Source organism: Macaca mulatta, chromosome 5 (assembly GCF_049350105.2).
Source record: "Macaca mulatta isolate MMU2019108-1 chromosome 5, T2T-MMU8v2.0, whole genome shotgun sequence".
Lineage (NCBI taxonomy): Eukaryota > Metazoa > Chordata > Mammalia > Primates > Cercopithecidae > Macaca > Macaca mulatta.
The window spans coordinates 14,514,954-14,803,311 of NC_133410.1; the positions used below are offsets into that span (position 1 = coordinate 14,514,954).

At 40.0% G+C, this 288,358-nt stretch overlaps 5 protein-coding genes, 1 long non-coding RNA gene and 1 pseudogene across 10 annotated transcripts in view; 4 read left to right on the plus strand and 3 right to left on the minus strand.

Annotated features, from left to right (window-relative positions):
* The first annotated feature begins 1,736 nt into the window (after nucleotides 1-1,736).
* CC2D2A (coiled-coil and C2 domain containing 2A) lies at nucleotides 1,737-136,391 on the plus strand. Of its 2 annotated transcripts, XM_015138071.3 has the most exons (37): nucleotides 1,737-1,907; nucleotides 7,752-7,808; nucleotides 10,596-10,679; nucleotides 12,635-12,758; nucleotides 39,208-39,296; nucleotides 39,599-39,700; nucleotides 46,953-47,054; nucleotides 48,072-48,248; nucleotides 51,542-51,704; nucleotides 52,720-52,856; nucleotides 53,480-53,611; nucleotides 63,653-63,862; nucleotides 64,816-64,922; nucleotides 68,881-69,021; nucleotides 72,566-72,722; nucleotides 73,546-73,784; nucleotides 76,744-76,921; nucleotides 85,771-85,927; nucleotides 88,105-88,252; nucleotides 90,291-90,429; nucleotides 92,527-92,730; nucleotides 94,451-94,543; nucleotides 95,847-95,938; nucleotides 98,674-98,841; nucleotides 103,000-103,105; nucleotides 103,300-103,409; nucleotides 104,916-105,012; nucleotides 106,031-106,129; nucleotides 109,727-109,903; nucleotides 116,201-116,404; nucleotides 120,995-121,084; nucleotides 122,694-122,807; nucleotides 124,377-124,511; nucleotides 130,921-131,043; nucleotides 132,263-132,321; nucleotides 134,368-134,545; nucleotides 136,080-136,391. In XM_015138071.3, exons 2-37 carry the CDS (start codon nucleotides 7,770-7,772, stop codon nucleotides 136,266-136,268), a joined length of 4,863 nt encoding a protein of 1,620 aa, XP_014993557.2. In that variant the 5' UTR covers nucleotides 1,737-1,907; nucleotides 7,752-7,769; the 3' UTR covers nucleotides 136,269-136,391. The 2 variants fall into 2 exon arrangements, with proteins under 2 accessions (XP_014993557.2, XP_077859295.1); XM_078003169.1 differs by lacking the exons at nucleotides 1,737-1,907; nucleotides 7,752-7,808; nucleotides 10,596-10,679 and adding an exon at nucleotides 11,115-11,222.
* A 3,427-nt stretch (nucleotides 136,392-139,818) lies between these two features.
* FBXL5 (F-box and leucine rich repeat protein 5) lies at nucleotides 139,819-182,069 on the minus strand. Of its 3 annotated transcripts, none has more exons than XM_078003171.1 (11): nucleotides 181,916-182,069; nucleotides 170,837-171,001; nucleotides 166,842-166,937; nucleotides 164,531-164,717; nucleotides 162,543-162,725; nucleotides 156,438-156,563; nucleotides 153,596-153,744; nucleotides 152,579-152,661; nucleotides 150,970-151,695; nucleotides 147,015-147,163; nucleotides 139,819-140,613 (listed from the first exon to the last, which is right to left on the minus strand). In XM_078003171.1, exons 1-11 carry the CDS (start codon nucleotides 181,997-181,999, stop codon nucleotides 140,537-140,539), a joined length of 2,025 nt encoding a protein of 674 aa, XP_077859297.1. In that variant the 5' UTR covers nucleotides 182,000-182,069; the 3' UTR covers nucleotides 139,819-140,536. The 3 variants fall into 3 exon arrangements, with proteins under 3 accessions (XP_077859297.1, XP_014993559.1, XP_077859298.1); XM_015138073.2 differs by having other exon boundaries at nucleotides 170,837-171,052; XM_078003172.1 differs by lacking the exon at nucleotides 170,837-171,001.
* A 12,690-nt stretch (nucleotides 182,070-194,759) lies between these two features.
* LOC106998274 (uncharacterized) lies at nucleotides 194,760-209,783 on the minus strand. Its single transcript, XR_001444693.3, has 4 exons — nucleotides 209,325-209,783; nucleotides 207,823-207,963; nucleotides 206,432-206,476; nucleotides 194,760-195,864 (listed from the first exon to the last, which is right to left on the minus strand). It is a non-coding gene; the product is annotated as an uncharacterized LOC106998274 (long non-coding RNA).
* A 62-nt stretch (nucleotides 209,784-209,845) lies between these two features.
* On the plus strand, nucleotides 209,846-218,486 carry FAM200B (family with sequence similarity 200 member B). Its single transcript, XM_001099745.5, has 2 exons — nucleotides 209,846-209,946; nucleotides 214,273-218,486. The coding sequence occupies exon 2, from the start codon at nucleotides 215,021-215,023 to the stop codon at nucleotides 216,992-216,994; it is 1,974 nt and encodes a 657-aa protein (XP_001099745.3). The 5' UTR covers nucleotides 209,846-209,946; nucleotides 214,273-215,020; the 3' UTR covers nucleotides 216,995-218,486.
* BST1 (bone marrow stromal cell antigen 1) lies at nucleotides 216,651-274,548 on the plus strand. Of its 2 annotated transcripts, XM_078003173.1 has the most exons (10): nucleotides 216,651-216,778; nucleotides 220,957-221,049; nucleotides 246,296-246,422; nucleotides 248,290-248,425; nucleotides 252,556-252,638; nucleotides 256,066-256,142; nucleotides 256,489-256,581; nucleotides 261,065-261,151; nucleotides 264,675-264,734; nucleotides 273,493-274,548. In XM_078003173.1, exons 2-10 carry the CDS (start codon nucleotides 221,012-221,014, stop codon nucleotides 273,596-273,598), a joined length of 807 nt encoding a protein of 268 aa, XP_077859299.1. In that variant the 5' UTR covers nucleotides 216,651-216,778; nucleotides 220,957-221,011; the 3' UTR covers nucleotides 273,599-274,548. The 2 variants fall into 2 exon arrangements, with proteins under 2 accessions (XP_077859299.1, XP_014993570.3); XM_015138084.3 differs by lacking the exons at nucleotides 216,651-216,778; nucleotides 220,957-221,049 and adding an exon at nucleotides 240,694-240,952.
* Nucleotides 272,603-273,391, minus strand: LOC106998270 (large ribosomal subunit protein uL1 pseudogene; annotated as a pseudogene).
* The window catches only part of LOC100426555 (prefoldin subunit 1-like), a 15,009-nt gene continuing 1,198 nt past the window's right edge, over nucleotides 274,548-288,358 (plus strand). Inside the window, 4 exon segments of the mRNA XM_015138065.3 lie at nucleotides 274,548-275,951; nucleotides 285,765-285,924; nucleotides 285,927-286,114; nucleotides 288,136-288,243. Of these exon segments, the coding sequence (XP_014993551.2) occupies nucleotides 275,911-275,951; nucleotides 285,765-285,924; nucleotides 285,927-286,114; nucleotides 288,136-288,243 (497 nt within the window). The 5' untranslated portion in view covers nucleotides 274,548-275,910.

Below are 288,358 nucleotides of genomic sequence, written 5' to 3' on the forward strand. Positions count from 1 at the left end.
GCTATGACACTGCTGCCCCAAATCCTGAGCTGTTGAAGTTCTGCAGAGTAAATCAGCTCATTTCCTTGTATTCATGCCTACCTGCATACCCCATCATACACGCACACAGATACATAAACATACATACACATACAGAGACACAAACACAAATACACTGACACATATGCATGCATACAGGCCGAGTCAAAAAAAGTACTCTGGATTTATTTTAATTCAGTATGGTAAGATACACAGACACAAACATGACTGGCATAAAAGAAGAAGTTTATACTTAACAGATCCCTAGAAACAAGAAGCATGGTGTCTTGGTTTGTTTTCTGCTGTTGTAACAGAATACACAGACTGGGCAATTTATAATGAACAGAAATTTATTTCTCACAGTTCTGATGGCTGGGAAGTCCAAGATCAAGAGGCTGGCATCCTGCAAGGGTCTTCTTGCTGCACCATCCTATGGTGCAAGACAAGAGAACATGAGAGCAAGAAAGAGAAAGAGAGAAAAGGAGGTCAAACTCATTTCTTTTATAAGGAATCCACTCTTGCAATAATGGCATTAATACATTCATGAGGGCAGAGTCCTACAGCCTAATTGCCTCTCATTAGGTCCCGCCTCCCCACAACATTGTATTAGGGATTAAGTTTCCAATACATGCTTTTGGGGAGACACATACAAATCATAGAACATGGAATGCCACACAGGACCACATAGGGAAGAACCAGTGTTGGTCAGAAGGCAGAAGGGAGACAGCAGAGTACAGAGCAGAGCCTTTACTAGGGTTTTCCCAGGAAGGAATAGGTGACACAGGGTAGGGTGCTGAGTAAATTTAGGACTAGATAGCTTGAATAATCGTGGTGTTCTCTGGGCTATAGTGGTCTGGTATCTGGACCTGGGGTGACTTGGGACAGGAGGAATATTGGCTTAGTGTGTGAGAGTTTGAAAATGGAGATGGTTGGTTGTGTGGGCTCTGGATTGGTTGGCTTGTATATGAGACTTTGCATATTTCAGGGGAATCATTTGCTATCTCTAGAAATTAGCTAACCTAGGAGAATCAGTTTCTCCAGGATCAAGGCTCCAAATGCCAGAGCATCAAGAATACAATCAATACACATACACACAAACGTACACACAAAATACACACAGATACAGATACACACAAACACATGTGCACATACACACTAGTCTATTTGGAGTGTGGTTTCCTTGGCTCCATTCATTCTATTACTCTTCCAGCTACTTTGCCTCTTTCCTCTCTCTCTCTTTTTTTTTCTTTTCAACTGTTTTGAGCCATAACATTTATATCCGTTTTTAGGAATTGCAGTGGGATTCAGAGAATAGGCAAAAATTAAACTTGTGCATTCAACCTTCCACTTTTAACTGGAAAACACTTGAGCGCAACATTTGCTGGTACCCTGCAGGACCTCCACAGAGCTTTTGCTGCTGCCACGTTAGACAGCTTCACCATGTAATGATGATCTTTTAAGATTCTAAATCGCCCCACCTCTGAGCCTGTTCTTCATTGGAAATGCAAGACAACCAGATGACATGAGGGAGGGGCGGCTCTTAAGGCTTAATCTAATTTCCAGTGCTGCCCATGTTGATTTCTCTCAGTCCTTCTCCAGCAGGCTGTGCGTCTCTGCTTACCCAGCATGCTTGTACTCCACTACTGGAAGTAACCTGTCACTTTAAAAGAAAAAAAAAAGCCACCGAGTGACCTTCCTTAGGAACGGGTTGCTAAGCTGGTGTTTTTGCTCCAAGACATGGCTGCAGCTTCCCAGGGAGGAGCCCAGGGGCATCTCCAACACTCAGCCTTTCCCTCCGGACCCTTTTAAAAGATTCTACAGCACCATCTCTCTCCACTTCCATCCTAGAAAGCAGAATCTGCAAAGTGCCTTTTGTAAAGTTTCTTAAGGTAAATCAGTCCCTAACCGGACTTTGGGCTGCAACAATGATTTCCTGTTTTCAGTTACCCGGCTTGAAATTCAGTCTCTCCCGGATACCATGAGACTGGATTTAATGAATTGTAAATTTAGGGGCTCTCATCATTATTTATGTTTTTACTTTCTGAAATGGGAACATAGACCATTACTTGGCAGCTTTGATTTGAGCTGCTATCTGGTATCTGGTTTGCAGGAAATGTAAGTCCAGTTCATCACAAGCCCTGAGTGAAAAGCTCTGTGAACCATTAGCTGCATGTTGCACTTACGGGCCTTTTAGTTCAAACTGGCTTAAGGTGAGAAGCACTAGTTACTGCGAAATACACTTTTCTTGGTATTAGACAGAGAAAGGGCTACTAACCACAGTGCTGAGAGTTGCTGTGCTGTCCAAAGACTTCAAGAAAATCTACTGGCTACAACTTAAGCTGACTGTTTGTTTCCCCTCATTGCAAAGAGGTGATATGAAAAGCTAATAAAGTCGAATAAGATATATGTTTGCTATTGCATTTTCATATAACCTTTTCTGCAAGTAAATTCAGTGCCAGCATGAAATCTCTCTCTCTCTCTCTCTCTCTCTCTCCGTATATATTTATATATACACAAATATATATATCTCCTAGAGCCCACTTATAGAGTCATTCATTCAAACATTTATGGAGCATCAACAATGCACCAGGCAATGAACTTAAGTTTAGAGGGTGCAAACATAAATTAGACCAGGTCAGAAGCTCAGAGTTTGCTGGGAAAATAGACCTATAAACACATGATAAGAGTACAATGAGCTAAGTGCCATAAGAGATTTATAAAACACTGAAAGCACAGCGGGATGACATCCAGGGAGGGGCTTCCAGCACTTACCACATTGTGTAAATGCACTGGCCATATATCATATAACACAGCTCAAATATGGTCCCCATATGTACTCTTCAAAGCCAATGTATATTATATTGAGCTGATTCAATGATTCTATAAAGCTATTTGTCACTAACCTTATGCTAAGGGAAACTGCAGCTGGAATAACTTATAGAATAAGACAATGTATTCCAAAAGAATGTATGTGGCACCTCCCCAGGTGTCCAAGCTCCAGGATGGAACAGAAAAATATTCTCACGGTGTGAGGAAGAAAATACTCCTGGGTAGAAGTGCAGGAGGTTGCAGAAGCACCATACATGGAAACAGCAAGGCAACTGCCCTGGGCCTGGCTGAAGGCAACGAGAGATGGAACATGAGTTATGGTAGCTGGGGGTTGAAGATTGGAGCCAAAGGTGGGTGGGCTTGAAAATCACCTAAGGTCTTTTTCATGACTCCTCTTCTATCCCCCAAGCTCTTTTCCCTCCTCATTCCTTTTTTCCACTTTCCCTCCCCACAATCACTTTTTCTTATTAACAAAACCTACCAATATTGAGAGCCCAGTCTGTGCTAGGCATTTTGCTACACACATTTCATCATTTAGCCCTTATAAATTAATCATCCTTCAAGGTAGGAAGTATGATTGCAATGTTGCAGACAAAAAAAAAAAAAAAAATGTGTCTCAGAGAAGGGAGGACATTGTTCCAAGATCACACAGCTAATAAAAAAAGCTGAAGTTGGAACTCAGGTCCACATATTCCTTGGCAAAGAAATACGTGGGCCACTCTTCCTATAAACCCATGTTTTTGCCATCCTGGAGTAGGGCATATATATTGCATGATTTTTTAAGCAACCAATATGGAGTTGAGATGCATTGTATCTCAACCTACAGGTATGGCTCTGATCCACTGATGACTCTTAAGAATAGACCATTTATTCAGATGAAGGTGTCAGTACTTTCCTTGAAAAAAATGTTTGGTTTTCTGCACTGAGTAAAATAAATAATTGACTTAATGTAGCCTAAGCCTTTTCTCACCAGTGCTTCACAGCTTTCAACTGTAAATATTTCCAGTTCAATAATTATTCTATAGAATAATTATTGATGCCATTACAAAAGTAAGAATAAATGGTGAGACAGAGGGGTAGAGTGGAGTGAGGGAGGACTTGGGAATCAGAGTCTTGGGGTCAAGTTCTGGATGTGACATTTAATAATTATAACCTTGGGCAAATCATGCAAACTGTCAGAGCCTCAGTTTATTCATACACAAATTGGGGCACATACTGCTAAGCCAGACATGTTATTGTGAGGACTAAAGAGAACATATGTCTAGAGTTAGCACAAAATAAGTGTGCAGTAAATCATAGTTATTTTGATGTTGTCAGTAGGAATATATTAACAAGTACCAATGCATAAGATGATGGCAAGCTGCATATTAAAACCATGCAGTACTGATTTATGTTTTCTTAGCAACAGTGTTCATATAAAAAGTAAATTTCGTTGTCATTTGATTTCCTTAGAAACTCATTTAAAGGAAATGATCAGGAAAGAATGAGGAGAAAAGAAAATCCCATTACATTTTTCATTTTCTACTTCTATTTTTTATTTCATATAAAGCATTTTTTAACTTATAGAGAACTTTTTTTAGTTACTAAAATATTTCACAGATTTTTTGTTTGTTTGTTTTGGTTTTCTTTCAGTTTGCAATGACCGGAGTTGTTTATTAGAGAACTCTTGTGTACTTTTACATTTCATCCTTATTATCCGCCCCCTCATTCACTCTAGGTTACCTTCTTGCCTCTCTATTTTCTTAGCAGCTTTTACATTTTCCTTCCTTTATTTTTTGTACACTGTGATGAAGTTTGTAGAGAAGACAATAGAATTTCAGATGTTTTATTTCCCTTTAACATGGTAATTCCCCTGTAGGGTCAGTGAAACCTTGAGCTCAGATGAGCTGCTTAAATGACCTGACCAAGTCCCAGTTAAGATTTGGGTTCCATGGATATTAGAAAGGGCTTATGATTTGTCAGCCATATGCCTGTTGTTTCTCCACATGGTTTCTCACTTAATCCTCACAGAAGACTAGAAAAAACAGTGGAGCTTTAAATAGTCCCAGAATGTGGCTATGGAACCACAGGCAATAAGTCAGTGACTTAGTCATTCATTTGACAAGTATATATTGAATGTCCATGATGTCCCATAATCCTAGTCTCTGGAGGTAAACAATAAACAAAATAATGTTTCTGCCCTCTTGTAGCTATATTTTAATGGATATAGGCTGACATTAACAAGTATGTATGTTGAGTGGTGATAAGTACTATGAAAAAATCATTGTAAGGTAGTTAAGGAATTCCAGGAGGGTGCTGGGAGGAGATCATTGTGTTGAGAATGGTCAGGGAAGAGCTCTCTGATAATGAAATTTCAGCAGAGACTGGAAGAAACTGAAAGAGCAAGAGCCATGCAGATATCTTGGGGAAAAGGAGAACTAGGTAGCAGGAACCGCAGGTGCAAAGGTCCTGAGGCAAGAGGATTCAAGTGCAAATCACACAGGGCTTGTAGGCCTTGGAGAAAACTTTCGGTTTTACTCTGTGGACAAAGGGAAATCACTGGAGGATTTTGAGTGAAGCAACGTCATGATGTCACTCAAATTTTTATCAATTTGCACTGGCTTCAATGCAGAGAATATGGTAGCCCAGCAATGTGGGAAGGTGAGAAATTAGGAGGTACTTGCAGTAGATTTCAAGAGAGAAGATGGTGTTTGACCATGGTGATAATAGTGGAAATGTTTAGAAGTGATTAGATCCTGAATATAATTTGAAGCCAAAACTGGCCGGATTTCCGATGGATTGAGTGTGGTGTGTCATGTGAGACTGAGAAAGGAGTTAAGAACAACTGCAAGGTTTCTGGCCTGAGCAAAATGGATTTCTGTGTATTACAACAGGAAAACTGCAGTACAAAGCAGGCTCAGGAATAAAAGCAAAGAACTTTATCTGAGGTATGTCAAGCCAAGTGAAGGTGTCCATCAAGCAGATACTTGAGTCTGGAATTCTGGGGAGATGTCTGGACCCAGGATGTAAATTTGGGAAGTATCAGCATGCAGACGGTGTTTAAAGCCAAGAGACATGATGAGACGGCCAGAGGAATGAAAACAGGCAGAGCTAAGCCCCAGAGCACTCCAACCTTTGGTGGTCTGAGAGATGGGGAGAAACCAGCAAAGGAGTTTGAGAAGGAGCAGTCAATGGGTAAGAGGAAAACCAAGAAAGAACTTGTCCCAGGAGCCAACTGAAGAAAGTATCTCCAAAGAAAGGGATGGGTGACTTTCATCACTAAATGTCTCTGACCTTTCCGTGCCTGGCTGATTTCACCCACAAGTAAGTGAGAAGATGCAAATGACAAACATGGCATGTTCTCACTTATGCGTGGGATCTAAAAATCAAAATCATTGCACTCATGGAGATAGAGAAGAGAAGGATGGTTACCAGAGGCTGGGAAATGTAGTCAGGGGTTGGGGGAGGTTGTCTAATGGATACAAAAAAAAAAAAAATAGAAAGAATGAATAAGACCTAGTATTTGATAACACAATGAAAGGACTATAGTCAATAATAATTTAATTGTACATTTAAAAATAACTAAAAGAGTATAAATGGATTGTTCGTAACACAAAGGATAAATGCTTGAGGGGATAGATACCCAATTTTCCGTGATGTGATTAAGCTTCGCATGCCTGTACCCAAATATCTCATGTACCTCATAAATATATACACCTACTATGTACCCACAAAAATTAAAAACGTAGAAAATGTTTTAAATGTCTCTGACCAAGTCAAGTAAGATGAGGACCGAGAATTGATCACCAGACATGGCAAGGCCGGGGTCACTGGAGATGAATCATTGGCAAGAAGAGTTGAAGAGCATGCTAGACCCCAAAAATAAAAACAAACTGGAAAGAGAGGGAATGTTTTGAGGGATTTTTCTATAATTGTTGAAAACTTCAGCAACAGCTAGAAAGAGAAGTAAAGTTAAGAGAGGGCTTTTTTTGGCTGGAAGCGGTGGCTCACGCCTGTAATCCCAGCACTTTGTGAGGGCAAAGCAGGCTGATCACAAGGTCAGGAGTTCAAGACCCACCTGACCAACATGGTAAAACTGACCCTACTAAAAATACAAAAATTAGCCAGGCGTGGTGGCACGCACCTGTAATCCCATCTACTCAGGAGACTGAGGCAAGAGAATCGCTTGAACCTGGGAGGCGGAGGTTGCAGTGAACCAAGATCATGCCACTGCACTCCAGCCTAGGCAACAGAGTGAGACTCTGTCTCAAAGAAAAAAAAAAAAAAAAAAAAAAAAAAAAAAAACCCTGTTGGGGGGCTTTTTTAAAGGAAGGGAAAAATTACAGCATTTTTTTCCACTGGTAAGAATGAGCCAATAGAGCAGGAAGAAAATCCAGGTGAAAGTGAAGAATTGTCAGGATCAAGGGCCTGGAGGGGGAGGAATGATAGGGGCCAGTGCACTATAGAAGGAGGGCCCCAGGGGGACATGGGGGTTCATAGTAGCAAGTGGAAGCAGAGGAGGTGGCGGTGGCTCAATGTGGTAGGAGGGGAAGGGGATGCAGAAGCCCTCTCTGGTCTTGTCTTTTTACTTAGTGAAATAAGGGCCAAGGTCAAGGGCAGAGAGTGCGGAGGGGCAGTAGCGGAGAGGAGCTGTAAAATGGTCCTTCTGGAGCTGGATTCCAACCAGTGCCATCCAACTCTATGGGCACAGTAAAGATGTGGGGACAGGGAGACCTGGCATCCTTCCTTTCCTCTGGCACTTATCTCCACCAGTCCTGGGGTCTGCCAGGGTTCCTGTGAGTGGAAAGTCTACTCAGCTCAAACACTTCACTTACCATCACGGCCAGCCTCATATATATCCATAGTAAGAGAAGCAGTATTTCATTGATTTCAAAATGCCTGACTTCTTCATTATTCTTTGTCAGGAACCCATCCCAGCCAAAATGAATCCCAGGGAAGAAAAAGTAAAAATAATTACAGAGGTAAGTGGCCACTTCAATGTCCTCTAGGGATGTGTTTGTGTGTGCATGCTTATGTTACACTTGCTTGTGAATGAGGAAGTTAGGCCAACAAGCATCTATTGCACATGTTAAAAGAAAAGCTTTACATGAATTAAATTCAGCAGAGTCTAATTGTACAAAGAACAATTTGTGAATTGGGCAGCCCTCAGAACCTGAAGAGACTCAGAGAGCTCTGCTCTGCTCTGCTCTGTGGGCAGACAGCATCTATGGACTGAAGATGGAAGTGGAGTACAGACACGGCTGGATTAGCTACACCTCAGCGTTGCCTTATTTAAACATGGTCTGATCAGTAGGCCACCTGTGATTGACTGAAGCTCAGCTGCTGTGATTGGCTGAGACTCAGCTATCTGCTACAGAAGTACACTTTAAGTCAGGCTTTCAGTTAGTTTACCAAGATTGCAGTTTGTTATGTAAGAACTCAAAGTAGAGTTATCCTCAACCCACATTTAGTTTAACACACACCTACTAAATGCACCCTGAGGGTGCTTATCAGATATGTGGTGGAGAAGGGGAGGTGGATGGTGAAGGAAATGCAGTCCTGCTGACATTCCGAGATCTTACTTCTACCTGAATGCTCTGAAGCTGTTTTGTCACTGTTCTATGAACTCTGACACATAGCAGCTCTAAGTTACTACCTATTATTGGGCCTAGCTCTGCCTGAAGCACGCTGATTTCTAAAGACATTCAGAGTGAAGGTAACAATTGTAGACACCCACTAATAGAAGCCTCTGTCCATGGAGTCCTGCAATTTCTGACTCATTGTACGTAAAAACTCATTAAAGCACTGCCCACACCAGAGAAGGGAGGCTGTCTAGTTTGGAGACTGCAGACCATCCAACAAAAGAGAGTATTCCTCTCAATCCTTACTTCTCTCTCATTTCAAGGGCTCACTGGCTTGAGACAACAAAGACAGAAATAGAGATGATATGTGCTGTCCAATGCAGTGCTCCAAAAAGCCTGAGGAAACTCATTATAAAACCATGCAGATTAACTTTAAGCAAGACGGTTGGGCGCAGTGGCTCCGGCCTGTAATCCCAGCACTTTGGGAGGCTGAGGCAAGTGGATCGCCTGAGGTTGGGAGTTCGAGACCAGCCTGATCAACATGGAGAAACCCCATCTCTACTAAAAATACAAAATTAGCCAGGCGTGGTGGGGCATGCCTGTAATCCTAGCTACTCCGGAGGCTGAGGCAGGAGAATCACTTTGACCCGAGAGGCGGAGGTTGCAGTAAGCTGAGACCATGTTACTGCACTCCAGCCTGGGCGACAGAGGGAGACTCCGTCTCAAAAATAAATAAATACATAAATAACTTTTAAGCAAGATCAAGTACCGACAAACCCACATAAATTTATATTTGCTTATTCATTCATGTAACCAAATATGTTTTGTGCCTATAGTCCCTGGGAATACAGCAGTAAACAAATCTTGTGCCCTCATGGAATTTACATTCTATCTTATTTGAAGTCCTACTGGATAGTTAGAATAGAGGATGAAAACATCGCGGAAAAGCAAAAGATTACGTAGGCTTCTCGCAAGTCCATTCTAAGTCAGTAAACACTTAGAATTGATTAAAAGCCATGCTTGCACACCACAATATAATTAACTTCTTGTAATCTAAGTTGGCGAATCCTCTGAACTAAGAACACTTCCTATTTGGCAGGCCCAAAGAAGGAGTCCAGAGTGAGGATGCAGCTCAGAGGACAAGTCAGAGATCAGGTCACACACCCGAAGGAAAGGCCCAAACCAGGGCTATTCTCTCGTTCGACCTCACTTCCCTCCTCTGTTATTGCGGTTCATGTCTACCCTAACCCCAGTGGCCAAGGGGAGTCAGGAGTAATTGAGGTCTGCCCCGGAAACCTGCATGAAATTTCTTTGAAATCATATATCTTTAAAATTCATACTTTGTGTTCCAAATTTGTTTCAGTATAAAAACAATACAAAAAATCCTAGTTTTAGGAAAAAATTTCTAGTATGTTTGGTGTACTCCAGAGAGGTTCTGTGTTGATCTTGCAACTTCTTATTCACCCAGGGACCCCTGTGCCCCAGCTTATAAAACTCTAGGACTAAAAAACCTTACAGCTTGTAGTAGACTTGAGAGCTTTGAGCTCTAACAATTTATGACTAAAACATTAGAAAGTGTAAGGTGGAAAGAGGAAATGAAGTTTGCGCTGTGAAAGGATTTTTTTCCTTTTCAGAAAAAAATCTGCCAAAATTTCCTTTAATCTGAAGCATTTGTGATGATGTAACATTGGATCCTTATTATCCTTTTCCTGTGCCCGTAAGGCCAAGAGGCAGAAAAACTTAACCTGTGAAATCCCTAATATGATTCTGATGTCTGTCCTGGGCTGTGGTTCTCTGTCTGTCCTAGCAGATTCACTTGTTGGTCGCCTTTCTTAGACTGTGACTTTTAAGAGCAGACAGCATATGGTTTTCAATTCTGTGTCGCAAGAGCCTGGAACATAGTAAATGCTCAGTAAATGTTGTCTGCATGAACGAGGACCTGGAACCATGGAAGATGCAACATCATCTCGTGTATGATGTTCCAATATGGATATGACTTTTTGAAAACATGTCTGTGTTGAGAAGAGTGGATGATGATAGCCGCACAGATTGTTAACTGTTCCCCCACTCCCACTGAGCATTACTGCATAGAAGCCCAGGGTCAAGATGGGGGTTTTAATTTTAATACCTAAAAGTCATACCTCTCTCCCTGTCTTAAGATTCTCTCCCTCTTGCATTTTAACAAAGGAGTTCATTGAAAATGATGAGGATGCAGACATGGGAAGACAGAAGAGGAACTCAAAGGTTCGAAGACAGCCAAGAAAGAAACAGGTAGGAAGTGACAAGAAACTGTGTCTGTGTGTTGTGTCACCGATCAACAACCTGCCTGCATCCCCAGGGCCATACAGCATCCACAAGGGCAGCCTTCCTTCCTTGGTACCAACCTTTGGCCTGCTCTGGGGGACTGTGAGGCGAGGATGCAGATGGGATGGTCCAGGATGCAGATGGGATGGTCCAGGATGCAGGAGCCTGATTCAGAGACTTACAGATGAGCCTCACAGTAAGGCGGGGGTCCATACTTGGGGCATTTTTACTCTAAGTTTTCTCCATCTCCTAGAGAGGAGTCTAGAAAAGATGAAAGGAGCCTGTTTTAGTGCTTCATTGAAGGCCATAGACTATGATGGGCAGTAGATGGCAGTAAAGGATTACAAATCTTGGAAAACTCCCTCTTTTTCCAACTCCAAGCCCAAATTCTGTCTTTGAGGCAGAAGCCAACTCCTTTCTCCCGAGCCTGCTGGCAGATCCTCCCCTACCTCTCCACAGGAGTTCCCCTCCTAGGCTGGGAGCGTCCTGTGCAGGGTAAATCTTTTCCAGGTAAGTCCTTGGTAAGGAGTTGTCCTCTGAGAAGGGAGGCAGGGAAGCAGCTATTGTGGATGGGAGCTCTGCTTGGAACAATCGAGATGCCAGCAGGGGAGGGAGGGGAGGGAAGCGCCATTTTGAGCCAGTAGTCACGTGAAGGGGCTGCAGAGAGGGGTGGCCAGGAGAGGTGAGGAGGTCACAGGGAGACAGAAGAGACCTCCCTCCTAGCTACCCCCTTGCTCAGCATACTCGTTGGGGTAATCTGGGCAGAGGAGTCACTTTCAGCCTTTCCTGCAGGCTGAGATGAAGCCGCCCACGGGAGGGTCCAGGCGGTCGGGGAGGTACTGCCTGGCCACGTGGGCTAGCTCTCTGGCCACTCCTGGGGACTGAAAAGACCCACAGCCAGACACAGCTCCGAAGCTTTAACCCCTTCCTGTGGGGTCAGTCTGCAGCTCTGCAGCCCAGGGCCAGGGGCCACGGTGGCACTAGATGAAAAGGGTTCCAGCCCTTAGCTCCAGAGTCACAGGCACAGTGAGCAGTGGGTGACCAATGCCAAGGCTGCCATGGAGCTTAGACTGAAGAGGAGAAAGGGGCAAGGATGGAGAAGGGAATATAACGGCTATTAAATGCTGAGCAATTTATGGGCCAGGCTTGGAACTTTATAGGTTGGCAGCATTGCAAGAAATGTAGTTGCACTCCAGAATCAGAATCACATGGGGACTTTTTTTTTTTTTTTTTTTTTAAATAAGTTCCACCCCGGGCCATCTATTTACATCAGAATCTCTGTGCTTTCTACAATGACTCATACATTGCAGCATCTCAACAAATGGGCTCTTTTTATTATATTTTTCTTTTACAGATAAGAAAGCAGTGTAGAAGGAAGTTAAATAACTTGCCCAAAGTCCCACAATCAATCTGAGTTTGGAGGCAAGCTTTAGTCTATCTGTCCTCAAAGGTGTTATTGCCAATTCTGCTTCCTTGTTTTCCTTCACTGAGAGTTTGGGGAAGGAACCAGAGGCTATTCTTGGGGGTGCCCGAAGGGTGGACTAAATATTTGCCCTGAATTACCCAGTGACACTTTAGCTGCTGTTTGCAAACTATTTGAAGTTGAGAACCAACTGTGATTTTCCCCTTTCTCTTTCCTCCAAAGTCCTGCAGAGCTCTATACATTTTACCTAGAAAAAGTGAAAATAATCACGCTATTTGGGGATGCCTTGATAATTTCACGAAACCATTTCTAGAGAAACTCTGGGTTGGCACCTCTTCCCTGGGGGGTACCCACAGTGAGTCAGGTGACGGGGACTGTGGTTATCCAGATGTGAATGGTATGAAGGCATGTCCCCTCACTGGTGACCCATCTTCCCAAGAGAGGAACAGACTGAAATGAAGTCCTGGGAGTCTCTGAACCTCTGACCTTCTTCCTCCAGCCACCAACTGCTCTCCCCAAGGAAATGGTGTCCGAAGAGTCCCACCTTGGCAACCAGCCGGAGCCTGTGCAGGAGGAGCCCAAGACCCACCTCCTGAGCATGACAGTCCGGAGAGGCCCACGGAGTAAGTGCCTCTCTTCCATTTAGCTGGTTCGCTGGTGCTTGTGAATTGCCTACTGTGAGTTCAGCACAGAGCAGTATGGGGATTTTTTATGGGTGTTAGTTTTCATGCATTGCCACTGCTGCTCCACTCACCTTATCCCAACTTGGTGAGTGACTTTCTAGGTTAATCCCTGCCAAGGAGACGGGACACATAGCTTCAGGATGTGTTTCTATAACCACATAATATTCTTTGGATGTTTGTCCCCTGAAATGTGACCTTCAGTGTTAGAGGTGAAATGTGACCTTTAGTGTTAGAGGTGGCGCCTACGGGGAAGTGTTTGGGTCATGAGGGCACAACTCATGAATGGCTTGGTGTTGTCCTCTAGTAATGAGTGAGTTCTTGCTCCGTTCGCTCATTAGAGAGCTGGTTGTTAAAAAGAGCCTGGGCAGGCCAGGCGCAGTGGCTCATGTCTGTAATCCCAGCACTTTGGAAGGCTGACGCAGGTGAATCACCTGAGGTTGGGAGTTCAAGACCAGCCTGACCAACATGGAGAAACCCCATGTCTATTAAAAATACAAAAAAATTAGCCAGGTGTGGTGGCACATGCCTGTAATCCCAGCTACTTGGGAGGCTGAGGCATGAGAATTGCTTGAACCTGGGAGGCAGAGGTTGCAGTGAGCCGAGATCGGGCCACTGCACTCCACCCCGGGCAACACAGCAATGCTCTATCTCAGAAAACAAACAAACAAAAAGAGCTGGAATCTCCTCCCCTCTCTCTTGCTCCCTTTCTCACCATGCGACTGCCTCCCCTTCCCCTTCTGACATAAGTGAAAGCTTCCTGAGGCCTCACCAGAGGCAGATGCTGGCACCATGCTTATTGTACAGTCTGCAGAACAGTGAGCCAAAATAAACCTCTTTTCTTTATAAATTACCCAGTCTCAGATATTCCTTTATAGCAATGCAAAATGGACTAACAGTACATAAGTTTGGGAGTGTTAATTAGAATAGAAATTAAATATGCTGAAACTCAAAGGAAGATGAAATTGTTAGGGAAGACATATGCGTTAATGTAGTGAGGCTTGAATTAGATGTTTGGAAGAAATGAGGGAGGTTTCTGAGGCTGCTGGTGACCTTACCATTGAGAACACCTACGCTTCTCCCCCTACACATACGTGCCTTTTCTTCTTCCCCAGTACAATGAACATCATGAATTACCTGCTCATTGTAGGGAAAATGACCACCCTTCAGGCATTGCTTTTCATGAAAAGTGGATTAGACAAGAGGAAAAGTGGTTATACTTTTTAATTGTTACATAATTGTTAGGCTGTTTTCCCTATGGCAAAGTTGGGAAATAAGTAACTGTTGGAAACTAGAGGACCTTGGAAGCAAGTTGACTCTTAGATTGGAAAAATGTGGTTCTAATCTGAGAGCAGTGACACAATGAGAGCTGTTATGAATTAATAAAAACAGAACCAAAATTTATCTCAGATGGCTGTTTCTTTTTCTAAATGCTCAAAAACGTTTATTACCGAGGATTACAACTTGTCATTTCAGGCTGCCATAACAAAATACCATAGACTGGGGGGCTTAAACACCCAACATTTGTTTTCTCATGGTTCTGAAGGCTGGACATCTGAAATCAGGGTGCCAGTATGGCCGGTTTGCAGTGAGGCCCTTCCTTCCGGCTAGTTTGTGGCCACCATCTTCCTGTGTGCTCACATGACCTCTTCTGTGTGCCTGCATTGGGGGATGGGGAGGCTCTAGTGTCTCCTCTTATAAGGACACTAATCCTAATCCTATCAGGGCCCCTTCCTTATGATCTCATTCAACCTTAATTACCTCCTACAGGGTCTATCTCTAAATGCAGTCATACTGGGGGAGAAGGCTTCAACATACAAATTTTCAGAGGGGGAACACAATTCAGTCCTTAGCACAACTATTGGATATTTAATTATTTTAAAATCAAGGGAAAAACTGCCAGAAGAGGTGGCCACCAGTCAAGGCTCTGTGACATAAAAAGTGGATTATTTTCTAACCTCTAAAATGAAGGAGATACTGTCCACTATCACCATGGAGATGATCTATCCATTATTCCCTTCCCCCACAAAAGGCACTATTTCTGAATTGGGGAATGGAGAGGTATGCAATGGACAGAAGACTGAGACCTGCCTCCTGGAGCCACACCATGACCAGCCAGTGTCTGGGAAGCCCTGGGTGGAGCTGGAAGCTGCTGATGAATCGGCAGCACTGATGAACCAAGCCTAAGAGAAAACATCTCCAGCAGTGAGGGGTGGAGCACATGGTGGATAAGGAGCCTGTGGAGCCAGGCATCTGTCAGAAATGAGAAGTCAAAGCCAGCAGACAGAGTCAAGAGAGCAGAGGAAATATTATACCAGTGGCATTAGAGCAGGAGACAGACAAGTAAAAAGGAATGATGAGTGCTGGGAGAAACGGCAGAGCGCAGGACTGCCCTAGGCAGGCAAGGGTAGCAAGGGAGGTGACAGAAGAATGGAGCCTCCACATACGGAGGAGTCTGCATGGGGAATTGTAGGGTGAGGAGGATTCCAGATTCAGGGCTTGGAAACACACAGATGTATGTGCAGAAAACACAGAGAGGGTCGAGAGCAAGATAGAAGCTGCCATGTGCTTTATGACCCAGTCGTGAAAATCACCTATCAGTGCTTTCAACATACTTGTTAGAAGCATGTCCCTAAAGCCAGCCCACATTTAAGGGGAGGAAATCAAGCTCCTTCTTTTGAAAGAAAGAGTGTCAAAGAATGTATGGACATTTTTACTACCACATTAATTTTTCTTTAAAACTCTTCTTTATCTCACTTTTCTACTCAGAAATCTATTATATTACATTACATAAAATCCATACTCTCTTATTTATTCTGGGCACTAAGACCCTATGCAGTTGGGCCCCTTCCAGTTGTATTTTTCGGTCTTTTCCCGTGTGCTCCACTTTCATTGACTCCTTACTGGCCTCTGAATACCTCATGACCATCTGAGCATTCCTGGGCTTTGGTTCCCACTTAAAGAGAGTTCTCTACTTAAGCTTGTGATTGTAAAGGCAATTGAGCTGTCCAGTTAAGACCATGGGAGATGGCTTAGACAACTGTGGGTACCAGTCTCTACCTATCTTACTCCCTTGGGCAAGTTCTCCAACCTCCCTAAACTTTAGTTTCCTTATTTGTAAAACAGGGACAATAATAGATTGGGTGAACAGTGCCACAGAATTTATACTCCAGTTGTGGGAGGGATGAGAGGAAAAAAGAGAAAAACAAATGTAAACTAGATAAACATAGAGTACAGCAGGTATGAGAAGTGCCGAAGAGAAAGATAAACAGTAAGCTGGCAGGACTGCAGTGCGAGTGAGAGGATGAGGTGCATTTGTGAAAGGAAATGAGTGATCCCCAAGGAGAGAATGTTCCAGGCAGTGAGTGGTCTTAAGGCAGGAATGTGCTTGGAATGTTCAGCAACAGCCAGGGGGCAAGGGTGGTGGAGAGTGAACAACAAGGAAAAGGAAAAAAATAAAATCAGAAGGGAGGAAGGGAATTGTACCCAGCCTAGTGGGCCCTTAGACTTTTAATCCGAATTAGATGAGCGTCATTGAAGGGTTCAAGCCCAGGACTGATATAATCAGACTTAAGGCTGAAGGCTCCTGTGCTGAGAGTAGACTTTGGAAGGAGCAAGGGCAGAAGCACAGAGACCAGGTAGAGGCCAACAGCAAAAATCCAGGTGGGAGTTACTGCGGAATGGGACTGGTGGGTAGTGGAAGGGGACAAAAGAGTGTGGGAAATCTGGGTATTTAGAAGGTTAGAGACAAACAGTTATATTTCTTGATTGAACAAGAATTATGAAAGCAGGAAGGTTGTCTCCATGGTTTTTGACTTGAGCTATTGGGAAAATGGAGTTGCCATTTTCCCAATAGAGTTTCAGAGAAAGAAAAGATGGCAGAAAGGGCAGGTTTAAAGGTAGAAATTGAATAGACATGCAAAGTTGAGATGCCTGTTGAATATCCAAGTGGACATGAATGTATGGATATAGGGATCTGGTGGTTGGGGAGAGGTGGAGAGCGGAGAGGGATTCCCTGACCTTTTATCTAGAATGTCCCTTTCCGACCTCTGTCCTCTTTCCTCTCAGCTGGTTCTATTTTCTTTCAGAGCACTCGTCACCTCCTGGCATTTTCCAATCAGCTGACTATCTTTTTTTTTTTTTTTTTTGAGACGGAGTCTCCCTGTGTCGCCCAGGCTGGAGTGCAGTGGCGCGATCTCGGCTCACTGCAAGCTCCGCCTCCCGGGTTCACGCCATTCTCCTGCCTCAGCCTCCGAGTAGCTGGGACTACAGGCGCCCGCCACCATGCCCGGCTAGTTTTTTTTTTGTATTTTTAGTAGATACGGGGTTTCACCACGCTAGCCAGGATGGTCTCGATCTCCTAACCTCGTGATCCACCCGCCTTGGCCTCCCAACAGCTGACTATCTTGATCATTAGAAGGAAAGCTCCCTGAGAGCCAGACTTTGTCTACTGTATTCATTGCTTATTCCCCAGTGCAATATTTGGAGCTTGATAAACATGTTGAAAAACTGCCATGGGCATAACAACAAATGCTCAAGACAGGGTCCTGCCTCTGGTAACCATCATTCTACTCACTATCTCTATCAGATCAATTGTTTTAGCTCCCACATATGAGTGAAAACATGTACTAGTTGTCTTTCTGTGCCTGGCTTTCTTCACTAACATAATGTCTTCCAGTTCCATCCATGTTGCTGCAAACTGCAAAATTTCATTCTTTTTTATGGCTGAATAATATTCCATTGTGTATATGTAGCATGTTTTCTTTATCCATTTATCCACTGATGGATACTTAGGTTGATTCCATATCTTAGCTGTTGTGAATAGTGCTGCAATAAAAACAGTTCAGATATCTCTTTGATATACTGATTTCCTTTCTTTTGGATATATACCCAGCAGTGGGATTTCTGGATCATAGGGTAGTTCTATTTTTAATTTTTTGAGAAACCTTCATATTGTTTTCCATAACAGCTGTACAAATTTACATTCTCACTAACAGTATACAAGCATTCCCCTTTCTCTGCATCCTTGCCACCATCTGTTATTTTTTGTCTTTTTGATGAAAGCCGTTTTAACTGGAGTAAGATATCTCATTGTGGTTTAATTTGCATATCCCTCATGATTAGTGAATTTGAGCATTTTTACATATACCTGTTGGCCATTCATATGTCTTCTTTGGAGAAATGTCTATCAATGTTTTTTGCCTATTTTTAATGAGATTATTTATGTTTTATCTGTTGAGATATTTGAGGTCCTAGTATATTCTGGATATTAGTCCCCTTTCAGAGGAGTTATTTGCAAATTTTTTTCACATCTATTGAAATGATCCTGTCCTTTTTCCTTCATTCTGTTGGTATGATGTATTACTTTATTGATTTGCATATATTGAACTATCCTTGCATCCCTGAGATGAATCCTACTTGATTATGAAGAATGATGTTGTTAATGTATTGTTGAATACAGTTTGCTAGTATTTTGTTGATGATTTTTGCATCAGTGTGCATCAGAGATACTGGCTTGTAGGGTTTTTTTGGTGTTATGTCTTTGTCTGGTTTTGGTATCACCATAATACTGCCCTTGTATCATAAGTTTGGAAGTATTCCCTCCTCTGATTTTTGGAATAGTTTGAGTAGGATTAATAATAGTTCTTCTTTAAATATTTGGTTGAATTCAGCAGGGTAGCCGTCAGGTCCTGGGCTTTTCTTTGAAGATAAACACTTTTTATTACTGCTTCTATCTCATTACTTGCTTTTTGTCTATTCAGATTTTATATTTCTTCATGTTTCAATCTTGGTAAGTTGTATATATCTAGAAATGTATGCATTTCTTCTAGCTTTCTAGAAGAAATGTATTGGCATATAGTTGCTCATAATAGTTTCTAATGATCCTTTGAATTTCTGTGGTATCAGTTGTTATGTCTCCTTTTTTGTCTCTGATTTTATTTATGTGGGTCTTCTCTTTTTCTTAATCTGGCTAAAGTTTTGTCGATTTTGTGTATCTTTTCAAAAAACAACTTTTCATTTCATTGATCTTTTCTACTTTTTATTAAGTCTCACATTCATTTATTTCTGCTCTGATCTTTATTATTTTTCCTCTACTAATTTCAAGTTTTGATGTGCTCTTGATTTTCTATTTCTTTAAGATGCATTGTGATGTCGTTTATTTAAAATCTTTCTATATTTTTGACGTAGGTATTTATTGCTATAAAATTCCCTTCTGGTAATGTTTCTGCTATACCCCATAGGTTTTGGTATGTTGTGTTTCCATTATCATTTGTTCCAGTCAATTTTTTATTTTTTTAATGTCATCATTGACCCAATTGCTGTTCTGGAGCATATTGTTTAATTTTTATGAATTTGTGTAGTTTGCAGAGTTTCTCTTGTTATTGATTTCTAGTTTTATTTTATTGTGGTTAGAGAAGATACCTGATATGATCTCAACTTTTTTGAATTTTTTGAGACTTGTTTCGTGGTCTGAGATATAGTCTCTCCTTGAGCGTGTTCCATGTGCTGAAGAGAAAAATGTGTGTTCTGCAGCTGTTGGATGAAATGTTCTTTAAATCTCTGTTAGTTTCATTTGTTTTATTTGCATATTAAGTCCAATATTAGTTTGTTGATTTTCTCTCTAAATGATCTATCCAATGCTGAAAGGGGGTATTAAGATCCTCAACTATTATTAATGGGAGACTTTTGTATTGGGATTTAGCTCTAATAATATTTGCTTTATATATCTGGGTGTCCCAGTATTGGGTGCATATATATTTACAAGTATTATATCCTCTTGCTGAATTGACCCCTTTATCATTGTATAATGATCTTGTCTCTTTTTACAGTTTTTGTCTTGAAATCTATTTTATCTGATACACATACAGCTACTCCTGCTCTTTTTACATTTCCACTGTATAGAATAACTTTTTCCACCCCTTTATTTTCAGTCTATGTGCATCTTTACAGGTGAAGTGAATTTCTTATAGGTAGCATATAATTGGGTCTTGTTTTTGTTTTTGTTTTTTTAATCTTTTTAATCTGTTCAGTCAATCTAAGTCTTTTGATTGGAGAATTTAGTCCATTTATATTCAACGTCATTATTCATAGGGAGGGACTTACTAGTGCCATTTTCTTGTTTTCTGGTTGTTTTGTTAGTCCTCTGTTCCTTTCTCTCTTCTTCCTGTCTTTCTTAGTGTATAAGTGATTTTCTCTGGAATTATGTTAAAAATTTTTTGCTTTTTATTTTTCTTTGTACCTGTTACAGGTTTTTGCTCTGTGGTTACCATGAGGCTTGCAAATAACATCTTATAACCAGTTATATTAAGCCAATGACAACTTAACTCTGATCACAATGAAAAGAAAATAAGAAGCAAAAACTGAAAAACTCTCTATTTTAACCCTGTCTCCCCTGCTGCTTTTTTATTTTTTGTTGTCTCTACTTATATCTTTTTGTACTGTCTGTCTCTTAACAAATTGTTGTAGTTATTTTTGATAGGTTTTCTTTTAGTCTTCAGGCTAAAGATATGAGTGATTTAAACACCACAATTACAGTGTTAGGGTATTCTGTATTTGTCTGTGGACTTATGTTTACTAGTGAGTTTTATACCTTCAGATTTCTTGTTGCTCATTAGCATTCTTCTCTTTTAGATTGAAGAACTCCCTTTAGCATTTCTTGTAAGATAGGTTTGGGGATGATGGAATCCCTTGGCTTTTGCTTGCCTGGAAAAGTCTTTATTTCTCCTTCATGTTTAAAGGATAACTTTGCTGGATATAATACTCTAAGTTGGAAGTTTTGTTTGTTTGTTTGTTTGTTTTCTTTAGCACTTGGAATATATCATCCCATTCCTTCATGACCTATAAGGTTTCCACTGAGAAGTCTGCTGCCAGATGTATCAGAGCTACTTTATATGTTACTTGTTTCTTTTCTCTTCTTGCTTTTAGGATCCTCTCTTTGTCCTTGATTTTTGAGAGTGTGATTTTTATTGACCTCGCAGTAGTCTTAGGGGAGTTGAATGTTTTGGTGTTCTTTGACATTCTCATACCTGGATGTTGATATCTTTCTCTAAGTTTGAAAACTTGTTATTATTTTTTGAATAAATGTATTACCCTGAGCTCTTTCTCTACATCATCTTTATGGTCAATAACTCTTAGCTTTTGCCTTTGGGGCTAGTTTTTACATCTTGTAGGCATACCTCATTCTTTGTTATTTTCATTTTTCTTCTCTGACTGTGTATTTTCATATAGTCTGTCTTTGAGCTTACTAATTCCTTCTTCTACTTGATCAAGTTTGCTGTCAAAAGACTCATGCATTTTTCAGTTTGTCAGTTGAATTCTTCAGTTCTAGAATTTTTGCTTGATTTTTAAAAATTATTTCAATCTTTCTGTTAAATTTCTCCATGTTATCTTGAAGGTCCTTGAGCTTCTTAAAGACAACTATTCTGAATTCTCTATCTGAAAGGGCACATATCTCTATCACTCCAGGAATGGTCAGTGCCTTATTTAGTCTGTTTGGTGAGGTCATGTTTTCCTGGATGTTCTTAATGCTTGTTCATCGATGTCTGGGCATCAAAAAGTTAGGTATTTATTCCAATCTTCGTAGTCTGGGCTTGCTTGTACCCATCCTTTTTAAGAGGGCTTTCCAGAAACTCAAAGGGGGTTGAATGTAGTTATCTAAGCCTGAGGCCACTGCAGCTGTTTCAGCACTAGGGGAGCCCTAAGCCCAATAACACTGCAACTCTTGCACATTTCTGGAACACAGCTTTGATAAACTTAGGGAAGATAAGGGAGAATTCCCTTGGTTCCCAGGTGAGGTCTCTTGCTCTCTTCCCTCACTTTCCCCCAAGCAGGAATCTTTCTCTGCACTGGGCTACCTAAAGTTGGGGGAAGGTAATGTGGGCATTCTTGTGGCCACCACAGCTGGCACCTCGCTGATCACACTTGCTGGGTCACATCTGAATGCTACAGGCTCTCAGGCTAGCATGGAACTGGGCTTGCCCACAACCCACAGCCACTACTGGCTGGCTGCCATTGTTGTTTATTCAAGGCCCAAGACCACTTTAGTCAACAGGTAGTAGATCCTGCCAGGACTGGGATTCCCATCTGGCCCAAACTGGGTCTGGAAACACTGTTCAGGAGCAAAATCCTGGAATCGAGGACTTCAGGAATCTGCCTCATGCTTTATTTTACTGTGGCTGAGCTGGTACCCAAATTGCAAGACAAAGTCCTCTGTACTCTTCTCTCTCCTTCTTCCAAGTGGAAGGAGTCTCTCTCCACACTGCACTACCTGGATTTAGGAAGGAGTCACGAAGCACTCCCACAGTTGTTGAAGCTGATGTTTCACTGGGTTGCATGCCAAACCCACTGCCTCTGAGATCAGCATGGCACCAGGGCTTACCCAAGGACTGCAGTCTTTGTAGCCTGACTGCCACTGCAATTTATTTAGAGAAGTAGATGATTTTAGTCAGCTGGTCATGAGGCTGGCCAGGACTCGAGTCTTTCCCACTGGGAAGAGGGGAGGATTCCCCTCTGGCCCAGGATTGATCTAAATGCTCCCTCCATGGGCACCAGCAGAATTCTGCTCAGTATTGTGTTCCACTGTGTCAGCACAGCACTGAGTTCCAATGCAAAGTCCCACACTCACTTCACTCTTCCTCTTCCAAGTACATAGATTCTTTCTCTGTTGCTGTGCTGCTTGGGCTTGGGGGAAGGGTGGTACAGGCAATGCAAGACTGCCCTTCCGACCCTCCTCAATGCATCTTTCCTTGTTATTATATTAATACTGGATACTGTGATCACTCACCTGATTTTTTGGTTCTTATAATGGTGTTTTCTTGCACAGATAATTGTTCAATTTGTTGTTCCTAAGGGAGGGATAATTGCACAGAAGTTTTTAAGTTTGGTATAGCCCCATTTGTTTATTTTTGCTTTCATTGCCTGTACTTCGGGTGTCACATCCAAGAAACTACTGCCAAATTCAATGTCATAAAAATTTCCTTTTTCTTCTAGAAGTTGTATAGTTTTGGGTATTATGTTCAGATCTCTGATTCATTTTGAGTTAATTTTTGTATATGATATAAGGTAAGGGACAAACTTCATTTTTTTTCCATGTGGATCTCCAGTTTTCCCAAGATCTTTTGTTGAAGACTGCTCTTTCCCCATTGAGTGGTCTTTACTGAAGATCATTTGACCACACACTCAAAGGTTTATTTTCAGGGTTTCAATTCTATTCCATTGGTCTATATGTCTGCCTTTTACTAGTACCAAACTGCTTTGATCACTGTAGCTTTGTAATACGTTTTGAAACCAGAAAATGTGAAACCTCCAATTTTGTTTTTCTTTTTCAAATTTGTTTTAGCTCTTTGGGGTCCTTTGATACTCCATAAGAATTTTAGAATGAATTTTTCTATTTCTGAAAAAAAAAAAAAGGCCATGGGGATTTTGATAGGGATTGCATTGAATCTGTAGATAATTTGGGGTAGTACTGACATTTTAAAAATATTAAGTCTTCCAATCTATGAACACAGAATGTCTTTATATTTATTTGTGTCTTTAATTTCTTTATTTTATTTTATTTTTTTGGAGATGGAGTCTCCCTCTGTCGCCCAGGCTGGAGTGCAGTGGCCGGATCTCAGCTCACTGAAAGCTCCGCCTCCCAGGTTTATGCCATTCTCCTGCCTCAGCCTCCCGAGTAGCTGGGACTACAGGCGCCCGCCACCTCGCCTGGCTAGTGTTTCTTTGTACTTTTTAGTAGAGACGGGGTTTCACCATGTTAGCCAGGATGGTCTCGATCTCCTGACCTCGTGATCCGCCCGTCTCGGCCTCCCAAAGTGCTGGCTTGAGCCACTGTGCCCGGCCTCTTTAATTTCTTTTAGCAATTTTTTTATAGTTTTGAATGTACAAGTTCTTTGTCTCCTTGGTTAGATTTATTCCTAAGTATTTTATTCTTTTCTGTATTATTGTAAATGGAATTGTTTTCTTGATTTTGTTTTTGGATTGCTCATTTTTAATGTATACAAATGCAACTGGTTTTTCTGTGTTGATTTTATATCCTGTAGCTTTGCTGAATTATTAGTTCTAAATTCTTTATTAGTTCTAACAATGTTTTTGTGGAATCTTTGGGATTTCTATATACAAGATCATGTCACCATGAACAAAGATAATATTACTTCTTCCTTCTCAATTTGGATGGCTTTCATTTCCTTTTCTTGCCTAATTGCTCTCAGACTTTCAATACTCTGTTAAACAGAAGTAGTAAGAACAGGCATTCTTGCCTTGTTCCTGATCTTACAGAAAAAGCTTTCAGTTTTTCACCATTGAGAATTGTGTTAGTGATGGGCTTTTTGTATTGCCTTTATTCTGTTGAGGTAGTTTCCTTCTATTCCTAGTTTGTGGAGTGCTCTTATCATGAAAAGCCATTAAATTATAAAAAGCATTATCAAATGCCTTTTCTGCATCAGTTGGGAAGATCGTGCACTTTCTGTCCTTCATTCTGTTAATGCAGTGTATTACATTTACTGATTTTCAAATGTTGAGCCCATTCTTGCACTCCCCTCCCCTTTTTTTACATGTTAAGGGGAGAGTCGCATGTTTGGAAGCATGCTGCAGGTTAAGACTTGGTAACCTGAGCTAACATTAATACTCTATAAATGGATCATGAAGCTCTTCCTCATGACCAGCTTATAAACACTGCTTACCTTACGTGAGGTTTCCAAGGTGGAACCTCAGATTCAGTAGTCTCCTCAGCCACAACAAGAAAGTTTTTGCTCACAGATGGGTACTGAGAAAGCTATGGGACTTTTTAAGCTTGTATGGTTCAATTTTATTTTTCTTCTCTAAGCACTTACTCATTTACCTGAGGCGTTTACCCTCACAGAGTAGGGGACAGAAGCAGTGACAAACAGACAGACAGGCAAACAGATGATGAATCTGACATCTTGAACTCTGAGAACTTAAGACCGTGTTCTGAGTTAGGCAAAAAGCTTGCAGGCATCGTGCTAAGGTCTTTACATTCATTATGTTATTTAAATCTCAGAACAGTCCTACTATCAGGCATTGTTTCATTTATTAGGAGACTAAAGTTCAGAGGAAACCAACAGCCAGAAGTGGTGAGGCCAAAATTCAAACTCCAATATGTTAACATCCAAACCTATATTCCTAATTGCTGCACTCCAGCATCATTCCATAGCTTCAAACCGAACCCTCTTTGATCTTTGGAGCTGATGGTTTACAGTTACCCATGGAAGGTACAATGGCAATGCTATGTCCCAGCCAGCACTGTCAACAGTGAGTCCAGAAACCCACAGAGGAATCTTAACATGGTGCATGAAGCAAGTTTAGAGTGTTCACCAGATCGACAATCTGACTGTGCTTCATTTTTTAAAAAACAGAATGATACTCAGGTAGACCATCCACCTATCTCTCCCTTCCTAGAACAGCCTGTTTCCTGTTTGGGGTTTTCATTTATTTGTTTGTCTTATTCTAACTATTCATCTCTCAAAAATCAATATATACATGTCACCCCCTTTGGAAAACATCCCCTATTCCCCAGAGTAAGTGAGTAGGTATTTTCTTTGCTCCCATGGCCCTTGCGCCTGAGTGAGTATCCAGAGGCATCTTTTCATTGGTACGCCTCCTGCCCTCCTTCACCAAACTAGCAGTCCTTGAGGGCAGAGCCTGACTTTCAGCTCTGCTTAGCATAGTGCTGGCATGCAGATGGCACTCTGAGTGAACAGTATCTCCAAGTGGCCTCTCTGCTTTTCCCTCTAGGCATTGTTCTGCCTTAGGTGTGCTTACTTACCACCATATCCATTGTGTCTTTTCAACCAAGTCTGCTCAAACATCTGGATCCACATGTTTGATTACTCCATTGACTTTTTACTTCCCAAACTTCTCATGAGTCTGGGCTGCCCCTCAGTGATACCAGCCCAGCCCCTCACCTTGAACCTGTGACCCTCTGTCCTACAAGGCTCCAAGTATTGTCAAGGTCAGGCTGCATTTAGAGACACAGAGACCAGCACCCCTAACCTATGGCCTCACACACTGCTTCGGGCACATGCCCGGAGGCGCCACCTCCCTAATGAACTGCACCACAAACCCATGCAGTGAAAGCTTGGCTTCTAATCTGCTCTTCAAACATATATATAGTCATGACATTCCAAATAAAGAAAGTATTTCACTGAATGTGGAATAGTTCCAAATAAAATAAACATCTAGTTTAAAAGTACACACATTCCCCCATGATTCCATCTTGCACCATCTCTTGAGGGAGTAACTATCACACATTAAGTAGTTTCTTAGGAACATAAATTTCTTCATTACTACCATCTGTTTTCCATTCATTCATGTTAGTTTCTCTGATTAAACCATCATTTCGGAGCCAATTTGTCAGTATTGGTGGAAAAGAAAGTTCAGAATCCAGTGAAATATGATGTAAATGAAAGGAAATAAAGTGTTTATTTTAGGTATACTTTTTAATAGTCATGAGGACTTGGAGAGACTGGCCTGGGGTCGGGGAGAATGTTATAAAGCAGAGCATAAGGCATAGAGGGAAGCTGCCTGAAGGAGCCGGGCCTTGGGAGTTACCCTAGTACCTACCAGCTGGAGAATGGGATGAACATTCTAGTCCAAGGATGCACACTGGAGAATGTAGGAAATGTCAAGACGTTCACCAACGCTGCCGTTCACTACCTCACACAGTACTGGGAAGACTAAATTAAAGTACTAATACGTATAAATAAATATTACCTATTGTTAGTTATGAGGAAAGCCAAGGCCGCAATTACTCTGTACTCAGTCCCAATTCCCTACCCTCCTTTAAAGCGAACAAACAAAAAAACAAAACTTCTTTAGAGCAAAATTCTTTCAAACTCATTTTTTCTCATTTTTGTCTCCAGTCATCTCTTGAAATCACTCCAGTGTAACTCACACACCCACCCGTTTATTGAAAATGTCCTTGCCAAGGTGACCAATGACTCACACATTTGCTAAATTCAATAGTCAGTTCTTAATCTTTATCTTACTTGACTTTCACAGCATTTGATGGCGCTCACCATTCTCTCCTACTTTTGCACTTGGCTTCCAGGACTCCACTTGCCTGGTTTTCCTTCTGCCTCACTGGCTGTACCTCTTTCTCCTTTGCGTGTTCTTATTCACATCCTGACGACTCCATGTTGGAGCACCCTAGGCTCAGTGCTTGGCTTTCTTTTCTTTACCAATACTCGATTATTGTTGTCATCTCAAGACTTTAAATTCAATCTATATACTGACCAGTTCCAAATTTTTATCCCCAGCATGGACTTCTTCCAGACTAAATATGCAACGGCATACTCAACATCCACTTTTGCACATCTAATAAGACAACCCATATCTTTGGCTTATTGAAATATAACTTACATACCATAAAATTCACCCATTGTTAGTGTACAATTTAAGGAATTTTTGGTAGATATATAAACGTGCAATATCACACTACAATCCAGTTTTAGAATATTTCTATCACCCCAAAAAGTTCCTTTGTGCCTATTTGCCTCCACTCCTAGCCCTAGCTCTAGACAAACACTGATCTGGTTTTTATTCCTGGAAGTGTGTCTTTTCTGAACATTGCACGTAAATGGAATCATACGATATGTAGTGATTTGCACCTGACCTCTTTCACTTAGCATAATGATTTTTGAGATTCATAAATATTGTAGCATGTATCCACATTTCAATCTCATTTCTTTGGTTGCTGAATTATAATTCATCATATGGACACATGACATTTTGTTTATTCATTCACCTGTTGATGGATATGTGGATTATATTCAGTTTGGTGGTATTATCCACAGTGTTGCTGTGAACACTTGCAACATGTCTTTGTGGAAACTTATGTTTCCATTTCTTTTGGGAGGATTCCTAGTGGTAGAATCTCTGAGTCATATGATAAACTTATGTGTAGCTTTTTAAGAAACTGTCGATACACTTTTCAAAGTGGCTGCATCATTTTACTTTTCTGACAACAGTGTATGAAAGTTCCAGTTTCTCCACATCTTTTCCAACACTTGGTATTATCTGTCTTTAATTATACCCTTTACAGTAGACGTATAGTGGTGTCTTGTGCTTTTAACTTGCACTTCCCTCATGATTAATGATTTGAGTATTTTTTCATATTCTTATTAGCCATTTGTATATCTTCTTAGTAAAATGACTATTTAGTTTGAGACAAGAGTCTCACTCTGTCACCCAGGCTGGAGTGCAGTGGTGCAATCTTGGCTAACTGCAACCTCCACCTCCTGGGCTCATGCGATTCACTTGCCTCAGCCTCCTAACTGGGATGACAGGTGCTCGCCACCACACCCAGCTAATTTTTGTATTTTTAGTAGAGACAGGGTTTCATCATGTCAGCCAGGCCGATCTTGAACTCCTGACCTCAAGTGACCCACCCATCTGGGTGGCGTGAGCCACCGCACCCAGCTATTTACGTTTTTTACTCATTTATTAATTGAGTTGTCTTACTATAGAGTTGTAAAAATTCTTTATGTGTTTTAGATACAAGTACTTTATCAGATAACATAATTTGAAAATATTTTCTCCAAGTCAATGGCTTGTCTTTCATTTTCTTAATGGTGTCTTTGAAGCACAAAAGTTTTAAATTTTGATAAACTCAAATTTATTATATTTTTATTACAGATTGTGCTTTTGGGGTTGTATCTAAAAATTATTTGCCCAACTCAAGATTATGAAAATTTTCTCCCATGTTTTCTTCCAGAAATTTTATAGTTTTAGCTCTTACATTTCTCTAGATCTATTATGTATTTTGAGATAACTCAAATTTTACTTAACTGAAACTGACTTTCTGATCTGTTTCTATCAACCCAAACCTGTTTCTCCTAGAGTCATCCCACCTCATTAAATGGACTTTACGTTTTTTTTCTATTGCTCGGGTCAAAAACTTGGAGTCATCCTTAACCCCTGTCTTTCTGTCTGCCCACATCCTATTTACCATCAAATCCTGTCTGCTCTACCTTCAGAATAGATCTAATGATTACTTCTTACTCTCTCCACAGCTACCACCCTTATCTAAGCCACTTTCACCTCTCATCTAGAATACTGCAGTAGCCTCCTAACTGATCTTCTTGCTTCCATTCTCAACCTTCATTTTCAACCCAACAGCCAGAGTGGTCCTATGAAAATAAAGTCATGTCACTTCTCTGTTTAAACCTTCCAATGGCTCTCACTCAACTCAGAGTTAATGCCATTTTTTTTTTTTTTTTTAGCACAGGGGACTTTATTGATGGTACACGACAAAGTGGGGCTCCCTAGGCTCCTCCCTCTTCAGGGGGTCTGCATGGAAATTGTGAGGAGGGGAGATTCTCAGTGAGGTGGGGGACTGAGGGTGGCAGGGACTCCTCAGCAACTGAGGGCCTCTGTCTTCCTTTCGTGCTCTCGCTGGGTCTGGTGGTCCAGGGATCTTACTCCTTGGAGGCCATGTGGGCCACTACTCTGTTGCTATAGCCAAATTCATTGTCATACCAGGAAATCAGCTTGACAAAGTGGTTGTTGAGGGCAATGCCAGCCCCAGCATCAAAGGTGGAAGAGTGGGTTGCACTGTTAAAGTCGGAGAAGACAGCCTGGGTGCTCAATGTAGCCTAGGATGCCCTTGAGGGGCCCTCTGATGCCTGCTTCACCACCTTCTTGATGTCATCATATTTGTTAATGCCTAATTATTTAGGATGACCTATGTGGTTGTGTTTCCCCTTACTTCTGTGACCTAGTATCTACTATTCCATTCCCTCAATTTTTGGGTTCCCCATTTCTGCTCTGGCCTCACATCAGGCTTAGTTCTATCTTAGAGTCTTTGCATCAGTTAGTACTACTTGTACCTGAAATTCTCATCCCCTAGGTGTCTACATGGTTTGATCCCCCTCTTTCTTCACCTGTTCTTATGTCACCTGGAGGCCCTTACCTGGCCACTTTATTTATTTATTGGGACAAGGTCTAGCTCTGTTGCTCAGGCTGGAGTGCAGTGGTGCAACCTTGGCTCACTGCAACTTCTGCCTCCTGGGCACAGCCATCCTCCCACCTCACCTAGCTAATTTTGAGACTACAGGTAGCTAGGACTACAGGTGTGCACCACCATACCTAGCTAATTTTTGTAGAGGCAGCATTTTACCACATTGCCCAGGCTGGTCTCAAACTCCTGAGCTCAAGCAATCTGCCTGCTTCAGCCTCCCAAAGTGCTGGGATGACAGGCTTGAGTCACTGCGCCTGGCCTACTCTATTTAAAACTGCAATTCGCCCCTCCCTCCTGGCCCTCCTTATCCCCTGATCCTGTGTTATTTGTCTCTACACTTAATATCACCATCTGACATACTAACTACAGAACTTGTTTGTGGTCCATCTCCCCTACTGGCATACACTTTCTATGAGAGTGGAGGCATTCATTTGTTTTGTTCACTGCCCCATCCCTATACCTTGAACACATAACAGGTGCTCAAAGAATATTTGTTGGTTGAATGATTGAAGAGTCAAGACAAGATTCTATAATCCAGCATTTCCAAAACTGGAGTTTATAGAATACTAGTATCCTCTTAGAAATGAACTGCTCCAAAAAAGACTTCAACTTGAGAAACTTTTCATATCATTTCTACTCTTGGAAATTCATGAAGTTTGTTCTGAGACTACACACACTTAACCCAGCATTTCTCACACAGTTCTTGGCCCTCCTGAATACCTGTTAACATTTTTTTCCACTCTGTAGAAGACAATGTGGAAGACTGAATCCTAAGTAGAATCTCCATGTCAAAATATATCTGTGATATTCTTGACAACTCTGAGAGTCTCTGAAAGTCCTGTTTGGAGCCTCGTGCCCTGTGCACCAACACAACAGCATGAGAGCACCAAGTCTTGTCCAGGCTGATGGTCCCCAAGTCTGCACCATCTGCTGAAGCATGAAGAAGAGGAAGGGGCACCAGACAGGGCCAGGATCCCAAGACCCCACATGAGAAAGAGACGCATGTGCCAGAGCAAGGGTTCCTGAGTTTTCAGCTAACATAAAATGAAAATGCTGGTGGGACTCGGAAAGAGCGAGCCTGGGAGAACTAGCAAAAAAGACAGTGATCAGAGAAGTCCCTCTAGAACACCTCAGCAAATGTGAACTATCATCAGTGCTGGGGCTCATATAGGGACAGCCAATTTGTTCTCAGCCCATTTTGACTTTCTTTTTATGTAGTGACACTTTCACAAGTGATACTGGTCTATTTCATAAAAGTTAGAAAATCAAGAGAAGAAATCAATGACCTATTTTCTTAAACTCTAGTTACAGCCACCAATAGGTTTTTGGGCCCATTTCTTGCCCTGGGTAAAAACCTGCCTGACAGTAAAGTCGTGTCCTGTGTACCCAGAGCATTAATTGTGGCTTAAAGGCTATCCTAGGGTCTTGTATCAGTTTGTCCACTAATTACATTTTTTAACCCTCAAAATTTGAAAGTTTTTAATTAGTGTGATTCAACTACATGCTTTGATTGACAACATACAGTTACAATATGTAACAGGGTGAAGCATATATAAATTTAAAAACAAAGAATGGTGACTTCACAGATTATCTATTTTTTAATTTTCTTTCCAACTTTTATTTTAGGTTCAAGGGATACATGTCAGGTTTGTTACATGAGTAAACTGCATATTGCGGGGTTGGTATACAGATCATTTTGTCCCCCAGGTAATCAGCATAATATCCAATAGGTAGTTTTTCAACCCTCACCTGCCTCCCACCCTCCACCCTCAAATAGGCCCAATGTCTATTGTTTCTTTTTCTTTTTTTTGGAAGACAGAGTCTCGTTCTGTTGCCCAGGCTGGAGTGCAGTAGCATGATCTCAGTTCACTGCAGCCTCCGCCTCCTGGCTTCAAGTGATTCTCCTGCCTCAGCCCCCCATGTAGCTGGGATTACTGGCACATGCCACCACACTCAGCTAATTTTGGGTATTTTACTAGAGATGGGGTTTCACCATGTTGCCCAAGCTGGTCTTGAACTCCTGATATCAGACAATCCTCCTGCCTCAGCCTCTCAAAGTGCTAGGATTACAGGCATGAGCCACCACGCCCAGCCTCTATGTTTCCTTCTTTTTGTCCATATGTAGCTCAATATTTAGCTCCCACTTACAAGTGAGAACATGCAGTATTTGGTTTTCTGTTCCTTCATTAATTCGCTTATGATAATAGTCTCCAGCTCCATCCATGTTGCTGCAAAGGACATGAATTCATTCTTTTTATGGCTCTGTAGTATTCATGATGTATATGTACTACATTTTCTTTATCCAGTACACCACTGATGGGCACCTAGGTTGATTCCATGTATTTACTATTGTGAATAGTGCTGTGATGAGCATGTGAATACATGTGTCTTTATGGTAGAATGATTTATATTCCTTTGTGTGTAATGGGATTACTGGGCCAAATGATAGCTCTATTTTAAGTTCTTTGGGAAATCGCCAGACTGCTTTCCACAGTGGCGGAACTAATTTACATTCCCACCCACAGTGTATAAAGGTTCCCTTTTATTCTCAACTTTGCCAGCATCGTTATTTTTTGACATTTTAATATAGTAATGGCCATTTTCACTGGTGTAAGATGGAATCTCATTGTGATTTTTATTTGGATTTCCCTAATGATTAGTGATATTGAGCATTTTTCAAATGTTTGTTGGCCACAAGTACATCTTCTTTTGAAAATTATCTGTTCACATTCTTTGCCCATTTTTCAATGGGGTTGTCTGTGTTTTGCTTATTGAATTGTTTAAGTTTCTTACAGGTTCTGAATATTAGACCTTTGTCAGCTGCATAGTTAGCAAATATTTTCTCCCATTCTGTAGGTTATCTGTTTGCTCTGTTGATAGTTTCTTTTGCTGTGCAGAAGCTCTCTAGTTTAATTAGGTCCCACTGGTCAATTTTTGTTTTTGGTGCAATTGCTTTCGGAGACTTCATCATGAAGTCTTTGCCAGGGCCAGTGTCCAGAATGATATTTCCTAGGTTTTCTTTTAGGGTTTCTAAAGTTTTAGGTTTTACATTTAAGTCTTTAATCCATCTTGAGTTGATTTTTGTATATGGTGAAAGGAAAGAGTCTTCTGCATATGGCTAGCCAGTTATCCCAGCACCTTTTATTGAATAGGGAGTCCTTTCCCCCATTGCTGTTATTGTAAGCTTTGTTAAAGATCAGATGGTTGCAGATGTGTGGCTTTATTTCTAGAAAGAGAGGAAGTCAAACTATCTCTATTCGCAAGCGACACTATTCTATACCTATATCTATTCTATCTTCTAAACCCCATAGTCGGCTGGGTGTGGTGGCTCACACCTGTAATCCCAGCACTTTGGGAGGCCGAGGCGGGCAGATCACGAGGTCAGGAGATTGAGACCATCCTGGCTAACGCGGTGAAACCTCATCTCTACTAAAAATACAAAAACTTAGCTGGGCATGGTGGCGGGCACCTGTAGTCCCAGCTACTCGGGAGGTTGAGGCAGGAGAATGATGTGAACCCAGGAGGCAGAGCTTGCAGTGAGCCGAGATCACACCACTGTACTCCAGCCTGGGTAACGGATCGAGACTCCATCTCAAACAAAAAAAAAAAGAAAAGAAAACCCCATAGTCTCTGCCCAAAAGCTCCTAGATCTGATAAACAACTTCAGCAAAGTTTCAGAATACAAAATCAATGTACAAAAATTAGTAGCATTTCTGTACACCAATAATGTCCAAGCTGAGAGCCAAATCAAGAATGCAATTCCATTCACAATAGCCACACAAAGAATAAAGCGCCTAGAAATACAGCTAACCAGGAAGGTGAAAGATCTCTACTAGGAGAAATTACAAAGCACTGCTGAAAGAAATCAGAGATAACACAAACAAATGAAAAAACATCCCATTCTCATGGATAAGAAGAATCAATATTGTTAAACTGGACATACTGCTCAAAGCAATTTAACATTCAGTGCTATTCCTATCAAACTACTGATGATATTTTATACAGAATTAGAAAAAAAACTGTTATAAAATTCATTCGGAAGGAAAAGCGAGCCCAAATAGCCAATATGATCCTAAGCAAAACGAAGAAAACTGGAGGCATCAGACTGCCTGACTTCAAACTATACTGCAAGGATACAGTAACTAAAACAGCATGGTATAGGTACAAAAACAGGCATACAGACCAATGGAACAGGCTAGAGAGCCCAGAAATACATTTTTCCTCTCAGCCCTGTTATTCTCCCATTTTTGCTACTGAAGTCAAGCTGGCTTTTGCCCCATGCTCTTCCTACCCCCTTATCTCTATATTTTATAGTCTATCCTGGAATTTTGCATTAGGGAAAGATAATTTTGTGGTGAGGTTTGAGCATTTGGAATGGAGAAGCAGAAGTAAAAGGTAGTTTAGGCCTGTGTCCCTGTAACTCTTTTTTCCACTACCCCTGCAATAATTATGGAAATACTAGGTTTTCCTTGCATATTTTTAAGTTGACATAAATTTTTATCATACTTTTAAATATTTGCCAAAGATTTAGAGGAATTACCAAAATGTTTTCCAGAGTAGCTACAGCAATTTATATTCCTACCAGCACAGAAATTTTAATTTATCCACATCCTTGTCAACACTTGTTATTATCTCTCTTGTTTATTATACTCATCCTATAGGGGTGAAGTGGTACCTAATTGTGGTTTTGGTTTCCATTTTCCTAATGACTAATGATGTTAAAGATCTTTTCGTGTGCTTGTTAGCCAATTGTACGTCTTTCTCAGAGAATGCCTATTCATGTGCTCTGCACATTTTAAAAGCAGGATCTTTGTGACATATGTCTTATATGTCAATAAAACTGCTTTGAAGGAAAAACGTAGGTGAGGCATCAGGATTCTGGATCACATCAATTTGTGGACATAACATGAGAGGAACAGAAAATTATCTAAAATGAAATGCCTGTTTGTTAGGAAAACATGGTTGTGTTTTCTGAGGGATCAGGTATAACCGAAGTGCTTAGGAGAAAAATGGAGAGTGTCCACTACTTTACTAAGCCTGAAAAGAGAAAGAACTGGGGAACAACGAGTATGGGTGATAGAAAAGAGGAGCGAGAGTGCAGAGAAGATCTGAAAGCCATTTCAAACATAAGGCTCACGTAGCCTTGGGATTAATGGGTTTGCTAGGCAGCAAGAGCAACATTGCTGAACATCTAGTCTCTTGCTGTGTCTGATGAAAAACATCACTTTGCCAAAGAAATCCACATTTCATACTACATTGACATTATATATATACTTTTAATGGAATGTCCTAAAATTCTGTCATTATCCATAAGTTCTTGTATGCCCTCAAATCACATCTTAATTAAAAAAAAATTTTCATCACACTTTGCATTTGATGCTACAGAAACTTTATTCATGTCAGGTTTTCCTAGCTGGGTCAAAGGGCCATTTTCTGAATATGCCTCTTTTTGTAAATGTGAAATCAAGGCCTTCCTCGAGCCTGGCAGATCAGTTCTCACCTGCAGGGCTTGAAAGGGAGATCCAGTTTGAGATCATGTAGCTGATTAGTAATGGAGTGGAGCAACTGACAATAAATTAGAAGAAAAATGTTTAATGAGGGTTGTCTTAGTATTTCCAGCTGTTTAAAGAAACCCTGTTTGCCATATTCTACCAAGACAAAAATGAAAGTACTTAACCCCATTAGCTATGATGTCAAAGGGAGTGAACTGGTACCTTTGGCTTCCATGGATGTCATGTTAGTAATATTATCTTTTTAAAAAAGTCTTCATCATTACTGGTTTCAAACAAATGAAGATTACATTCATCTTGTTTGAAATACCTTTTTAAGTATAATATCCCTCACATCATCATGGTTCCTTTCTATGTTTTTCCTTCACTGATCTAATACTACAAAAACCGAGTTCAAAAGTCTCCCAATACGTTTCTTGCTCTCAGCTGGTCACAGTCTAGTTGGGGAGATGACATGCCATCAGCTAGTTGTACAGACCTGATTTGGAAATCTTTAAATCCTCTACATGTCTTTTACTAGCACAGACTTTAAAAACAAAATCAGTAAAAAGATCAGTGGTTGCCAGAAAGTAGAGGGGAGGGAGGGCCGAACGGGTGGAGCACAGAAGATTTGAAGGGCAGTGAGACTACTCTGTATCATTTGATCATGCTGGATATGTATCATTATAGCTTTATCCAAATCTATAGAATATACAGCACCAGAACTAAATCCCCAGGCAAACTATGGATTTTCGGTGATTGATGAGTCACTGCAGGTTCATCAATTGTAATGAATGTGCCACTCTGGTGGGGGGGTACGAGCATCAGGGAAACTAAGCATGTTGGGGCTGGGATATATGGGAAGTCTCTGCAACTTCCCCTCAACTTTTTTGAGGACCTAAACTGCTCTAAAAAATAACGTCTATTAAAAGTGATAAATTTCATAATTTCAAAAAGGAATCAGGCAAGAGCTCCTTTTTATGGTTTCAAAAATTGTCAATGTTTTTTAAACTAATAATAAGACTACTTCAGTTTCTTTATTCAGAAGAGATAGTGTTTAATAAAATATGTTGTCTCTCTTTTAAAGAATAATTCATAAAATTGTTCTAGTAAACCATGTACAAGTAATAACTGTTTTATGTAAACTAAAAAAAACCCTGAATTTTTTAAGGGGGTGTAAACAAGATTATTTTTCATGTTCATAAAAACTTATTAGTTTTGAAAAAGGCTTCTCACGGGTGATGGAGGGGGTTGGTGACAGGGACAGTGGCACAGTAAATGGTCAGCCAGAGGAAAGCATTGGCAAGAAGCAGGGTTTCAGTCTAGAAGCCCCCATTTACCCACCCAGGCATCCCACACACGCTTACTGATACTTACAGTGTGCCTTCCCTGCGTGGCTGGGGACATTAGAACCTGGAGAGGAAATGGGTACTAATCAAATAGCCTAACAAATGCAATCATGTGTCATTTAATGACAGGGATACATTCTGAGAAATGCATAGCTGAGTGATTGTATCATTATGGGACTATGATAAAGCATACTTACACAAACCTAGATGGTGTGTGTGTGTGTGTGTGTGTGTGTGTATATATATATATATATATATATATATATATATATATCTGTATTTTTTCAATATGGAAAACCAAATGTCCCAGCATCATTACTGAATATCAATTATTCCTCCTACTTGATCTGCAAAGCCAATATCAGGTGCCATAGATCAGATCTCTACATATGCTCCATTATAATCCTATGGGACCACCGTTGTATATGGGGTCTGCCATTGACCAAAACTTCTTTGTGCAGTACAAAACCATATATAAATTCAAAATATGACAGATGAAGGAAGTCTCATGACTCTGTGCATATGTCACAGGAACATAATCACATAATCTACCATAGTTATATTATCTTTAAAATGAAAAATGACTTGATTTTAAGTGAGTTTTAAAAGAATGCCAAAAAATTGTATTAAGCTAATGGAGATTCTCTTAAAGAACTTTGAACCTCAACACATGCATGCCAGACTCTAATCATTACCCTAAATATTTCATGCCTCCATACAGGCATTAAGTGATAGTTGGGGGCATGATATAAGTAGTATTTTATAGCTTTCTATCACACGTATGGAAGAAGGCACAACCCAAGAAACAGAGTGGCTGTGCTGCAGAAATGGGCGTTGAGGCCGGTAATTATTGTCTTTTCTTGCATAAAGCAGGCTCAGGAGGAACCTGCAGACCTGTTATCTTTGCCTTCTCTCTGCCACTTTTCCTCCTAGCTCTCTTACTTTCATCTGCTTCCTTCCTCCCAAGATAGTGTCATTGTCTACAAGTGTGAGGAGCCTTCTCTCCTCAGGAAACTCCTTTCTTAAAGCTTCAGCACTCACCATGGTTGAAAGCCTTCCCAAGCCTTTACTGTTCAGTCTGGCCCCTATCCCAGAGCTTGGTGTCCTGGACAAGCACCGCAGACTCATCTGGCCCCAGACAAATTCACTCCGACACCTCCCAGGCTGATTTCCCCCTCTCATTTTTCTTTCTCAGCAGCATCAAACTCCTCGTGTTGAAACCTCAGATTCCCTCACTCTTTCCTTATTTCTCTATACTGGGGTCCTCCAGGTTGAGTGTGTGTTTAAACTCCCTGGTTGTCTGGGCTGTACCTCCAGGTTTTGGAGTATGCCTGAAAATCTGTGTATCTAAAAAGTTCCCAGAAGATACTACTGCTGCCGCTGCTACTAATCATTTTTCCATACCTACCAATCGCCACTAGGCCCTATTGTATGTGGCCTGTCTTACTGACTCACATTGACCCCCTTTCCTTCCTATCTCATACCAGGGCATCCTGGCTGGGGTCCCTGGCACCTCACCCACTCCACCCCAACCATCCTGTGGTGCAGCTTCTGAACAGGCTGCTTGCATTCATGTCCTCCTCCCTGCACATTCTTCACGACATCCACACTGCTTGGGGAATATACCCGAGGCACCTTAATGTGACATCAGAGGCTTTCCCTAACTTGACCCCAAAATCCTTTTGTAATCTTGAGTCCTTTTTCATCCCAGTAGAGACACTCTGCTCCACCCATGCTAACATTCTGTTCCTCAAAGACTCCATTTTACTTCTGCCTCTTTTGTAATGGTTTAGAGAATTGGGGAATGTGGGACTGGGACCAAATGCCAAGAATTCCACATCGTAGGTGTGTGATTGTAGAGCCATTTATCACACAGGGCTGCAGAGCCTTCATCTTTGTGATACTTGGTGATCATAATCCCTGGGGTACTCCTCACAAAGACAGCAGAAAAACTGTTGAGAAATGCATTTGATGCAGGTATCACAGAACCTGGCACACAATAGCTGCCTGATAGTTCATTGTATTTATGGGTAAATTCAATAATATATACAAAATGTATATTGTCTCTATGATAGCCCAGGGCTAGGTCTGGGCCTCTAGAAAAGGTTTCTCTTATCAAAGATACCAGTGCAATTGAAAGTTAAACCCGGAAACCCCAAACTCATTAGCCAACCATTCACCTGACAAGCCTGTTTCTCAAATCAACAAATGTGAGAGCCTTTTCCCAGTGGCAATTGAACTGGTAAGTATTCATGTGCCTTGAACAGTCAAATGTCATTCATTTCATTCTTGGTTAAGTCAAGATGACAGTGCCAGCCAGGACTGAGGTTTTGGCTCTCAGTTTCAGAAAAGCCAAGACATGTACTTACTATGTCAAAAGGATGGTTGTCAGCATGGTCTCATGTTTGCTTATGTGAAGTTCTAAATGTGCCAAATAAAATTATGTTCTCTTATTTCTTTTTAAATTTAACCTTCCCTTTTGAGGGGAGGGAATTGTTTTAAAGTAATTTTCCTTTTTCTTTCCTTATTTTCTTTTTTTTTTGTTTTGTTTTGTTTTTGTTTTTGTTTTTGTTTTTTAGGCTTACCTCCAATTCCTTCAACTTCCAGAACAGGCTTTGCAGAATTTTCCATGAGGGGACGCATGAGGGAGAAATTGCAGGCTGCGAGGGTGAGAGAAACCACATGAATATTCTGTTCAGTGCTGACTGCAATCTTCCAGGCCTTGTCTAGCTTACTTTTTATGCTCCAAACTGCATGGATTTGAATGCCATTCAATTTGTCTTTCAAGTTTTAAATGTTAATGTCTTATTTTGCATTGGCACAGATGAAAATTATGCTTCAGAATTTAATGTCACTTTTCGAAACCATTTTCCTTGTTCTTACCCCTTAAAGGATAGAATGTATTTTTCACTGATTATTTCTCAGCATTCCTGACATCATGTAGCAGTAAATTTCTGTTTGACTTTTTAGTCCAAAGCAGAAAGTGCATTGCTGCAGGAAATTCCCACTCCTCGGCCCAGGCGCTTACGAAGTCCCAGTAAGAAAGAACTGGAGACCGAATTTGGCACAGAGGTGAGAAATACTCTCTCTACTTTGTGATCAAAACCAGTAAAGCAGAATATAAAGTTTCCAGCAAAAGTTTTTAGAGCAGAGCTATGCACAGAGGAGGTATTAAATGCTTATTAATAATTATAATACACTGTGGGGGACTGAGGTGGGAGGATCACTTGAGTCCAAGAGTTCAACACCAGCCTGGGCAACAGAGCAAGTCCCCACTCCTACTAAAAATAAAAATAAAAAATTTAGCTGGGCATGGTGGCTTATGCCTGTAGTCCCAGCTACTCGGGAAGCTGAGGTGGGAGGATCACTTAGGCCCAGGAGGTCAAGCCTGCAGTGAGCTATGATTACACCACTGCAGTCCTGCCTGAGCAACAATGAGACCCTATTTCAAAAATATTAATAATTACAATAGCTACTATTTATAAGGTACTACTCTGTGCCAGGCATTTTGCTACCTTTGTCCCATGTTAGCATATTTCATTATCCCTACAGGGCAAGTAATATTATTTTCATTCACATTTAACAGACGAGGAAACCGAGGGTCACAGTAGATGTGAAACCACCCCAGGTCACAGAGCATGCATGTAGAAGAATCCGGATTTGATCCCAGCTCTATATCATTTCCAGTCTCTCTCATTGGGTCAGCATTGCTGGATCCATGGATCTTCCCGGAAAGCAGGGAGAGAGATAAAAATGCAGCAGAAAAATAGAGTCAGATGATGCTAAGGGTCCTCGAATGTCACATTTAGGAGCCTCAGTAGTTTTCTACAAGCCATGGAAAGCTATTGACAACAGGAAGGGGAGGCAGTCTGAATGCACTAGAGTGAATTTCGTTTGCATTTGAGGTGCTGGTGAGGAATCTCAACATGTGTTCCTCCAGAGACACAGAGGAAGGGCCTAGACCTGGAGAAACAGATTTAGGAAGTGTTTCTACTGTGGTGAGTGTTGAAGTTTTGAGAGTGCCTTTGGAGAAAACCTTAGAGTTAAAGCCCTTGAGGAGGAGAGGGAGCCAGGAAAAGAAAAACAGAGGGGTAAGCGCTATGACAGCAAAAAAAGGAACAGAAAGAAAAACAGCAAATGGCTCAGGAGGTGTTTGCAACTCCAACCCAATTGGTTTTTTGTTGTTTTTATTGGTTTGGGATGTTTTTAACCATTAAGACAAAGAAGCCCAGGCTCTAGGGATATTTCTGATTTTTTAAATGATGCCTTTTCTTTTTCTATGATGAGGTGTTATAAAATGTTACCTATATTCACCCCAAAGAAGTCACAAGTTGCATAATTATAAGGAATGTTGCAGCCTTGCTTATGTTTTGTGGTCTTCAGTAGGAACCCTAATCAGTCCAATGAAATGGCTTTATGACTATTTGTTATGCGCCTTCATGATCCATTCTACTGAAAAAGCATTTCTTTCCTTTAATTCCCATTTATTTTCTTACTGCAAAAGCCATAATTTACAAATCTTGGAAAATAAAGAAAAATATCTATAATCCCATCAGCTTGACACAAGTACTTTGGTTATTTTCATGGGCATGTGAGGCTAAGCGTCTGGTCATGTTGGCTAAGTGATAGGAGGTTCTGGTCTTTTATATCTGGCTTTTTCTATACCTTCTGACTGAAAATCATTTCACAACATCATTTCAAAAAATAGATATCATAATTCATGTAGCTGTCACCGTCCATGGGCCACAAATACTGATATCTCAAATAAAGCTGGAAGTTGTAGAAGTAAAAATATACTCCCTTGGCTACTAGGGTGTTTATTTCTCCTTGTGATCAGACTTGGCTTGTATGTTCATAATATTCCATATTCCCTAAGTACCATTCTTATGGTATTGAGGCAAATATCAACTGCTTTGTCTTTAGACCAAGTCACATATTCATAATAGAACATCTCACAATCACATTTCTTCATGTATATACCTCAAATCTAGAAGGAATATCTAAAAAATGGTTCAATATCCTATTCGTCAAAAAATGGAGTACACAAAGAGCACAGATGCTGAACTTTAGCTGCCCAGGGCTAAAGGCTGCCAACCTCACTCACTAGTGATGCGATTTTTGAGTTTAGCTACTCTACAGACCCCACTTCCTGCCTCTATAAAATAGGGGTAATTCTAGAACCTAGTTCTTGGTATTGTTTTGAGGACTAAAGGAGTGAATACATGTTATAGTGTTTCATGTAGTTCCGGGCACATGGTCAGCCCTCTCTATTTAAAAGTATTAGTGACTGTTAGATGCTGTATACTCAGAGAGAAAAGGGGTAACAAGTTAGGAATACTTTGGTCAGTAATCCAAATTTACCAATGCAAACCGTTGCTTAATATCTTTTGTATTTCCTTTCACTTTATACTCAGCAGACTTGTGATACGTGAACAAATGCAAATCTCTAAGAACACATAAACATCAAAGTAGAAGTAACACAGAACCTTGAAAACTTAGCCTCCACTAGATATGACCAAAATTTTTCTACATGTGGCCCTAGTTCCCTGTCTCAGACTAGCCAAGATCTGATCCTTGAACCTAATCTACCTGTCACCCAGCCAGCAGTTATGAGAAACTCCTTCCTGCCAGGTGTCCAATAGGCTCAGAACATACAGTGATGGCAGTGAGAGCTCACCCTTGAGGAGCTCAGTGGGGTTTACAGCCAGTGGGGATATAGGGGGATTCAGCTCTGTGGTGGGTGCTGTTAGCAGCCCAACAAAATGGCACCTTGTCCCAGCCTCAAAATCAGGTTATATAAAAATTAGTCCATGGCTTTCTTTGATCCGACGCCCAACGCACAAGTAGCAAAAGGATAAATAGCTACATTGAACTTCATCAAAATTAAAAACTTGTGCTTCAAAGGAAACCATTGAACAAGGTAAGAAGAACACATGAAATGGAGAAGTTATTTGCAAATCATGTATCTTCATTAGTAACAGGACCAGTATCAAGCATATACAAAAATTTCAGGGGTCTACAAGACAATCAGATTAGGGTGTCTTTTAAGAAATTGGTTTAGATTATGGTTTAGAAGAGAGATCAGGGCTAGAACTAATATATTTTGTAATTATGCTCTAACAAAAGCAGTGAGACTTGAATTGGTCTAGCTCAAGTTAGAAAGGGCCAAAGCCTTCTTGTAGGATACAAAAAAATTTAAGGGTGAGAAAGAATTCCTAGATGGATATGTGCACATATGATAGGCACTCAGTATTTTATTGCTGGATTGATATTGAATGTAATTATTACTTTATGATTATACAAATGTATTATAGTTCTTTAAAATTTAATTCAGCATGTTCAATGTTTTTAAGTATAATTAATGGCCTTAAATGTATTAACATAATTGACTTTAAAACTTTTTAAGATTTTGACAAAAATTACATTTATACTTTTTAATCAAGTCCGTAAATACTGTAATAAAACCATCAATACTGCAATAAATCACATCAATGAAATTATATTATCTGAGCATATTTTCTATACCAACCCAATGGAAAGAAACAAAAATAATAATTTCCACGTATTTTGCCACATGGAATTTAACCTAATTATTTTCTAGATTACTAATGTTAAGCTTTCTGCCTGGTCTTCTGTTTTATTATCATCATTTTCACAGCTCTCTAAAGCCCAAGGCTTGCCTATACAGAGCCAAGTTTCTCTCTCATGGGTTGACTTCTCGGTTTGTTTTGTGTGTTTTCAAACACATCAGTCTCTCCCCTGTGCTATAGGAGGTGGAGCAGACAGGAATAGAATGGCATCATCGACAATGCATGAGAAAGTCTTAGCCCTATTTTACAAGAGGACCTGACTTGGCAGAATCTTAAAAAGCCTTCCTGACCAAGCACAGGAATCTGATCTTTATTCTACTGCAGTTTTTAAAAATCCTAGGCTGGGTGCAGTAGCTCACACCTGTAATCCCAGCACTTTGGGAGACTGAGGTGGGCGGATCACAAGGTCAGGAGTTCAAGACCAATCTGACCAACATAGTGAAACCTTGCCTCTACTAAAAATACCAAAAAAATTAGCCAGGCATGGTGTCAGGTGCCTTTAATCCCAGCTACTCGGGAGGCTGAGGCAGGAGAATTTCATGAACCTGGGAGGTGGAGGTTGTAGTGAGCCGAGATTGTGCCACTGCACTCCAATCTGGGTGACAGAATGAGACTCTGTCTCAAAAAAAAAAAAAGAAAAAATAATCCTTATACTGGGTAATACTCATCTGCTTCTCTCCTCATCCTCAAAAACATTTAAAATACTGAAATTTACCAAGAAAAATAATAACTTCATTTAGCATTACATTGTGGAATGTATTGATTAGCACAACTTCAACTTCTGTACAATTTAGTTGGTAGATAACTATTTAACCTTAACACTACAAAATGAGAAAATGAAGGAGAAGTATAGAATTCAACATAAAAGGAAACTATATATAGTCGCTCGATATTAGGATAGATTATACCCAACTGACACCCTCGTTTTTATTTTGGCCATTACTGGACATCTAGCTGCACATAAGTGAAATTTAACAGCACCTCACTTTAGCCGTATCTCCAGGTTTCATTCCAGGGCTATCCCTGCCTCGCCAAGGCTTGCGGAGGCCCACTCATGTATTCTGACACATACGCAAGACTGGAAGCACCAGGAGCTTAACACCCTCTGGTGCAATGACCAACTATGTAGAGGCCAAGGGGAAACTTCCTTGTCACCCTCTGAAAGTTCACTGAAAATCAGCTGACAAAAGGCAGAGTAATAGGAGAAAAGGCATACACATTTATTAATGTGCAAGGAGTACAGATAGTTATGTACCCTTCATCCTAGAGGAAACAGAGGTGGAGAAGTGTGGGTGATTTTAGTGAGTAGCAAATGATTTTTAGGGGAATTCTATGGGCTCAAAGAACATAACAGTGGCCTCAGACAAAGTCCGTTGGGCCCGCAGAGCAGACAATGGTTTTTGACTAAAGTCTGTCCAAGTGTGTTGATGAACTTCAGTCTTTCTTCCTGCGATATGCGTACAGTTAATGAACACTCAAGGGAGGGACTAAAGGTCACTGTCTTCTTCTTTGGCAGGTTTGGACTCAGGCAGCTAAGGGAACTTCGGAGAACAACTTCATCCTGTGCTTTAGGAGAGACAGGGAATTTGGCATCCAGGGTAGGGGAGGTCAGAGAGACCTTGAGTCTTCTTCTTCAGTTCAGCATGTCAAAGCACCTTATTTTGGGCCATCTGTTTCTGAAACCCTCCAATCACCTGGGGGACAGAAGCCATTAGACAAATATTCCCCTCTTCTGTGTCCCTGGTGGACAATTCTGACAAGCAGTCTGCATGACTCCTCAGAGGATCCTTGTGGGTTAAACTCTCTTGCCCACAGTGGTAGACTTCTCAATCAAGTTCTCCTGCACTCCCTTTCTACCTGCTTTATTCTTCCCAGTCCCCAATTCCTGTTCTTTGGTGTCACTTCTCAGAGTCAACTACAGGCATAGAAAAACCCTTGCCACAGGCTCTGGTTTCCCACGGGCCAAACTAAAATGTTTAGTCATATCATGTGCATACAAACTATAGACCAAAACAAAAGACATGTAAGAAAAAGCTAGTAATGTGATAATAACAGCTACCATTAATGTACCTAACTGGTTATATTTTATGTACATTTCCTTATTTGATGCTCTACTCAAGTGACCTAAGTTGTAAGTGGTAGAGTTAAAATTCAAAGCCAGACAGTCAGACTTCAGAGCCGATGGTTTCAATTGCCAAGCTCTACAGGACAGTGCCTGATATGAATCAAACAATTTGAGTCCAAAAAGAGAGTTCATTTTAGGATGGAGAAAGGAAGCTTTGTGTGGTCTTGAGGAACAGGTAGGACTTAGGAAGGATATATTGAAGGTCCCCAGTGAAGATGGCACACTACATTACTGTTGTTGGGTGACAGTTACTCCATGCTATGAAATAATTCTCAGTCCATATAATAATGATGAAGTTTCTGTCATAGGTAGAATAAGTATGTTCCTTCTTGCTATGAACACCTATATGTACTACTGGGATGGCTTAGAATTGCTCACAATTGCTTGGCATTTAGATTGTGCTTCATGAAAAAGGAGGAGTATCTGGGTTTTAAAAGGGGTGGATTAGAAGGAGAGATGGGTAAGAAGTTGGAAACAGCACCTTGCAGATTAGCTTTCAGAGGCAAAAGGGAATATCCATATGATAACTATCACATAGAGCAAGTAGAGGCAGACGGCTCAGCTTCCCGGGGTGGATAGCAGGACCAGAGGCTGAGTGAAGACAGGCCATGTGCCCTAGAGGATGTATGTTGGACTTATTTACAATCAGACATGATTAATGGTTTTCTTTATAGACTATTTGGAAATGATCCTCTGTGAAGTGGATAATCTTAATTTATAGGATCAGATAACACTTTTTTTTTTTTTTTTTTTTTTTTGAGACGGAGTCTTGCTCTGTCTCCCAGGCTGGAGTGCAGTGGTACAATCTTAGCTCACTGCAACCTCTGCCTCCCAGGTTCAAGGGATTTTCCTGCCTCAGTCCCCGAGTAGCTGGGATTACAGGCGCCTGCCACTACGCCTGGCTAATCTTTATATTTTTAGTAAAAGTGGGGTTTCACTATGTTTGCCAGGCTGGTCTCAAACTGCAGACCTCAGGCGATCTGCCCGCCTCGACCTCCCAAAGTGCTGGGAGTTCAAGCATGAGCCACTGCATCTGGCCAACAGTTTTCATTTTAAAGCTTATTGAGTATACAATTTTATATTTGTTTAGTCTTGAGAGAGACCAGTTGAGTAAGAAAATATTCAGCAACATCAACCTTCAAATATACAGTCATGCATCACTTAATGATGGGGATATGTCCTGAGAAATGTGTTCTTAGGCATTTTGGTCATTGTGTGAACACCATTGTGTGAATGTACCTACACAAACCTAGATGGCATAGCCAACTACACACCAAGGCTACAAACCTGAAGAGCATGTTACTTTTCTGAATACCATAGCAATGTAACACAATGGTAAGTATTTTTTTATGTAAATATAAAAAGGGTAGAGTAAAAATACCATATTTATAGTCTGTACGACCTCTGTCATGCATGCAGTTCTGCAGGTTGTCGCTATGGAGGGCATGACTGCATTTGAAATTTGCCAGCATTCCATGCCTTAGGAATGATAAGATGCAACAGCAGTCAGAAGATAAGCCTTTGGGGCAGGGGGGTAAACCTTCATTTTAGAACAGCCTAAGTTTCTTGGTTTAAATGGCTTATGCATCATTTTTTTCCACTCATATAGCCAGGGAAAGAGGTAGAAAGTACTCAACAAGAAATTGATTCCCGAAGTTATTCAAGAGTCAAGTTCCGTGATTCTGCACGAAAAATCAAGCCTAAACCCCAGGTGAGAAATCTTGTCTTTTTAAACCATTTGTTCGTTTGTGCTTTTTACAAATATCCAATGAGAAATGACTACAGGCCGGGTGTGGTGGCCCGTACCTGCAATCCCAGCACTTTGGGAGGCCAAGACAGGCAGATCGATTGAGCACAGGAGTTCAAGACCAGCCTGGACAACATGGCGAAACCCCATCTCTACAAAAAATACAGAAATTAGCCAGGCATGATGGCACATGCCTGTGGTCCCAGCTACTTGGGGGGCTGAGATGGGAGGATCACTTGAGCCCATGAGGTCAAAGCTGCAGTGAGCCATGATTGCGCCACTGCACTCCAGTCTGGGTGACAGAGTGAGACCTCATCTCTAAATTAAAAATAAATAAATGACTACATACACAACCTGACTCCTGTTGCCATGCAGTCTGCAAGAAAAAAGTATGAGAAGTGATTCCAACTTTCATACTAGCTGGACAGATCAGAATATTGCCTGACTTGAGGAAGAGGGGGTGCATGGAAAGACAGGAAATGTTGGTGATGAGACAATTTGTTCAGCTCTGAAGTTGCCCCAGCTTTCATTACAGGAAAAAAGGAGAGTACTAACTCAAAAAGAGAAACAACAAAAAAAGGTCATTTGTTTAAAAATTTCTGTATTTCTCATAATAAAACAAAAAACTATCTCAGCATTGGCTGATAAAACAATAAATCCACTGTTTGTCATTTTAATAACCTTATCTAAAGTGTTTACTACTATAAATAATATATTTATGTACTTATTGGAATGTAAATAATTGCTGGGTTTTTTTAAAAGTCACTGATTAGAGTTACTATTAAAGGAGGCCTCCCACTGCCTGTGGCAGGTATTAAAGTTTATTACCAGTAATCTCACACCTTTAACTAAGACAGTATGCTTCGGAGGCCTGGAATACGCCTGATCCCATTAGCATCAAGCCAGCTGTCAGTTAATTGTGCAGAGCCCATTACAGCTTATAAATGGGAAATTGCGATTTTGCTCCTTGCTTTTCGTTAGGTTCCACCTGGCTTCCCTTCTCCAGAAGAGGCCTACAACTTCTTTACTTTCAGCTTTGATCCCGAACCAGAAGAATCAGAGGAAAAGCCAAAAGCAAGACATAGAGCGGGAACTAATCAAGAGGAGGAGGAAGGGGAAGAAGAAGAACCACCTGCACGAGGAAGAGGAAAGGAAATGGTATTTAATATCAGGATGGTAATGTGTGGGTGGAGGGCTAGGAGGAAAAGGGTGATATACCTGCAAGAAAGAAAGTGGCTGAGGAGAAAACCCACCACCACCAGGAAAATGACACTCCACATGAGTTGAAATCCCAAGTACTGAATTCACATGGCTCCCTGTGCTCTGGGTTAGACCCTACAATGTGGTAAGAAGAACCTTGATTAAACCTGTTTATCTTTCTTTTGTGAAAAAAAAAATTAAATAATGTGGCTTGTGGATTTTTCTTGCTAGACTCCACAAAATGATTAGTATTTATTCCATGTGCAAAGTATGTTCCTCTGCAAGGCAAATGAAACCTCAGTCTCTCTCTTATCGAAACCTTACAAAGTAAGCAGCTTTTTGTGCCCAAACACCACACCCAGGCTGCAACTCAAATTCTGCAACTGTGGGTGGTATGTGTGAGATAAAAGGAGAATATACCATTTAAAAATGGGCAAAGGCATTGAATAGACATTTCTTCAAAGAAGGCATGCAAATAGACAATAAGTCCATAAAAAGATACTTTACACCATTCATCATAAGGGAAGTGCAAATCAAACCCACAATGAGATACCCCTGCACAGCCATTAGAATGGCTCTTATCAAAAACAAAACAAGTGTCATAGAGGATATGGAGAAATTGGACTTTGATGCATTGCTTGCAACCACGTAAAATAGTGCAGCTGCTGTGAAAAACAGTATGGTGGTTCTTCAAAAGTTAACCACAGAATTATAATATGATCCAGCAATTCAATTTCACTCTGTGTATATATCCAAAAACATTGAAGACAAGAACTTGAACATATACTCGTGCATCAATGTTCATAGCAGCATTATGCACAAAAGCCAAAAGGTAGAAGCAACCCAAGTGTTCATTGGCAGATAAATGGATAAACATAAATATACAATGGAATAGTATACACCCTCAGAAAGCATGGACATTCAGACACATGCCACAACATAGATACACCTTGAAGACATTACACTAAGAAAAATAAGCCAGTCACAAAAGAATAAATATTCTGTGATTTCACTTATATGAGCTACGTTGTATAGTCAAAATCATAGAGACAGAAAGTAGAATGGTGGTTGTCAGAGACTAAAGGAAGGCATCAAAGTTGTCATTTAATGGGCATAGAATTTCAGTCTGGGAAGATGGACAGATAGTGGTAATGGTAGGACCACAACGTGAATTTACTTAATGCTACTGAACTGTTCACCTAAAAATGGTTAAAATGGGCTGGGCGCGGTGGCCTGTAATCCCAGCTTTGGGAGGCCGAGGAAGGTGGATCACCTAAGGTCAGGAGTTTGCGACCAGCCTGGCCAACATGGTGAAACCCCGTCTCTACTAAAATTACAAAAATTAGCTGGGTGTGGTGGCAGGCACCTGTAATCCAGCTACTCAGAAGGCTGAGGCAGGAGAATTACTTGAACCCGAGCAGCGGAAGTTGCAGTGAGCCGAGATCGTGCCATTGCACTCCAGCCTAGATGACAGAGCAAGACTCTGTCTCAAAAAAAAAAAAAAAAAGAAAAAAAAAATGTTAAAATGGTGGACTTTATGTTATATATATTTTACCACATTAAAAATAATGAAAACACCCTAGGATATTCTAGTATTCGCATAATTGGCTTAATTCTCTGCTTTGCTTATAATCTCCTCCTTTGAAAAATGCCTCCCAGAAATGCACTTCTTTTACCTAGATTTATAGAAGCTCAGGAATATTTTAGCTTATACTATAACAATCGTTCTGCAAATCAGCATTCAGCTCATTCAGTGTTGCTTGAGTGTCCTCCTGACATGACAGCTAACTTCCCAAAAGCAAGTGATCTAGGAGAGAACCCAAAAAATAAGCCACACTTCCTTTTATGACCTAGTCTCAGGAGCCACACACTGTCACTTCTGCCATATTCTACTCAGGAGAAGCAAGTCACGAGGCATAGTGCACTCTCAAATGGAGGAGAATTGGGCTTCACCTGTTGATAGAAGTCTCCAGTTGTGAACATCTTCTGAGATTATGACACTTTCCACCAAAGGCCACTTCTCCCTTCCTTTTGCCTATTCACTGCCCCAGAAGCTCTGTTTTCCTAAAATCACACACATTTTAAATCACACACATTTTGAAGCCCCTTCCCTATAGTCCATGCTCTGCTCTGCCCGGACACTTTTAAAGTATTTTCATCTTCAAGGTTGATTTAGTCTTTTTGAACAAAGTTTTAGATCCTCTGTAGCCCCTTTTGCTAGCTTCCTTTTTCTGTCTTCTCTGCAGTTTTTCTCTGGGTGATTTTGCTCACCACAAAGCAGAGGTGGGGCAGGAGAAGGAAGATTACACACTGCCATCTGGTGATCTTCCTCTTTTCACTTGTTCGATGTTTCGACATTCTCTGTCTTCAAGCTAAGTTAAAAGCATGGTTTCTACATAGATTCCCTTTTTCTTTCCCTACTGTTGTGTGTACATGGGGAGGAAATATTAAGAGGCAAGTAGCTAGACTGCCATTGTTGTCTTCAGCTACCTGAAAGTCTCCACAGGATTTTAAAAGATGTTGCTCATAAATGGATACCAGGTTTAAATTTTTAAAAGAAGGAGAAAGAAAAAGAGGAAGGGGGAGAAGATGTTTGGAAAATATCCAAACAAAATCAATATATGTCAGCTAACATTTGTGATTATAGCCTCTTTGCTTTGAATTTTTAAGTGCATCATTTAATTTTATCCCCACAAAGTGCTTAGAGGTAAACTCTATTACTATAACCATCTTATAAGTGAGGAAACTGAGGATCAGATGGTTAAATAAGCAGTTTCAAATTCCTCAGACAGTATATGGTGAAGCTGGGATTTAAACTTAGGCAGTCTGAACAGGGTGTGTAGACTGTGCACCTATACACTTGGTGCCTTTTCCCTTGGTTTAGTGCCAGGTGGAAGGTTAAACTGCTACATAAATTATGAGCCCAATTCTTTACATAAATGGCCAAAAGTAAGCACCCTCAAAGGAGGCCATATCTGTTGGGATTTTGATTGTTTTGCTTTCCACTTCTCTTCTGAAACAGCCATCTCTGATTTTGACATCTTCCAGGTGTGCAGAATAGTGCAAAACAATTTTTTTTAAACCCACTTGTTAAATATGAAAGATTATATAGTTCTATGCTTTCATTTTTTATAAAAGGAAAAGATAAAGTTGTAGAAAATGTTAAGTTTCATGAGTTTGGTATTGTTAATTATTTTTCTAACTAAAAATCTTAGCATGATTTTTTCTTGTTACTTTTTAACATTATGCAGGATGAGGAAGAACTGCTTAATGGTGATGATGCCGAGGACTTCCTATTGGGCTTAGATCACATGGCTGATGATTTTGTAGCAGTCAGACCTGCAGATTATGAAAGCATTCATGATCGGCTGCAGATGGAAACAGAAATGCTCTTCATACCCAGTAGGCAGACAGGTACTTGCTCTTTTTATTTTCTTGTTCAGTTTAGAAATCGTCACTTATTTTGTAATGAAATATGGCTAGTGCATAAGGATGCCTCATCTCCAGATCTGATTCCAGTTTCTAATCTGATTTAACAATCCAGAAATATCTTCAAACAAACAAACAACAACAACAAAAAAACACAGAACATGGAAAAATATCCATTCAACAAACACTTATTGATAGACTAATGGAAGATACACCAAAGTACTGTGGGAAGCCTTTTATCAAATCAGTGATCAGTTACAGGGGCTGAGAGTTTATGAGAACAGCCTTTCTTTCATCTTAAGTTTATCCCCACCCTTCCCTAAGTCACCATTCCCCGTGTATTTTCCTACTACTCTATGGCGTGATCTTGTAGAGACCTTTGCTTCCTGTTGCTGCCTGTCACTCCCACTACAATCCAAGCTCCAAGGCAGCAGGGGACTGGCCTGGATTCCCAGAGTCTCATCTGTGCCCGGCACAAGGAGGCTGTCAGTAAAGATGTGTTCTATGAATGAATAAAGTAGTGAATGAATAAATGAGGTAATGATCACGTTCACTCAAATAAACCTGTTCATTTACAAAGCACGTCCTCATACTTTACCTCATTTAATTCTCCCAGAAGCCCAGTTAAGTAGATTATTATCTCTTTTGTACAGGAGGAGAGAGTTCAAAGAAGTGCCTGGCCCCAATTCACCCAGCTGAAAAGTAATAAAGCTAAAACTTGTCCCTTGTCCTATGATTTGAATACTACCTTCTTCTCAGTATGCCACACTGATGAGTTACATATTAAATTATTTAGGTATTTTCTTTAAATACCTGATTCTACAACATACTCCTATAAGTGAGCACATTCATCTTTCCCTTGGTTCTGCTTTTAAAAATTAATTTGGAAAATTTGCATTTTCTAAAAACATAAATGAAATCTCTAGTGATTAATTCACCAAAATGCAGTTTGAGATATTTAGATTGGTCTTAATGTTTTATTTATTTATAAACTATCTAGTCCCTACATATAAAAAGCTTCCTGAGAATGTACAGCCCAGGTTCCTGGAAGATGAAGGCCTTTACACTGGGGTAAGACCAGAGGTGGCACGCACCAATCAGAACATCATGGAGAACAGATTGCTGATGCAGGATCCCGTAAGTGTGCACGTTCTGCTCCCAAGTGTGGCCTGGGTGCACTAGACATAGCTTTTATTTTCCTAACAGGGCAGTCATTGCATCCACTGTACTCATTTCCTCTTGAGGTTATCCACAGAAAGTGGTTCAATTTTTTTTTTAACTTTCTCTCTCAGTACATTTATTGATCCTCAAATAACATAACTTCTCAACTGCTCAAAATCCATCTTTGCTAGCTGAATCTGTGTTTTTCCTGCTAAACCAGATGCTGGCAACCTTTTCGTACTTGACAGAATTTTTAAATTATCCATAGGTAGAATAGTCTCAATTTTGAGTTTTTATCCTGCGGTTTTTTTTTTTTTTCTTAAATGTTTAATGAATAGAAAATAAATTTTTCTTAAGCATTCATTTAAGTTCTTTAAAATACTATTTAGGGAGCCAGGGTGTACATTTTAAATCAGTTGTGAGAGGCGTTAGTGAAGACTTGATTTCTAATGGAAACAGACTTTTACAGTTCTGTTGGGGGAGGAGGTACATGAAATATATATGTTGACACAGAATTTTCAAGAAACGTTGTTTGTGTTGTAAACCATTTTCTGTTCAATTAGAAGAAAATGTTGTCATTCCCTCTGCTTCACCTACAGGAAAGAAGATGGTTTGGAGATGACGGTAGGATCCTAGCTCTGCCAAACCCCATCAAGCCATTTCCTTCAAGGCGGCCAGTACTAACACAGGAGCAGAGCATTAAGGCAGAGCTTGAAACACTATATAAAAAGGTAGACACTCCCCTCTCTCCACTTTTATTACATGAAATTGAAAGTGCTTTGCTTTTTGAATAGCTTGGGGTGCTATGTTTATAACATTCCACTTTAATTTTTTAAAATAATTCACAATCTTACACATAAAGAACAAACATCAGGCATATTACGTAAGAGTAAGTCTAATTATACTCAATGAATCCCTTCTTAAACAAGGAGTGAGTTTCCTAGCTAGGAATGACTGAGTTTGCATCTTTTTTCACGCATCCTGGTTAGCTACCCTTATTTTTCTTCTTTTGCCCTCTCTTTTCCCTTGTCATCTCACATTTGCTGCAGGACCACTTCCCATTTGTTGTCTCTTTATTATATGGCTAGAGATTTTCTATCCTTGCAAATCCTTTATATCGTATTTTCCTAAGTCTGGTAACCGGCTGCCTAATTCCAGCCCTTGCTCTACCATTCACTGGGTGAACTTGGCCGTTAGTCTCTCATGCCTCAATGTCTTCATCTGTAAGGTAGGCACGATGGCAGTGTCTGCCTCCTAGGCTTGCTGTGTAAATTGAATGAGGTAATCCACACAAGTGCCTAAAACAGAGCTTAGTAACTGCTGGCTATCATTACAGTTGTCTGCTCTCATATTTAATGACATTGCTCTTGCTTTCCTGGGTGTATTAATCTGTTATCATGCTGCTGATAAAGACCTACCCAAGACTGGGCACTTTACAAAAGAAAAAGGTTTAATGGACTTACAGTTCCACATGGCTGGGGAGACCTCACAATCATGGCAAAAGGCAAGGAGGGGCAAGTCACGTCTTACGTGGATGGTGGCAGGCAAAAAGAGAGCTTGTGCAGGGAAACTCCCATATATAAAACCATCAGATCTTGTGAAACTCATTCACTATCATGAGAACAGTGCAGGAAAGATCTGCCACTACAATTCAATCACCTCCCACCCACTTCCTCCCACGAAACCTGGGAATTGTGGGAGTTACAATTCAAGATGAGATTTGGGTAGGAACACAGCCAAACCATATCATTTCACCCCTGGCCTCTCCCAAATCTGTCCTCACATTTCAAAATCAGTCATTGCCTTGCCAAAAAGTCCCTCAAAGTCTTAACTCATTTCAGCATCAACTTAAAAGTCTACAGTCTAACATTTCATCTGACACAAGGCAAGTCCCTTCTGCCTAAGAGTCTGTAAAATCAAAGGCAAGTTAGTTACTTCCTAGATACAATGGAGATACAGGCATTGGGTAAATATGTCTCGCATTCAGGTCACGCTGATGCAAGAGGTAGGTTCCCATGGTCTTGGGCAGCTTCACCCCTGTGGCTTTGCATGGTACAGCCTCCCTCCTGGCTGCTTTCATGAGCTGGTGTTGAGCGTCTGCAGCTTTTCCAGGTACACAGTGCAAGCTGTCAGTGGGTCTACCATTCTGGGATCTGGAAGACAGTATCCCTCTTCTTACATCTCCACTAGACAGTGCCCCAGTAGGAATTCTGTGTGGGGGCTCCAACCCCACATTTCCCTTCTGCACTGCCGTAGCAGAGGTTCTCCATGAGAGCAGTGCCCCTGCAGCAAACTTCTGCCTGGCCATCCAGGCATTTCCATACATCATCTGAAATCTAGGCAGAGGTTCTCAAACCTCAGTTTTTGACTTCTGTGTACTCGCAGGCTCAACACCATGTGGAAGCTGCCAAGGCTTGGGCTTGCACCCTCCAAAGCCGTGGCCCGAGTTGTACCTTGGCTCCTTTTAGTCATGGCTGGAACACCTGGGACACTGGGCATCAAGTCCCTAGACTGCACACAGAATGGGAACCCTGGGCCTGGTCTAAGAAAACATTTTTTTCTTCCTAAGCCTTCAGGCCTGTGATGGGAGGGGATGCTGTGACGACCTCTGACATGCCCCAGAGACATTTTCCCCATTGTCTTGGTGATTAACATTCAGCTCCATATTACTTATGCAAATTTCTATGGCTGGTTTGAATTTCTCCTCAGAAAATGGGATTTTCTTTTACATTGTCAGGCTGCAAATTTTCTGAACTTTTATACTCTGCTTCCCTTATAAAACTGAATGCCTTTAACAGCACCCAAGTCACCTCTTGAATGTTTTGCTGCTTAGAAATTTCTTCTGCCAGATACCCTAAATCATCTCTCTCAAGTTCAAAGTTCCACAAATCTCTAGGGCAGAGGCAAAGTGACACCAGTCTCTTTGCTAAAATATAACAAGTCACCTTTGCTCCAGTTCCCAACAAGTTCCTCATCTCCATATGAGACACCTCAGCCTGGATTTCACTGTCCATATAATTATCAGCATTTTAGTCAAAGTCAATCAACAAGTCTCTAGGGAGTTCCGAACTTTCCCGCATTGTCCTGTCTTCTTTTGACCCCTCCAAACTGTTCCAGCCTCTGTCTGTTACCAATTCCAAAGTTGCTTCCACATTTTTGGGTATCTTTTCAGTAGTACCCCACTTCTTGTACCAATTTATTGTATTAGTCCATTTTCATGCTGCTGATAAAGACATACCCGAACCTGGGCAATTTGCAAAAGAAAGGGGTTTAATGGACTTACAGTTCCACATGGCTGGGGAGGCCTCACAATCATGGTGGAAGACAAGGAGGAGCAAGTCACATCTTACATGGATGGCAGCAGGCAAAGAGAAAGCTTGTGCAGGGAAACTCCCATTTTTAGAACAATCAGATCTCATAAGACTCATTCACCATCACAAGAACAGCATAGGAAAGACCCACCCCCATAATTCAATCAACTCCCACCTGGTTCCTCTCATTACATGAGGGAATTGTGGGAGTTATAATTCAAGATGAGTTTTGGGTGGGGACACAGCCAAACCATATCACTGGGACTGCCTCCTTCAGAAATCTGTATAATTTTAAATTTGTAACATTCAGCACTGATCACGTGAAACAGAATTGGGTGCGTATAACAATCATCATTTTTGTCTATAAAGAGGAATGATGAACAGAGAAAACACAGGCCCAGACAGAGACTGAGTACAGTCCTGCTGTCCTACTAACTAATTAGCTTGCAGCTTTGGGCAAATTCCTTTACCTCTCTGGATATTTTTCCTTAACTGAAAAATAGGAATAATAATCATTTTCTCTCCCTCATGGGGTCATCATGAGTACTGAGATGATATATGAGTATGACCTTTTTAAAAATTATAAATTTCTCTAAAATATTATTACAGACAAGTATCAGTGGATGGCTGCTTTGTACAGAAATGTGATCCTGGAAGCAGATTTACAAAACAAGGGTAAAGATAAGTTCCAGTCCATGATGAATTTATCATCTATTTGGTTACATGACAAAAATACATGATATAATTAGTGATCAAAACAATATCAACTTACGCATTTATTGAATAATCCATCAGTGTGTATCATCATCCACCTATCCATTCCATTAAACACAGATATGATGAACACTGAATTATGGGTTAAAGTTAGAAAACAGAAGAGTAATTAATATGGAGGGTAGGGCATGAGGGATCCAATGGATCTCATCTGTCTCCTTTTGAAATTCTAAACCAACTTGGAAATACACTGGAGTCAGAGAGGGATCCAGATATCCCTCGCACTAAGGGTAAAACCAGATGGCAGAAAGCCACTTGAACCGGAGACCAGATGGTTTCCTGTTCCATTTCTCATGAATTTTGTTCCCCATCTAGACACAAGCTGAGCGGCTCTGGTGTATTTACCAGGTGGAGTGCCAAGCAGACCATGCAGGCCAGTGAACAACCTCTCCTTGGAGACAGCTAAGACAGGACAGCCAGGGGCCACTGCTTAGCTTTGCAGGTAACCTGGACTAAGGATCTTGGGTTCCAGCTGACTCTCCAGTCAGACATGTCCTTCCTTCTCTCTTGGGAAGCAGCCAGTAGGGCTGGAAGGGCGGGTAGAGAAGGACAGAGGGTTTCTTTTCAATACTTTTGAGAAGCGAAATCTTCCTATCATACGGGCAGATATAGGAAAGTCAAGAAAGAAGAGTTCTACTGAAAGGGGCTTGTCAAAAAGCATCACAGAGCAAAGGAAGTTAGAGAAGGAAGAAGGCTAAAGGGGCTGACATCTTCCAAGGGCATTTATTGGAGGGCTATGCTTTGAACACAACAAAACATGAAGAATGTCTTAGACTGCACATAAAAGAAGCAAAGGGGATTAACTTAAATGGAGGAGATATTATATCTATCTGTTATTCCATAACAGGTCACCTACTAAGTTTATTGTTGAGTTGTATACCTCAGTCTTTTTTAAAAATGTAATTATGTAACCTTCCAATTATTCAAAACACAGTGCTTTTCTTTCACAATTAACATTTTTACCATTTTATTTATTTACTTTAACCTTTTCCTTCATTTATTCAGACTGTCTCTTGCCAAAAATAGTTTTTCCATTATTCCATGAAACAGGCTTGCCTTTAAGAAAAAAAAATTAAATGCCTACAGCCTCTATTTTCAGTCTTACTTCCAAACAGCCTTCCACCTAGGAGTTTCCGGCATGATGCAAGAGCAAAGAAATAGGTCGGCAGGCAAAGATTGTTTTGCTCTTGTACTGTTAATCCATTTTCTTTCTCCCTCTCTGGCTATGCTGAAAGTGACTTAGGGACAAGAACTGGGTTATAGTCTTCCTCTTAACTCGTACTTAGCAGTGTGCCTGGCACATAGAAATACCTCAATAAAAGTGCAAATTGAATGTCATTAAAATGATTTTGCTGCGTGTATTAAAAGAAATTCCTTTTTTCTATGCCTCTCTCTGATTCACTGTCTCTCCTGCAAAATACTAGCTTTTCTTAGGTTCTGGTTTAGTCCTGGCATCCACATAATGGAAAACCAAGTCAGAGTGCCAAATCAAAAGTTGGCAATTACAGCTAGGAGCAGGGGCTCACACTTGTAATCCCAAAGCTTTGCGAGGCTAACATGGGAGGATTGCTTGAGGCCACGAATTTGAGAACAGCCTGGACAACATAGTGAGACCCCCTTCCTCTACAAAAAATAAAAAGGTAGCCAGACGTGGTGGCACAGGCCTGTGGTCCCAGCTACTCAAGATGCTGAAGCAGGAGGATCACTTGAGCCCAGGAGTGCAAGGTTGTAGTGAGCTATTATCACACCACTGCACTCCAGCTTGGTTGACAGAGCGAGACCTTGTCTCTAAAAAATACATGCATACATACATACATAGAAGGAAAAATGTTAAGAAAATAAAAGTCGGCATTTCCTTGGGCCCTTAACAGAGCCTTGATGAATTTACGCCTCAGAGCGCTTGGGTCTGATGCTAACTTCACCCAGCAGGATCAACCAGCACTGATCACCCGTTTGAGTCAAGCCCAGTTGTTCTTTGGTTAGGAATACTACGCTATTGACTCAAATGATGGATTGTGCACCCTTCCATTAGAGAATTTAAGAGTTTTATTTAGAAGGGAGTTGGTATTCAGCTCTGCTTTTTTGAACTTTTTTTTTTAATAACAGAGGGGGAAAAAAGTAGTTTTTAAAAGTGAAATATTCTGTTCCTAATATTGTCTCAATATTAGGATGTTTTTAAATTGAGATGAGACAATTAAAGATAGAAAAATGCAAAAAGGAATTAGCTGTCATGCAAAGAAAAACTGTTAAACATCAAATAAGAAAGAATACAATTTAACACATCTTAAGAAGTAATTAGTGCAAAAGTAAAAGATTAAAATGCTAGATAGGACATTGCAGGTAAAACATAAACAATATAAAATACAGTTTGCCTAATCACAATAGCAAAGTAGGGTTAAAGTTGTTGAAAAGCAGGCCCGGCGCAGTGGCTCACACCTGTAATCCCAGCACTTTGGGAGGCCGAGGTGGGCAGATCACCTGAGATCAGGAGTTCAAGACGAGCCTGGCCAACATGGTGAAACTCCGTCTGTACTAAAAATACAAAAATTAGGCAGGGGTGGTGGGTGGGTGTAATCTCAGCTACTCAGAAGCCTGAGGCAGGAGATTGCTTGAACCTGGAAGGCAAAGGTTGCAGTGAGCAGAGAACATGCCTTTGTACTCCAGCCTGGGTGATAAGAGCAAAACTCCATCTCAAAAAAAACAAAAGTTGTTGAAAAGCAGTACAAACATCCCTCTTCTTTCTCTCCTTCCTTTGTCCTTCCTTCCTTCCTTCCCTTTTTATTACTTCCATCTTTAACTAAAAGTCTACGATATTCTTAGCTGTGCTAAATTCTGGGAATACAGAGGGAGCAACCTTAGCTTGGCCATAGAGAGACTTCGTGCCTTGGCTGGAAAGACAGAAATGGAAGCAAGTGTTAAAGCCCCTGCAACATGCAGGAGCCCCCCTTTTTCAGAACTGCATACTCACTGGAGGACTGTGTCATGATTCCAAGCTCCTGCAGAGGTACTACTAGATAAAAGTGTCACTTTCCCATCATTATTCTCACCAGTTTTTCACCAAAGCATTGTTAATCTCCTGCATTCTAAGCACTGCACTACACAGGACTCTCTTGGTTGCACATGACAGAAACCCATTGCAAACTAGCTTAAGCAAAGAGGGAACTTAGTGGCTCAAAAAACTGGAAAGGATCTGGGAATAAATCATAAAATGAAAGAGGACCTTTAGGAAACAAGATCTCAGGGGCTAGGACCAGGGATTTGATGCCAGCAGGCCTCTCTTCCACCTCTCTTTTCTCTGGTTCGTCTTGAATACTAGCGGGCCTCATTCTCTGCAATTGCAGGCAGGACAGAAGTCCTACATATTAGGGGATGTGTCCTTTGATAGCCTAAGCTTAACAACTCCAGAAGGAAAGAATCATATTTCTCCCCACGGTTCACATTATCGATACCAAAAAATAAACTCTAGTCAGTGGCAAGTGGATTATTATGCACTAACCTCATGTCCAGGAAACATGGCGTGTTTCCAGAAGATGGGAAATGAGAAGGCTTCCCAGGGAAGACCAGAATAATAATTCTAGAATCTACTGCAGGCTCTGAGGTGGACCCAGACTTTGCTGCTATTATTTTCTCAGGGCAAATGTAGAAACTTGCATTGTAAACTTACCAATGATTATTAATTTTCTGTACATTTTTGTTGTTGTTGTTTTGAGACAGGGCCTCACTCTGTTGCCCAGGCTGGAGCACAGTGGCGCAATCTCGGCTCACTGCAACCTCCGCCTCCTGAGTTCAAGCAATTCTCTGCCTCAGTCTCCCGAGTAGCTGGGATTACAGGCATCCGCCACCACATCCAGCTAACTTTCGTATTTTTAGTAGAGACGGGGTTTCACCATCTTGGCCAGGCTGGTCTTGAACTCGTGACCTCGTGAACCACCCGCCTTGGCCTCCCAAAGGGCTGAGATTACAGGCGTGAGCCACTGCACCTGGTCTTCTGTACAGTTTTTAATTTTTTTTTTCTCCTTTGGTATGCATCTCTGCACATGCTGAGAACATCAATAGATAATCCATACTCATCAACTCTTAGAGTTTCGGTTTTCAGTTGAAGACTAAAAAATCAAATGAATTTTAAAGTTAAAATATACTCTAAATATTATCCCTCCTTGGGAGTAATTGTTGCTACTGTGTTTATGATAGTTGTCAATAAATAAGAAAGGAAAACAGATGCAACAGAAAAAAAGGACAAGGAACTAGGTGTCTTTCTCCCTAATAGGAAGAGAGTTGGGGTCTTTTGATCCGGTTAGCCCAATGACTACTAAGTGTCCTGAAACACCATTATACTTGGTTGAGCTGAGCCTAAGGCAGAGACCACTAGCAAGTTTTGGAACTTAGGCTAATGCAGATTTGTGGCAGGCGGTGCAAAGTACAGGTGACTTAAGTTACATTACAAGTAAATAGAACCACTCTACCCATGTTATTTACTCATACCAAGAAGTGTGTGAGAGCCACACCCTGAGCGATCCCATTAACTCTGGAACCCCATAGGTAAGAGGCAAGGCAAGGCAAGAACGAGCAGCTGCAAAGCAATTAGAGAGGAATTTTCCATTATGTCTGTGGTTTGAAGTCTAGTTGTACATATATTTGTGAGGTGGAAATTTTTAATTAATCCAGGTAATCTGGATTATAAAAGGGTGGTCACATGGAGATTAAAAACTTCTAATATTAATGTAGTTTATAACTGAATACTTTTACCTGAATGAAAGAGAAAAAAAAAAATGGCGCTCCATTGTTGCAGTCTGAAGTGTAGGTATATTAATGACCAGATCTGATCTCTTAAAGGCCACCCAGGGCTTTCATAAGATGCAAAAGACCAGTGGAAGCTGATCCATGTCCCAGTTGTTTTTCCTCCTATAAATCCAAGTGAAGATTCTTGAAAGAAATTGTTGCTACTGCGTTCATAATAGTTCTCAATATATAAGAAAGGGAACAGATACGACAAAGACAAGGAACTAGAGGTCTTTCTCTCTAATAGTATGGGAGTTGGGGTCTTTTGAGCAGTCTAGCCCAGTGGCTGCAACGAGTCCTGGAAGCTTTTTTACTTGGTTGGGCTAAGCAAAAAGCAGAGACCACCAGCAATTATTGTAATGTGGGCTAATGCAGATTTGCGAAATACAGTATATTCCAGAAAGTACTGCAGTATAGTTAATTCATCCTGATTTGAGCCTAAAATATTGGTAAACACATTCCAGTTTTACAAGGGCCTTTTTAAAATAAAACAATGTGTTCAAATCTTATAATCATAAGATTTTAATGCTGGAATCCACTCTTCTGGGCTGGGCTTCCCTACCTCCCTCTACACATCCCAGACTTCATGCTTTTAGATCCTAGGGCTGTTTTCCCTTCTAAATTGATTGCTGCTTGAAGACAGGCTCTACCACACTGTACACATCCATTAATCTTTGTTGAGTAAATGAGATAATGCATGTGAAATGCCTGATATGATACCTAGTGATCTACAAAATGCTAATTTAATCTTTTTTCTTAGCCTCCTATTTCTACATATGAAAAATTAGAGGCCCAGAGATGTATAGTGACTTGCCCGAGGTCTCAGAGCAGTTCAAGGTAGAGCCAGGCCTAGAATCCAAGGCTCATAGCCCAGATCTAGCATCTTTACATAATACCATGCAAAATAATTAAATGAAGAGTTGCTGAACATGTTACCCATAATTTAGGGAAGATAAAAGCTTCCATTCTGATCAGAATTTTTACAATTTTCCTTTAAGCTCATGATTTGTAAATAATTTACTTATGCCACATTATCATTTAAAATAATAAATACATTATCATTTTCTAGACAAATAGCTCATCTCTGCAAAAAGGAAGGACCAAGTGATGTCTCAACCACCGTATCCTTACTGTAGTCCGTCTTTATAATGAGAAAAAATAAAGGCACAAAACCCAAGACGTCTCCTCTCCACCCTTGAGCTCCCACCCACAGTAGCTGTAGTGATCAAAGTAAATATCTTGAAGATTTTACGGAAGAAAAGCAAAGAGATGTATCTGATACATTATATAGCAAACGATCCAAGAAATTCCTGTTGGATACTTCTGTTTTGTTTTCTACACGCTTGGCTCAGCTGCACAGCCCCCACTCTTATTTTGCAAACCAATATCTCTCCTCCCCATGAAGACTGAGTGCCAGCATGATGCTCAGTTAGGTAAATGTCTCTTGCTGCTGTCTACAAAAGGAAGCCTTCTCCACATGTTTTAAAATGTAAATACATGGGGTATGTCCGGGATCCAAATAATGATCGATTTGAACTAGAATCTATGCTCCTCCCATTCAAAGAATTTCAAGGTCACCAGCTACAAAACCCAAGATTCCAAGAAACAAGATAGTCTGCATGAAAAGGATTAGAACTACGACTTGGGCGAGTAATAAAACCTAAAAGACTTAGGAAAGCAAGATTGAAATGGTTTCTTTTCTAACTCCCAGTCTTTCATTTTACTGTTCAACTATTCAAAAAAGAGCTGGCCTCTAAAACCTGGAAATAGGTAATCAAGCATTTTTCACCTGACTGGTCCAGTATAGAAGGTATTTTGCATCTAACTGTTTTCCCATTGTGGATTAGAGAATCATTATCTAGTAAGTGCTTTAACTGTGTTCTGTCTACACTCTGCTCTCCTTGGCAGGCAGTAAAGTATGTTCACAGTAGTCAGCATATGATCAGATCTGGAGACCATCCTGGAAATTTCCAACTGGACATTGATATTTCGGGGTTAATCTTCACTCATCATCCCTGTTTTAGCCGAGAGCATGTTTTGGCAGCCAAGCTGGCCCAGTTATATGACCAGTACCTTGCAAGACACCAGAGAAACAAGGCAAAATTTCTTACTGATAAGGTACATGTGATTTCTTCCATAATGATTGTCAATGGAGTTGGTTCTTCCAATGAGCCCAAACAATGAAAATTTCTAACAGCAAAATATGCCCCTCTTTCACATGTTTCCTCTGTCTAGGATGTGTGATGCATTATCCAGCTAGAGACAAAGGGAAAGACAGAGTTGGTATACATGTAATGTGTACAAATTTATTGGCACACACTTGCCCTAAACAGAAGGCTTTCTGTAAACACTACAGCACCCACCAGAAGTGGGTGTTAGGTGGAAGATATGTGGTTATTACTTGCTTACGTGAGCTCAGAACTTGAAACCATTGGTGGCTTGAGAATTATCTATCGTTAGAAACATTCTCATCTTTATATTTATTATCCCATAGTGTGGCACTTAAACACAAGTCAGTTGTTTCAACTGATGGTCAAAGGAATGGCTATGAATTTGGATTTATTCCCAGTGTGACACTATCCCATGGGATTTTTGTGGGTAATTTTGACTATAGGCAATTTTAGTCTCATGCCCTGACTTTAAAACCTTACTGCCCAAAGAAGAGATAACTTCACAATATCTCGTTTTATGAGTCTGTAATTTTATAGTTTCTTTGTATCACAAGAATACCACCGTATGTCCTGGACCCAGGCAAACCCACTGTTAGCTTTGGAAGAAAACTTGGTTCTAAGATACACACATAAAAATAATATTTTCATGAGCAGCTTGATTATCTGGGCTATGGAACAAGGATGGACATACACTATTCTTTACTAATCCAGTTTCTTCAAGAACAGATGAAACAGTTCTCCATCATAATTCATTTATGTGAAAGTCTGGAGACAGCTGGATGCTTGAACATCCATTCATAGACTGCTGGCACCATTTTGCCCAGGATAAGTGGGTGGGTCCACTTGCACTGCAGTAGGGAATAGAGTGTAACTCAAAACTTGTATCCATATCTTTTTAAGCTCCAAGCTCTAAGAAATGCTGTTCAGACTGGTGTTGATCCAGAAAAACCTCATTCGTCTCTTGATACCATCCAAAAAACCATCAATGAGTATAAATCTGAAATTCGGTGAGTAAAGTTTGTTAAGTGTAACTACTTTTTTTCCCCTGTTAGATGTGCACTTGTTAGAGTTTATTTTTCCAGGTACTTTTTCTGAATGCAACGAATACATGTGAAATTATGCCAAATAAAACAATGAAATACATCTATCATATTAACACAGTATTTGAAGTCCAGTAATGTGAATGAGGATGAGGGAAATGGTCACTCTGCAGGTGTAAGGGAAAACTGCTACAGCTACCACTTTAGAGAGCAGCTTGGCCCTAACTCCTAAAGTGTTGAAGAGGCTCATCAGTTTGGACCCAGCAATTCTGATTCAGATACAAGATGTTCTTTAAGGAGCTATGTGTGCACATGTACATGGGTACATGTGCAAAGATATGCACAGCATCACTCAAAAGTAAGACAGCCTGGGCATGATGGCTCATGCCTGTAATCCCAGCACTTTGGGAGGCCAAGGTGAGAGGACAGTTTGAAGCCAGTAGTTTGAGACTAGCCTGTACAAAAAATTTTTAAATATTAGCTGAGTATAGTAGTACATACATGTAGTCCCAACTACTCGAAGGCTGAGGAAGGAGAATCATTTGAGCCCAAGAGTTTGAGGCTGCAGTGAGCTAGGATGGTACCACTGCACTCCAGCCTGGGTGACAGAGTGAGATCTTGACAAAAAAAAAAAAAAAGGAAGCCACTAGAAATAACCCAGTAGCAGAGTAAACCCATCTTGGTATAGGCTTACAGTGAATTTCTGTACCACAGTTAAAATGACTGAATCAGATCTGCAGGTATCAACATGAATCATATGCAACTTGCTTCTTTATATACAATGCATCTTAGACATTTTCCTGTCACAGTGCATGTAGATTTACATCATGGTTTAAAGCCTGGCATTATGTAGATTTATTGTAGTTTGTATAATTCTCAACTGATATGTATTTGCATTTCTATTCTGTTTTTTATTATTTAAATTCTACTGTAATTAAAATTCCTAAATATTATATTTGTATGAGTACTTCCACAGAACAAATCCTTAGAACAGGAAATAATAAATGAAGGCATTTCAATGTATACTTTTCTTTTTACAGTCTAGCTATGAGTTGGAAATTCTTCCAGCAAAGTAGAAATTAGTGAAGTTTGTAACCTATAATTGCAAAAGTATGGAGTATATTTTTAAATAAAAATTATTTTTTATATTAAAAGGAAAACATATTGCAATCTCCTTGTGAGAATAATTTTTGTTTTGGCATACATTAAGAAAAAAGTGACAAAAAGCTATTCTGAAAGCAAATGTGATTTTATATGGAGCTGTATTTATTAGTCACTATTTGAAAGACACCAGAACTGTGTGTGAGATCTAGAGACAATACCCAGCGGAGTCATGGACAGCAGACCCATTACAATAATTCTGTGCCTCTGGAGATGAAAGCCTTTGAGATTTAGCATTTCTGACCCAGTAAAAGAGATTTCCATCCTTTGCTGACTTTTCACTAGGTGGTAAAACGATTTCTAAGCAGATGATCTATTGCTGGATGTTTCATCACATGTATCCATTTCCTCAAGCCCCCGGGATCTGATCAGCCACCCCCAAGAACTCCCCACCTCAAGCATCTGCTGAGCCCTCCACTGGTTGCAGTTAACCCGGGCCAGCACCATAAAGCATTTTCCATTTTATTTTCCATAGCAGCATCATGACTACATGCCTTGTCCTCCGAACGGGAACCAGGATATAGAAGGAAGAAAATATGAATGGTCATGCAACATAGGAACATTTTACTTAACCTCTCTGTAGGATCTTTGCCCTCAGATGTGCTCAGTCTTGAACACATAAAAATTCTATGACCCCAAGTCCCCATCCAGCTACCATTTTATCTCTATATTTCCTTTCATGGCCAAACACCAGGTAAACATTTGCTATTCATACTATCTCCACTCTCTCCCATTTCCAACTTATCCTGTCTCATTCCTGTGCCCACCTTTCCTCTGAAGCAAATCTTGCCACAGCCCCTGGGGACCTCCACCTGGGAAAGTGGAATGGAACCACTCGGCCTGCTCAGTGCTTGAATGCAGACACCATCCCCACACATTGCCTGTCAGGACATCCTGCATCTCCATACACCACCCTCTCCTGGGTGTCCTCGTCCCTCTCCAGCCATTTGTCCTTCTCATCATTCTTTGACCATCATTCTCCTTTGTCCAGCTTATACATGTTCTGAGTCTCAAGTGTTATTGTTGTTTTCTTTTTAATCCTGTTTAAAATTGCATTTTCTCCTGAAATGAATCCACTTTTTGGCTTTAAACATCATCCAGATGCCAGTGGCTCCCAAAGTGTCATCTCTGAGCAGCAGTCCACTGCACGGTCTAGACCCCATCTACATCAGATTTCAGAAAACTGTTGCCAACTCCCTAATCAAAATTGCCTTTCCCTCTTCTCTCCAGCTCTGGTCACAAATTTTAATTAAATATTATTTTGTAATTTTCTGCTTCTTTAGTTTGTATGCAAATTTTTCTTGCTAAGAGCTCTTTTTAGCATTTCTGGGAAACTATTATTTTTAGGTACTAAAAAAGAAAGTAGAAAATATATCAGAAAGCCTGAAGGTGTCATGTAACTAGTAAAATAATTTTATATTGTGGTTTTTAAAACTGAAGCAGGGGTGATAACAGCTAAAGGCATAGGAGACGAACTGATCACCTGATGGTGACAGATAACATTTGTGGGCCTCTTGCTTGGTATCGGGCAAGGTTCTAAGCACATTATGCGTATTATCTCATTAACTCCTCCCAACAACCCAATGCGGTCAACTCCTACCATACCCATTTTACAGATGTGAGCCGGCAAAGGGAAGTAGCTTATCCAATCCAGCTAGTAAATAGTAGAGCTGAGATTCAAACCTGGGTAGTCTGGTTGCAACAACTGCACCTTTAACCACAATGTTTTACTGCTCCTCAAAGAGAATGTTTCTTATTCTAGTTTGTTGCTTTTTTGCTTTTCTAAGGGCTTCCCAGAGTCCCAGATCTTGACTACCTAACCACTATCATTTTCTGCCATCTTCCTTTTCTACAGTTACCAGTTGATCTTAGAAACCTAGACCCCCTTATTTCTCTGTACCACTAAATCATCACATGTACAACCTCCAGACTTAGGCCTGCCTTCTGGAGGTCATGAGGTGCTAATTTGTGAAATGCTACATCCTTGGTTTCTCATGATACTTTCTTAGACAAACCTCACACTGATATCATTTATGTATGTGTCTGTCCCCTGAGCTAAACTATAAACTCCCTGAGGACAGAGATATCTTCTGTCTCTTAGACACTTCTAAATTCCCTGGAATGACTCATGGCACTTGTTCAAAAATTTAATAATGGTCTCATTATGCAATAAAATGCATTTGGGATCTAAACATAGCTATCATTTATAAAGAGAACTTAAAGTAAGGTATTAAATAAAATAAAGAGGAAAGAATTTTCAAATGATGCCTCTTCAGATCAAACCAAAAATATTGGTAATCTAGTGAATATTGAAAATCTCCAAGGCATGCGATAACAATACTTCATCTCCTCAGTGTGGAACTTGTGATTTGTGTTAACACAGAAAGACTTTAAATGTATTTGTTGCTAACTAGAACAGCAGTGTACTTTGCTATGTTTATAATAATTTAGTCCATGAGAACTGCCTTTATTTTCTTACCTTCAAAGGTGACTATTTGTTGAAGGATGCATAGTTTTAATACGAATTTTTTAAGTACTTAATTAAAGTCAGATCTGCCTAAAGAGAACAAAATCAAGTAAACCTCTCAAAACAGGTTGACATCCTATTGTCTTTACATTTGCATTTGTATTTAGTTTTCTGTACTTGTTTCAAAATAGGGTAGCTATCAAATTGAATATACAATCACTGTGCATTATTAATTTCTTTTGCAAACAAACACACCTAACTTTTTAATATATACTCATGTGTTATTATATGTTGCAGACAAACGAGAAAATTCCGTGATGCTGAACAAGAAAAAGATCGAACATTGCTTAAGACCATCATAAAAGTTTGGAAAGAGATGAAATCCCTTCGAGAGTTCCAGAGATTTACAAATACTCCCTTGAAACTTGTTTTGAGAAAGTAGGCTTTTTTGAAAAATTATTTTATTGGGATATATCACACATCAAGAAAAATGTATAAAACTTGGATACAGTTTTAAAAGTAATTACAGATAAATATGCATATAACCACTTCCCAGGTTAAGAAATAGAACATTTCGTTCCTGAGCAGCCCCTCCCAAATGGCATCCTCCTCAATCCCCAAAATAACAACTACCTGGACTTTTGTGATCATTGTTTTCTTGTCTTTATAGTTTTGCCAACTATGTGCAATCCCTAAGAATATATAGTTTAATATTGCTTGTATTTGACTTCTACATACCTGAAAGTATGTTGTGTGTATTCTTTAGTGAATATATACATGTTTCTTTTCTTCAGTACTGTGTTTGTGAGATTCATCTACTTGACAGCACATGGCTGTAGTTAGATTTCTTTGCTTTATAATACTTCGTTATACAAATATAGCCAAACTTGTCCATTTCCGTTGATGGGCATTTGAGTTTATTCCATTTTTCAACTGTTACAGAAACCACTTCTGTAGGAATTTTTGTACTTGTCTTTTAGGGTACATGTGCCCAAGATTTCATTTCAACTTTACATTGCTGATTCCAAACATATTCCAGAAGTTGTGCTGATTCATGCCTTCACGGGGGTTCTCATAGGTCCATATCACCCATATCATGCCGATTACTTGGTGGTGTTAATTAACATTTTGCCAACCTGCTGACATGTTTTAATTTATATTTTCCTGACTACTCATGAAGGTGAGCATTTTTTTGTACATGCACTGACTATCTGGATTTCCACTTTTGTGAGGTGTCTGTTCAAGGCTTTGGTCACTTTTTGGACTGGATTATTTATCTTGTTATCTTTTTTGGTAATTTGGAGGCATTCTGCGTATAACATGGGAATTTGTTAGTAGCGTGTATTGCACATATCCTCTCCTACTCGTTAGTTGTCTGTTTACTCTCTTTTTGTTGCTTTTTGATGGATAGAAATTCTTAACTTTAAAAAGATAAAATACATTCATTTTTTCTTTTACTATTGGTGCTTTTTGTATGCTTCTTAAGAAATTCTTCCCCTGAGTCATGTAGATATTCCATGATATTGTCTCCTATAACCTTTATAGTTTTAGCTTTCACATTTCATCTTTAATTCATTTGGAATTGACCTTCATTTGTGGTGTGGAGAAAGTAAGCTTTGATAATATTTCTGCTACCTAATTCACTAGACTTTTATATATGCTTCAGAGTACAGTTTATCACAACACAACCATGTTCTATGTGTTAATGCAAGAGCATCTATGCTGCTGGTGTTGGTCCCTTTCTGATTGTTTCACCTGGATAAGTGTTGTGCCTATATACTGACACAAATAGTAACAAATTTGGGCAGTTATCTGACATATTGCTTTGAAAACAGCCATAGTACAACCAAAGATAGCTGCAAATTGTGATTTTTCTTTGGCTGTAATTACAAAATCGAGAAAAAAAAAAAAAAGGTAGTTTTCAGGACAAGTATAAGACTGTGTGATCTTTGAGACTAGAGACCCTGTTGTCGTTGTATATCTGGTTTCTACCAGAGCACCTCCCGCTTAGTATCTGCTCAGTTAATGTTGGTTAACAATAGTAACAAATTTAGGCAGTTATCTGATATATTGCTTTGAAAACAGCCATATTTCAGCCAAAGATAACTGCAAATTGTGATTTTTCTTTAGCTGTAATTATAAAATTGAAAAAAAAAGTTAGTTTTCAGGACAAGTATTTAAGACTGTGTGATCTTTGAAAGCAGGGGCCCTATTGTCATTGTATATCTGGTCCCTACCAGAGCACCTGCCACTTAGTATCTGCTCAGTTAATATTGGTTGACAAATTCAAATATGCTACCTCACAAAATAATGGCTGTCTCCTAGAAATTGCAGTGTTTGTGCTTTCGAATTCCATCTCCTAGGCTGAGCCTCCCACAGAAGCAGTACAGAAATCCTTGCCAGATTATTTTCTCTCTCCCTCCCTCCCATCATCCCTGCTGCTAACTCTCCCTCCATCCCTCCCCTCCTTCTTTTTGAGTTTATAGGGTAAACTAAATTACAGGCATTTTACTCATGAGGTCATAACACTCCTTCCCCTGATAAGTAGCTATCTTCCAAAACCCTTTTCTCACGTTCTTGATTCATCTAGCCACCTTATGAGAAAGCATAGTTTTTCCCACACACACAAACTATTCAAGTTTATTCATGCTTTTGAATAGCAATGAGAAAAGTGAATGGTTTTCTGTATATCAGAGATGGGACATAATTTTGAGGCCAAATTCCCCTGATGTTTATAAATTTTGGGTACCACTGTGCATCCAAAGTGATTTATTTGGTAGTCATCCTAGAGAGCTGTAAGAGCTTGTGCCTTGGGGGACTGTAAACTGCTTAAACTCCAGGCAACATGTGTCCATAAGCAAATATCTGTCAGCTCTATGCACTTGTCTAGGTTTTTGTAAAATGGATTACGAAGCTTAACTGCTTTGGGGAAAATAGTGCAGTCAGTATTCGGCACCATCTCCAAAGTGCTGGGTGGGATGGATGCAGTCACTGCACATTTGCCGCCGCCCACCAGGAGAGCCATGCTGTTCATCAACATGTTAAGGGCTCTGAAAAGATGACCAGCAAGGAACATTTCACACTTATTTAATCCAGCATTGATTGATACGGACACAATATCTTTTCCTGGTGGGACATCTCACAGAACTAATGTCCTACAGAACACACTGTGGGAAACAGAACTGGGCTGATCTCCTGGTGGAGTGTAAGCAAAATCATCAAAGAAAAACCCAAATCTTCCATCCAAAGTCAAAAAAGTAGTTTCACCATCGTTCTCAGCAAACTGTCACAAGGACAGAAAACCAAACACTACATGTTCTCACTCATAGGTGGGAACTGAACAATGAGAACACTTGGACACAGGGCGCGGAACATCACACACCGGGGCCTGTCGGCAGGTGAGGGGCTGTCGGCAGGTGAGGGGCTAAGGGAGGGATAGTATTAAGAGAAATACCTAATGTAAATGACGAGTTGATGGGTGCAGCAAACCAACATGGCACATGTATACATATGTAACAAACCTGCACGTTGTGCACATGTACCCTAGAACTTAAAGTGGTTTCAGGGACTCAGTAGCAACAAAATGAAGCAGTTCCTCAGAGACCTGAAGAAGTAATAAAATAACTAATGAAATTTCCACCACTATCAGTTGAGAACTTACAGGCCCCGTGTCAGCACACCACACAGATCATTTAACGCAGAGAGGCATGGCTGCTTAGTGTTCAGGGGGTTGGGCTCATATTCAGCCCTTCCACTCACCAGCTGTGTGTTCTTGGGCAACTTACTTAACTTCTATGGGCCTCTGTCACCTCATGTATAAGAGGTGGATAATAACAGCATCTGCCTTACAGGATTGTGAGTTTACATGTGTGATATTTTTAGAAGAGGAACTGGCACATGGCAAGTTCAATAGAAGTATTTGCTGTTATTATTGCTCTCTTAATTTCCAGAAATAACCAAGGGACTACAAATTATTTTAAAGGGAAAAAGTTGACCAGAAAGCAGATGAAGAAGCATATGAAGCAGAAATTCAAGCTGAAATAAGTGAACTGTTGGAAGAGCATACGGAGGAGTACGCACAGAAGATGGAAGAGTACAGAACATCGTTACACCAGTGGAAGGCCTGGAGGAAAGCGCAAGTGTGTAAACAAACACTCAGCCTGGAATAGGGCTGGCCAGGAAGGGTCTGGGAGGACAGCCTCCAGTACAGGAGTGGGGAAACCAGACTGGCAGACTAGGGTATCCTGTGGCTCCCTCTGTCTCTTCCCCTGTCCCCTGGCTAAGGGATAAAAGGATGAATGAATTGACTGGCTAATGCATTTGCTTAAAAAGCCACCCAGTTGATTGATACCAGAGCCAGCTTTGTCCATAGAGAATGCTATGGTAGCACTCTGTGACTATTTAAGTAATAATGTAGTAATCACTAATGCTTGTGTCCAGCACTGTGCTGAGTATCTTACATGCATTATTCCATTAAATGTAGGGATTGATGCTCTGGAGTTTCCTTCAGAAAATTATACAACTTTATGGACATGACCCTACAAAACTGAGTCCAAGGGCAACAAATAATAGATCAGGTGGACCTGCAATGCTCATTGTGCTTACATGCTTTATTTTAATATTTCAAGATGTGTCCTTAGCCTTGAAAACCAAAATTAATGATCACATGAATACTTACCATTTTTTAAGCTCTTTCTAGGGACTAGGCTATATGGTAAATGCTTTTTAGGCATTTTAACAGTCTCATTTCAACAGCCCTGGGAGATATTTCCTGGGCTCCATTCTGTAGATGAAAAAACTGAGGCACAGAGAGGTCAGGTGGCTTAGTGACCTGCCTGATTACACACATCTGTTTGAAATGGGGCTGGGGTTTGCATCCAGGTCCATCTGGCTCTGAAGACTGTGCTCTTAAATGAAATTCCAAAATTCCTGTTTGATGTCATGTTGCCTCAAACCCAACAGAGGGCCAAGAAGAAGAAAAGGAAACAAGCAGCAGAAGATCATCCCGATGATGAGATTGAGGAGCCACATCCTGAGGAGGACCTTGTGAAGCCCACCCCTCCGGAGCCCACTGATCGGGCAGTGATAGAGCATGAGGTGAGGGAGAGAGCAGCCCAGAGCAGGAGGAGGCCTTGGGAGCCCACGCTGGTTCCAGAGCTAAGCCTGGCGGGAAGTGTAACACCCAGTGATCAGTGCCCCAGGTGAGTGGATGCTCTGACCATAAATGAGGCTGACATCTGATACACATGTTCATGTGGGCACATGCACACTATGGGGAGTGTACACTTACCGACCTACTTTAGCATCAGGAGAATCATCAACTCTGAATGAATATTAGGTTGAACCACATGAAATTGCTGACATTTGCCCACTTTAGGTGATTTCATTGATTCACCTACCTCATGCATGTGCACTGGCCACTCAGGAGCGCGCTGGAAAGCTCCCTGTAGGAGAAGCATCCCAGTTGCAAATCTCTGCCTGCTCTTCACAGTGGCTGGCTGTGTGGCTTTTGATTTGAGTCCCTTATCTGTAACCTCAATGAGTCTTCAGTCCACTGGTAGCATGTCCCACCTTTCTGGCACAGGCATGGATGCCTCTCCTTGCCCCTTCCTTGATTTCAGCTTGTCTCCTTGAAGACCCCCCAAAACACTGTGGGTGTGCCCTATAGCTTGTATTTAAGTCAGGCCATCTGAAGCATACCCTCCAGATTTGATAAAAATACATGTCTAGTCATTCTTACTTGAGAAACATCACTTGATTTATATACATTTGTATATATAATAAATCCATAAACATACATTTATAAGTTCATCTTCTTTTTTAAAATTATAACATAATAAAAATATTTTTATATTTCCTATTTATTCTTTCCTTCACTGTATAGCCATGGTTCTCAAAGTATAGCCCTGGAATCAGCAGCATCAGCATCACTGAGGACTTGTTAGAAACACAAACTCAGGCCAGGCATGGTGGCTCATGCCTATAACTTCAGCACTTTGAGAGGCCAAGGTGGGAGGATCGCTTGAGGCCAGGAGTTAGAGACCAGCCTGGGGAACAAAATGAGACCTCGCCTCTATTGAATAAATAAATACCCCAAACATTTTTAATACCTCACGTTGAAATAAATATGTTTAAGAAAGGTTAATAAAAACTAGCCAGACAATTATTTAAAGGCAACCAACTAAACAGAAATTTTAAAAATAATTTTAAAAAAGAAAGAAATGCAAACTCGCAAGTTCTACCTGAGACTCATTGAACCTGAAACCCTGAGGTGGGGCCCAGAAAACTGTCCTCACAAGGTCTCCAAGTGATTCTGATGCATGTTATGGTATATCATCATTAATTAAAGGGAGTCCATTAAAATCATCAATACCACAAAATCCCAGACTTAATTCTCTAGTACACAGAAGATCTATTGTGAATACAGGGACTATTGTACACTGGAATCTTCAATATCCCAACGTGAAAAATGAGAATTCAAATGAAGTCAGTCAGCCTCTGAGTTCATTAAAATGTGGGAGTTAATTAGGATGTCATTATAAGACTTCTGACAGTCTTGGTTTCAAACTTCTGCTAATGTTCTAATGTTTATTTTCAAATTATAGCTTTTTGTGCATTTTCATGTGTTCTCTCAACTTCACATATTAAGATGTTATACATAAACTATTCCCCTGTACTAAGTAAGCTGTTTTCAAGGCACAAGTACCATACCCTATAATTTTGACATGAACGTTCAAAATATGTGATGACAGAGCATGCTTTCTAAAAGGAAAATTTGGGCTTGATTTGGTAATCTTTTATGAGTGGAGTCTAAGTCTGGGGTGTCTTGGATACTTCTTGCAAATTTGCTGTGAAGTATCCTTTATTAAAAAAATGCTGAAGTAATTTGAGCTATTTCATCTAGAATAAGTCTAAATTACAGACTTGTAAAAAGTTAAAACTACCACCCCCTTTAATGAGTAGAGAATTTCTGTTTGGAATGATGAAAAAGTTCTGAAGATGGATAGTGGTGATGGTTACACAACATAGTAATTGTACATAATGCCACTGAAACATACACTTAAAAATGGTTGAGGTGATAAACATTATGTTATGTTATATATATTTACCACAATGGAACAATTTTTAATAAACTACCACCACCCAAAAAAACCTGAGCTTGTTTCAAATTTTGATGCCCTAACCTTTTGCTTTCCTTAATTAGCTTGAATTGCTATTGACTTAACCAATAACTGGCATTTTTTGGTGGATGTCTGTACACATATGTACAATAAAATTAAAGACCAATGTGAGGTTGGTTTTTTTTTTTTTTTTTTTTTGAGACGGAGTCTTGCTCTGTCATCCAGGCTGGAGTGCAATGGCACGACCTCAGCTCACTGCAAGCTCCACCTCCCATGTTCATGCCATTCTCCTGCCTCAGCCTCCCAAGTAGCTGGGACTACAAGCGCCCGCCACCACGCCTGGCTAATTTTTTGTATTTTTAGTAGAGACGGGGTTTCACCATGTTAGCCAGGATGGTCTCTATCTCCTGACCCCGTGGTTCGCCTGCCTCAGCCTCCCAAAGTGCTGGGATTACAGGCGTGAGCCACCGCGCCCAGCAGGTTGTTTTTTTTTTTTTTTTTTAACTTTCTGAGTCAGATTATCTTTAAAAATAAGGAACATTTATTAATACTCTGCATCTATTGAACATTCACTTACTGTCTGAAAACACTGAGAAAAAGTTGGTATCTCGGAAAAGTGAACTTGATCTAACTGCTACAATATGCTGCTGTATTTTTAGAATAAAACTTCTTACCCAAATATAAATCATTATTATCCCCTATGTCTTGAATTTATTCCAGTTAACAAGGAATATATGAACTTAAAACTTTGGGACACAAATGTAAAGCTTGCTTGAAAAACCTGAGGAGACTGTAGTACAACGATGAATGGACTCTAGTTCTTAAATCCTCTGTGCCCTTTTCAGTGTCTGTTAATGGCTTCTCCATAAATTCCACGTTACTTTGCAAGACCTGTGGCTCCTCTGGTTAAATGAGGGCTGACATGACTGGGAGAGTTGCCTGCAGTGTGCCTTGTTCTGTTCAGTTCTTATTTATCATATATTTTGGTGATCTTAGTAAATGATTACTAACTCCAACTGTGAATGATCTCCTTTTGCAGAGCGGAGGTCTCGAGAAGGGAGGATGTAAAGAAGCGCTCAGTGTACTTAAAAGTGCTCTTCAACAACAAGGAGGTGTCCAGGACAGTCAGTCGGCCACTAGGAGCAGACTTCCGAGTTCACTTTGGGCAGATTTTCAATTTGCAAATAGTCAACTGGCCGGAGAGTTTAACACTTCAGGTACACATTTTAATTACAGTCACTGGCCAGGCACTGTGGCTCATGCCTGTACTTTGGGAGGCCAAGGTGGGCAGATCACTTGAGGCCAAGAGTTCGAGACCAGCCTGGCCACATGGCAAAAACCACATCTGTACTGTAAATACAAAAAAAAGGCCGGGCGCGGTGGCTCACGCCTGTAATCCCAGCACTTTGGGAGGCCGAGGCGGGCGGATCACAAGGTCAGGAGATCAAGACCACGGTGAAACCCCGTCTCTACTAAAAATACAAAAAATTAGCCGGGCGCGGTGGCGGGCGCCTGTAGTCCCAGCTACTCAGGAGGCTGAGGCAGGAGAATGGCGTAAACCCAGGAGGCGGAGCTTGCAGTGAGCCGAGATCGCGCCACTGCACTCCAGCCTGGGCGACACAGCGAGACTCCGTCTCAAAAAACAAAAAAACAAAAAAACAACAACAAAAAAAAATTAGCCAAGCCTGGCGGCGGGCGCCTGTAATCCCAGCTTCTCGGGAGGCTGAAGCAGGAGAATCTCTTGAACCCAGGAGGTGGAGGTTGTACTGAGCTGAGATCACGCCACTGCACTCCAGCCTGGGCAACAGAGTATGACTCTGTCTCAAAACAATAGTAATAATAATTAATATTATTATAGTTACTGCCCCAATAACTTTTTGTTCATTACAGGTGTGAAATGATTTTAAATCATCCATTGGTTATACATACGTCTTGACAGAGTCTCAAGCCTCTTCCTTGGCACATCTGTTCTCAAAGTCTTAGAACAAAGAGATCTGTTCTCCAACTCACCTACTGAAAATGCTGGCAGAATAACTCTGGCCACAGTGCTCTGGAGTGTCTGCCTTGAGATGGGAGAGGGGTGCTGAAGGGGGTGGGGCACAGGGAAATCTCCAGCTCATTCATTGAAGACATATTTCAATATCACCCTCTACAGGGACTCTAGCGTCATATAACAGAGAAATCAATTACGCCACAATCATGGGAGGTTATAATGTCGGAAAGATACAGGTGCTAGGATTCCCCCCACAAATTAATAAATCTTCCCACTAGCCTAAATCCCACCATTAGCAACATATTTATTTGAGTTTATTTTAGTTTCCTGGGGAAACTAAACTATAACAAGGAACCACTAACTTGGTAGCTTCAAAACAACAGAAATGTATTTGTTCACAGTTCTGGAGGCCTAAAGTCTGAAATCGAGGTGTCAGTAGGGCCATACTCCCTCCAAAAGCTCTAGAGGAGTATCTTTCCCTGCCTCATCCAGCTCTTCCTGGCACTTAGAGTTCCTTGGTTTGTGTTAGCATAACTCCAATCTCTGCTTCCATCTTCACATAGCCTTCTCTGTGTCTCTCTCTGTGGGTCCTCTTTTGTCACTTATAAGAACACTCTTATTGGATTTAGGGCCCACCCTAATCTAATATGATCTTATCTTCATCCTTAACTAATGACATCTGCAAAGACCTCATTTCCAAATTAGGTTCACATTCTGAGTTTCTGGGTGGACATCAATATGTGGAGGATGCTATTTAACCCATCATAGTGTCTTCAGTCTTGCTTGTTCTTTCGGTGACTCTTCTCCCACAATGCTAACGGGTCTCTCTTATAATCCTAACAGGCTTGTTAACAAGGATTGCAACTTTGTGGCATGCATGCCCTTGTTTCCCCACCACCACCCAGGCAGAAATCACAGATCCTCATCCTTCACTCAGGCAGAAATGTCTCACTCCCCTCCACCACCCTTGCCAGAAAGCAATAATTGATGGTGCTATTTTTGTTGTGTTTTCCCACTGAGCCCGAATATAATTTTAGAACTCTTCTCAATACAGTACTTCAGGCAGCCACTACCTATTCCTAGTGAGTATAACTGACAAAGTCTGCAGGTACCATCACTACTGTATAATTAATAAAATATTTACATACTTCTGTACTGACTGATAAATAGCTGCTGCCCTGACCTTCCCAGATGCCATCCTGGCCACATAAGCGCCACTTCAAAGATCCCCTGGACCTTCCCACAATTGACCAATTAAAGGGAATGGCTGACCAAGGCCAGTGCCTCCAGGGTCCTGTTCCCAAGCTGTGGTGGGCCGCTATTCTAATGAACCCAGGAGGTGGGTTCAATACTGTGTATAGTTCAGTATTTTGAATATCAAGCCCCGCCTAGACCTCAGTAGTTAAAAACCTTCTACGATCTGTAGAGGACATTCGCAACAGCTGGGATGTGTTCTTTTGACAGTGGGAAGGAAGCACAGAACTGCATGGAAAGAGAGGAGGTGGTGCCAAGAAATGGGAGGCAGAACCTGAAAGGGCTGGCGCTGGACACCCAAGGTCAACCACCTTGGCTTAGAATTCCTCCAGAGCCTGTGGCAGTTTTGTCCTGTACCTTTTAATCTGTGATCTGGGGGTGGGTGAGGGCAGGGTGCTCCTCATTTACAAAGTGCCAAGCATCAAGACTCAAGCAAAATTCCTTTGCTATATTGATAACAGGATTGATATCTGCACAGCTGAAATTTTTTTCTTGAAATTTTAGAACTTTAGAATTTGGTTTAGTCTTGTCACTCGTATAACTCTTTAAAATGCCATCGAATTTTTTTTAATGTCTGTGTATTCTGAAACTTGAAAAAAAACCCAAAATTTTTGGCTGCTAACTTAAACATAATATGGGTGAGAGGAGAAAACAAGTATAAAATGGTTTTAGAAAGGGGATTGGATTTGGAGGTTTGGTGAAAACCTGAGATTTTCTTAAGCCTGGAAATTCCCTTTCTGAATATCAAACAGGGGAAAATAATTTCTATTAATGTTTACTTCTTCCTTGATGTATAACTCTGAATGAACACAAGAGAATGAAATGAGGTGATTTTGTCTGAACGTAAAAGTAGAGAGTTGCCCAACTCTGCACTGGAGAGCTGGGGCAGCCTTCAGATACGTGGTCGCTGGACAGAGCCCCTGTGAGGTCCCTGCCCTCCCTGTGGGGTCCACGTTGACTCTCTATTCCGTCTCCTCTGGAGCTTCTGCTGAGGCTGATGGCCTGGAACACTTGGTCACGTATTGCCTATGAATATATTCTGGATAATATTCTGGATAACTTTGCTTTTTGGTTTAAAATTTATTTCATAGTATTGTCACATTGGTTTTTCAAAAATTATTTTGACTATAACATCCACAGCAAGCTAATATTCAAGGCAATAAGCAGGAGATAGTATTGGAGACTTTATTTACATTTTAGAATACATGTGAAGTAAAATACTGTTGTGCTGTGCGAGACAGAAGATAGTCTCTCCCTCTAAAGTAATTCAGAACATTCAGAAGTGCCCATAGTGGGAGTGTGTTTCACAGGCTGCCTAGGTAGTCTGAGCTCTCACCATCAGTGGAGGCATGGCTGGGCACCTGCAGGAGGGGAGGCCTTCTCGCCTTCTCTCCCTTCTTTCTGACTCTGCCAGTGGGTGTCTCCTGGCCCACTTCCTCTCCTTCCTGCCTGCCTCACTACTGTCTTCTGCTCTCCCTTCTAGCTCTCTATCTGGTCTTCTCATGTTAATCTTGGTCTTCCTGATATCATCTTTTCCTTTGTAGGGGAGGAACAGGGAGGATGAATTGATGATGGATGTCAAACTAGGAGGCAGAACTCTGAATACTGACATCTTCACTATTGATGCCTGTAGAAAGGGAGGGACTCCTGTGGGCCCCTGCAGCTCCTCCTCTATTCAGGGCAGGTGACAGAGGAGCAGCAAGTGTGCTTCTGGAGTTTGTGTTTCTTTGCTTTCTTTTCTTTACTTTCTCAGTCAAGTTTTATTCATAGCTCACACAATGTTTTGTGTGCAGTAAGTCTTACTTTAAACTAAAAGTCTTCCTTTAAACTAAAAGACCCAAAGTTTGAGACCAGCCTTTGCAACATAGTGAGACCCCATCTCTACAAAAATTTTAAAAAATTAGCTGGGCATGGTGGTGCATACCTCTAGTCTCAGCTACTTAGGAGGCTGAGGTGGGAGGATTGCTTAAGCCTGGGAGTTTGAGGCTGCAGTAAGCCATGATCACACCACTGCACTCCAGCCGGGGAGACAGGGTGAGACCCTGTCTCAAAAAAAAAAAAAGTTGGCCCCAAGAGAAGGATGAGATTGGACTTCATGGGACAGGGGAGATGGAGCCAGGCCACAGTCCTTCCAGAAAGGTCTTGAAAATCTTGGCTTTGGAGGCCTTTCCAAAATAAATGTGTAGGGTTTTATAAATAAAATTTGGCTTAGAAATTTAAAAAGCTTTGCCTTCATTTTTGTGTCATTCACATATGTAACTTTATCCTACATTCATCTTCTCAACACCAAAACAACTAGCAACAGTGGTGTAATATTGCTGGGTGCCTTTTACATTTTTTAACATTATCATATTTCCTTATTAGTCAATCCTGTTAATCGTTTATATTCCTGGCATGTGGATTGAGATAGGGAAATTCTCCTTTTAACCTACTTGGTGATGGCTCGACTTTCTCTTCTCAGGGCCTTTCCTAATTTCTCTGGCTGATCTGAGGAATAACTCCTCTATCGGAGGGGGAATAACAGTCATATCTGGAGAACTGTCCTTGTTTACCCTCGCCTACCTCATTTTGTGGTTGCTGTTGGTTCTTTATGGACCCAAGTCCAAAACAGATGTTTTCACATACATCTTACTTGCCATGCTTTTAAACTGGATGATAGCAAGTCAGATTGCTGATCCCAGAAAGCCCTGCTGTGTGCAGTTGGAAAGGTCAGGTGGTTGAGGGCCTGAAGGAAGCCAGGTGGCGGCTGCAGGGAGGACAGGTTACATGAGGCAAGAAGACAGGTGTGGTCATCTAAAGGTAAGACGAGGAGGGCTTGAATGAGACAGGGCCTGTGAAACTGGGAAATCTCTAGGAAATAATGTTTACTAAGTGTCTACTGCATGACCACAATATTTACATGTTGTCTCGTGTTATCCTGAAGAAAACCACGGGTACTAAATGGGAGAATTCCCATTAAAAAAAAAAATATTCCTTGCTTTATTTCTCTGACAAAACAACAGGTATAGAAACGTCTGCAGGGAAAAAACATGCTGATTCCATGCTGTCATTTTAGATGGAAAAAACAAAACATGTGATTACTTTTCTTTTGTTCCTTTACAATATTCTGTGATTTTTAAAAACTTTTTTTATTGATATGTAATAATTGTATGTATTTATGGGGTACATGTGGTATTTTGATACATACATAGAATGTATAATGATCAAATCAGGGTATTTAGAATATCTATTACCTCAAACATTTATCATTTGTGTTGCAAACATTTTAAATCTTCTCTTCTAGCTATTTGGAAACATACAGTAAATTATTGTTAACTATAGTAACCCTACTGTGCTATCAAACACTAGAACTTATTCCTTCTAACTATATTTCTATACCATTAATGAACCTCTCTTTATCCTCCTCCTCTCCCTCCTCCCTTCTCAGCCTTTGATAACCATCATTCTACTCTTTTCCTACATCAGATCAGCTTTTTAAGCTCCCACATATGAGTGAGAGGCCGGGGTGCTGCTAAGCATCCTACAGCATACAACTCACAACAACAAAGAATTACCTGGCCCAGAATGTCAATAATGCTGAGACTGAGAACCCTCAGCACTACTGAGAGAAAACAAAAATGAAACTAAATTATAGAGAGATCTACTTATAAATGCCTACTTAAAGCCCAAAGTACCCATTTCCTAATTTTTAAAAATAGCATTTCTTCCTAGCATTTAAAAGAACTTCTGGGCCAGGTGCAGTGGCTCATGCCTGTAATCCCAGCACTTTGGGAAGGTGTGGCAGGTGGGTCACCTGAGGTTGGGAGTTCGAGACCACCCTGGCCAACATGGAGAAACCCTGTCTCTATTAAAAATAGAAAATTAGCCAGGCGTGGTGGTGCATGCCTGTAATCCCAGCTACTCGGGAGGCTGAGGCAGGAGAATCACTTGAACCCGGGAGACGGAGGTTGCTGTGAGCCGAGATTGCTCCATTGCACTCCAGCCTAGGTAACAAGAGTAAAACTCCATCTCCAAAAAAATATAAAATAAAAATAAATAAAATAACTTCTGCTATCTTAAGAGAGTAGGAAATAAAGATTGGGGAAATTCTGGATTTTTTTTGGCTTTGTCAGATGGAATCCATTTTTTTCTCATTAAAAAAATCTGATACTTATCTCCTAAGACAGTAACACCAACTAGTAAACCCTCCATTCCCCTAGAGTCCATGATTGCCTCTGCCTACAGACTTGGCACCAAGAGCCCCCATTCAGTTCCTCTCTAGACACCAGCTAGGAATGCGGCTCCAGAAACTAGGAATAAGCCGCCTTCCACTGATGTCCTCAGAAACACCCTTTATGTGATCACTTATGTTTTATTGGTCATCACTAGGCATGGTGACCAGCCCAGGGAACACCCATGAGGAATAAAAGCCACCTTTCATAGCCTTTCATAGGATTGTGGTGAAGATTAAACAGGGTACCACACTGAAAGGCCCCTTAAGTCCCTGTGCTTCCTACAAAAGGAAATCTCAATGAATTTTTGTCTCGATTAATTCTGGCAAAAAAATTCTTTTAAAAATGTGGTTTCTTTCATTTCAAACAAAATTAAAGAAAACACATCATTTTCTTGGGACAAGACTTCATGCCAATGAGCTTGTAATTTAAGAGGTCAAACCAAAGTCTCCACTGCAATAAATGATAACTACTACATGTTCTTTAAGCTGTGTAAGATTATAGAATTATAGCCTCTTAAGGAGTGTTGGGTCAAGCAACAAATGACACTCCTTGTCACATCAGAGTTGTGAACCAATAAAAATATAAAGAAAAATTTTTAAAAGAGGAGGGGTCACTTACAAATTAACAGAGGCTTGAGGAACGTGTCAGTCAATTACAACATATGGAATACATTTTGATCCTGATTCACACGAAATGTTACAGAATTTTTTGAGGCTCACGAGGGAATTTGAAACTTACTAATAGTTGAGGTTATTAAGGAATTATTATAAAAACAGTATTGTAATTATGCTTTTAAAAAATATTATCTATTACAGATACATATTGAAATATTTACAGATAAAATGATGTCTAGATTCAAGATACTGGAGAGGAGGGGAATGGTTGAGAGTATAGATGAAATAAGATGGTCATAACATAGTGATCACTGAAGCACGGGGTGACAGGTCTGTGGTATATTATTATTCTTGCATTATATATGTTTGAAATTTTCCATAAAAGACTTTTTAGTATAGATCAAAATATCACCTTTTTAACTGATGAAGATGAATTTGGAGAGTGTGTTTTAAGTGTGCCACTTACGGGCTTCCTGCTGAACTCCTGCCTATTAGAATAGCTCACAGCAAAATTAAGTCTGGGGTCCTGAATTTAGTACCTGTGCAATTTCTGCCTTTGTCTTTGACCCAGTGACCCTCCATGCTCAGCCAGTCATCTTGCAAAGGTGAGCTGATGGATACGGGGGAAGCAAGGCCAGGATAGTAGCCAGGCACCACTTCATCCTCACTCCTGGACAAGAATTCAGATCAGGCTGGGTGCAGTGGTTCATGCCTGTAATCCCAGCACATGGGGAAGCCAAGGAGGGCAGATCACCTGAGGTCAGGATTTCGAGACCAGCCTGGCCAACATGGTGAAACCCTGTCTCTACTAAAAATACAAACGTTAGCCAGGCGTGGTGGTGGGTGCCTGTAATCCCAGCTACTAGCGGGGCTGGGGCAGGAGAACCGCTCGAACCCAGGAAGCAGAGGTTGCAGTGAGCCAAGATCGCGGCACTGCACTCCAGCCTAGGTGACAGAGTGAGACTCCATCTCAAAAAAAAAAAGTTCAGATCATATGCCCTGTAAGGGAGGGTGGGCGGAAAGGATCCATGGTGTCATCTTTGTGCATTCAATTGGTAAGTGGAAAATATTGACTAGTGGGGGACTATTACATAAGAAGAAAAATACGAAGATTAATTAGTAGAAATAAAAGTAGCAACATCCGCATTTTTCAAAAAATGTAAACCAGTCACAGAGACCTCATGTAGAGAAAGAATAAAACACAGGAAAGAAGCCAGGAGAACTGTGGAATATTATGTCATATGGTCACAAAAGTGAAGTGTACCAAGAATACAGGGGATCGAATGGAGCCAAGAGTCCAACTGAGGCTGGATTGGGCATTCTTAAACCATGGTTGCCCTGCAGTGGGGCCCTTCTCCTCATGGTGATAGCATCATAATGAGACACACCACAGTGATCGGTAGCAGAGCTGCTGGTGGTCTAATTGGCTCCATCTAGGAGAAGGTCTGAGAAAAATCTGGAGTTTCAGCAGCTAACAAATAAAATGAGGCCTGAAAGAGAAGAACTTGATAGATTTACTAAAAATGTAACACTCTGGAGTACTTCTGCATACAGAGCTTCTCTGACTGACTTGGAGATTGGTACAGATAATAAGCCATCTGGGGGCATGTCCTTACTGTCCCACCCATTCCTCCTGATGGCATTACTGTCTGAATACAACCTGAACCTGGAAAAAGAGGAGGCCCATTCTCCTAGTAAGCTGTATATTGGTTCGGAATAAAAACAATTATCCTTGCCTGCTGCTTCGATTAACCTCCCTACCCAGAAGATTAGTTCAGACAAGAAAGCCGGGTGTCAACAACTTGACCACAAACAGGTGTAAGCTCGTCTCCATGGAAACCATAGTAACACAACTCAACTTTCCACACTGAGATAAGTCCTTTGGGCTGGAACAGTGACCAGCACAAATACTAACAACATGGACTGATTATATGAGTGTGAGCTCACACTATTGTTGCTTTTATTGGCTATTTCTCTTCTCTGGTTTTCAGGTCTATGAAACTATTGGACACAGTAGTCCCACCTTGCTAGCTGAAGTGTTTCTGCCTATTCCTGAGACTACTGTTGTCACTGGAAGGGCTCCTATTGAAGAAGTGGAGTTTAGCAGTAATCAGCATGTGACACTGGACCACGAGGGAGTTGGAAGTGGTATGGAAAGCTAGTATCTTCAATGGCTCACTGTTTCATTGTCAGATTTGAATGTGTATATATCTATTTCACTTCCCAGACAACCAGAGAATTGTAAAATTGATATCAAAAATTCACATTCAAACAAATAATGCTATGCAACTTTTGGCCAAGTTACTTTTTATATACTGTTGGTGACAATGTAAGTGCATATAACTATGCAACTACTAAGTAGTTTGGCAGTGTGAGTTAAGAACCTTGAAAATGACCTTTGGTGCCTTACTTTTATTTCTAGGAATCTTTCCTAAGAAAATAATTTGAAATGAGGACAAAGATTTGCGCATAAAAATGAACATCACAGTGTTGTTCATAAGCTCAAAAAGTTTGAAATAAATAATTTTATTAGGGAGATTTTTATTAATATTCTCTCATCTCCTTCTATAATTCCGATTGGATATATGATGGATCTTCTCACTCCTTCTTCCATGTTTCTTAACCTTTCTTTATTACATTTGATGTCTTTTTCTTTCACTGCTACGATCTATGTAATTTCTTTAAATTTGTCCTGCAAGCCATGAATTCACTTTTTGGCTGTCTCTTATTATTGGAACTAATCCTTTCTGTTTTTCCTTCCAATTACTGTATATTTCAACTCTGGAAATTATGTTTAGTTATTTCCCAATCAGTGTTGTCAGTTCTGACAGCTTTTTTTCCTTTCCTCAGACTCTCAATCATTTCTTTTTATACATTCATTCATTCATTCAAATATTTTAAAATATTCTTAAATATTAGATATCTGATCATTCCAATACCTATCTACTTACTGGTCTGATTTTGTTGCCTCTTGTTTTTGGTGGCTTGCTTCCTCATGTATCTGTTGATTTTTTTTTATTGTGACTTATATCTAGAACTTTATTTGCATTATTTATTTGAGGCCAAATCCAATCCTCAGGTCTAGAGACTTAGGTTTTAGTTCCAGCTCTGATATTGGCAAGCTGTGAGACTCTGGTAGTCATGTAACCTCTTTGCATATCATTTTCCTCATTTATAAAATGGATCTATTAATAACTCCTTTAATGTCTTATAAGGTTATTTTGAAGATCAAGATAGGATATTCAATACGAAGGAAAGATCTAGAGTTACTTCATTTAGTGCTTGAAAATCTTCTCCTTTAGTTGATTAAATAACTGCCCAGAGTGTTTTTACCATTAAATTTCAGTTAGAGGCCAAATCAATGAGACTTTACTGTAGCTACAATAGCTTAGTAATAATTAACATGTGTTGTGCGATCACTATTTGCCAGGCATTGTGTAAGTGCTTTGCAAATATTAACTTATTTAACTCCTGTTCCTCACTTCTATCTTAGGGTGCTTGCACTTGTTCCTTCTGCCAGTAATGCTCTTTCCCAAAATAATACACCGCTACCTCTATTTCCTCATTTTCTTCAGCCATTTATTCAAAAGTCACCTTCATTGAGGCTTTCCTGGCCACCCCATCTAAAAGTTTATCCCCTCTCCACCCTCCAAAGCACAAATTTTCTATATACCTTCCCTAATTTGTTTCTCCTTAGCACTTGCATACTAGTCTCTAACATACTAAGTATTTCTCTTAGTATACTAACACACTTACATACAGTCTCTAACATACTAAGCATTTCTCTTAGTATTGCTTCTCTCCCTGACTCATATATACACTCCATGAGAACAGAAGTTCTTTTCTTTCTCAGTTTTTAGAACAGGGATTCTTATCAGTTTTGCTTCTTTACCGCTATCTTCAGTGCCTGCAATAGTGCCTGGCATGAAGTAGAAGCTCAAATAAGTATTTTGAATGACTAAGTAAATAAATGTCTTTGAAATAACTCTGCAAAGAAGGTGCTATTTAGTATCCCTGATTTATACATTGAAAACTAAGGCTCAGAGAAGTTAACTAACCTGTCCAAGGTCACAAAGCTGTGAAGCAGGTGGAGCCACTCGAGAGTGCGTCATGAGAACGTCTACTCTCTGCCATCAGAGACAGAGCTGAGTAGCTGTCAGCATCATCACCTGAAGAAATTCAGTGACACCAGCTTGAATCACGTGCTCCATCTTCATCACCCCCACCCACTCCATGTTCCATTTGTCTACTATCTGCTTTCTTGCCAGGACTAGGCTCAGTCCCTCTTTCTAAACAGCATCCTGTTTAATCTGGTGTTTCCCTAGGAGTGCCCTTCTCATTTGAAGCTGATGGCAGTAACCAGTTGATTCTGATGACCTCAGGGAAAGTGTCTCATAGTGTGGCGTGGGCCATCGGAGAAAACGGGATACCTTTAATTCCTCCACTGTCACAGCAGAACATCGGATTTCGGAGGTAATACATGGTGAGAGTAAATTGATGAGCAATGTCAGTGTCAGCATTAAAGATAATGAAGGGGAAAGAAAGCTTGCAATATCATATTCTTTCCTTTATTGTCAGGTGCCAGTATTTTTAAGAGTTTTTTTTTTTTTTTTTTTTTTTACCCTTTACTTTTTTTTTTTTTTTAAATTTATTTATTATTATTATACTTTAAGTTGTAGGGTACATGTGCATAACGTGCAGGTTTGTTACATATGTATACTTGTGCCATGTTGGTGTGCTGCACCCATCAACTCGTCATTTACATCAGGTATAACTCCCAATGCAATCCCTCCCCCCTCCCCCCTCCCCATGATAGGCCCCGGTGTGTGATGTTCCCCTTCCTGAGTCCAAGTGATTTTTAAGAGTTTTTTATTCTTAAGGTAAAAACAAAAAAAATTTATAACAACCTCTAGTCCAAAAAAATTAAAATATTAATAACCTAACAAATATTAAGTGTTTATCAGTATTAGATACAGTGAAAAGAATTTAATCTTCACAGTAACTCTAGGATGTACTCTTTCCCCTATTTTACAGATGGGGGAGGTGCACAGCATCACAGAATTGTATACACTTGGCCCTTAGTAAAGGTTTGTTGCTAATGATGATTGGTGTAGGAACTGCTATTTACATGAAAGTACCCATTCTCCAGTCTCCTCCCTTGATTGCTAGATCCTTGAGTCTCTACTCAGAACAGAAGAAAGGCACTCTGGGCCTCAACCTAGGCCAGCCCCTCCCTGTGTTTGATGCTTGTCCCTGAAGCCTGGATTGTATTCGCCCGTGGCCTGGGTCTTCCTCTGTCAGAGCCTCTCTCTGTCATTCCACAGTAAATGTGTCTACAGTCAATCATTTCACCATTCCAGGCCTCAGTTGCCTCACCTCTAAAATAAAAGGATTCATTGTAATCATCAAGAAGACACTTTCCACGTCACAGGCTGTGATGTTCAACTTGTGGAAAAACAGAATGGGGCTCGTTTGGTTCCCCTGATGCCCCCTGCATCCCCATAATGACCACCCATGTCCATGGGATAAAAACCACAAGGAGATGCTGCTCTGTGCTAAGTCAGAAGCCACTTTCAGTGGAGGCTTGACTATGCCTTTGAATGTAAGAAGTCTGCATTTATTTCACTTGTGTTTAGTGCTAGAAAAATCTCCTGGGGAGTAAAGCTTCAAATCCTCAGGATAGCAGGTAAAACACAATGTGATTAACAAGATATGCAGGACTATTAATAAAGCCCTAGCTTAACCTTGCTGACTGTGGCTTCCTTTGATTTTCGTGTGTCCAAAGCTGGTGCTTAAGTTGGTTGTTTAACAGTTGGTTTTAGGCTGGGCATGGTGGCTCACGCCTATAATCCCAGTACTTTGGGAGGCCGAGGCAGGCAGATCACTTGAGGTCAGGAGTCTGAGACCAGCTTGGCCAACATGGCAAAGCCTCATCTCTACTGAAACAACAACAACAAAAAAAACTAGCTGGGCATGATCGCGCATGCCTGCAATCCCAGCTACTTGGGTGACTGAGGCATGAGAATCACTTGAACCTAGGAAGTGGAGGTTGCAGTGAGCTGAAATTGCACCACTGCACTCTAGCCTAGCCGACAGAGCAAGACTGTCTCAAAAAAAGAGTTGGTTTTGTTTCTTTTTCTTTTGGTTTGTCCTCAGCTATAGTGGGCCTCAGTGGCCTGGGATGTGAGGGTTTGTGGTTTTCTAGCACCAGATACAGAGGCTCCTCTTTACTTGCCAGAATCCAGGGACTGAGGGGCACTTTTATGCACTGGACAGAGTGTAGGAATTAGTCATAGTTGCACTCCTTCCATTCTTATTTATTTATTGTCCTTATTGTATGTTTAATAGCCATCATCAAGTAAAGAAAAATGACAAAATTCTTCCTTATGATAACATTTTCTCTCATGGAGGATAATAGCTTCCCTAAGTGATGCTATCTCTAGAATTTGAGGTCCTGATGCAAACTGTTTTGTGATCAAGTCAGTCTCATGGAATCAACTATTCTTTTCAGTGCTTTGAAGAGAGCAGATGCCATCTCATCTATTGGCACATCAGGACTGACGGATATGAAAAAGTTGGCCAAGTGGGCAGCAGAGTCCAAGCTCGACCCAAATGACCCCAACAATGCCCCTTTGATGCAGCTAATCTCGGTATGTAGCAGGAGGAACACATGCCATTTTTTGGCTTGGCCTTTTACACAATTTTCCTTTACGCTGTCTTCTCCTATGCAATACTGTTTAAGAACATGGGTGCTGGGTTGAATGCCAAGTTTGAATTCCAGCTCTGCTTCTTGCCTGGCTACGGGACCAAGGCAAGCATTCGGTGCTTCTAAGCCCTGTGCTGCTGTCATAGTGTGGTCATGAGGAAATGAACAGCTGCATATAAACACTTAAGTTGGCCAGGGACGGTGGCTCATGCCTGTAATTCCAGCACTTTGGGAGGCCAAGGCAGGAGGATCACTTGAGCCCAAGAGTTCGAAACCAGACTGAGCAACATGGCGAAACCCTATCTCTGCAAAAAATGTAAAAATGTGCTTGGCATGGTGGCACACACCTACAGTCCCAGCTACTAAGGAGGCTGAGGTGGGAGGATCAATTGAGTCCACAAGGTTGAGGCTTCAGTAAGCTACGATCTTGCCACTGCACTCCAGTCTGGGCAATACAGTGAGACTCCCATCTCAAAAACAAACAAACAAACAAAACCCCTTTATCTGAGCACACAATTCGTGAGCAGTAAATATTGTTGTTGTCACTCCTACCTCTAACCTCTGTAAAACTCCTAAAGGTTTTATTTTCCCTTCTACAGAGAGGAAGCTGAGTTCAGAAACTCAGCGTTATTTGCTCAAGGTCACATGGCTAATAAGTTGATCTGATTTCAGGACACTTGGTTTCTTCATCATAACTTAAAGCATTGATGGGGCATATTAAGAAAAATTTGTTTTGTTTTCTTGTTGTTGATTAATTAGGTTACCATTTAGGTTTCACTTAAGTATTTACCAGATAAATTGCTCATATCTACCATAATATTCAAAATTGTCTTCAGTGAATTTATGAATAAATTGGAACATTAGTTTATTTTTCTTGGTATCATATATAATTGGTTTTATTGGCAACTTCATTATTCACACAAAACCATAATAAACAAGTAGGTAATCCAAAAGGTAGCCCTAGCAACACATCCTTATGGCTATCCATATGCATTTATCAATAGGATAATTGTAGCCAGTATGAACATTTTCATTTTGGTTCTAGTTTTTCCAAGTCCCGTAACAAACCTTGGTTTATTCTGACTTTTATCTTTATGAACTCTCCTTCAACATGATACACCTTAGTGTGCCTAATAGAAATATTAGGAAGATTGGGTCATTATTACCTAAAATGTAGTCTATTCCATGTAAAGTTTTCAAATCACATTTCAATAGACACATCACTTTCATTATTTTCTTTTTAACTATATGTTTTCCCATCAAAGAACAAAACAGAGATTGCCTTCTTGACTGGTCTCTTATTATGAACCAGGATTTTCACAGCAGAACTGCCTTTCCCATGCAAGGCCCCAGCACATCTTGGGGCACTGGCTTTCCCTCTGCTCAGGAGGTTACAGCCAGCAAAGCACCAAGCAGAGAGGCGGGCAGCACCTGGGTGAGGTGCAGTCCCCATCTGCTCAGCTTCTCAGAGGTGTTGGACCTGGCCATCTTGAAACAATGCACAGGGGCCTTGGAGGCTGTCTGGCCTGGATCCATCTCTGGCTCACTTTTCTCAATGACCAAGGCTGTGAGGTGCTCTTCAGAGACAGGAAAGCATGGCTGTGGAGCCAAGTAAAGCTGACCATCTGCCTCTGAGGCCTTTATCTGCATATGTGCATGACATTAAAAAGTCATATATTTGATTTTATATACAATATGTATATGAGTAATCTTATTTCTAGTAGGCACCTAGTAATACACTGCAGTCTGGCACAAATCTCTTCTTTTTCAGTCTGTATATTTGCATAATAACACTACTAGGGAAGCATGAACACCAAAAATGAAACCTAATTTTTATTGTTTGGAAAAATGATTTGTGGTATTGTTCACAGCTACTAAATGAATATAATAGCGTGTGACTCATTATTACTATATTTTAAAGTATTTTTTCTTTCAAGTCTTTTAATCGAAAACTTTTAAATGTTCCTTGACACTCAGTGCCAAGTTTCTTTGGATGAGATCTGACTGTCATCTGGAGTTTTGCATTTTCCATTTTTTATAGGTTGCTACCAGTGGTGAATCCTATGTCCCTGATTTCTTTAGACTGGAGCAGCTGCAACAGGAATTTAACTTTGTTTCAGATCAAGAATTAAATAGATCCAAACGATTTAGGCTTCTTCGTCTTAGAAGCCAAGAGGTGCCAGAATTCCGAAATTATAAGCAAGTTCCAGTCTATGACCGAGAAATTATGGAAAAGGTATTCCAGGTAAGAAATTGCCATAGAGGGGTTAATAAAATAATAAAGTACCTGCTGTGCTGTTAGGTATACTACTGTATACGTATTTTGTTTTTGTTATGTTGTCACTAGCAATAGCGGTTTCTCTTTTATTGCACTTTTATACATAACCTTTCTATGCTTTTTCTTGAATTCACCATTTAAATAATCTCTCTGCCTCAATATAATGATATATAAACTAATCAGTAACCAGGATTCTGAGTCAACTGAACTGCGTACAATTAGAATTGTAGGGTTGAAAAATATCTTAGGGTTTAATATGGCTAATAATATTTGAATGCCTTAGGAATTCAATTCCATTTTAATGCAGTATTTACTAAGTGTCGTGTACTCAGCACACTGGTAAAGCACTGCAGGGAAAACTAGAGGGATAGGATCTGAACAGCCATGGGGTGGGTGGGGCAGGAAGGAGGTAAAGGAACAGGGCTGGACATCCATCCTGGTCAAGCGCAGCAGGAGGAACAAAGACTCAGAGGAGGGCAGATCACATCTCCCGGCGTGGGGCGGAGGAGCCTTTGAGGAATTGCAGGTAACAGGCCCGTGCAGGTGCGGCAGGCCAGTGAAACCAGACACATGCACTTTTTTTTTTTTTCCTGCTTTTCATGAACTGTAGACACACGCACTTTTATTAATACTTAACAAGGTAAATGGAGAGCCATCAGGAATTAGTACCACGAAGATTTTTCATGCCAAAACTATTCTTGAATAATACGGTTGGTTATTTGGTTCTTCTCTGTATTAGTCTGGACTTTGATCACAGGAGATAAAAGCCGATTTTGAACTACCTTAGGTACGAATGGAAGTTTACTGGATGATGAAATCTCAAAATAGCATTAAATATCTAAACACGTGTGAATGGCATGAGTGCATCTGTGCCTGGCCTGCTGCCAGGAACCTTCTCCATCCTCTCTCAGCTTCTCTGAGGTGTTGGCATCATTTGCAGACAGGTTTTCTCTACTTGGCCACATGGTCACCAACATGATACAAGTTCACATCTAGTATCTTCAGCCAGCAGAGATGTGTCCTCCGAGCCTGAGTTAGGTACCACGACCAGGCATTCCACTGTGACCAGAGAGTGGGATTGGAGGAGAACATAGCAGTTCCCAGGGCACACACATAATTTTATTGACAGAAAAGGGGAGAAGCCTGAGCAGACAAAGCCAAATGTATGCATCACTCTCCTCCAAGCAGATGACCTGACTCAGCTACAGCCAGATGTTATATGATTATGGTAATATTTTAACTGAAACTTTACTTAAAATAGAAAAGGCAAAACTTAAGCAGGGGCTTCGCCTAAGTTGCTTGGAAGAGCTTCTCTGTGGCGTCTATTTCTTCCTGACTTAACATTTTAACTTGTAACTACTGTACAGAATTCTCTTCTACTAGTAAGGCATTTCAGCTACCTGTCTCAGAATCCTGGTTACTACATCAAAGACCAATTCTGAAACAAAAGTTAGAAAGAAGGTGGAAGAAATATTCAGAACCACAATTTATTTATTTATTTATTTATTTTTATTATACTTTAAGTTCTAGGGTACACATGCACAATGTGCAGGTTTGTTACATATGTATACATGTGCCATGTTCTGAACCACAATTTATAACTTAAATCATATGTGATAAATAATTCCCTGATCTTAAAAAAAGCACCAGAGAGTGCTTTAAAATCATTGCCTCTTTTTAATTTTAGGACTATGAGAAACGGTTACGAGACAGAAGCGTAATTGAAACCAAGGAACACATAGACACCCATAGGGCCATAGTAGCCAAGTACCTCCAGCAGGTAAGAAAAATCATATAAAACTGTCTTCATAGGGAGAAAAGAGCCAGGATCCTAAGGTGGAAAGTCCTCTACTCATAAATATCTGTGTGAGCTTACGCAAGCCACTTAGCTGGCATAAATTTCCTCATAAATACAAATATACAATTGATTGACAACTATCATCACCTTTCAAATATATGAAACCACTAGGTTATGTTCTGGTTTATTATCAGCGGTTATCTTTTAATGGGGCATAATTACAAGGGATTCAATTTCTAAGTCATCTTTTTTCCAATATTTGAATGTTGCATTGCGTTACAACGATTACCTTCGTAATCAGAAAAAAACAAAAGTTTTTAAACCATATACTAACTGCCCTTATGCACTAGAAAACTAAAAATTAAAGCTGAAACATCCTTTCATTTGTCCTTTTTCCTTCGTTTCCTTCTTTCCTTCCTTCCTTCAATAACCTTAACTTGCCACAAATGCCACAGTGACTACAGTGCATTTTCCCTATCCAGTGTGTCTACCCTGTGGCTCATGTATTATTTAAAAAAAAAAAAAAAAAAAAAAAACATATAAAAAAACCTATTTAAGAGGTTATTTATTTATTTTTATTTTTATATATTTGAGACAGGGGGCTGGCTGGCTCTGTTGCCCAAGCTGAAGTGCAGTCAGTAGTGTGATCTCAGCTCACTCTAACCTCCACCTCCTGGGCTCAAGCCATCCTCCCACCTCAGCCTCTCGAGTAGCCAGGACTACAGGTGCACACTACCATATCTGGCTAATTTTTATATTTTTTGTAGAGATGGGGTTTCACCATGTGCCCCAGGCTAGTCTCGAGCTCCTGAGCTCAAGCAATCCACTCGCCTCGGCCTTTCAAAGTGCTGGGATTACAGGCGTGAGCCACCGTGCCCAGCCAGAGGTCCTCTGGAATTAGGAAGTGAATCATTCTGAATAAGCGAATAACTTAAGAATCAGTTCTTAAGTATGTGTGTTTTGAGACTGGCCCTATTTTTTGTAATGGTTAATTCATTAATTCAGCAAAAGTTTGCCATCTTATATGCCAGGAACTTTACCAGGAACTCCAATATTGCAATAAGCAAAACAGGAAAACACCTGACTTTAGGGAGCTTACAGTCTAGTACAGAAAGCTAGAGGGTTTACAGCAAGAGGAGACCAGCATTGCAGAGGAAAGTAACAGTTGGGCTGGAGGGTCGGGGGGACACTGAGATGACATTAGGGTAAAAACTTGGAGTGTGGAGAGTGAACTATGAAGTTTAAATAATAAGAACATTTTAAATAAGCTGATTTCTTTCCCCAGGTTAGAGAATCAGTGATAAATCGTTTCTTAATTGCAAAACAGTATTTTCTTCTTGCTGATATGATAGTAGAAGAAGAAGTTCCCAATATCAGGTAAAAATAATCAAAGCCACTATTATCATTTCTTATAAAAATTATTTGTACTCTTATTGTATGAAAGGTATCATATAAGATTTTTAAAAATCATTGTATGGTATGCATTTGGGCCAGGAATAATGTGTTAAACCTGGTTAAACCTGGTTAATACCTGATGATGACATTAGTTGAGGAATTTCTATTAGAACAAATCTTCCTAGGGCCTCTCCCATCACATTCCAATAAAGCCCATCTCACCTCCCCTACTTCCAAATCAACTTCATTAGCCTTTCCCATTTCCTCATTCTCATTGAACTAAACCTGACAGCATTTCCCTCCTGCAAGTACTTCTCCTGTCTTCCTAGTCTCCCAGTGCCAGACATTCCCTTTCTCTCCTGTCACATGGCAGTAGAGGTGGCTGAAACCCCACCCACAAGCTTCTGGGGTACACGAGGAAACCTGGTTCCAGCACCACAGCTGATGGGCAGAGAGCTGGTGCATGTGCTTGGTGAGAGGGCAGAACATCAGGGAAGATCTAATATTCACATAGATATTGGGAATTGACTGTATTTGCTTGATTGACTCATTAGTTTGGATAACTGTCATACGGCTTCAACTAGGGGTGTGGATACAGAAAAGATGAAAGATAATTTCCCATACTGGTGGTCTTGTGCAGGCCACATGACCTTTTCTGTGATTAAGTCTCTTGGTCTCCTAAAAAGGTTTTTTCTATGCACATACTTTCTCTCCACCATCAAGTTGGGAAGGAGACAAAAAAAAAAATGTGCTATCCATAGCAGCCCCTTTCCACATATAGAAAGGAGGCTACACCCACATAAATCCATGCAAAACCTCTCTCTCTATTCCAGGCCCACAGTCCAGTCACTGAATGTTTTCAAAGTCATGAAAAGTACACTTAGAATAGATGATGATTTTTCATATTGTTTTTTTTTTCTTTTCCTTTTTTCTGCTTTACTTTCTGCATTAAGTTCTGAAGGCTCAGGGTATGTTCTTTCTTCTTTTAATTTCAGTTCCTTCTTGGCTTTAAGATGTTTCTGTATTTGATGGTCCTGGCTGACATGGTGCTCCCATGCTGACTGCTATGGAGACATCAAAGTCTCAGGGAGGACTTACCTCCAGGGGAGGGAGGAAGCATTGACAGTGGAAGTGTTGTCATGTTAGGACCTCTAACAAAGTTCTGTCTCTGAGGCCCCCTAGTTTGGGTTAGGTAAGTGTCCTGGCAGAGTGATTAAAAACATGAGCTGTGTAGTCACAGTGACCTGAGTTTGAACCCTGCTCTCCCTCCTACTACTAAGGAACCTTCAGCAAATCATAACACCTCTCGTAGCCTCTAATTTCTTCATCTGAAATATGGGGTAAATATCATCTGTGTAAACATTAGAAATGTTATATGTAAGGCACCCAGCACTCTTCTCAATACATAGGAGGTGCTTATAAATGGTAGCTATTCTGTGCAAAACCTTGGAGAACAAACAGGAACAACAGCTCCTGGAATCCTGGAACTTCCTTGGGATTCCTTATAGGAGCTGTCAGCAGTGCCTAGACAGGAGCTGCAGAGACCTCAGCCTCAGCTGGCATGTGCCTCTTGCAAAAAGGGGCTCCAGTCAAGAGGTCACTTAGCCAGCTCTGATTCTCAGGAAGGAAGCAGAGAACCATGTGCATTGTAGCCTGTGGCCAGCTCTGCAGAGCTGGCTTTGTTCTTTGTTTCACACAGCCATGAACATCAGCTTCCAGATACAAAGTCACATCTTTGTTTCTGTTTAGTTTCTGGGTCAGAATTTATTTGGTCCATGAACCTTTCTCCTATGATTCACTGACTCTGTTGCTTTCATCTTCCAGGAAGTGTTTCTTGCATATCATCTCCGTGAAAGGTAGAGACATGAGAGAATGAGCCTCTTGCTTCTCCCCTACCCGCTTCCTCCTCCCTATACCTCCTCCTCTTCCTCCACCTTAATCACTGGCCTCAACCCAATAGTTACCATTTTAGGACATCTACTAAACACTAGACCAGTGTCAGGGTGCTTTGCACACACTTTCTTCTTCAATCCCTTCAACAACCTAAAGAAGTAGGTATCATTATCCACATTTTACAGATGATGAAACAGAGACTTAAAGAGGTGAAATAATTTGCCCAAGGGCAAAGAGTGGAGCCAGGATTCACACCCAGTTCTAACTCCAGAGAGAAAGAGATAACCCAGCAACTGCCTAAGCAGCCGTACACACCCACTGCCATGTGAAGAGAGCAGACTAATAGGAGATCAAGGGGTTTGAAAGAGAGAGTAACCCTTCTAGCCAGTGTAGCTGAGTCTCTGGGGGAGGTGAAGACACTGGCCCCAAGGGATGGGTAAAACTGCAACCAACTAGGCAGACAAGGAAGATGCAGGGAGGCATTCCCTCTGCAGGACTGGCCCAAGCAAATGTGAAGGGTGGGAGACCATAGGCATGTTTGAGGAACTGGTGGATGAGCAAGGTAGAGATTAGGCAGGAAACATAGGGGCCAGAGCATGGCTTTTTTTCCTTGGATAAGCAGCAGCTAGAGTAAGTTTTAACAATCCATGCAGTAGGATCTCTCCCATTTGGGAGAATTTCTAGACTATTTCCACCCACCTTCAAAGGACAAAGAGTTTTTCAGGGGCCTGTGCAGGACCGTGGGGCAGAGTTCAGGAAGTTGTCTCATAATTTTGCAGACCTTTCTTTTTCTTAGAGTCCTGATCCTGTTCTGTAATCATTAGCATTTTGGGCCTAAGCCTTTTCAAGCTGGCAGAACAAAAGCGACCATTGCGGCCAAGGAGAAAAGGTCGGAAGAAGGTGACAGCCCAAAACCTGTCTGATGGAGACATAAAGCTGCTGGTGAACATTGTCCGAGCTTACGATATTCCAGTGAGGAAGCCGGCAGTGAGGTGAGAGCCCTCCCAACAGCCCGAGATGCAGTATGCAGCATCCCAGCCAAGTCAATCACTCCTTTACAGCACACTCACTCTCATTCTTAACATGGTTATTGTTCAGCAGGGGGCTGAGGGTCATTGCAAAGCCAAGGCCCTACTGTTTGCAAGTAATAGAGTTGATTCCGTCAATTCAGGCTACAGGGGGGATTTATTAGGAACATCTCGAATAACTCAGGACAAGGACAAGAGGTATAGCTGAACTACATGGTAGACTACAGGGATAAGATAGTTCTCCTGAGGCCCCATGGCCTCTCACTTGCCTCACTCTGAGTTTGCTTCATTTTTCTCCATGTGATGGAAGTGGCCCATGCAGCCACAGTACCACCAACTAAGCGTCATTTTCTCCAGAGAAATCTGAAGGTGCTAACTTGGTCAGGTGTTGATCCATGGTCTAATCGCCGATAACCAGAGAGACAGGGTCAGAAGCACCAGCCTCAAAGACAGGAACAGATCTCAGAGAAGTGGGTATGAGCTGGGGAGAGTCACAGAAGGTGTCTATCCAAGGCTCTGAAACATGTGTGCTGTGAACATAAAAATGTGGCTTCCCTTTCATCTGTTCTGAGTAATGTGTTATGACTACTAGAATTCACTACACCAGGGACAACAAGGAGCCTTCAGCCATTGGGAAGATGAGTCTGAGGAAACAGAGGAGGAAGGACCAAAAATTAAAACTACTTTTTTTTGTAGAGATAGGGTCCTGCTATGTTGCCCAGGCTGGTCTGGAACTCCTGGCCTCAAGCGATCCTCCTGCCTCAGCCTCCCAAAGTGCTGGGATTACTGGTGTGAGCCAATGCACCTGGCCTGAAACTTCTTTTTGGTGGTGCCCTTACCAGTGTAATGGGAGAAAAGTAGCACTTAACATGTATTCACCATGTTTCAAGCACCATGGTAGGCAGGTTCACATGTAATATTTCATTTCGAGGCCAGGTGCGGTGGCTCATGCCTGTAATCCCAGCACTTTGGGAGGCCAAGGTGGGCGGATCACAAGATCAGGAGATCAAGACCATCCTGGTGAACACAGGGAAACCCCGTCTCTACTAAAAATACAAAAAAATTAGCCGGGCGTGTTGGTGAGCGCTTGTAGTCCCAGCTACTGGGGAGGCTGAGGCAGGAGAATGGCATGAACCTGGGGGGCAGAGCTTGTGGTGAGCAGAAACTGCGCCACTGCACTCCAGCCTGGGCGACAGAGTGAGACTCTGTCTCACAAAAAAAAAAAAAAAAAAGATTCCGTTTAACTGTTCCTGCTATTACTATCTCCATTTCACAAAAGGGGAAATGGAAGTAGAGTATAAGTGACTTGGCTAAGGTCATTCAGCCCTACCTGTTTCCTTGGAGGAAAACTGTTCCAGCCCTTGCCGTCTTTTCTCCCTAGGTTCTTACCGTTTAATTTAGTTCTGTCTCTCTCCTTCCTCTCACCCCATTATTTTGCCTTACATTTTTTATTTTGAAACAGGGTCTCACTCTGTTGCCCAGGCTGAGTACAGTGGTGCTATCACAGCTCACTGCAGCCTCGACCTCCTGGGCTCAAGGGATCCTCCCATCTCAGTTTCCCAAGTAGTTGGGACTACAGGTGTGCCCCACCATGCCAGGCTAATTTTTTATTTTTTGTAGAGACAGGGTGTCCCAATTTTGCCCAGGCTGGTCTTGGACTCCTGGCCTCAAGTGATCCTCCTGCCTCTACCTCCCAAAGTGCTGGGACTATAGGCATGAGCCACTGCCGCCCGGCCCCTACATATTTGTGTGTGTGTGTGTGTGTGTCTTTTTTTTTTTTTAAGTCTTTAACCTATTAGAAAGCATCTACCATCATCAACTATTCCTAATGCTTTGTTACTTGTAAATGCCCATATAAGCTCTTGAATCTGCTGTGGCATTGCTTTCCTGAGCTCACAGCCTACCCTTTCACACTGATTGCCTCAAAGCTCAACTGGGGTGAAAAACTATTTTTTAAAGAACATAGAGGTGCTTCTTGTAGTTTTCACCTCCATAGACTATTTTTAAGTGTTAAATCACTTCATTCAACTAAATTAAGGGAGCACAGTTGATCCTACATGCTACACATTCAATGCAGATGGATCGAGACAGCTCAGACATCAACTGTTCCATTAAACCTGCCCAAGTCTTCACCCTTTACCTTTGCATTCATCCACATAGGGTTTGTTTTCTTTTTTTTTTTTTTTTTTGCCTCCCTCACTGTTCTCATACAGCCTCTGACCATCCCTCTAGTCTAATACTTATCTCACTTTACTGAGATGATTTGTTTATGTGTCTGCCTTCCAGTCTAATCTGCACTGAAGTGTTATCTTCTTCATCTTAAAAGCCCAAAGTCTAACATGGGGCCTAAAATATAGGTAATAAAAAAATGGGTTTGGGTTTTTTTTTATTTTACTTCTTAGAGCCAGGGTCTTCCTATGTCACCCAGGCTGGAGTGCAGTGGTGCAATCATAACTTACTGCAGACTTGGGACTCCTGGGCTCAAGAGATCCTCCTGCCTCAACCTCCCAAGTAGCTAAGACTACAGGTACACACCACCAAACCCAGCTAATTTATTGTTTTTTTAGAGATGGGGTTTCATTCTGTTGATCAGGCTGGTCTTGAACTGCCGGGCTTAAGCGGTTCTCCCACTTTGGCCTCCCAAAGTGCTGGGAATACAGGCATGAACCATTGCATCCAGCCACAAATGTTTGTTTAATAAAGTAACTGATGGTTTTCCAAAGAGAAAAGAGCTTTTCTATGGTAGCTGTTGTGTTAAATGTTCCACTTACATTTGTCTGAAACTTTAGCTGTGAAAGGTGATAGTCTATAGAAAGAGACTATTTGTATTTTGCCCAGTAATGAATGTGAAATACTTGGCAAACCATAAGGTTCAATACAAATATGCAAGTATGTTGTTACGGTGATGGGGGAGGTATCCAGAAGAGGCTCTCTGGATTTGACCTTCATTTGTTCCTTAGAACAGCAGTTGAGAAGGGAGAAGGTAAGACTCGCTGATCCTAACTCAAGCTAGGAATCCCTGTACCTCCCTTTCCTGATGAGGCTTGGCAGGCCCCAAGAGATTCCTTGCCTGACATGTGTAGCTTGGGGTTATTGGAGGGTACAGGTACAAAAAACATACAGTGGGGAGAACCTGGACTGGATGGAGATGGCGCAGGCTGGTCAGGAAGCTCAGATCTCCTACCTGTGAGGGATCGAGGCTCTCATCTATGGAGGGAAAGGCAGGTTCCCCTACTCGGGCGCCCCCTAGAGGGGAGGAGAAAGGAGACATTTTCCTTTGTTCTTAGCACATAGGCCTGGGAATGGAAGTTGGGGAAGGCTCTAGCAATCTCTAGGTGACTCGGTGGGGACTAAAGCCTTCTGCAATGTCAACAAGCTTAAGGGAGAATGTTTGTCACCACAGCCACCAGGGCCATACATCTTTGGAAAAAAGCATCTTCTCAAGCTGGGCATGGTGGCTCACACCTGTTATATCAGCCAAGACAGGAGGATCACTTGAACGCAGGAGTTCAAGACCACCCTGAGCAACATACTGAGACCTCTGGTCCCTACAAAAAATTTTAAAAATTAGCTGGGCATGGTGGAGTGTGTTTGTAGTCTCAGCCACTCAGGAGGCTGAAGTGGGAAAATTGCTTGAGCCTGGGAGGTTGAGGCTGGAGTGAGCCATAATCATGCCACTGTACTCCAGCCTGGGCAACAGAGCAAGGCCCTATCTCAAAAAATTTAAAAAATAAAAATAAAAATAAGGCTGGGTGCAGTAACTCATGCCTGTGACTCCAGCACTTTGGGAGGCCAAGGTGGGCAGATTGCTTGAGCTCAGGAGTTTGAGACCAGCCTTAGCAATATGGCAAAACCACATATTTACTAAAAATACAAAAATTGGCCAGGTGTGGTGACTCACACCTGTAGTCCCAGCTACTTGGGAGGCTGAGGTGGGAGGATCACTTGAGCTTGGGAGACAGAGGTTGCAGTGAGGTGAGATTGCACTAGCCAAGATCATGCCACTGCACTTCAGCTTGGGTGACAGAGCGAGACCCTGTCTCAATAAATAAATAATCATCTTCTCAATATATAATTAGACTTCCCCCATCATTAATTTCCTTCAAACATTTTCCCTCCTAGCAAATTCCAGCAGCCGTCAAAGTCTTCAAGGATGTTCAGTGAAAAGCGTGCTGCTTCCCCAAGCACACATAGCCCAACCCACAATGCTGACTACCCCCTCGGCCAGGTGAGAGATGCTGGACTTCAGCTTTCCATCTTGTCCCTTACGTTTTTAAGAAATGCCTGTAAACTTCATGGATAGTCTGCTTTCTGCTTCATTTTCTTTGGAAACATACTATTTAGTAAATATACTATATTTTTGCTAACAAAAAAATAATTTGACTAACCACTGGGAACTCAGAATTTGCTTTTGATTTTAAGGTTTTAGTACGTCCCTTTGTAGAAGTCTCTTTTCAACGAACAGTTTGCCATACAACTACAGCTGAAGGACCAAACCCCAGCTGGAATGAAGAACTAGAACTTCCATTTAAGTAAGCATATTTTCCTCTTTAAAGAACTATAGGACATTTTGAAGAAATGTGAAGAAAGCAGGCTCATGAGAAATAGCTAAGGTGAAGGGTTTTGTAGCTAGTGAGCAGCAACAAGATCCAGGTGTCCTGACACCAAGTCCCATGCTTTTCCTCTTGTACCACAGCTGACTCCCTTCAAGAATAAAAATGGAAAAATGTTCAACTTTTAAAACCCCAGGTTCATTGTTGGGACATCCTACACTCCTCTAGGCTCTGGCTTCTTAAAGTCCAAAGTTTTTCATTCCCTTGACCCCAATGACTTCCATTGCTTTCCTTTTTGCCTCTGTCCCCTCAAGTAAATCTGAAACTCCTTAGTTCCCATAAATCATACTTTCTTCCTCACCAGAAATAAATAGGCATTTCAGAAGTTTGGTCAAAGGATTTTAGGTATTTAAATGGTTATTATTATTTCAGTACTTGAAGCAAGCTTGGAGATTATCTAGTCCAACCTCTACCTTTATGGAGAAGAAACTAAAACCCAAAAAGGGAAGGTGACTTACTTAAAGCCACACAGTAAATTAGAGACAGAGCAAGGATTAGAACTACTTAAGTCAGTCCGAGCATGGTGGCTCATGCCTGTAATCCCAGCAGTTTGGGAGGCCAAGGCAGGCAGATCACTTGAGGCCAGGGCACATGCCTGTAATCCCAGCTACTTGGAGGCTGAGGCAGGAGAATGACTTGAACCCGGGAGGTGGAAGTTGCAGTGAGCCAAGATCACACCACTGCACTCCAGCCTTAGTGAGATAGCAAGACTCTGTCTCAAATAAATAAATAAATAAGAACTAGTTAAGTCAGAAGCTGTGCATAACAGCTACAACTATTATGCACAGAACAAGCAAAAAGAACAAGAAAACATAAAGGCAAATGTTCAACAAAATACACCTAGTACCCCAGTCACCAGCCCTGCCATGCAGAGGCATGGTTGCTCCAGGCTTAGCTAGACTCAGATTGGGTTATGTTACAGGAGACCTCACCCTTGTATTGCTTTACTTATATACAGAAAAAGTGAGTGTGAGGCAGGGACCATGCAACTAACCAGCCAGTAGGAAGTTTATCACTGGAGAGTGGTCTTGCTGGAGAAGCACCCCTCTGGGGCCCAGTTGCTTAGAAAGTCCATATACTAGCTCCAGTGTCAGCTGGAAACCTTGTAGCCTGTCCACTGAGCCAGCTCAGTCCTGGCAAGCTGCCTCCTTGAAAAGCTTACCACAAGGGTGTGGGGGAATATGAGACTCACCAGGACAAGCCAGCAGAGGGTTTGTCTCTGCACAGTCTCTAATCTAATGCTCTGTCCATTTGAATGTAGGTATTATAGTATCCCTGTACAAGAGAAATCCTAGAAATGAAGGCAGTGCTTTTAATTCTAACGTCTATGCTCATATTTGGGTATTTTTCAAATGCTGACATTTGAATGCTCATAATTTCTATGTTGCCTATTTTCACAGTCCCTGGTCATGTGCTGTCTTGCAGGGCTCCTAATGGAGATTATAGCACAGCCAGTCTGCAGTCAGTGAAAGACATTGTGTTCATTAACATTTTTGATGAAGTACTGCATGATGTCTTAGAGGTATGTTCTCAGTTTTAAGAAAGACACTTGTATTCATTTTCATATCATCTACCCACTACGTAAGTTCCAATCACATTGTTACCAGAAAGGGGTCCCGATCTAGACCCCAAGAGAGGGTTCTTGGATCTCACACAAGGAAGAATTCAGAGCAAGTCCACAGTGCAAAGCAAAAGCAAGTTTATTAGGAAAGTAAAGTGGTGAAAGAATAGCTACTCCATAGACAGAACAGGGTGGTCTCGAAAGTAAGAGGAAGAATGCATTCACCCTGGGTGAACCCTTGTTTAGATATAGGATTAAAAAAAAAAGATCACGGGAAGATGTGCTCTGCTACAAGAGTTTATGATAAAGTATTAATTTTCTAAATTACTGTATTTTGCAAGAATCTATATTATTATATTTAAAGCAAAATTAGGAATGCTTCTGTTCTCAAGATATCAGGATATCAGGACACTCCTAAGTCTGGGCCTGTTTAGTAAATGTTATCAGTCTGTTCCCTTAACTGTAAACATCTAGAGGCCAGGAATGCCTAACTTTCTGGGAAAGCCCAGCAAGTACCAGCCTCATGTTTCCTAGCCCTTACTCAAGATGGAGTCGCTTTGGTTCAAACACCTCTGATAACATTTTCCATCTTTCTTGTGTTTGAAATATTTGAAACTTGACATGTATAAATGAGGAAAGGGAAGAGGGAGAAGGAGGTAGTTCTTTTATTTTCACTTGAGTGTCTGCTCTGTGCCAGGAATTGTACTAGGTGCTTTACACACATTGTCTGATTTTATTCTAAATAATCCTATAGATTGTTAAATCTCTAGTTTATTGATGAGAAAACTGAGGTTCAGAGAGGTCAAATGACTTTCCTAGGGCCACAAAGCCATTACGTATCTATACCAGAATTTGATTAGGTCTGTCTAATGTAAGTTCACATGCTTTCAGCTAAAATCTTGCTGCTTTCCTGCTGCCAGATTAATTAAATGCGTTCCTAGAGTTCTTAAGCAACTATTACTTCCCACCCTTCCTTTAGGATGACCGTGAAAGAGGAAGTGGAATCCATACCCGTATTGAGAGACACTGGCTGGGATGTGTGAAAATTCCATTTAGCACAATATATTTCCAAGCAAGGGTGAGTATCTAAAGTCAGAGGTCCACGACAGCACGGAATTTCTCTATCCATTTTTCCTATTAAAACGTTCTTTGTGGCTTGGTACGGTGGCTCAGGCCTGTAATCCCAGCACTTTGGGAGGCCAAGGAGGGCAGATCACCTGAGGTCAGGAGTTGGAGATGAGCCTGGCCAACATGGTGAAACCCCATCTCTACTAAAGATACAAAAAATTAGCTGGGCATGGTGGCGTGCACCTGTAATCCCAGCTACTCGGGAGGCTGAGGCAGGAGAATAGCGTGAACCAGGGAGGCAGAGGTTGCAGAGAGCCGAGATCGCGCCATTGCACTCCAGCCTGGGCAAGAGGGCAAGACTCCATGTCGAAAAGAAAAAAAAGAAAAAACTTCCTTTGTGTGGTACATCCTCAACACTGGAAGAATATACATGCAAAGCCCATAGAAGGCTCAAAAGAAACAAACCTCTAAAACCATTGATATTCTGTCACATTTGCATCAAGTATCTATGTTCCTTAGAATTAGTAGTTAATGTATGACTTTTCAAATCTGAGAATTTTTAAATATTAAATAAAAGTAAAGAATAAGGTAGAATAAAGTGGAAACTTGTCAAAACAACAAAGGTGGAATGGATAGATGCCTGAAAGTAACTTGAAGAAAACAATCAGGTCAGTTGAAAGCCCATTCAATCAAGTGCTTTCCATTAATATTTCTACAAGTACTCACTATTTAAAACATGAAAAGTGCAGAGACATGCTTAACAAAGACACCCTTCTGCAGAGTTAATGGTTTTGATTAAGGGGATCCATTGAGTTGACAACTCTTGAATGACTTAGTAGCTCTAATCTAGGACAGTTAACGATTCTGAAATCGCTTTAACATACCAGTATTAAGTCCATGGCAACAGGAGGCTTTGAATCACCGTGATGTCCACACAGGGTAAATGCTGTCTGGACCACAAACTCTCCATTAAGACCAAGACCAATGGCGTGAACCCGGGAGGCGGAGCTTGCAGTGAGCTGAGATCGCGCCACTGCACTCCAGCCTGGGCAACAGAGCGAGACTCCGTCTAAAAAAAAAAAAGACCAAGACCAAAACTCAAGTCTGAGAGGCTTGAATTGGTTTGTATTCCAAGGATCAATTGGAAATGCAATCTTCCCTAAGCAAAAGGGACTGGCTACAGGTTATGCAGTGACATGTTTGTCAAAAGAATTTACACTTCCTTCTCTGAATAGATTTTAAACAGAAAAAAGAAAAATTCAAAAGCACATTATTTTGCAAATCACACTGCCTGTGATAGTTGTTTGGCATTGCTAAATTTCACATTTGGGAAGGTATTCAAAAAGAATTACTCTAAACTCCTTGACAAGTGAATTTCCTTCACTATATTCTGGTAATATCTGTGCTCTGTGTAGGTGTCTCTAAAACTCACTACCTTCTGAGGCAGTTTGTTCTCTTCCCAATAGCTCTGTCATAAAGGTTTTCTTTGAACTGTGCCATAATCTATATACTTCCCTGTAATTCCTATTCTTAGGTCCTGGCTCAGTTCTCTGGAGCCACACATAACAAGTAGAAACCTGATTCAACAATAATAATATTAATAACAATATTTATTGGGTGCATATTATATGTTATTGCTAGGTAGTTTATACATCACCTCAATTAAACCTCACATTTTATAAATGAAGAAACAGAAGCCTACAGAGGTTAAGGAACTTGCTCAAATCACAAAGTTTACAATAGAGGTGAGATTCAACTTGTACTGGCTTTCTATATACTATCATTGCTTATCCCTGGGAAATGAGGTTGGTAAAAGCAGAGAAAACTATTGAACTTTTTGATTTCTATGTTTCAGTACATTTTGGAGAATGACTTTATTACTTCTGTCATTTAAAAAGTTTGTCTGACTCCAAAGCGCGTGTTCTTAAGTGTACCTACATTTGGTAATGTCTAAAGACGTTTTTGGCTGTCACAACTAGTAAGAGTTGGTACTGCTACTGGCATCTAGTGTGCAGAGGCTAGGGATGCTGCTGAACATCCTACAATGCACAGGACAGCCCTCCATAGCACACAATGATCTGGCCAAATATCTGCAGTGCCTGTATTAGGGTTCTCTAAAGGAACAGGACTAATAGGATAGATATATATATGAAAGGGAGTTTATTAGGAGAATTGACTCACACAATCACAAGGTGAAGTCCCACAATAAGCCATCTGCAAGCTAAGGAGCAAGGAAGCCAGTCCGAGTCCCAAAACCTCAAAAGTAGGGAAGCTGACAGTGCAGCCTTCAGTCTGTAGCTGAAGGCCCTAGAGCCCCTGGCAAACTACTGGTGTAAGTCCAAGAGTCCAAAAACTGAAGAACATGGAGTCTGTTTGAGGGCAGGAAGCATCCAGCATGGAAGAAAGATGAAGGGGGGAAGGCTTAGCCAGTCTAATCCTTCCACGTTCTTCTGCCTACACTTCTCCTAGCCATGCTGGCAGCTGATTAGATGGTGCTGATTGAGGGTGGGTCTGCCTCTCCCAGTCCACTGACTCAAATGTTAATCTCCTTTGGCAGCACACCCAGGAACAATACTTTATATCCTTCAGTCCAATCAAGTTGACACTTAACCACCACAGTGCCCAAGCTGAGAAGCCCTGTCTTAAATCCTTATACTTCAAATCTTCAAAAATGGCACACATTCCCTCCTGTGTAATCTATTTTACAGAATAAACAAGCTCGGTTATTTCAGCTGTACCTTCCATGCCATAGTTTTTTTTGTTTTTGAGACAGAGTCTGGTTCTGTCGTCCAGGATGGAGTGCAGTAGCGCCATCTCAGCTCATTGCAACCTCTGCCTACCAGGTTCAAGCGATTGCTCTGCCTCAGCCTCCCAAGTAGCTGGGACCACAGGCGTGTGCCACCACACCTGGCTAATTTTTGTATTTTTGGTAAAGATGGAGTTTCACCATGTTAGCCAGGCTTGTCTCAAACTTGTGACCTCAAGTACTCTACCTGCCTCAGTCTCCCAAAGTGCTAGGATATCCAGCGTGAGCCACTGTGCCTGGCCTGCCATAGTTTTTATACTCTTGTTTTCCTGTATCCTTAGATAACATTTGATCTCAGCTTTGGAAAATAATTAAAATTCTGAAAAATGGAGATGGGAAGCTGAGCATTCTAGAAATGGGGAATGGCCAGTAGCCAATATTTACTGATTGCTTACCGTATGCTGGACGTTTTTCTTAGTGTTTTATATCTATTCACTCACTACTCATAACAACCCCACAAAGTAGATACCATTATTGTCTCTTTTTACTAATGAGGAAGCCTCAGATTCCTCATCTGTAAACCAAGTTTTGAACCCAAAACTGCATTTAAACCAAGATTTGAACTGAAGCAAATTATATATTCAGTACACCCTCTGCTAAACAATGAAAAGAAGGCAATGACGTACAGAGCCCTTTCTAGTGAGTGCTTAGAGAGATGAGGTCAGAAAGATGGGAGTGGCTTTGAATGCCAGTCTGAGCAGTTTTGATTCAATTTATTAGACAATGAGGAGCTGATACTTGCCTCTGAACTTCTGTTGGAAAGAGCATCAGGATGTTTACCAAGTCATATTTTCTTCACAGATTGATGGAACATTTAAAATAGATATTCCCCCAGTTCTTCTGGGCTACAATAAGGAGCGAAATATGATTCTTGAGCGGGGTTTTGATTCTGTCCGAAGCTTAAGTGAAGGCTCCTACATTACCCTCTTTATTACCATTGAGCCCCAGCTGGTTCCCGGAGAGTCCATTCGAGAAAAGGTAACTACTTACAATTTGGAAACCCATGTCTATCTTGATAAAATGCAAGAAGTGCTTGCTAGGCTATGCTTTTATGAACTTTGACTGTAGTCCACAAACAGAGGTTTCCTTACTTCAATCTCCATTTATTATTCTTTCAGTTTAGACAGAATGGTGGTGAGAAAATAGATGTGTGGGTCTGTACTTTCACTGAACCAGTAATTGGGTCAATCAGCAATATGTTTATATTTGTCTTGCTTTGCCTAAAACTTAAGACTTTTAGTCAAAGCAAGACAAATATAAACATGCTCTACTTCTAGAAGACTGTTCTCAATGTGAAGAAAATAAAATATCACAAACTAGAAAATCAGATTGCTCTTTTATATGACAAGTATTGGCAAGAATACATTTCCATGTCTGATCTTACATCCTTGGCTATGGTATGCATTGAATCAATTCACAGGATCACAAGACTAGATGACCTTCATGAGTCACCTCAATTCATTTCATGAAACAAATAAACATATGTACAAGTATGCTTTTAAACAGCTCTAGAAAAGAGTTTCCAGAACTTTCACTGGTTAGCAACTGTCCCCGAACCTTCATTAAACCCATTTATGCCTAGTCTTCCATTACTGGAACACTAAGCATGTGGGAGTTATTTATAGCCTACCTCTCAAGGTCATTGCCAAGGTCTGACTGCAAAAATTCAAAAAAATTGCAACTTCAGGCATAAATGCGTTAAGAAATAAATGTCTTCTTCTAACATACCTGTACAGCATTTATATACTGCCCTCATTGGATTTGGGAGAATATATTGATGGTGACCTCTTATTCATATGTAAACAAATACAGTAATAACATCTACAACCACCACCATAATGTACTGAATCCTTACTGTCCTCAGCACTACGTCAAACTTTGGATACATGTTCTCACCTGAATACGCATAGGTGTCTTGGACAAGGGGTTTCCAACTTATAGAAGAGGAAAATAAGGTTCGATTTATGCAGGGTGACATAGGCAGAGGTAACACAAGTCTGTCTGACTCTAAACTGTATATATTCAGCATATATTTACTGCACATCTTCTATGTGACAGACATTTCTTAGGCACTGGGGGTACAGTAGTCTAGAAAAGGAGATAAAAATTCCTCCAAGCTTACATTCACGTGTAAGCCTAAGTTGTTAACTACTAACCTATAGTGCACAGATCATTGTGCTTACTCTAGTCTATCCATTATAATTAAGATTTAGACAGAGATGGAAAAAAATAAACATACTCCTTTTCTTCCAGTATTACAATTTGGTTCCCAGAGAAAAATATTATCACTATCTCCCATCTGCAATGCACGGAAATTTAAATTAATTGTATATTTTGTCAGTAAAACAGTGCTTCTCTAGATATATGCATTTCAAAATATTTTTAGAAAGGGAAAAATATATTCTGAATGTTTGTCTTCATGTATAATATAAATTCAAATGAACACCAACAAACATGTATATACACAAAAATACTTCTAGACAAAAGATGATTTTGCTATTTCTATGTATATATAACTGAGGAACAGGCAGTCAGCTAGGACCCCACCTTGGGGGTGTATTTCTAAAACATGTGAAAGCAGTCTATCCTGGCAGAAAGGATGAAAGCCCAAGACTCCTCCACACTAGGCATCCCTCACGGGCCCTGACTTCTTACTGCAGGACTTTTAAGAGGCCTCCAGGGCTCTGAACCACAGTCCTCAAGTCCTGCAACCTTCCTTCCCTAAAGCTGTTAAATGGCAGTCAGATTCTGCCTTTGCACTGTTAGACCTCTAAAATGAGGGCTTAGAAAACCCCTGTGGAAGGCAGACTTTTTGTGGCTGTTTGATAAGGAAGGCATGTTGATTGACAAAACCCTTATGTCCAAAACACGCAGTGGCAAAAAACACCACTCAGTGTTTCACTTGCAGACGATTCAGGAGAGAGAAGTTCTCATCCTAAAATTATAGGGTCCACAATCTGGAATTGTTTTTCCACTTACAGCAATACTTCCTGGATTAGCAGATTAGAGTCTCTCCTCTACCACCATGCTATATGGAACCATTCCACAGGATATTTTAAACATATCTACTAATGGAAAATTTTTAAAGATGGGTAGAAACTCCTGAAACTCTTTTTTTGTTTTGTTGTTCTTTTTATTATTATACTTTAAGTTCTAGGGTACATGTGCACAACGTGCAGGTTTGTTACATATGTATACATGTGCCATGTTGGTGTGCTGCACCCATTAACTCGTCATTTACATTAGGTATATCTCCTAATGCTATCCCTCCCCACTCCTTCCTCCCCACAATAGGCCCCGGTATGTGATGTTCCCCTTCCAGTGTCCAAGTGATCTCATTGTTCAATTCCTACCTATGAGTGAGAACATGAGGTGTTTGGATTTTTCTGTTCTTGCGATAGTTTGCTGAGAATGATGGTTTCCAGCTGCATCCATGTCCCTACAAAGGACATAGACTCATCCTTTTTTATGGCTGCATAGTATTCCAATGGTGTATATGTGCCACATTCTCTTAATCCAGTCTGTCACTGATGGACATTTGGGTTGATTCCAAGTCTTTGCTATTGTGAATAGTGCTGCAATAAACATACGTGTGCATGTGTCTTTATAGCAGCATGATTTATAATTCTTTGGGTATATACCCAGTAATGGGATGGCTGGGTCCAATGGTGTTTCTAGTTCTAGATCCTTGAGGAATTGCCACACTGTTTTCCCCAATGGTTGAACTAGTTTCCGTCTCACCAACAGTGTAAAAGTGTTCCTGTTTCTCCACATCCTCTCCAGCACCTGTTGTTTCCTGACTTTTTAATGATTGCCATTCTAACCGGTGTGAGATGGTACCTCACTGTGGAAACTCTTGAAACTTATTTTAATATCACTTACATGATCTTGGTTAAAAATACGTTTTTTAAAAAAAGATTATTTCTGTTAATAAAGCCTGCCTCTTGTTTCTTTTTCTTTCTTTCTTTCTTGCCTCTGATAGATGAGTAACATGCTTAAGAAGGTACTATTTTGTTTTACTGTTTATTGGTCAATAGTTATTAGGCTTTAATTAGCTGCTTCTGTCCACTGCCACCTGAAGGAGAGGTGTTGTGTCCTCATGTATCTGTAATGCCTGGGCATTGAATTACAGATGTCTCCAGCTCCATGAGGAATGTCCTGCCTTGTCTTTTGACCCATTTCATTTTACGAGAAAGATTGTTAGCTTTGAATCTAAGAAGTCATGAGTCTGAATGTCACCTGCATACTGGGAGCTAGCTCCACTCTTTGCAAATCTGTAAAATCCACAAGTTGCTTCTTACAGTATATCTCTGGAAGTTATTTCTGGTGGGTTGGGGCTGTCTCAGTACAGCTTTTCTTTTTTGTTCTTGTTTTTTGTTTTTGAGAGAGGGTCTTGCTCTGTTACCCAGCTGGAGTGCAGTGGCACAATCACAGCTTGCTGCAGCCTCGACCTCTTCAGCCCAAGCGATGCTCCTACCTCAGCCTCCCAAGTACTGGGACCGCAAGCATGTGCCACCAGGCACAGCTAATTTTATTTATTTACTTATTTATTTGTAGAGTTGAGGTCTCATTTTGTTGCTCAGGCTGCTCTCAAACTCCTGGGCTCAAGTGATCCTCCGGCGTCAGCCTCCCAAAGTGCTGAGATTATAGGTGTGAGCCACTGCGCCTGGCCAGTGTAGCTTTTCAAAGGCAACATAAACCCATTCAGTTTTTTATACATGTTTACATTAGAGGTCAAAGAATTGAACCAGTCAAGAACCTTTCAAATTTTCTGTTGAATCAAACTGAATAGTCAACTCCACCTTAATTTGTTTCATCATAAATGACCCAAATTCTTTCAGTATTTAACTTGTTCTTGGCACTTCTTAGATCACTAACAGAGCATACTACTAATCTTTAAATTCCTGTTTCACACCATAAAATGGCATCTTGGTGACCTGGACAAGTATTAAAGACTAAATGCTTACTATGTGTATGCTAGGTGTACATAAGGAATATTCAAACACAGGCCTCAAGAAGCACTGCTTATAGAGGCAAGTGACTCAACAGAACATTCCAATCAAAGTGGCAGAAAAAGCTTCAGACACACTTTTTTTTTTTTTTTTAACTTGGAAGACCAATAATCAGTACTGATTCAAGATTGTTGTTGTTCTTTTGGACAGTGCCTATAGCTGCCTCTCTTAAATGCTCCCACAGCACTGTAGGTCTCAAGTCCCTGATTGCTTATTAATGTTCCCCTGTAGACTAAAAGTTCTTTTGGAGGATTCTTTCATACTCATTTATCCAGAGTGCTGGAATTTTTCAGACTCCCAACAAACATTTTTCAAAACTTGGATGAATGAGTAAATGAAATAGTTTAGAGGAATAGGGATGAATTCAACTGTGTGCTTTTTTGCACATCATTCTTGTTTTATAATTCTCCATTTTTCCACAATTACAATTACTTCTGGATTGACCATTCTACATTAGAAATCTGTGATACACCTATACCAAAGCCGTATGAGCTTACCTCTTTCACTTAGTTATATATTCGTCGTAACTTTTATTAGGTAGCTACTGTGTCTTGGCACTATGCTCAGCAGTAGGCAGTTATGATTGTGATGATGTTAAGATTTATATGTCAAGGAACATTTTATGAGAATATATAGGAGGCTTCTGGAGATGTCTCCATCCTAAATAACCCCTACAACCACTACTCCAACTTCTTAGGGTATAGTAATCAAATTTGAAATAGAAGCCACAGTTCAGCCCCAATATAAGGGGCAGACAAGAACAATTGGGATAATTTAGATTCTATTTGAGGTCATAAAAAGTAATGAAATGTTTTCCATTGCCTCATTCATTCACTCATTTGTTAAACACTTACTATGTGCCAAGTAGTATTCTCCACACTGGAGATAAAAAAACAAAATCCCTTAAAAGTCAGGAATCTTACTTGGTGGGAAAGACTGAGAAAACAAATATACTACAATGTCAAAAACATTTTCAATCACTGCCTCTAAATTCTATTTTAAAATCATTATTTAACAGAGTCTCACTCTGTTGCCCAGTGTGGAGTGCAATGGCTCAATCTCAGCTCACTGGAACCTCCGCCTCCCAGACTCAAGTGAGCCCCCTACTTTCACCTCCCAAGCAACTGGAACTACAAGCACGTATCACTACACCTGGCTAACTGTTTTTTTGTTTGTTTGTTTGTTTTATAGAGACAGGGTCCCACTATGTTGCCCAGGCTGGTCTCAAACTCCTGGGCTCAGGTGATCCTCCTGTGTTGGCCTCTCAAAGTGCTGGGATTATAGGTGCAAGACACTGTGCCCAGCCCCAAAAATTAGTTATTAAAATAAAATTTTCAGTTTGTTCTGAAATCCCTTAAAATGTAACCAACTACGCAAATATTTTTATACAAAAAAATCATTTTAAAATATTTAAATACCCACTCCTTTTCATGTTATTTTTGTTAGTAGCAGCTTTAGCAGGGGAAATGACAATATGTGTGTAAAGGAAATTTACATTCGTTCTGTTTTATCTGCTTTGAGTTACTTTTTTAAAGTCTGGGAATTGGTGGCTAGATGTAGTGGCTCATGCCTGTAATTCCACTGCTTTAGGAGGCCAAAGTGGGAGAATCACTTGAGCCCAGGAGTTTGAGGGTACAGTAAGCTGTATTTGTGCCACAGCACTGCAACCTAGGTGACAGAATAAGACCCTGTCTCAAAAAAAAAAAAAAAAAAAAAAAAGTCTAGGAATTGTTTGCTCAGATCCACTACTACTAGTTATTACAGTGCTTATGGACTTGAAACATTTTAACACATCAATATAGATCCATAAATTTGCTGCCTATTTAACGTGAGTTGCTTAAGATTTGCATTTGAGATGTTAGATTTTCTGAGGCCGCCCCCCAGCCTGCACACTTAAAACCACCATCAAAATACACACGCAACTCTATTGCCTGATTCTAGCCTCATCAATCGGAATTAGTACATCACAGTTTAATTTTCACAGATAATTTCATTAATGTAGTAGTTTCCGTATTATTGCTTACCTGTTGACTACTTTCTTTCAATCCTGTCAAATATATTTTAAGTATTTAATAAGTCGGTCTAATTTTCAAACTACAAATTTAATTTAAATAAAGCTGCAGGGACACCAGGACATGACAGCTTTGTAAGGAGTCAGTCATTTTCCAAACCATACATTTCATGCATGTTGACTGTGGAATCTGAACATGTACTTTCTCTCTTGTAATCATATATAAACTCCATGAAGTCTTTCTTTTTGAAGTTTGAGTCTCAGGAAGATGAGAAATTACTTCAAGCAACTGAGAAATTTCAAGCTGAATGTGCCTTAAAGTTTCCAAATCGTCAGTGTCTTACAACAGTAATTGATATAAGCGGAAAAACTGTTTTTATCACACGTTATCTCAAACCTTTAAACCCTCCTCAGGAGCTCCTTAATGTCTACCCCAATAATCTACAGGCAACTGCAGTAAGTATTTCATAGTCAGTAAGTGCTGTGCTAAAACTGTTTTCACATTTCAATATATTGCCATTTTAATTACTATATTTCATAGTGCTTAAGATATTAACTGTATCAAGATCATTAATGATAAAAGTAATGATTAAAACATTTTTATTAACATGAGGTTTTCTTCCTTTAGAAAAGTCTGAAGGCAGGCGGGCAGTGGCTCATGCCTATAATCCCAGTACTTTGGGAGGCCAAGGCAGGCAGATCACTTGAGGCCAGGAGTTTGACACCAGCCTGGCCAACATGGCGAAACCCCATCTCTACTGGAAATACAAAAATTAGCCTGGTGTGGTGGTGCATGCCTGTAGTCCCAGCTCCTTGGGAGGCTGAGGCCTAAAAATAGCTTGAACTCGGGAGGCAGAGGTTTCAGTGAGCCAAAATCATGTCATTGCACTCCAGCCTGGACCACAGAGCAAGACTCTGTCTCAAAAAAAAAAAAAAAAAAGTCTAAAGGTACCAGGGATGATAATAATCCTTAGTTCACTGTTTCAACAAAAAATTATTGAGTGCTTACTGTGTCCCTGGCACTATGTTTCCATATGTTGGACTTTACATTTCCAAAATGTATTACATAAACATGTTTTCATTGTGTATTCTCAATAACTCTGTTACGATTTGAACTGATACCTTTGACTTCAGAAGTTATACACATTCAACTGTATTAAGATAACTATACAGTATTATGCCTAATGCTATATATACACTGAGTTCAAATTAAGCAAAAATTATTTCAAATATTTAAGTATTTTCAGCATTTAGACCATTATTCCAAAGTACTTCCACACTGGGCCATTAAATATGTATGCACCATTCTCTGGCTTCAGAGCACCATATACCCATCACAAACTTGTGTGAATCAGAAGCCATATGTTAACCAGGCTAATTTTACATGGATACCATAACCCATAACTGCCTTTGGAGAGTCGATAATATAGGGAGTTATTGCTACTATTAGTCACTAATATACTAATTTAGAAACAAGGTAATGATATATCTTTTTGTAGATATAGATGTATCAAAAAACCCCACTTTGTGTTCTACATTTCATTTGCTTTTTATATTACTCAATTTTTATAGAAAACAATAATAGGGACTTCTATTCTACCTAGCACAGTAGATGTACAGAAAACGTCTCCCAGTAGAGAACACTTAAGAGTGATGAATAAAATATCTAGTAAGTCATAGCTGAAATGAAAGTAAAGTGAAAGGGAAAATATAAGAGACAAGAAATAAGAAAGCAAGATTCTACAAGGATGAAAGCTTGAAACAATGTTTGCTCTCAGGTCATCTGATAATTCCTAATGACTATAGCTGGGTTTCAATGAGCCACAAGACTGTGGAAGACAGGGATAATGCATGGGGCTAGAGCAGCCTGGAAGACTGAATTAGAGACTCAAACGCACAGTTGGGACTCTTCAGGATAATACCATCAATGGATAAACTAGGAAATGCCCTGTCTTCAGAAGAAACCCTGCCTGTCTCAGTCTTGACTTTGGATGGAAGAGAAAAAAAGAAAATTTTCTAACCCCTACTCTGTATTTACTCACATTTGAGACTGGAATTTATACCACCTGTATAACCCAAAAAAACCTCAACTGAAAATCTAGTTGAAAGTATTTCCTGTTGATAATGCCCCTAGATCCCTGTCAAAAGCAAACACAAATACCACAAATATTCCTAGAAGAATGCCCCTCTAACTCAGCCTCAAAAAAATTCCACAGAAAAAAATTCCAAGCAACATGAACATACAATGAAAGATCATCAATGAAGAAGTCAGTCACCATAAAGAAGGTAAGAGTTCATTCACAAAAACAACAAACTGAAGAATCAGGCCATAGTAACTTCAGACAGGAGAATTATTGGATATAAAATATAAAATAGACATGTTTAATATGTTTAAGAAATTTGGGGAATTTAAAGTATAATTAAAAAACAACAGAGCATTGTAATTGACAGGCAGATTTTTTTAAAGTGACAAATGGAACTTATAACAATAAAAGATATAATAGTTAAAATTAGGAATTAATCAGGTTAAACAAAACATTGAATACAGTTAAATAAGAGGTAAATTACATACAGTTAAATACAGAGAGAATTATTGAACTGGAATACACATGCAAAGAAATTATTTGGAATATAGCACAGAGAACTAAACCCAAATTAAGTAGAAGGGAAGAAATTATAAAAATAAGAGCAGAAATAAACAAAATAAAGACTTAAAAATGCAAAAGATCAATGCAACAAAGAGCTGATTTTTAGAAAAGATAAACAAAATCAACAAACCTGGAATAAGAAAAGAGATGAGTTAAATAAAATCAGAAATAAAAAATGAGACACTGCAACTATTACCACAGAAATGCAAATGATTATAAGAGACTTATTTGAACAACTACACACCAAATTATAAAACTTGGAAGAAACAAATAAATCCATGAACATATACAACTTAACAAGATTGAATCATGAAGAAATATACCTGAACAGAACAGTAACAAGTAATGAGATTGAACATTCTTCACAAAAATAGAAAAAAAAATCTTAAAATTCATACGGAAATAACAAAAGATTCCAAATAGCCAATGTAACCTTGATTAAAAGAACAAAGAACTGGAAGTATCACACTACCTGACTTCAAAATATACTACTGCAGTACCTAAAACAGCATGGCACTGGTCTGAAAACACATATAGGCCAACGGAAGAGGATAGCAAACCCAGAAAAAAATCCATGCATTTACAGCCAACTGATTTTTGACTCAGGAACCAAGAACACACATTGAGAAAAAGGACAGTCTGGTCAATAAATGGTGCTGGAAAAATGATATCCATGGGCAGAAGAATAAAATGAGAGCCCCCATCTCTCACCATATACAAAAATCAACTCTAAAAGGATTAATGAATTAAATGTAAGAACTGAAACTATGAAACTATTAAAAGACAACACAAGGGAAGTACTTCATGAAATTTGGGGAGGATTTTTTTAATAAGACCTCAAAAGCACAGGCAACAAAAGCAAAAACAGACAAATGAGATGACATCAATCTAAAAAGCTTCTGCACAGCAAAGGAAACAATCAATAGAGTCAAGAGACAACCTGTAGGAGATAATATTTGCAAACTGTATCTAACAAGGTGTTAAAATCTAGAAAATGTAAGGAACTGAGACAACTCAATAGCAGAAAACCCCTAATAGTTTGATTTAAAAATTAGCAAAAGAGCTGAATTGATATTTCTCAAAAGAAGATGTACAAGTGTCCAACAAACATATGAAAAAAATGTTCAACATCACTAATCATCAGAGAAATGCAAATCAAAACCATGAGATACCACCTCACTCCAGTTAAAATGGCTCTTTTCAGAAAGACAAAATATGACAAATGCTGGCAAGGGTCTGAAGAAAGAGAACTCTTATACACAGTTGGTAGGAATGTAAATTAATACAGTCAATACTGGTAAATAGTATAGAGGGTCCTCACAAATTAAAATCAGAACTACAATGTGATCTGGCAATCCCATTACTAGGTATATATCCAAAGGAAATGAAATCAGTATATCAAAGAAGTATCTGCACTCACACGTGTATTGCAGTGCTATTCACAATAGCCAAGATATGGAATCAAGCAAAGTACCCATCTATGGATGAATGAACAAAGAAAATGTGGTGTATATACACAATGGAATGCCAATCATCCACAAAACAGAATGAAATTCTGTCATTTGCGACAACATGGGTGAACCTGGTGGGCGTGTTAAATGAAATAAGCCAGGCACAGAAAGACAGACACAACATGATCTCACGCATATGTGGAAACTAAAAAAGTTTATCTCAAAGTAGAGAGTAGAATAGTGTTTACTAGAGGCTGGGGAGGGAAGGCAGGAGTGGGGATGGAGAGAGGATGTTCAACAGATACGAAGTTACAGTTAGGAAGAATGAGTTCTGGTGTTCTATTACACAGTATGATGAATATAGTTAATAATAATGTATAGTGTATTTCCAGCTAACTAAAAGATTTTGAATATTATCACCACAAAGAAATGATAAATGTTTAAAGTGATGGATATGCCAATTACCCTGATTTCAACATTATACAATGTATAAACGCATTGAAACGTCACACTGTTTTGGTTCTCAATTACTATTGGGAAACACGTGTCTTGGTTCCCAAGTACTATCATCCTCTCAACCAGGGCTCCTTAGAGAAGTGACTGCTTTCAAGACTGGGCCAAGTGAAAATTCAAGATGATTCTAGAAAGTTTTGTTATATCAGAAAGTAAAGTAGTGCCAAATGAAAGAGAGAAAAAAAAAAAGACTTGTCAAAGGGACACAGTTTCTTCATCTGTAAAGGATGGGTAGTAACAATAACCTTCCATATAGGATGTTTGGTGAGGATGGAGATGCTATTAATACAATATTTAGTAAGCACTTAGTGAGCATTAGTTTCATTTTGTACATGTAAATGTTTGTAATATCTGAGATTTAAGAAATGAGGTAGGGGATGCAGCATTCTCTTTTATTAGAAATTATTTTTGTAAAGCTCATTTTGATTATACAGGAACTGGTGGCTCGATACGTGTCCTTGATTCCCTTCTTGCCTGACACTGTCTCATTTGGTGGTATCTGTGACCTCTGGAGCACATCTGATGTAAGTAGTTCTTCTTCACAGATTTACTAACTTGAGCTGACTTAATGAAATATTAGCTAACTGGCTTGCATAATTTTAAATTCTAACATTCATTAGCCATAAAAATCTAATTGGCTGTTGTTTAGTAATATGAGCTAAATTTTGAAGTATTTTTTCTTCCTGATTCAATTTTCCCAAAGTTCAGAAGTTAACAAAAAATTAATTACTCACACAAAATTTAAAAATAACACTTCAGGTGTCTTAATGCTGATTTACTCTCCCAGTATTACTGTAAAACTTCTTGGTTTTGTTCATGAAAATACCAAAATTGCATTCTATATTATAATTAGAAATGATATATTCCTTAATTTGTGGGCTTTGTAAGGCATGGCATATTATTATTTATTCAGTATGTACTTCTTGGTCACCACATACCAGATGCTGTACTAAATTCTGGCTATAAGTGAAATAAACATAGTCTCTGCCCTCATGGAATTTACAATCTATGTATGCTGCATAATCTTTCAAACAGATCATAGGTAGTATGAAACAAGCATATATTATCACAGGTATTAATTCTGCTTCTGGATCTCATGTTGTACTGGTTTTGCAAAAAATTGAACTGCATTATACAACTTCCTTTGAAGTATAGCCCTAAATTGAAGAAATTTAAGTGCACTTTACATTTTTTGTTCCCCAATACATTTTGGCAACATAAATGTTGACAATTTTAGAGAGAAAATTTCTACAACTTTGAGACATCTGTAAGAAGTTACTGAAAGACTAGAATTCATGTACTCTAGAGCAGCAGTCCCCAACCCTTTTGGCACCAGGGACTAGTTTTGTGGAATACAATTTTTTCACGGATGGGTCAGTGGTAGAGTCAGGGATGGTTTCGGAATGATGGTTTCAGAATGAAACTGTTTCACCTCAGATCATCAGGCATTAGATTCTCATAAGGATTGCATGACCTAGATCCCTTGCATGTGCAATTCATAATAGGGTTTGCACTCCTATGAGAATCTAATGCCACCACTGATCTGACAAGAGGCAGAGCTCGCGTGGTAAGTCTTGTTCACCTGCTACTCACCTCCTGCTGTGCAGCCCAGTTCCTAACAAGCCACAGACTGGCACTAGTCCACAGCCAGGGGGCTGGGGACCCTTGCTCTAGAGCTAGACTGACTTTACTGCTTCCTAAGTGTTACCTTATTAATCTGTACCTCAACTTGCTCGTCTGTAAAATAGGCAAATAGGAGTACCTCCCTCAAAGGATTGTTCTAGAATTAAATAAGTTTAATGAAGTAATATGCTTTAAAGATTGTTTAGTACATAATGAACTATATATACATTAAAAATAAAAATGAAACTTTGAAATTTGTCTCCCCGACCCTACCACAATCATAGTGACTATTGATTCTAGAAATCTATATCATCAATGTCAGAGAAAAGGCCATGTCCACTAAAAGTGGTTTTTTAAAAAAATGAATTATCAACATAGTATCAAAATTTGGGGCAAGATTATAGGTCTTACACTTCAAGGCACTAATCTCAACTATGACATATTAGAATCCTGCACAACCAATCCAGAATAAAGCATTTAGTTATACGACATATTTTTTCTTTTTGTCAGCAATTTCTTGATCTCCTGGCAGGGGATGAAGAAGAACATGCAGTACTATTGTGTAATTACTTTCTGTCTCTGGGTAAGAAGGCCTGGCTGTTGATGGGCAACGCTATTCCTGAGGTAAGATCATGTAGGCTGCCTTTAACAGAGGAGTATACTTGTCTAATCGAGTTGTGTGTTCCAGATTACACACAGGACATATTTTCATAACGATCCTTTGGGTTGCTAGGAAAGTGGCCCACAGATGCCATAACAGGCACAGAGAACTACCAGTGATAAGACATGAAATGGTTTTCAGTGGTCCTCAGGGCCCCATGCAACACTTCAGATTGTTTTTTGGCAAACTCGAACCCTTTACCATCCAAAGCCCCCACCTAGCTCTGTCATTTTAGTATGGGCCTCTTCCCAGCTATGTTCCCAAGAATTCAGATTCCCTTAATGATGTGGTATTCTTCATGCTTTGCAATGAAGAGGATCCAAAGGAGTGTGTGTGGTAAGGTTAGAGATCTCTCCTTTCATGCCTAGTGCTTCTATAGGTATCTGCTGCTAGCCTGGCATGCAAAGAGGAACAAGCCAGATAAGGAGGAATGAAAAGAACATTAGCAGCTTTATTTTTATATTAACATCGTTATTTTTATTAGATTGGAGACTATTAGAATTTTTCCCTAGCCCACCACAAATATCCCTACATTTGGGATACAAATAGGTAAGTTTAGAAAATTCACATGGATTAGAGCAGTTTATCCAAAGAGGCCACAAGGCTCTAGGAATCCTTGGAAATTCGATAGCATGAGTTGCTGCAAGGCAGGTAATAAAGTAGTACCATATTCATATTCAAATTCATTCTCCATCATTATCTCCCAGATAGTCTGGTCCCAAGAAAAGAACACTGGGCTTGGAAGTCACGAGGCTGAAGTTCAAGATTCTGTGCCCATTCCTCATTAGCTGTGTGACACTAAGTAGGTCACTCAGCAACTCTGGGTTTTATAGGAAACTGGGATAATTTCTGCCCTGCCTTCCCCAGAAAACTGTTGTAAGCATCAAGTGAAATCATACACGGGGAATAAATGAATAAATTCTCATTGTAAAAATAGAATCTAACAATACATAAGTATTCTGTGTAAAAAGTAGAAGTCCCTTGTCAGAAGACCCAGAATACTTTAACAAGACTTCTACTTCCCCAACCCTCAATTCCACTCCCCTCCCCAGGTACAGTCATTCTTAACTGTTTGGTATATGTTCTTTAAAATCTACTATGCATTTACATAGTTACAAATGTTTACCAAATGTAAGTTACTATAGTAGAAATAGAAATATTTCTATTCAGACATAATCAGCCTTCTATAGACTTAAATGGCAGTCTTACTGACTCTAAGAAGAAAACGCCAGTGACTGCTTATTTCCACTAATAATAGTTCTTCAGCTAATCTTAAGATATATTGGTTAAGATGATGACTATCATTTTTTGGTCATTGTACTAGTATCAGATGCAAGAATTTTGCAAAACTAAGCATTCGACTTTACTTTTAAATTCAAAATAACCTAGAACTTCAAAGTAGTTTTCACCATTAACCATGAAATTTCAGAAATTAGGGGTCCAAGTAAAATACTGAATTGTCTGTGCAAACTAATATTGGCCTTCATTGCATAAATAGTTGAAAACTAGTTTTAAGGGCCATTTTCTTTCAGGGTCCAACTGCCTATGTGCTAACTTGGGAGCAAGGTCATTATTTAATATGGAATCCCTGCAGTGGACATTTTTATGGACAATTTGATACATTCTGTCCCTTGAAAAATGTGGGCTGTTTAATAGGTCCTGATAATGTAAGTATTAACATTTCTTCTTAAATATGGTTAGCTGTTGTTTCTTTTAAATAACTGACCTATTGATTTAAATATTTTGTGTACCAAAATATTTATATAAATGAATATATATATACACACACACACACACACGTTAAAGAAATGCAGTGTCAAACACAGTGGCGGAACTGTGCTAAATAAAACTTTTGGTTCAATTAGTCACCTGACCTGCCTGAGAAGCAGAATGACAAAGCAGAATAACAAAGGAATACAGGATTTAGATTCAGAGGACCTGAGTTTGCGTTGGGTCTGCCTTAGTTTTCTCATCCAAAACAGAGTTTACAATTTCTAACTCATAGTGTTTTAAGAACTGAGGCAAATTTGTCACCTGAGCAGATTGGGTTTCTCTATCTCTCTCTTTCTTTTTTCAAGGGAGAGTCCCAAGTCTCACCTGACCTGCAATATCCCCAGGTAATTCTGGTTGCAGCCAGTTTTAAGGGCTGCGTGATTTTATTGTGAAGGGTATTAAATAAAGTAGCGATTAAAAATATAAGTTACAGAGCTGGGTGCTGTGGCTCATGCCTGTAATCCCAGCACTTCGGGAGGCCAAGGCGGGTGGATCACCTAAGGTCAGGAGTTCAAGACCAGCCTGATCAACATGGTGAAACCCCATCTCTACTGAAAATACAAAAATTAGCTGGGCATTGTGGTGTGCCACTGTAATCCCAGCTACTTGGGAGGCTGAGGCAGGAGAATTGCTTGAACCCAGGAGGCGGAGGTTGCAATGAGCTGAGATGGAGCCAGTGCATTCCATCCTGGGCAACAGAGCAAGACTGTCTCAAAGAAAAATGAGTTATGGGATCAGACTGCCTCAGTTTAAATTCCAATTTTATCATTTACTAATTGTGTGAGCTTGGGAAAGTCAATCTCTCACAGCATCAGCTTCTTCGTTGGTAAAATGGAGGTAATAGTAAAGTCATTACTTTAGAAATGTAAAGTCATTACTTTATAGAGTAGTTGTGAGAAGTGAATGAGATAATTAATATTAAACACCTAACAGAGTAACAACTCTTTATTTTTTTTATTTTTATTTTTATTTTTATTTTTTTTTTGAGACACGGTGTCACTCTGTCACCTAGACTGGAGTCCAGTGGTGCCATCTCAGCTCACTGCAATCTCCACATCTTGCATTCAAGCGATTCTCCTGCCTCAGCCTCCCGAGTAGCTGGGACCACAGGCACGTGCCACCTTGCCTGGCTAATTTAGTGGAGATGAGGTCTCACCATGTTGACCACGCTCATCTCGAACTCCTGGCCTACTCAGCCTCCCGAAGTGCTGAGATTACAGGCATGAGCCACCGCACCCGGCAAATTATTGAATGATGGTTTTTATGTGCTTCTGTCTATAAAAACTGTTTGCACATCCATCCCCAACATGCATATTTTTATGAATTATATATATTTTTGTATCAATATACCAAAAACTACTTTAAACATAGAAAGAAATAATTAGAAAATCTAATTTTTTCTTCCCATCCTCCTGGGGTATCCACCCTTCTCTGAAGACCATCAGTCTATTTTTTTTCTTTTTTTAGACAGAGTTTCGCTCTTGTTGCCCAGGCTGGAGTGCGATGGAGAGATCTCGGCTCACCGCAACCTCTGTCTCTCAGGTTCAAGCAATTCTCCTGCCTCAGCCTTCTGAGTAGCTGGGATTACAGGCATGCCACCATACCCAGCTAATTTTGTATTTTCAATAGAGATGGGGTTTCTCCATGTTGGTCAGGCTAGTCTTGAGCTCCTGACCTCAGGTGATCTGCCTGTCTCAGCCTCCCAAAGTGCTGGGATTATAGGTGTGAGCCACCGTGCCCGGCCCCATCAGCCTATTTTTTTAAGCGTTGCTGCTAAAATTAGAGATAATATATGCCAAGCACCCAGCAAAATATCTGTCTTTGATAAGTGTTCAGCAAATAGCAACTACAGCATTATTAATTACAAATGTAAAGAGCACTGTGGAACACTGTTCTCACGTTAATTATTATTTTTAATTAAATCCATTATCATTATCAAAAGTGATCTGCTAAGCCTGATCTACATTTAGGGGATCATTTTAAGGTCATTAGTAATCAAGCAGGGTTAATAGTCACTGAAAAAGCCTTCAAATAACTCTGTTATCTGTCAAAATTATTACCAGCTCTCAAAACAATTACTGTATGGTTGACTAATTCTCATAAAGCTAAGGTTTTGTGAGGAAGAAAGAACGTTCTTTTCTCCTCTTCTTTGAGATGGGTAATAGTAGCTTATGATGTTATGCATCCCCCATTGTAGCTCTTCTAAACCTGCTCTAAGCCTTGGCCACTCAGCAGAGGACCTCCTCCTGGCTTTGCTGGCCTGGCACTCTAAAACCTCAATTGCCCTCTACTCCGCCACACTTCTTTGGATGTCAGTCCTTCTCCTTTCATTCCTTTTCCAAGGAATAAGTCTCTTCCCTTTCCACTGTGCTTGTTTCCATTCCCATTCCACGCTCCACTGTTCCATCCAACTAGCTCCTCTTTTTTTTCTCTCTCCTTCTCTATTGATATGCTCAGGGGTCCAACAATTCTAATACCCTTTTCCCAACCTGGCTATACACCCAAAACTGCATTGCCTTTCTTTCCTCTCCTCCCCAAGTTCTTCAAATACTAGTTATATCTCTTGCTTTCACTTTATAAGCACACTCAGACCTTAACCTACTATAATCTAGCTCTTCCTTCCTGACCATACTGCAGAAATTAAACTGAGAAGCACCATTGTCTTGCTAATGAATAAATAAATCCAATAGCTGCTTCTCATTTTCACTCCTCCCCTTTTCTGTCATTTAACATTAAAATCACTAACTTTCTTCACGAAAAAACACTTTCCCCCTCCGTAGTTTACTGATAAAGGATAGTTTGGTCTTCATTACTCTGCAGTTGTTTCTTTCACTGGCTTTTCTTCCCATCCCTTAAAAATAGAAGTTCCTAAAGACTCTGTATTTAGATTCTTCTAGGACCACACCTATTATTATTAATTGTGGCTCTATCTAGTTTATCCTGGTAGAGAAGTCATAATTCTGTAACCAGCCCCAGAACCTTTGTCTTGAATTTTCAACTGTTTGCTAGATACCCAGGTGCCTTATCAAAATCTCAAACACAGCACATGCAAAACTCAAATCATTTCCCCCAAAACCAGGTCCCTTCCTGGCTTCCTATTTCTATGGTTATCACTTATCCTGATTCAAACCCTAGAATTATTCTTGATTTTCCCTCTCCCTTACTTCATTCTACTTCAATCCTAAATATAGAGGCCAAATCTTATAGATGCCATCTCTGCTATTTCCCAGGTCATGCCATTATGGTTTTGCCCTACATTTCTATAAATGACTAACTAAATAGTACCCCCAATTGAGTTCACTTTTTGATACACTGATACCTGATTAAGCTTTCATCACTTTCTGGCTCAGAAAGTACTAGGGGAACTTCACTGCATACAGATTTAAGAGTAAACTTTACACCTTGGATTTCAAACCCCATGTATGCAGTGCAATTTCCCACTACTTTTCTGAACATTCCCTACTCTATAGCCAAACTGTAGTTCTTAAAGATCTTGTCTTAAGCCAATTTTCTGATTTGGATTCCAAGTCAAGGCCTCCTACCTTACTGGCTTCTACTTCTCTATGTCCTTTGCTACTTTTTCTGTATTCTCCAAACTTGAAACATTAGAGATCCTCAAAGTTCATCAAACCTCTTTTCTATCTATACTTCCTCCCAAAACACCATATATATGCCGATGATTCCCAAGTTTATATCTCCAGCTCACCTAGCTCCCCAGAACTTCAGACTCAAATATCCAATCACCTGCTCAGCATCCTCATTTGGATGTCAGACAGATAACTCAAACTTAAGATGCCCAAACTTGAACTCCTGATTCCCCTTTGCAGTCTTTCCCATCTCAATAAATGTCAATTCCATCAGTCCAGTTATTTAGACCAAAATCCTTGGAGTCATCTTTGATTCCTCTCTCTCCTACATCCAAACCAAATCCTACTGGTTCTACCTTCACAGTACACCCAGAGTTCAACCACATCTCTCCACTTTTACTGCTAGCATGTTCGTTCAAGTCACTGTAGCTCTTACCCAGATTATTCAAAATAAGCGTCCTAACTAAGGTTTCACCATTTGACCCTCCTTCATTTGTCTAATCTCAAAACAGCAAAGAAAATTCCTGTTAAAATAAAAGGCAAATTATGTCACTCCTCTACCCAAATACTCCAGTGACTTCCTATCTCACTTAAGAGTCAAAGCTTAAATCTTCAAAATGGCCCACGGGGCCTCCATGATCTGATACCCACCCTACCCACCTCTCTCCCCCTTCATCTGATAATGTCATTTCTTACTTGCTGTCTCCAGCTTGCTCATTCTTTAAAACTACTTCATATTCCTTGCTATTCCTCAAACATAACAAAGCACACTTTACATTTGCTGTTTCCTAGGCACAAATGACCACTGCCCCCTTACTGGATATCGTCATAAATTTCTCCCTCACTTCTTGCATTTCTGATGAAAAGTCATTTTTCCAGTTAGAACTTCCCTGCCTGCCTTAAAATGTTCCATTTTTGTTTCCTCCATAGCCCTTGCACAATTAACTACTGCCACAATAAAGACAGTAAAAACCTACCCCCAAACTAAATGGCTTCAAACATTTATTCTCAGGGATCTGAGTCAGCTGGGGAGGTTCTGCTAATTGAGGCTGGGCAACTCTGCTGCAAGTTGTGGTAGCAAGACAAGCTCTGCTTCTTACAGCAGATCTGTGAGTCAACTGAGAGAGCTCAGCTTCATGTGTGTTTATTCTGGGATGCAGTGTAGTGACAATGGCAGAGGCACAAAAGGACAAGCAGAAGCACACAAAGCTTCTTAAGCGTAGACTCAGAAACCATGCACTGACTTCTGTCCCAGTCCATTGGCCAAAAGTCAAGGAATGCAGAAGTATATTTCTTCTCTTTTAGTGGGAGGAACTGCAAAGTAACTTGAGAAAGGGTACGCATATAGAAAGGAGTGTAGAATTGGGGCTAATGATACAATTTACCACATCATGCAACATCTGATATCCCATGTGTTTACTTGGTTTTTGTTGTTGTTGTTGTTGCTTTAGACAAGATCTTGCTCTGTCATCCAGGCTGGAGTACAGTGGTGTGACCACAGTTCACTGGAGCCTTGAAATCTTGGGCTCAAGCAATCTTCCCACTTCAGCCTCTCAAGCATCTAGAACTATAGGAACGCACCCCACCACACCTGGCTACTTCTTTAAAAAAAAAAAAAAAAAAATTTTTTTAGAGATGAGGGTCTCACTATGTTGTCCAAACTGGTCTTGAACCCCTGGCCTCAAGTGATCCTCCCGCTTTGGCCTCCCAAACTGCTGGGATTATGAGTGTGAGCCTCAGTGCCTGCCTGTTTGCTTATTTGTTTGCTACCTTCTCTTACTAGATACTCCATGAGGGTAGAAAATCTATTTCATTCATTGCTTTATCCCCAGTAATTAGAACTGAGCCTCAACATAGTAGGTAGCTGATTAAATATACTGAATGGACAAATTCATGTACATAGCTTTTCAGTATGACTACTGTATGCCAGGAGCTATGCTAGGTGCTAAAGATACAATGGTCAATAAGGCACATGGTGAATGTCCTCAGGACAAAAGTCTAACAGCCTAGTGTAGACATGAATAGACAGGCAATTATAAACAATGCTAACTAATAATAATTTTAAAATAGCTAACAATTATTGAGCATTTACTACATACCAGGCATTTTTCTAAGAGGTACAGATTAACTCACTGAATCAACTCAACCTTATGAAGTAGATACTATTTATTAACCCACTGTTACAGAGAAGGAAACTGAGGCATACAGAGTGACATAAATCATCCAAGGTCACACAATTAGTAAATGTTGGAGCCAAAATTAAAACGCAAGTGGTCTGGTTCCAGAACCAACATGCTACGCTGCCTCACCAAGACAAGGGCTATCTCAGACACTACAGTTGCTGTGGATGCAAAGAGATGAATGAACACTCATTCAATTAGGAGGCTGGGAAAAGAAGGGTCAGTTAAGGTTAGCCTAAGAAAGAAGTGGCCTTGGTTTTTATAACAAAAAACCACCTCACTTTATCAAATCTATAGTCAACACTAAGGTCCACCCCCAACTTCAGATAAAAAATGTGAAAAAATGGCCAATGACAACTGTATGATGCCACTGATCGTAAAATGTACACAATTTTTGTAATCAAAAAATGACAAAAAGTGTGCGGCCCGTATGAACACTTGCTGTCTCTCTGCTGCCTCTGCCACACATACATCCATGCACACATGTGTATGTATATATGCTAACATATATGCTAATATAGTCTTGTATTTCTTAGATTTGGTTTAATATTCAACGATATGATTCTCCACTAAGGATAAATTTTGATGTCACCAAGCCCAAGCTATGGAAATCTTTCTTTTCAAGAAGCCTTCCATACCCTGGCCTTTCCAGTGTTCAGGTATAAATCTTTTATTAACAATTAAATGTAGACAAAGTAAAAGACAGGAAATCATTATACTGGCTTACAAGATATTTTTTACTCCTGGGTAGTCTAGAACAGTATTTGTTTATCAAACGCATCTGAGTTCAACTCACAACAAGAAATGGACATATATATGTACATATATGTGAAAGGACCAGTATATACATCTTACACATATGTGGAAGTTTTGATATAAAAAGTTTCATGACATATAAAAGTACCACAAAATGTATTCCATCTAAATTTTTTAAATGCTCATCTCAATTTACTAAATAGATTTCATGATTTTTAATGAAACATCAAGTTAAACTGCAGGGTGTGATCCACTAGGGGCTCATAAAATTAACTTACAGGGTCCTGACCAGTAGTAGATTGTAAGTAGTAAGCATAAGCAGTTTACTAAAACTTTTTTTCATTTGATAGATATATGTATGTGTGTACTAGGTTTGTAATACAATGTATTTTATACTCTGAATCTACCTTTCAGAAAACGCTTTGAAGAACATTACCCTAGAGAAATTCTCCCATATGTGTATAAGGTGATATATACAACATTTTTAATAGAAGCATTGCCTGAAATAGCAAAAGAGTTGGAATGACAGAAGAGAAAAATTATGTTACATGATGGAATATTTTACAGCAGTTAGAACAATCAGCATTAATGAATCTTAGTAAGCCCTCTAAAAATATGTTTGTTGCTGCCACTAAATATAAAGTTAAGGGAGAAAGCACAAGTTGCATGTTCATAAAACAATTAGGTAAAGTTTAGAAAACATACAAAACAATAAAATGTTTAGGGGTACATATATCTGTAATAAAAACATAAACACATTGTATTAATGAAGACAGGAATTTTTATTCATAGCCAAATCCCTATCCCTCTCACCTATGAAAGTGCCTAGCACACAGCAGGTAATCAGTACTTGTTGAACGAAGGGGTGCTAAAACAAATTCAGGTCATGGTTACTTCTGTTAAGAGAGAAGAAAAATGAAACTGAGAAAGAACTACAGAGCACTATATTATGATGTTTTACTTATGGTGGTTCATGTGTCCATCAGCATGCATTATATTATTTTCTATATCTTAATGTCTGAGATTTCATTGATTTTTTGAAAGATTTTTAAAAGGATGGACAGCTGTTCAAATTAACGGTAGGTGATTTTTATACTTTCTGAACTATTTTCTCTTCTATAGCCTGAAGAGCTAATTTACCAGCGCTCAGACAAAGCAGCTGCAGCTGAGCTACAAGACAGGTAACATAACATCCATAAATCCACATGTAATCTGTCACTAGGAGTATAATACCAAACTTTAAACCACTGTCAGCCTGAATGAACGTGAAACAATTTAGGCAACTTAACTTTAATTCATGTTTATAGATTCTAAACACAGATGTGATCTCTAAATCCCATGACTCAAAAGTAACCTTTAGCATCAGCATGCTGTGGAACCAACCAGAGTGGAAGACCAGTAATACACACTTCTACAGAGACTCCACTTTGAGTGAAACATGAGTTTAACATCATGTTATAGGTATTGTTGAGGCACATCATAATCCTTAGCTTAAATATACCTCTTTGGTCCTATTGAACTGCAGCTAGTTTATGGACCTAACACATGGAAAAGATCAGTAAGAGCCTATGTGAGTCTCCATAATCCTCATAACCCTGTAAAATAGAAATTATTCTCCTGGTTTCACAGTGTGAAAACTGAGGGTCAGAGAAGTCCACATACTTGTTTAAGTGTTAAAGGGGGCTTCTGAGCCCAGCCCAACCTTTCTGATTTCAAGGCATGTGTACTGTTTCTACTGTATTAAGCTGTGTGACCCCTCTTGAGGCATTATTACTAGAAAATATTGGTTTACTCTCATTTACTCTCAATTTCTCCATAATGCCTTATTCAAGATCCCCAACTAGAACAACTAATCTCCAAACATTTTGTTTTTTTCTGATAGCTTCAACATGCTATTGATTGGACCCAAGTCATTTATTTCTCCAACATTAAAATGCCTGACAATTCGTCCATACTTTCTTGTGCAGACCGTCTTGAAACCCAAAACAAAGATGTGTTAAGTGCCGAAAAAGAAATGATCCCTATGACTACTGAACAACGAGAAGTTATCTAGGTCTCTAAACCCATGCAATTAGTTAGGGAATGTACAAGAGGCTTTGAATCCCAGCTCCTTTGCCTTAGTCAAATCACTTATCCTGCCTCAAACTGTCCTCTCATCTGTAAAATCAGGACAATATCCCTACCTCATAAGGTTATTAGTGAGATTAAATAAAAATCTACAAAGAGCACTTCGCGCAGTATCTAGTAAATAATGGCTCAATAAATAGTAGCTATTTTCCTTCATTCTATGCTTAAACTTCACACCCTATGAACCCAATACCTGTACTTACCACAAATAAAGTTTCCATGATGTTGGTATTTTAAAGGCAGTTTTAAGGCAATTTAGAAAAAAAATCCATCATCATGAATAGAATTCACTATTCATGATATGAATAAATCACAAGACACTAACAGCCCCACAAATACTTGAGGCTTTCAACATAAGCCCTACTTCTTATGCCTGTGTCTAATTCATCTGTCCGTATATATGCTACCAATGAGTATAGCTGTACAACATTTCAAAAAACATTTCATGGCCACGTGCAGTGGCTCACACCTGTAATCTCAACACTTTGGGAGGCCAAGGCTGGCGGATCGCTTGAGCCCAAGAATTTGAGACCAGCCTGGGCAACACAGCAAGACCTTGTCTCTACCAAAAAAGAAAAAAAATAGCCAGGCATAGTGGCATGCACCTGTGGTCCCAGCTACCAAGGAGGCTGAGGTGGGAGTATCACTTGAGCCCGAGAGTTGAGGCTGCAGTGAGCTGTGATTGTACCACTACACTCCAGCCTGGGCAAGAGAGCAAGATCCTGCCTTAAAAAAAATTAATATTAATAAACTTTTGCTGCATGTATTGAATTTTGCTATCCCCAAGTCATTCAGTACTCCCTCTTCTGTGCTTCTGTGTTACATTTCAAGTATCTGTTATAGCTCTTAGGATACACATACTTTCTATTTATAGGCCTATTTCCCATCTCAACTCATATACAACCCTTAAGGACAGGACTGCATGTTAATTCTGAATCTCCAGGGAGTAGCCATTAGACATTAATTATGCCTGGAGGATCACAACTCCATCAACAAAAATGTAGTTATACAATCATCTGAATCCCCACTACATACTACATATATTTTTTAACAAGGGAAAAGTGAGTCACCAAAAAATGGAGTTTATGTTTTGTGACCAGGATTGAAAAAATACTAAAAGAAAAAATCATGGACTGGAGGCCACGCCATCTGACTCGGTGGAATAGATATTGTACCTCTACTCTGCGTCACTTCTTGCCTCTGTTAGAAAAAAGTCAAGGAGAAGATGTAGAAGATGACCACAGAGCAGAACTGCTAAAGCAGCTGGGAGACTACAGGGTAAGTTACAAATGGATCCTAAACTGACTGTGGATTTCCTTGTTTCAAATTGGAAATTAGCCAATAACAGGTTTCTGGAATCAAAAGACCCACATTGCTCCCAGAAGTACATATTTAAAGCAGCATAAACTAAAAACTGTGATTATAAGTTTTAAACCTCAATAATCACTAAATAGCAAAATACCACTATTTTTCATATAAGTATCCCATGAAAAATACCTTTTATGAAATACATTTACATATCAAATAAAATGAAAACATCTGGCTAAATCATGTTAGACTCAACTGTGCACAAGGATCAAAACACTCTAGAACAGTTTTTTTAAAGGATGTAAGGTTTTACACTGATTGCTTTTCATTGCTAAGAAAGGTGGTTATTAACAGACGATATACCCTCTCTACTGCCTGCTTGTAGTACTGTGTTCACATGCTATAGCTGGATAATAAAACCTAGAAAGAAGGCTTGTAACTAAGACTTAACAGTAAGCCTTATTAGCTAAACAGTGTGAAGGTCAAATTAGATCACTCACTGAGTAAAATTTATCCTTTAACTTATAAGGCAGGTTCTCAGTCAGGATATTTTCAGTTCAAGTGTCAGAAAACTCAAACAGTCTTGAGCAATAGAGAATTCACCAGCTTAAGTAAAGCTTAGAGGGTAGCTATCAGGGTTTTCCCATTCTCCTTCAAGTCCTCCCATTCTGCCCTCCTCCTCCGTATGATGGCATCATCCTAAGACTGGGTTTCCTCATGTTAGCAAATGCTGGAACACTTACAGAATTCACATCTGCGCACATACTACCCAAAGCAGGAGAACGTCATGTGCCATTATTCCTAACAAGTTTCCCGAGATCCCCTCTGAGACTCCCTTTGATCTCTTGCCCATCCCTATGGATCAATCATTGTAGCCAAGGGGACGAAAATTATTGTCGGGCGCCATGGCTCACATCTGTAAACTCAGCACTTTGGGAGGCTGAGGTGGGCGGATCGCTTGAGCCCTGGAGTTCAAGATCAGCCTTGGCAGCATGGCAAAACCCCATTTCTACAAAAAATACAAAAAGTAGCCAGGCATGGCGGCACTTTCCTGCAGTCCCAGCTACTCAGGAGGCTAAAGTGGGGGGACCATCTGAGCCCAGCAGGAGGCCGAGGCTGCAGTGAGCCATGATCACGCCACTGCACTCTAGCATGGATGACAGTGAGACCTGTCTCAAAAAAAAAAAAAAAAAAAGAAAAAAGAAATGTATTTGTTAGTTTAACCTATGTTTCTGGAATTAGAATGGTTACTATGCGTACTAGGTACTTCCAAAAAGAGGGAATACTGATGGGGTGACTAACACCTATATGCTAGCAAGGAAAACAAAATGGGTATTAAGCAACTCTCCATTTTCTGTATTGCTAATAAATAGCTGAGTAGAAAAACACAAGCAAATAACTGAGATCCAGAAGACTTATTATATTAATGGCATACATTTACATAGGAAACAATGTATTAAATCTTCAAACTTCACTAATGACTACAAATGTTTTTTCCCTTCAGTTCTCTGGATTTCCCCTTCACATGCCTTATTCTGAAGTGAAGCCTTTAATTGACGCTGTGTATAGTACTGGAGTACATAATATTGATGTTCCTAATGTTGAATTTGCTTTAGCTGTATACATACACCCATACCCCAAAAATGTTTTGTCTGTTTGGATCTATGTTGCCTCTCTTATACGCAACAGGTAATTTTTTTCACTGTACTTTTTGTATCATGTAAAAACTACACAGGATATGAGAAAATTTTAAATTATATGCATCACATCAGAAGAACATATTATTGGCAAATAATAAAATTATCATGTTTTCAAACTGTGCAAAGTGTTTTATTTAGTAGTCTGCCTCGTCTCTGCTACTTGACCCTGAAATTCAATTGAGACTACCCACAGTAGAGTACATTATGAGCTTCCTGCCTCTATTCGTTTGTACTTACTTACCTTTTGCTTGGGCAAATATTAACAGCAATGGAATGAAAGTGAGAGAAACTTACCAAGTTTTACCTCAAAGCAAGGTAAAGCTTTAAAGAGAGCATCATTAGAGCCTTCAGAATTCCTCTTCCTTTGCCGTGTTTAATTCAAATGTTAGTAGAAATAAAAAGCAGTAATGAGTTATTTATATTCCATCAAATGATTCTTCCTTTATCTTTAGACAACACTAAGACACTTCGCCTGAACTGAATGTTTACCCGTTTTTATTGCTACTCCTCCTCCTCTCTCCAAATAAAACAAATAAATATCTAAGACTGCAAGATTACGTCATCTTCCACAGGTTTGCATGTACAGGTATACCTCGGAGATACTGTGCACTTGGTTCCAGAGCACTGCAATAAAGTGAATATTGCAATAAAATGAGTCACACCAATTTTTTTGGTTTCCCAGTGCAAAGTTATGTTTACACTATATTATAGTGTATTCAGTGTGCAAAAGCATTATCACAAAGATGTACATACCTTAATTTAAAAATACTTCACTATTCAAAAGTGCTAATGACCATCTGAGCCTTCAGTAAGTTGTAATTTTTTGCTGATGGAGGGTCTTGCCTCGATGTTGCCGATGGTTGGGGTGGCTGTGAGAATTTCTTAAAATAAGACAATGAAGTTTGTTGCTCTGACTGACTCTTCCTTTCATGAAAGATTTCTCTGTAGCATGAAATGCTGACAGCATCTTACCCACAGAATGTCTTTCAAAACTGGAGTCAATCTTCTCAAACTCCCTTACTGCTTTATCAATTAAGTTTATGTAACATTCTAAATCCTTTGTTGTCAGTTGAACAATGTTCACAGCATCTTCACCAGGAGTAGAGGCCATCTCAAAAAACTTTTTTGAGACAGGGTACTTGCTCTGTCATCCAGGCAGAGTGCAGTCGTGTGATTATGGCTCACTGCAGCCTCAACCTCCTAGGCTCAAGCAATCCTCCCACTTCAGTCTCTCAAGTAGCTGGGACTACAGGTACACACCACCACACCCAGCTAATTTTTTATTTTTTGTAGAGACAGGGTCTCACTATGTTGTCTAGGCTGGTCTTGAGCTCCTGGACACAAGCAATCTTCCTGCCTCAGCCTCCCAAAGTGCTGGGATTACAAGAGTGAGCCACTGAGCCTGACCAAGAAACAAATGTTCTTTGCTTATCCGTAAGAAACAACTCTATATCCATTCAAGTTTTAACATGAGATTGCAGCAATTCAATCACATCTTCAGGTTCTATTTCTAATTCTGGTTCTCTTACTATTTTTGCCACATCTGCAGTGACTTCCTCCACTAAAGTCTGGAATCCTACAAAGACATCCATTGAGAGCTGGAATCAACTTCATCCAAACTCTTGTTAATGTTGATATTCTGACCTCCTCCAATGAATCACGAATATTCTTAATGGCATCTAGAATGGTGAATCCTTCTAATTGAATCCTTTCCAGAATATTTTCAATTCACTTTGTCCTGATCCATCAGAGGAATCACTATCTATAGCAACTATAGCCTTACCAAATGTATTTCTTAATAAGACTTGAAAATCAAAATTATTCCTTGATCCATGGAGTAATTCTGCATGGAGCTGCAGAATAGATGTTGTGTTAATAGGCATATAAACATTAATCTCCTTGTACATCTCCATCAGAGCTCTTGGGTGACCAAGAGCCTTGTCAATAAGCAGTTAACGTTTTGAAAGAAATTTTCTGAGCAGGTCTCAACAGTGGGCCTAAAATATTCAGCAAACCATGTTGTACACAGATGTACTGTCATACTGGCTTTGTTGTTCCATTTATAGAGCACAGAGTAGATTTAGCATTAATTAAGGGCCTTAGGTTTTTCAGAATGGCAAATGAGCATTCTCAACAAAGTCACTAGCTGCACCATCTCTAACATGAGTCCACCTGCCCTTTTCAGCCAGGTATTGATTTCTCCTCTCTAGCTATGAAAGATTTAGGTGGCATCTTCTTCCAATAGAAGGTTGTTTTGTCCACACACTGAAAATCTGATATTTAGTGTAGCCACTTTCAAATCAATGACCTTAGCTAGATCTTCTGAATAACTTGTTGCAGCTTCTATATTAGCACTTGGTACTTCACCTTGTATTTTTATGTTATAGAGAAGATTTCTTTCCTTAAACCTCATGAATCAACCTCTGCTAGTTTCAGCCTTTTCTGAAGCTTCCTCACATCTCTCACCCTTCATAGAATTGAAGAGAGTTAGGGTCTTACTCTAAATTAGGCTTTGGCTTAAGGGAATTTTATGGCTAGTTTCATCTATCCAGACCACTAAAACTTTCTCCCTATCAGTAAAAAAGCTGTTTCACTTTCTTATCATTGGGTGTTCACTGGAGTAGCACTTTTAATTTCCTTCACGAACTTTCCTGTTGCATTCACAACTTCGCTGTATGGCACAAGAAGTGTAGATTTGGGCCTAAGTTTTCAACATGCCTTGCTCACTAAGTCTAATCAATTCTAGCTTTTGATTTAAAGTGAGAGACATGACTCTTCCTTTCACTTCAATACTTAAAGGCCACTGCAAGGTTATTAGCTGGGGCCTAATTTCAATATTGTTGTGTCTCTAGGAAGAGGGAGGTCTGAGGAGGAGAGAGATAGGAACCGCTGGTCGGTGGAGCAATCAGAACATATATAATATTTATCAGTTAAGTTATCTGTCTTATTAGGGCACAGTTCATGGCATTCCAAAGCAATTACAATAGTAACAACAATCACTGGCCAAAGATCACCATAACAGATTTAATAACAGTGAAAAACTATGAAATACTCCAAGAATTATCAAAATATACGAGACGTGAAGGGACAAGTTTTATCAGAAACATGGCACCAATAGACAGGCTCAACACAGAGTTGCCATAAACCTTCCATTTGTAAAAAATGCATTATCTGCCAAGTGCAATAAAGCAAAGCGCAATAAAATGACGTATGCCTACATCTATATCAATAGGAGGAACATAGCCATTTTCTTCTGCATGACATAAAATTGTACTAAAAGGCACTAGTATGTGCCTTTCTGGGTGGCAGGCCTCCACTCTCATGATGTTTTAACAAAGCAAAGTAGATAAACTTACAGATTCAAATTTTGACTACTGACTAATTTCAAAAAGAAAATTCAGCTCAACAAAATTCAGTATCTGTCTAAAACTATTTGTCAGGGTAATGAGTTCATGGGAGCTCCAAAGACAAAGTATTTAGTCCTATTCTATGCTAAAGTAAACCTGGATTGAGATTTATAATAAAAATCACAACACAACAGTATTACTTGGTAAAGTCCTCAAAGTAGATTTTATTTATACATTTCTTCAAATGATTGTGGTAGTTTAAAAAATCTCTCCCAAATTTGACGATATAGGGACAGTGGTGAGAACAAGGTATCCTTAATGGAAACAAATATGGATTGGTGCTTTCCTAGCTCACTGAGCTAACACCCAGAAGCCAATTTTTTCTATAATCCTAAAGAATCTTAAATGTGGGTTTGTTTGAATTGGTCTTCTGAGAATTGTTGAAATAAAGGAAATATTACAGAAAACAGATTAGTTTCCAAAAATGTGCTGTCTTTGAAAATAACTCTTCAGACATGTATGTCGGAAAAGATCTGCAAAGCTTGATACAGTGTCAATGTATAAAGAGAACCAATCACCTTTATGGACTTTAAAACTCAAAATAATCTATGAAATACTTTAAATGACATGGCATTACCAACATTCTTTAAAGCATTTCATTTAAAAGAAAACTGATAAGACTGTTCTCACCCTTTTGAAAAGACCTAATCCGTTTCTAAAACAAAAGTATAATTTGCAAGAGAAACAACATTACAATTCACTGGTAAATTAAGATTTCTGAGGTTGTAAGAAATGGGGCCAAAATAAGTCACGCTCAAAAAGGGATGGTTAACACAAGAAATGTGCTATGAGTAAAGTGCATGAAAGAAAGCCTGCTCAGCTAAATGAAGTAGACAAAGGTCAGAAGTCAAGGGTCATTCGCCAGAGCGGCAGCAGGCTCGAAAACCACACTGCAAATTCTGGCATCCACTGGCGGTATCAGCATGAGGACCTGTATGAAAACAGAAAAATGTGAAAGGAGGAATTTCTTAGAGATCACATAAAAAAAATTTTGCTTATGAAGGAGCCAAAATATTCATTGGTTTTACTAGCAGTACTTATATCACAGAAGTAAATCTCATGATGAGTGTTTAAGAAATTATTCAGACACAAAAATCAACAGCAGCTTGACTTTAATTAATATATCCTTCATGGTCCAAAAGGTAAGTGGAAGGGAAAAAAATAATTTTTAGCAACAACTTTACAATATAAAAATCCAAAATGGAAAGGAGACAATCCACAGAAGACTGCAAAGCTAACTTATAAAAAGATTCTTATAATCTGAACATCCTCCCTAGAAATGTAATAAAGGCAAAAAAACAGCCCTAACTAATTGATCAGCTAAAGAATTCACTATTGAGCAATTACAATAAACATTACATTCAAATTTTAAAGCAAAATAAACTATATGGACAAAGACTTAATATATTTGCCATATTTTTATTTAGTATTTACAGCCAAAAATATCTATATATGGCAGGGTTAAATGTATATCCAAAGTTAAATATATAATGAGTGATCAATTAAACTTTATCTAAGACATAGTAAAAATTATCATTCACTTACAAAGAATAATAAAACATTTGTGGAATAACTGACATTTTATCCCAGTCACACTATGCTACCTAGGCACTAGATACAAGATCCATTAGGAAACATAGCTGAGAATTAGAAAGTATCAAAGAAGAAGTTTCATAGCACATATTCAAATGTCAAGTACTCTGAATGAATATTTTCATAAAAGCAGGCACATGTGGGAAAGATTGTTTCAACTATATTGAAGTCTTTCAGTATGTCTGCACCATGAACAAATAAGGAATAGTTAATTAGTTCTTTACATATCAACAAGAACAACCAAAATACTTGCAAATTGTGATATAAGGAACAATACAAAATGAAAACTGTACATGAAATATAATTTTACTACAGAATATATCAAATGGATTGTAACTGAAAAATCACAGTACTCTGGTGTGATATCTAGGATTAACTCAAAAACGCATTTTAAATTTATTTTTGTTTTCTAAAACAGCACTCAATTGAAAAAAAAAAAAAAAACAGCAACTAGGCTAATACCACCATAATAATTACTTCCAACTAAACACACAGAACACATTAATTTCCAGAAATTTAACTTTTCCTTATATTCCCCAAATGGCACATACAAAATACAAAGGGCAAATTTCTTAAGACATACAGTCTTAGGAAAGAAACTAATAAACATTACGCACATATGTGGAACTACCACAGCTTATGCTTTCGGTCATATTAAATTTTTACGTTGATATGACACCTGTGATTAGCTTAATGGGGGGGGGCAGATATGGGAATGAGCAATGGTATAGATGAAAAGAGACTGGCCACAGGTGAACTGCTGAAGTTGATGGTACATGAGGGTTCGTTACATTATTCGACGTTAAATTTTTCCGTAACAGGAAGTTTAAAATTATTTTATATATAAAGTTGAATTACTAAAGCCAATTTTTATTTAATCAAAATAACAATCTGTTCTAGTCTTTAAATGAAAAGTGAAATATGTCAAATATTTAAAATTCAAAAAGCGGCATTGTGTTAAAATTATTTTCTCTTATAATAAGATACAATGTTAATCATCTTAATCACAATCAAGATAAAATGTTTTAGTATGTATTGAATACTTATTAAAAATGCCCTGAGAAGGAACCCTATGATCTGAAATTCTTCTCCCACTGCCAATCTTTAACCAAGTTTTTCCTTAGAATATAATGCCAGCTTTACCTACTGTGCACCACCCAATCCCCATCTTTCCCCTTCTTAGCTTGTCTTTCCTCCTCACCCCTTACACTGCTCACTGTTTTGTCCACCAATCACCTAGTGCCTCACCTCAAGACACAAGCCCTGCCTCACTGCCATTCCCCTGCTCTGACCCATAGTCCATCATGAAATGCCAGATTCACTGGGTTTTGCCAAAATGGATCTGATTATCATTTTATCAGATTAAAATTCCATTCTAAATTTTTTTAAAGAAGAAGAGACATGAAGACTCTCATACAATTTTTCCAAACTGCAACTCCTCAAATATTTCAAAATGTCCATAACGTTAAGTTCTCATTTAACATCGATAGGTTCTTAGAAACTGCGACTCTAAGCAAAATAACGTATAACAAAGCTAGCTGTTTTGTTTGCATCATTATAATGAAATGACACTATTTGAGGACTTCCTGTATGTTGTTTTCTTTAAAGTCAGTTTCCAAAAATGTATCACCAACACTGAGGACTTACTATAGTCCTATTTTTTTTTTAAAGGACAGAAAGATAAAGGAGAAATATTATGCTAAATTTCAACAGTAGCCTGAGAAAAATCATACGCCATGCCTGCAAGCAATGGAAGTGAAGTATGCAACTGATTTTCAAAGGATAAAGTAAAAGGGAGACTCAAAGGAGCAAACAGATCAAAAAAGCTATTCTCCTAGAGATTCAGATCTAACCTGACACGACACAGTTTTTCACCATCCTCCTCAAAAGATGTAGGGTCCACATGCTCAGTTTCTACCCTAGCTACCTGGGTCATTTTGCTCTTGAAGTCTAAGGGATGATTGCAGAGATAATGGGGGAAGAAAAATGTAGGAATAAAAGTTCTTACCCTGTATTAAGTAAAAAGCACAAACCTACTGTCAGCATCTCCTTATTTATCACAAAACAAAGTTCTTGCTTATATTCATGTAAAATGTGCCCACTCACTGAGTAGGCACATTTTACATGAATATAAGCAAGAACTCTGAATACATTCTAAGTTCACTAGAATTGAGTTTCAGTGAGATTCTAAGTGTACAGAGTAAAGAGAGAGAATTAATATATGGTTTTCAAATTTGAAAGCAGAATCTGCTTAAAGAAGCCTATAGGAACTTAATCAGTAACTGTAATATTAAATGACTCAAAACTACAATCCTTTGATAAGGTTAATAACAGAGTAGTTACTGGTATTTGATCCCAATAATCATAAAAGTGACAGCATCCATTAAAGGATTTGCTGAAGGCCTGAGTCAAAACAAAAATGAAGACAAGCACTGTTTTAAATTCAGTATCACATTATAGAAACAGGAGACTAGCACCTTCCAAAACATGGAAAGTATAAGCAACATCAACAATAAAATCCTTAAAGTAACACAAAAGGACTGTTCAGAAAAATGAATAAATGGACAACAGAATAAATGGACAACAGAAAAGGTGAGGGAGCATTAGAAAGAAATATGACAAAGATATGATGGATTGCCAGGTAGACAGCTATGCTTTAATAGACAAAGACAATTCACAAGGTAGTTCCCTTTAAATATTTGACTTATCACCAGCAAACTTCCATCTCAGTGTAGGATAGAGAACCCAAATGGTTAAGATATATAAAGCCTAAATTACATTAAAGAATAATAAAGAAAATAGAAAAATATAATAATCATTAAAATATTTAAATGCATGGTAAGGAATAATCTTATAAGAAGCATTTTTAAGTATCAGATGATAGGAAGTATCAGGTTAGCTATTATTTCTCCAGATTTTTATTACTGAATAACTTGTTTTTACTGGGTTCTAAGTATATTACTTATGCTGTATATCTGCACTTACCTTCACTTACCTTTAATTCCTCTTTAACTTAAATTAGAAACATAAAAGAGCACATCATCTGAGACTGGGTCACCTCTAAAACTATGAGCTAATCTATCTTAATTTATAAATTATACACACATTGAAATGCAAATCAGTAAAAAAGTTTATTTTGTGTCATTGTTCATACCTTCTTCACAGCTCTACAACTATGCTATTTCATTTAACACTTCTTAAATGTTAACAAAAAAATTTTAATGTTATGGCTAAGAAGACTTTTATATTCAAATCTTTAAATTTAAGTCATAAAGAATCATTCAGAAGAATCTAGATTTGCATTTTATATCAAGACACTTTATGTACAGTGTCTTGCTCAAGGTAGTTACTGCTTGAATACATGATAACTAACTTATCATCTCCAAAATCTCTGCTAGTGCATTCTGCTTTACTTATTATGTATTACTTAATGACTAATGTTTATCAGTATTTACTTCTTTTATATTTAGTAATCTGATAGTTAACTATACATGTTTTCTTTTAAAAAATGTATTTTTAGTTAAATGTTACTTTCAAATATTGGAAATGTAATTTGTCACCTAAATACATTTCTCCATTGTTCTAATACCACGTATTAAAACACACTGACCACTTTCAGAAATAATAAAAATAGTAACAAGGAGGACCCTGAGCATTCACTAGATATCTACTATACAAGCTGAGCTGTTTTGAAAGATACTGGAACAAGTGTCATCTTGCAAAACTGGATACAACACAACTACATTCTAACACTTTCTAGGTTGTCCACATACCCTTTTAAGGAAAAGACTATAAGAGAGCATTGCTTTAACAACAACCTATGTGGAACTCAGACACAAGTTATATAACAAGTCATCTGTAAATTTTAAAGGCTTTCCATTCCCCCAAATCATGCTTCAATAAGCTATAAAAGGAGAGTTAATATTGGATTATACAAGCACTGCAATTTCCTTTCAAATCTTTCAGTCAGATATCTTCATTACAATTCATTTATTTTAAAAAATCAGTCATTTATCCAAAAAAATTTTACATTCAACAATAGGAATATAGTAGCTCCTCTGAAACTACATATTCAAAACGAGTTTAGAGAAAATGCATAAGGACAAAGTGCAAAAGATTTTAAGTATTTCATTTTATCCCATCATCTAAATTTTTTCAAAGTTTAAAAACATATAAACATAAAACAAGTAAGCATAAAAACAATCTGAAACCCAGTCCCCTCCCTCTACCCAGTAACATCTATGTACCCAAAAATAAATGATGAATTTGATAGTGAGATTTATTCCGAAGCATAACCTATGCTGAAATCAGTATGAAAAATTCAAGTGCAACATACAAATAAAATTTTCTGATAAAAAAAATTGCTTATTAATTACTCTTGATAATATGTCCTATAAGCCTTAGAAAGTATAGCACTAAACCTACAATGAAATAACTTTATGTTAACAAAACAAAACTCCTGTCTCAAATCCAGAGCATCCACAAAAGTAACAGCTTCACTGCATCAATCACACTGTTTTCATAGGCTTAGCATGTTGCAACTACAGTGACATTCACTTTAACCAACTACGATGACATTCCCTTTGGCCATCCCTTGATTATACACAGAAGGCAACAGAAAACAAGAAATGTCCAACTTAGTATTGATATATCAAGAACATGGGAGGTCATCTCCTGTATAACAATGTGATTCCAGAAATAAGAGAGCTGCAATCTTCAGTTTCCTCTTACATATTTTAAGGAAAATCTAATCTCGAGAAATAGCAGATTTGTTCATTTCTCCACTTTCTGGTATGTCATTACTCCCTCTGGTCTTCTTGACTCCTGTCAATTGTTCTGCCTGAGAAAAATTTTGTTGATTTTCCTGTCACTTAAGGTGAATTGGGCACTCAAAAGACAATAGGGCGTAGTATAAAAAGACAGGTACACAGTAGTCTGAGCCATTTAAAATTTTCTCCAGTTATAAATACAGGAGGTTGATTTGCTTATTAATAACAGAAAAGCAGCTTCTTATGCTTCTGGGAAATTCAATCTCTATCAGTGATATCAAATGTGCAAAAAGGCATTGAACATACTTTGAAAAAGCATGTTCAATAAGCCCACTGTAGGGTAGAATATGTTTAAAAGAACAAAATCAAGAAATATTTCTTGTGATTTTTGAAAGTAGGTTCAGGAATCAATTTCCAAAACACTATAGGAATCCTAATCATGTCTAAAGCATCTCAGCCTCTTCTCAATACTACAACTCCCTTCAATCTTCAGTAAGAGTTGACATCAGATCCAGAAACTCTAGAAGTCCACATTACTAAAGTCCTCATTTTTCTACATTTGATAAAGCCATCTTACAAGAAAAATGAGTCTATCATCCCTAAGAAAGCAGTATATCTAGAACATAAATAGTTCTAAATTCTTAATGAGCGCTACAGAACTCTAGAGGAATATCCAAAACTTTTAAACAAGAATTTTAGTACTTCCATTAAGTTACCATTTTTGATTACACTATTACATGCCTCAAAAGTCTGACACAATGGATATTTAGAATATACATCTGCAAGAAAAACTTACCTTTCAAGATATTAATGAAAATGTAATTTTAAAATTTTATCAAATTTAACTAAATCTGAAAGTAAGGCAGTCTGGTAATTAGCAATCTAGAAAACTAAATGGAAAAATTATTAGAACTGCTAAAAAAGTTTAAATTAATTCCTTCAAAATTATTGCATTGTTAAAAGGCATTACCGTTAATGTTGTCACAGTAGTAAAAGTATTCATCATTCAGAGAAGGACATGCTGAAACCAAATCCTGCAGGCCTGCACCAGTTATAGTAAGACAACCAGAGAGATTAAGGTGCTCCAAATAAGGCAGCCCTCCTCCCAGAGTCAAAACCCTGTAAGAAAAATAATTTGACAGTTAAAAGATATTCATCTACAAAAATGTTTGTATTCCTATGGTCCACTGAACCACTATTTTACATACTTTTCAATATGGTAATGAGAAAATGTAAGAATTTCTGTAAAACACTGATAACTAACCTCATCCTTAGGCAGAAATACATTTAAGAAAATGTTCAACATTTTTCCTAATGACATTCAATAAAGAAATCTATAAAACTGTTCTTTACAAGAACATGATAACTTAATTCTTAGAGGAAGTACTGAACCCTGGAGTTGTAATGTTCATTCTCCTACCCAATTGTATTAGTAAGTAAAAATTATCAAGAAAATTACTGAAGCTTAAAACCTAATGAGCAGTTGGGCAGTTTCTAAAAAAAAAAAAGCATAGATACACCTAACATATGACCCAGCAATTCCTGTCCTAGGTATATACCCAAGAGAATTAAAACCATATGTTTACATAAAAACTTGCACATGAATGTTCATAGTAGCATTATTCATAACACTTAGAAAGTGGAAACAACTCAAATGTCCATTAATAAATGGATAAATAAAATGTGGTATATCCATACAATAAAATAATCTGCAGCCACAAAGTACTGACATATAGTATAATAAGCATAAACCTTGAGCACATAAACCTAATTTTAAAAAGCCAGATACTAAAGGCCACATATTGAATGATTCCATTAATATTATCATTCTAGAATAGGTAAATCCATATAGACACAAAGTCGATTCATGGTTACCAGAGGCTGGGGAAAGGGGGAGTGAGAAGTGACTACTACTAAGTATGGGGTTCTTTTTGGGATGATGAAAATGTTTTGAATTAGTCTGTGGTGGATGGTTGAACAACCCTGTAAATATACTAAAAAATCACTGAATTAATTGTATACTTTCAAAAAGCAGTAAATGTTATGGTATGTTAATTACATTTCAATAAAAAATAAAACCTAATGGCACACCTAGAAGAATAAAAGCAGTATTTACGTAAACAGGATAAAATTAAAAGGTGGCTTCTTCTATTTGGATGTTCAGATCTCTAGGAAGGCCAGAGAAGTTTTCCTTGATTATTCCCTCAAATATGTTTTCCAAACTTTTAGAATTCTCTTCTTCCTTGGGAACTCAAATTATTCTTAGGTTTGGTCATTTAACATAATCCCAAACTTCTTGGAGGCTTCACTCATTTTTTTTTTTTAATTCTTTTTTCTTTGTCAGGTTGGGTTAATTTGAAAACCTTCTCTTCAACCTCTGAAGTTCTTTCGTTTGTTCAATTCTATTGTTGAGACTTTCCAGTGCATTTTGCATTTCTCTAAGTGTGTCCTTCATTTCCAGACATTGAGATTGTTTTTCATTTATGCTATAAATTTCTCTGGAGATTTTTCCATCCATATCCTATAACTTTTTTTTTTTATTTCTTTAAGTTTGTATTCACTTTTCTCTGGTGCCTCTTTGAGTAGCTTAGTAATTGACCTTCTGATTTCCCCTTTGTGGCAATTCAGAGATTTCTTCTTCATTTGGATCCACTGCTGGTGAGCTAGTGTGTTCCTTTGGGGGTGTTAAACAACCTTGTTTTGTCATATTACCAGAATTGTTTTTCTGGTTCCTTCTCATTGGGGGAGACTATGTCAGAGGGAAGATCTAGCTCAAGGGCTATTATTCACATTCTTTTGTCCCACAAGGGTGCTCCCTTGATGTGGTGCTCTTCCCACTTCCCCTAGGGATGGGGCTTCCTGAGAGCCAAACTGCCATAATTGTTATTTCTTTTCTGGGTCTAGCCACCCAGCAGAGCTGCTGGACTCCAGGCTGGTATTGGGGAGTGTTTGTGATGAGTCCTGTGATGTGATCTGTCTTCAGGTCTCTCAGCCATGGGTACCAGCACTTGCTCCAGTAGAGATAGGACAGGAGTGAAGTGGACTCTGTGAGGGTCCTTGTGTGTAGTTTTCTTTAGTGTGTTGGTTGGCCTCCAGCCAGGAGGTGCTGCTTTCAAGAAAGCATCAGCTGCAGTAGTTCAGTGAGGATACAAGTTTGCCCTGGGGTCACCTGCTTTTAAAAAGTGTGCCCCCTTCTAGTGTTTTCCAAAACCTTATACTAGAAGAGTTTCTAAATACTTTGAAAGCAAAAAAAAAAACCTTGAAATCAATTAATTATATAAAATTTTAATAAGTTCAGGGTTATTTTTAAAAACATCCTAAAAAACTAAAAGATAAGAAAACTGCCACATGGTCAGAAGTCATTGCAGCTCTGAGAGGTCACATGTATTACTTCATTCTTTGAAAAAAAACACAAAAACTGGTCATATTGAAAATGCAAACTGAACAGAGTTATAAATAAATTTTAATAAGGTATGATGGTAGTGAAAAAACGACAATGAAAAATGAATTACTAGGTTTTAAATTGAACTAAAAATTGCTTTTACTTTCTAAAATCAAGTTGCATTCAAAAACAAAATCATATTACAGTTAGGAATACATACTTGTAATAAAATTATTTTAAAGAATAAAACTCAGAATAAAGTTATCTTTATTTTTTAAAATTACAACATATGCACTTGGATTTGAGAAAACTGAAAATTAATGAAATGATTCACAGCAGTCAAAGCAGTTATACCAGTTACCTCAGGGAAAACACTTTTGGTTACTGTATATGACTTATGAAAAACTTTTATAATAATTTCATGTTAAGTATATTTTATAATAGTAGGGGGTATTAAGTTTTATGCTGGCAGAATTTTTCATTATAAAATATTTGACATCCCATTATCAAAGAAAAACATGTATCCAATTTCCAAAGGCTCATGTCAAAGATAATCGCTTACTGCACATCAGCTTCCACTTACTGAAAATCTATTCTGTATCATTGTTAGATGCCTTATAAGTATTCCTCTTACATAAGCCTCAAAGCATAAGGTTAAGTATTGTACACAAAGCCAGTTATACAGAAAAAAACAAGATCAATCTACATCAAGTCTGCCATGCTCCCAAGTCAGTGAACCATGGTATTTTCTCCAACAGTGCATAAGAGTAACTCATAACCTAACAAATCTTGAAGTGGGTCCTATAAAACATATAGAACCTAGCTGCTGAAAAGAGCTACCTGTCTGGGCTGATATATGTGTCACCTCCAGCCCTTCTTTCCTCTAGAAGGTTAAAAAACAAACAAACAAAAAAAGTCGGTTTAATCTGCTAAAGATTATGCTCACAAAAAAAAAACACAGAAAAGAAACTGCAGAACTTCTTCCACACGTCCTCCTTATGACTTAAAAAAGCAACAGAAGGTAAGTTGATCATGATCAAAGAGCAAAATTTCTAAACTCTAGCTACATATGAAACTGTAGCTCAGCTTTGGCTTTGGTAAACACTTAACAGCCATGTAGTTGGACTAAATGACTTCCATAGACAGCCTACATTTTCCAAAACCCTCAATATAAAACTGTAACATACAGAAATAATACACAGCAGCAGAATATGCACATTTTCTTGTTACATGTTCTTGAGAAAAAATTGTACCTTATTCATCCACTAAAGTACCTTAAAATATGTGATGTAGCCATTTACTATTTATTAAACTTTCAAATTTATGTTCTTCCATATATCACAATGGATTTGAACTGACAGAAATGAAACTTCATACTAATAACAGAAGTTACATTGGTCCAACACTGAAGTAGAGCAGATCTTGGTTAACTCTTTTTGCTTAAGTAAATCAACTGAAAAGAATGACTTAGATCAAAATTTTTATATTCCATTTGGAAATGAGAACACATCTACTTCTTAATATTCTGGAATTGACAACTCACCTGAGACCATGGTCTGTGATCTGATAACATCCAGACAAACTGAGAAACAGAAGTACACGTCCAGTCTCTTGATCAGATTTTTCACTCCCAAAGTAAATTAAGTCTTTTCCCCTAGGCAATCTAGTCCTTGATGCTTTTCTACACATTGCAGAAGATTCTGGGAGTGTTGACATAGTTCTTAAAGCTGTTCCTGTACAACAAAATGAGTGACCACAATATGCAAAAGCTGGAGAAGCACAATGCTGCTGCCAACAGACACTAGTCCTTAGTCCAACAATGTCCTTACTATAACAACCAGATGTGGAACAACTAAAGTTGGATGCTGTTTCCATTACACAAAGACTTTCAACATTTCTATGTTTCCATTCCACAGTATCTTCAATATCAGCCAAATCTTCAGCATCTAACATCCACACATAAGGAGAAGTGAAATTCTCAGAAGAAACAGGCTTAGTCCAGGGGTGTTCATTATCTATTTCTTCTCCAATGCCCTTGTTAGTTAAATCGTGCAAACAGGCATACTGCTTGGTGGACTGCATGGTAATGTCTTTATTTTTCCATGTAGTTGAAGTAATTTTGCTTGTAGATGTTTTCAAAAAGCCACTTTGATGAGATGTCAGGATTCCAAGAGCTCTGGAAATCTTCTCTAGGGCCACATCTGTGATTTTCTCACAACCAGACAGATCAAGATGCCGAAGACTCTGGCAGCAACCAAGCCAAGACCAACTATAAATAAAAGACAAGACTATTAATGAATATTATTAAATTTTTCAAAAGCATTTGACTACACGTATGTGATTAAAACTAGAAGATTTTACATCTAATATAATCACTTAAGTATTTACTGAATATCTATTGTTAACGTACTATTCTTAACACTAGGGATACAAAAACTCAATGAGAGTAATTAGGAAGTCAGAGTATTCCTAACCTAACAGAAAGGTAGGATGTGAGAGGGGTAAGGATGGGAAGACTTAAGTTTATTACCCTAAAAGTAATCAGCAGAAGTAAGGGTGCAAACACATGAAAGAAAGAGAATAATAACTAATGGTTAATGAGGAAGATCCATAAGAAACAAGCTCTAGGAAGATAGAGGGTTAGCTTTAACCAGAGAAGAGTATACCTCTTCCTCTGCAGCAGGAAAAAAGGTGCTGATATAAATGGTTGGGTGGGAAAGAAGGAGTGAGCAAGAATACAGAGAACTGGTGGTCAAAGAGATATACTCTGGGAAGGAGGTGGCTTGAAGAAAGTTATACTATTTCAGAGTAACTGTGAAGAATCTAACAGGGAGTTTTGCCAAATGGCACTTAGAGCCCAACTAAAACTAAAACTTCTTAAAAACATATAATACCAATCTACATGGTTGCACAGCAGGGCTCAAGGGCCTAGACAAAATATAGGACTATACAGATTGTAAGATGATACAGATGGAATTTTTGGATCAGCTGGGACCCATGAACAAGAGGTGAAGAACTGGAGGGTGCTATCAAATTATAGTCAGACATGACTGATATTTGATAGTAAAAAATAATAGTATGATTAAATTGCAATTATATAAATGAAACCTTACAAAATAGTTTTTCATTATAAATTGTTTAAAATAACTAACCTGTCAAATGCAGAATCTGAAATGTCAGTCTGGGTAAGATCCAGATGCTCCAGGTTAGGACAAAGCTCTAAAATCTGCCTAACCTAAGAGGGAAAAAATTGTCACTGTGAAGATCTGCAGAACTTCAGTTAGCTAAGTAACAGATGACTATTAGTAAACATAATCTAGTTCACAAACTTTCGTGAATATAAAAAAAAAAAAAAAACACTTGAATAGAGTACAAAAAAAAAATTCTGGGCTCAAATCCCTGACAATCTTTTTGTGTTTTTTTTGTTTGTTTTTTTGAGACAGAGTCTTACTCTGTCACCCAGGCTGGAGGGCAGTGACAGGATCTCGGCTCACTGCAACCTCCGCCTTCCAGGTTCAAGCGATTCTTCTGCCTCAGCCTCCTGAGTAGCTGAGACTACAGGTGTGCGCCACTGCACCCGGCTAATTTTTGTATTTTTAGTAGAGATAGGGTTTCACCATATTGGCCAGGCCGGTCTTGAACTCCTGACCTTGTGATCCGCCCACCTCAGCCTCCCAAAGTGCTAGGATTACAGGCATGAGCCACCGCACCCACCCAAGAATCTGTTTTAGCAGTTATGAGACTAAACCAAGAAATTTACATTTTTAAGGAACACTCAAGATTCTGATGTAGGAAGTCATAAGATCTACTTTCATAAAACAGTGTTTTCATCTCATTTGCCCATCTTACCATGTCTTACATATTATTTTAAAAATTACATAAAACTGGGCTTTATCACTTAACATCTGTGAAAATGAATAAAATGTTTAACCTCTTCTAGTCAGTTTCCTCATCTATAACATATAGGTAATGATAATTATGCTACAAAGATTGTTGTGAGAACCGCAATGAAATAATAAGTAACCTAGCAGTGTATGCCTACCCATAGGAAGGCACTCAATAATCATTTTGGGGGTTTGTTTGCCCTTAATTAAACTCAGGAATGAGCAAACCAAAGTCTTATCATGCGATTTTTCTTAATACCCAAACTAGTGTTAATTTAAACATACCATTTTGCTGGAAACTGCAGAGCTGTATGCTAATACTAAGGTTTTTACAGAAGTACCAACATATGGTAGAACGTTATGAATTAAGCCATGGAGTAAACGTTTTTCCATTTGTGCAATGCTGATAGCAATCGATTCCTCCGGAGACTCTTCTGTAACATGAATTAAAAAGTCTAAGAACTTGATAAACTGATAATAATTAAGCTACTCAAGGACTCACCAAATTGTTAAATATGAAATACTTTGTGCTATCCTTATACTTTCTTATGTAAATAATCCCATTTTTAGGCAATGAGAAAGTTTCGGAAAAAAATGTGAAAACTAAAAAGAACAGTAAAAGTTTTCAAGAGAAAAATATGATATTAAAAGAAAAATGATCCATAGTAAAACGTACTATCATTGATTCCACATAACTAAAAAGGACACAAAGCTAGAAAAGATTTGAAACTCAACTAAATTAGCCTGATCATAATGAATCAAGCAAAAGAAGGTAGTTTAGAATTTCTAAGAAGTTAAAAATGACATGGCTTTTGGTTTTACTTAATAACTTCTGTAAAGCTTGGATGTTTACAACAGAATGTACTACTGTAACATCCACCATGAAAACACTATACACTCCAATTCGAAAAAAGGAAAAAACAAACTACACTAAAAAGAATGAATAACTGTATTGTATTGCCTTTCTCAGGATCCTATTGTTATTATTCTTACCTAAAGACCAATTTGAATGTCTTTAAACATAAAACGATTTAACAGAACAAGTTAAGGAAGTCTCATTTAAAACAAAACTAAGTATAGCAGACAAAAGGATATAAACTAAAAGAATTTGTTACTCATGGTTCCTTGTTTAGATAGTATCCTAAATTCGTCCTTTAGCCAGACACAGACACACACAAACACACACACACGAAGATAAAATATAAGGAAATAAAAATTACTTTGGCCCTCACTATCTAAAGGTACACTATTTATTATGAAATTTTTAAATTTTTAATTTTTTATTGATATACAATAATTATACATATTTTGGGGGTACATGTGATACTTTGATACCTGTATACAATGTGTGATGATCAAATCAAGGTAATTGGAACTGTGAAATCTTTTTTAAGAAAGTTAAACATTCTATGAAAAACAATAACTTCTTAGGACAAGTAAAGACAAGGCAGCTAAACTGAAAAAAGCACTGAAGTAAATAGCAGTTTAGTCTTTAATAATCAACAGATACATTATCTAAAAAGGCTCAATCTTTATACCCTTAACTTTTCCTTTTCGGTATCAAGGAAATTGACAGTCTTTGCTCCATCTTCAAGTATTGAGACAAATATACTGAATTTGTTAGAACCTTCAAAATTCTTACCACAAGTATTATGAATTAATTTTCCAGAATGAATAAACTGAGACTTCCTTAAGTTGACATCTAAGCAAATACCTCATTTCCTTCAGGTCTTTACTCAAATTTCTCAAAGGACTTTAACTAATCACTCAATTTAAAACTACAATTTTAAATTCTTCTTGGCATGTTTTCCTTGTTTTATTTTTCTCCACAACACTTGTCACCATCTAATACGGAACATATTTTACCTGTATTTATCGTCTGCCTCCTGTCTCTAAATTTTAAGCTCAACAAGGGCCAGTTTTTTCTTTTTTTTTCCATTTTGTTCACCATTAGATCCTTCATACCTAAAACAATGCCTGCCACAGGTAAGCACATCACCAAATCTATCATAACTAGAATAGACCTTTTCCTTATATATGACATTTTGAATCTTTTTATCAAAATGTAGCGCATCTGCTTTTCATAAAAATAAACTACTTTAGCTGCTGATATAACAATCTTTATACTTGCACTGTTACTTTCCATGTTTCTTTTTTCCACATTTAGTTCTTTTGCCAGATCAAACTACTTTAAGCAGGTAACTTTATAAAAAGTTCCTATAGTTTCAGTTTTACCAACTAGAAGAATGTCTCATCTGTTCATTTTTTACTATTTTACCATCTTTTAGTAAGTATTATCTAGAATATCCAAGACAGAATTTGTCGTCCTCCTCACACTTTCAAACAGCATCTCTCTGCACAAGTATGACAGCATTTTTCCAACATGTACCTTAAAGTAAAAATTATGTTTTCTTGGCACAAGTATACATATGTAACAAACCTGTACATTATGCACATGTACCCTAGAACTTAAAGTATAATAATAATAAAAAATAAATTTAAAAAAAAAAATTATGTTTTCTAAATTCTCTCTCGTTTGTGAATTCTTTGGAGTGGCGATTAAGTCTTATCCACCCTTGAACTCTCCCACAGTGTTTAATGAATGGCTACATTAGTTTTTGTAATCCCTTACCATTTACAAAGAATATTTATGTATATTACCTCTTAATTCTACAATAACCTCATTAGGCAAATATTAAGACTATTTACAAATGAGTAAGTCAACTTAACAGTTTCATCCTATTTCCCTCAAGCCACATATGACTCAATAGATGCTGTACAACTGATCATCTGAAGTGGCGCTAAAATCACATTGTAAACTATAAAGCACTATAATAAACATACGTTATTTCCATAAGAAAAAATGGTACCATTTTCTGGTTTTTTATTTTAATATAAAAACAAGAGAAATAATCCTATGCACTCTTTAAAGTACTTCAAACAATTAATTTAAAATGTTATTATTATTCCTTCAAATTTTAAAAAGTAGTAGGCGTAGAAACACGTTTCTTTAGAAAATACAAACTACATAAATCTAATACCTAATTATTAGTACTTATTAATTATAAGTACTTAATATATAATTATTAAAACACTATGTAATAATTTTAATTTCAAACAAGCTTACCAGATTCATCTATGTCAGCATCTTCATCCCACTCATGAAAAGCACGACTTTCATCTTTCCTATTTTTCACCCATTCTTCATCAGGTTCAGTATCAAGTTCAGTTGCGGGACCACTATACCAGTCACCTACACGATGAATAAACAAGTAAAAGGATCAAAATAATATCAGATTGCCTGCAATAATGGAAAACTAAGCTATTTACAATAAAAATCTCTACATAGAGACAACATCTGAGCCCTAGGCAATAAGCAGTTTTTTTTTTTAATACTTTAAGTTCTACAGCACATGTGCACAACATGCAGGTTTGTTACATAGGTATATATGTGCCATGCTAGTTTGCTGCACCCATCAACTCATCATTTACATTACGTATTTCTCTTAATGCTATCCCTCCCCCAGCCCCCCACCCCCCGACAGGACCCAGTGCGTGACGTTCCCCGCCCTGTGTCCAAGTGTTCTCTTTGTTCAATTCCCACCTATGAGTGAGAACATGCACCGTTTGGTTTCCTGTCCTTGTGATAGTTTGCTAAGACTGATGGTTTCCAGCTTCATCCATGTCCCTGCAAAGAATATGAACTCATCCTTTTCTATGGCTGCACAGTATTCCATGGTGTATGTGTGCCACATTTTATTAATTCAGTATATCACTGACGGACATTTGGATTGGTTCCAAGTCTTTGCTATTGTGAATAGGGCCACAATAAACATATGTGTGCATGTGTCTTTATAGTAGCATGACTTATAATCCCTTGGGTATATACCCAGTAATGGGATCGCTGGGTCAAATGGTATTTCTAGTTCTAGACCCTTGAGGAATCACCATACTGTCTTCCACAATGGTTGAACTAATTTACACTCCCACCAACAGTGTAAAAGCGTTCCTATTTCTCCACATCCTCTCCAGCATCTGTTGTTTCCTGACTTTTTAAGGATTGCCATTCTAACTGGTGTGAAATGGTATCTCCTTGTGGTTTTGATTTGCATTTCTCTGATGACCAGTGATGATGAGCATTTTCTCATGTGTCTGTTGGCTGCATAAATGTCTTCTCTTGAGAACTGTCTGTTCATATCCTTTGCCGACTTTTTGACGGGGTTTTTTCTTGTACATTTGTTTAAGTTCTTTGTAGATTCTGGATATTAGCCCTTTGTCAGATGGGTAGATGGCAAAAATTTTCTCCCATTCTGTAGGTTGCCTGTTCACTCTGATGGTAGTTTCTTTTGCTGTGCAGAAGCTCTTTAGTTTAATGAGATCCCATTTGTCAATTTTGGCTTTTGTTGCCATTGCTTTCGGTGTTTTAGACATGAAGTCCTTGCCCATGCCTATGTCCTGAATGGTACTGCCTAGGTTTTCTTCTAGGGTTTTTACGGTTTTAGGTCTAACATCTAAATCTTTAATCCATCTTGAATTAATTTTTGCATAAGGTGTAAGGAAGGGGGGATCCAGTTTCAGCTTTCTACATATGGCTAGCCAGTTTTCCCAGCACCATTTATTAAATAGGGAATCCTTTCCCTATTTCTTGTTTTTCTCAGGTTTGTCAAAGATCAGATGGTTGTAGATGTGTGGTGTCATTTCTGAGGCCTCTGTTCTGTTCCATTGGTCTATATCTCTGTTTTGGTACCAGTACCATGCTGTTTTGGTTACTGTAGCCTTGTAGTATAGTTTGAAGTCAGGTAGCATGATGCCTCCAGCTTTGTTCTTTTTGCTTAGGATTGTCTTGGCAATGCAGGCTCTTTTTTGGTTCCACATGAACTTTAACGTAGTTTCTTCCAATTCTGTGAAGAAAGCCATTGGTAGCTTGATGGCAATGGCACTGAATCTACAAATTACCTTGGACAGTATGGCCATTTTCACAATATTGATTCTTCCTATCCATGGGCATGGAATGTTCTTCCGTTTGTGTCCTCTTTTATTTTGTTGAGCAGTGGTTTGTAGTTCTCCTTGAAGAGGTCCTTCACATCCCCTTTTAAGTTTTATTCCTAGGTATTTTATTCTCTGTGTAGCAATTGTGAATGAGAGTTCACTCATGATTTGGTTCTCTAGTTTGTCTGTTATTGGTATACAGGAATGCTTGTGATTTCTGCACATTGATTTCGTATCCTGAGATTTTGCTGAAGTTGCTTATCTGCTTAAGGAGATTTTGGGCTGAGACGATGCGGTTTTCTAAATAAACAATCATGTCACCTGCAAACAGAGACAATCTGACTTCCTCTTTTCCTAATTGAATACCCTTTATTTCTTTCTCTTGCCTGATTGCCCTGGCCAGAACTTCCAACACTAAGTTGAATAGGAGTGGTGAGAGAGGGCATCCTTGTCTTGTGCCGGTTTTCAAAAGGAATGCTTCCAGTTTTTGCCCAGGCAATGGGCAATTTTTTAGAAATATTTAATTATGGTTAAAAAAAAGTTACACTGAAATCAGCAAAGGATTCCATTCAGACATACTGAAAAGAACTATGACAGGTGGCTTCAATTAACAATAATAATCAATTAACCAATAGTTCATATTTTCCCAAAGTAAATCCTTCTCTTTCAAACTATAGAAACAGAACAATAACTACAAAAATGTATAGAGTCTGCTATGTACCTGCTATGTATCCTACTCTCTATAAAGTTTTTCAATTTTATCTTTTATAGAAATAAGCTTAATGATTATGAAGTCTTGCATAAAATTTTAGAAATCACAACGAGCAAACATTCTCCCCTGCTGTTGTTTCACACTGGTTCCTACAATAGCCTCATTATGGTAACAGCTAATTAATAAAAGGAAGCAGGACTGTCTACTCTGTAGTCAACCAGTAGTCAGAAGTAGATGGGAACAGAAGCAAAGGGAAAGATTAATCTAAAGCTAAACTATAAATTCATAGATCCTGGAGAATGTACTGCAACTAAATTATATGATCATGAAATGACAGATTATGCAGAATCAATTTACTGAACTCATTTTTTTGGAGACAGAGTCTCACTCTGTTGCCCAGGCTGGAGTGCAATGGCGCAGTCTCGGCTCACTGCAACCTCTGCCGTCTGGACTCAAGTGATTCTTGTGCCTCAGCCTCCCAAGTAGCTGGGATAACAGGAATGCACCTCCACGCCTGGGTTTTGTTTTTTTTTTTTGTATTTTAGTAGACACCGGGTTTCACCTTGTTGCCCAGGGTAGTCTCGAACTCCTGAGCTCAGGCAATCTGCCTGCCTTGGCCTGCTAAAGTGCTAGGATATTAAAGGCATGAGCCACCGTGCCCAGCCAATTTACTGAACTCTTTACATCTAAATTAAGTTTCTCAACCTTGACACTACTGACATTTTGGGCTGGGTAATTGTTTTTGGGAGCTATCCTGTGGATTACAGGGTGCTTAGCAACAATCCTGGCCTCTACCCAGTAGATGCCAGTATGATACCCAAAGATGGAGCAAACAAAAATGCTTCCACATATTTTAAATATCCCCTGGAAGGGGGAAAAATCAATTTGATTGAGAACCACTCAAAGCACATACTAGAAATAAATAAAATCCGATTTCTACTGGTTCTTTTTTTTTTTTTTTTAAGACAGAGTCTTCCCTCTGTCACCAAGATTGTGTGATCATGGTTCACTAGAGCCTTGACTTCCCATGTTCAAATGATCCTCCCTCCCACCTCAGCCTCTCAAGTAACTGGGATTACAGGCATGTACCACCATGTCTGGCTAATTTTTTTATTTTTGTTAATTTTTTTTTTTGAGACAGAGTCTCACTCTGTTGCCCAGGCTGGAGTGCAATGGCACATCTCAGCTCACCGCAACCTCTGCCTCCCGGGTTCAAGCAATTCTCCCTGCCTCAGCCTCCTGAGTTGCTGGGATTACAGGTGCCTGCTACCACGCCTGGCTAATTTTTGTATTTTTAGAAGAGACAGGGTTTCGCCATGTTGGCCAGGCTGGTCTCGAACTCCTGACCTCAGGTGATCTGCCCACCTCAATCTCCCAAAGTGCTGGGATTACAGGTGTGAGCCACCGTGCCCAGGCATTTTTTAAATTTTTTTAGTAGAGCCCGGGCTTATTGGAATTTTTTGTTTAAACATATTAAAAACAGAAAAAAGTAGTATATTTGAGATTTAGGTGAATTCATGAAAGTTAGCACAGCATTATCACATTTGACATTCATATCAAATCATGACATAATTCTTAAGAATTAAAAATAGCCAGAGAAAATATTTTCTGCATCCATGTTGGCCTTGACTTTTCACTAAATATTTCATTATCTTACAACTAACAGAAAAAATTATCCCACATAACAACTCTAATTATTTAGATGATATAAGTCTACCTAATATTCCAAATAGCTTCATTCAAAAAAAAATCTAACAGCTTATTTTAAAAGTGCTATACGTGGCTGGGCACAGTGGCTCAAGCCTATAATCCCATCACCTTGAGAGAGTAGATCACCTGAGGTCAGGAGTTCAAGATCAGCCTGACCAACATGGTGAAACCCCGTCTCTAGTAAAAATACAAAAAAATCTGCCGGTCATGGTGGTGGGCGCCTGTAATCGCAGCTCTCAGGAGGCTGAGGCAGGAGAATCGCTTGAACCTGGGAGGTGGAGGTTGCAGTGATCCCGAGATCGTGCCACTGAGTTCCACTAGGCGAGAGTAAAACTCTGTCTCAAAAAAAAAAAAAAAAAAAGTGCTATATGTTATTGTAATGAATAAAATTGCTTTTAAATTAGACTCACAATTTAAATCAGACATAAAGTCATAAACAGAAAACAATTTTTAAAATTATGTGAATTTGGAAGCTAATATTCCCCCGGACGGATACGGTGGCTCACGTCTGCAATTACAGCACTTTGGGAGGCCGACGCAGGTGGATCACTTGAGGTCAGGAGTTTGAGACCAGCCTGATCAACATGGTGAAACTCCATCTCTACTAAAAATACGGAATTAGCCAGGTGTGGTGGTACACGCCTGTAATCCCAGCTACTTGGAAGGCTGAGGTAGGAGAATCGCTTGAACCTGGGAGTCAGAGGTTGCAGTGACCCAAGATCGTGCCATTGCACTCTTGCCTGGGCAACACAAGCGAAACTCTGCCTTTAAAAAAAAAAAAAAAAAAAAAAAAACTCACCTAGTAGAAATTGTTTAATTCAGTGACAGAAAAAATGTATGCTATATTAGTTGTATTTAACCCATAACTGCATTATATGCTGATGAAAAGAAAATTGTCTTTAACTGTTCACATGTGAAAGTAATTTACTATAATGATATTACATGAAACTGTGATTCAGAGAATGTGGCATTACCAATCAAATAAAGATAGGTCAAAGACAGAAACAGATTCACAATTATTTTGAGCCATCACCCAAATGGAGCCATAATGGTATATCACCCTTAAATTTTATAGAATTTATTCTGTATTTTTAAAATATTCATATAATTATTATTAAACATAATTACTTAAAGCAGTTTTGAAAGCATACTAATTTTTTTTTTTTTTTTGAGGCGGAGTCTTGCTCTGTCACCCAGGCTGGAGTGCAGTGGCCGGATCTCGGCTCACTGCAAGCTCCGCCTCCCGGATTTACGCCATTCTCCTGCCTCAGCCTCCTGAGTAGCTGGCACTACAGGCGCCCGCCACCTCACCCGGCTAGTTTTCTGTATTTTTTAGTAGAGACGGGGTTTCACTGTGTTAGCCAGGATGGTCTCGATCTCCTGACCTCGTGATCCGCCCGTCTCGGCCTCCCAAAGTGCTGGGATTACAGGCTTGAGCCACTGCGCCCGGCCAAAAGCATACTAATTTTATTTTTAACTTTTAATTCTGAAAAACAGTCAAAAGCAGAAAGAACTAGCATAATGAATCCCCATGTATCTATCACCTATCTTCAATAATTATCATTTTGTCAATCTTTTTGCATCCCCTCCCACAAATATATTTTCCTAATTTGTTTAATTGCAGACACCATTATAATTTACCCATGAATTTCAGCATTGCTAGTTTTCCAAAAATATATATACCAAAAACACATCATCTAACTATAAAATCTACTTTTTGATGAATCTCTCAGAGTTTCCCTCCCTGGCATTGCTGATTCATGTAAATAAATATTCATTTACAAAAAAATATGAAAATATTTTTAAAACCCATTTACCTACCTCTGGCCCAATGAACAGGGTACAGATGTTTCCAAAGCGATCCAGCTTTTGTCAGCTGAGACCATTTCATGCTTACTTGACTGCATCGACATAACTCTTGAGGATTAAGATAGCTGAAAATTGACAGCATTACCTCAGGAGGAAGATGGGTTATACCTGTGGATTGTTCTGACACTTCAGCTTCTGAAATAAAAAAGAAAAACTTTACCAGTAAAGGCTAAAGAGCAAATGCAATAAGAAATTACAATCACGTTTCTATAAACAAAATCCAGTGCCTGAAGTCAACTCCTTCCTGCTTGCAAGATGTGAAAATGAAATAACATGTATTAGAGGTAACATGGGGATGTTAAACTCGTTAAGAACAAGTAGGGTTAAACTATCATGGCCCAAATCATACTTCATCAGTGGGAGCTACAATAATGAACACAGAATTAACTTCCTCTTACAAAGGCATCACAGAGAAAACAATACTCACTTTGTAGCATTAAGTAGCATCACTTGAAAAAGGAACCAAACAGGTTATACAGCTTTAAATCAACAAGTATAGAGTCAGCCAGATTATGAGATCTCCAAGGCATTTTTAATGACACACACAAATCTCATGACCTTTTCCATTTATGCATTATGACTCCTGTCAATAATCTTCCTTGTATTCCCTCTTTGATTTTCACATTTCATACAAGAGGTCTGCGAAATCTGACTGCTTTAACCTAGAGGTGCTTTAAACTACTTCAATTATTTATGTCGCAGGTGACACGACAAAATGCAAATATTTCTGATGTTGTTTCAGGTTGATAAGGAATCTTTTGTCAGCAACTATTGCAGGAAGTACTTATGGATATATAAACCTATTATTTCAGTAATAATTTCCAAAATAAAAATGAAAATGAGGTGTTACAATAAAAAATGTAAGAGATTCATCATTAAAGTCATATGAAGAATTTGAGTACTTTATATATCTGATTTGTTTCACAAAGTAACTTAAATATAGAAACGCTATGATCACATTCTTTAAAATACCACTTTTAAAATGCCAAATATTTTAAACATAATACAGCTACAATTTGCTTTGAAGGAGTGGGAAAATAAAATGTAGTAAGTATGATGCTTTTAAATCCCATGTTATAATTACAATTAAACCAGACACAACAAGTCTTAGCTTGGTAACTAAAGCACAAGCTATATTTCAGAGTAAGGCATACAAGCTTTATGGGATTAATTATTGCTTAACTTGTAAAATTATTTGTTTCAACATGCATTTCACCTACATTGTTAAATAAAAATAAAAGGACCAATTTCAAAAAACTCCAAGCTATTTTAACAGAAATCCCATTGCTGCCGCCAATCTTGAAGAAGTGAACATAAATAATTACTGAGGAAGTAGTTTATTTTTTAAAAAATAAACTTTATTTGCCTTTCTCATCTGTATTTTCAGAGTAACAACACAGAAAAACTCTGCCTCTAGTACTTGTTCCTCTGAATATTACTGGATACAAGCTGAAAAAATGATACACAGGAAAGGATGAAAATAAATTATAAACATAACTGATTTTGAAAACCAATGAAAAAACACAAGGAAAGAGAAAAGCAGCCACTATGGTCAATAAAGCTCAGGAAGCAGGATGATACCACAAAAGTGCTCTGTGTAATGGTAGTTTTCAACAATTTTGACTGCTCAGTTTTGAGCAGGCCAGTGCTCTGTACTGGTAGTTTTCAATAATTTGGATTCACTCATATATAAATTCATTCAAGAAACACTACACTGAATACGTCCCAAGTATATGTTAAATTATCATACACAACACTGAATTCTAAAATGAGAACCATTGTCTTCAATTAAATTGATACATGAAAATAACGCCTTTAACTGACCACAGTACAGGCCTAACTTAAATTATTCCTCAACCAAAATCTACAATTCATATCAGTAAGATGTCAATGACCTTATAACTAATAAATTGTTCTTTATCTATATATATGAATCTCACCTTTATCTGACTTTTCATCCACAGAATATTTAAAATATTTCTGTCGCTCTTCAGCATGATTCCATAGGCTAAGACCTCTAAGGAGTTCTGCAGTGTCCTTCTGAGAGCAGTGTTGTGCAATCACTTTCTTTTTAATATCCTTAAGCTCTTCATAGGTAAAATATTCCATTAACATAGGCTGAAAAACCTAAATTAAACAAAATATTCATGAGGAAAGATGCTTAATTCGTGTTGTTTCACTCTACACCCTTTTAAATTATTAACAGCTCAAATGTCGTATTATGATCATATATCTCAAAAAGATAAAAATTTTAGTTGTTACCACTGAGTTAGTTTATCTAAAAATTGCAGAGAAAAGTACATCAAGAAGATCCTGGCCAGGCGCAGTGGCTCACGCCTGTAATCCCAGCACTTTGGGAAGCCAAGGCGGGTAGGTTCCCTGAGGTCAGGAGTTCAAGACCAACCTGACCAACATAGAGAAACCCTGTCTCTACTAAAAATACAAAATTAGCCGGGCATAGTGGCGCATGCCTATAATCCCAGCTACTCGAGAGGTTGAGGCAGGACGATCGCTTGAACCCAGGAGGCAGAGGTTGCGGCAAGCCGATACTGTGCCATTGCACTCCAGCCTGGGCAACAAGAGCAAAACTCCATCTCAAAGAAAATAAATAAATAAAATAAATCCCTCTTGTTATGGTTTCTCCAGTTAATAAATCAATCCCAAACTATTTTAAAGTATGAGGACCAGAAGGCTTTCCCTTTATAGAATCTGTCAAACACTCTTAATCATTCTGTTAGATGTTTAGGTCAGTTAACTGCCTTCTGGTACTAGAGTAACCGAACTCCACCCAAACTGGGCCTCTGCCTCACATGAGAATGGTTCCCAGTGTATTGGAACCATAAAAGTCAGAACTCTACTGAAACACTTAACTTTTCAATACTGTTTCTGGATTTTAGAAATGTTCCCTCAAATCCTTATTTTACAATAGTGGTTCCTATAAGAATTATCCATGGAGATTTCTTCTGCTAAACAGATGCTTAGTCCCAACCTCCAATTTACAGAATTAGAATCTTTAGAGGTTGGAAACAAGGCTTTTTTTGTTTTGTTTTCACTTCCACAGATAATTGTGATGGGTATCATACAGTTCAAAAACACTGGTCAGTCTACTAATTCTGTGGTTTCAACACTGGCTGTATATTACAATGAGTTGGGGGGCCCTGAAAAAATACCCAAGTCAATGCATGTCCTCTGATTTAACTCTGATGTAATTTGTCTGGAAAGGGCTTAAAATACTGTTGGGGTTTCTTTTGTTTGTTTAAATATCAATTTGATTATAAGGTGAAGCTATAGTTGAGAATCTCTACAATAACTGACTTACAGTTGAACAGGTATTCAGTTCCTCACAAAATCATTTATCTATTTCTAACTCTGATATTCATCCCAAATTAGAGACAGAAGAAAAAGGGAAAACGTTTTGCCCATTCATTCAATGATACCCTAATACATGTATAGTAGGCTTAAGACTAATAAATGTCTTTGTTTGTTTGTTTGGAGACATGGTCTTGCTCTATTACCCAGGCTGAAGTACCACGGTGCAATCACGGCTCATTGCAGTCTCAACTTCTTGGGCTCAAGCAATCCTCTCACCTCAAGCTCCCAAGTAGCTGGGATGACAGGCACATGCCATCATGCCCAGCTGATTTTTTTAATTTTTAGCAGAGATGAGGTCTCGCTATTTTTCCCAGGCTGGTCTTGAACTTATGAGCTCAAGCAATCCTCCCTCCTGCCTCAGCTTCCCAAAGTGCTGGGATTATAGATGTGAACCACCATGTCCAGTCAAGGCTAATAAATTTAAAACCACCATTTAAATACTAAAGTACACTACTGGAAAAAAAAAAAAAAAAAAAAAAAACAAAAAAAACACCAAAACTTAAAAAAATCTTTAAACACAGCATGAAAATGTAAAAAAAAATTTAGAAGTTTAAAGAATCCTCTAAAGGTTCTGAAAAGACATTAGGGTAGCATAAGTTATTAACATTTAAGACAGAGCCATTTACAAAAAAGAAAATTATTTCCTGAGTAAATTAATTAAATCATCTATTCAATGAAAAGCAACAACCTTTCTGAGAAAACAAAACAAATGTTTTTTTTTTCCCCCTTGGGTTTTCTTCAGTTCCCAAAAAGAACTGGGTTCTTCTCTCCATCAACCAGACACATCTTCCTATGCATTATTTTGAAGATCCTCTGAAGCAAAATAGTATTTTAAGAATGTTATAAATCTAAATCACAAGAGGGAAAAAGTATGCTTACCTCCTCTTCCTCTTTCATGTGAGGAAGAAAATCTCTTGTAAAAGCCTCCAATCTCTCTTTCAGTTGTTTTGCATAATTTAACTGTTCATATTCATTCTGGAAACCAAAAAAAAATACATTTTTATAAAAGTTTTGCTTCATTAATTATGTCTGGTCCCAGGAAGGCAGTTTAAAATGTGACATAAAACCTCCGGAAAAAAAAAAATAGAGAAATTGCAAAGTGGTTTCTCTACTTTTAGCATAAAAGATGCCGTAAAACAGTAAGCTTTGGATTACTTTAGTAATGTATGTAACCCTATATTTTTAAAATATCACAAAAAGCCTAAAAATAGCAAGTATCTGCCCATAACTTCTATTGATTTGATTTCTAATCATATATTTATATAATTTATAAATGTCAGTTGTCTTAATGTATCTCCAAGCCTAATGGACTGTATCATTACGGAATCCCTTTATGGTCATCTAGTGTCTCCTCCACTAAAAAATTCAGAATATAGTTGACCCTTGAACAACACAGGTTTGAACTGTGCAGGTTCACTTAAATACCAGTTTTCTTCTGCCTCTCCCACCCCTGCAACAGCAAGACCAACCTCACCTCTTCTTCCTCCTCAGCCTACTCAATGTGAGGACAATGAGGATAAAGACATTTATGATGATCCACTTCCACTTAATAAATAGTGAATATATTTTTTCTTCCATATGATGTTCTTAGTAACATTTTCTTTTCTCTAGCTTACCTTATTGTAAGAATCCAGTATATATATATTACATACAATATATGAAATAATTGTTAATCGTTTTATGTTATTGGTAAGGCTTCCAGTCAACAGTAGCAGGCTATAAGTTTTGAGAGATTCAAAAGTTATACATGGATTTTTAACAGCACAGGGTGTTGGCAACCCTAATCCCCATGTTGTTCAATGGTCAACTGTACCTGTTAACATTATGCTGCTGGGCGCAGTGGGTCACACCTGTAATCCCAACACTTTGGGAGGCAGAGGCAGGTGGATCACCTGATGTCAGGAGTTCAAGACCAGCCTGCTCAATGCAGCGAAACCCATCTCTACTAAAAATACAAAAATTAGCTGGGTATAATGATGGGCACCTGTAATCCCAGCTATCCGGGAGGCTGAGGCAGGGAGAATTGCTTGAACCTGAGAGAAGGAGGTTGCCATGAGCCGAGATTACACCACTGCACCTCAGCATGGGTGACACAGCAAGACTCTGTCTCAAAAAAAAAAAATTTTACTTGATGTAAGGTCATATATATCAATATCAACACTTCTAAAGGCAAGGTACTCACTGTATCTTGAAGCAAATCATTCTAATTCTGGGCAATTCTAAGGAACTATAAAGTTCTTCCTCATAACCTAGAATTACATTTTCCCACTTCTATATCAGCCCTCTCAAAGCATGTAGGAAATTTACAAAATAATGAAAACTTTTTTTTTTTTTTTTGGGACAAGTCTTGCTCTGTCGCCCAGGCTGGAATGCGGTGGCACAATCTCAGCTTGCTGCAAGCTGAGGTTCAAGCTATTCTCCCATCTAGCCTCCTGAGTGGCTGGGACTACAGGTGCACATCACAACTCCCAGCTAATTTTTTTGGTATTTTTAGTAGAGATGGGGTTTCATCACGTTGGCCAGGCTGGTCTCGAACTCCTGACCTCAAGTGATCTGCACGCCTCAGCCTCCCAAAGTGCTGGAATTACAGGGATGAGCCACCATGCCCAGCCTATGAAAACTTAAAATATGAAAATATTTCATCTCTGTTAAGTCCTCTCTGGTCTCTTTTTCCAGAACTAATTTATTCAACTGCTTCCCAATATTCAATCCAATGTCTTATTCTCTTATGACTTTACACATTTTCCCTAAGCGTATCCACATGGCTTCCATTCCTACTTATATGCTAATAATAACTATCAAATTTGATTTTTCATACTGGGTCACTCTTCTGACCATGAAATTCATCTTTATCACCTCCTATTCATAAATGCCCATCTGGATACACAAGCAGTTCAAACCTAATATGTCAAGAATGAATCTTTTTATTTCCTGACCCTCTTCTATATGCTCTAGAAAGTCAGGCTGAATCCTCATTTTTATTTCTTTTCTTTCCTCCTCCCTTTAAGTATAATCACTATATTCTATCAATTTTATTTCCTACATAACTCTCAAGTCTGATCCCCTCCCCTTTATTTCCACTAGTCATAACTATAGTTCAGATCTTATTGAAGGTGCATTCATGTGGCAATACATAATATGATAAAAAATTTGAAGAATATAAAAGAATATTCAATAAAAAAGTAAATCTCCCTTCTATTAATATTACTATCTAGTACCCTACCCCTACCAAACCTCCCACACCTCCCCACCAAGTAGCTACTGAGTATTCTTCCAGAAACTATTAGAATAATGTTTAATAATGGTCTTCCTCCTTTAGTCTTTTATCTTTAATCCATCCTCCCTAACCTGCAGAACAGCCTTTCCAGAACATAAATCTCTAGGTGAAGAGTATATGATGGCTTAAAAGAGCTATAACTTAAGCTTACGCTTCACCAAGCCAGAAGGGAAATAACTGAGATCAAATTTCAAAATCCTATAATATATAAATGTAATTAAGAAGAAAGTCTCTCTACATCATTATCCTAAACTATACCCAGTAACATCTTTGGCTCACTGCAACCTCCACCTCCCAGGTTCAAGCAATTCTCCTGCCTCAGCTGGGATTATAGGCGCCTGCCACTATGTCTGGCTAATTTTTATATTTTTAGGAGAGAAAGGTTTTCACTATGTTGTCCAGGCTGGTCTAGAACTCCTGACCTCAAGTGATCCACTAGCCTCGGCCTCCCAAAGTGCTGGGACTACAGGTGTGAGCCACTGCACACTGCACCTGGCTGGCATTCAATTCTAAAACAAGTACAATTTACAAAATTAAAGTGTTTATTCATTCTAAGTAATAATTATACCTTTGGTCACCATTAACTGGATTGATAGCTTTCCTTTAATAATTCAGCAAATGTTAACAGAATGTAAAAATTTTCTAATTAAAACTTCAACTTAGAAAAACAGCTTTAAGACTTGGTGAGTAGTATTCATTATAAAATTTTATTAAACAATAATAAAGAGGTAACTGATAAAGACTCTCATCAAACCTGAATCAGGCTCCTCTGGGCCCTCTTCTCAACTTAGGCCTGACCTTATACTCTGTTCTTGTCCTGCTTAGTCCAGTTTTAGCAAAAATCCTGCTGAATTGGTTTAGTGAAAATCTCTCAGTCTTAGTATCTGATCACTCTCTACATCTGATCAAACTACTCATCCTTCAATATGTTATTATCCTCCTGCCTTCAGCAAGAATTTTATAGTTAGTCTAGCAAGAATCCCCTTGGCCTTGATGTTTCCTCAGTAGTTTTCCACCCACTCTTCCCACTTTGCCACTTGGATATAAATCCCTACTTGTCCTTACTGTATTCAATGTTGGGCCTGATCTCTCTCTCCACTACTGCAAACTCCCCACTGCAGTAGTTCTTTTTAAATAGTCTTCCTTGCCATCTTTAACAAGTGACAAAATAATTTTTTTTTTTTTTTTTTTGAGACAGAGTCTCGCTCTATCGCCCAGGCTGGAGTACAGTGGCGCGATCTTGGCTCATTGCAAGCTCTGCCTCCCGGGTTCACGCCATTCTCCTGCCTCAGCCTCCCGAGTAGCCGGGACTACAGGCACCTGCCACCACCATGCCCAGCTAATTTTTTGCATTTTTAGTAGAGACGGGGCTTCACCGTGTTAGCCAGGATCCAGGATGGTCTCAATCTCCTGACCTCGTGATCCGCCCGCCTCGGCCTCCCAAAGTGCTGGGATTACAGGCGTGAGCCACCGTGCCCGGCAATAATTTTTTTTTAACATTACATCATTTACTATAAAACAGTGACAAGTTTTGCCAATGACATACCAGAAGATGGCACAAGTTTTGACAGTTAAATATCCATTTTTGCAAACTTACCTTAACATTCTTCAGTCCCTTTTCAAAGAGGCTAAGCATCTCAGAGAGTTTATTGTCAGAATGTACATTATAAATGGTCTGGCTGCGTTGTTGAAGCAAACCAATAATGTATTCATTTTCAATCTGCTCATGCATTTTGAACTCCTTGAAAGTAGCATACAAAGACTGCAGAAGAGCACGGAAATCGTTGTTGTTGGAAAAATTGGTTTTAGAAAGCTGAATAAAAATTTAAAAAGAAAAGTGTAATAAATACGTGCAAATATGCACAAATAAAAAATATTCAAATACATCCCTATTCACTTTTGCACACAGCATGATACTTCCCTTACACTTGGTTAAAGTACAAATAAAGGAAATTCATAAATTAACAAGTTATAATAGTATATTAAAAAGTACACTAGGCCAGGAAGATGTTGGTTTGCTGTCTGGAGGGCTTGGTGATACAGAAAAACGATACGTGCACAAATCATCGTTTCTTTAAATAGAAGAGATTAAACCACGCCCCTTCTAAACCTAAAATTTCATTACTCTATATGTATGCTAAATACAGGCAGGCAGATATTTTAAAGAGGGAAACTTGATTTGGTTAAATACAACAAGTAGATGAAAGGGGAAAAGCTACTAACACCATACCTCCTAGACTTGCTTTCTAAAGTATCTAGTATTCCTAAAATGGAACATAATCTAAGCTTATTGCCTGTCATCAGCTGGAATGACAGTCTGATGACACAGCATCAAAACAGATGACATACAAGCTCCTAAAACAAAATTATTCGTACTATACATAACAGAATTAACTATCTTCTATAAAAGGTAGTATGGATTATGCATTTTAAGAGTCACTTACAGTGAACCAGTTCTAAAGTCAGATTCTCTAGGATGGGATACCGGTTCTACCATTATTTAACTGTGCAACCCTGGGTAAGTTACTTTTCTTTCTTTTTTCTTTTTTTTTTTTTTTTTTTGAGATGGAGTCTTGCTCTGTCGCCCAGGCTAGAATGCAGTGGTATGGTCTCGGCTCACTGCAGACTCTGCCTCCCAAGTTCAAGCGATTCTCCTGCCTCAGCCTCCCAAGTAGCTGGGATTACAGGTGCCCACCACCGCGACTGGCTAATTTTTGTATTTTTTAGTAGAGACAGGGTTTAACCATCTTGGCCAGGCTGGTCTTGAACTCCTGACCTCATGATCCACCCGTCTCGGCCTCCCAAAGTGCTGGATTACAGGCAGGAGCCACCACGCCTGGCCTACTTTTGTTAATGTGTTAGTTTAACCTTGATGTTAAATGGGTATAATAAAACATCTGTATTTCACATGGTTGTTGGTACTCAACAAACATTAGCTATTATCATTTTGAAAATTAAATATTCATTTTTTATAAAGTCATACATTTTTTACTCTATACAAATATTTACTGAGTAGCTATTATGAGGTAAACACTGTTCTTTGGTACTTGGGATATATCAATGAACAAAACAAAGATTTCTTGCCTTTATGGAGTTTCCATTCCAGTGAAGGCAAATAAGACAATGAACAGTTAACTGCAATACACAAGTAAATCATCTAGAGCAAGAATTGGCAACTTTTCCATAAAAGGACAGATAACAAATGTTTTAACTTTTGCAGGCCATGTGGTCCGTAGCAATTATTTAACTCAGCAGTTGTAGCACAAAAGTAGTCATAGACAATATGTAAATGAATGACTGTAGTTATATTTTCATAAAACTTTATAAACACTGAAATTCAAAATTATATGTTTTTCACATGTCACAAAATACTACTCTTCTTTTGATTTTTTCCAACTATTTAAAAATGTAAAAGTGATGCTTGGCTCTTAAGCCACACAAAAAACACAGGTAAGACAGATTTGGTTAAATACATATTATAGATTTTTTTTTTAAATCATAAGAAATGCCACACAAGATTACAATAAAATTCATTAGTGGCTAATCTCTACAAACATTATCATGTATCATTTTTTGGGGAAAAAAAAAAAGCAAACTTAAAAATAGCCTTAGTAGAAGCAGGACACAAATCAAAAGAAACCATTAACGCTAGGTATTATTTTTTTAATGGCAAAAAGTAAACACAGTCAGCCCCCGTGGGGATACAGAAACCACAGGTTCAACCAACTGTGGATTGTAAAAGGCTGGGCATGGTGTCTCACACCTGTAATCCCAGTACTTTCAGACGCTGAGGTGAGTGGATTTCCTGAGGTCAGGAGTTCGAGACCAGCCTGACCAACATGGTGAAACGCTGTTTCTACTAAAAACACAAAAATTAGCAGGGAGTGGTGGTGTATGCCTGTAGTCCCAGCTACTCGGGAGGCTGAGACAGCAGAATCACTTGAACCCAGGAGGCGGAGGTTGCAGTGAGCCGAGATCATGCCACTGCACTCCAGCCCGGGCAACAAAGCAAGACTCCTTCTCAAAAAAAAAAAAAAAAAAAAAAAAGAAAGAAAAGAAAATATTGAAAAAAATAAAAAGTAAAAATAACAATAAAAAACAATATAACAACTATATGCATAGGATTTTCACTGTATTATGTATTATAAGTAATCTAAAGATGATTTAAATCATACGGGAAGACGTGTAAGTTACATGCAAGTACTATGCTATTTTATATAAGGGACTTGAGCATCCATGGAGTTTGGTATCCATGGGTGTCCTGAAAACAATCTCCCACAAAATAGGAGGATATCAAAGGAAGACTGTAAGGCCCTAACATGAGTTAAGAAAAATAATATCTTAAAAGACATACAGGGAATTTTGCATATATTCTCATTAGACTATTAGAAATTCTTTTAGATCTAATAACACACTAAGGTAAAGATTTGTTTCGTGCCACAAACTGACAGCCAAATTAACTATAGTAACTATATAAAGAGATTCTAAACTACAGAGAGAATCTATATCCAGCTAATCTAGCACAGTAGTTAAAAGCACTGACTCTGGGGCAAGATTGCCTAGGTGTAATCCATTCTGCCAGCAAGTCATTACATTTCTTTGTACCTCAGTTTCTTCATCTGTAAAACAGGGCTAATAATATTAACTACCTCACAGAGTTCTTGTGAGAATTTTTTTGAGACAGGGTCTTGCTCTGTTGCCCAGGCTGCAGTGCAGTGGCATGATCATAACTCACTGCAACCTCGAACTCCTGGGCTCAAGTGATCCTCCTGCTGGCCTCAGCCTCCCGAATAGCTGGAACTACAGGTGTGGTGTGCACCACACCTAGTTACTCCTTTATTTTTTAGAGATGGGGTCTCACTATGTTGCCCAAGCTGGTCTTAAAGTCCTGGCTTCAAGTGATCCTCCTGGCTCAGCATCCTGAGTTGCTGAGATTATAGGCACAAGCCACTGCACCTGGCTACCTGTGACAATTTAATAATATAAAGAACACAGAATATAAACACTACTTAGGCATCTGCAAGCCTTACTTAGTAGGCTTTTCCGTTATTAATTCTGTATTCAGACTAAAATAAAATATCATTACAAAGAAACTAGTACAGCCATTATGGAAAACAGTATGGAAATTCCTCAAAAAATCAAAAATGTAATTTTCATAAGTTCCAGCAATCCCATTCCTGAGTATATGTTCAAAGTAAATAAAATTCGGCCGGGCGCGGTGGCTCAAGCCTGTAATCCCAGCACTTTGGGAGGCCGAGACGGGCGGATCACAAGGTCAGGAGATTGAGACCATCCTGGCTGACACGGTGAAACCCCGTCTCTACTAAAAAATACAAAAAAACTAGCCGGGCGAGGTGGCGGGCGCCTGTAGTCCCAGCTACTCAGGAGGCTGAGGCAGGAGAATGGCGTGAACCCGGGAGGCGGAGCTTGCAGTGAGCCAAGATCACGCCACTGCACTCCAGCCTGGGCGGCAGAGCGAGACTCTGTCTCAAAAAAAAAAAAAAAAAAAAAAAAAGTAAATAAAATTCAGATCTCTAAGAGATATCTGCACTCCCATGTTCAATGCAGTATTATTCATAATAGCCAAGATATGGAGCCAATTGGAGTGCTTGACCACAAATGGGTAAAGAAAATGTGATATATACAACAAAATATTATTCAGTCATAAAAAAGGAAATCCTGTCATTTGCAACAACACAGATGAACCTGGAAAACAGCTAAGTGAAATAAGCCAGATACGGAGAGACAAATAATGCATGATCTCACTATATATGGAATCTAAAGTAGAACTCATAGAAGCAGAGAGTATGAAAGATGGTTGTCAGGGAGCAGGGGATGGAGAAAATGGGGGATGCCGAACAAAGAACACTAACTTTCAGTTCTAAGATGAGTATGTTCTGGGGATATAAAGTACAGTACAATGACTATAGCTAATAATACTGTATTATGTACTTGAAATTTGCTGAGAGTACATCTTCTGTGTCCTTACCACTCCCACACAAAGGGTAATTATTTGTGGTGATGGATGTGTTAATTTGATTTTGGTAATCATTATACGATGTACATGTATATCAAACCATCGCATTGTACACCTTGAATATATACAATTTTTATTTGTCAATTATACCTCAATAAAGCTGGGAAAAAATGATCAACAGATTAACAGATCAAGTTAAATTCTTGGTGGAGAATATAAAATATTTTGTACAACAGGTTGAGGAAATAAGATTTTTATCTACATTAAATCCTCAACATGTTTGTTGATTTGATGAAGTGAAAACAAAGCCAAAAAAAAAAAAAAAAGAGCAACAGACAGAAAAGTCCTTAAAGATACAACCCATCTCAGTTTTTCTCCATATGAAAAGTGCAAATGTTTTTAACCTGGTACCTAAAGTTAGTAAATTTAGCAGTTAAAAGAATAACCAGGGCCGGCACGGTGGTTCACACCTGTAATCCCAGCACTTTGGAAGGCCAAGGCGTGTGGATCACGAGGTCTAGAGATCTAGGCCAACATGGTGAAACCCCATCTCTACTAAAACTACAAAAATTAGCTGGACATGGTGGCACACGCCTGTAGTCCCAGGTACTCGAGAGGCTGAGGCAGAAGAATGGCTTGAACCTGGGAGGCAGAGGTTGCAGTGAGCCAAGATCACACCACCACACTCCAGCCTGGAGACAGAGCGAGACTACGTCTCAAAAAAAAAAAAAAAAGAACCAGAATATACCAGAATATACACATTCTAACTTTTTTGACATCTGTTTATATGAATAGTTTTTAAAATTGTTTGCCTTCACATACAGACTTTATAGAGGAAAAAAACCTGGACACTAATAATTTCTGGGACATACTGAAGCCAAAGATATGTGAGAAATTACCCTAGTGTTGTTATATATTTAATTATTAAAACAATCTAAAGAGTAGGTATTAAAATCCTCATTTTATAGTCTAACAAACAGGCTCAGGAAAAAAACTTACCCCACATCATACAACTAGTAAACAACAAAACCAAGACCAAGTCCCTAAAACTCTAACATCTATGGCTTTTCTACAGATACAACGTTAGTCCCATTAATAAAGCTATCTTTTCAGATCCAAGAGAGTAAATTGTTAGAAAGAACATTTGCTCCAAAGCAACAGTTCTCACCAAGGCAGTAATTTTGCCACCCCCCCACCCATCCCCCAGAGATAAAAGGCAAAATCTGGAGGCAGTTTTGGTTGTCACCACTGGAAATGTACTACTGACACCTAGTGGATAAAAGTCAAGGATGGTGGCTAAACAGCCTACAAGGCACAGGATAGCCCCCATAAAAAAGACACATCTACCTCAAAACGTCAACAGTGCTTTGGTTCAGAAATGTTGCTCTAGAAAACTGTTTTTCAAACACTGTTAACCATGACCTTTAGTATGAAATATAGTGTAATCCAGATTCACACCCATCACAAACACTCAAACAAATTTCAGGGAACAGTATTTCCCTCTCTAATCTGTGATGTACTCTAATACTTACTTTTCCATTTAAATTTTTAATGCTGTTCCTGACCCACAAAAGAAATTTATGACCTACTACTAATAGGTCACAGGTCACATTTTGAAGAGCACTCTTCTACAGTAAAATATAAAGGTTCCTAGTGACCTATAAAGTTATATACTCTGATGCCTCACAAATTCAACAAAGAACTTACATATATAAAAGGACACACATAATTAACAAATAGTAATATGGTACCTTCCACATTTTAAAAGGATTTATAACTGATTTTCTTTTTTTTTTTTTTTTTTTTTGAGACAGCGTCTTGCTCTGTCGCCCAGGTTGGATTGCAATGGCATAATCTCAGCTCGCTGCAATCTCTGCCTCCTGGATTCCAGCAATTCTGCCTTAGCCTCCCCTGTAGCTGGGATTACAGGACCCCGCCACCACGCCCGGCTAATTTTTGTATTTTTTGTAGAGACGAGGTTTCACCATTCTGGCCAGGCTGGTCTTGAACTCCTGACTTCATGATCCACCTGCCCTGGCCTCCCAAAGTGCTGGGATACAGGCATAAGCCACTGCGCCCAACCTATAACTGACTTTCTGTCTCAAACATTCTACCGTGATAAATCAAGTATTACAGCCTGGTTTCAAACTGATTCTCAAAAGTGGTATGTCACTTAAAGACAATACAGCACATTCAAAAATAGATAAGAAAATGGCAGCCAGGAGCGGTGGCTCAAGCCTGTAATCCCAGCACTTTGGGAGGCCGAGATGGGTGGATCACGAGGTCAGGAAATCGAGACCATCCTGGCTAACACGGTGAAACCCCGTCTCTACTAAAAAATACAGAAAACTAGCCGGGCGAGGTGGCGGGCTCCTGTAGTCCCAACTACTCGGGAGGCTGAGGCAGGAGAATGGCGTAAACCCGGGAGGCGGAGCTTGCAGTGAGCTTAGATCCGGCCACTGCACTCCAGCCTGGGCGACAGAGCGAGACTCTGTCTCAAAAAAAAAAAAAAAAATGGCATAACAAAAACACCAATATTATTCACCCAAATACATTTTTACTTTGTCTACTCACTCAGACAATGCTTTAATTTAATCAAGGGAGACTTATACTTAGTGAAGAAACCTTAGTAAGTATCTGATCAAATTTACAGATGGAAAAAATGACCCACAGGTAAACTGTTCTGCATAAAAATCATAGAGCTCCCAATAAGTAGCCGAACTAGTAAGGTAATGCAAAACCCATGGGCTTCTGAAGGGGAAAAAAAATCCTAAGATTAAAATTGAGGCTCTACTAATTACTAGTTGAATGAGTTGGGTAAGTTACTTAACCACTAAAGCTGTTTCCTCAACTTTAAATGAAGGATAGTATTTGTCTTACGTAGTTCTTGTGAAGATTAAAAGAAACAATGTAGACATGTAGTAAGAACTCATTAAATTCCCTTTTACTTCTTCCACAGCTCTCAATTCAATATTTTCTCCACTAAGCCAATCTTCTCAAATGCCAGTCAATAAATTGTTACAGGTATGCAGAAAAAGGGGTGGGGGGCCGGGAGGTGGGGAAGGAAAACTGACCATAAAGTTATACTCACTCATTTTTTAAAAAAAAAGAATATATTCAAATTACTCTACGTTTCTTCCCACCTTAGAGTTTTGGGTGACAAAATGTCCTATATGTATAAATAAATGTATAAATATATTAAATCCTTTAATAAAAGTAAATAGCACTTTTAATACCCTTACCTGAAAAATTTGGGCACGCCTTAAGGCTTCCATTACTTGAGTTTTTAATAACTGGTTTATATATAAGCCTGGGAATCTCTGAACTAACCACATCCTTACAACCACAGCCTACTCTTCCCTCAGAAATCAATTCAAAGAGACCACTCCTGACACTTTAATGTGGAACTGACCACCTAACTCCCTTTGCTCCCACTATACCGTGTTTGGATTTCCATCCTAGCATAGATGTTATTACATACTGGACTGTAAACTTTTTGAGAGTAGAGACCACATGTCACATTGCCAACGTCTTTCTGTAGTACAAGCTACTACAGGGTAGATGGTAGAAACTCCAATGCTCACTGACAGAATTAATGGCGTTAACCTTGGAGAACTGGAGAAAAGACTGATAAACTGAAGTAAAATGGAAAAAGGATGTCATTCAATATAAATATTTACTAACATCATCCCAGTTTGAAAGGTCAGTGAATTAGCAGATTTTTTAGCACATTGTTCCCCAAAAAATAAACTACTATGATTTAATATAAAGAAAATTAAACTAGGAATCCTAACAATGACTTGGGTTTCCATCCGGATCTACCACTGGCTGCTTATGTAACCTTGGCCTAGCTAATCTAGGCCTGTAAGTCCCCAGCAATAAAACAGAAATACTTTGTCTTTACATAACTCAAAGCACTGTTGTCTGGATAACAAAGGTGAAAATCCTTTCCATAAAACTTTTTACAAATGTAAAAAGAAATCTATGGGCAAAGTATTAAATCAGGTATTAGACAGCAATATTTAAAATGGTCTAAGACATACATCTGTCAGCTTTTGAAAATTTGTTTTATTTTCTCATCCTATTCAACTTTCTACCTAAAAAATAAGTAGACTAAGATAACTTTGGAACACATTATACTAACTAGTTTAAGCATATAAGTGGTTTACTTGATGCTAGCAAATAAATGGATGCTTCTAAAATACATTGTACTTGAGAAGTTCAGTATTGAAAATAGTAACTGACTTCTTTATAATAACTGGGCATTCAGAGCCCAAATTTGGACTACAGTACAGTGAAATAACTATTTTGTACCTTTTTGGTTTGAGCATAAAAACTAGTTCTCATTTTGTATAGTTTTATTGTAAACTGTGTTCAATGGGATATCCTTGGTCTATACAACCAAAGGATAATGGCAAAACGTGAGATGATAAATGAATAAAAACAAACAAGGTACTCTTCCTTTAATTCCTTTAAGATTACTGAGCCATTACAAAATAATTATTTTCCACTCTAGCTCCCAAAGGACATCCTAAGAGAGATTTCCATTGGCTATCATTATCAAGAAGAAATCTGGATGTAAAATTCCTATGCAGTTTTTTTTTTCCCTAAATCTCCTCGGTCTCAGTTCAGAAAATTGGACTTTTAATCTTCTTCATAAACATATACAACAATCTCATTAACTATATCTAATTAATTCAGAATTAGTAATAATTTTGACTTACACTATGTCAAATTGAAAATGCTTTATTAAACTAGTTATGCAAATAGGAACATTACTGAAAAGAATCTTACTTGACTCAGATATTTTGTAAAAAAGCAACTGCATTTTCAAAATTTGTTCAAATATTCTCAACCACCAGGAAGAAACACAGAAAAAGAGTGACTAACTTGTTGAAAATTTTAAAATAAGGCTGGTGAGCCTAGTCTGCAAGTAAATTAAATTGTGATTATTTTGGGAGGTCACAATCATCTGGAAATCGATGAAAGCTACAAACCCCCTAGGAAAATGGGCACATGCACAAAATTCTCCATATAATTTCAGTTGATCGTAGGCTACCTCTCCACAGTTTAAACTGGAGAGAAAACTTGGATTCTGTTAGTCTCAACTTTCACTTTCGATTTTTGAGACCAATTTTTTTCTTTCCTGCTATTAAAGAATGTTGTCTGAAAGAACCAAATTCAAAAGCCAGAGAGGATAAAAACACAACAATACTGCTAACTAAAAAATTCAGGGATATACCCTTTCCATTAATGGCTTAACCATTCCTCATGCTTCTCCTAGATAAGTGGTTCTCACCCTCAGCTGCATACTGCACTCAACTGGAGAGCTTTAATCATCTATAACTGATGTCTGGGTGAAATCCTAATTTTAGTCACATAAACATCAGGATTTCTAATAGTTTTTAGGTTAAGGCTAATAAGCATCCGAGGTTGCAAACCACTGTCCTAGACAGTCCTGGTGTTTCCAACTACGTGTGAACTGGGTATTTCTAAATTTTCAGAATGGAGGGAGGGAGAAGATGGAGTGCTAAGATTTGAAATTCAACGTCACTGCTTTAAATTGCTGGTCTTGAGTATGGCCTAGCAGTGAACACCCTGGGCATTCTCCAATCGCCTGGCTTAACTATGAAACACCCCTCTTTTCTGTAGACAATGGTTCTGCATAATGCTATGCAATTTCTGAGAATTCCTAAAAGTTGATTTCTATGCTTAAACAGTAGTCATTTGAATGCTTTATGCAGTTGGATCATTTCCACAAGAAACGGGACTGCCTGAGGTTTGCAGATATCCATGTGACTTTCCCCAACATAAACTGACAAATATGTGGAATGTTAAATATTGTTTTAAAATCATTAGCAAAGGGCCCTGAATCATCTCCACAAAAGTGCCTCTTCAGCTTATGCTGCACCAATTATGAGCCCAAAATGGTTCTCACAGTTAAACCAACTTTTCCCGAGGCCCCCTTTATTCGAGCTTATGTAAAGAATTCCAAGAATTGCTGTCTTATAACAAAATCTACATCTAGTAAGTGGTCAAGGCAATAAAAGTTGCAAAGAAAACGATAACGACATATGAAGAGTGAAGGTTCTTCAGTTCTAAACTTGGCTTTTCCCCCAAATCAAACCAGTGAAAAAAGCTGGTGGTAAAAGGAACCCGGTAGCTGGGAGACGCCGCAGTTCCAGCCAGGAAGCCAGCGAGAGGTTCAGAGGATGGGTGGGTGTCTGCACGGAGAGCCCCGAACAGGCCCGGGGGAGTGACGGAGAACGGGAACAACTGCTCGGTGCGGATGGGAGTCCACCGCAGGTGGCCGGCCGGGGCACCCAGGGCTTCGGGGAGGTAGGGCCGCTCTCCTTAGAGGCAGCAGCGGGAGGCCCAGGGCGGCGGTGGGGCCGGCGCGAGGGCGGCCAGTGACCCCGGCAGCGCCCCTCCTCAGGCGCCAGGCCCTCGGCAGGGGACGCCGCCCGCCCCGAGAGCACGTCCGAGGCGGCGGCCAGGCGGGGAGGCCGGCTCTGCGAGGGCCCCGCAGCGGGCGGGGAGGCTGCGGGAACGGGCAGCGCTGACAGCTGCGCAGGCGGCTACTCGCGCGGCGACGGCACGGGGCTGCGGGCGCGGCACAGGCCAGGCCGCCCCAGTAACCCAGCCAGCTCCCCATCGCCGCCCGCACCGCCCACAGCAGGAGGCTCGGCGCTCCGTTACCTTGTCGCAGTAGAGCCCCACCAGCTGCTTCATCCGCCAGTGTGGGGCGGTGAAGACGTCCACTTCTTCAGGGAAGGGCGCCATCGCCACTGCCTCAGCCTCCGCCTCAGCAGCCGCGGCCGCCGCCTCTCCATAGACACCCTCGCCGCGGGGCAGAGGCGGCGCGCCCCCTTGCGCATGCGCCCGCCCCGTCGGCGCGCGCGCCCGGTCAGCCTGGCCGGCAGGAACGCGGGGGCGCGCAGGCCGCCGCCATGCGGTCCCTGCGGCCCACGTGACCGGGCGCGCGCAGAGGCTCGCGGCTTCTGCCTCCCGCCCCCACTCTTTTCGTTTCTTGTCCTCTTCCTATGCAGCAGAAAGAACCCAAACCTTTACCCTGTCTCTTTCACTACATGAAAGCACAGTATCTGAGAGTAGGGGAAAGTCGTTTCAGTGGCGCTCTCGGCGCTTCTCCCATTTCTGCCCAGCCCACCAGGCGTTGAGGAGAGGCAGCCAAGCACAATGGCCGCAGTCGGGGCCGCGAGCTCTGCCTGTGCCCAGGCCCCGACGCCTGCTTGGCCTGGGTGACCAATGCGTCTGGCCGGGACCTCCAGAGCTACCCTTTGCCTCCCTGCGATTGGCCCGTGCCAGACTTTTTCTGGGGCCAAGTGCAGACCACCCCGCCCGCCAGTCAAAGGTCGGGCCTGGCTCCCGCCCAGCGGTTGGTGAACCAGGGCTGCGGGCTCTGAGAGCTTCGGTCCCGGGCGGCAGCCCACCGCGGGCGCGGGGCCTGGGTGCGAGGGGCGGGACAGAGACCGCGAGAGAGAGACCTGGTGGAATTCGGAAGTCTCAACGCGGGGAAAAACAGTATCTAGGGATCCAGGTGCCGAAATGCACCTCAAGTGCTGGAACGCGGGTCAGGGATAGGCCCGACGGGCCTTGGGGGTGGGAAGAAGGGTGAATAACGGAAGGTTAGTGCGGTAAAGAACCTTGGTACAAATCCCGCCATTTTAAGCGGAGGTTCGGAGAGAAAACAAGATCACTAAACCAGGGAAATGTCTGTCTCTTCCCCATAAATAGCCTGGCCCTCGCCACAGACCTCCTGGAGACCCTGTTCTCTGCTGACGCTTGTCAGTCTTAGATTGGTTGGCTGGAGTACTGCTGGGCAGACAGGGAAACAGGAGAAAACAGGGAAGCCTGAGAACCTTGAGAGGAATTGTTATTTGCTTAATGGCCAGAACCTCCAGGAGAGCAAGAACCAGATATGCTGTGTTCACCCTTGTTCTCTATTATCTATCACAGTTGCAAGACAACATGGGGATCAGTAAATATTCAACAAATAATGGAGTAGAAGGAGGTGAGAAAGAACTTTGCAGTGGAATGCACCCTATTTAGTTCTAATCTTATCTTACTATATGCTATTATAGACAGTCAGTGTAAACAGTGGTTAAACCACAGACTCTGGAAATGAAGTTAAGATTCCTGGTTTTGCCAGACACTAGCTATACAACCGTTAACAAGCTATATGACCTCTTTGTGCCTCAGTTTGTTCTTACATGAAATGAGGCTAGTAATACCTACCTCAGAATCTTTATGAGGATTGAGTTTATATATTTGAAGCACTTATAATAGTACCGTCTGTAAGCTATCAATACTTTTTAAAAGCAACTCTATGAGGTAGTGCTGCAGGAAATTAGGTCTTCAAGACATTCTAGTAATTGCCTAGGGTCCCAGAAATTAGTAAGTGAAAAATCTGGTCATATAAATCTGGATTTGACAATACCCCCACAGGCATTGCATTAGTTGGGATACAGAGATGGCTTATACACAATGTGTCTTAAGAAGCAGGAATAATGCTTAAGAAATGGAATAATAAAGTCCTTCATAAAGATGTTGACTCTCTCTTCCTCCTTCTCCCTTTCACCCTGTTTCTCGCTCTCTTTCTCTGTTCTTTCCCCAGGACTTTGCCTCTATATTTTTTAATAACCCGCAGAGAGCATTTTCTTATTTACCCTCTATTTCTTTACCTCATGCTAATCTTTCACTCCAGGTATCTTGGAATGAAGAATCAGACCTCAGGTTAACCAGTTATATAGAGAAATGAACTCCATGAGAACATGCACTTTGTTTTATCCTGAGCACTTAGAATGATGTCTGTCATAAAGTGAGTATGCAGTAAATACTTGTTGGAAAAAAGAATGAGGATAGTTCATAGCACTGTGTAATTTCCTCATTTTTACTAACGTTTAAAATGCTATGTTGTCTTCTCCAATCAACTGTTTGTGTTTGTGATGTTCACTAGTGTATCCATCTCTAGAACCAGACACATTAAAAAGGTATTTGGCAACAAAAACAAAAAAAGCCCATCCACACAGTTTCACTGTCACCCAGATTTGAAGCTCTATAGTCAGCTGAAAAGTAATAGCAGCCACTTTGGACACTGGCCTTTTCAAGGAATTTGTTTTAGATGACAAAATGAAAGAAAGAAAGTGATTTTAAAAGTAAGCCCTGTGAGTAATTTTTCCCATGGAAAGCTGTTAACATTAGCTCCATACGCTGAATGATGTAGCAATTAATCACCTGATATATCCAAAATAAATGACTGACTTATACTGAACTTTAGCTCTAGAGAGGTCATTGATCAATGTAGTATCATTACCACAGGTTACTGCAACTACAACAGATTGGAACGTTTATAAAGGCTAAGGTTGTCATTTTAACTCTCTTTGAGACCTCTTTGGATATATGACAGCAGATAATTCCAACAGACCATCTAGCAATTGACCACCACAAGAAGTCTGAATAAGGCATGTGAACAGAGCAGAGAAAACCCACATTGTAGAATGACTGGTAGAATTGGTCGTTTCTCTTACCTACTCTCACTCTGTCTCTGGCAACCTAAAAATATAACTTCTTCCGTTATCAATAGGCCTCTTCTATAGTAGTTTCCAAGCCTAATTTGGGAACCCTGGAAAGGGTTACTGGCCAGGGAAGGTCAATTCTAAGGCATTTAACTCGGTTTATTTGAGTATGTGACACAGCACTTTCCCCAATAGCGGATTAGTTGTGAAAACAAGCAATGAAAGAATGTTTCCATTTTGACCCAGCTGGAATCATAGTCCTCTCTCAGTACCAGAGTTGATCCTTACTGTCCATTAAAATAGTCAATCGACAACTGCTGCAGCCAGCTAAGATGATTTAAGAATTGCTGTGGTTTGAATGTTTGTCCTTTCCAAAACTCAGGCTGAAACTTAATCCCCAATAAGGCAGTATTAAGAAGTGGGGACTTTAAGAGGTGGTTGGGTCATGAAAGTTCTGCCCTCATGAATGGCTTAATTCATTCATGGATTAAAGGACTCATGGGTTATCATAGGAGTGGGACTGGTGGCTTTACAAGAGGAAGAAAGACCTGTGCCAGCATGCTCAGTTCCTCGCCATATAATGTCCTACACTGCCTTGGGACGCTGCAGAGTCGCCACCAGAAAGAAGGCCCTCATCAGATGCAGCCCCTCGACCATGGACTTCTCAGCCCCACGCTGTAAGAAATAAATTCTTTTTCTTTATAAATTACCCAGTTTCAGGTATTCTGTTATAAGCAACAGAAAACGGAATAAGATGGGCACATATAGGATGGTCTTAATCAACTTTCTAGATAGCCACAGAGGGCTTTCTGGTGGAAGTGGCCCTTAAGCTCAGCATTAAATATTCAGAAAAATTATCCATCTGGGACTCCAGAGACTTAATTTTCTCATATTCAGCATTAAATTGGACACCCACTATGCAGCAGGAGCTTGAGATATAAAGTTGAATAAATCCAGATTACTGTTCTTGGAAATCTCCCAGCTTTTAGATTCAAAGTTTCATACTATCTACCCCATTCTGAATGAGCTGCAGTGATCAATGTTTCTTCCTCATTAATTCCAGTCCCTCCTGTGCTTTAACTAAATATATTTAACGACAAAAAATCAGAAGAATGTCATAAATGAAAAGGTATCCAGTAAAATAATTTCTTAGCCATTTTAAGTACCTGACATTATGTAATAATGCTTATCTACATTCCCTGAACAAGTAGTAGGCATACATAGCAAGCATAAAATATTTCTTGCTGCATGAATGATAATTTGAAAAGTTTTTACAAGCCAAAATACTCCTGTTATTCAGTAATATACATATATGGTTTTTAAGGAAAACTAACCCAAACAAGCTGTATTTAACGTCCTTCTTACTTTCAACAATTGTTACCCTCCTTTAAAGGGTTCTCATTTTGACCTCATAAGCAAAACTTGATTCCTAAACTGGGTACTGGGTGAAATTCAGCTCTGGGAACCTCTTTACTCAGATTTCCAATTCCTTCTACCAGGAGAATGTGAGCCGCACCACAAACTACGTTAACTGTTCAAATATAGAGTAGTCCCATTCCTTAGATCTCCTTTTGAAGAGAAGTTTAAATAATGCTAAAACCATAGTTTCTTTCATTTTAAATTTGGAGATACAATGTGTATAGTGGTCCATAAAGTTTCCTTGCAACATTTTCAGACAGAGATGAGCCTTCCATTTCCCAAATATACCTTTGTGTCACCTACCTTGTGTCATTTACCTCGTAGTAAATATTGCCAAGCGAACACCAAAATCTTGATTTTCAGTCAAAGGCTCTATAATGGGCTGAGTTGTAGGGAGAAAGAATGGTTCCATGTGTATGACCTGAGGGAAAGGTGGCTACTCTCAAGGACAACTTGACTCAGCTGTTTGCACCATGTAGTGAGAAAGTATCACAAGTTTCTGGAATGGAAAGAAATGATAAGTTTCCTGTAAAGTGTCAGAGTTACATTCATTGTAATGATGAAATCTGGCAGGCAATTGCTTAATCCCTGCCTACAGAGAGGAAAAAAAAGTATTAGGAAAGTATCAGTTCTGTTTCCTTCCTCCCTACCTCTGACTTTTTCTTTTTTTTTTTTTCTTTTTTAGGAGGGTTTCAGTCTGTCACCCAGGCTGGAGTGCAGTGGCACAATCATAGCTTACTGCAGCCTCAAATTCCTAGGTTCAAATGATCCTCTTTTCTCAGCTCCAGAATAGCTAAGACTACAGGCATGTGCCACCACACCAGGCTAATTTTTTATTTTTATTTTTTGTAGAGGTGTGGTCTCATGATGTTGCCCAGGCTGATCTTGAACTCCCAGCCTCAAGCAATCCTCCCACCTGGCCTCCCAAAGCACTGGGATTATAGGCATGAGCTGCCATACCCAGCCTCTGACATTGTTTTAAAAACTCAAAATAGAGTACAAAAACATCCCCAATTACACAAGACACCTCTGCGGAGAGCTACCTAAAAATAGAGATGTCATGTATACATCTCATTTGTGTTCACTGACTAATAGCCTGGCTAATACATAAAACATTGATTTGAACTCTAATCCCAGTTCTCACTACGTACCCACAAGATCTAGGACAAATCACTTGGCCATTCTGGAACCTTCATTTCCTCAACTGTGCAGACTTGGTCTGGGACACTTTTGAGTGATAAAAGGTGCTAAATTATGAATACATATTAATTAATCTACAACACGTGTAAAAAGGACTTTCTCAGGCTGACTTGTTATGGGAAATCAGTCACCAGTCATCCAGATAAGTCAGTGAAGAGTTAGGTGGCCCAGCACGGTGGCTCACGCCTGTAATCCCAACACTTTCTGGGAGGCCGAGGTGGGTGGATCACTTCAGGTCAGGAGTTTGAGACCAACCTGGGCAACATGGCGAAACTCCATCTCTACTAAAAATACAAAAATTAGCCACGCATGGTGGCACACACCTGTAGTACCAGTTACTGGAAAGGCTGAGGCAGGAGAATCACTTGAACCTGAGAGGAGGAGGTTGCAGTGAGCCTAGATCAAGCCACTGCACTCTAGCCTGAGTGACAGAGCAAGACTCCGTTTCAAAAAAAAGTTAGGTAACCTTTAATGAATCATTATGTTATTTGTGTAACCGATTTAACTGTGATTAGTTCCATTCTCTTTCCCTAAAATGTCTCTACCAAGGTGATTCTTTGGACTACTATAGGTGTTTCCCCTGTGTGCGGGGTTGTAACAAAACTTTGGCATGTGCTTGTAATTGCACTGTTTTAAAAGTGTTCTCTTACAGTGAAGAGACAGTAAAGCAAAATTGGGTTGGAGTGTGGAACCAGTATCCTCATCTGTAAAGGGATAGTGAGTTTCTACCTCACAAAGTATCCTGAGAATTAACTGTTTTATGGAACTTAGCAGAGCCTGGCATAGGAAGCACTAAATGTTAGCTATTACTTTTACCTGTAAAACGAGCAGATTGGACATGATGTTCTCTTTGGTCTCTGCCAATTCTCAGTGTTTGGGAACCTTAGGAATAGTATTTCAAAACTGTTTCTTTAGGTTAATTCTACAAATTAACTGGAGAAGGGACTTATTACATTTAGTTGCAAGTGACAGAAAATAGAAAATAACAGTGCCTTAAACAAGATACGGTCTTTTTTTTCCTTTTTCTCATGTGTTAGTTACTTATTGTTGCATAACAGATTAACCAAAAACTTGAATGGCTTAAGCACCCTTTAAAACTTAAATGGCTTTATTTCAGTTTTTGAGAATCAGGAATTACAGAGTGGCTTAGTGGGTGATTCTAGATCAGGTTCTCTCATGTGGCTGCAGTCAAGTTAGCAGCCAGAGCTGCGATCATCTAATGACATAACCTGGGACTGAAGGATCTTGCTTTCAGGTTCACTCAAGTGGCTGTTGGGAGGCCTCACATCCTTATAGGCTGTTAGAATAAGGACCTCAGGTCCTCACCACATGGTACTCTCTATAGGGTTACTTATAATATGGTAGCTTGCTTTCCTCAAGGTGAGGGCCAAGAAAGAGAGAGAGCAAGTGATTTCAAACCCAAGATAAGTCAATTTTTTATAATGTAATCTCAGAAGAGACATCCCATCATTCATGCCTATGTTATTGGTGGTACAGAACAACCCCAGTACAGTGTGGGAGGGGATTACTTACACAACAGTGTACCTAATAAACGCAGGGATTAATTGAGGGCTGTCTTTGAAGCTGGCTACTAAACTTACATATACACCATGTAAGTGGTCCAGAACTGGTTTGACAGCTCTACTTTATTTAGGGGCATAGGCTCCTTCCACGGCTCTACCAACTCTAGAGGGTAGTCTTCATATCTAAGTTCAAAGGTGGTGGCATTTGTGTGACCCAGGGCAAATTATGTATTCTGAGTTTCTGGGTCCTCACTTAATAAATTATGAAAAAGAGTAAAACATACTTCATAGTGTTGTTGTAAAGATTAACTGAATAAGTGTAATAGGCTTTCACAGTACCTGGCATACTTAGCACTCAATACTATCTTTTAATATTGCTATATACATTAAATAATGAGAATATCCCAAGAGATCATCAGATATGCATTGTTCCTTGAAAAGGTCAAGCTTAGAAATCACTGGTAATAAAAAAGCTCTACTTGAATAATTCAAGCAAGCCTCTCATCACCATTCCCAGCCCAGAAATGGTGAAGGATAAAAATTGTTTTCTTCAATATCATCCTAGAGGGAGTTAAAATTGCATCAATCTATTCAATCCATTATCTTTATGTAATCTATTCCTAGGTAGCTGATACTATAGTAAGATGTAATTTTGTTTGTCTTTGCAAAGGTGTTCTTGTTGCTGACAAGGAACAGCAGAATAGTGAACAAGTTTGTGGCTAAACATTATTTCCAGATTTTAAAAAATGTAAGTGTGCACAATTGTTACTACCAGATCTTTGTCAAAATAATCTTTCTGTCACTGAATAACTGACCATAAAACAGTAGGGCATATTGACCTAGTGTGCAGGGTAAGCAATGAGTAAATAAGAAATGATTGTAAAATATTTACCAAATGTAACTTTCTAATTTGGGTATTTTTAGGATGGGTCAAAAAAAGGAATGCTATTATTCATGAAGAATTACAAGTTCACATATGTTTATTCTTGCCAGTCTTTTACTGAAAATTCCTAGAAATGATATCCTTTCCTTTGCATATACCATAATATTTCTATGATATTCCTCTTCAAAGATAGGGGTAATATTATATATTGATACTAGTCATTAATTATTCAAAAACTAACAATACACTAGGTACTTCACTGCATGGGACATAGTAGCTATTCAATAAATGATAGGTATATTTATTATTAGACACCTAACACTGTATGAAACAGCATACCATAATAGACTCTAGTCTCAGTATCTCTATTGAGATATTAGGGCCAGAGGTTTCAAAATGGTTTGACCTGTTGTAGTGGTTCAGCACACTGGAGTTGCATCGATTGGGTTCAAATCTCAGCTGGTCCACTTTCTTACTACCAGCAAGGTGAAACAGAACCTCTTTTGCCTTCTGGGAATGAGGACTTTGCTACTACCATTAAGCCATAAACCTGTTCACTATTCTGTTCACTCATCTGTGAAATGGAAATAATACTACCTATCCTACTGGATTGTGGTAGAGATTAAATGAGATTCTCTAGTCAAAGAGCTTACAACAATACCTGGTACTTTTTTTTTTTTTTTTTTTTTTTTTTTGATATGGAGTCTCACTCTGTCACCCAGGCTGGAGTGCAGTGGCCGGATCTCAGCTCACTGCAAGCTCCGCCTCCGGGGTTTACGCCATTCTCCTGCGTCAGCCTCCCGAGTAGCTGGGAGTACAGGAGCCCGCCACCTCGCCCGCCTAGTTTTTTGTATTTTTTAGTAGAGACGGGGTTTCACCGTGTTAGCCAGGATGGTCTGGATCTCCTGACCTCGTGATCCGCCCGTCTCGACCTCCCAGAGTGCTGGGATTACACGCGTGAGCCACCGCGCCCGGCCTATTTTTTTTTTTTTTTTTTAAAGAAAAATCTGGCCGGGCACGATGGCTCAAGCCTGTAATCCCAGCACTTTGGGAGGCCGATACGGGCGGATCACGAGGTCAGGAGATCGAGACCATCCTGGCTAACGTGGTGAAACCCCGTCTCTACTAAAAAATATAAAAATCTAGCCGGACGAGGTGGCGGGCGCCTGTAGTCCCAACTACTCGGGAGGCTGAGGCAGGAAAATGGCGTAAACCCGGGAGGCGGAGCTTGCAGTGAGCTGAGATCCGGCCACTGCACTCCAGCCTGGGCGACAGAGCGACACTCTTCTCTCAAAAAAAAAAAAAAAAAAAAAAAAAAATCTGCTTATTTCTGTCACTATTCAACAAACACTAGGTGACTATCATTTGCCAGAAGCTACAGATTCAGTAAGTCCAAAAGTGAACTCACCATTTTCTATCCTCTGAGTTTGCCAAGCTTTCTGTATTCTCATCTCATTTTCATCACTGTTCATTTAGTTACCCTGGCTAACATAATTATAGCAAACAAACCTGAGTGCAAATCACCATTCTAAAGACTTTTTGGTTTTAGAGTATTTATATTCACAGAATGACTGCATGAAGTGTAGGCACTCTTATCGTGATTTTTGAGATGAAAAACTTAAAGAAGGTACATAATTTGCCCAAGACTACCCCATTAAGAAATAGCAGAGGCCGGGCGCGGTGGCTCACGCCTGTAATCCCAGCACTTTGGGAGGCCGAGGTGGGTGGATCACAAAGTCAGGAGATTGAGACCATCCTGGCTAACACGGTGAAACCCCATCTCTACTAAAAATACAAAAAATTAGCTGGGCGTGGTGGCGGGCGCCTGTAGTCCCAGCTACTCGGGAGGCTGAGGCAGACCTGGGAGGCGGAGCTTGCAGTGAGCTGAGATCAGGCCACTGCACTCCAGCCTGGGCTACAAAGGGCTCAAAAAAAAAAAAAAAAAAGAAAAAGAAATAGCAGAGCCAAGATTCAAACTTAGGCAGTCTGGCTTCAGAGCTTCTATCTTTTTAGGTAAACACACAATACTGCTTCTAGAGATTTTGGAGTTATCTTAAAAGCTTTCGTTTTTCCATCATTCAGTATCTTAATAAGACACATAGTCCTCTCAAACATCTCTAATTCACCCCTTCTCTGCTTACACTAATACAGACCTAGTATGGGCCCTACTTACCTTCTGCTTGAACTACTAGTTTCCCTGCTTTTAGCTTCTCATTTCAATCCTTGCACCAAACCAGCTAGCCAGCAATGTTTCTAAAACAAAAAATCTAATGACTCTCGCTCAGTTAAAAACATATTGGCACACTAATTCCTATTGAACAGGACTCAGACACTCTTACGTGTCGTCCGATGAGGTACCTATTACAGTACCTCACTTATAAAGTTGAATATACTGCTTTTTATTTTATTGACACAAACATTTTTCCCCCCACCAAAGTGGGCCCTTTTTGAAGGTGGGGACACAGTTTTGCTCATCTTTTTTTTTTCTGAGATAGAGTTTCACTCTTGTCACCCAGGCTGGAGTGCAATGGTGCCATCTCAGCTCACTGCAACCTCTGCCTCCCGGGTTCAAACAATTCTCCTGCCTCAGCCTCCCAAGTAGCTGGGATTACAGGCGCCTGACACCACACCCCGCTAATTTTTGTATTTTTTAGTAGAGGCGGGGTTTCACCATGTTGCCCAGGCTAGTCTTAAACTCCTGACTTCAGGGGACCTGCCCACCTGAGCCTCCCAAAGTGCTGGGATTACAGGCATGAGCCACCACTCCCGGCCTGCTCATCTTTATATAACCCTTATTTCTGCAGTCCCCAACAGCCTACAGGTACAAATGAGGTCACAATATCATTAATATGTGAATCTTAATGATTCATTAAGGTTGAAGTTTAGAAGCTAAACTTCAGCAAAATCTCCCTACCCTTAATGCAAAGGGCTTCTGAATTATCAGAAATGTTTTTCATGTGCTCTGTCATAAATTCACTCCCGCTACAGCTACATTGCTACCCCATATGAAAACTGAGCCACTCTCTCTCTCCCATTCTTCCTTGAACCCTGTATTTTCAGGTAGCCATTATGAGTTTAGCTGCCAATGTAGGAAAGAATGGCTTTCTTGTGACATATTGTTAAAGGGGTTCCAGTGGCGGGTTGTTTCAACTCATGTGTTTATGTGAAGTAGCTTTCAACCGTATTTACTTAGAGCCCCCTACCTCCCTGGGCATCAGATATGGTGTCAGGGATCTTAGTCAAGGCAAACTTGAGGTACAGCCATACCACTATAATCAGAATCCCTCCTTCACTCCAACAACAGCTTATTATTAGTACAGCTCATTTCTTCTACCCTTAGGATGGTCTACCTTGCAGGAGTTACCCCAACCAATTCAGTAAAACTTAATTTGGAACTACCTTACAAACTTGCGAGATGTATCTAAAATTGTTTGAATGCTAAAGCATCCACAGCTAATATTCAAATATAACCAAGCTTATATTTGTTTCACTCTTTCCCACTCCTCTCCCCAACTCCACTGCCTCGCCTAGAGCATTGTGCATACTAGAGCCCAATATGTTTTTTAATATGTAATAAAAAATAAAATTCTATGCTAGTTGAGCAGAACTAGTTTATCTGAGAAAAGAAACACAAACATAGGATGAGAGTATCTGGCCCAAGTCCAAAACTACACCAAAATTATTCAATTTAAGGGGAAAAAAGAACCCAGTAAAATACATGGTTCTCAACTGAGATGGATTTGGTTGTTGGTAGGAATCCGATGACTAGTGTACCTGCACCTGTTCTGACACCCTCCAAAGGAATCTGGATCACAAGTGAACTGTCCAAGACCATAAGCCACACCCTTGGGCTAATGCAAGAGGAAGCTGAATCACTTCCTTGAGGCCAAATGCATACAAACAGAATTGCCTCAATTTCCTACTGACACCTTTTTTTTTTTTAATGACCATTTCCTTATCTTGTTCTTGTAATAGAAACCTTTTAGGGTGATTTGGCTTTTCAGTTTAAAAATATGAATTTTGGGACTGGGCATGGTGGTTCACACCTATACTCCAAGCATCTGGGAGGCCAAGGTAGAAGGATCACTTGAGCCCAGGAGTTCAAAACCAGCCTGGGCAACATAAGGAGACTCCACCTCCACAAAAAAGTTAAAAAATTAGTCAGGTATGGTGGTGCATCCCTGTAGTCCCAGCTACTCAGGAGGCTGAGGTGGGAAGATTGCTTGAGCCCAGGATGGTCCAGCCTGCAATGAGCCATGATGGCGCCGCTGCACTCCAGCCAGGGAGACAGAGCAAGACCCTGCCTCTAAAAACAAAATAAAATATAAATATGAGCTTTTGTTGCTTTGTGCTGTGTTGGTTTTGGTGAAACTGAAGACTTTTAGGGAATGTAGTATTAATGTAGTACCCATCCAATTGCTGACTAGATTATGGTTTGAAATACTGGTAATGTTTTCATTCAATGGTATTAAATAAACTTCATTTAAAAAGAAATTAGTATAAACGAGGCACAGAAAGACACATACCACATGATCTCACATTTGTGAAATCTAAAAAAGTTAAACTCATAGAAGTAAAGAGAGGATGATGGTTACCAGAGGCTGTAGGAGTGGGAATGAGTTGTTGATCAAAGGATGTGAAGTATCCGGTAGACAAGGGGAATAGGTTCTGAGATCTATTGGACAGCAGGGTGACTACAGTCAATAATAATGAATATTTAGAGAAGCCAGGGAAACGTAGTGAGACCTTGTCTCTACTAAACATCAAAAAAACTAGCCAGGTATGGTGGTGTGTGCTTGTGATTCCAGCTACTTGGGAGGCTGAGGCTTGAGCCTGGGAGGTCAAGGTGACAGTGAGCTGTGATCCTAACAATGCACTCCAGCCTGGGTGACAGAGCTGCCACCTGTCTCAACAAACTAAACCAAGAGTAAATTTCAAATGTCCCACCATAAAAAAAAAAGATAGGCAAATGAAGTGCTAGATGTGTTAATTAGCTTGATGTAATCATTCCACATTGTAGACATATATCAAAACATCACATTGTATCTTATAAATGTATACAATTATAAATTATCAATCAAAATAATCATAATTTAAAAATTACTAAATGTTGCATAGTTTCTAGTTTAATGTTAACATTATAAACCATATTTGTACCCATTACAAATTACAGCTATTAAATAATCTTGAAAATCGCATCCCACCTTTAATGATTTGAAACATGGGACAGTGCAAAGGGCACCTGAATACATGTCGTAGTACTTAGGTTCTTGGCTCTTTCACTAAACAGTCACATGATCATGGGCAACCTCTTTAACCTTGATGGCAGTCCATGAGAAAACATGTACAAGTACCTAGTCCAATGCTTGGCATATGATATAGGCACTCAACATCTGTTAAAATTGAAGTTTAACTCATATTAAATAATTTCTATTTTTTAGGAGTTACATACTAAGTTGTAGTATCCTCTTATTTGACATGTAGATCTGGAAATATTCATTTCATCCAAATGAGACTAAGCAAAATGATGTATTATCTGAAAACACTGAATCAAATGGAATAGTATAGTGCTCTTTTTTTTAACCCGCAGATCACAGGCAAATTATAGATTGAAACCACGATATCTTTTTAATAGAAAAATGCCACAGTAATTTAATCAAAGTCTAAGCAAGGACTTTGCCTGCTGCCACAAATACCATGACAAACTGTGGCATTATGAGAAGCAATTAATGAAGAGGATATGATAAATAAAACATGAGTTGGCCAGAATATTTTTACTGATGTCTTCTCATTTGATTTCCTGGTATAAGATGGTCAATTTATCACACCTATAATCCCAGCACTTTGGGAGGCCAAGGTGGGCAGATCGCCTGAGGTCGAGAGTTCGAGACTAGCCTGACCAACATGGAGAAACCCCATCTCTACTAAAAATACAAAATTAGCCAGGCGTGGTGGCGGGCGCCTGTAATCCCAGCTACTCGGGAGGTTGTAGCAGGAGAATCACTTGAACTCGGGAGCTGGAGGTTGCGGTAAGTCGAGATCATGCCATTGCACTCCAGCGTGGGCAACAAGAGCAAAACTCCATCGCTAAAAAACAAACAAACAAAAACAGATAGTCAATTTAACTATCAACTTAATTGAAAAGCCAATGATTGTAACAATTAAAATTTTGGTTAATAAAATTCAATTATTTGTGACTTCATGTGTGAAGGATTTCATCTGCTACTAACAGAAGTATAAAGACAAAAAAAAGTATCAGTTGTAAATGGTCAGTTCATTTGTCAAAACACATTATCTAGTATGGTATTTTCGAATTTATAACTTGTAACATTTTAATCCAACTACAAATTACACTTGAACCACATTTTTAAAAATAAAGATAATCAAGAATGATGAAGTAAAAACCACTCAAGTTCAACTGCTGGATCTGGGATGTAAAATAAGTGACAAAACAGAGAAAGGTGTTGAGTTTTTAAACAGCAAATTTTGACTTTATTCAAATCACATTTTTAAATTTTTTTTGTACTTGGTTTTTGTATTGTTCTTTTGTTTATTTCAAACAACAGCCAACATCATACAAATCACATTCTAAAAAGAAAAAAGAAAGTATAAAAGATTATAATGAAGTTAATTTAATATGTGCATTTATCAAATGTGTCAATGGTATTCTTGAAATAAAGGCATAAAATCTTCAAAATTAAAAAAGCTATTTGGACACAAGAAGCTGAACTTATTGACAAAGGAAAAAAATACATTCAAGTTCCCAGACTAATTTCTTAGTTATTGCACTATTGTTAGTGATAAAGCCTTATTATCATCATTAAAGCATATTGTGAGACAGAAAACAACTCATGTATTTTCTTCTAATATGTCTGGATATGATATGTACAACTTTAAACCTCAGCTAATTAATTAAAAACTATCCAGAGTGACAACACAGTAGCTTATTTACTTTTTACCACTGCAGAACATTTGGAAGCAATATTTACTATAAGTCTGTACAGACTTCATAATCCACCTCGTTGAAAATAAGCTGCATAACACTTGTAGAGAAATGTAGGAAGATCCGTTAGTACAGGATACACCATGTTGTTTAAATATAACCTCAGACACAACTGAATTAGATATACAGTTAAGTATTTGTTACTTAACAACAGGATACATTTTGAGAAATGTGTCATTAGGCGATTGTCACTGCCCAAACATCTGAGCATACTTACACAAACCCAGATGGTATAGCCTACTACATACTTTGGCTATAAATAGAGCCTCTTGCTCCTGGGCTACAAACCAGTACAGCATGTCACTTTACTGTAGGCAATTGTAACACGATGGTTAAGTATTTCTGTATCTAAATGTATTCAAAACTAGGAAAGGTACAGTACAAATACAGTATTACTTCATGAGACCACCATCATATATGCAGTGTTTTGTTAACAGAATGTCATTATATATCAGACAACAGAAATGTATTTTCAGGAATAGAATATCTATTGCTAGATAATATAAATTTTTTTAAATGTTGTGCTACTGCATTCCAGACTGGGCTACAGAGACCTTATCTCAAAAAAAAAAAAAAAAGCTTTATGATAAAAAATTTCAAACATAAAAGTAGAATGAATGGTAATAAATACTCTCCTTTTACCCAATACCTGGCATCAATGATCATCAGCCCACAGAAAATGCAACAAAACTCTGGCATCCAAAGACAGTCTGCTGATTTTACATTATGAAAAGTTATTTTTATTAAATATTCAATACTCCTTGGTCAGTACTTATTTTGTTATTGAAAAGCAATTACTATTTGGCAAACATTTTCAAAGACAATACCTAATAATACCACATATTTTACTGATATTTTCAGCATTTTTTATGAACTATATTTATAATTACAGGGATTTCAACATTCCAACTTATCCAAGGGTTCCAAAAGACATTATTGTTAAAGGCAGTAATCACCCTAGGTACTACATGCTCCCAAAATTTTGCAACATATAGAAAAGGACATTATAATAGAAATTTTGAAATAAAATAAAATCAGAGCTACTGTATTGTTATATCTCACTTCCTGACTCAAGCTTATACAAGCTTTATGGAGGTATACTTGAAATGAATTGCACATGCGTATCAACAGTTCATTCCTTTTCATTGCTGAGTAGTATTCTCATGTGTTCCATTGTATTCCAGTTTATTCACTTGATAGGCACTTTGGTTGTTTCTAAATTTTGGTCATTACAAATAGAGCTACAATGGACATTTGTCTTTATATGAACAAATATTTCATTTTCTCTTGGGTAAATACCTACAGGTAGAATGGCTAGATCATATATATGATAGATGCATGTTTTAACTTTACAAGAAACTGTCAAAGTATTTTCCAGTGGTTGCTACGTTTTGCATTCTTCATCCTTGGCAATATTCTTTGCTCTAGAATCTGCTTTGTCTAATAATACAGACATTCCAGCTTTAATTGGTGTTACCACGGTATCTTTTTTCAACCTTTTAACCTATTTGGGTCTTTACGTTTAAAGTGTGTGCCTTATAAGAGGCATAAAATTGGATCTTGTTTTATCCAATGCAACAACCTCTAGCTTTTAACTGGGATGCATATATAGCCAGTGGTTCTCAACTGAAGGCAGTTGTATGTCCCCTGCCCCTTTTCCCCCTCCCCCCACAAAAGAAACAGTGGGCAACATCAGGAGTTATTTTTGGTTTTCTTTTATAACCCTTGAAAAAAGGAGGGAAAAAAAACTTTCTTAGCCTGCAGGCAGTCAAATACCAGCTTGCAGACCATGGGTTGCTCGTCCCTAGTGTATTTCTACCTGCCTTACTTAACTTCCTTTAACATTTCTTGTACTACACATCTACTGATGAATCCTTTCAGCTCTTGTCTGAAAAAGTATGCTGCTTTTTTATTTCAAAGATATTTTCTCTGGGCATAGACTTTTTTTTTTTTTTTTTTGAGACCAAGTCTCCCTCTGTCGCCCAGGCTGGAATGCAGTGGCGTGATCTCAGCTCACTATAACCTCTGCCTTCTGGGTTCAAGTGATTCTCCTGCCTCAGCCTCCTGAGTAGCTGGGATTACAGGTGCCCACCACCACACCCAGCTACTTTTTGCATTTTTAGTAGAGATGGGGCTTCTCCATGTTGGCCAGGCTGGTCTCAAACTCCTGACCTCAAGTGATTTGCCAGCCTCAGCCTTCCAAAGTGCTGGGATTACAGGCGTGAGTCACCGCACCTGGCCTGGGCACATAATTTTAGGTTGACAGGGTTTTTCTCTGTTCTGTACTTGAAATATGTTGCTCTACTGGCTTCTCAAATTGTTCCCTTTAAGAAATCTAACTTCTCACCTTTGTAACTCTTTCCAAGTCACTTGAAAACAGTACCTTTTTGCCGCTAGTCCATTTAAGATTTTATCTTTATCATTGGTATTAAACAATTTGATTATGGTGTACTCTGGTTTGGGTTTTTGTGTAAGAGACAGGGTCTCTCCACGTTGCCCAGGCTAGTCTCAAACACCCAGCCTCAAAGCAATCCTCCTGCCTCAGCCTCTCAAAGTGTTGGAATTACAAGCATGAGCCACCACGCCTGGGTAGTATGGGTTTTTTATGCTTCTTGTGCTTGGAGTTCATATCTTCTTGAATCTGTGGGTTTATGGTTTCTATCAAACTTTTAAGCTATCATTTCTTCAAATACTTTGTATGCTCCCTTCCCCTACTCCCATTACACACTAGGGTGCTTAAACTTGTGTACAGCTCACTGATAGACTATTTTTTTGGTGTGACTTTGATTTGTTTCTATTGCTATGTCTTCTTCAAACTCATGAATCTTTTCTTCCACAATGTGCAATCTGCCATTAATCCCACACAATATGTTTTACATTTCACACATTGCAGTTTTTATCTCTAGAAGTTGGATTGGCATCTATCTTCCAGGCCCCTACCTAACTTTTTGAAAATATGGAATACTGTCTGAATTCTAACATGTCACTTTTTGTCTCATTATGGGTCCTATTTTACTGCTTATTTGCATCCTTGCTAGTTTGGAGATGACACTGTGGATTTTACCTTTCTAGGTGCTGGATGTTTTTGTATCCCTATAAATCTTGAGGTTTGTTCTAGAATTCAGTTAAGCTCCTTAGAAATAGTTTGATGCTTTCAGGCCTTGCTTTAAACGCTTGTTAGGCAGAACAGGGACAGTGTTCAGGCTAGGGCTGTTTCCCACAACTGAGGCAAGACCCATTGTATATACTCTACCCAATGCTCCATGAATGAGGCTTTCCAGTCTGTCTTGTGGAAACAGCCAATATTCCCAGCTGTCTCTGAACACAACACAATTATAGTCATGTGTTGCTTAATGACAGAGATATGTTCTGAGGAATGCACCTTTAGGTAATTTCATCATTATGTAACCATGATAGAGTACTTACACAAACCTGGATGGCACAGCCTACTACACACCTAGGCTATATGGCACTGCCTATAGCTTCTAGGCTACAAACCTGTACAGCATTCAGTTACCATACTGAATTTGTCACACATGGTATTTTTGTATCTAAACATACAAAAGGTATAGTAAAAATACAGTATGAAAGATAAAATGGTATACCCGTAAAGGACACTTACCATGAATGGAGCTTGCAGGACTAGAAGTTGTTCCGGGTAAGTCAGTGAGTGGTGAGTGAATATGAAGGCCTAGGACATTATTATAACACTACTGTAGACTTTATAAACACTGCACACTTAGGCTTAAACACATTAAATTTATTTTTAAAATGTTTTTCTTCAATAGTAAATTTTTATTTTATAAACTTAAAAAATTTTTTTAAATTAACTTTTTGACTCTCTTGTAATAACATTTAGCTTAAAATACATGTTGTACAGCTGTATAAAAATATTTTTTATATCCTTATTTTATAAACTGTATTTAAAACTTTATTTTTACGAGACACAAATACATACACATTAGCCTAGACTTACACAGGGTCACAATCAACAATATCACTGTCTTCCACTTCCAGATTTTTTCCCATGGGAAGGTCTTCAAGGGCAGTAACATGCACAAAGCTGTCATCTATGACAACAATGCCTTCATCTGTAATACTTTGAAGGATCTGCCTGAAGTTGTTTTACGGTAAACTTCTGAAAAAATATATAAGTAGAAAAAGTATACTCTAAAATAACAATAGGGCAGGTGCAATGGCTCACACCTGTAACCCCAGCACTTTGGGAGGCCAAGGTAGCCAGATCACTTGAGCCCACAAGTTTGAAACCAGCCTGGACAACATGGCAAAATCCCGTCTCTACAAAAAATACAAAAAATTAGCCGGGCATGATGGCACGTGCCTGTAGTCCCAGCTACTTGGGAGGCTGAGGTGGGGGATCACCAGAGCCCAGAAGGTTGAGGCTGCAGTGAGCCAAGATTGCACTACTGTACTGCACCCTGGGCAACAGAGTGAGACCTCATGTAAAAAAAAAAAAAAAAAAAAAAAAAAAAAGATAAGAATATTATCAGCCAGACAGTAGCCCAGCATCACCACAGACACATAAGACATCATGACTGAGATCTATGACATCACTAGGTAGGTGGTAGGAATTTTCCAGCCCCATTATAATCTTATGCAGTCCATCATTGAACAAAATGTCTTTATGTGATCCAAGACTGTACTGTAATATTTTTGGATGATCCTTTCCTTGGCCTCAGGTCATTTCCTCACATGCAGTGGTCAATACTTACCTGAAGAATCAGGAGCGATTCATTCCAGACCACGAGAATTCTCTTTCTATGCAGCTTTCTCCCTTCTAGCAAACTCTGGCTGCATTGGTCTCACCAGGCTCTGGGCTCTATCAACAGAGGGATTCCACCAGGCTGATATGTTCCTCTCTCCTTGTACTATGGCTTAGAAATTCTCCCAAGGCACTAAACTGAGGCAAACATAGGGCTCACTTTGTTTTCTGTTGATCAAGCTTCACCGTCCTTCATTGCCTGATATCCAATATCTTAGAAAACATTGTTTTATATATTTTGTCCATTTTTTATTGTTTCTGGCCTGTCTCAAACTTTTAACCATTACATGCCCGAACAAAAATTAATGCATTCAAGAAAAAAACTGGATAGATTTGTTTTCCACCACTCTGAATCAAAAACTGATTTATACTTGGTGCCTGAAGAATAGGAAATATTATAGCTTACTTCTTTGTAAATATTAAAGAATGATTATGAAACATCAAATGTATATATTTTTTTAAAACTTTCTAGCCCTATGTCATAACGATGTATCATTCTTTTGGAGGAAACAGGGTTGTTCATTGCTAAGTAGAATGAATGTAGTAACAAAGAAACAGAGTTAACACTGCACCAGGTATGTGAGAACTGCACTTGAGATCCCAAACTGAAATAACTTATGAATACATAGCACACTCATCACATTAAATAAAATGTTCCCCAATTTTTATTATATTGTTATTTATCTGGGATTATTTCTCCATTTTACATTTAAAAATTAGTGAAATTATATGTAATCATAACTTTTTTCCTTACAAAATAAAGTTATTCATGAAACTTTCACTTTAATCTTTTTTTTTTTTTTTTTTTTTTTTTTTTTTTTTTGAGATGGAGTCTCGCTCTGTAGCCCAGGCTGGAGTGCAGTGGCTGGATCTCAGCTCACTGCAAGCTCCGCCTCCCGGGTTCACGCCATTCTCCGGCCTCAGCCTCCCGAGTAGCTGGGACTACAGGCGCCCGCCACCTCGCCCGGCTAGTTTTTTGTATTTCTTAGTAGAGACGGGGTTTCACCGTGTTAGCCAGGATGGTCTCGATCTCCTCACCTCGTGATCCACCCGTCTCGGCCTCCCAAAGTGCTGGGATTACACGCGTGAGCCACCGCGCCCGGCCCATTTTAATCTTAAAACCTTTTCTCCTTATCAACTCATTTCTTTCATCTTAGAAGATTATCAATGTTATATTTTTTTTGTTTTTTTGAGACAGAGTCTCGCTCTGTTGCCCAGGCTGGAGTGCAGTGGTGTGATGTTGGCTCACTGCAAGCTCCACCTCCCACGTTCACACTATTCTCCTGCCTTAGCCTCTGGAGTAGCTGGGACTACAGGCACGTGCCACTACGCTCAGCTAATTTTTTGTATTTTTAGTAGAGACGGGGTTTCACCATGTTAGCCAGGATGGTCTCGATCTCCTGACCTCATGATTGGTCACCTTGGCCTCCCAAAGTGCTGGGATTACAGGCATGAGCCACTATGCCCGCCCAGTTATGGCTTTTAATGGTAAATTAATTTGTCATATACCTACAATCATTGTTTGCATAAATTCCCATCAGTTCACTAGGAATCACAAGAAAAAAAAGCAGTGTGTCTGCCACTACAAAACACTTTATGCATCAAACAGATTAAGCAACCATAAGGGATTTCTGTGATGTGTAACCAGGCTTGTAGAAGACTTTTCCACATCATTGATTTTTTATGTTAAGTCACATAACTTATAGAGGAAAGCTACCTCCCTCTAGTTTTCACTTCCTATATTTTGTTCCATAATTCATTTTCTTCAAATTAAGATTAATTTACACTTAACATTTATAAGACAAGTAGAAATTAACACGGGAAGCAAAGCATACTAGTATATAAAAATGAGGTGAATAAGTACCACAAATAAAAATTATTTAGAACTAAATGACCAACTACTATTATAGTCTATAAAGATTTTCTTGCATTGTTCCTATCCTGGATTTACCAGGCTTCAGGCTTAGATCCTATCTAACCTCTCTAACTATTGCTTTCAAACTTAAGTTTCAGCTACCACACAGGCAGTGCAAAAACAGAACCACTCAAGGAGATGAACCTTCACTATGTCTTAACTTCTCAGTCACAAAACTCCTATTCTGTTTTTTGTTTGTTTGTTTGTTTCTTTTTGAGGCGGAGTTTTGCTGTTGCTGCCCAAGCTGGAGTGCAATGGCGCCATCTCGGCTCACTGCAACCTCTGCCTCCCAGGTTTGAGCAATTCTCCTGCCTCAGGCTACCAAGTAGCTGGGATTACCGGCGCCCGCCACCACGCCCCGATAATTTTTTGTATTTTTAGTAGAAATGGGGTTTCACCATGTTAACCAAGCTAGTCTCAAACTTCTGACCTCAGATGATCCGCCTGCCTCAGCCTCCCAAAGTGCTGGGATTACAGGCGTGAGCCACCACACCCGGCCAAAACTCCTGTTCTAGTTGAATAGGCAGAAATGCTATTCTGACTACATCAAACAGAATTCTTTCTGATCCACAGATATCAAAGGTTTATGAGACAAAATTTTAAAAGGGGCAAAAGGTGAAAAAGAGCCCTACTTTTACTATTAAATTAGCTGTCTGACCTTTGGCAAATACTTAGTTTCTCCATCTAAAACCAGAAAGGAGGTTAGAGGAGATATGACTATAGCAGAACACGGCTTATGGAAATTATGCATTATTGCTCTATAATCCTTAATCCATATATATTAGGACACTGTTTCGAAAATATTATTGAAGCCTTTAACCTCCTGGTATGATGCAATAGGATGTTTATAAACTACCACATAAGTAGTATTTTTGCCCTTGCGCCCAAGTAGTCAAACCTGAACCTAATCAAGCATCTAAATTTTACTATTAGTTTACAGAAAATAAACATGAGAGAATAGGTTGAATGATTGTATGAGGATGGAAACAGCCAGATCCTGAATATGGGAAATTCAATCAGACAAATGACCTAACCTCTACAACAAATAAATGTCAACACAAAAAAGGGGGACTCTGTTATATATTAAGAGAGACAAAGATATATCAATAAAATGAAATATGTGGACATAGTTTAGCTTCTAATTCAAAGAAACAAGTTTAAAAACATTTTTTGGCAATAATTATAAAAATCCTAACACTCAATATTAGATATTAGATAAAAATGTTACAGCGTCATACATTTCCTTCAAAATAGTTCTGGCTGACAGAAGGGTAGAGTGCATGTATATGTGAATGAGTATTACGGTAGGGGGAAGGGGGGGACTTGATAATGGTTGGAGCTAGGTGTTGGGTTGTTGGGTTCATTATACAATTCTTTACCTTTGTGTATATTAAAGTATGATTTTCAATTCTATTAAGTACACATTACCTAATATATCACTAGTCCATGTTAAGGAAATGAAATTCTCGAAGCTAAGAACAAAATCTTAAGAAAACAAAAAGACAAAAAAAGTAGTCACTAACAGCCCAATATAATTATCTAACAAATGATATGTTCTATATTTATTAACAAAATAAACCATGGAAAGCATACATGCAATACAACTCCATTTATATTAAGGTCAAAAAGAGGCTTATTTCGGATATACCGCTAGACAGCCTTAAAACTATAATAAACTCTGAAGACAAGCAAGGTAATAGATAACATGAAATTCAAGATGATGGTTTCCCCTGGGAAGGAGGGGAAATATATTCACAAAGGAACACAAGAGGCTTAAAAGATACCTTTATGTTTCTTAATTTGGATGCTGGGTATATATGTTCATCTTATTACTCTTCTGTGGTATAATAAAAAAATATATTTATTCTTTGTCCTTGGTTCCTGGAAGAAAGCTCCTAAAACCCTTACAATTTCCTGATAGGAAGTGTCTTTTATACTTCATAATGTATCCCTTTCAGTTATACCTGAGTTTATGTTAATGAGATGACTCATAAGGGTTGGGAGATAGAGAGGGACCCTAGGTATCTTCAGGATGGAGGTTGGTTACCAGAAAAACCAACTAGGTATTTATAGGACTGAAACTTTTAGCCCATCTCACTATCTCTGACAAGGAGAGAAGAACTGGAAACTGAGTTCAAATAAGTGACTAGTGATTAATGATTAATGAATCATGTCTGATCAATGAAACCCCATAAAAAAACTTTGAAACCATCTGGCTTAAGGGGCTTCCAAACACATTAATGTGCTGGGAGAGTGGCACACACAAAGAGGACATGAAAGTTTTGCATCCTCTGTCCCCCATACCTTCCCCGATGTGTCTCTTCCATTTGGCTGTTCTCGAGTTGTATCCTTTACACAAAAACTGTAGTAGTAAAATAGCGCTTTCCTAAGTTCTGTGAGTCATTCTAGCAAATTATCAAACCTGGGGGGTAGGTCATGGGAATGCCCAAATATGGGGTCAGCCTGGAAGAAGTCCAAGTAGGTTGGGAATACCTGAGACTTGTGGCCGGGCATGTGAAATGGAGGCAGTCTTGTGGGACTGAGCACTTAACCTGTGGCTTCTGTGCTAACTTCAGGCAATTAGTATCAAAATTGAATTGCATTGCAGGACATCCAGCTGGTGTCAGGGAATTGCTATTGGAATGATGTATCACTAAATGGGTAGGTGGGTGTGTTTCATACATACTTTCTTTTCTCATAAATGACATATTTAATAGGAATAATTCAACTACTGTGAATTTAAAAATCAAACAAAAAACTATGGAGTTGCACATACTTTTTAACTTATGGGACAAGTCATTATTCATAGGTCTTAAGTCTCAAAAGAGGCAGGATTGCCTGGATTCTCTCATTTGCAATTTTATCTTTCAATCAAATAAGAATGGCTTCATTAATTTTTTACACAAAACATTATCAATCTGGGCATTTTCTGGCTTATTTCCCAATAACTTACTCAGAATTTGGCACATCAAAAACTTCATTGCTGTTTACCACAGTACTGAAACAAAAACAAACGAAAACTTATTCCCAAGTGGCATTATAACAACTGCTTGATTTTCCCCAAGTTCAGAATGAAGACTTTAATAACTCAAAAGGGGCTACAATTCATGCAAACTAAGAAAAGCTACAATGCTACTTTCATGCATAGGTATACTAAATACACATTTATATAGTCTCAAAATAGTCCTTGTCTGAAATATTTGCTAAATAACAAGAATGCAACAACTTTTTGACCAAAAAAAATGATCTTTTGCATTCCTTCCTAGGTAGGGCATTAATTTATTTACCTAAAATTGGTTTCTTATAATTTTATTTTAAATGTAAGCTACTATTACCTAACAAATCAGCTTTTAATTATAATCTTATTTTAGCCTACAGAAAAATATGTATAAGGTCCTTTTGTTTGAAATGTCACTGTCTTCATTTTTCTCTTTATCTTCCTTCTGTTTGGTGAAATGACATAACAAACTGCTGCAAATTCTGTTTCTCACTCTGCTGTTGGTTCGTATTTGCAGATCATCATAGCTTAATTGATACAATGAACAAATGCCTCTTAAAAAACTGTTTTACTGGCCAGCAGAAATAAAAAACAAACCCTTCACAAATTACACTGATAAAAGTCTCTGTCCCTAACACTATCATAACTCTCAAGAATCTTAACAATTTCACTCTCACCAGGCTGGAGTGCAGTGGCGTGATTTCGGCTCACTGCAACCTCTGCCTCCTGGGTTCAAGCGATTCTCCTGCCTCAGCCTCCTGAGTAGCTGGCACCACATCCAGCTAATTTTTGTATTTTTAGTAGAGACAGGGTTTCACCATGTTGGTCAGGATCTCCTGATCTCATGATCTGCCCGCTTCAGCCTCTCAAAGTGCTAGGATTACAGGCGTGAGCTACCGTGCCGGGCTAAAATCTCTTATCTCTACTCTTTAATAATTATTAATTATCCATCCAGTAGAAAAAACTGAGAAAAATAAACCTGGGTAATATTTACCCAAGTCTCTTGTTTTCGAATTGCTTCTGTCATGGAGCAAGGTGGCACAGATTTTGATCACAAGAGATTTTGATTTTTCTAAACATCCTTGAATCTATCTGGAGAAATGTGCTACAGGTACAGTTCAGGAACAACAACAAGAAAAGAAAAAACCCAACACCCAATGGTCCCAATTCAACACTGCTTTTTAAAATTAAGCTATCACACAACGATTTGTTTTTGTTAAACATTTTATCATTCTAACTCATATTCCCAAACTTTTCAGGATTTTACTTATCTATCAAAAAATCCCAATTACATTCCTGTTCTTTCCAATCCCACACCCCCACCCCCCACAAAAAAAAAGCAATACCTCTCATGCTCTTCTCTGCCGATAGGAGTGTAGAACGGATCACTCCATGAAGGGCAATTGTAAATATCTATCATATTTGCAAACACATTTCCTCTTGGATCCAGCAACTCTTTAATTCTTTTCAGAATCTGACAGTTACCCCTGCAAATGTAGAAATGACATGTATTCACTGAACAATTGTTTCTAATATCTAAAGACTGGAAACAACGTCAAGTGTCCACCTATGTGTGATTTACTGTATAAACTGGAGTATATCTACAAAATGGAGTATGTGACAGAAAAAATAAGTTTAATTGAATACTGATAAGGAGGAATATCCAGAATATACAGTAAAACGGGGGGGAAAAAAAAAACATGAACAGTGCAGAAAATATTGAAGGACAGACCCAGCGAAATGAGACTGTATATTCTCATCTGCTTGTATCTCTGCATGAAGACCGGAAGGATAAATAAGAAACTAATTTAAAATGATTACCCGTTGAAGACTATTAGAAATGGTACTGTACAGAGACTAGGAAGTGTTTCTCGCTGCATTTCTTTTCATGTAGTTTGAGCCATGTAAAATAAATATTTGCTAATCTTTTGATTAAAAGCTTTAAAAATCCAGTGGGAGAGGCTGGGTGTGGTGGCTCACCCCTGTAATCCCAGCACTTTGGGAGGCCCAGGCGGATGGATCACCTGAGGTCAGGAGTTCGAGACCAGCCTGGCCAACATGGTGAAACCTCGTCTCTACTAAAAATACGAAAATCAGCCGGGCGTGGTGGCGGGCACCTGTAATTCCAGCCACTCGGGAGGCTGAGGCAGGAGCATCGCTGGAACTGGGAGGCGGAGGTTGCAGTGAGCCCAGGTTGTGCCACTACACTCCAGCCTGGGCGAGAGTGAGACTCCGTCTCAAAAAAAAAAAAAAAAAATCCAGTGGGAGAATCAAAATTTTTTAAAAATTTGACTGTGTAATCCTACAAGAAGTAAGTAGCTTGAGGAAGAGAAATGCTGATAAAGTCGCATTAAGTTTCAGAGTTGAAATTCAAGCTTCGGTATCTAACTTTTGTTTCCCTGTTTCTTTAACGTAGAATTACAAAAAAACCCATATATATGACATATATATGTCAAACCAAAAAATATATATTATAAATATATAAGAATATATATATTCTCCTTTATATATTTTTTTGTCTCATATATATACACACACACATATATATAAACTCCAGAAAAATACTTGGTTTGTGACAAAGATGCACTTATTTGCACGAACCTATCTTGTTAATGACCAAGAAATGTGCTCTGTTACAATCATTAGAGGACAGAAATATACATACATATTTAAATCTATGTAATGAAATGCAGGTTTATGTTAAAAAACCAATGACCTGCTAACTGAAAGAGTCGCACACTAATACTATGATTATTAAACACAATGCTATTCTCTAAAGAAGTAAATAGGTGAAATGATATCAGAGTTCAAAATTCTCTAACTCTTCCACAAAGACTGTGAAAATCACCTTGGAGTGTATGAACCAGCGTCCTGGCCCCGCCAGCTCCGGGCTGGGGCGGGCGCGGGCCGGGAGCGCTTACCCCGCCGCAGGAGCGATTCAGCGCCACCACCAGCTTCGCCTGGTTGTGGTGCGGCTGCTGCGCCAGCCGAAAGGCCTCCTTAATCCGCAGCAGTCTCTTTACGCTCCCATGGCTCTGGGACTCTGTCCGGACAAGCCCTGTCGGCGTTCAGCTACAGCCAACCTGCCCACCAATCCAGAGGTAGAGCTCTCCGCGGCGTCTCCTCAGGCTTCTTGTCAGAGGGCCCCAGGCCCCTAAGGAGTCGTTACCGCGCAGGCATTCAAATAACTCCCGCGACAGGAGGAAATCCCGCGAGACTGCCGGCATTGACTAGGGAAGTGGAAATGTGGAGCGTGCACCGCCGACTCTCTCGACTCCCGGACACCGCCCCGGTCTCACGCATGCGCAGAGGGCCTATCCAGGTCTTTCCGGCTGGAATGTGGAATTTGTGAGGTAAGCCGGAAGTGGTGTTGCGCAGGGAATTGTGGGGAGAGTTGAGGTGTACCTCCGCTGCAGAGACCTGAGGTTTGCGGCGCTGGGCCCGGCCGGGTTGCTGCGTCGGGGCTGGAGGTGAGGCGAAAGAAGGACAACCTCTGATGGGAGTGGACCGGAGTCCGCTAAAGCGAAACATTCCAGGGTTCGTTGCGGGGAAATACAGTCTGGTTTTGCCCCCCGTATGAATTGAGGGAAGGTGAGAGCAGCAGCAATCCGGGCCTGAAGGGCGATTATGCTAGGGTCGGCCGAGGGGTTCAGGCCAAAGTTCTTTGAAATCCTAGTTGGGTACCTGGAGGACGAGAAAACCGGTCAGGAGTCTCCTGGGAAGAGGGTCATATTTTAATCTAGCTAAAGCTGGTACCTGGCAGTTTCCACTCTTAAGGCCTAGTGTACTAACTAATGTGTGCGTAATATCAAAACAGGAAACAAAGGGAAATGCAAGAGATGGAAGGTAATTTTAAGTTAGTGGCTGTATGACAGTTTCGCAGTGCCTTCAGGAAGGTATCCAGCCTTATAAATCCTTTTTTAAAATAGACGATTTCAGACAGACAAAAGTAGAAACGAAACTGTAATACATGTGTACTCACCACTGAATTGGAGAAATAAATGATTATATTAAGTGATTGAAGTCCTTTGTCAGCTCTACCCCATCTCATTCTCTTCCCTTTTGCCCAAGGAAACCACTCTCCCAACCACCTTTATGCAATCAGTAATGTGTACATCTTTTTGCAGCTAGCTTGTTTTACATAATGTTTTTGAGATTTGTCAGTGTTGTATAACTCCACCTCATTCATCTTAATAGCTGAACGGATATTCTATTATTTTAATATGTCACTGTTAAGTATCTCCAGTGCCTGACATACTTTAGGACTGTAGGTAGCTAAATGTTAGTTGAATGTATGACTGCTGTAGCATTTGAACTAAGTAAAAAAGAATAGGACTTCATGTGACCCAACAAGAGTATTCCAGGCAAAGGGAATAGTAGCCAAAAGCAGAGACATGAAAGTGCATGAACTATTTCAAGAATGTCCATACTTTTAGTACTGAAATGTGGAATGTATGGAGATCATGTGATGAACGAGAAACCTGGAAAGATGAGGCTTAACCTTAGAGGATATTATCCTGAAGAGCTTACACAAGCTCGGTGCCATTAAGTGCTTTTCCAGTTATGAAGAAGCTGATTAGAGCTGTATTTTCAGAAGATGATACTCACAGCACACTAGAGATATATCTTAGGATATAAAAGATTAGAGATAGGGAATTTTAGACTATCAAGCATTATAACAACAATCATTGCATTAAGCAAGTAAGACAGCCAGCCAGACTAAAAATCCTAAAACATTCTCCTAGTCCATCGTATTATCACATTCCTAAACAATTATTAATATTTCATATTTTCTTCTGACAAACTTGCAACATTTTCTACTTGGGCCTTTTGCTTAGATGATACCTCGCATTCTATTCAGTTAAAAAAGAACTTCCCCATGCTTTCATCACCACATCTACGAGATCCGTTCCCTAATATACTGCCACTGCTATTACTGTAGGTGAACTGTCTGATTTAGGAGGGAGAGTAAACCCTTTAAGAATAACTTTTTAATACAATAGTAACTGAACTAGTGTTATAAACTTTCAACGGGGCATTGAAACATGAAAAGTAAGAATATGAAAGAATAGAATGGTTAAAAGACAATTGCTTCTAAGAGAATAATGATCCATATATGGAGTAATGTAAAAATAAGATACTCTTTTAATGTATGTTTCTTTTTTTCAGGTAGATTTAGGTTCTAAGCTTTAAAAACTAAATCTAAATTTACATGTATGTTTTTATAGGATCTTTGTTTCTACTATTTCTTAACATAAGCAGTTTATTATGAAATAGAATCTTCGACAATCCTATTTTAAATAATATGTTGTATTAGCCTTTGTCTTACATATTTCCAAATTGTCCAAATATAGTTGGATAACTTATTTGTTACTGACTGTGATAAAAATAGAATGTACATTGTACAGTTTACTACAGGTGTCATTAATTTTCTCATTCTTTCAAATACATTGAGTAACTACCATACAGCAAGCACTATTCTAGGAACAAGTAGATAAGATTTATTAGTGGAAAATCACTAACCTGAAACCAATCATATGACCATGTTAATGCACCTTGGTGTATGGGAAACTTTCAGCTACAAATATTTGATTACCTTAATTGTAATTCTTAAGGGAGGCTAAATAGATGGATAGCTGAATAAAGTTATTACTTGGAAATATTGCCATGTAGCCACAGGAGCCAATTTCAGTGCACACATCTTAAGCATCAGTGTACACATTTATAGGTCTTTGGTGTTTTTGACCAGCAGAACCCACCTGGGTTATGGAATCACACTGGTGTACTTGATCGTGTTCAGGTATGAACATGCTCTGATTTACATTGAGTACTAATTGAGAATGTCTATTTAAATTAAAGTTCCAGAACTTATGGTTAGGCCAGAACCTCAGGTTTGAACTTCTCTCCTAAAATTCCTCTGGCTTCTCATTGAAGCTGCTTTCAGAGATGTAAGTAAAGAAAGTCAAACAAAAGACTTTGTAGCACGTTTTGTTTAGCGTGTTTTGTTTAGCACTGTTTTTCTTGAGCTATATATGATAAATATCTAGGGAGAGGTGGCAGAAGGACAAAATTGTAGTAGTTTGAGGTTTCTTGGGGGAAAGTTGAAGCATTAAAACATGTTAGCATCCGTACATGAACTTTTAACTATGGAAGGAAGAGTCAGTATTCCCTTTCAGGCAGGTGTTTATCTGGTTTAGACTGCCTCAAGGCTGTATATTGCCCTTCAACTTTTCTTATGCATTAAAAAGAGATCTACATGCATTTGCCTTCAGCAGTGTAGTTCTGATATTGATGACCACCCACTGTGCTGGGACATCCAAGACATATGTACCATAAACTCTTTAGTCCTGCTATTGTCCTTGGCAGAGGACATAAAACCTAATAAAATCTTTTTCCCTTTCCAGCCAAGGTTAGGAATTTGTAACATGTCATCTTTCAAGGAAGCATCTAACCAAGATTAAGTCAAAGGCATCTACCAGGTCCTGAATTCTCTCCCAGATGCACACCTTTTAAGGTACAATCAGGTACCATATGTAATAAATCTCTAGCTATTTAACCATCATTAAAGCATTTAGGACTTTGATTTCCTAGAAAAACTCATGGTCCGCAAAATAATTGTGTTAAAAGGTAAAAAACCTGATCAGGAAAAAGAGGTTTAGGGCCAAACTGTACAACTTTGTAACTAGACCAATAACACAAAATAACAGTGTTTTTAAATGTACCCAGGATTTATTTTAATCAGATATGGTAAGATATGCAGATGTGAAAATGATTATCATGAAAGAAGAAATTTTTATACTCCTGGATCCCTAGAAGCGGGAAGCATATAGCACCTTACACCATGCAAGGGTGCCATACCTAGAAGCAGCAGGGTCAGTGGGGAGAGAAAGTACAAGGAATCTGCAGGAAAGCCTTTATTCGGTTTTCTTAGGAAGGAGTGGGCAAAACTGGATAAGCAGGCTTGAACAGGTTTAAAATTGGCTAGTTTAAATAATTTTGGCTGACTTGGGACATAGGGGATATCCCTAGTTGCCTGGTAGCTCGTCCTGGAGTGATTAGGACAGGGCAATATTGGCCAGGAGTGTAAGAACCCAAGATGTCTTGTGTTGGGGGTGGGGGGATTCTGGACTGGTTAGTTTGCATAGGAATTAGCTAACCCTGGGAGAGGTAGTACCTCTGCAGTCATCCAGGAACCACCTAGATACCAGATCATTAACAATACAAAGATAAGAAAATACTATTAATGTAAACAGTCATAATAAACATACAGTATTAACACAGTTAAGACATGTTGAATTTTTAATAAATAAACACTACAGTAAATGTAAGACTGCACCCCTCCCAAAAAATTTGAGGTATTTTGATGGAAAACTATATAAGGAAAAGTTGAAACTACTGTTATGGTCATAAGACTGAAATATACTATGATCCAAGAGAGCAGTGCATGACTACCAAGGCAGGCATGACCAAGATAGGTGCAGCCAAGCAAAAAGGAAGTATGTATGGCGAGTAAGCTATAGTCCTTCATGGCTTGCGGTATTCTGTGTTGCTAATATACTTTCCAACTCCTGATGCCAACTTCTGGGTTTTACTGTTACTGTTTTTCTATTTACTAATCTCGAAGTGGTTTGCCTTACAGAAATAGGCCTAAGCCAATATAAGATAGTGATGAAGAGAGCTATAGACTTTTTGCCTCACCGTCCATGATCTCGGATGTCATAAAGGCCCCCATAGCTGGCAGTAATATTACTTTGTACAGTGATTCTTTAATGTCTTATCTCTGGTCTTATTCCCAGGTCAAGGATGCATTCCAGGAAAGTTCCATAAAAATATACCATCAGCTCCAACCCGATATTTGACCTAGCCATGGAAAACCTCATTGGCTCCTCACTAGATCAGACCATAAAAATGATTCAGGAATGAAAATCTAAGATAAATTCCCACCACTTCAAGATGTTCTTATACAAGTCAACAGTCTAGCAGATCAGCTAGTCTCTTTCATCATCAAGCAGACATACTCAAGGTACCAACACAGCAAAGGCACAAAATGTCTCTATATCAGTGTTTTTCACAGTATATGTGAGACCCATTAGTGAGGCATGAAATCAATTCTGTGAGTCACAATGAACTTTTTTTTAAAAAAAAAAAAACAAAATAAAATGTAAAATACCAAAGTGTTGAATCCTTTGCCTGAATTGTGCACATTACAAGGAATGCTGAGTTCAATTTCAATATGTGAGAGGGTTATTTGATGGAGGGGATATGATGAATAGAATGTATATTGGCTAAGAAATGGTTTTCAGTCATTTATTCAGGGGTGTCTTGCTTGATTTTTATAATAGCAAGGTTAATGTTGTACAGTCACATTTTATATTACAATTACTTGCAACTAGTTGTGAAGTCTGAGATACTCAGTTGAGATTCAATTGCAAACTTTGAGTGTAGTTTTTGAAAATATGTTATTTAGACTATATATATTTTTTTCTTTTTTGAGTTAATGCCAATTATAACATTTTAATCAAACTGGAACAAACTGCTATTAAAATGGATCATTTCTTTATTAAAAGAAAGAGGAATAGTGAAGTGAAATATACAGAAGCATGTTCAAGTTCATCTGTTGAATCTGGAATTGTGAATAGTGACAATATTGAGAAAAATACTGACTCCAGTCTGCAAACTTCAAGTTCATTTGAGCCGCATTTCAAAAAGAAAAAAGTAAGTGCAAGACGTTATAATGAAGATTACTTAAAATACGGCTTTATCAAATGTGAAAAACCCTTTGAAAATGACAGACCTCAGTGTGTTATTTGTAATAATATTCTTGCAAATGAAAGCTTAAAACCTTCAAAATTAAAAAGGCACTTAGAAACTCAGCATGCTGAACTTATTGATAAGCCTCTTGAATATTTTCAAAGAAAGAAAAAAGATGTAAAGTTATCAACACAATTTCTTAGTAGTTCTACTACTGTTAGTGAGAAAGCCTTATTATCATCATATTTAGTTGCGTATCGTGTGGCAAAAGAAAAAATAGCTAACACAGCTGCTGAAAAAATTATTCTTCCAGCGTGTTTGGATATGGTGCGTACAATATTTGATGATAAATCCGCTGATAAATTAAAAACTATACCTAATGATAACACAGTATCTCTTCGAATTTGTACTATTGCAGAACATTTAGAAACAATGCTTATTACTCGGTTACAGTCTGGTATAGATTTTGCAATCCAGCTTGATGAAAGCACTGATACTGGAAGCTGCACAACACTTTTAGTTTATGTCAGATATGCGTGGCAAGATGATTTTATGGAGGATTTTTTGTGTTTTTTAAATTTAACCTCACACCTAAGTGGATTAGATATTTTTACAGAAATAGAAAGGCACATAGTTGGCCAATATAAATTAAACTGGAAAAACTGTAAAGGAATTACAAGTGACGGCACAGCAACCATAACTGGAAAACATAGCAGAGTAATTAAAAAATTACTAGAAGTTACTAATAATGGTGCTGTGTGGAATCATTGTTTTATACATCGTGAAGGTTTAGCATCCAGAGAAATTCCACAGTCTCTCATGGAAGTATTGAAAAATGCAGTGAAAGTTGTTAATTTTATTAAAGGAAGCTCATTGAATAGCCGGCTTCTTGAAACATTTTGTTCAGAGATTGGAACTAACCATACCCACTTACTTTATCATACCAAAGTTCGCTGGTTGTCTCAAGGGAAAATACTAAGCAGGGTTTATGAGCTCAGGAATGAGATTCACTTTTTTCTCATTGAAAAAAAATCTCATTTGGCAAATATTTTTGAAGATGATACTTGGGTAACAAAATTGGCATATTTAACTGATATTTTTAGCATTCTTAATGAACTGAGTTTAAAACTACAGGGGAAAAACAGTGATGTATTCCAACATGTTGAACGTATTCAGGGATTTCGAAAGACGTTATTGTTATGGCAAGTAAGACTTAAAAGTAATCGTCCTAGCTACTACATGTTTCCAAGATTTTTGCAACATATTGAAGAGAATATTATTAATGAAAACATTTTGAAAGAAATAAAGTTAGAGATATTGTTGCATCTCACTTCTCTATCTCAAACTTTTAACCATTTCTTTCCAGAAGAAAAATTTGAAACATTAAGGGAAAACAGTTGGGTAAAAGATCCATTTGCTTTTCGAAACCCTGAATCAATAATTGAGCTAAACTTGGTGCCTGAAGAAGAGAATGAATTATTGCAGCTTAGTTCTTCATATACGTTGAAGAATGATTATGAGACCTTAAGTTTATCAGCATTTTGGATTAAGGTAAAGGAAGACTTTCCATTGTTAAGTAGAAAGAGTGTCCTGCTATTACTACCATTCACAACAACTAGTTTGTGTGAACTAGGGTTTTCCATCTTAACCCAGTTCAAAACAAAGGAAAGAAATGGGCTGAATGGTGCAGCAGCTATGCGGGTAGCATTATCTTCCTGTGTTCCAGACTGGAATGAACTTATGAACAGGCAAGCACACCCATCATAGTAAATAAAATCTTACCTAGTTTTTGTTTTTGCGTTTCTTATTTTGTAGTATTTTTCTATGTTATATTTAAATGCTACTATAACATTGTGATACTTTTGTTATGTTTTAATTTTTGTTGTATTTAATAAAATTATGTTCATTGAACAAAAATTTAATGAATTTCTGTTAGAGGCCAGGAATTATTCCAGAGACATTTGGGTTACAAAAGTGAGCAAAACAGATAATTCCCTAGTAGAGTTTCTACCCTGGCAAGGAGAAATTGAAAATAAACCTAATAAATAAGCTTTATAATATCTAGAAGCTATTAAGTGCTACAGAAAGAGTAGTAAAAAGGAAGATCAGGGAAGTATTGGGGAACCAAACCATGAAGGGTTCTGAAGACCATTATTGGGCCTCTGGCTTTTGTCAGTGGACTAGAGAACATTGAAGGGTTTAAGCAAAGGAGAGAAATGATCTGAGCTAGGTTTTAATAAACACTCTGGTCACTATTTTAAATGCTTAGGATAAGTCTGAATTAAATGTTACTTTCCCCTCACTGGGCATGGTGGCTCAGACCTGTAATCTCAGCACTTTGGCAGGCCATGGCAGAAGGATCAGTTGAGCCCAGGAGTTCAAGACCATCCTGGGCGACATAGTGAGACTTTGTTTTTACTAAAATTTTTTAAAAAATAAACCAGGTGTGGTGGTGCACACCTGTAGTCCCAGCTACTCGGGAGGCTGAGGCAGGAGGGTCGCTTGAGCTCAGGAGTTTGAAGTTGCAGTCATCTGTGACTGCACCACGGCAGTCCAGCCTGAGCAAGAGTGTGAAACCCTGTCTCAAAAAAATTAAATGTTACTTCCCTTAAAAAAACCTTTTCTAACCACCCTAGGGTAAATCCTCCATTATTACTTTTATTTATTTGTTTTCCTTGTAGTGTATAATATGTAATAATTTTGATTGCTAATTGTCATTCTGCCACCTTGGAGTATATAATTTGTAATTATTTGATTACTATTCTTCCATAGTGGGGGAGATGATGTCCATTTGCCTGATACATAGTATGTATTCAATATACATTTGCTAAAGAATACATGAATCAATAATACCTAACATCTCTAATTTGCAGTCATTCCCAAGAGTAATTATTAAATATGTGGCAATTTTCTTTGCCTTTTTTACTTTCAAAAATCTAACTTTGACATAACTTCTGTAACCATCCAGAAATGACATTGATGTTACTTCTTCACATTGTTGCTGATGCTTAAGCAATGTATATTGTGTAATATACAACATAGTCTTCAAACTAATTTCAATCTCTGCTTCTCTGTGTACTCCGTTATCCCACTGGGTGATATCATTTGGCATGGTCATTCTCATTAAAATCATACAGCGTAGCAGTACCTTTCCATCTGCTACCGTGCCTAGCCTTATTTAATTTTTCAGATTTTCTATTCTATTGAAGGTAATTGATTTTTTCTTTTTTGATGCTTGAAATAAAGTGTTGAAAAACAATTCTCTGTGAATAGCTCGTATTTCTGCACAGTCTGAATCCCGTGTTTGACCATGTTCGCATCCAAATTAAGAATGTATAAAGGAAACATTCCAGGATAGTGAAGCTGGAGATAGCACCTCCCGTAAACACATCCCAGGGAAGTAAAGATAAAGCCTTCTCTTTTCTCACACCAGGAGGTGAATTTGCCTACATTCCAGAAATAATGAGTAATGTCTCTGGAGAAGATGGGCAGACATGTCAGCAACCCTATAAAAGCCTAGAAACTTAAAATTTGGGGCTCCTGTTCTGTAGTGCAACCCACTCCATGCAGAGGTAACACTTGGCCCTTAGTGTATTACATTACAGGAATTGGAGCATGGGGAACACACACAATGCTACTCTGGCTGCTGTTGTGTTTTGTTTGTTTTTTGTTTTGTTTTGTTTTTTTTGAGACGGAGTCTGGCTTTGTCTCCTAGGCTGGGGTGCAGTGGCGCGATCTCGGCTCACTGCCAACCTCCACCTCCTGGGTTCACGCCATTCTCCTGCCTCAGCCTCTGGAGCAGCTGGTACTACGGGTGCCTGCCACCACGCCCGGCTAGTTTTTTTTTGTATTTTTTGTAGAGACAGGGTTTCACCGTGTTAGCAAGGATGGTCTCGATCTCCTGACCACGTGATCCAGCTACCTCGGCCTCCCAAAGTGCTGGGATTACAGTCGTGAGCCACCGTGCCCGGCCTCTGGCTGCTGTTTTTATTGTAAATAAGAAACTGTGTCTCTGATCCAGAGGTTTGTGTGTTTCTGTGTCTCCTTTGTAAAATCTCTTTTACCATGTAAGGTAATATTCATGGGTTTCAGGGAGTAGGATGTAGACATCTTTGGGGAGGCCATTGTTAAGCCTACTGTAGTCCACCCTCTGGTCCCCAAAGACTCATCCATCCCATGTGAAAAATACATTCACCCATCCTAAGGTCCCCATAAATCTTAACCCATTATAGCATCAGCTCAAGTGCAAATCTCATCTAAGTTTCAACTAAAGAGTCCCAAATCTTGTATCTAAATTAGATATGGGTGCAGTTCTGAGTATAAATCTATTCTGGGGCAAAGTTTTATATCTAAGGACCTGTGAAACTAGAAAGCAAGTTCTGTGCTGTAAAACAGTAGTGGGACAGAAATACGGTGACAGTCATAGACGTTCCCATTCAAAAAGGGAGAAAATGAAAGCCAAAAAGAAAACACCAATCCCTTTTAAAGTCCCATGGGCAAACTCCACTAGGTTACTAAGCCTGAGAATAGCTGTGGCTCCTACCCTGCCCTCTGCTGGGGCTCCAACCCTCAGAGCCATCCTTTTTGATGAGGAGTACCACATGTCTGCTACTGACTAGTTTTATCAGCCCATTTCCTGCTGGTAGAATTTAGGGAGCTCGATTGCCTTCTTTCATTTCAACCACTCTGTCTCTTTTAGTCGAATTTCACAGTGTTTCTATTGGTAAACAAAACATTGTGAGTCATAGGGATTCACTCCATTGAGAGAAAGGCTCCTCAACAGATGTTTCCTGAATAATCCTAGCTCTACTTGGGGCTTCTGCTGAGATTGGTTAAGGTGGTTTGTGAGTCACATGCCTCTTCAAAGAGCCCTCTGTGTATCAGAATACTGTAATCTTTTGTGCTTCCTAAGCAGCAGCAAAAGACTACCCACACTTACAAACAGTTAAGATAATAAATTTCATATTGTATATATTTTACTACAATTTAAAAATCAAAAACTTTTTAAAGAAGGATATGCAGCCACATTGTTGGCTTTCTCACCAGAGCATGTTTTCCTTACAGTGGATCTCTTAGCTTTGGCATCTTTTGCAATCTGGATGGGCTGAGAATTTCTCAAATCATTAAATCATGGTTTCATTTTCTAACAGTTCTCTCAATTTATCCCTTTTCTCATTTTTCTAAAAGCAACAAGAAAAATCCAAGTCAGACCTTCATCACTGCTTGGAAACTGCAACTATACAAGTTCATTGCTTAAAAGTTCTGTTTTCTTACAAGTATAGGACACAATTCATCTAAGCTTTCTACCACTGTATAATAAGAACCCTCTTTCCTTTAGTTTCCAGAAATATGTTTCTCATTTTCTTGTGAGCTCTCACCAGCAGCGCTTTTAACATCTATATTTCTACAGTTTGTGGTGTTTGAAGATTTTTTCTGATATGATACAGGTTTTCTCTACCATGCTTTTCACTTACTTCCAAGCCCTCATAACACCCATATTTTTACTAACAGCCTATTCAAGCATATTTAGGCCTCTTCTATCACATTCCTAAGAATTTTTCCAGTCTTTCTACAGATTATCCAAACCCAAATTATTTCTATAACTTCAGTGTTTGTTACAGCAAAGTTGTCATAATTTTGGGGCCAGAAAAATCTTTCTCTTGACTGAACTCACCTATTCTCCAATCTTGCTTTTTCTTTGGGGTGCCTTCCTCATGGACTCTGGTCAGGATTAAACAAGAATAATAGTCCTACTCCTGGTGACTGCCAAGTTCAACCTTACAAATGAAGAGAAAAGGGGGCAGAAAGAGTGACGGTTTCAGGTACCCAAATCTGTATTTGTTTCCTATTGCTGCTTTAGCAAATTGCCACATAGTGACTTAAAGCAACATAAATTTATTCTTCTTTGGAGTCAAATGTATACTGGGTGAAAGTCAAGGTGTCAGCAGTATTCATTACATCTGGATTATTCAGGGAAGAACGTTTCCTTACCCTTCCAAACTTCTGAAGTCTGCCTACATCCCCTGTCCTATGGCTCCTTCCTGCATCTTCAGAGCCAGCAGCATAATATCTTCAAGCATCTCTCTGCTTTTGCCATCTCATTATTTTCTGTGTCTCTGATTTACCTGACTTCCTCCTGTAAGGACTCTTAAGATTACATTGGACTCATCCAGATAATCCAGTCTATTCTCCCCATCTTAAGATCCTTAATTTAATCACATCTGCAAAGGCCTTCTTACTATGTAAAGTAACATATTCGTAGGCTCCAGGGTTTAGGACATGGACATCTTTGCTGGGTTATTTTTCAACCTTCCACAACAGACAATAAACATACAGAACATATAAGATAAGCATTCAAAACCATCATTGAGAGCACCCTACGGAACACATTATTCTAAGGCCTTTAAATGCATAATCTCTCTTCATTCTCTGGCAGTCAAGAATTCTGGCCAAGAAAAGAAACACAGTTTTCAATAAGGAAGCTCAGAAATTACTGATAATTCATAATGATCAAAAGAACAAAGTGAAAATACCTTAGCATTGTGCTCAATTGCTTTAAGTTATAACCGTAATTTTCCTGTCCAATCTCCGTCTGCATCCTGTTTACCAATCGAACTAAACTTTCAACTGTTTTCAGAAGTTCCATAGTTTTTCCTTTTCTGCCTTTGCTCAGGCAATTCATTCCATCTGAAATCTCTTTTCCTCCAACTGTGTATATCAGCATACTGCTATTTCTTCTTCTAGATATTTATATAAGTGGAGTAATAAAGTTTGTGTTCTTTTACATCTAGCTTCTTTCATTTAGCATATTTTTAAAAGATTTGTCATTATTTTGTATTGCTAAATAATATTCTATTGTATGATGATGTTGCAAGTTATTAATCTATTCTCGTTGGACATTTGCATTATTTACTGTTTTGAGTTATGAATTAAGTTTCTACAAACATAGGCACAAATCTTTGCATAGATGTATTTTCATATTTCCTTTGGTAAATACATAGGAGTGGAATATCTTCTTGGGTGAAGTATTTGCTCAACTATTTTTCCAATTTTAAGATGTGGTTGTTTTTCTTATTTTTGTGTTTGTTGGATATAAAATGCTCCAGAAATAAATGCCCGGTGCCACGAAGTAAAACCAGCACTCGGGCAAAAGTTTAATCCTCTCAGCAAGGCAATTGACTTCTGCAGAAGGGTGCCACCTGTGCCAATTAAGATCGCAAGAGCACAGAGAACAAAAGAGACTAGGGGATTTTTATATCCTTAACGCAATTCCTACCTCTGTGTCCCTCCCCCATGGGCTAGGGTCCGACTGCACAATCTGAACTGACCCGACTGGCTACTTGTACGTATTTTTCTAAATATAAAAGGGGAGGGGGACGTGAGGTGCAGAGGTAGAACAGGTGAGACGTGCAGTTTCGGGGACACAATGGGTGCAGGTAACCAAGGGAACAGATGTGAGTTATTGATTAGGGATGACGGAAAAGGGGTAGGCTGTTTTACAGTAACTAGGGGCAAGGAGGAACAGGAAAGTTGAATTTGAGAACAAAAGACAAGGAAGTTAGCAGGCTAAATTTTTGAAGAGAAACTCAGAGAAATTCGTTGTATCTTACAATTCCTCCTTTTTAAATTTTCTTATGATTTTTCTCTTCAAACTTTTTAACATGTCTTGGCTTTGCAGTTTGTTTTGATCTTCTAACAGGAAACGCTTACTTGAATAAGGTGGAGGAGAACTAAGGGAGGCTTTAGTAAGTGCTGTTTGTACAATTTTTTGTATTTGCCCGTGGATGCATGGTATGACACATCACCTAATGAGTACACCTATTATGATTGCAAGAGAAATAAGAATTGAGGCTATGATTCCTTTCTATTTACGAAACCACTTTCCTAGCCATTCTGAAATAGGGTCATCGGCTTCAGAATTTTTAGCTAATTGATTGGATAAAGCAGTAAATCCCTGCAAGGCCTTTGTTATACTTCCATTGGGAGCAGTGTTGTTTGGGATGAAGGTACAATGTTGGGTTTTAATTATAACACAAACCCCACCTTTTTTTGGCTAATAACATATCTAGAGTTATTCTGTTTTCCCAAGCCATTTGGCTAGTAGGCCTTAATTGTTCGGCTGTTCCTTTGATAGCATCCTTGGTATAATTAATAAACTGCTGCTGATTATAATAGATGTAATTTATCCAAGCTACATTTTTATTAATAGTTACCTGTGGAAATATGGATTTAAATCCTGCAGCTATTTGGTCATGGGCTTTGAATCTGTTAGGCACTTCTTGTGGAACTCCAATGACGTCTATGTTAACTTGAGAGTCTATTTTTTGTGTGTGTTCTGGTTTTTCTTTTTCTGGTTGGTGAAATGCCAGGGTTAAAGGGATAGCCAATTGGATAAGAGCATAAGTACTACTCTCCAATTACCTGGCAGAGTGTCCAGTAAGTGTCCACCACAATACCACCATACATCTGTTTGAGGATGACTAAGGGCAGACTGATGGGCAAGCTCTTGGAAACTCTTAAGCTCATGGCATCCCGTTAAGCTTCCAAGGAATGCAACATTATCCCCCTGTCGTGACAGGCACAAGGTGAAACTGACATCGGGAAAAGGAAGCTGAATGGTCCTCGGGGGCTGATCTGCAGGGTGTTGGACTTCGGGATATAGCAGAGAGAGAGCTTGGCATGATTTGTTGCCCCAAGCCATAGAATCCTGGAAGAGAGCTACCATGCAGCCCATTCCTGGTCAACTGGGAGGCAAGTGGAAAGGGGACTCTCTGGCCCTCCAGCTAGCCGTGCACACAAGCGTAACAACTGCTTTTATTTAATGTGCTTGGGAGGTGAGCATGCGCAATGTGTTTAGGAAGCTGTATGCATGCCATCTGAGGCTTTCTTCCATTTTCCAGGAGAGTGCCCCTGGAAGGTCATACTCCACCATTTTGTCTCTTAATGTACATGACCTGGAAGTTGCTTCTCCCTGGTCTCTGCATTCAATTAACAGTTTAGTGCCTCAGGTGTGGACCATCAGGAAATGGCCTCTCCCTGGTGTCAGCTGCCAATTTATCACTTTTAAAGAGGCAATGTAATAAATGTAATAACCGCCAGACCATCACCCAACATTCCTAGTGGGCGGGGGAAGAACCCTCTCCTGCCCCACTCATGCCTAATTACATGTAACACACAGAACTTTTTCTTTTTTTTCTTTTTTAAGCTCATCAGCTAGTGTTAGTGTTTTTTAATGTGTGGCTGAAGTTAGTGTTATATTAGTGTTAGTGTTTTTTATGTGTGGCTTATTCCAGTGTGGCCAAGGGAAGCCACAAGATTGGACAACCCTGTTTTTTGGATACATACCTTTGTCAGATACATGTATTGCAAGTACCTCCCAATTTGTGGATTGCTCATTTTCTTAGTGGTGCTTTTTGAAGAGCAGAATTTTTTAGCTTTGATGAATGTCAATACATAAATTTGTGTTTTGGCTTTTAGTATGTAGAACAAAAATTAAATTTTAAGGCCTTCAGCCATCCGAATGGATCCTTCCTCTAGCGAAGGGCATTCCAGAGTTACCTGAAAATCTAGTTCAGGCCATGATGCAAGAGGGGCTTGGACATTATACCCCTCCAGCATTAACATCAACACAGACCTTAAGTCTGATAAGACACATTTACAGTCTATTCTCTCTAAAGCCTGCTAACACTGGAGGCTTCATCTGCATGATAAAACCTCTCCACAACTTCTTATTGTAACCTAGACATTCCTTTCAACTGATAGTAACTCTTTCAACCAATTGCCAAGCAGAAAATTTTTAAACCTACCTATGACCTGGAAATTCTCCTCCCCAGCTTTGAATTGTCCTGCCCTTCCACATCGAACCAATGTAAATCTTACATGTATTGACTGATGTATTATGTCTCCCTAGTACAAAAGCAAGCTGTACCCCAGCCACCTTGAACACATGTCATCAGTACCTCCTGAGGCTGTGTGACAGGTGTCACTGGTGTTGTCCTTAACCTTGGCAAAATAAACTTTCTAAATTGACTGAGACCTGTCTTAGATATCTTAGGTTCATAGGTGTTATAACTAAGACATTTTTGCTTGTAAGTTTTTATATTTTCAGATTTTATGTTACGCCTATAACATATTTTTTGGTTAATTTTTATGTATGGTGTGAGGTTCTTTTTCTTTTTTTATGCAGATATTCAGTACCATATGTTTAAAAAGACCATCTTGGTCAGGTACTGTGGCTCACACCTATAATCTCAGCACTTTGGAAGGCCGAGGCAGGTGGACTGCTTGAGTCCAGGAATTGGAGGACAGCCCGGGCAACATGAAAAAACCCCATCTCTACAAAAACTAGAAAAACTAGCTGGGTGTGGTGGCACACATCTGTAGTCCCAGCTACTGGGGTGGGGATAGGGGCTGAGGTGGGAGGATCACCTAAGCCCAGGAGGTCAGGTTATAGTGAGCTGTGATCATGCCATTGCACTCCAGCCTGGCCAGCAGAGTGAGACACTGTCTCATAAATAAATAAATAAATAAACTACCTATAACTCCACTGAATTACCTTGATGTCTTTATTGAAAAGCAATTGACCATATTTATGTGGGTCTATTTGTAGAACTTTTTCTTGCTGTATTTACCTATACATCTATCTTTACACTAATACCATGATGTCTTTGTTTTTGTAGCTTTATAGTAAGTCTTGAAATTAGACAGTAGTATAGATCCTCCAACTGTGTTCTGATTTCTTAAAATTGTTTTGGCTATACTAGATCTTTTACATTTCCATGTAATTTTTTTTTTATTATTATACTTTAAGTTCTAGGGTACATGTGCACAACGTGCAGGTTTGTTACATATATATACATGAGCCATGCTAGTGTGCTGCACCCATTAACTCGTCATTTACATTAGGTATATCTCCTAATACTATCCCACCCCCCTCCCCCCTCCCCAAATAGGACCCAGTGTGTGATGTTCCCCTTCCTGTGTCCAAGTGATCTCATTGTTCAATTCCCATCTATGACTATGAGTGAGAACATACGGTATTTGGTTTTCTGTTCTTGCGACAGTTTGCTGAGAATGATGGTTTCCAGCTGCATCCATGTCCCTACAAAGGACACGAACTCATCCTTTTTTATGGCTGCATAGAATTCCATGGTGTATATGTGCCACATTTTCTTAATCCAGTCTGTCACTGATGGACATTTGGGTTGATTCCAAGTCTTTGCTATTGTGAATAGTGCTGCAATAAACATACGTGTGCATGTGTCTTTATAGCAGCATGATTTATAATCTTTGGGTATATACCCAGTAATGGGATGGCTGGGTCGAATGGTATTTCTAGTTCTAGATCGTTGAGGAATTGCCACACTGTTTTCCACAATGGTTGAAATAGTTTACAGTTCCACCAACAGTGTAGAAGTGTTCCTATTTCTCCACATCCTCTCCAGCACCTGTTGTTTCCTGATTTTTTAATGATTGCCATTCTAACTGGCAATTCTAACTGGTGTGAGATGGTATCTCATTGTGGTTTTGATTTGCATTTCTCTGATGGCGAGTGATAATGAGCATTTTTTCATTGTCTGTTGGCTGTATGAATATCTTCTTTTGAGAAGTGCCTGTTCATATCCTTTGCCCACTTTTTGATGGGGTTGTTTATTTTTTTCTTGTATATTTGATTGAGTTGTTTATAGGTTCTGGATATTAGCCCTTTGTCAGATGAGTAGATTGCAAAAATTTTCTCCCATTCGGTAGGTTACCTGTTCGCTCTGATGGTAGTTTCTTTTGCTGTGCAGAAGCTCTTTAGTTTAATTCGATCCCATTTGTCAATTTTGGCTTTTGTTGCCATTGCTTTTGGTGTTTTAGACATGAAGTCCTTGCCCATACCTATGTCCTGAATGGTATTACCTAGGTTTTCTTCTAGGGTTTTTATGGTTTTAGGTCTAACATTTAAGTCTCTAATCCATCTTGAATTAATTTTCGTATAAGGAGTAAGAAAAAGATCCAGTTTCAGCTTTCTACTTATGGCTAGCCAATTTTCCCAGCACCATTTATTAAATAGGGAATCTTTTCCCTATTTCTTGTTTTTCTCAGGTTTGTCAAAGATCAGATGGCTGTAGATGTGTGGTATTATTTCTGAGGGCTCTGTTCTGTTCCATTGGCCTATATCTCTGTTTTGGTACCAGTACCATGCTGTTTTGGTTACTATAGCCTTGTAGTATAGTTTGAAGTCAGGTAGCATGATGCCTCCAGCTTTGTTCTTTTGGCTTAGGATTGTCTTGGCAATGTGGGGTCTTTTTTGGTTCCATTATGAACTTTAAAGCAGTTTTTTCCAATTCTGTGAAGAAAGTCATTGGTAGGTTAATGGGGATGGCATTGAATCTATAAATTACCTTGGGCAGTATGGCCATTTTCACAATATTGATTCTTCCTATCCATGAGCATGGTATGTTCTTCCATTTGTTTGTGTCCTCTTTTATTTCACTGAGCAGTGGTTTATAGTTCTCCTTGAAGAGGTCTTTTACATCCCTTGTAAGTTGGATTCCTAGGTATTTTATTCTCTTTGAAGCTATTGTGAATGGGAGTTCGTTCATGATTTGGCTCTCTGTTTGTTACTGGTGTATAGGAATGCTTGTGATTTTTGCACATTGATTTTGTATCCTGAGACTTTGCTGAAGTTGCTTATCAGCTTAAGGAGATTCTGGGCTGAGACAATGTGGTTTTCTAAATATACAATCATGTCATCTGCAAACAGGGACAATTTGACTTCTTCTTTTCCTAACTGAATACCTTTTATTTCTTTCTCTTGCCTGATTGCCCTAGCCAGAACTTCCAACACTATGTTGAATAGCAGTGGTGAGAGAGGGCATCCCTGTCTTGTGCCAGTTTTCAAAGGGAATGCTTCCAGTTTTGCCCATTCAGTATGATATTGGCTGTGGTTTTGTCATAAATAGCTCTTATTATTTTGAGATACGTTCCATCAATACCGAATTTATTGAGAGTTTTTAGCATGAAGGGCTATTGAATTTTGTCAAAGGCCTTTTCTGCATCTATTGAGATAATCATGTGGTTTTTGTCTTTGGTTCTGTTTATATGGTGGATTACATTTATTGATTTGCATATGTTGAACCAGCCTTGCATCCCAGGGATGAAGCGCACTTGATCATGGTGGATAAGATTTTTGATGTGCTGCTGGATTCGGTTTGGCAGTATTTTATTGAGGATTTTTGCATCGATGTTCATCAGGGATATTGGTCTAAAATTCTCTTTTTTTGTTGTATCTCTGTCAGGCTTTGGTATCAGGATGATGTTGGCCTCATAAAATGAGTTAGGGAGGATTCCCTCTTTTTCTATTGATTGGAATAATTTCAGAAGGAATGGTACCAACTCCTCCTTGTACCTCTGGTAGAATTCGGCTGTGAATCTATCTGGTCCTGGACTTTTTTTGGTTGGTAGACTATTAATTATTGCCTCAATTTCAGAGCCTGCTATTGGTCTATTCAGGGATTCAACTTCTTCCTGGTTTAGTCTTGGGAGAGTATAAGTCTTTGGGAGAGTCCAGGAAATTATCCATTTCTTCTAGGTTTTCTAGTTTATTTGCATAGAGGTGTTTATAGTATTCTCTGATGGTAGTTTGTATTTCTATGGGGTCGGTGGTGATTCCCCTTTATCATTTTTTATTGCGTCTATTTGATTCTTCTCTCTTTTCTTCTTCATTAGTCTTGCTAGCGGTCTATCAATTTTGTTGATCTTTTCAAAAAACCAGCTCCTGGATTCATTGATTTTTTTGGAGGGTTTTTTGTGTCTCTATCTCCTTCAGTTCTGCCCTGATCTTAGTTATTTCTTGCCTTCTGCTAGCTTTTGAATGTGTTTGCTCTTGCTTCTCTAGTTCTTTTAATTGTGATGCTAGGGTGTCAATTTTAGATCTTTCCTGCTTTCTTTTGTGGGCATTTAGTGCTATAAATTTCCCTCTACACACTACTTGAAATGTGTCCCAGAGATTCTGGTATGTTGTATCTTTGTTCTCATTGGTTTCAAAGAACATCTTTATTTCTGCCTTCATTTCGTTATGTACGCAGTAGTCATTCAGGAGCAGGTTGTTCAGTTTCCATGTAGTTGAGTGGTTTTGATTGAGTTTCTTAGTCCTGAGTTCTAGTTTGATTGCACTGTGGTCTGAGAGACCATTTGTTATAATTTCTGTTCTTTTACATTTGCTGAGGAGTGCTTTACTTCCAACTATGTGGTCAATTTTGGAATAAGTGTGATGTGGTGCTGAGAAGAATGTATAGTCTGTTGATTTGGGGTGGAGAGTTCTGTAGATGTCTATTAGGTCTGCTTGTTGCAGAGTTGAGTTCGATTCCTGGATATCCTTGTTGACTTTCTGTCTGGTTGATCTGTCTAATGTTGACAGTGAGGTGTTAAAGTCTCCCATTATTATTGTATAGGAGTCTAAGTCTCTTTGTATGTCTCTAAGGGCTTGCTTTATGAATCTGGGTGCTCCTGTATTGGGTGCATATATATTTAGGATAGTTAGCTCTTCCTAATGAATTCATCCCTTTACCATAATGTAATGGCCTTCTTTGTCTCTTTTGATCTTTGATGGTTTAAAGTCTGTTTTATCAGAGACTAGGATTGCAACCCCTGCTTTTTTTTTTGTTTTCCATTTGCGTGGTAGATCTTCCTCCATCCCTTTATTTTGAGCCTATGTGTGTCTCTGCATGTGAGATGGGTCTCCTGAATACAGCAAACTGATGGGTCTTGACTATCCAGTTTGCCAGCCTATGTCTTTTAATTGAACCATTTAGTCTGTGTACATTTAAGGTTAATATTGTTATGTGTGAACTTGATCCTGTCATTATGATATTAGCTAGTTATTTTGCTTGCTAGTTGATGCGGTTTCTTTCTAGCATCGATGGACTTTACATTTTTACATGTTTTTGCAATGGCTGGTACCTGTTGTTACTTTCCATGTTTAGTGCTTCCTTCAGGGTCTCTTGTAGGGCAGGCCTGGTGGTGACAAAATCTCTAAGCATTTGCTTGTCTGTAAAGGATTTTATTTCTCCTTCACTTATGAAACTTAGTTTAGCTGGATATGAAATTCTGAGTTGAAAATTCTTTTCTTTAAGAATGTTGAATATTGGCCCCCACTCTCTTCTGGCTTGTAGAGTTTCTGCCGAGAGATCTGCTGTTAGTCTGATGGGCTTCCCGTTGTGGGTAACCCGACCTTTCTCTCTGGCTGCCCTTAACATTTTTTCCTTCATTTCAACTTTGGTGAATCTGACAATTATGTGTCTTGGAGCTGCTCTTCTCGAGGAGTACCTTTGTGGCATTCTCTGTATTTCCTGAATTTGAATATTGGCCTGCCTTACTAGGTTGGGGAAGTTCTCCTGGATGATATCCTGCAGAGTGTTTTCCAACTTGGTTCCATTTTCCCCGTCACTTTCAGGCACACCAATCAGACGTATATTTGGTCTTTTCACATAATCCCATATTTCTTCGAGGCTTTGTTCATTTCTTTTTAGTCTTTCTTCTCTACACTTCTTTTCTCACTTCATTTCATTCATTTGATCTTCAATCGCTGATACTCTTTCTTCCAGATGATTGAGTCGGTTACTGAAGCTTGTGCATTTGTCACATAGTTCTTGTGTTATGGTTTTCATCTCTATCAGTTCTTTTAAGGACTTCTCTACATTGGTTATTCTAGTTAGCCATTCATCAAATGTTTTTTCAAGGTTTTTAGTTTCTTTGCACTGGTTACGTAGTTCCTCCTTTAGCTCTGAGAAGTTTGATCGACTGAAGCCTTCTTCTCTCAACTCGTCAAAGTCATTCTCTGTCCAGCTTTGTTCCATTGCTGGCAATGAGCTGAGTTCCTTTGGAGGGGGAGATGCGCTCTGATTTTTTGAATTTCCAGCTTTTCTGCATTGCTTTTCCCCCATCTTTGTGGTTTTATCTGCCTTTGGTCTTTGATGATGGTGATGTACTGATGGGGTTTTGGTGTGGGTGTCCTTTCTGTTTGCTAGTTTTCCTTCTAACAATCAGGACCCTCAGCTGTAGGTCTGTTGGAGTTTGCTTGGGATCCACTCCAGACCCTGTTTGCCTGGGTATCAGCAGCGGAGGCTGCAGAAGATATAATATTGCTGAACAGCAAGTGTTGCTGTCTGATTCTTGCTCTGGAAGCTTGGTCTCAGGGGTGTACCCTGCCATGTGAGGTGTGAGGTGTCAGTCTGCACCTAGTCGGGGATGTCTCCCAGTTAGGCTACTCAGGGGTCAGGGACCCACTTGAGCAGGCAGTCTGTCTGTTCTCAGATCTCAGCCTCCATGCTGGGAGATCCACTGCTCTCTTCAAAGCTGTCAGACAGGGGCATTTACCTCTGCCAAGGTTTCTGCTGCTTTTTGTTTAGCTATGACCTGTCCCCAGTGGAGGAGTCTACAGAGGCAGGCCGGCCTCCTTGAGCTGTGGTGGGCTCCACCCAATTCGAGCTTCCTGGTGGGTTTGTTTACCTACTTAAGCCTCAGCAATGGCAGGCACCCCTCCCCCAGCATCACTGCAGCCTTGCAGTTAGATCTCAGACTGCTGTGCTAGCAATGAGGGAGGTTCCAAGGGCGTGGGACCCTCTGGGTCGGGTGTGGGATATAATCTCCTGGTGTGCTGTTTGCCAAGACCCTTGGTAAAGCGCAGTATTAGGGTGGGAGTTACCGGATTTTCCAGGTGTTGTGTGTCTCAATTTCCTTTGGCTAGGAAAAGGAATTCCCTTCCCCCTTGTGCTTCCCATGTGAGGCGATGCCTCACCCTGCTTCAGCTCTTGCTGATCGGGCTGCACCTGTGGACCAGCGTCAACTGTCCGACACGCCCCAGTGAGATGAACCCGGTACCTCAGTTGAAAATGCAGAAATCACCCGTCTTCTGTGTTGTTCATGCTGGGAGCTGGAGGCTGGAGCTGTTCCTATTCGGCCATCTTGGGCACGCCCCCCCATTTAATTTTTTAAATGTGCTTTCAATTTCTTTTTTTTAAAAAAATATTTGGGATTTTGATTGGAATTGCACTGAATCTAAAGATCAATATGGAGAAACTTTACATTGTAACAGTATTGAGTCTCCCAATCCATGAAAGTGATATATCTCTCAAAGTAGTCAAGTCTTCCCTCAATTCTTTCTCTCTCTCTCTCTCTTTCTTTTTTTTTTTTTAGAGACAGGGTCTCACTGTGTCACCCAGGCTAGACTGCAGTGGTGTGATCTCAGCTCACTGCAACCTTGGTCTCATGGGTTCAAGCGATTCTCCTGCCTCAGCCTCCCAAGTAGCTGGGACTATAGGTGTGTGCCACCACACCCAGCTAATTTTTGTATTTTTAGTAGAGATGGGGTTTCACCATGTTGGCCAGGCTAGTCTTGAACTCCTCACCTCAAGTGATCTGCCCGCCTCAGGCTCCCAAAGTGTTCTCTCAATTCTCTGAGCAGTGTTTTGTAATTTGCAGTGTATGTGTATTGAATGTCATTCTTGATCTGGGTGCTGGTTATTCTTTTTGTGAACATTCAGATTTGTGTACTTTTCAGTATGTTTGTTTTATTTCAATAAAATGGTTGAATTAAAGGATATGAAATACCTACCTTAAAAGTCCAAAAACCTTCTATTAGGGAGAATCTCAAACATATATAATAGTAGAAAGAATTTTATAATCAACTCTCATATACCTTTCAACCAATAATGATAAACATCAATGCAAGGCCAATCTTGATTTATCTATATCACAATTCCTTACCATTCTCCCCTTTCCTAGATTATTTTGAAGCTAATCCCAGACCTAATTCCATCTGTAAATGTTTCAGTATGTATTTCTAAAAGATAAGCACTATTTTAAAACCACAATACCATAATATCATTATTATAACTAGAAAAACTTAACATTGGTTACTGAATATTTAGACTGTCTAAAATTCAAATTCATTGGTTGTGTCATAATTTTTTTTTACAGTTTGTTTAAGTTAGTATTTAAACAAACTTCACAAAATGCATTTATTTAGTCTTGTAATTATCTTTTAATTACAGATTAAAAGATAATTTTAATCTGTAAAATTATTTTACATATTTTACATACATATTTTAAACCTTTAGGTTTCCCTCCTTTTTCTTTACATTTAATTATTGAAGAAAGTGAATCATTTGTTCTGAAAGATTTTCTACATTCTGGATTTTGCTAATTACAATACCTGCAGTCAGTGCTGTGCTAGTAATTATATAATAATATTTCTGGGTAGGGTTGAGATGGGGTGAATGGGCTCTGCTTTGTAGTATTTTCTGGTTTTCTTGATGTAAATACTACCACCATAGTGATTTCAAGCTGCCAACATGATGCCACTGAATGCAGAATTGGGAAAAGATGTGTAGTAGCACAACTTTACATAATATTTCTACTGTAAAAAGGAAATAGATATAAATATCCCCAAGAGCATAAATAGCAGCAACATGTAGTAAAATAATTAAGAAGTTATGTATTTTGGATGTTTATTACCTTTGCTTTTATTTATTTATTTATTGAGACAGAGTCTCGCTTTGTAGTCCAGGCTGGAGTGCAGTGGCATGGTCTCAGCTTACTGCAAGCTCTGCCTCCCAGGTTCACACCATTCTCCTGCCTCAGCCTCTCAAGTAGCTGGGACTACAGTTGCCAGCCACCACACCCAGCTAATTTTTTGTATTTTTTGTGGAGATGGGGTTTCACCATGTTAGCCAGGATGGTCTCAATATCCTGACCTTGTGATCCACCTGCCTCAGCCTCCCAAAGCGCTGGGATTACAGGCGTGAGCCACCGCACCCAGCCTGCTTTTTTTTTTTTTTTTTTTTTTTTTTTTTTTTTTTGAGACGGAGTCTCACGCTGTTGCCCAGGCTGGAGTGCAGTGGCGCGATCTCGGCTCACTGCAAGCTCCGCCTCCCGGGTTCCCGCCATTCTCCTGCCTCAGCCTCCTGAGTAGCTGGGACTACAGGCGCCCGCCACCGCGCCCGGCTAATTTTTTGTATTTTTAGTAGAGACGGGGTTTCACTGTGGTCTCGATCTCCTGACCTTGTGATCCGCCCGCCTCGGCCTCCCAAAGTGCTGGGATTACAGGCTTGAGCCACCGCGCCCGGCCCAGCCTGCTTTTAATATAATTTATTTTGTTATAGGTTTATATAATTTAATTTTTAATTATGACTGTGTTTAACAAATGGCTCACAGATTTTTGAAAATGTATCTGTCAAATATTGTCAGCCAGTTTCAGTGCATGGCTGCCTGTAGTATCATTTAACATATCCCTCTATCCCCTATATTTCCTGAAAACTGTAGTTAAATCTGAAGGTTTGCTAGATTCAGATTAGACAGATAGATAGACAGACAGATGCATGGATACTTCAAAAGTAGTGCTGTGTATTTCCTGTTGCCTCACACATCAAGATAAAGTCATGTTTTGAGGGTTTGTGAGGTATGAAAGACTTCTTCCCTCAAAAAAAACTCATCCCCCATTACAATAAACAAGATGAATATGAACAAAATGAAAAAGGAGTAAACCATGAGGGAAAAGAGAAAAGAAGAGGAGTTGTCAGGAACAGAATTTGGGATGATGGAAAGAAAATGAAGAAGGGGTAACAATTTAGTTGGCCAGTGAAGGACGAAACCTCAGCTGGCTAGTGGGGAAAGAGAATGTAAGCTGTGAAGAAAGTTGTTTGATACCATGAACCCTCAAAAGAAAGAGGAATTGGAAGAACAGTCTGTCACTAAGATGGAAGTGGGAGTGAATGTAGGGCTGGAAGTCAAAAAAGTAGTTGTAAGTCCAAGAATGCCCTCCCTAATCCTATGCAGCAATATATTTCCTGAAGAATGAACCAAAGATTCTGGGTTGTGGGGTACCAGGCATTGCTGAGGCCAGAGCTTCTACTAAAAATGTGGTGAGAGAGGAGGGATAAGTGAAAATCTTTATAGTGAATAGTGAGATTCCTCCGTCCACCTTCTCCCACTCAGCTCCACATTGCTAGCATCCAGGCTTATATCCTTCCAGGTAGAAAATAGGAATATTAGGCTGGGCACAGTGGCTCATGCCTATAATCCCAGCACTTTGGGAGACCGAGGCAGGTGGATCACGAGGTCAGGAGATCGAGACCATCCTGGCTAACACAGTGAATCCCTGTCTCTACAAAAAATACAAAAATTTAGCCAGGTGTGTTGGTGGGCACTTGTAGTCCCAGCTACTCAGGAGGCTGAGGCAGGAGAATGGTGTGAACCCAGGAGGTGGAGTTTGCAGTGAGCCGAGATCACACCACTCCATGCCAGCCTGGACAACAGAACGAGACTCCGTCTCAAAAAAAAAAAAAAAAAAAATAGGAATATTACTCTCTGGAAAAATGGACTGTCAAAGAGAAAATGACAGGAATCTCTTAGTGATAAAGTGCAGTATGTTAATCCTACAGGGCAGCCCACCCTTTGATAAATTCTAACCATGTGCCTTGAGCCTGCTTCTGATTAGTGCCTGATATGGTATGGCTCTATCCCCACCCAAATCTCATCTTGAATTGTAGTTCCCACAATTCCCTCATGTCATGTGAGGGACTCGGTGGGAGGTAATTGAATCATGGGGGTGGGTATTTCCCATTTTCATAATAGTGAATAAGTTTCACAAGATCTGATGGTTTTATAAAGAGGAGTTCCCCTGCGCAAACTCTCTCTTGCCTGCTGCCAGGTAAGACGTGCCTTTTGCCTTCTGCCATGATCATGAGGCCTCCCTAGCTATGTGGAACTGTGAGTCCATTAAACCTCTTTTTCTTTATAAATTACCCAGTCTCGGGTATGTCTTTATCAGCAGTGTGACAATGAACTGATACAGTTCCTTATATTTTTCTGTGTTTGTAAAAATAATCAGCCAAAAGTCATCAGTTTATTTGAGGGAAACTTCTCACATTAAAGTCAGTCACCAAAATGGAAATATGGCATTCAAAGGAAACAGACGTTGGCAGAAGAAAATTTAAAAGAAAAATGAAAAACCTACATCTGTAATAAAAGCTTCAGAAATATTCACAAAACAGCAAGAGAAGATTATAAAAAGCAAAAAGACCTGAACAGGTAGAACACAACTGTACATATGTATATATAGATATATAGATATAGTATAAATAAAAAAACAGTAGAGAAGTTGGAAGATAATGATAAATTTATATTCAAGAAAGCATAAGAAGACAAAGTAAATAAAAAATAGAAGGGGAAAATATAGAAAATTAGGGACTAGGAAATCTAACAAGGAAATCATTCCTATATGAGTAATAGGAATTTCAGAAAAAGAAAACAAATTTGGAGGAGGGAAAATTACCAAAAAAATTGACAAAATATCTCAGTATTTAAAGACATGAGTTTGCAGGTTAAAAGGGCTCATGGATTGTCCAGTACAATGAAAAACAACTACCTTTGCCCAAGTTCATCTCTGAAATTTCATACTCCTAAGAATAGAAGGAAATTCTGAAAACTTTCAGATGGAAAAAAACAGCCCAAAGAACAAAAAACAAAGCAAACAACAAAAAAAAAAAGGTCAAATAAACAGGAATAGGAAAATGGGTTCAGATTTCTCAACAGCAACACAGAAAACAATGGAACACAGTCTTCAAATTTTTGAAGGGAAATGCTTTCCAATGCAAAAATCTTCCCAACCAAATTCTCAATCAAATGTGAGGTTAGAATAATGATACTTTGAATTCTTATGCAAAAATCTCAGAAACCCAACCAAATTCTCAATTAAGTATGAAGGTAGAATAATGATATTTCGAATTTTTATGCAAAAATATCAGAAAGTTTAGTCCCTATGTATCTTCTCAAGAAGCTATTGGAAGATGTGCTCCATAAAACAAGAAAGAGGAGGATGTGAGATCTAGTTGTATTAGTTTGTTTTCATGATGCTCATAAAGACATACCTGAAACTGGGAACAAAAAGAAGGTTAATTGGGCTGGGTGTGGTGGCTCATGCCTGTAATCCCAGCACTTTGGGAGGCCGAGGCGGGCAGATCACTAGGTCAGGAGATCGAGACCATCCTGGCTAACATGGTGAAAACCCGTCTCTACTAAAAATAGAAAAAATTAGCTGGGCATGGTGACGGGTGCCTGTAGTCCCAGCTACTCAGGAGGCTGAGGCAGGAGAATGGTGTGAACCTGGGAGGCAGAGCTTGCTGTGAGCTGAGATCGCACCACCTGGGCCACAGAGCAACTCAGTCTCAAAAAAAAAAAAAAAAAAAAAGAGGGTTAATTTGACTTACAGTTTTGCATGGGTGGGGAGGCCTCAGAATCATGGCATGAGGTGAAAGGCACTTCTTGCATGGCAGCAGCAAGAGGAAAATGAGAAAGAAGCAAAAGTGGAAACCCCTGATAAACCCATCAGATCTTGTGAGACTTATTCACTATCACAAGAATAGCACGGGAAAGACCAGCCCCCATGAATCAATTACCCCCACCCAGCTCTCTCCCACAACACGTGGGAATTCTGGGAGCTACAGTTCAATATGAGATTTGGGTGGGGACACAGCCAAACCATATCACTCCACCCCTGGCCCCTCCAAATCTCATGTCCTCACATTTCCAAACCAATCATGCCTTCTCAACAGTCCCTCAAATTCTTAACTCATTTCAACATTAGCCCAAAAGTCCACAGTTCAAAGTTCCATCTGAGACAACGCAAGTCCCTTCTGCCTATGAGCCTGTAATATTGAAAGCAAGCTAGTTACTTTCTAGATAATGATTACCTCCAGGGTAAACAAGAGGTTTACAACAAATAAAATGTAATAACGTCCCAAACAGAATAATGTCCCAAACAGAAACATCAAAAAATAGCATATAGGCATTGTATTAGTCTGTTCTTGCATTGCTATAGATACCTGAAACTGGTAATTTATAAGAAAAAGAGGTTTAATTGGCTCACAGTTCTGCAGGCTGTACAGGAAGCACAGTGGCTTCTACATCTGGAGAGGCTTCAGGAAGTTTCCAAATGTGGTGGAAGGCAAAGAGGGAGTGAGGGGTCTTACATGGTGGCCAAAGGGAGCAAGAGAGAGAGGGAGGAGGTGCTACCCCCCCCCTTTTATTTTGAGACGGAGTCTCACTCTGTCACCAGGCTGGAGTGCAGTGGTGATATCTCAGCTCACTGTACCCTCCACCTCCCAGGTTCAAGCGATTCTCCTGTCTCAGCCTCCAGAATAGCTGGGATTACAGGCACATGCCACCACACCCAGATAATTTTTGTATTTTTAGTAGAGATGGGTTTCACCATGTTGGCCAGGATGGTCTCAATCCCTTGACCTCATGATTCCCACCCACCCCCCTGGCACCAGACTCCAAAAGTGCTGGGATTACAGGCGTGAGCCAAGGTGCCCTGCCAGTGCTACACAGTTTAAAGCAACCAGATCTCACTCACTATCATGAGAACAGCACCAAGGGGATGGTGCTAGACTATTCATGAGAAACCCATCCCCATGATCAAATCACCTCCCACCAGGCCTTACCTCCAACAGTGGGGATTACAATTTAACATGAGATTTGGTGGGACAAGCCATACCAGGGATGCATGAAAGGAAAATCTTGGGTTTCCAAAATTACTAAACTAAAGGGAAAAGTCAGGCTGGGAACTGCTCAGGGCAAACCTGCCTCACATTCTATTCAAAGTCATTCAGCTGCTCACTGAGATATATGCATAGTCTGATGGCCTCCTTTGGAAAGGTTTATCAGAAACTCAAAAGAAGGCAACCATTTGTCTCTTACCTACCTGAGACCTGGAAGCCCCCTCCCTGCTTCAAGTTGTCCCTGCCTTTCTGGATGGAACCAATGTACTTCTTAACATACATTGATTGATGTCTCATGTCTCCCTAAAATGTGTAAAACCAAGCTGTGCCCTGAGCACCTTGGGCACATGTTGTCAGGACCTCCTGAGGCTGTGTCATGGACAAGCATCCTCAATCTTGGTAAAATAAACTTTCTAAATTAACTGAGACCTGTCTCAAATTTTGGGTGTTCACACATGTTATTTAGAAATATGGAAGTAAACACCAGGAACAAAACTTGAAAGGATTAAAAATGCTTACCTCTGGAAAGTGGATTTAACTTAAGGAGGAACTGAACAGGAGAAAGCAGATTTTGGTTATAGAAAGAAAGAGATTCAAATAAAACAGTACAGAACACCTGTTCTGTCCTCCCTTGTGTTTATCAAGTGCTTGCCAGGCACTCAAAGTTCACTGCTGTCATTACTTTAAGAATTGAGGACTTGGGCCTCCACGTGGTATTCTATTAATACTGGCTCTCTTAAACTGACTGTCTCCAGGATTTTGCATCTATCAGGAAGGGAGATTGTGACCTCTAACAAGTTACAGTGGGCAGTAGGTATCCATGGAGAACTGGTTCCAGGACCTGGACAGCAAAATCCACAGATGCTCAAGGCCCTTATATTAAATGGTGTAGTACGGTATTTGCACATCCTCTCCTATAATTCACATCATCTTCAGATTCCTTATAATATCAAGTACCATGTAATTGTTACATAAGTAGTTGTTACATTGTATTATTTAGGGAATTATGACAAGGAAAAAAAGTCCGTACATGTTCAGTACAGAGGCAAGCATTCTTTTTTTCCTCAAATGTTTCTCATCCGTGGTTAGTTGAATTTGGATGATGAATCCGCAAATCTGGAGGGCCGAACATGCTTAACTTCCCTAAGTTTAAACATTGCTAAAGCGAGAATAATTATAAACTTAGCTAGGAAGGGTGTTGCGGAAAGCAATGAATATTATACTTGCAAAGTGCTTGGCACGTTATTGTGGTTATTATTTCCTGAAAACAAACAGAAACCACTTATTGGTTGGTGTGAAAGAGGGCATCTGTCAAAGTTGTTGTCCTTTGGAGCCAGAAAAGTCTTTCTTCTATGATGACTCACCTCTCCTCACCTCTCCTCCAACCTCGCAGCTTCTTTGGGGCTCCCTCCCGGAGGACACCGGCCAAGATTAGCCTGGGCCACAGTGCACCGGTCCTGTTCTGGGTGATGTTCCAAGCTCACTTTTTTTATTTTTTAATTTTTATTATTTATTTATTATTACTTTTTTAAACAGGGTGTAACTCTGTCGCCCAGGGCTGGAGTGCAGTGGTGCCATCACTGCTCGCTGCAGCCTCGATTCCCTGGGGTCAAGCCTCCTCCCATCTCAACCTCGCAGGTAGCTGAGACTACAGGTGCGCACCACCAAGACCGGCTAATTTTTATATTTTTTGTACAGAGGAGGTTTGTTACCTATATGTTACTCAGGTTTGTCTCGATCTCCTAGACTCAAGCGATCCGCCCGCCTCGGCCTCCCAAAGTGCTGGGATTACAGGCATGAGCCACCGCACCCCGCCCCAAGCTCAGTCTTGAAATAGACTGGAACGGGAAACGGAAAACAGCAAGGTTTTCCTCCGACCAGCGAGAGTCGCTCCTACGAGCGAGAGTCCCGCCCTGCATCAGTTTGCGGAGCCGCTTTAGTAGAAGGAGAGAAGGGGAGTCGAGGAGGCACGGGACTGGAGGGACCGAAGTTCCCCAATGGCGGCCCGGGGGTGCGCGGTCTCGCGGCTGCTCCAGCTTCTGCTGCTGCTGCTGCTGCCGCTGCTGGCTGAGGGCGGGGCGCCCTCGCCGTGGCACGGGGAAGGCACCAGCCCACAGCTGCGGGACATCTTCCTGGGCCGCTGCGCCGAGTACCGCGCACTGCTGAGCTCGGAGCAGCGGTGAGGCCGCGGGCCGGGTGGGAAGGGAAGCGGGGGGCGGGAAGAGGCGACAGTGAAGAGGGCCTGGGGAGGGGAATACTGGAACTAAAGGTCGGGGTGAGGGGACAATGAGAGAGGCCTTGAGGGGAGAGGTGAGTGTGGAGACAGTGATGGTCCTGAAGGATGCGGGCAAGTGAGGAGGGGACTGTGAAGTGTGTCTGCAGGTGAGGGGTGCGCTGTGCGGGGTCTAGAGATGAGGAGTGTGTGTGTGTGTGTTCTAGAGGTGAGGGGTGTGTGTGTGTTCTAGAGGTGAGGGGTGTGTGTGTGTGTCTGCTCTAGAGGTGAGGGTTTGTGTGTGTGTGCTCTAGAGGTGACGGGTGTGTGTGTGCGTGTGTTCTAGAAGTGAGGGGGTGTATGTGTGTTCTAGAGGTGAGGGGTGTGTGTGTGTGTGCTCTAGAAGTGAGGGATGTGTGTGTGTTCTAGGGGTGAGGGCTGTGTGTGTGTGTGCTCTAGAGGTGAGGGCTTGTGTGTGTGTGCTCTAGAGGTGAGGGGTGTGTGTGTGTGCACGTGTGTTCTGGAAGTGAGGGGTGTGTGTGTGTTCTAGAAGTGAGGGATGTGTGTGTGCTTTAGAGGTGAGGGGTGTGTGTGTGTGTTCTAGAGGTGAGGGGTGCGTGCGTGTGTTCTAGAGGTGAAGTGTGTGTGTGTGTTCTAGAAGTGAGGGGTGTGTGTATGTGCTCTACTAGTGAGGGGTGTATGTGTGTACTCTAGTGGTGAGGGGTGTGTGTGTTTTCTAGAGGTGAGGGGTGCGTGCATGTGTTCTAGAGGTGAAGTGTGTGTGTGTGTTCTAGAAGTGAGGGGTATGTGTGTGCTCTAGAGGTGAGGGGTTTGTCTGTGTTCTAGAAGTAAGGAGTACGTGTGTGTGCTTTAGAGGTGAGGGGTGTGCATGTGTGTTCTAGAGGTGAGAGGTGTGTGTTTGTGTTCTAGAGGTGAAGGGTGTGTGCATGTGTTCTAGAGGTGAGGTGTGTGTGTTCTAGAGGTGAGGGGTGTGTGTGTGCACGTGCACTCTAGAGGGGTGTGTGTGTTCTAGAGGTGAGGGGTGTGTGCGTGTGTGTGTTCTGGAGGTGAGGTGTGTGTGTGTGTGTTCTAGAAGTGAAGTGTGCATGTGGGTGTTCTAGAGGTGAGGGGTGTGTGCACGTGCGTTCTAGAGGTGAGGGGTGTGTGTGTGCACTATAGAGGTGAGGGGTGTGTGTGTGTGTGTGTTCTAGAGGTGGGGGTGCTTGCATGTGTTCTAGAGGTGAGAGGTGTGTGTGTGTGTGTTCTAGAGGTGAGGGGTGTGTGTGTGCACTTGCACTCTAGAGATGGGGGGAGTGTGTGTGTGTTCTAGAGGTGAGGGGTGTGGGGTGTGTGCATGTGTGTGTTCTGGAGGTGAGGGGTATATGTGTGTTCTAGAAGTGAGGTGTGCATGTATGTGTTCTAGAGGTGAGGGGTGTGTGTGCACGTGCGTTCTAGAGGTGAGGGGTGTGTGTGTGCACTCGAGGTGAGGGGTATGTGTGTGTTCTTGGAGTGAGGAGTGTGTATGTGTGTTCTAGAGGTGAGGGGTGTGTGTGTGTGCACGTGTGCTCTAGAGGTGAGGGGTGTGTGCATGTGTTCTAGAGGTGAGGGGTGTGTGTGTGCACTCTACATGTGAGGGGTGTGTGTGTGTGTTCTAGAGGTGAGGAGTGTGTGTGTGTTCTAGAGGTGAGGGGTGTGTGTGTGTGTTCTATAGGTGAGGGGTGTGTGTTCTAGAGGTGATATGTGTGTGTTTGTTCTAGAGGTGAGCAGTGTGTGTGTGTTCTAGAGGTGAGGGATATGTGTGTGTTCTAGAAGTGAGGGGGGGTGTGTGTGTGTTCTAGAGGTGAGCAGTGTGTGTGTGTTCTAGAGGTGAGGGATATGTGTGTGTTCTAGAAGTGAGGGGGGGTGTGTGTGTGTTCTAGAGGTGAAGTGTGTGTGTTCTAGAGGTGAGGGGTGTGTGTGTATTCTAGAGGTGAGGGGTGTGTGTGTAGTCTAGAGGTGAGGGGTGTGTGCATGTGTTCTAGCAGTGAGGGGTGTGTGCATGTGTGTTCTAGAGGTGAGAGGTGTGTGTGTGTGTGTTCTAGAGGTGAGGGGTGTGTGCATGTGTTCTAGAGGTGAGGGGTGTGTGTGTGTGTGTTCTAGAGGTGAGGGGTGTGTGTTCTAGAGGTGAGATGTGTGTGTGTGTTCTAGAGGTGAGGGGTATGTGTGTGTTCTAGAGGTGAGGGGTGTGTGTGTGTTCTAGAGGTGAGGGATGTGTGTGCGTGTGTTCTAGAGGTGAAGGTTGTGTGTGTGTGTTCTAGAGGTGAGGGATGTGTGTGTGTGTTCTAGAGGTTAGGGATGTGTGTGTGTTCTAGAGGTAAGGGGTGTGTGTGTGTGTGTTCTAGAGGTGAAGGGGGTGTGTGTGTATGTTCTAGAGGTGAGGGGTGTGTGTTTGTTCTAGAGGTGAGGGGTGTGTGTGCGTGTGTTCTAGAGGTGAGGGGTGTGTGTGTGTTCTAGAGGTGAGGGGTATGTGTGCATGTGTTCTAGAGATGAGGGGGGTGTGTGTGTATTCTAGAGGTGAGGGGGGTGTGCATGTGTTCTAGCAGTGAGGGGTGTGTCTGTGTATTAGTCTGTTTTCACACTGCTATGAAGAAATACCACAGACTGGGTAATTTATACAGGAAAGAGGTTTAATTGACTCACAGTTCCTTATTGCTGGGGAGGCCTCAGGAAACTTACAACCATGGCGAAAGTCAAGGCAAAGGAGAAGCAGGCGCCTTCTTCACAGGACGGGAGGATAGAGCGAGTGCAAGTAGGGGCAAATGCCAGACACTTATAAAACCATCATATCTTGTGAGACTCACTCACTATCAAGAGAACAGCATGGGGGAAACCACAATCATGATTCAATTACCTACCATCTGGTCTCTCCCTAGACACCTAGGGATTATCGAGATTACAATTCAAGATGAGATTTTGTTGGGGACACAAAGTCTAACCATATCAGTGTGTGTGTGTGTGTGTGTGTGTGTGTGTTCTAGAGGTGAGGGGTGTGTGTGTATTCTAGAGGTAAGGAGACTGTGTGTGTTCTAGAGGTGAGGGGTGTGCGTTCTAGAGGTGAGGGAGGTGTGTGTGTTCTAGAGGTGAGGGGTGTGTCTTCTAGAGGTGAGAGGTGTGTGTTCTAGAGGTGAAGGGGGTGTGTGTGTTCTAGAGGTGAGGGGTGTGTGTGTGTGTTCTAGAGGTGAGGGGTGTGTGTGTGTGTTCTAAAGGTGAGAGGTGTGTATGTTCTAGAGGTGAGGGGTGTGTATGTGTGTTCTAGAGGTGAGGTGTGTGTGTTCTAGAGGTGAGGGGTGTCTGTGTGTTCTAGAGGTGAGGGGTGTGTGTGTGTGTTCTAGAGGTGAGGGTGTGTGTGTGTGTATTCCAGAGGTGAGGGGTGTGTGTTCTAGAGGTGAGATGTGTGTGTGTGTTCTAGAGGTGAGGGGTGTGTGTGTGTGTTCTAGAGGTAAGGGGTGTGTGTTCTAGAGGTGAGGGAGGTGTGTGTGTGTATTCTAGAGGTGAGAGGTGTGTGTGTGTTCTAGAGGTGAGGGGTGTGTGTGTGTTCTAGAGGTGAGGAGTGTGTGTGTGTTCTAGAGGTGAGGGGTGTGTGTTCTAGAGGTGAGGGGGGTGTGTGTGTGTTCTAGAGGTGAGGGGTGTGTGTGTGTTCTAGAGGTGAGGGGGGTACGTGTTTGTTCTAGAGGTGAGGTGTGTGTGTGTTCTAGAGGTGAGGGGTGTGTGTTCTAGAGGTGAGATGTGTGTGTGTGTGTTCTAGAGGTGAGGGGTGTATGTTCTAGAGGTGGGGGGGTGTGTGTGTTCTAGAGGTGAGAGGTGTTTTAGAGGTGAGATGTGTATTTGTTCTAGAGGTGAGGGGTGTGTGTGTGTGTTCTAGAGGTGAGGGGTGTGTGTGTGTATTCTAGAGGTGAGGGGTGTGTGTGTGTTCTAGAGGTGAGGGGGGGTACGTGTTTGTTCTAGAGGTGAGGGGTGTGTGTGTGTTCTAGAGGTGAGGGGTGTGTGTGTGTTCTAGAGGTGAGGGGTGTGTGTTCTAGAGGTGAGGTGTGTGTGTGTGTTCTAGAGGTGAGGGGTGTATGTTCTAGAGGTGAGGGGGGTGTGTGTGTTCTAGAGGTGAGAGGTGTTTTAGAGGTGAGATGTGTATTTGTTCTAGAGGTGAGGGGTGTGTGTGTGTGTTCTAGAGGTGAGGGGGGTGTGTGTGTGTTCTAGAGGTGAGATATGTGTGTGTTTATTCTAGAGGTGAGGGGGATGTGTATGTGTAGTCTAGAGGTGAGCGGTGTGTGTGTGTGTGTGTGTGGTCTGGAGGTGAGGGATGTGTGTGTGGTCTAGAGGTGTGGGGTGTATGTGTGTGTGAGTGTGAAGGAGGGTGGAGAGGTATCCCTCTAGAAGTGAGGGTGGGGTAGAGGTGAACTGGGTAACAGCCCATTGCCACCCAGCAGATGTTCGGTCTGAGCCCTCAGAACCCAGAATGTGGTCTCAGGTTGAATTCCTTGAGTCCAGTCCTTCCGGAATTCAAATTTCAGAACCCCTAAATCTGGAGGATTTCTGAAGTTTGGGTCTTTCTTACCAGTGCTGCATTTCTTACTGATTTTTGTTCCTTCTGTGGGCCCCCCTTTTCTTGTGTTTGCGATGTCTTTCTTGTGCTGATCGTTTTTACTGTCGCACATTTCAGGCAAATAAAAAACAGCAGAGAATAATATAAGAACCACCTGTGTTACACACCACCCAGTATGAGAAACAGAAAGTCACAAATGCCGTGGGAAATATTTTTTGAAAACTAGGATGGACCTCAAGAGGGGCTGGCACTGGAGGGTGCACCTGCTTTGCCAGGGGTGGAAGCCTCTTGCAGCGTTGGACCTCCCTCCTAACATCACACATCCTGCTGGCTGGCCTGGCCTGGCCTCACCTGGTCCCCGAGGTCCACAGTGGACCTGAACAACGAGACTGCCCCCACTGTTAGTTCTAAATGAAGAGGCACCTGCTGTATAGTTGACTGAAATTGTCACCTCCTGCTAGGTGCCATTTCTACTCGTCTTTGTGAGCCTGGGGGCAAGGCTGTATTCCTTAGCTCTGAGAAATCTGTGCAGTGCCTTCTGAGAGGCAATTCCAGTGTCAGATTTCTGAATCTGTCACCTGAGCCGTGATAATTTGTTGTCCTTTTTGTAAGCCTACTTCCACAGAGTCACTATATGACAAAATCTCTTGTAGAGCTCTTAGAGAAATGGAAATACTTCACATTACATCGTGATGTGCATGTGTGTGTTCTTCCCAACTTGTACTTTTGCACAGGAACAAGAACTGCACAGCCATCTGGGAAGCCTTTAAAGTGGCGCTGGACAAGGATCCCTGCTCCGTGCTTCCCTCGGACTATGACCTTTTTATTAACTTGTCCAGGCACTCTATTCCCAGAGATAAGGTAATGCTACAACCGTCTTGGGTAAAACTTTGTTCTCTGTCTCTACAGAAGTGGATGGTGCATGGGCCAGGTGTGAGATTAGCTGTCCCCTGCATCCTGCAATGTCACAGAAACATCAAACAGCACACATAATGTGTGTGCTGAGCTCTCTGTGGGAAGCTAGCTTTGTTTCTGTATTAGTCCGTTGTCACATTGCTATAAAGAAATGCCTGAGACTGGGTAATTTATAAAGAAAAGAGGTTTAATTGGTTTCACAGTTCCACAGGCTGTACAGGAAGAATGGCAACATCTACTTCTGGGAGGCCTCTGGGAGCTTTTACTCCAGTGGAAGGCAAAGTGGGAGCAGGTGTCTTACATGGCACGAGCAGGACCAAGGGCAGAGGGAGGTGCCACAGGCTTGTAAATAACTGGATCTTCTGAGAACTCCACCAGGAGAACAGCACCAATGGGGGAAATCCACCCCCATAATCCAATCACGTTGCACCAGGCCCCACCTCTAACATAGGGGATTACAATTTGACAAGAGACATAAATCCAAACCATATCAGTTTCCAACAGTGGTTCTAGATCTCCAGCTGGTTGTGGGCAGAAGAAAATTTCCTAGGTTTGCAAGTCAGTGTGAGAATCAGCACAGGGACATAAGGACATGGCCGTACCTGTCACACTGGGCCTCCACATCTGGTCAATTCTAAATAACCTTCATCCTAACTGGCCCAATGGCCTGAACCTTGAGTAATTCAGAAAACTCTCAATCTCAGTATCCTTCTGGGAGACCAGTCTCTCCATTTAATGGGTCTTAAGATTATATTTATTCAGTACCAGTTGATTTAAGAAAACCACATATCTATATTCTGTCTACACTCTAAGGTCTAATAAAGTGAAAATAAATGAGAAAATTTCCATAAAACCCTTGCTTAAAAAAATACCTCAAGTTTAAAGAATGCTAGACACCATTTTTGTTTCTGTGACATAAACATTCTTAACCTGATTTTTTCCACTGTGTGTTATTTGTAAAGGCAAGTAAGTGGAACTGTGAGGTTCAAAGATAGAAGAGACTGAAAACATGATTTTGAGTATATGCTGTTCTTTGAACCTCGCTGTCTTCCTGTCACTAAAAGCGCGGAAGCCAACTTTTTTACCTTCTCTTTCAGAGATTCGGTGCTAGTTGATGAACTCAGTAAATACTTCCTGGGCTATTTGTTTGCCCAGTCATTGGTGCTAAGGGTTAAGGCTGTAACAGTGAAAAACAGCCCCCACCCTTGGGGACCTTCTAGTCTAAATATAAACTGATTGGACTACTGAGGATCAGATGAAATAGTGACTGGGGCATTTGGGTTATTGTTATATGAAAACACTATAGTGGAAACTATGAAGTATAATATGAAAGCAATGTGTTTTTGAGGCACTTGACACTTTAGGAAGTGCTTTCTGTGGCTTCATATTATCCTGGCCACAGCTGTGGAAGAAGATAAAGGGCTCATGCTCTGCATTTTCCAGAAGTAGAAACTGAGAAACAGGGAGATTGCATGCCTTGGTCAAGATTACATATCTAATACATGACAGAGCCAGGATTCCAGCCCAGGTCCCTTGATCATTCTTAATGTAGGGAATCTTACCACATGCATGTATATTTAGTACTAGTGAGAAAATATTCCATTAACATTTGCACGATACCCTGGGAATAAAGGGAGGAGAGATGCTAGCAGTCTTTGAATGAATAAATAAAGACAACGAATAAGAACGTTCAGTTGTTGTGCAGCAGGTCAGAGTTGAATGAGAACTGGATTGCCCGACCTGCCTTGATAATGCTGTGCCTGAAGAGTCTGATTTTGTGTTGTATTTTGATGTTTTGTTTGTCTTTCCTTAGTCCCTGTTCTGGGAAAATAGCCACCTCCTTGTTAACAGCTTTGCAGGAAACACCCGTCGTTTTATGCCCCTGAGTGATGTTCTGTATGGCAGGGTTGCAGATTTCTTGAGCTGGTGTCGACAGAAAAATGCCTCTGGTAAGACTCCTGCACAAATCACAGGAGACTTAAGAGCTCCTATTGACTATGCATTACCATTTGTGCTAAATGCTTTCATATGCATTTATTTCACTTGATCCTCTCCAAGTCCTCTGAAATAAGTGACAAGAATAGTTAATAATAACAATACTGGAGAATACTTATCTTTTGCGGGTGCCAGTCTAAGCACTTTGTGTGTGTGTGTGTGTGTGTATACACATATATACATATAAATGAGTGTGTGTGTGTGTATATATATATATACACTCATTTAATGCCCACAACAGCCTCATGGGATCCTATCATAATCCCCATTTTGATAAATGAGGAAACTGAGGCACAGCAAGATTAAGAAAACTGCTCGGGGGGCATAGCTAGTAAGCAGCAGACAGTCTGACTCCACAGCCCATTTTCTCAAGCTTGCACAACTCTGCCTTACTATCCTCACTTGTCCAGAGGGGGAAGCTGAGGCTTAGAGAGGTTAAATGACTGGAAGTGGTAAGGCTGGGTCTCAGCCCTGTCCTGATGGATTCTGAAGCCTGTGCTCTTTAACACCACTCCAGGCCGCCGGCAGATATTTCGAGATCCAAGTTACAAGGAAAGTTAGAGTCACAAGAGCTGGCCTGAATGCTCTGCAAACTCTCCTCATTCATCCAACCGTGGTGCTAGGAGCTGGAGACACAGCAGTCCCTATCTTCGGGGAGCTTATAGTCTCATGGGGGGCATTAGCTCGAGTGATATAATGCAGGAAAAATGGTGTTCTGAGGAGTAGCAGAGTGAGACACCAGCCTCACCAGGGCATCAGGGAAGCTTCAGGAGGGACGCTAGCAAGGAAAGGAGGTGAGGGAGTGTTCCCATCATGAAGACTGGAGATCCTTCCTGGGTATCAGAGTCACTTCAAAAGTTAACTTAATATCAGGCCGGGCATGGTGGCTCACGCCTGTAATCCCAGCACTTTGGGAGCCCAAGGTGAGTGGATCATTTGAGGTCACGAGTTCGAGATCAGCCTGGCCAACATGAAGAAACCCCATCTCTACTAAAAATACAAAAAAATTAGCCAAGTGTGGTGGTGCATGCCTGTAATCACAGCTACTCAGGAGGCTGAGGCAGGAGAAACCCTCGAACCCTGGAGATGGAGGTTGCACTGAGGTGAGATCACACCACTGCACTCTAACCTGGACAGCAGAGTGAGACTCGGCACAAAAACGAAAAAAAAGAGTTAACCTGATATCAGTTCTGTTTATTTCTGCTCCATTTGTCCATCAAACTAAAATTTATAGTGTCTACTATGTGCTTGACCCTCATCTTCTAGACAGTAGGAACACAGCAGAGAATGAAAGAGGAAATTAATACCCCATGCTTACATTATAGGAGGGCAGAAAAAACAATAAACAGGCAAGTGAAATATATAGTCTGTCTTAAGATTATAAGGACTATGGAGAAAAATAAAACAGGTAATAAGGACAAAAAAGGTTGAGAGTGGAGGGCTGGGGAGAGGAAAGTGTTGCATTTTTACCTAGATGCCTAAGGAAAACCTCACTGAGAGGCTGATATTTGAACAACGAGATGAGAAAGAACATTTTCTGACGGGAGAACAGCAATTGCAGAGACCCTGAGGTGGGAGCATGTGTGACATATTTAACAGCAAAGAGGACAGTGGGCAAAGAGGAAAATGCAAGCTATGAGGCTGGAGGAATAAAGGAGGGCCTGGTGGCACAGGATGTTGTGAGGCCTCTGCTTTTCACTGTGAGTGAGATGGGCAGCATTGCAGGTTCCAGGTCAAATGGACACAGCCAATCTTTCAATGGAGAATTTCCAGGAAGTTTTTGTTTGATGATGCTGCAGAGGGTGGGGAGAAGGAGGGGAGGAATGTGATGAAAAACACATAAAGAAAGGAAGAGCATTCCAGAAAACCACCAGTTATTTCTTCCTCACTTCGCTGCCCTTTTCTATCTATGCCCTCCTATCAGGGCTCTTTGTGTCAGAAAGAAGCGAACTCCAGCAGTTCAGGTCAGCCAAATAACTGTATGTGTATGTCATGGAATCCTGTGGGGCCAGTAGCAATGGTGATGAGGTTTTTTATTTATTGACCCAGAAAGAGGCATATTTTTAAGCGAAAAATAAACTTACATAACCCTGTGATAGGTATGAGGCTATTCAAATAGAAACACATATACACAATACATCTATGAAAATATACACACAGAAAAAAGTCAAGAAAATAGCAAACCCAAACCATTGACAGCAGCTCTTTTTTATTTTATTTATTTTTATTTTAAAATCAGTGTTATTTTTTGAGACAGGGTCTCACTCTGCCGCCCAGGCTGGAATGCAGTGGTGTGATCCTAGCTCATTGCAGCCTTGAACTCCTGTGCTCAAGGGATCCTCTTGCCTCAGCCTCTTAAGTAGCTAGACTACAGGCACACACCACCACACTAGGCTGTTTTTAAAATTATTTTTGTAGACATATGGTCTTGTCATGTTGCCCAGGCTGGTCTTGAACTCCTGACTTCAAATAATCCTCATGCCTCAGCCTCCCAAAGCACTGGGATTACAGGCATGAGCCACTGTACCTGGCCTTGGTTCTTTTTTCAAATTTTTATTTTTATTTTATTTTTGATTGACAGATGAAAATTATATATATTTATGGCATACAATGTGATGTTTTGATACATATATACATTGTGTAATAATCAAATCAGGGTAATTAGCATATCCATCATCTTAAACATTTACTATTTCTTTGTGGTGAGACATTCAAAATCCTCTCTACTAGTTATTTTGAAATATGCATACACTATTGTTAGCTATAGCCACTCTATTGTGCATTACAGCCCCAGCGCTTATTCCTCCTATGTAACTGTAACATTGTTGACCAGCCTCTTCCCATCTCCCTTATCCATTCCCCTTCCCAGCCTCTGGTAGCCACTATTCTACCCCCAACTTCTATGACATCTGCTTTTGAAGATTCCACTTTCAAGTGAGATCATGCAATATTTGTTTTCCTGTACCTGGCTTATTTCACTTGACATAATGTCCTCCAGGTTCATCCATGTTGTTGCAAATGGCTCAATAGTATTCCGTTATGTATATATGCCATATTTTCTTTTTTTTTAATGGAGTCTCTGTCTGTCGCCCAGGCCAGAGTACAGTGGCACGATCTCAGCTCACTGCAGCCTCCGCCCCCCAGGTTCAAGCAATTCTCCTGCCTCAGCCTCCTGAGTAGCTGGGACTACAGGTGCATGCCACCACACCCAGTTACTTTTTGTATTTTTAGTAGAGATGGGGTTTCACCATGTTGGCCAGTCTGGTCTTGAACTCCTGACCTCAGGTAATCCACCCACCTCGGCTTCCTAAAATGCTGAGATTACAGGCATGAGCCACTGTGCTCGGTCTATTTTCTTGTCTATTAATCAGTTGATGGACACAGATTGATTCTGTATTTTGGCTATTATGAATAATGCCATTAATAGCAGTTCTTGCTAGGAATATGAGGTCAACTTGTAAATCAGAAATTTTTTTTCTTTATAGAGTATATGGTAAGCATGTTCCACATCCCATTGATCTGCTGGGGTCTTTAATCTGTCCTTAAACATTTTTAAATGTAATATATTTTGACATTTTGTATATTTTTCAATTGTATAAAATTTCTGTTCTCTGGCTAAGCATTATCGCTCTTAATCCTTTTTTTTCCTTGCGTTTACTACTAAGATAATGGCTAACGATTTAATTTTTGGAGACGGCACTTCTCCCAATAAAGCAAAGGGTTTTTGTTGCTGTTTGTGGGTTTTTAAACATTACTTTACTAGTGCTCCAGGAGAGAAATAACCCAGCTAATATGCTGAGGCTCAGTGGTCAGCTAGGCTCACTCACTAGCCAGCTATTGAGTTCTCTGCCTTCCTCACATTTGTGGTGAGAAAAATGACCAACGTCTTTAGTATCATGGACAAGGTGGTCCCTCACTAGGCTCCTTGTGGATCAAGTGGGAAGAACTGTGGATGTTAAACTTGTACACATTGTACAGAATGGAGGCTAAGTACGTGTCATGGAACTGGGATATATTGTAAGTTAATTCTTCTCTGAGATAGATAATCTTTGGAATAAAATGTGTTTGTCTACTTACCCCTTAGGACTCGATTACCAATCCTGCCCTACATCAGAAGACTGTGAAAATAATCCTGTGGATTCCTTTTGGAAAAGGGCATCCATCCAGGTAATGCTGGGATGATATCTGAGTGGTTGAGCGTGTGTGGGACCCATAGAGATGGAACACAGTGATTCAGAGTCTGGGCCCCAGGTCATCAATCAACTTCTCTGAGCCTCACTTTCCACTTTTACCACATCATGATTCATGCTCTTTGCTATATAAAGTTGTGAGAATTTAAGGAAATAAAATGCTTAATGCAGTGCCTGGCACAGAGAAAACATTCCATAAATGTTCACTATGCATGAGGCTTTTAATTAGTCATTATTATTTCCATTATGTCATGGTTATCATTAGTATTTCAAAGCAATGATTTCGATTGCTACATAAAATGGGGCAACTCCTGCTTTATGGAAGACCCTAGTACACCTGAGATCAAGTTGTGGGGATCAGAAATGTTCACAAGACTAATATTAACGGGAGAGGAACTGATAGGAGATGGAGGATAAGCTGGAGACACAGAAATGGTCCCCTGAAGGTAGGTCTGTTTCCCAGAGAATGATGTCACCAGAACTGATGACAGCTATCAGTAGCTATAGCATGCCAGTGACTACAGAATTCTCTGTCATGAGAATCAGAATAAAGATTACAAATAAAGAGGGTTAAGTTCTTAGTTCAGTGCCTGGCAAAGAGCTGTTGACTATTAAACATTAGCTAGGTTGACCAGGTGGATGTCAGGGCACTTCCGCCCACCACTGTCAACCCCATTTCAGGACTATCCATGTCTTTTTTGGTCTCATCTTCTACCCTAGATCCTCAGGTGTCCACTAGGTAGATTGTTAGTCAGGGTGAGAAGGACCTTGGCCAAATCCTCCATGGTGGCTGCAGTTTGGAGCTAAGCAGAGGATCCCTCCCAGATAAAACATATTCTGTTTATTACTGTGCTCTGCTGCCTACCCCAAGAGAGCACCATTTGCTCCCACTACCTGTAGGTTTCATCTTGAGCACAGACTTCAGTCAGTTGGCAGCAGCTGCCAGAGCCCTTCATTGAGAACTGGGAGGCTACAGAGATGTCCTCATCTGAAAGTGGGATCAAACAGTAACTCAGGGGAGATGTCAGCATTACATGTAAAGGAACCATTTATTTTACCCAGTGGGTCTGCCAGACTTTCAAGTGTGTGCTGCAAACCACCACCTTATACTTCCTCCAATTCTATAATGGAAATCTAATACTAGTGCCCACATTTTTTGAGCCCTTGGCATTTGCTGTGTAGTCGAAGCATGAGGAGAATTAGTGTGGTATAGTGATGAGAAGCAGATTTGAACCTTAGCAGATAAGTATTCAATAAATGTTAGCAGTTATTATTTTAAATATTTTCATCTTTTTTTTTTTGAGACAGAGTCTCACTCTGTCGATCTCAGCTCACTGCAACCTCCGCCTCCCGGGTTCAAGTGATTCTTCTGCCTCAGTCTCCTGAGTAGCTAGAACTACAGGCGCGTGCCACCATGCCCAGCTAATTTTTGTATTTTTAGTAGAGATAGGGTTTCACCATATTGGCCAGGCTGGTCTCGAACTCCTGACCTCGTGATCTGCCCGCCTCAGCCTCCCAAAGTGCTGGGATTAAAGGCGTGAGCCACTGTGCCTGGCCAAATATTTTCATCTTTATGACAATTATATGAGGCAGAGACTTTTATCAGGTAATAACGTAATAAAATACCTTATTTTACAGATAATAAAGTAAGGTACAGAGAGGTCAAGAAGCTTGACTAGGGTTATGGAACTGACAAGTAGGGGAGCTAGGATTTGAAACCAGGCAGGCTGACTCGAGATCAGACTTTCAATCACAACGTTATACAGCCTCATTGCATCTGCATACTTTTTATTTTTATTTTTATCTTTTTTTTTTTTTTTTTTTTTTTTTTTTGAGACAGAGTCTCTCTGTGTCACCCAGGCTGGAGTGCAGTGGCACATTCTCAGCTCACTGCAACCTCCACCTCCCAGGTTCAAGCAATTCTCCCACATCAGCCTCCCGAGTAGCTGGGACTGCAGGTGCGTGTCACCACGCCCAGCTAATTTTTGCATTTTTAGTTGAGACAGGTTTTTGCCATGTTAGCCAGGCTGGTCTCAAACTCCTGACCTCAGGTGATCTGCCCACCTCAGTCTCCCAAAATGCTGAGATTACAGGCATGAGCCACCATGCCTGGCTCTGCACACATTTTTTTTAAAAATATTTTTTTTCTTTTTGTCAGTGTAATAGCTGCTCATAATAGTGATTGACACATACAGAAAATATAAATTAATCACCCACATTCCTACCACCTAAAGGCAACCCATTTAGCATAGTGGTGACCAGGTATTGGCATTTAAGAATTTAACTATGACTGTTAGCACTATTTGGAAGCAATCTGAGACATGGATAACATGGAGTATATTGTTTGATATTGAGTATCGTTTTGCTAGGGAATGAACCCAGCCACCTATACATCAGTGCCACATATTTCACCTCTACACCTCCTTCATTCTACTATAAACATTTTATGAGGGAAATTACATGCTCCAGTAGTATTTTGAAGTGGAGATTTTGGAATTTCTGTAGACCTGTCGCTCCGTTGGGAATCCTAGACTTCGGCCCATGTATTTTTAACACAGTAAAGCTCATGCTCCTCCAACGACTGTTGCATTTTGCTTTGAAAGTAAGCACTTCCTATGCTATTGCAAATACTGTAGACTTTTACTAATGGCTGGTTAATATTTCAGACACTTAAGTATCACAGTTTACTTACCATCCCCTTGTTAAGTATTTGGTATTGGTTATAATATTTCAGTATTACAAAGAATGCTGCACCACACATCTTTGTGCACAATGCTCCTGGTAGTCCTTAGTGCTGTTTGCCAGATAATTCTGGCTTGTCTTTTGAGCCCACCGTTTGCACTTCCCTGCCTCATGAAATTATTTACATGTGACTTACACTGGCCAATCAGTTGCAAGCGGGAGTGATGTGTGTGACTTTTGGGTGGAAGCCTTTAAGAAGTGGTCCATGATTTGTCACTGTCTCCTCCCTTTCCTGGCAATCAGAGATTTTGCAGATGTGTCCCAGAATGAGGACACGTGCAACAAAACCCCAGTGGGCCTGTGATAAACATGTAGTGTGAGCATGATATAAATCATTGTTGTTTTAAAGTCACTGCAGTTTCGAGGTTCTTTGCTAAGGGAGCATAACCTACTTTATTATAGCTGATAAGATACTGCATATTTTCTATTATCTTCTTGGGGTAGATTCCCACACATGGATTACTGAGTCTATGAGTTTTTTGACATTTCAAGGCAATTTGCTTTCCAAAATAAACCAATTTGCATTTCTACTAAGCCATATGAAATGCCACATTTATCATATCCTTGCCATTATTTAGAACTGACGATTTGTAAAAATGCTCATTTCATAGCAGAAAAATGTCACGTCTTTATTTGCTAAAAATACTTGGTTCTTCTCATAGTATTCAAAGGATAGTTCTGGGGTGATCCACGTCATGCTGAATGGTTCAGAGCCAACAGGAGCCTATCCCATCAAAGGGTAAGAACACCAGCACATTCAAACACAACAGAGAATGCCCAAATATTTATTTAATTGTTTTAAACAGAGGCTAAAGAAAATTATCCTAGTCCCCATCTCATGCTTGCTTCTGTAAATTCAGGTAAAGCAAAACAGATGAATGACCTGGTGATCAGAGCCATGTCTATAGAGTTAAACCATTAACAGCTGATGAATACTGGAATAAAAAGTAAACTAAAAATAAAAGCTAAAGAAGAAAAACTTCTAAAAGCCCTTTATTTTTTAAAGAAGAGTAATGATAAATTAACTAAAAACTGAAATGGAAAAAATATCATATTGCTTTAGGGCTTTAAGAAATGTTTCTCAGTTTTTTTGCAGATTATGAAATTCCAAACCTCCAGAAGGAAAAGATTACACGAATTGAGATCTGGGTTATGCATGAAATTGGGGGACCCAATGTGTAAGTTATGGTGATATTGATGATGATAATTGCACAAATTTGTTTTTCTTGATTATGATATGATCAAGTTCGTTTAACATTTTCAGTTTGGGGGAAATGACAGCCTTCTTTGTTTCTAACGGGGTTGGTAGAGAAAGACAGAAGCTTGACTTCCTGGGAATGCCACTAGTCAGTCCTGAGCCCAGAGAGAAAACCTCCTTTATCCGGGATATTCTTCTCAGCCAGCAAAGACGGTGTTCCTTTCTGAGTGACTTGGGTAGCTTTGGATGGGCGAGTTCCTTATGCATTTGTGAGGGTCTAAGTCATTTTCTCCTTCTGGTCATTTGAAATTCAAAAGCCCTCACCAGTGGTTCTCAGAATTAACCTAAGGACTCTATAATTAAGATGTCATTCTCAGAGAACAACCAGCTCTTCAACTGGGTCTTGAATAACTGGTTAAGAAAACTTTTATGATCCACATTTTCTGGGAAGCCACATGAGTTTATATGTAAATGCAAACTTAAACTCATCCTTCTCAGCAGTGAAGGGCACTGCTGGCACAAACTCAAGATAAAAAAGTTAAATTGATTTGGTTTAAAGAAAAGCCAACGAGGCCACAGCCTAAATAAAGCTGGACAGCCATGATGGAGCTTCAGAAACAAGCTGGGGCCTTGTCCTTCGGAACAGTCCCTCTGTGCTACCTGGAGGAAGGTATTACTAACCCCAAGGAGTGGAGGTCCCATTGAAAGTGTTTAGGAGAACCTCAGTGAATTCCCTGTGTCTGTGTCAGCCCCCAGGACTCTCTAAGACTCACCATATAAGGGGTTATTTTTCCCCTGTCCCTTGGGCAATAGATCGTGATAAATTTGCAAACTACTTAATTATACCAAGATCTGCATTCCCCTTCTCAGAAGACAAATTATACTTATTTTTGCATGAAAAATGCATATCGTTGGTCTAATTTTTGTGAGAAGTTGCTCTGTCTAGAAGTTATACTTGCTTGTTATTTTACTGTATCTGTCAGAGGAAGCACAAAACCTACCTCTAATGAGATAAGGGGATTGGCATTCAACGTCATCTCAGCCCATCATTTCTGCTGTATGAGAGGTTACAAAAGGAGTCAGAGCACCTGGTAGTACATTTGAGCCACAGGGTGGAGGTGCAGGTCATGATCTAAGGAAGTAGGACTCTTGGCTCACATTTTAGGGAAAACATATTAGCACCATAGTTAATAAAATTATAATGTATTAGGGATTATTATTGTTAAATAAGTAGATTTTAGCTGCTCTTGTCACACAAAAAAGTAACTATGTGAGATGATAGATGGTTAATCTGCTTTGCTATAATAACCAATTTACTATCTATATGTATCTAATGACATCATGCTGTACATCTCAAATATACAAAATAAAACTTATTTAAAAAATAAAACTCATAAGCAAAGAGCTAAACACAGCATGGCTAACACCTGATTGTGTTTAGCATGGTTTGGGCTGCCTTTATCCAAATAAACAGTTTATAGTTATTTATTTATTTATTTATTTATTTATTTATTTTTTGAGACAGAATTTCACCTTGTTGCCCAGGCTGGAGTGTAGTGCAACCTCAGCCTCCCGAGTTCAAGTGATTCTCCTGACTCAACCTCCTGACTGCTGGGATTACAGGTGTCCACTAGCACGTCCAGCTGATTTTTTGTATTTTAGTAGAGGCAAGGTTTCACCATGTTGGCCAGGCTGGTCTCGAATTGCTGAACTCAGGTGATCCACCTACCTCAGCCTCCCAAAGTGCTAGGATTACAGGGGTGAACCACCATGCCCAGCCTTTATAGTTATTTTAATAACACATTCACTTATCTCTGTGTCCAGGTGTCCTGCAGCCTAAATGTCATTGCTTACTGAAAAAAAAATTCTAAGTAGTGAGCCTGGCCCAGAGTAAGGCATTGTCCCAGGTATTGGCAAAGTTCTAAAAAATGATGTTATTCAACACTGTGCTTTCTTCATTCCTGTAATGCCTGGAATTCCACTTCTGTAAAAATTTCCAGTTGCTCATTTCCTCCCTGTACACTCCCACTCTATTAATTTTATGGTGGTGAGGCTGTTTATCATCCCATTTCATGTAAAGTCAGGGTCCTGTTTGTAATATATCGTGCCTAATAACCACAGTTGGTGGTGGTGTGTATCTACCTCTGTTTGCATTTGTAAATTCTCCCTGCTTGATTGTGACCATTACTGAAAGCAGGTAAGAATCACTGTTGGAAACACATGAAAAAATGCTCATCATCACTCACCATCAGAGAAATGCAAATCAAATCCACAATGAGATACCATCTCACACCAGTTAGAATGGCAATCATTAAAAAATCAGGAAACAACAGGTGCTGGAGAGGATGTGGAGAAATAGGAACACTTTTACACTGTTGGTGGGACTGTAAACTAGTTCAACCATTGTGGAAAACAATGTGGCGATCCCTCAAGGATCTAGAACTAGAAATATCATTTGACCCAGTCATCCCATTACTGGGTATATACCCAAAGGATTATAAATCATGCTGCTATAAAGACACATGCACACGTATGTTTATTGCAGCACTATTCACAATAGCAAAGACTTGGAATCAATCCAAATGTCCATCAGTGACAGACTGGATTAAGAAAATGTGGCACATATACACCATGGAATACTATGCAGCCAAAAAAAAAAAAAAAAAAAAAAAAGAATGAGTTTGTGTCCTTTGTAGGGACATGGATGCAGCTGGAAACCATCATTCTCAGCAAACTATCGCAAGAACAGAAAACCAAACACCGCATGTTCTCACTCATAGGTGGGAAATGAACAATGAGATGACTTGGACACAGGAAGGGGAACATCACACACCGGGGCCTATTGTGGGGAGGGGGGAGGGGGAAGGGATAGCATTAGGAGATATACCTAATGTAAATGATGATATAATGGGTGCAGCACAGCAACATGGCACATGTATACGTACGTAACAAACCTGCACGTTGTGCACATGTACCCTAGAACTTAAAGTATAATAATAATAAACACACACACACACACACACACACACAATCACTGTTGGTATGAGTGTGGGAAATTGCCACTCTCATACTTTATCAGGGTGTAATTTGGCCATTCATATAAAAGCCTTAAACTGGATTCAAATCTTTGATGCCAGAAAACCTACTTTCAGGAATTTATACCAACGGAACAAATAATTAATAATGTGTATGAAAATGAAGTTCCAGTCAGTGACTGTCTGGGCTGGTGGCATGGGAGGTAAGAATTTACCAAGACAGTTGTAGGTAAAGAAAGACAGATTTATTAGAGAAAGTATGAAAATATGTTGCAAGGGTGCAACTGGCAGGTCAGCAAGAGACAAGCTGACTGCAGGGAGACAAAGGCTTACTGGGAATTTTACAGAATGGTGCTTGTGCTGTGTGCTGAAGAGCACTTGTGCAGTTCTGATAACACCAAGGTTGCAGTGAGCTAACTTGCCTTTTTCTATCAGCTGAGCGTCTGGTGATAGGTGGCCTTGGGAAGGTTGTGAGTTATTTGTGCAGGAATCCTATGTGCCCTGGACCATGAAGAAGGTAGACGGGTCTACATGAAGAAGGTAGACCTGGACCATGAAGAAGGTAGACAAAGCTTATCTGCTTTGTCTTTTTGCTTTCCCCTGCTCCTGCCAGCCTGACTCCGTTTTCCTAATTAGGACTCCACACCAACAAAGTTTGTTCTAGTGTAAATGGCATTGAAATAAAAGAATCGACCTAGGTCTTCAACAAGAGAGGATGGGTTCTATGAGTGTTGGTCTGTTTATGTAAGGGAGACCATGCTGGAGCTAAAAATAATGGCAGAGAAGTGTGTGTGTTTGTATGTGTGTGTGTGCAGACGGGACCTAAAACAGACTACAAAACACATTGGATAGCAGAGACCCATTGCTGTATTTTTAAAATCTTGCAGAAATAAATATATTTTAAAAGTCTAGACCTATATACACCAAAATGTTAACAGCAGCTATCTCTAGGGGTGTGAGATTTGGGGTAATTTTAAAAAATTTTTGTTTATTTGCATTTTCTAATATTTTTAAATCTGTATGTTTTGGTGGTTACTTAAAACTTCAAATGAATATACTGTAGTGTAGGGTGAACAAATTGGCAGGTAGCAATGTGCCGAGCCCCTGGAGCACATTGCAGATATGTGTCACTGTCTGGGGACAGACTACACAGGTGGCTGACACCACATGCATGCACTGGCCCTGGCTTTCCCAGCGCTCCCGGCTGCCCAGCTTCAGGTCCGGTTCTGGGGTCTTCAGAGCATCATCTCCTGGGCCCTGCAGGTTTACCAGAAGCAGCCCTCTTTAAACCAGAGACATTCCTCTTTTCTTTCTGGGAGTAGAATATCCAGGAGCACATGGTCAAAAGAAATTATAATTATCCCAGAAACAACTTCCTCTTCCACCTCTTATTTGCTTACTTTTTAATTATGTATTTTTATGTTTTAGGGAATCCTGCGGGGAAGGCACCATGAAAGTCCTAGAAAAGAGGCTGAAGGACATGGGGTTCCAGTACAGCTGTATTAATGATTACCGGTAGGTGGCCTATATATCAATGTGTACTTGTAGAGGCGGTGTGTGATTTTGGAGGAGGTGGGCTGCCAAAAAGGTATTGCTGGTTCTCAGCTCTGAAGGCCATGGGGTGGTGTCTTCTGGGTGGCCTCTTGGTGTGGAGGCAAGGAGTACCTTCTGGCCTGGGTTTGGCCAGGGCCCCACCTACTGCTGTCCAGAGTCCATCTTCATGGCATTTAAAGGACACACAGAGCAGCACTTTCTCATTTGCTCATGCCTAGTTCTCTCCTCACTGTGCTTACTGTGCAGTGAGACACGGGAGGACAGGGACTAATGAAGTTCCTATGTCTTTGGATCTCTGTGGGATCCTTGTGCATGACAGGTGCTAAGGTGGGAGTTTGTTTGAGATATTTACAGACACATCTTGACCACAGACCAATAGGAAAATAATAGTAACTACCACTTGGTGAGCACCTATGGGCCAGACCCTTTATATACTTATAATCAGATATCATTTATGGGCCTTCTTGCTTGTAATTGAAAAAAAAAAAAAAAAAAAACTTGGCTCCAGCCCTAAGGTAGTTGCAAGCCATCTCTGGACTCAAATCCCTGCCTCTCGCTCTCTCTGCCTCAGCCCCCAAGACTGTGGACCTGCTGATTCTGCAAGGGGCTGAAATCCAACACTGCAAAAGCTGAGTGGCTTTCTTGAACATTTCTGAGTGTCGCAGGGTGGAAATGACGTCAGTGGTCTTCTCTTGTTGCCCAACACCCTTGATTATCCTGCTTTTCTGCCACTTTCTGCCTTCCCAGCAGCCCCATGGACTGGATCATTCTCCCAGCTGAGCAAAGCACCCTAAATGTGTGAACCACTCCCTCCCACTCCATGCCTCCTCAAGACAAGGAGCCCCTCAAGGCTGTTCTGTTACCTGTACCTTTTACTCATATATTATTGCCAATGCCCTCAAAAGTTAGATGTTGTTTATCACCCCCTCTTAAAAACAAAACAAGGGAAATGTCCTTTTCTGGAAATATAATCTATGTACAGAAAAATATACAAAACATGAGTACACAGGTGGATGAAGTTTCCCCCATTTAGCGCATACCTGCAACCAGCCCTCAGACCAATAAACAGAACATAACCAGCATCCCCAGAGGCTCCCATTGGCCTCTTTTGGCCACCAACCCCATAGTAACCACTCTCCAGATTTGTAATGTCATTTATTAGTTTTATCTGTCTTTAAGCTTTAAACTCAGTGACAGAGCTGAGTTTTGAACCCAGCTTTGCATGGCCTTAAAGCATGCTCTTTCCCTCATGCTACCAAGCTCTTCCTTCCTTAATAAAAAGCTCCAGTAGTAAATTTTAAAAAATATTCAATTCTTGGCTGAGCGCGGTGGCTCATACCTGTAATCCCAGCACTTTGGAAGGCCAAGGTGGGCGGATAACGAGGTCAGGAATTTGAGGCCAGCCTGGCCAACATGGTGAAACCCCGTCTCTACTAAAAATACAAAAATTAGCTGGGCGTGGTGGTGGGTGCCTGTAATCCCAGCTACTCGGGAGGCTGAGGCAGGAGAATCACTTGAACCCAGGAGGTGGAGATTGCAGTGAGCCGAGATCATACCATTGCACTCCAGCCTGGGTGACAAGAACAAGACTCCGTCTCAAAAAACCAAAAGAATTCAATTCTTACTCCAAAACAGCTCAATAGCCAAGCACAGTGGCATGCACCCGTAGTTCCAGCTACTTGGGAGTCTGAGGTGGGAGGATTGCTTGAGCCCAGGAGTTCAAGGGAACAGTGAGCTATGATGGGGCCACTACACTCTAGCCTAGGTGACAGAGCAAGACCTGGTCTCAAAATAAAACAAAGCAAACTCCCTGCCATCAACCCCTCAATACCAAACCAAACAAAGCAAAAAAACAAGCTCAATGATGGAGAAAATTGTAGCTAAAATTTTTGCATTCACAACCGCTTTGCTTTGTTTTTATGTCATTGGGCTGAGCTGTAATAGCCGGGCCAGAGCCCAAGTCTCCTTCCCCCTTACAGCTGCCCTGGGTCTGGACTTATATCCTTCCTCTCCATTGGTGTCCCCACCTCAGTCGGCCTCAGGGCTCTTCTCTTCCAAGCCTGACTCAGTAACGAAACGAGGAAGCTCCCATTTCTTTACTGCCCATAAGTTGTTTCTGTGTTAGTGTCAGGAGCAGAGAGGATATAATAAAAGGTATAACATGGGAAAGTGACAAGGGTTAACATGACAAATCCAACTCCAACCCAGATGTGAGAACCTCCTGCCCCTCACAATTCAGGTGGCACTGCCTTCTGCCCCACATCAGTTGAAGGTTCTCCCTGAGGTGCTTGCCCATTTTGGAGGGGGCTTATCTTTTCACAGCCTCCCTTACCTCCCGGTTGGTTTCTGCCAGCACTGTGTTGAATCAGATTCAGTGAAACTCCATGCCTGTTTTTGGACATACACAATGACAGATAATTACTCTTATTAAAAATATGTGCATCAGGTAGACATTAATGAAAGGTAGCTGAGTCAAGGACAGAAGACATGGCATGCCATAGAGAGAACAGTACCACGTTCCTGTTCTTCCATAGTCCCCTGCAGTGATCCTGCCACAGAGATCCTGTCTAGGCTTGTCTCCTACCTAACTCCCCATGTGCCACCAAGACCTGGCTCCTGTCTTCATTGCTGCTTCCCTTCCCCACCCTTGGTGCCTTGGAACTTCACATCTTCTCCCTCTACTGTGCACAGAAAGTTAGCGTTCCTCTCTGATGCCTGAGCGCTGACCATCACCCATGTGGTTCAAGTCCACCCTTCTGCCCAAAGTACTTATCAGGTTGTACTGTAATGTCATATGTGCATATAGAAGTGGTTAGAAGCTCGGGCCCTGGAGTCAGCCTGCATAATTCAAGTTCAGCCCTTCAACTTGCTGCTATGAGAACTTGGGCAGGTTACTGTGGTCAGCTTTGTAATTGTAAACTGGAGAAGATAAAGCACCTATTCCATTTGGTTGTTATGAGGATTAAATGACATGATCCTCACAGAAGATATAATCAAATGTCTTGGTACATAGTAAGTGCTTGATAAATGCTGGCTAATATTTTTATTTGTTTTATTTTTTCTAGACACAGGTCCTCACTCTGTTTTCCAGGCTGGAGTGCAGTGGTGCGATCATAGTTCACTGCAGCCTTGAACTCCTGGGCCTCCCGCCTCAGCCTCCTGAGTAGCCGAGACTATAGGCGTGAGCCTCTGCACCCAGATAATTTTTAGACTTTTTTTTTTTGTAGAGCCAGCGTCTCGCTATGTTGCCCAGGCTGGTCTCAAACTCCTGGTCTCAAGCAGTCCTCCTGCCTCAACCTCCCAAAGCGCTGGGATTACAGGCATAAGCCACCATGCTGGGCCACTAATATTTTTAGAGGAAATAGTTTGTGTATTCTTTGAGGTCAGAGACTACTGTATCTCCAGGACTTTTCATGCAAGCCATAAATGTTTCATGGATGAAAGTTATTTAAATAACTCCTTAAATATTATTTTCTTTCTGTAGACCAGTGAAGCTCTTACAGTGTGTGGACCACAGCACTCATCCTGACTGTGCCTTAAATTCGTAAGTAAATGTCTTAACTCAGGTCGTTCTTTCCCAAGATAACCATCTCCTTTCAGAAGTTTTCAGTTCACAAACATGAACATATTATCAAACGCAGATGTAAGTGTGCTCATTTGGTTCTGGTTTGGCATTATTTTTATTTATATGTATCTGTCTTAGTTTTTGTACAAAAAGCAATCACGCTACACATAACGTCCTGCTGTGAGCTTTCTTCACTTGCCGGTGTAATGCGGCCATCCTTTGAAGTTTGTTCATACTTTCTGTCCCAGTCTGCTAGTGGCTGTAGAGCAATCTGTAGGATGGTCACACCACCTTTTATGTAATCCCTTCTGAGTCATGGGCTGGCTTGTTTGTATGTTGTTGTAGTAGTTTTTTTTAGCTATTATAAACAATACTGAAATATAATCCTTGATTATATGCTTTAAGCTGTTGTGCAAGTATTTGTGTAGGATAGATTCCCAGAAATGGAACTGCTGGGTCAAAGAATGTGTGTATTTTAAATTTTGGTGTGTTCTGCAAAATTCTGATATGTTTCAGAAAGGCTGTGCCAGGATACACTCCCACCACCAGTCTATGCTGGGAGCACCCCTTCTCCACTCCTCCACACTATGCATTTTCTACATCCATATCTGTATCTGTGCCTGTACCTATAACCATATCACTTTAGCCAATCTTAGGGGTAAAACATAGCGCATTATTGTCATTTCAGTTTTTGTTGGCCGGGAGATTTCTGATCCCTCCACTTGAATTCTCTTATGAAATCTATTTACTAACATCATGTTTGTCCTGCCAATCCACCTCAGGTGTGCTTTCCTCTATGAGACTTTCCTCATTCTCCACGTGGATTGAGGAACTCTCTTCTCTTTGCTCCCAAGGACTTTGTGCACAATCTGATGACAGTGCTTTACTTTTCCTAGCCCTGCTGTCGTTCATTCTGTACCATCTGCCTGCCTCACTCTGCCTTCCTCTTTGTGTTTCTCTTAGTATTTTTCATTAGAGTTGCACATAGTGGGTGCACCATCAATGCCTGCAGGATCCATTCGTCCATCTACAAGAGAAGAGAACTAATCGGAGTGCACAGCAACTATATGCTAGGCATTTGCTGTGTGCACTACATAAAATACTATGTTTATCTGAATAACTAGTAAGTTTAAGAGAGTCAGGCTGGGCATGGTGGCTCATGCCTGTAATCCCAGCACTTTGGGAGGCTGAGGCAGGTGGATCACCTGAGGTCAGGAGTTCGAGACCGGCCTGACCAACATGGTGAAACCCCATCTCTACTAAATACAAAACATTAGTCGGGAGTGGTGGTGCATGCCTGTAATCCCAGCTACTTGGGAGGCTGAGGCAGGGGAATCACTTGAACCCAGTAGGTGGAGGTTGCAGTGAGCCGAGATTGCGCCAGTGCACTCCAGCCTGGGCAACAAGTGTGAAACTCCATCTCAAAAAATAAAATAAAATGAAATAAAATAAAATAAAATAAATAAGATAGAGAAAGAGAAAGAGAGAAAGAGATAAAGCACATGCCCTGGTGAGCTGGCTTGTCATCCCCATATAATTCTTCTTCCTTCTTCATTTAGTAATAGAACCCTTGAATTTTAAATGGGTTCATGGCTATCAAGAATAACGATCCTAGCTTCCCTACCCACTGTGGCCAAGTGACATGTGCAATTTCTGGGTTTAGCACTTGAAAGGAAGGGGCATACATTCCCTTTCTCCTTTTATGCTGGCTGGTATATGGGCCCACAAGATGTGGAGGTGAGCTGTCTTCAACTGGGCGTGGCAGAGCAACACAGCAAAAGGAAGCCGGGTGCCTCTGTACCATGGTGTCACTCTACCAGCCCTGGAGAGTTACTGAGAGAGAAATAAACATCTATCTTCTCTAAGCCACTGTCATTTAGACAGAAGCCAGACTTTCATTTGATCTGGTGTGGGTAGGTTCATATTCTCCCTTCAGAAGCAAAGAAACTCTGGCTCAGAGAAGTTAATGAAGGACTCACCCAAGACCACCCAGCTAGTGCAGGCAGAACCAGGATCTGAAGGAGTCTGAGAACTGTCAAAATTCACTCTGACAGATTTCTTGCTCTTTGGGCCGGAAATTAGGACAACAGACCCATCATCTCCAGCATGTATTCTAGGAGCCAACATCCCAGGGTTCGGTGATGGATTTAAGTCCTCTCCTCATGCTCTAATGCTATTCGTTCCCTGTGAATCTGGCATACATCGTTTCTGAGTCCTCTCACAGGAGATAAAGAACAGCCTGTGAACCTGGGTCTCTCACAGGAGATAAAGAACAGCCTGTGAACCTGGGTCTCTCACAGGAGATAAAGAACAGCCTGTGAACCTGGGTCTCTCACAGGAGATAAAGAACAGCCTGTGAACCTGGGTCTCTCACAGGAGATAAAGAACAGCCTGTGAACCTGGGTCCTTCCTTTCCTCAGCTGAAAATGAAGTCCACCCTCACATCGCTGCTGCTCAAAAACCTTCAAAGTTCTCTACCACCAAGTTCAGACTTCTGGTCCCATCTTCCAGGTTCATCATACTCTTTCCAGACACGTCACCCACTGCTTCTCACCTGGAACTTTTATTTCAAGGCTAGTTTTGATCCACTTCCCGTAAGATATTACATGCTTTCTTGCTCATTGGCCTGTGGAAACACCGTTTTGGCAGCAGTAAGCACTCTGTTCTTACTGAGTTAGTCAGATGATCTGAAATTGTCAGTTTTCTTATCTACAAAGCCTCCGTGAGGTTACTCTGATCCCTGATCTCAATATTTAAAATTATAGCCTCCATCTCACAACTGTGGCTCTTCAAAACCCTCATGTGACTGTATTTTTTTCTTTTTTATAGTATTTATCTTCTGACTGACCTACTTGTGAAGTTCATTCTTTTTTTTTTGTAATTTTTATTTTTATTTTTATTTTTTTTTTGAGACAAGGTCTCTCTCTGTCACCCAGGCTGTAGTGCAGTGGCACAATTACGGCTCACTGCAGCCTTGACCTCCTGGGCTCACGTGATCCTCCCATCTCAGCCTCCCAAATAGCTGGGGAAACAGGCACTCACCACTATGCCCAGCTAACTTTTAAGTTTGTGTTTTGTTTTGTTTTTTTTTTTTGTAGAGATGAGGTCTCACTATATTACCCATGCTGGGAAGTTCATTCTTTAGCACCTCCCACCTGTTAGAACATGAGCTCCAGGAAGTCAGGGACTTTGACCTGTTTTGTTCACTGGTGATGGTATTCTAAGGACCTAAAACAGAGCTTGTAACCTGGTAGACACTTAGGAATGAATGAATGCACCAAATAGATGAATGAATGACTGAATGATTGGATTCTACCCTGGAAAGGCATAGATTTAAGAAGAACGACGTTCAAAGGTGCTGGGCAACCAAAAGGAATGACAAATGCTCTACGACAGCTTCAGAGAAGTGCCCAGAGGCTGCATATGCAGAAGTTCTACGTTTTGATTGCAAGAAAAACAATCCTTCTGTGGGTCACTTATGTGGAAAAGGGGGGAATGAAGTTGTTGAAAAGATTTAGTGGTATAGACTTTCTAAGGAACCTGCAACCTTGTAAGGCTTGGATAGGGAAGAGTCCGTGGTGTTAGAATTACTTAGGATTGTATGGGTTTACTCTTTGTCTCATTATTAAGACTATCAACCTATACAGAAACAGACCATGTAAAATTCCTTGTTGTAAAACCCATTGCACCCTACACCACCATTCCTGAAATGGGCAAATGGTGCCATCCTAGCACCAGTGCCTTGGGTTAGCTCCCCTGCTGCAGGAAGCATAAGGAGAACGAGGGCAGCTCTTCTTACTTCTCCTTGGTATTTCTTTTTTCTTTTCTTTTCTTTTTTTTTTTTTTTTTTTTTTTTTCTGAGACGGAGTCTCGCTCTGTCGCCCAGGCTGGAGTGCAGTGGCGTGATCTCGGCTCATTGCAACCTCCACATCCTGGGTTCAAGCAATTCCCCTGCCTCAGCCTCCTGAGTTTTCTCAGTATTTCTGAGCACTTTGCAGTGTCAGGCTTCCAGCTGGCACTCTGGAGTGATCATCTCATTTTACTCCAACCACGTTCCTGGAAGGAGGACAGTTTGATTGTCAGCAATGATGCTGGTTCAGAGAGATTAAGCGGTCACTCAGTGTAACTCAGAGGCAGAAGCAAAACCGACGTTTGTCTGTGTGTAAAGTTCTCATTCTTCCTACCACACCACACTGCCTTAAAGTGTCTCTGGGGCTCACACCACAGCAGGTAGGTAAGGGGTTTGCAGTTCCTGACCTGTTCTTTCCTGTGTGTGGGCATTCTTTCAGTGACTGTTGGTAGACATTTTTTGACAATTCTGCCCGATTCCTTTGAATGTCAAGGATAAAACTCTCTTTCACTCTGCCAAGTTTTTCTCCAACTTTCATCACCCTGGCAGGAATTTTACTAATCTCTTTTTTAAACATTCTAGTAGTGAATATTCATGGATAATTTACAAAAGAGAAACCACAAATAGCAAATGTACAAGATTATTTAATCGCTCTAATAATAATGGAATACAAATTCAGCAAGGTGTCATTTTCACCTAAACTTTTTTGACATACATTAAAACATAGCAGAAAAGTGTTTTAGAGATGTTATTCAAGCTTGATATCACTGTAAATTGATAAAGTGCTTTGGGAAAACAATTTGACAATATGCGTCAAGAATTAGAAAAGTATCACAGTCTTCGACCTAGGTCAGACTTTAGGGTACTTTTGGTGCCCTATTCTAAAGAAGTGATTCAAAAGGCGCATACAGCTTATAAGCTCAAATATGTTCGCCAGAGCATTCTTTATAATACTGAAATATTGGGAACTAGACCCAAATATCCACTGACAAGTAAATGGTTACATCAAAGGGTATACTTACTGGAGAGAGTAGAATGTAGCTCTTAAGGACAATGGTAGAATAATCATATGGCAAGCAGAAGACCACATGAATAATCTAAGAGGAAACCTTAGATTATAAGGTCAATAAGCACCAACCTTAGCGCTTATAGATTATAATATTGGCCAAAAATTCAGTAGACTTTTAATCTGCAGGATTGGTGATGATATGAGAAAACAGACATATAGTATTGGAATGAGGACTCAGTGTGGCGCTGAGGGCCAAGGGCAAACATCAGATCTCTTAACTTGGCCAGAAGTCTCTGTCCTAAATGCCCCAGGCCGCAGAGACAGGACTACTCATCTCTACTTGTTTAGGAACAGTGGGGTAAAGGGCTTTTAATCTGAAAAAGTTTCAAATGAAATAAACAACTGTTGATGTAAATCCACCCATGTTATTGTTTTGTGGTAAATTTAGGGACAATCTGTATGTTTTGGTATTTAATTATTGGCAATATTTTAGAGAATGTAGCATATAAGAACAGCTGTTGGATTAAACCTGTGATGCCAGTATATGGGTTGCTATTAAGTAACTAATTCTTTTTCTTTTTCCTTTTTTTTTTTTTTTTTTTTTTGGAGACAGGTTCTCACTCTGTCATCCAGGCATGGAGTGCAGTGGTGTGATCATGGCTTATTGTAGTCTCAACCTTGTGGGTTCAAGTGATCCTCCTGCCTCGTCCTCTCATGTGGCTGAGACTAGAGGCCCACGCCACCACTACTGGAAATTTTTCTTTTCTTTTTTCCTTCCTTCCTTCCTTTTTTTTTTTTTTTTTTTTTTGATGGAGTCTCGCTCTGTCACCCAGGCTAGAGTTCAGTGGCTTGATCTTGGCTCATCACTGCAGCCTCCACCTCCTGGGCTCAAGTGATTCTCCTGCCACAGCCTGCCGAGTAGCTGGGACTACAAATGTGAGCCACCACGCCTGGCTGACTTTTGTATTTTTAGTGGAGATGAGGTTTTACCATGTTGGCCAGGCTGGTCTCAAACTCCTGACTTTAGGTGATCCTCCTGCCTTGGCCTCCCAAAGTGCTGGGATTATAGGTGTGAACCACCATGCCCAGCCAAGTAACTGATTTTAGGCTTGGGACTTTTAGTAGGAAGTTATAAGAGAATTTTACTAAGTTTTGAACCAGTAGTGGAATTTGTAAAATAATTAAGATTAAATTTTATACATTTATTAGGTTTACTACAATCAAGTAATTGAGAAAGTTTGGCTAATTTAAAGTCATTTAAAAATTTTTTAAAAAGATATAATATTTTAATACTTAAGTCAAAAATAACCTGAAGCCTTGCCCAGTGGCTCATGCCTATAACCCTAGCACTTTCAGAGGTCAATGTGGGAGGATCACTTGAGTCCAGGCATTCAAGACCAGCCTAGGCAACATGGTGAGACCCCGCCTCTACAAGCAAACAAACAAAAAATTAGTTGGGTATGTTGGTGTGCACCTATGGTCCCAGCTACTCAGGAGTCTGAGGCAGGAGGATTCTCTAAACCCAGGAGGGTCAATGCTTCAGTGAGCTGTAGTCACGCCACTGCACTCCAGCCTGGGTGACAGAATGAGACCCTTTCTCAAAGAATAATAATAATAATTTAACCTGAAATAACTTGAGTTTAAAACATCATGTGAATTAAGTAACTGTGACACATCCTTAAGAGTGACTGTCAGAGTTCACTAGGTTTTTAAATAGTACAGTGTGATTTGTAAATTAAATAAAAGGGCATGGGAAAATTAGGCTTTTGAGTGTATAAATGTAATAACAAGAATTAATTTTAAAAATCAAAGTAACTGCAAACAGTGCAGTTACCCCTCAAGTATAGTCTCACATTGACAAGAAAAGCTTTTTAAGTTACAAAGTGACAAACCAATGCACAGAATATGAACCCAGACATGTAAAGCAGAAGAAAGCAAAACAGCATATTTCTATTTGTGCATGATAATGGATGTAAGTGATAGAAATAGGTCTGAGAAAGTAAACTCCAAGCTGCTAACTGTGAGTTCCTTCTAGGCAAAGGAATAGGAACTGGCAAAAGATGAAGGGAGACTGTAATTATTAGTGTATTTAATTATGTGTCATTTTATTTTTTTTAAAAGTAAAGAAAAATGTAACCTTATGTTAATTAGTTAATTATTTGAAAGCAAAAGTCATTTTAAATTTTGAGTGAATCAAGTCTGGGACATTAACTGCATCACAGGTGCAATTGTACAAAATGTCCAGTAGGTGGAGCCCTAATACAAACCTGTGGGTGAGATTTCTTTAGCAAAAAAGAAAAGAGGACCAGCATTCAAATGGAGTCAGGAACTTTTAAGGACAGGGCCGCTAGTCCAGAGCCATGGGATATATTTCCAAGCCAACATTAGATGGTCTCATAATTTTAAAAACTCATATTTTAGTTAGTTTAAAAGAATTCAGTAATTTCTGTTTTTACAAACCCAGTGGTAAGATGCTGTTTACTATGAATAGGGTCCATATTTTGGGCAGGCCCTCTGTTGATGTCTTTGTGTCAGGACACTTAAACTCTGATAACGTAGCCATCAGTAGGGAACCTGGCTAACACCGTGTCACCCATTCATACAATAAAAATTCATCCACAAGGAAGAATGAGTTAACTCCCTGTGTACCAATATGGAAGCATGTTCAAGATATGATGCAACACACGTTGTAGATTCCTTTTGTGCTTAGATAAAAGGATATCTAAAGACATTTAAGGATAACTTGCAGGGCAGCAGCAGGTCCTGTTGTCTAGAGAAGGTTTTTGCTCGGGAAACAATGTCTTGAGATGGTATTTCAATGACATGTGTGCTTAGGATTTCAGAAATAGGAATTAGTTCTATTAGGCAGGTTTAGCATGCATGTGTGCATTGCATTCCTGGAAAGAGAACTCAAACTGTCAAAGTTGGTTTTCTATGGAAAATGCAAATGGAGAGACTAAGAGACTTTTACTTTCCACTTTATAACTTCCTATATACTATGTAAATTTCTCCACGGTGTGCACAATTTGCTTTTTTTTTTCTTTGTTTCTTTCTTTTTTTTTTTTTTTTTTACTGGTAGCAGTATAATTTATTCAAATGTGCCTTAATATAGGTGCTAGGGCTTGCCTATGGTGCTCTTGATATATAAGGCCAGGACATTCTGCCAGTTTTTCTGCCAGTTTTTCTTGAGCAATGTCACCAAGAAGTTGACAGGCAGGTGAATGTTACACACAAGCTCATTGTCTGTCCTTTTCACGTGGCCAACAGCCACAGCCAGACATAACACCTTCTTCATTTGGAACTTGATTATGCACTTCATCTCATCCACTTTGGCCACCATGTTTTTGTTGTGTGCGAGCAGGGAGGGGAAATTTCCTGCCTTATTTAGACCTGGGCCGAGAATTCGTGAGATGTGCTTGATCAGAGACTCTGAGGCCAAAAATGCATCATACTCTTGGCCAGCTTCTTGACCAATTTTCTATTCTTGTTGAGTTTTCTCAGTACTTTGTTTTCCATGTGGGGGATATCCACAGCCTTCACCTTGTCACAGTGCTGCTGGTTTTCAGGACACACACGGAGAACTTGGGGCGGGGAGTGGACTTAAGCCTGACGGTGCCCGAGAATCACTTGTCCTTCTGGGAAGTCATAGTTCTTCAAGCTGATCTGCAACTCCACCGTCTCCAGAAACTTGGGGTCCTTGCGCTGGTTCCGATGCAGGACTTCCCGCACCGCCTCCTACAGGGTGTCACGGGAGACTGCTGCTCCTGGCTTCTCCCTCCACGCTAACCAGAAAAGAGACTAATACTGCACATATATTTTTGAGTGTAGATTCCATACACCAATACTGACACTTTCTCTATTTCCTTGTTAATTTGCAGGGCAGCAGCCACTACTCAAAGAAAAGCCCCAAGTCTTTATGCAGAACAAAGTGCGGTTCTTATCATTCCCCTCCTTCTGGTGCTGGCTTCCGGGACTCAACGGTAACTGTGAACTGTGTTGCTCTAACCCTCCCCCAGCCCTGCAGCCTCCCCTTGCAATCATCATTCCTGTTCTGTGTATACCAAATGATTCTGTTGTCTAAAGAAGCTCTTTGCGGGGAAAACGATGTCCTGAAATGGTATTTCAATGAGACATATGCACAGGATTTCAGAAACAAGAAATTAGTTTTATTTGGCAGATTAAAAAATGCTGCATTAGAATTAAAGCAAGTTATTTTCTTATTTTTATAATGACACAAAGCACTGGGAGTCAGACTGCTTGTATATTATCAAACATTTTCAGAGAATTCTAATAAAGCTGTATTTTACATCATCTATATTTTCCTGTATCTCCTGTATCTCCACACACACTGCATGCTTGTTGATCACTTAAGATATATGTGTACTATATAAATGTATGCATATATATTTTGTCTGCAAAGATTTCATTTATTTGGTATAAAGATGTTCAGTTACTGGTTCCTTTTTGTTTTGAGAGACAGAGTTTCGCTCCTTTGCCCAGGCTGGAGTGAAGTGGTGAGATCTCAGCTCACTGCAACCTCCACTTCCAGAATTCAAGCGATTCTCCTGCCTCAGCCTCCCGAGTAGCTGGGATTGCAGGTGACTGCCACCATGCCCAGCTAATTTTTGTATTTTTAGTAGAGACAGGGTTTCACCATGTTGGCCACCATGTTGGCCAGGCCAGTCTCAAACTCCTGATCTAAGGTGATCCACCCGCCTCAGCCTCCCAAAGTGCTAGGATTACAGGCGTGAGCCACCACACCCAGCCATAATTGTTACTTATAATGAGGGAAAAACCCAAAATGTCCAGCAATATTTACATATTTACTGAAACTGTTTGGAACTTGTATTAGTTTGTTCTTGCATTGCTGTAAAGAACTACCTGAGACTGGGTAATTTACAACAAAAATTAAAAAGAGGTTTAATTGACTCACAGTTCTGTGTCCAGAATTGGTTCCTTCTGGTGGGTTCTTGGTCTCGCTGACTTCAAGAATGAAGCCGTGGACCTTCGTGGTAGTGTTACAGCTCTTAAAGATGGTGTGTCTGGAGTTTGTTCCTTCAGACGTGCCCGGAGTTTCTTCCTTCTGATGGGTTCGTGGTCTCGCTGACTTTAAGAATGAAGCTGTGGACCTTTGCGGTGAGTGTTACAGCTCTTAAAGGTGGTGTGGACCCAAAGAGTGAGCAGCAGCAAGATTTATTGTAAAGAGCAAAAGAACACAACTTCCACACCGTGGAAGGGGACCCAAGTGGGTTGCCATTGCTGGCTCTGTGGCCAGCTTTTATGCCTTTATTTGGCCCCACCCACGTCCTGCTGATTGGTCCATTTTACAGAGTGCTGATTGGTCCTTTTTACAGAGTGATGATTGGTGTATTTATAATCCTTTAGCTAGACACAGAGTGCTGATTGGTGCGTTTTTACAGAGTGCTAATTGGTGCATTTACGATCCTTTAGCTAGACACAGAGCACTGATTGGTGTGTTTTTACAGAGTGCTGATTAGTGCATTTACAATCATTTAGCTAGACAGAAAAGTTCTCCAAGTCCCCACTCGACCCAGGAAGTCCAGCTGTCTTCACCTCTCACTTCCACAGGCTTACAGGAAGCATGGCTGGGGAGGCCTCAGGAAACTTTTGATCATTGTGGAAGGCAAAAGGGAAGCAGGCATGTCTTACATGGCCAGAGAAGGAGGAAGGGATTGAAGGGGGAGGTGCTACATGCTTTCAAACAACCAGATCTTGTGAGACAGATCTGTCATGAGACAGCACTAGGGGGATGGTGCTAAACCATTAGAAACCACCTACATGAGCCAATCACCTCCCACCAGGCCTCACCTTCAACAATTCAATATGAAATTTAGGTGGGGATACAGAGCCAAACCATATCAGAACCATTTACATGGGTTTTAATATATTTGTAGAATGGAGTATCATTCAACAAGTAAAAGCCATGTTTACCAATTCAAATGTTCTTCAAATGGTGAATGAATAAACTAACTGGTAAATCTATACCATGGAATACTACTCAGCAATAAAGGTAACTACCTTGATATATGCAGCAATATGGATGAAACTAAAATGTGACAGCTGCCACACCAAAAGGCTACCAGCTGTATGATTCTATTTATATGAGATCCTCAAAAAGGTGGAACTGTAGGAGCGGAGAGCAGACCAGTGATTGTAGGGGTTGAGGATGATTAGGACTAGAGGGAGGAGCTGACTGCAAAGTGACACTGAGAGAAAAATTTGGGGAGCGATGGAACTGCTCTGTGTCTTGATTGTGGTAGTGACTGCATGAATCCATGTGTTTGTCAACACTCATGGACCTGTATATGAAAAAGAGTAAATTTTATTTTATGTAAGCTAAAAAGAAATGTTTTCAAAGAACATTTAATCACATAGGAAAATCTGTAAGAGATAAAATATAAAACTTTATCATATGATGCAAATGTCTAAAGTATGATACAAATTTAATATATTATGAATATGTGTGCAGATGATATACATATATTATAAATGAACGACACAAAAGAAAATAAACCAAAAGGCCAAGCAGTTTTCTCCAAACGGTGGTCTTATTTTATATCTGACTTTTGATATTTTTGTGTTTTCCAAATTTTCTCCAATGAGTATGTGTTGCTTTTATTATCAGAAAAAGAGAAACACAAACACACACACAGACACACACATCATATGTGTAGTAATTTGACCCAACATAAAACATTTCCAGAAGGGAAAAACAAAACCAAAAGCTCATCACAGACACTTCTGTTATCTCTTTACTGCTTGTTTGACCTAAAGCAAGTGTGGGTCGTTAGGCTTGAAAGCTGATGATTCTAATTCTGATGCTCCAGGGCCAGCAAGTGGCAGAGGAGCTCCTTACCTTCCTGTAGGGTGCTATAGATCTCTGTAGAGAAAACGACCATGCAGCCCCTGGTGACCCCCGGCAGCAGCAGGACATCTCTCCAGCCCTACAGTTCTGAATACCAAGCTCTCTCTTCCTTACCCTGCCACCCCCATCTCTGGAGAGATCCTCCTGGCAGTGTCGTTACTCAATTTTTGTGGACACTTGACCAAATATTCACTATAAAACTAGGAAAACACACAGCTTTATGGTTATTGCATGTATATAGATATATATTAGGTTGGTGCAAAAATAATTGTGGTTTTTGCCATTAAAAGTAGGGGCAAAAACTTGAGGTCAGGAGTTTGAGACCAGCCTGGGCAACATAGTGAAACCCCGTCTCCACTAAAAATACAAAAATTAGCTGGGTGTGTTGGTGTGTGCCTGCCCAGCTACTTGGGAGGCAAAGCAGGAAAATTGCTTGAACCTGGAAGATGGAGGTTGCAGTGAGCTGAGATCGCGCCAGAGCACTCCAGCTTGGATGACAGAGTGAGAATCTCTCTCTCAAAAAAATAAACAAACAAACAAACAACAACAACAAAAAACCCCTGCTATTTGAAAAACAAAAAAGCCTGATATTACTTTTAATGGCAAAAACTGCAATTACTTGCACCAACCTAATAGAGAAAACACAATGTATTTAAAATTCAACCTTGTGAATATCTAGAGATCCTCTCAGACATTGGGCTGACTTCAGTCTCTTTCATTTGAAATCACACAATGGCTTTTTAACTTGTTTCCTGTGCCTTCTGCCTCTTTCTCTTCCGACTTTTCATCTCCCATCATTACCCCCACTTTGTGGGGTCTACACACAGGTCTGCCCTGCCCCTGGTGCTCAATCCAGGGGTTGTCCCTACATTGCAGGAGGGGCCAGGCTACTTGACTGTCACCATCGGTCACCTTTGTCATGACCACAGCAAGCATTCACTGACTTATACTTGTCATGCCTTCCAGTTTCCATGACCAGCATACTCCAAAGCACCTGGCAAAACAGTGGATTCCTTCCTCCGTGGGATGCTATGGGGCCAGGTTTTGGTAGCATTACCGAAACACCAGGGTTTTCTCTAGGTCCTGCTGCTCACTGCACCGAAAGCAAGTCACTGAGATGAGCATTGCCAGAGAAGAAGGCTTTTTTGGGTGCTGCAGCCAAGAAGAAGGGGAGATCAGTCTCAAAATTGTCTCCTTGGCCAGTCGACTAAACTTAGGGGTTTATATAGCAGGAAGGAAATGTAACTATATGTGAGAAAACAGGAATGAGGGAGGGGTAAGGAAGAGAAGCTGCTAAATAGGAATCATGATTGATGAAGGGTCTGGCATCTAATTGTGTGGATGTGGTGGTCTGGTGAGTTTTGGTTCCTTGATACTAACTGGGTGGCCTAAGGGTCAGTTTCCTGAGGAAGGAATTCAGATAAGACAAATGTAAGTTTCAACCTTTAAGATGAGAGGGTCAATTTTCATGTTTATCCAAAAAACAGTAGACATCTCTTCTCTGGGCCAGCTGGGCTGGTTTCAGTCAGACACTGCCACAGGGAGCAGGCAGGAGCGGGAACCAGGCCACACTCAGAAGGGTTAAGGAAAGAGACTATGGGAAGGGAGACTGCAGAGAAATGAAATCCATGAAAATCTGGCATGTGGTAGAATGTTCATTTGGTTAGCCACTGGTGTGTATTGTAAAAGTGGTATCAGCTTCTTACAGAAGGTGTGCTCAGCTGGGCTCCTCTAACCAAGTTGCTTGGTGCTCTACCCAGACGTGCTCTCTACTCTCCCCCTCCTCAGGGTCTTTGAATATGTTGGTCTCTCTGTGTTGATTTTCCTTCCTGCCCTGTCTCCCATCTGGCAGACACTAAGACATCCCTTAAACATCACCTCCTCCCTGGATCCTTCTGTTGACCTCTCTCCCTGAAAAAGAGCAAATAATTCCCTAACCGGGCCCATCTCCATGGTGTTAGCATTATTTGGGTCCTTGCCTGACTTCACCCTGGGACTGTGGCTTCTTTGTAGACTCACCCATCTTTGCAGCCCTAGCCTAGCCCTGCCTGGATGAAGTAGACCTTCCATGTGTGAATAAACTAAGTTTAATAGAGGAAAACACAGGGTGGGGGATTATTTAGCATTCTTTTGTTGGAGGAGGCCAAGGAGGGTACAAGGGAAGATTAATAGCATGGTGTGCCATGCTTTCCTGTATTTATGCCATACTTCCATAAAACACTTGAAGTGTGTGATATTGCTAGGGTGTGTGAGGGGAGCAGTGAGGGAAGATGACAAGCAGCATAAGACTTTTGGGTACTCAGAGAAAGAGAAAAAGACCCAACCAACCAACTTCCAATTCATAATTCATGGTTTGTCTCAGGACCGTCTGGCTCCTCAGGCCAATCCCATGGGAGCCCCAGCCAAGGGGTGTCTCTTAGGCCAAGCTTAGAGAACACAGTGTCTGCTGCCTTCATGTTGCCTGGGTTACCAGGGGACTTAGCCACTCACAGCACAGTGACCTGCGACTCAATTACAGAAATGCCATTTTGAGTTCCACAGGAAAAAATAAGGCTTTATTTTTAAAAACTAAACATAACTTCACTTTTTCCTGAATATAAGAGTAATAATGGTTGCTTACTTGAAAAAATCTACACAACACAGAAAAATTAGGAAGAAGGCAATAAATCTCATCTGTCATACCACATGCAGAGTATCAGACATTTTTCTATGTGTTTTTATGCTCATATTTATATTTTTAGACCTAAGAGGCTATGTGGGACATTAGGAGTGCAGCCCAGAGCAGAACCATTCAACTGCCAGTGCTAGCCTTTGCACAAGGTAAATCACAAGTTTCAAACATATCATTGCCTCCTGACTGGTCTCTCTGCTTCTGCTTGGTTTCTCCTTCAGCCTAACTTCCACAATGCTGCCAGAGCAATGTCCTACGCTAGGGTCCTGAGTGCATTGCCCTCTTGCTCAAAATCAGCAATGGTTTCCTACCCTTGGCAAGATAGATTTCAAATTTTACAATCTGCTGTTCAAGAAGCCAGGCCCAGTGGCTCATGCCTATAATTCCAGCACTTTGGGAGGCCAAGGTGGGTGGATCACTTGAGGTCAGGAGCCCTGGACAACATGGTGAAACCCTGTCTTTACTAAAAATACAAAAATTAGCTGGGCGTGGTGGCACGTGCGTGTAATCCCAGGTACTCCAAAGGTTGAGGCAGGAGAATAGCTTGAACCGGGGAGGCAGAGGTTGCAGTGAGCCAAGATTGCTTCACTGCACTCCAGCCTGGGTGATAGAGTGAGACTCTGTCTCCAAAAAATAAATAAATAAAATAAAATAAAATAAATCTGCTATTCAAGATCTTTCCATTTGCCCCTAAACTGCCTTACTAGGTCTGTGTCCCAGGAGACCCCACTGCACTCTCCATGAACTCTCAGAATACTCTCAGTTCCCTATTCTCAACATAAGCCTTTGGATCTGGTACCTTTGCTCACCTCCTCCTTGAAGCCTTACTTAGTTCTAGATCCATTTGTTTTTATATCTCTCTTGAGGACAGCAACTTTACCTCTTTGTCTTTGTGTCCGTTATACTGCTTTACCCTGACCAGCCACGACCTCATCGGCATTTGATCAGATTGAGTGAGATCCTTGGGTTTAGGGAATCAAGACAAGGGAAATGTGGAGGCAGCCTAACATTGTGGCAAAGAGCATGGACTCTGGCACCTAACAGGTTGGCCCACATCCTGCCTTCAGCACTTGCTCGCTCTGTGGCCTTGGGCAAGTCACTTACCTGACCTGAGCTGTATCACCTTGTGTGTAAGCAGGGAATATAAGTACTCATAATTCAATGAGTGAATGTGCATAAAGAACCCAGAACAGTGCCAGGTGTATAGTAGATCAGCCCTGTGTAAGTGTTATTTGCTAGTATTGTTGTTATTACTACTAGAGTTGTTTGATAGCTGTCTAAACACCATCTGCAATACAGCACTCTCTGCAGATCAGAAGTTACTGTGCACTGGGCATTCTGTGAAGTATTTTCATACACGGCCCCTTTCAATCCTCACTCGACCCCATGGAATCAGTTCTCTTATTATTCTATTTTACAGATGAGAAAACATAGACATAGAAAGCTTTTCTTACGTGGCCAAGGTCACCTCTCTTGGCCTCGGTTCCTCCCTGGTCTGGGCAGCAAGGGTGGGTGGCAGGGAGCCTTGGCAAAAACAGCTAAGAAAACCAGCCTCGTGTGTCTTCAACAAACAGGTCCCAGCACCAGCTCCATGCCTGGCACACTTAATGGGTACTTAATGTTTTTCTACCAAGTGAATGAACAATGCTAAGCATTTGACCAAAAGAGAAATGCACATGGAAGACCCCTGAGCACAAGGACTATGTGGGCACATGAAGAACTGAGGTCTACTCTTTCCTCTCCTGCCCTAGGTACCAGGTACTTTACACTTGGCTGTATTCCCTCTAGCACGATAGACTTGGTAACAAGGGACTTTCTGAACCTGAAGAGGAAACTGTTCAGGTGAGGAGTCTATGATGTTGGTCAATATAAAAGGAGAAAAAAAATCCTAAAAACATTCCTAAATATTGGTTGATTTAAAAATATATGTTGGAAGGTATAAGAGTTTGATAAAAATAAAATTAACTAAAAAATCCTTGATGACCTTGATGGGAAGTGGGAATGGCCACGCCTTGGCCAGCTGATGGCTTACCTGTTTGAAGTTCACCTTCAACACAATTGTTACAGACTGAACTGCGTTCCCTCAAATTCATAGTTCGTTACGGCACCCTACTAAGCCAACATGACAATGAACATTTCCAAAGTAAAGACTAGAAGCAGGCATGTGCCAAGTGAACACTAGCTTTTTAAAATTTCTTCAGCTGTGAAAATTGAGGTTTGCCAAAAGGTGCCAAATGAACATGGCTGATTGAGAAGTAATCCCGGTTCCACTAACCTGAGAGACAGCCCAGGCAAGCTGACCTGGCTCCTAAGGCTCATTTCCATTTAGTCAGTCTTTCTGAAGTTTCCCAGGGTGAGAAAGTGGAACTCAGGACAATGAATCGTCATTGGAGACTCTGCAGTTGCTGGAACTTAATTCACAGGCATTTGAAACCCAGAACTCAGCTTTACTCTTCTCAGGAGACTTTTGGCACCAAAGAGAAGGGCAAATTGAAAGCCCATGCTGGAGAACAGGGCACAGCTGTTGCTGAGACTGGGAGCTTGTTTTTAAAGACCTGGTGAGGGTTTCAAACACCCACATGCATAACCAATGAAGCAGGTTGGAAAATCTGAGCTATGCTTATTTCATCATAATTACTCATTACTTGAAGTCTTATGTATTCGTATTTTCTTGGTAGTCTCTTTAAAACATATTTCAATATGAGACGTATATGTATTAAATCACTCCACTTAACATTTTAGGAATACAGTTTTGTTTTTCCCCTAAAAGATGTATAACGCAGCAGGTTCTCTAAAGCACATGTACTCATTGTTATGTGATTTGGGCCTTTGAAAGTTCTTTTATCATGTAGCTATTAAAGGGTAGCTGTCAGAATTACCCAAACTCTTCACTGAAATGACTTACTTATTTGAGAAAAATACATGTTAAAAAGCCAAACCAAGTGTGTGTGTGTGTGTGTGTGTGTGTGTTTCTCCCCTGCACAAAAGTAGAAGGGTTTTCATTTGGCTTGTGCCAGCTGTACCTTTATGACTTTGCTATAGGACATGTGACATAGTAACTCTAAGACGGTGCTTGTAAAATTTTTAAATAGTTAACATACAGTGGCAAGCTCTCAGGGGAACACATTAAACTTGATTGAATTTTGTAGGGTACAATGATCTGTACAGAATTATAATCAGAGTGAAGTCATTGTTCACCATTGCTGCTATTAATAAAATTTGGTGATAGGAGGGGGAAGGAGAAAGGGAGGGAGGGAAGTGGGTGAGAGAGAGAAAAGGAGAGGGAGAGACAGAGAGAGAGAGAGACAGAGAAAGAGAGGGAGGAAGGGAGAGAGATAGAGATAGAGGGAGGAAGGGAAAGAGATAGAGATAGAGAGAGAGAGGGAGAGAGTGTCTCTCCTGAGCCTCACTGGCTGATAACTAAATTAGTTGGGGGAGGGGGGTACTGAGTCTCGTTCTGTCACTCAGGCTGGAGTGCAGTGGCACCATCTCGTCTCACTGCAACCTCTGCCTCCCAGGTTCAAGTGATTCTCATGCCTTGGCCTCCCTAGTAGCTGGGACTACAAGGGAGGCGCCACTATGCCTGGCAAATTTTTTGTATTCTTTTTACTAGAGACAGGGTTTTGCCATGTTGGCCAGGCTGGTCTCAAACTCCTAACTGCAGTGATCTGCCCACCTTGGCTTCCCAAAGTGCTAGGATTATAGGCATGAGCCACCATGTCGGGCCTAAATTAGTAGTTATTATCTACTTTCATTTGTGTGATGAAGATGAAACAGAGTCCTTTGGGATTGTGCACTAGGGGAAACCTTAGATAGTCTAGCATCAGGAGAGGAGGCTTTCCAGAAAAAGTGTTCCTTAAGTTGAGCCTGGAAAGATGAGGGCTATTAGCCAGATGAGAGGTGAGGCTGTGAGGGAGTGGACTGGAAGTATTTTCAGGTAGGGAGACTCATCTACACAAAGGTTTATGTTCCCAACTACTGAGTTTGTCTTCAGCATTTGCGCTTTATTTATTTAACAGATTTATTAATTTGTTAAATTATAACAAATATGTGACAGCAGAGCTGAGGATATTAAAATAAAATGTAATTTTATTTCTTATATCATATGTTGGTGAAGAAGGAGCAGCAACAGAGGCTGGAGCATTATTTACAAACCAGATTATTTGTCTGGAGATTCCCAGGGCAGCAACTGGGACAGGGGCTCCTGAATCCCTCAGACTTTAGGCCATAAGCCAATGACCATTTTCTGTAAAAGGTGAAATAATACTTTCAGCTTTGCTGGCCATGCAACCTCTGTCGCAACTACTCACCTCCACGGTTCATGAGGGGTCCACAGGGTTCATGATCCCTCATGAACGGCAGAGTTGAGTAGCTGCGACAGAGGTTGCATATATTTACTCAGTCAATATTTACTGATGATATTGATTAGGAGTCTTGGGAAGAGCAGTGACAGTGTTTGGCATTATATCCAGGGACAAAAGATTGGATTTGGCCCTGTTACTTACTCCTCCTCCAACAAAGTTGTCAAACGGGGTTGCTACAGACAAGTCGAATCACAGATTGGAGATCAGCTCCCATTATGTAACAGCTGGATTGTCAGGCTTCCCTCTAGGGGCCATCCCTGTCTACAGCTGGGGTGGACAGGCCAGGGAGGACACCATACTTGGAGTAGAGTAACCTTGTCCAGGAGTAAAACATGGTCCAAGAATTCTGTGCTCCTAGCAATCCTATTATTATAGCAGTGCTTCCTGATGAGAGAGGAAAGGTAAGAAGAGGAAAGCTGAGGCAGATAGATGGGGAAAGTACTGAAACATTCTGTTCACGTCCTCAATAACCTTCATGAAAAATCAGTCATAGGTGCTCCAAACCTCCAAGGGGCTTCCAACATTGTGTGCAGGGAAAGCTGTAATTCACAGCCTTATTGAGAGCACGTGTCAATGGCCCGTAGCAGGGGCCCATTCTGGCTTTTGTACAACCCCAGAGACACACGTGGGTTTTCCGTTTTTAAATGGTTGAAAAAATCAAAAGAAGAACATTATTTCATGGCATCTGAAAACTACATGAAGCTCAAATTTTAGTGTATAAAGTTTTACTGGAACTCAGCCATGCTCGTTCGTTTATGCTTATCTACTCCGCTTTCGAGCTACTGCAGAGTTGAGTAGTGGCAACAGAGGTTGCCACAAAGCGAAAAGTATTATCTCACCTTTTAGAGCAAATGTTCATTGGCTTATGGCCTAAAGTCTGAAGGATTCAGGAGCCCCTGTCCTGGATGCTGCCCTGGAAATCTCCAGATGCATAATATGGTTGGTGCATAATGCCTGGGTCTCTGTTGCTGCTGCCTCCTTCACCGGCACACAGTATAAATAAATAAAACTCCATTTTATTTTAACATGCTCAGCTCTGCTGCCAAAGCTGTGATAAGCTCAGAAGCAGTGTTTCAGGGTTTGGGATGGAGAAGAAGGTGGTCTCTTCTCTTGCGCATCAAGGGATCCTCTTTATTATTTAAGCCAGATTACATTTGCTATGGTTTGAATGTTTGTCCCTCCAAACCTCATGCTGAGATTTGATCTTCAATGTGGCCACGTTCAGAGGTGGGGTCTAGTGGGAGGTGTTTGGGTCATGGGGGTCGATCCCTCATGAATTCATTACTGCTCTCCCTTGGGGGTGGGTGAGTGAGTTCTCACTCTGTTAGTTCCTATGAGAGCTGATTGTTAAAAAGAGCCTGGCACCTGTCTCCCTCCCTCCTTGGCTTCCCCTCCCGCCACGTGATCTCTTTGCACACTCTGGCTCCCCTTCCACTTCCACCATGAGTTGAAGCAGCCTGAGGCCTTCACCAGATGCAGATGCCCAATCTTGAACTTTCCAGCCACCAGAATTTTGAGCCAAATAAACCGCTTTTCTTTATAAACTGCTCAGGCTCAGGTATTCTGTTATAGCAACACTAAACAGGCTAAGACACAGTTTTTGACTGACTTTGAATTTCTTTAGAAAGCAGACCCTGTGACAGAGAATAGGTCCAGGGAGCTTATTTGGGAGGTGATAAACTACCTGAAGATACAGGAAACACTGACGAAGAAGTGGGAATTGAGTTAGGGACGGCAGGAAGCCAATACAGTGTTATCAGGCTGTTAGCACTGAAGGAAACTAGGGTTGAAGCCTGCCGGGGAACTAAGGTGTACAGTGCAGAATGTACCTCAGACTGATTGTACCTGAGACAGGAGGAGGTTGAGATATTTATCCATTTGTCAGTCATGGGTTCAGGACTGTTCCCAAGAGGACATGGGCCTGCCCTTAGATGGCAACTGGCACCAGCTGCAGCAGAGATGGGATGGACAGAAAACAAATTCATATGAAGTTTCAGATGAACCACTTATTTACAAGGAGGACAGTTTTGAAATTAATTTTTCCTTATAATTTAAGGTACATAAAGGATGCATAAACAGACCTTTTGAAGTATGTGCAAATCATGAACCCACTTTCAGTTTGTTGCACCAACTTCCACAAGTTACAATGTCAGAGGAAACAACAAAATTCCCTTGCATAACTTTACATTTAAATTAAATTCAGACACCAAGATGGTGACCCCCATGGATCTTCACAGAGCTTCAAGCCAAAGTTTTTGACACTGAACAGAAGGTGAAGCTTACAGACATACCGACTAGACAGCTAAACAGAACAAAAAAGCATGCACATCTTACAGATGCAGAGATCATGACTTCAGTGGATGAGACTAACCTGTATGAAGGTGTAGGATATATGTATGAAGACAAAGAATGTTTATTCTTCAATCCAAGGAGGCAGTTCACAATAAGCTGTTAGAAAGTCAGAAAATAGAAGAAGAAAAGAAAATTAAAGAACCAAAACAGAAAAAATCCTACCTAGAGCAGAATGTTAAGGAAGCTGAGGGCAACATCTGGGAGATGCTGATGGCACAAAACGCCCAGTTGGGAGCCTCTGGGGGAAGCTCTTCCTCTTGCCCCTCCTATTCCTGGCAAGGGCAGAGAGGTCTGTGCAGGGAAACACTCTCTCTTCTGCCCTGATGGATGTTTTACCTAGATGGCCTAGCAATATCACATGTTCTACATAATCCTGAGCCCCTCTTGTATCCCAATCCTGAGATTTTTACCCTGGCTTTGCCTCCCCTGCTCAGAACACTCTTTTCTGTTGGTGTGAGTCATGAGCTCCCAGGAAAGGGAAGATGGGAGCCAGGACTGATAGGAGGCTCTGTCTGAGGCTTCCATTAGGGACGTTGGTCAGGCCAATAAACGGCATCTGTCCCACTCTGCTACATCTGCTTTTCTTGAGCCGAGGGATAGGAATGGAGGGTGAGAGAGGCAGTGCTTATCTCCATCACAGCTCCTGCTCCCTCTGCATTGGAGTCTTTCTTTCCTTGGAGGATGGGATCTTGTCCTCTTACTTTTCCTTTTCTGGATCTTTGACTGACCCCTTCACCTTCTGGGCCTCTGTGTAGTATACAGATGAGGAAGAAAGAAGACTTATACCCGTAACTGAATTTAAGTGAAAAGAAGAGTGGTTCCTTTATGGCAGTCTGCCTACAGATTCCTTTCCCTACTTTCTCTCATACCTTCTGTATTAGTCAATTTGAACACTGCTATAAAGAGCTGCTCGAGACTGGGCAATTTCTAAGGGAAAGAGGTTTAATTGACTCACAGTCCTACATGGTTGCGGAGGCCTCAGGAAACTTACAAATCATGGTGGAAGGCCAAGGGGAAGCAAGGCACATTCTTCACAAGGTGGCAGGAAAGGGAATGACACAGGAGGAACTACCAAACACTTATAAACCCATCAGATCTTGTGAGAACTCACTCACCATCAGGAGAACAGTGTGGGGGAAACCGCCCCCATGATGCAATCACCTCCACCTAGAGTCTCTCCCTTGACACATGGGATTATGGGGATTACAATTTAAGATGAGATTTTGGGTGGAGACACAGGCAAACCATATCACATTCCAAAAGAAAGTTCAACAATAAGCAGCACTTCCAAGACTCTCTCCCTCTGGCCAATATTATAAGATGGACACTGTAATCGTGAGGCTTAGGGGCAGAGTAGTGCTGGAGCTGGCTTATACCCGCTCAGGAGGGCTGGTTGTTCAATTTACATGAATTTTGTTGCAAGCCACTTGTTAAATACACCCATTACAAAAATTATATAAATTTGAAAACCGTGTTAAAAACAAGGATAATGAATGTTCAAAGCTCAAAAAAAAATTCAGACTAACACAGAACTGATTTGTCTGAAGAGTTAAATTTTTTGGAAAAAATTTTCTGTAAGTCATTGCTTCTAGATGTACTAAAATTTATATAATGAAATATTTTTTCAGATTTATTCCAATGCTATAAAACATGTTTAGCATTTCAGTAGCAGTTGTATTAGCAGAAAATTCTTCTAAAATTTAAAATTATTAAAATTATCTTCAACTTTGCAGGTTATAAAAGTGTTTGATATAACTTTCAATTATATTGATCAATAATGAAGTTGCAAAAAGCATAAATGTTGATACCTAATAAATAAATTTACAGAACAATGAATTAGAGAAATCTCATAATAAATCAAGGTGTCACATTAAGAAAGTATTATTGTTTACTATATCATATAAAATTATATATTATACATTGAATTATATACAAATATAAAATTATGACACCAATATTTTCTTGCAATTTGTAAGTTTGTGTTATTACTCATGATCACTATTACTCTGATTGCATTTTATTAGTAATATAATATTTTTAAAGGAAAATGTATTGTTTTAGTATATTTAGCTTAGCTGTACTTTTTTTTCTGCTTTTTGAACAAAGTGCTTCACATTTTCATTTTGCATTGCCTCCAAAATTATGTAGTTGGCCCTGCCTTTAAAATCATGGTTTCTTCTAGGTAATATAGCTGAAATGTCAGGATCCAGGTTGTGCACTGTCTGCAGAGCCCTCTCTTGTTCTTAAGGTCGTTCAAAATCAAGAGCCTTCTGAATTACACGATTAATGGATCAGAACCATATTCCCAAATGTGGTTTGTGCTGTCTTCAAAATCCAGAGAACCCTTCCATGGGCTGTACTTCTTTCATAGTGGTAGGAAGATGAAATAACATATCCTTTATTTTGTAGGGGATACTCTGGAATGTCCCCAGACCACTGGCTCACTATAATCTCAGTCCCAGATCTTTGTA

What these genes read in the sequence shown, in the direction of transcription:
- BST1 (XM_015138084.3), top strand. Translation starts at nt 240,771, where the DNA reads ATGGCGGCCCGGGGGTGCGCGGTCTCGCGGCTGCTCCAGCTTCTGCTG. An exon ending in GGAAAAGGGCATCCATCCAG is followed by an intron (nt 252,639 to 256,065) that starts GTAATGCTGGGA and finishes TTCTTCTCATAG; the next exon opens with TATTCAAAGGATAGTTCTGG. An exon ending in GAAATTGGGGGACCCAATGT is followed by an intron (nt 256,582 to 261,064) that starts GTAAGTTATGGT and finishes TTTATGTTTTAG; the next exon opens with GGAATCCTGCGGGGAAGGCA.
- FAM200B (XM_001099745.5), top strand. Translation starts at nt 215,021, where the DNA reads ATGGATCATTTCTTTATTAAAAGAAAGAGGAATAGTGAAGTGAAATAT.
- FBXL5 (XM_015138073.2), bottom strand. Translation starts at nt 181,999, where the DNA reads ATGGCGCCCTTCCCTGAAGAAGTGGACGTCTTCACCGCCCCACACTGG. An exon ending in ACATGAAAGAGGAAGAGGAG is followed by an intron (nt 164,718 to 166,841) that starts GTAAGCATACTT and finishes TGTTTAATTTAG; the next exon opens with GTTTTTCAGCCTATGTTAAT. An exon ending in TCAGATTCTGCATTTGACAG is followed by an intron (nt 151,696 to 152,578) that starts GTTAGTTATTTT and finishes TTTTATTTATAG; the next exon opens with TTGGTCTTGGCTTGGTTGCT.
- CC2D2A (XM_015138071.3), top strand. Translation starts at nt 7,770, where the DNA reads ATGAATCCCAGGGAAGAAAAAGTAAAAATAATTACAGAG. An exon ending in GACAGCCAAGAAAGAAACAG is followed by an intron (nt 10,680 to 12,634) that starts GTAGGAAGTGAC and finishes TTCTTCCTCCAG; the next exon opens with CCACCAACTGCTCTCCCCAA. An exon ending in CTTTGATGCAGCTAATCTCG is followed by an intron (nt 90,430 to 92,526) that starts GTATGTAGCAGG and finishes CATTTTTTATAG; the next exon opens with GTTGCTACCAGTGGTGAATC.